The following is a 288,358-nucleotide window of genomic DNA, read 5'->3' on the forward strand; positions in this document are numbered from 1 at the left end:
CAACTTTTAGAGCAAAACTGAGACAAAGACTGTAGAAACCTCAACTGAAAAGCATCCCTTCGCGGTGATCAGGAAATTCCTGATGCTTTTAGGCTTCAGGTTTGCAGGAAAATCAGGCAGGTTTTCGGCTGGTTTTGTCTGTTTGTTGCCACCGAAATGCCTCAGCAGCGGTGAGCAGTGCCGGCCCTACGTCCAGAGCCGCTGCCGCCATCCAACATGGCGCCCCCAAGCCTCGGCGCTCGCTTCCCGCCGCCGCCGGACCCCCGCCCCTCCCCGGGATCCTCCCCCGCGCCCAGGTGCCGCCCCCGGCGGAGGCGGTGCCACTCTCTCGGCCGTCCGGGACGAGACGACGGCTCTCGGCGGCGAACGTTATGGCGGCAGAGGAGGACGTGTTCCAGAGAGCTCGGGGAAGGACTCTGACCGCTTTCCGCCAAGGTACGCGGAACTCCAGCGGGGGGCTGCACGTGCCGGCGGGCTCTATTCTCTGCCCCGCAGCCAGGCGGGCTGGGCCGCGGCGGGGAGCGGAGAGCAGTGAGGCGGCAGCGGCAGCGGCAGGTTGCCCACAGTCGGGGAGGGGGACGTCCGGGATGCGGCGGGGCCCGGAGGTGCGCGGCGGGCAGCTCCGCGAGCTGTGAGCGGCGGTCTCCGTGCTGCGCTGCTGAGCGCTGGAGGCGGAGGCGGCTGTGCTGCCGCGGGGAAAAGGCCGACTACGTCTGACGCCAGATCTAGAATGAATGGTGGTTTTTCTATTTGTGCTGCTGAACTTGAGCTGCGCAAATTGTAAAACTGTTGGCACCAGCACCGTGCTCTCATCTCACGCGTTGTATTGTGCTTTTACGTTTGCGCCTTTGTGTGCCTGTTCTTTGCTTGCTTAACAGAGGTGGGTTCTGGTTTCTTCGGGGTGCTCCAGCCTCCTTCAGGGTGGAGGACCGCTGCTGGTTCCTCGCCTGGCACTGAGACAGCACCGTAACCCACTTGGGCTGGCAGCAGATGTGGTTCCACGCTCACCTCCTCCTAGGCCAATTAAATATTGAGGCTGCTGCGAGGCCAGAGATGGCTCTCACCTGCTGCTGCTGTTCATTTGGATGGTCCAACAAATACACGTGGATATTCACAACGTGCTTCTCATCTACTCGTAGAATTCTGTAAGGATGGGCATTCTGACCTTCTCCTGTGCTTCTCAGGCACGTAACAAGCTCCGTCTTCAGCGGTTCTTTAGTACTTTCACACGTAGAAGGTGTTCTGTTTCCATGCAGTTTTTTATAAAATATACGTGGTGTGTCTTTATGAGGTGGGCAGGGCTATTCAATCTCAGCAATTTTGTGGTATTTTCTTCGCTATTGTTTGGAAATATTTACTTGTTGCTAAACAAAAAGACGATAATTCTGAGCGTGTGAAGTATACATATTCAGTCATTCTGGCAGCCTGTTAATAATTGCGGGTGCTCTGGTTGGTTTGGAACAGGATGTGTGGCGATTACTGAGGGGACAGATGACAGACAAGCCATTTAGTTACATCCACTGTAATAAAAGGAGTGTTCAAAGGCAGAGTAAAAATCTCTAACAAAAAACCGTAACAAGTATTTCTTGAAAACTGCCTTAAACATGGATGAAAAAATGTGATTTAGGTATCAGTCATCCAAGTGCCCTTTCTTTTGAAGTTTGTTGTTTGATATTCTTCAAATTGTGTTAAGACTTCTGTCAATTACTGTTGGCTTGTTTAGGATGTGTTAGCTATCATAGTCCACCTGCCATCTCTGAGTACAGTGTTTCTGTGTTAATGTTTTACTAGCTCTTTCTTTAGAGACTAAAGTTCAACACAACCTTTTAATGATAAAGAGTTTTAAAAAAAACATAATCAAGGGTTAACAAAACTGAGGCAAAGTTTCTTCTTATTTAGAATGAAAATCAATTGAATCTGATCTCTTTTGTTGAGTTTGTGTGCTCTTTTTTAAAGTAATTAAACTAGTGATAGTGCCATCAGCTGTTGCCGGGTCTTTTTTTTTTTTTCTTAAGTGGAGGAAATAGGATTTGTATTTCTTGCATGGTATCCAGTATGTATGAGAAAAGAGTTGTAGGGCAACTGCAGGATGCAGGAGGGAGCATTTCCTAATGCCCTCAGAATCTTTCAGTGTCAAAATTCATGGTAGGGTGTACAGGAAATGAATGTCATGACCAGATCAGAGTTGATGAGAAAGGTGAAATCACCACAATAAATAATGTCAGATATGATTCCAGTCAAACATGTTCTGTCTGTAAGGGAGGATTGTGGTCTTGGGTTCTTCTGCAATGAACATGGCTGTAGAACTTTGTTTCCTGTCTTTATCTTTGGGTGCATCTTGCATGTTTTTTAGTCTAAATGACATTCTGGCAATCTACCCTCTCATCACGCCTCTGAAAAGGGCTTTAATATGCTTTCCAGTTGTTCTTGACTCTTACTGGTTAGTCAAGCTGGATTCTTTTTGTCTTCTCAAGTTCTCAGAAGACGCGCATATGGTCTGAACCTCTGGAACAGTGTCTTTGAACAGTTTCCACACTGCCTTTAAGGAGTTCTGCTCTTTTTAAAAGCTTCGTAATTATATATAATTCCCATTCCTTTGAAAATAAATACCACTGCAGTTGGTTTCTTTTTTATTGCTTTCATGTGAAGGATGGATCTCTGCACATTATAACTACCACCCTGGAGTTCTTCAGTGCAGTATTTTTGAGTGAGGTTTTCCTCTGGTCTGAACAAATCAAGAGCAGCTTCCCAGCTGGCATATTCTAATTCCTAATACTGTCTCCAACTCTCATATGAATGAGGCATATCTTGAGTGGGCTTTAAGCAACCTTCTGTGACCACACCCTTGTCATCATGCAAGTCATCCCCCTTCACACCAATAGTCTTGGGATGAAGAAATTAGTGTATTTTCTGCAGTAAGTTTGTAATAATATAAATATATATATAAATATATTAAATTTGGGGGTGGGCATGACTAGGATTTAGCATTTAATAGCCCTCAGTACACATAAATTGTTTGTGTTTGACGGGCGTTTCTTACCTTGATGTTTTAGAAGTTTATATTTTAAAAACAGTAGCATTGCTTAAATTATTTGAGAATAATTCCCCTTGGTCAGTCAGCAGAATTCTACTGTCATACCTTGTGGTAGTCTCTCAGGTACTCCAGGAAAACCCAGCTAAAAGGAATGAACACTTAATTAGATTGAAATCTTTTGTTTGGACATCCAAGTAGTAATAGTGGTGTTTTTTGAAACTATTGATAATGTTTTAATAGTAAACAAGAAACTATTAAGGGTTTCGGGCAAGTACCTTACTGGTTTTTAAGCCATGCCACAAGTGAGAGGAATGAAAACAAATTGTCCTAAAGGTAAACTGCGAAACAGTTGCAATGAAGATTTTTTTGCCATTCCTTCTGCTTGTAATGTACAAATACTGCCTTAATAAATAAATTTATTTATTAATTAAATTTTATTTTTAATTAATTTTAATTAAAAAAAATTAATTTAAAAAAAAATTAAAATTATTAATTACTAATTAAAATTTACATTTTGCTTCCTGCTTATATCTTTTTTTAAAACACCGAAGATGTTCTTTCAATCCAATCTAATCTAGAAAAAAAGTCATGGGCGTATTTTTATAGACAGACAACTAAGAGCAAGAAAGCATGTACTGAACCTGTCATTTCATATGTAAAAACAGAAGAGGGACTTGGGCCATCTATATCTTCCAAAATAAAATGTTTCAGAAGTTGCTAAAAGCAAAACAAAAGTATTTAATCTTTGGTTAGCAATCTGACTTCTAAACATGACGAAAACCCACATTTCAGTTGCTTCAGTGATCTTTCAGAGAAGTGACATTAAGTCCCCTGGCAAATCCAACATCAAAATGAGGACGTTTTTTGTATTTGTTACTGCCCTTGTTATACTGAACAAGCACAAGCTGTGTGCCTACATCCATTCTCCTCTGATATCATAGTGTCCACTTACAGATGCAGGGAGGAATAACTTCTCCTAAATGCTTCATTTCTGTGAAATGTTGTAGAGTCTAGAGGAAAAACAAACCAGCCTTAAAGGTACATCTCACTGCTGTTGAAAATCCCGCCTGGGAAGCACTGGATATGCCACCGGTACTGTGGGGCTGTCACGAGTCTGCTTGTGATGATGTGTCTCTAGCATGTACCTTTGTGATCCTTGGAGAAAGGGGGAAGAAAAGGGAAGACATTACAAAGAGCAAAAGGGGAAGAAATAAAGGCACGTGGAGATGTTAGCTGTTCTCTTCTAGAAATGGCGAGGTTTGACTCAGGTCCCATCTAGGCTGTTGGAATCTTTGTGTTTGTGAGCACAATGCACCACTGAGCTTTTCTCCTGCATGTTGCTGCCAACTGCTTTGGCCCATTTGCAGGGTTAATCGTTAGATAAAATTAGAAGCTGGCATCATTTTTCAGCCTATGCAACTAAAAATATGTTGCACTGATCCTCTGTACTTTGGCGTGCATAGGAGTGGAGTAAGAGTGGGAAGCTATTGAAACTGAGGCATAAGAACAGTTTCAGAAGGTGGACTTTTTCCACGGCAATTGACTGTACTGATGAATGTGCTAACTGTCACTATTGCTGTTGTATTAATACAATTTCCTTTATGATGTTTTTCTTTTGTTCATAGTACTTCATAGTAAATGAATCATGTTCTTGATAAACAAACACTTAAGTGATAAGTAAAGTGGATGTTCATATATTCTTTTGTTTGCATGAATTGTACTGGGAATTTCTTTGTGGGGAATTTGGTATGTACTAAGCTAAATCGATAAACACCACATGATAAATAAGCTGTTTCAAATTCGTTTGAATACTGGTAGGATTATTTTTTTTAATTGGGTTTCTAGTTGGAGTAATCAAGCAATAAGGAAATGGTACAGAAAATGTATTCAATGTCACTGTAATTTTTTTAACTATTTGATAAATTCTCAAAAAAAAAAAAAACCCCACAAAAAGAGCTTTTGAGTATATTATTTGACAAAGATCAGTTAATTAAACTAATTCTTTAAGTAAACGTTATTTATATCATCCTGATTCCTGTATCTGTCCTGTTCCCCCCCACTTCATTTTCTTAAGTTTATTCCTTTTTATCTTTCTTTCCCACATGGGACTGTAGCATCGCTTTCAGTTTTTCTCTTTTCACCTCTTATCTCTTTCCTTTTCTCCCCACTCTTCTCCACCTCCACCCCTGCATCTTCTGTTTCTCCTTTTTTCTTCCACTTCTTGATTCTGTCTGTGTACTGAACTTCTCTTTACAAATTCATCTTTTCTATGTGTGTGTCTCTCTCTTCCTCACATGACCATCACTCACCCACTCAAACAGGAGCATCTGTGCTCACTCTTGGAAACATTCAGATGCTTACAACCTACAGAGTTACTGTATTGGCATAGATATAAGGCAGGGGAGGAAAAACTCCACAAAGCTTATATTAGAATAGCCTCTGCTCTGGCCTTGCGACTTGTTTTGTTCCCACTCTGCAGGCTCCCAGAAAGCACACTGCCTGCTTGCTGCTTTTCTCTACTCAAACACTATGGGTGCACCTCCTCATCACCTGGCTCCAGGTCTGATCCCACTGCCCGGGCTGCTGCAGCTGCACCAGCTGCTGTGCCACCCCAGGGGCTCAGGAGGGGAGAGAAACCATATGCCTAAAAGTGAAACTTCATCCTTCAAAACAAATATTACTTCTATTTTCAAAGTGGTTCCTGTAAAAATAAATAGACAAATGCCTTTATATTTATTTAGCTTACTGTTGTAAAAGCTATTGGCTTCAGATTCATCAATGCAAAGTAAGTAGATCTTGCTTCCAAGTTACTGTCTCAAAGGGACAGGTGTTAAGAGTTTGGTCGCTTTGTTCAGAATCTCAGCTTTTTTTTCCCTAAGCATCTATTTGATGAGTTTGAGGTTGTAGCACTTCTCCTCAACAAGGTCTTGTGTCAGACTTTCTCTTTCCAGCCTTGTTTTGTATAGGCTGTAAAAGATTTCTCATGCCAGCTTTTTTAAGTCATGTCTTTATAACTTTCCACTTATAAAACCTGTAAGATAATTTCTCTGCGCAGACAGTGCCTTTGATGCAGCACACAAGCTGATTTTTATGACAGTCATATTTATCATTTTTTTCATGCAAAACACACAATAAAAACCTAAACTGCTTTGTGCCATTGAAGCAGTTCCATAAGGCTTCTACTGAAAACTCATGGGTAGATCATTTTGCTTCTCCAAGTAAGTTATGTAATTGGAAAAGTTCATTTCAGAATTAAAATCTGAAAGTTCTATCTATAAAACAAGATTATGATGCATAACAAGGAATGCCAGTATGAATTAGCAAACAATTTTATCAGATAAGTAATTTTGATCCTTAAATGTTACATTAACTAAAATGTAGAAGCTTGCATTTAGCAAAATCATCTGATGCCATAGCAACAGGCAGCAGCATGCTACAAGGAGTTGCCCACATTCCTTCTCCTCCACCCCTACCCATCCATATCCACCATGCAGCTGAATTCTAACCCCTGCTGTCTTACCTTCCTTGACAAAATCATATTACTCATCTTACAATGTAAGAAGGTCCAGTTCTAGACCACTTAAAAGAAAACCGTAAGTAAATCCATGTGATAGGCATGCTGCTTGCTTATGTACTGTTAGTGGAGGATAAACCCAGGATCGACTCAAGCTGTTTTGGATAAGACTGACATTATATTAAAACGTATTCCTATAGTATAATTTGAGACTGTTTGCTGTATTGTTTTGGGTTTTTTTTTTTTTCCAGGTTCAGCTACATCAATGTAGTCAATGACATTCTGATGATTGAAATACTGAAGAAAAAAAAAAATACCAATAAAACTAAGTGTTTTAAACAGTGTATGAATTAGACATGCTCAGAAGAGTAAAAAGTGGGAAGGAGATCCAGTTGTCCAGTCTGAAATATTTGGGTTGCAAATGAATATGTTTAGAGCTACAAAAACCACAGTGTACTGGTTTGCACTTTCATTTAGAGTTGATAGGTAAGTTTAGGGAACAGGGTGACATTTTATGTTTATAGCTGGTAGTAGTCAGTCTTATGTATCACACTTGTATTACTTGCTATTGTAGTATCAAAGAAAGAAGTATGCAAGAAAACTGTAGCAGAACAAATCCCACTGTATCCTTCATCTGCACTGACTCTACAAATGGCATTCCTTTTCCTAGTAGTTCCCGGGAGCTATCCGACAGTTCAAGTTACAACTTCTCTCCATTCCTGCTGCTAATTCAGTGTTGCTGGGGTTGCATTTGCTGACTTTGGTTCTATTCAGTGGCTTCATCTCTTAACTCTAGAGAATGTGTTACAGAAGCATTTAACTCAATAATGTTTAACTACCTACTGAAATGGTGAAGTGTAAAACATGTTGTGTATGTTTTAACTTGTTAACTAAAGGAGCAATTATTGGAGTCTTGAAAGAATCCAGTGAAATGTAATGTCATATGCTTCTGCTGTGTTGTAATCTTGCGTTTCCCAATAGTATTTACTGAGTTCTTTACATAGTTTTCCTCTAACAATCCTCTGCAATTACCAGTGTATAAATTAGATTAATATACTTTCATTTACTACAGCTACCCATTAGAAGAAAAATTTATACTTCTGCCTTTATATTTGTCCAATACAAATGAATAAAGAATTCTATACTTCTTTAATATGGCCTTAACTTATGTAGGTAAAGAAAAGCCAATATTTACTTATTTATAGTTTTTAATTCTTTCAATGTTTTTAGGTGATGAGTACCAATGGAAGGGACCTTTCTACTTCATCCAAGGAGCAGATCCTCAATTTGGACTAATAAAAGCTTGGGCAGTTGGCAATACAGGAAGTGGAGATGATGAATGGGGAGAAGAAATCAAATTAACAGAGCAAGCAGTACAGGCCATTAACAAACTAAACCCTAAACCCAAGTTCTTTGTGTTGTGTGGAGATCTTATCCATGGAATGCCAGGTAAGGCAATTAAAACTGTGGAGTGGATCATAAATCTATTTTCCTTACTTCACAGTATGCTTTCATAGCATTTGGTATCCTACTATTTTGGTGTTTGGAAAAAACAGAATTTTTTTTTTAGATTATTTTTGAGATGTAGTCTCATTTGTTCATCTTATTTTATGTGTTTCTAATTTCAGGGGGGCGTTTCTGTTAGCTGTTTGTTTGTTTGCTAGGGTCAGGGTTTGGGGCTAGCCCTGAGGAAATGCACTTTGAAATAAACATTTTGAGAGGACATATTAAAATTCTTTATTCTAAACAAATTGCTTTGATAAGCTAAACAGTGATTCTAGCCATTGGGAAAAACAATGCTAAGTAAAAAGAAAGGTAGCTATAGCTACCAAAGTGAGCAAAGCTCTTTCTAAAGCTTAATAAGTCCCACTGCTTCAATATTTAAATCCTTAAAATGCTAAAAGTCAGCAAATTGAAGCTGTAGCATTCTGTCATGTTGCTGTAGGAAGCAGAGATCAGTGTCTTTGAGTGTATAGCCACAGGAAAAACAATAGAGGATATAGAAAGGTGGGTTCCAAAATTTCATAGCTGTAACTTTAAAATAGACTCATACTTTCTGAATGGAAGTAATCTTGCAAATTGACAAGTGGTCTCAAAAGCAGATCTGTGCAAAGCATCTTTGATTTATTAGCCCTGGTAACAAGCCGAGCTGCAGACAGTCTTAGCTATGCACTTGACAGTGCAATGATGCAACAAGAGAGCTTGCAGAAATGGGAGTCCTTCATACTTCACTCTTCCTGAGATGGTGCTTCCTGGCATTTAACTACACAGCAAGATCTGAGTGTACTGGACATCTTTCTCACAACTGAACCAACAGTACTTATCCTACTTCACTGCTGTAGTTTTGCGCAGATGATTTGTTGTGTCTTATGCTAGTAACCATATAAACTCAACATTGCAGTCAGCCCTTTGTCTTTCTGCCCAAACTGATGAGAGCCTGAGATACAAGCGAATCATTGCGTTTCATAGAGACATCTCGGGATTAGCATTCTGTCACTATTTGCCCAAAGGGCAGAGAGATATAATGTGATACTTCAAGGCTGACAGAAAAAATATTTAAGAGAGGTAAATCTGAATCTGTGTGTTTAAAATAATTTGAAACAATAGTTTAAACTGTGTGTGTGTGTATTTTCAAGTGAAATAATGGGCTTTTCAGACAATTTTCTCCTACTTTTTTTTCTCAGTCTCTGGAATAGGAACTCTTTCAGATCACAAAAAAGGTTAAATAAAAAATCTGAGAAAATATATTTCAAAGTGAGACAGCCCTCACTACATTTTAACAACTTCTTGTTCTGACAGTTTCTTTGGGGTGACTTGTTAATAGCTATTCATTTATAAGACGTTGCAAGACACTGGCAACTGGAAACTGGAAGCCAAGCTGTTGGCAAATAAGAACTTATTTGCTGTGTTTTGTTGTTTTTTTTTTTTAATCAGATGGAAATCTCCTGATGTTAAAAATGAAATCTTTCCAAGTTCTTCACAGTGATGGTTTCTGAAATACTTGGAAATACTGCAGTTGTTTTCTCTAGTTTTCTGCCACATTACATGCTAAACTCTAGGAATCAAGGTGACTTCCTACTCAGGGAGGAATGATTTCCTAAATTTATTCACTTGTGGGCATGTTTGAAAATGTAGTATGCATCAGTGATAGCCCAGATTAAAAAAAAGAAGAGAGCCAAAAGATCTCTCGTATTCCATTACCAAATAGCACAAGTCTCTTTCTGGTACTAATACTCTGCTTGAGATGTCATATTTCTCAAACACATTACCTCTCAAATACAATTTCATTGCTCTAGCCAGCAATGTTTGGACCTTGATACTGCATGTTTGTACTTGTACGGTACTTCAGTTATTCCATGCTGTTCCGTAGAGGAGTCTCTCTAAAAATAATTCCCGTCTTAGTTCAATAAAAGGAAGTAGGAATAGTTAAAAATTACATAAGGCTTTTGTTTAATTTTAGCAACTGTGAATTTTGCTTACATGTATCTTATTCAGTATCTCAGACTACCTTTTAGATCACTTGTGTTTATCAGCTATATTAAAACTACATTAAAGTCAGGGCTGATGGCAGTGTATCAGTGTATCATTGTTACTATTGCAGCATACTTTATTAAAGAAAGCTACAGTCAGCTGAGATTCAGTTATATGTTATGATCTGTTGGCTGATGTCTATCAGGTTCTTTGGATTTTATTGCTTTGTAACCACTGCCTGTAAATAAAATAAACACAAAACCCCAAACATTCTTTTTCTAATATGTTTTATCATGGAGAATTGAGTATGTTTATAACAACTGTTTTAAAGCATGCGCTGTAGCTTTCCATCTGAAGGAAGTTTGAGGCCTGTGCAAAGGAACTCCAAGAAATCTCAGAATGCCAGCAGCTAGAAGTGATGAACAGAATCCTGATCAGCTGGGAAGCAATCAAGCACAACACTTGGAATCCATTACAGATGTCATTAGAGCAATGAAGTAATCAGTGCCAGTATCTTGGTATTTAGCTGGTGATTAAAAGTAGTTTGTATTCTGAATATTATTTTCAGAAGTTTTTCTTGACTACATAATCTTGATTACATAATCAAGAATAGGATATCTATTCCTGGTAATGCTAATGTTCTGGTATGTAATCAAGAATTTTAAGCAATACCTTAAACTGCAACTTTGTTACTAAAAATTATTTCTCTGAACACAATACTTAAGTTATACCTAGCCAGCATGCTAATGAAAGTCTTTCTTCTAAAGCCATTCGTGTACATTAAGTTAACATACCATAACTTAGTATGGTAAAATAGTAATCTGCAAAATATAATTGACTGAGTGAAGTGTTTATTTCACTGCATTTTTCTGTAACTCTGGAAAATTATTTCATTTTTTGTCTCATCAAGTTGGAACCTTCTGTTTTGGCTTATGAAACCTTCCTGTACTTTCTGTTAACCAATGGGTTTTGAGCGAAACAGTTCAGCCAGCTGTCCATCCGCCTATACGGAATAACCCCTCTAAGATAATAGAGAAGTGCTTTGCAGTAACGTTAGCCAGCCACTTTTGGATGCATCCTGTCAGGCCCTGCAGACTTTTCTGAGCTGAAATTTTTTGAGATACATAACTGATTCCTCTTTCTCATTGTTTCTTTAAGTCAAGGACCAAAGGCTTGGGAAAACAGCAAAGAGAGGCAAAAAGAGCATTGAATACCTCTCATTAATCACCGCCTTACTCAGTAGTGTTTCCACATGTTTTTTATAATTTCATTGCTAAAGTAGTTGCAGAAACTCGTGTTGCCTACCGCGTCCCTTGCTAGTTTCAACTCTCATTGAACTTCGTTTTTCCCAACGGGAACCCTGCATGCCCAGGCAGTTTATCAGCGTTCTTCCTTTCAAGTCTGTCTTTGCTTCAGTCTTTTTTTTAATGTTCTTTTTACATCAACACTCAGATGTGAGTTCCCCATTTAGCCATGTCACTCTCTTGATAGTCTAGACTTTTTTTTTCTTCCCCTCAGGATGGGCCATCCTTGTTAGGAGGAGGTTGTCTCTGAAAACCTGTCAGCTCTCTCAAACTTGCCTTTCAGAGCTACCTCCCACATGATCCCATCTACCAATTCACTGAACAAGCCCGAGTCTGCTCTCCTGAAGCTCCAGATTTGCTAACGGCCTTCCTTTCTTCCCTCAGGATCACAAATTCCACTCTGATGGCTGCTGCAACCAAGGCTGCCAGGGATTAACGTGCTCCCTAGCACTTCTGTGATTGTGAGTGGCTGGGACCTGGTTGGCCCGTCTTGTATGTGTGTTAAGAGGTTGTCCCAGGCTCGCTCTTGGACAGCAGATATCAGTTTCAGTTTAACATGCAGAACTGTACTGTTTTTATATGTCTGAATTCCTTTGGAGGAACTTGTTTAAACTGCATTTTTGTAACGATTTCTCAGGGAGTTGATAGATGCCAGTTCTATCCTGCAAAGTCCTTCAGGGGATGAAATTTTAGACCAGGTGTTTAATTATTTTTCATTAAATTGCTCTAATTATATGGGTGAAAGAACAAGTAAAACAGCAAGTCTCCTGCAAAGTTCACTTAGCTCTGATGAACAAAATGTATCCATTCAGAGACTAAGTGAAATGAGACTTGACTAATAATTTGTGTAATCAAAAAAAACTGGTAGAATGTGATTAAGCTAGATCTGTTAGCAATATGATGATGGATTGGGAGCAACCGATGTTTGTGATTACACCTTTCAATTCATTTGTATGAATACGTTAATTAGAAGAAATAAAAATCACTATAATTGAATATTATGGCTCTTGAACTACAGTGTGAATTCTTGTACTAATTTCTTTAAGTGAAGGCATAATATAATAATACAGAGACCTACGTAGGTCTCTATTTGCTAAATAATCCAACACCAGCCTTTTCAATCAAGTAAGCCCAGGTAGTGAGATTCTTTTTTTCTCTCTATCTTTGTTTTATATTAGTAAATGCTTTAATTAAAGGATTTCAACTGTTCTTTATAACAAATTTCTCAAACAAATGTGTTTCTGGTAAAGCAAACTTTGCTCTTGGTAATGTGAGTGAAAACAGCATCTGGCAGCCAAAAGCCACGTGTGTTGTACTTTCTTCAGAGTACATCTATTTCAGAATTCATTCATTTTGCTGAGACGTTGGAAGGAGGAAGAGAATGCCCACATCCCTTCCATCTGCTATGACAAAGGTCTTTCCTCTCAGTAATCCATCTATTCCATTTTTTATATACCTCTGTTAAAAACTAATCAATCTAGACGTCTTTGTAAATGACGGCAGAAGACAAAACCATTGTATTGAAAATAAGCTGAATTCCAATATAAGAATTTTGTCGTCTCTGTTCTTCTTACATGCCAGAATAAATTGTGATAGCACTTCTTCCTTTTTCATTAATGCGCCTATACTTCCATTTCTCTCATTAGCTTCAGCAGCAATCATCCATCTTTCTAGCATTATCACATCAGGACACTTATTCCTGAGGCCTATTGTTGCTGGGGTTTTTGCATAGATTTTTATTCACTTTAAAGATAATAAAATATTTAAGTGATGTTGCCCATTTCAGCTGCTTTTTGTCTTTTTTTCTGTTTTTTTAATTATATGTCTTAGCTCTTTCTATTTACCTGTGTTGTATCCCCCCAGCTGTGCAAGGCAGAGCATGGGGGGAGGAAGGGAGTTTTTTTATTTGCTCAGATTAGAGCTGCCTTGTGCTGTTCTGGACCACAATGGTGGCCCTGAAATTGGCACACCTTCATTTAATCCTTATAAACCTGTCCCAAAGTTTGGGGAATCCTTGCAGTTTTCCAGAGATACTCAATATTATTACAAGTGGTTGCAATAATGTTGTAAAGAAGTCTGTGAGGAAGGATGGTATTTTAGTGGAACACACATAATCACAATATGAATTTTTTATCTAGACCAAATATAAGGTCTCCTGAATTTCTTGTATTTCTACTATTTTAAATGTTTCCTTAACATCAGACAGATTTGTCATGTTCTTTTAATAACTGGCTGCTTGGTAGTATAAACACTGTCCTTGTTCTCACTTGTCAACATACTTTACACGTGTTCTTCCATGCACATGTCTGCAGATTGGCATTTCAAATCCTTGATTAAATAAATACTAAAAATTCAATATGATGCAGTAGAATAGGAAGGTATGGCTGCCACTCTGTGGTCAGAGGAGTGGTGTACTTTATGCTGGCACAGGAGGGCTACAGTCCTGGCCTGCTAGTCTTACTATCAGCTTGTTAGATGGAAACTTGCTGGGTGGACTGGAGTTTTTGGCTTCTCTTTCTCTACCTGCTGCTTCCTGGGTCCCCAGTGCTTCTAGGACCTTCTTGCCAGCCAGCAAGCTCCTGCACACAGTGTGGGGAGTCTGCATGCATCTCCAGCACATGTTTATTCCCCACAAATCCTGCACATTTTTCTTCTCTGTCACTCCAAAACTCAGTAAAGCCATACTGCATAGCAACTCAATTTGACTAATTATAGTTTTGGGCAATGCTATGTGCTTTATGCAAAAAGCAAGTAAAACTGCCAGCTACATGTGTCCTCAAAATTATGTGCTTCAGCCTGCAATCCTGTCTTCCATACAAACAGTATTTTTATATAATAATAGAAGCAAAGATACACACTAAGTTTTCCAAGGGCAGGTGCCAAATATTGGGATTCTGGGTTCAAATTTAGACAGCAATTAAGGGACATGATTTTCAAATCAGCATTTCTCCATTTGGTTTCTGCTTGACAATTTGATGATCAGGACACGAGATGAGCTGGGCATACTGGCTTTCGTACAGTCAGTACCTCTTACAAGCTCTGACATGTAGGCTGGAGAGTTATTTACATGCAAAATAGCTTCAGAGCTGAGGAGCTTCAGAGGTGATAGCTCTGTTGTAAAGACAGCTGTATGGCTTCATTTCTGGTTATGATCACCGTAAATATTTAAGGCATTCCCTCTCCTGAGAGAATTATTAACTTCAGCCTCTTTCCAGGGCCTAGATGTGTACAACTGCTGCAGTTCAGAATATTCCTGCCTTTTGCTTCTCTTAAACACTGAGTCACTGAATATAGCTTCTTCCAAAGCTCATATTTGTATATATAATAATTTTTAAAGCATAGGCTGCAGCAAATAATTACAAACCTCTGACTTAGAAGGTAGCTCTAGGAAAGCTCTATCTTTCAAAGTGAAAGCATGTACCATAGTAAACGGCTCTTATCAAAGCATTTATTTCACAGTAGTAAGGGCACCTCCCTATTCTGAATATTTTAACTTCTCTTCCTTCAAAAGCAGTATTGGGCTTGACAGGGAAAGATGAGTGAATATTTGGCTTCAGTAAGAGCTGAAGCTTATGCCTCCCTAGCAGCTCCACTTGTCTTTTGATTTAAATCTACTGAAACTGATATTGAAGTTGTCATGGAGATATTAACTTTCATAGCATATATTTTTAAAAGTGTGCAGTTGTTTGCATCTGAAAATCTTTTCACCTCTTTACCAAACATTCTGAAGACATCTAGTGTACAAACTTGTCAATTTTCAGTTGATACATGCTTGATTCAGCCTGACTTCTCTTCTAGGAAAAAAGCATCAAAGCACTGCACTTGTCCTTTGTTATATCAGATATGAACCATCTTCATATAGCAGAGCTGTTGGAAATTTGGAGCCCTTCTGGTAGCTTTTGTGCACAAGAAGTGATATGAATGCAAGGTTGAAATCTCTATGCAAATACACAAGCTGTCATTTATATATTTGTGAACTGAATAAAATACAGAGAAATGTCAGGTCCATAGAAGATCTTAATGCTACTGTAGAAGAAATGCTGAGTCATGGCTTGAAGCAGTGATGGAGCACCTGGTGGGAAGGCAGGGCCAAACTAGGGGAGCTCAGGTGCATGCAATGCAATGCAATGCATTGAGTGACAGAAGGACTGGAGCCAGGATGCACCTCTTCCCAAACCTAATTTAAGGGCTGGCAGTGGAGGTAAAGGGATCCCTCTGGAGGTCTCTGTATACTTGAGGCATTCTAAAGGTAAGCAGTTTTTCTTCCTTTTTTTTTTTTTTTTTTTTTTTTTTTTAATCTCCGCAGCTCCTACATTTGAGTTTGTCCTCATTTGCTGCAACCAAAGACTTTGCCACCCATTATTATCACTGTCCATCACGTTGTAGTGTTACAGCTTCTTAGGAGTCACTGCTTTTGGTGAGACCTACTTATTACCATGGAAACTACTATGGATACAAAGAGCACAGTAATGCTATTTGATAGAGCTACAAAGCACTATACTTCAACATAGTTACCACTAGTAGCTGTGCATTTTCACTGCTGATGAACAAGAGCCTGCGTGCTGCGTTAGTAAAAATCTTCATTACCTGGAATGTGGCTTGTCTTCTCTACTGTTAAAACGCACCACCCACTACCTCACTGCACTGCCATCCACTGTTTGCTCTACATAAATGTTCACAAGCATCAATGAATGCCCATAGGGGCCCTTTTTTCCACATGGAGGAATTCAGCTCCACCCTTCGCTCCCCCCACACTTCCATGTCAGGCGCCATTCTGTCCCAGTGCCCCTCTGCTGCCATCTGTCACACAGCAACAACCTGTCACGGAATGTTGGTGGGCAGGTTCAGCCTCTGCTGCCATCCCACCAACAGCTGCCGCTGACATCACAAAATAGGAGGCATTACTTTTGGAGCAGCACTCATAGCTAGAATGAATTAGGAAGACATCCAAAAAAGGAAAAAGTGGCTGGTAATGCTTATTGTCTTTCTCAAAAAATGATTTTGCAGCAGTAAATCTAGCTGTGAACTGCTTCTATTACTGCTTCTGAACTACTTGTTCAGAACCTGTTTTTTTTAAAACAAATGATCAGTAAGTTTTCTGTCCTTGAGGAAAGTATGTGTATAAGGAGATAACTTTAAAAGGTTTAATTTTAACTAATACAGTAATTCTTAAAAATAAAAAAATCTCTCATGGTGAGGGCAAGAACGTGAATGCTGATGTTTGATTTGTCCATGTAACAAGCTTACAAGCAAACAGATATTCTTTTTTTAAAAAAGGTAATCAACAGATATAAGGCTTAAAACATGGTTCCAATTTTGAGAAATGACTGCAAGCATGTCACCTATTTGCCCCCCAATTTTTTTTTAACTGGCTCTTTGGTTTAGTAACAAAAGCAATTTTTTCTGTTTGCTTTTTTTTTGTTTTTTTAAAGCTCTCATCAGCCTGGCACAGCTGGGGAGGAGGCAGCTGTGTTCAGCTCTGGCACATGCAGCACTTCAGCTAAATCCCAATTTCTGAATCTTTGTCAGTGGAGGTTTATAACAGAGCACAAAGTGATACAAAGAGGAACTGCAAGGCCCAAGAGTACGCAGACCTGTCATTTGTTTATAGCGATCACGCGGTTGTTTCCATCAAGAATTATCTGTCTTTTGATATCACAGCAGTTCTGATTTCAATATAAGTTACCTAAGGAAAGAGTCCAATGCTTTTGTTAATTCCATTTTCATTGGTGGTGTTTTGACATTTTGTGTTTTCCTTTTATAAGATATAGTTAGTATTTCTGTTTGATATTTTGAGTAGTATTTTAACCTGCAATTTATATCTTATCTGTACTTTGATAATCCATCTCTTGGGTTAGATGTTAACCAGATTGCAGTTGTCATATTAGTTCTTTTTAAGGTTCTGCTTGGATTAAAGCTCAGAGTTAAAGAACTCTCTTTTTAACTTGTTTTTTTTCTATGTGAAAATCTGCATTTTCCTTCAAAAAGAATGCATTTGCAACTCCTCTGAGGTTTGGGACACTTGTATGATAATGATGAAAAAGTGAGAGTGAGTAATTTAGAAATCCAGGATATGATTTGCTTTATTTTTCGCATTTTCTTCGTATGTAATTTAGAGAGTAATTTTCCCTTCTCAATAGATAAAATAGAGGAAAATCAAGGCCCTTCTGATGGCTGATATACATAGGCAAAAGAAATCTAAATCTGTAGGTTATGATGCCCTCCACTTGCTCTTGTCTCCATAGGTTTCTTGCCCTACCTTACATCCCTTCTCCCCATTGGAGCCATCTCTGGCTCACCAATTTCAGAGGTAGATTGAATTGATGCACCACTTCTTTGGGGGAAGATTCTCAGCCATACTGGTTGGGAACTCGATCAGTTCTCAAAGGAATTCAGGAAGTACAAGAATGGCATGAGGCCAGAAGGTGAGGGTTCCTTGACAGAAGCTGGAATCTTCCCACTACATAATCAAGGGATAGGTAAATTGGCTGTAGTCAGCTTGGTAACTTTACCCTTACAGTGCCTGCCTTGACTGTCAGCTGAGCAAGGCCTTGCAGAGGCAGAGTTCTTAGGTCAGGGCAGGCAGTCAGTGGGGATGTGCATGTGCACTCAGTCATAATAAGGAATCCTTTTTGCCATGTTAGGTTAAACTTGCTACTAGACATTTGGTTATGTTCACCCACGTTGTTTTTCCTGTAGCAAACCATGACATAGTAATGTCTATGCCAAGATTTGCGGAAGTGGTAGGCAAATAGTATTGAGAAAAAGACCAAAAAGGAGGTTTAGAGGCAGCAACAGCATAAGCACCACTTGCTGGGCACTTCCACCCTATGCTGTAGACACTTTTGCCATGCAGATGACTGAAAAGGACTTCTCAGTAAATGACTGGAGAGAAAGTTCTCTGGAATGCAGCATCCTTGTATCAGGCTGGCAGTCATCTTCTCCATGAATTTATGGTACTAGCTTTGATTGTTAAAAAAAAAGTCCATTTACCTCACTGGAATTTCCATCTTTTGGAAGACAATACAGAATTGGAATTCTGGACTGATGCAGCAGCGGTTCCAACCAGACGTGTTTGTCTGGCAAGGGCTGACAGCCACTTGATGCCAGGAAACACTTTGGGTTCCCTTCCTTGTGCTGACACAAGGCACAACTGGGGGTGCCACCTACTAATGCCAGTATAACTTCTCCTCCCCTAATTCAGATTAGTAGATAAATGGGTGCTATTATTAATTGACTGAATAATTTGAACTACTTCAGGGAGAAAACTGATGAGAGTGTAGGTGAAGGGTTGTCTCAGATACAGTTGCAGACATCATACATTGCAGTGCCATGGTTTGGGGCAAACTGTTTCAAATTCTTTTTATAGCTAGGGCATCTAAAAAAAAAATCTAAATCCAACACTTTGCTGTAGAGGCCCTCTCTGGAATACCAAAGTAAACTGCAGTGTGGATTAAGAGCAAGAGGATTATTTCTTCAGCAGAATAATCTGTGAATTGTGCTTACGCTGACTAAAGCCAGCTTCTGCAAATGCTTTAAAATTGCACTCTTTCTTGAAATCTGCTCTTTCAGTGAGCGAAGGCAGGTTGCCTTTACTCCTTTAATAATGCAAGATGGAGTACTCGAAGTGTTAAGGTAGCGATATAACCTACAGGAGGAAGATGTGATGTCAACATCTCTGCAGCGGCACACCTCTGTGCTCCTGCTCACATAGCTTCCAAAAACGATAGCCCAGAAAGCTGTGGAAAATTGTAGGCAACTGTACCAGCTCTCACTTTTTTCTTTTTCCTAAGAGCCAAACTGGCCTTTATGCGCTATTAATTTATTAAATTGTTTATCTTAGAGCAAGACTGTATTTACAGAACCTAACGTGAAAACAGCATAGTGTAGCTTGGGATTTAAAAATGTCACTGTACACAATGTCAGGATAAATGGAACAGAAATGAATCTAAATTCCATCTACCCTGATGCTTCCCAAATTACTTTTTTAATCTGCTTCCAGCCAACCCTCTTAAGAAATATACCTGGCAAATAAAAATGTTCTTCATAATCATTGGAGACATTAAATATTAGTTAACCTTGTCCCAAAGACAATAGAGACACTGCTTTTCTTCTTCCTACCTTAATCACTGTAGGTATCTTATTTTGAAGTTGTTTTCACCTTCCACCAAGGAAAGGTCAAACTGGAATATAACTGTCTTAAAATAATCTTTACATAGTAGGATTTCGTAGACTCTTTGGACAAAGACCTTGTTTCCCATTTTGAGCAATCTTTTTTCTGCAATAGAACACTGAATGTGTCTCCCTGTTGCTATAGAAATAGTATTGCATTAAATGAGGGAACCAGTGCCCTACTGTCAACAAATCTAGTCTCTGGAGCTTGAATTTCACCACTGGGAAGATGTATACACAATTCTACAAATTATTTCTGCAGCTTATGCATAAATGTCTCTATACTCTGAAACTGTTATCTAAATTTCCCAAAGTGATAGCAAGTGGATTAGCATGGTGTAATCTGTTTACTCATCTCCTAATTAAGACTTCCCCTTCATCTTTTCCCCATCTCCCTCCCACACAGAATATATTTTTGTATTTATAGACTGAAATTTCCAGTTCTTTACATAGGAAGGTGAGGAGAAGCAGGGCAAGCAGCTTTCTCACCAGGCTCCCTGACCCACAGACAGCAAGAAATACTGGATTTAATCTTTTTTTTTTTAAACCCAGCTCCTCCAAGTAACTCAAGATGTTACTTGCCCTGTTATTTTGTTTTCCAGTACTAATAAGGATTTTTTGAAAGGATGGCCCAAACTCACCATCCACCTTGTACATTAAAAATCCCACATACCCACCTGTTTTCCTCTAGTTCCAAGACATGCCATATACCCAGTATTTCTAAGTTACACTGAGATTTTGCTCCGAAACCTTTCTATTCTTTCATAAGTTAAAGATGAGCACTGTGGATTCCCTTCCCTTGAACCAACACAACACATATTAAATCTCACACTTGTCTTTACATTTAGATGTATGGATGTGATATTTTTCAGTAATTTTTTAAGTGTCAAATTCTACTAATTCTAGTAATAGCAATAAGGTACAAGGTGTATCTTTTGGAAATAGAAAAGGAATTGAAGTCTTTACTAAAAACAGCTACCAAGGGTAAGTATTTCTCAACATTAATCATAAGAATTTTGAAGAAATATGGATAAAAATGCATTTTGTCTGGTACATTTTTTGACAGGAGTCCCTGCATTGCATTTCAGTATATAATACATATATGGAGTTACAAAACTAGAACATGGACTTGTACGCAAATGTGTAATTCTGATGTCAGAGTTCCTGTAAAATTCCTCTAATTTCTTCGTTAACAAATTCAGTTATTTTTTGTGAAACATGCTTATTAGAAAACGGTTTTGTCATAAAGAAGTCACCACAAGACAGTAATTCCATTTTTGCTGTTAAAGTAGTTCTTGTAATGAAAAAATGAATAAATTTGTTTGTGCAACGATAAAATATAAACCACATCTTAACCTGTTTCTTTCCTTGTGTAAAGCTGACTCACACCATACAATGTGGCTGCATTTTTCTCCAGATTGTCAGACTATAGATGACAAGAACTGGCCCGCCAAAGCTTTTCATGCAAAACATTGAATATGAGGTCATCTACTGCTGTGTGATCTGTTGGTTCCTCTCCAGAGCGTTACTTAATGAAAATTTCAGAGAATGGCTGAGTAATTGATAAAGGAGGGGGGAAAAAAACAGGAAGGAAGGGACTGTGCGAAAATATAAAGTGAAGATATATTCCCTATTCTGTATCATTACAAACCTAATACTGAATATTTTCTTACTGTATATGGTATTTCCATTAACAAAAACAAACACTGAAGGTAGGAGAAGATAGCATGAACAGTAAAACGTGGTTTTGTGGTGTTTTCTTTTCTGTAGGAACCCAGTGGAGAAAGGACCAAGAGCAAGATTTAAAGAGCGTTCTGAAAAACACTGACCAGGACATCCCGTTGGTATTTGTCAGTGGAAATCATGATATTGGCAATACTCCAACAAGAGAAACAATAGATAATTATTGCAAGAGTTGGGGAGATGACTACTTCAGCTTTTGGGTAGGAGGTGTTTTCTTTCTTGTGCTGAATTCTCAATTGTACTTCGATTCTTCCAAATGCCCAGAGTTAAAGCAAGCTCAGGACGCATGGCTAAATGGGCAGCTGGCTGCTGCCAGAAAACATAAATGCAAGCATGTAATAGTGTTTCAGCACATCCCTCTGTTTTTGAGAGACCCTGATGAAGACCATGATTATTTCAACTTGGAAAAATCAGTTCGACATGAGATAATGGAAAAGTTCCATAAAGCAGGTAATTTCTTGAATTCTCCTTTCTCTGAATTTTTGCTTCCAATTGTTAGTGGCTACAGTGCCAGGAAAACAACAACAACAACAAAACTTGCATAGTACTGTTTTCAAGAAGTTTGGGGTACTGTTTATAAGACTTGTTCCTCTTAGGTCAAAATTATCAACCAAACCCTAACATCTGTCATAAGAACCCAAAGTAGTTTAAAACTTTGGAAAGAAAAATAAGTGAGAAACTTTTAAAAGATGTAGCACAGATTTCACTTTGCAAGTACTGGCGAATACTAGACAACCTGATTTTTTTTTTTTTTTTTTCTGCTTAAGGAATGGAAGATCAGGTATTGCCATATGACAAAAGTACACTTCCCCCCCCCCCCCCCATGAAACAGAAACAGAATTCGGAATTACCTTGCAGGCTGTTTTCTCTCCCAGCGAGCCAATTTTATAGCATCATCCAGATTTATTCAGTGCTAGTCTTGCTCTGCTAAGATCCACCCTCTTTTTTATCTGTTCCTAATAGAGGTCACTTCTGGGAATAAAAGGCAGGTAGAGCATGCTTTGAATGAGAATACTGTAGCAAATCCCTTAGCTTTGAGTGATGAAACTTGAATGCCATGGAGACAGGTACACTGTGCAGCCACCTCTCCACATTGTTCCCACTGTTTCCTGCTAATTGCTTTCATGTTTCTGAAGTGTGCTAGTCCCTCAAGATTTCCTGCCAGCCTGTCATCACTGCATCAGTGTCATTTTCTCTGTATCTATGAAAGAACAAGTTATTTGGATTACCAAACAATGGAAATTGCATATGATATTGTTCCTAATTTACCATGTAATTGTTAAGCCAGAACTCATCCAGAGCCAGTCTGATTTTCCAAGCTATGAATTTCCTCCTGTTTCCAATCAGTCAGGCCAAAATTCATAAATATCTGAGGGCTCTTCAGGAGACTGACATCTCGAGATTCCAGACTTAGAAGATTGCTCTTTTCCCACAAGGAGACATGCTGAGCATACCTTATATTTTGTATTAAGATATTATAAAGAAATCATTTTTGGTCACGAGTATTTTGGTTAGGAATTTTGGTTTTATTACACAAAAAGGGAGACTGTGTCTTCTTTATTTCAAGAAGTCTTTCACTTCCTGCTCTCGCACTCTCCACCTCTCCCTTTGCTGCTTGTCATGATGCTGTCTTGCAGTGTTTCCAACCACTTTGGCAGACCAGCATGTAGTTATGAAACATTTCAATATAGTTCATATATTGTGTATATTTTAGGGCTTGCTGGCTTTGGGAACACACTGTTAGTAGGGTGTGCGTTGTATTTCCATTGTTAATAACACAGGATCAGACCTGGTGCTATCCCAGTTATCAAGACTTTGTGTTGATACTTTTAAGTTTATGGTATCAAACATGGAGCCACCACGCACAGAAAGAAAGACAGAGGGACAGATGGAGAAGAAAGGACAATCTAAGGATTTCAGTCTTTCCATAAACTAAGCCAAATGGGTCTTTTGGGAAATAACAAATACTTGAAGTATGGTGGTGTTACACGAAGGCTTCAGAGGTATGCAACTTCAGGAAACAACTGTTTTAAATTCTGAGCCCAAATCATATGTAAGTGGTTAGAATAGAATAACTACACACTGCAGAATGTTTTTGGTTCAAGTATCCCCTCAATGCAAGCAGAGATAAAAGACTAGCTGTACAGGCTACATCTGGTACAAAGTACTGAATTACATTCTCACATCAGAAGTGTCCTTAACAGTTGAGGTACTTAAAGAGAAATTCATGTCCTTGTGATAATTATTTACAAATTGAAAATCTGACACTTGTAAATATGTATTACTACTACACAAAGTTAACCTATATTTCTAATCAGCATGTCTAAATAATTTTACTAATCGCTTTTTCAAATCATTATAACAAGTAATGTCCCTGGAAAAAAACGATGTCAGAGATAGTGAAAATCTACTCTGTTGAGAGCACAGTTTATCATTTGAGAATACATTTGTGAAAATGTATTTCTGTAACTACTAAATGTTTAGCCTCAGTTGTCAAAGGTTGTGTGAACAATTTTTTGAATGAGGGTGAGGTCTGCTCTTCTATGTGAAATGCATATTCAGTTCTTAAGAATTTTATAGTGATGTTATAAAGAAGTGTGCTTTGTAGGGGAAAAAAAAGGAATCCAGGTACTAGTCTAGCTGAAAATCTGATCTGTGTGCCAGACGTACTCCTTCTCATATATCTCATCCAAGTGTAGTTTAATTAGCCCATTGCAGCCATTTTCTATGACCAGAAAGGTATGTGTGTTTTTGCTGAGCTACGGACGATTTTTTAAAGAGTTGTTGCCTGTGAGTCATTGCTGAGACACTGAAAATCCTTAGTACATAATCCTTAGTAGTCACACAACATAGTAAAAACCCTAATTATGCAAAACATGAGGGCTGACCTGAAAGTTATGCCTCCTGTTTTATTACATCAGCCCTGATGTCAGCGGCAGCTGTTGGTGGGATGGCAGCAGAGGCTGAACCTGCCCACCAACATTCCGTGACAGGTTGTTGCTGTGTGACAGATGGCAGCAGAGGGGCACTGGGACAGAATGGCGCCTGACATGAAGTGTGGGGGGAGCGAAGGGTGGAGCTGAATTCCTCCATGGAGAAAAAAGGGCCGCCAATGACTTCCATCAATAGTTGCTCGGTCTCCATAAATGTTCACAGTGGCTGTGAGCCCAGGGGGGTGTAGGTGAGTGTTTCAACAGTGGCAGTCACTTTCACTGGTGCAGATTTTTACAAGCGCTGCCTGCAGGCTCTTGTTCATCCGTAGTGAAAACGCACCCCTAATGGTGGTATTATGTTGAAGAATAGTGTTTTGTAGCTGAGAATTGCTGTATCAAATAGTGTTACTGAACTCATGTATGCTGTAGTTTCCATGGAAATACATAGGAGGCATCACTTTCAGAGCAGCCCACAAACAAGTTTAAGATCTTGGCTGAATAAAACCGAGGTTGATAGCTCCTTTATCACCAACAAAACTGATAAAAGAATTCATCGTTCAGAGCAAGATGATGAATACAGGTTGGCTATCAACGGCAAGAGTCTTGTTTCAGAATTACAAGATAATGCATATAAAATAATGGAAGGAAGATCCTCATAGCATCCAGCTTTTTTAATTGAAAAGTTATAAATTCAGCTAAATGTCGTCAAAGTAATTTTTCAGATGTGATGGAAAACACTTGAATTCATACGTGCAGGAAAAAGTAACTTTACTATATGTCTTTTTTCATTACATGTGGTGATTCTAAATGCTTTAACTTCTAACATCTTTCTCATTAAAAGAGCATAATAGCTTCATGCTCCTCTTAGATTTTTTTTTTTTTTTTTACATAAGAGTGATATTGCAGGGAGAAGCAGCTTTCTGAACATCATCAGCTGAGATATATTTGAGTACCAAATTAAAGCAAGGAGTGTTACCAGACAACTTGTACTGTGTTTCGCTATTTGTTGTGTAATTAGAATAGACAAGGGGTAATATTTTCTTCTTCTTGCCACTGAGACCTTGATTTTGGTAAAGCCTATACACCAAGTGAGTAATCTTAGCACTCGCTCATGTCACTTTGTCAGTATTTAAGATAACGTAGATTTACGTATTTCAGCTTCAGTGTCTAGAATTACTATTATAATGAAATTATATATATATGTATGTGTTCATGCTACAGGCAAAGTGACCAAATTTGATGTATTTTATTTATCTGCATAAGAACATTGTTTTTTAAACCGTGCCCTAGGTATGACAACATAACACATAGATAGATGCAGACTTGTTCTTTTTTTTTTTTTTTTTTTTTTTTTTCAGAAATTCAGCAAGGAAATACTGCAAAACATTTATTTAGCATAATTCGTAATGAGAATAAATAACATTTGTTCTTAGATAAATGAATGGTTGAAGTTTGTTTTCTCCTCTGGGCTGTAGTTTTGATTGGTAAAAACTTCTTCTCAATCTTTAAGAGCACACAGCAAGCCAGGGTAGTCCGGGGTTTCTATCAGATATCTTAGAAAGTTTGGCTTTCAAATTGAGAAAGTAACAGAATCAATAAATAAATTCCACTGACAGGCCACATAAGGCATTCATGAAGATTAATCCAAAGCATGGAGTGACCTTCTCCAGATTCCACCCACAGTGGCTTATTCAGCCATCCAAGGTCTGCAGTCACCCTCTGGCTGTGCTCGCTGCCTCTTCTATGGTTACACAGAAGACACGAGTGCGGATAAGGGCCTTTTCTAGATAACTGCATTCAGTGTTGTCCTACATAAAACTTTTGTCATAGATAAATTTTGCAGACTAGAACCCCAAGGAAATGTTACGAAGCTGTGTTAGGGGAGGGCAAGCTGGATATCAGGAAAAGCTTTTCATTAGAGGGTGATCAGGCAATGGAACAGCCTCCCCAGGGCAATAGTCGTGGCTCTAAGTTGCTGGAGTTTGAGGTGCATTGGGGTGGTCCTGTGTGGAGCCAAGGGCTGGAATAGATGACCCTGGTAGTTTCTTTCAAACCCAGGATATTCTGTGGTTAATGTTTATCTCCCACTTTCATCAGTTGCATCAAGCTCTGGATTTTTTTAAATGGATAAAGCAAGTTTAAGGATGTTTTCCTGCAAGTTTCTAGGGTCACAATCACTAACAATGTCATGTTTTTTACTAAGATTCTTGTGGTGCTGCGAACCGTAATTCTACATTTCAATTCTGTATTATTCAGAGAACACCTCTGATGAAGAAGGTAGAATAATACAGAGCTTCTAAAAGGCTACATAAAATAATTTCATAATGTTGCTATTTGAGGCTGGAGGGGTTACAAAACAAAGGCTGCTTATGCCCTGACACACCTACCAGATGGAATATTTCCTTCTCATAAAGGTCTGTTAGTGGGATCGGGATCTTTGTAGAGCAGAGTCTGAGAACTACCCGAGCACTGAACAGTCCTGTTAACAGAGCTGTGACTGGTGCTTCACATCTTGTTTGTTGCTGTATTACCTCCCTGACAGATAGGGTGATGTGAGGGCTGTGAGGCGATGAGATAAAAATCAGTTTAATGTTACAAGAGAGACTTTGCTTACAAAGACTACCAAATATTACCATTTGTTTTGTAGCACTGGAGGCTTGAAAAAATGATATACACCACTTGCCCAGGGGAGAGAAAAGAGGTGCAGCAAAAAGTGCCTGTGGTTAATGTGTGCTCTTGTAGGGAAGCTGAAAGGACATCATTTTGGAGTGCAGAATTGTTCTGAGAACAGATACTACTGTTGAACCAACCACATTGTTCAGCAGTCTAAAAAGGGAAAGGAATAAAGAAAAGTCCGTTTGTGCCTGATGCTCTGGGGAAGTGCTCAAGATCAGTTTATTCTTGTGAATTAAATGGTTGTATATGCCAGAAACACTACCTGTTAAAAATACATATCTACACGTAGAAGCATGTGGATATATGCGCGCACTCCAAGTCTCTTACCGAAGTTTGGGGTATAGTAGTTCTTTGCTTGGATTTGTTTTACTGCTTGTAAAAACTCTGGAAGGGTACCAAAGAGTGCTGATAAGTTTCAGGTGTTTCAGAGAGTTTGGTTTCATTTCCTTACAGAACTGCTTCTCCATGTTTTTGTTTCCATTTTGACTCTACTGCTGCTCCTATCTGGCTCCTGCAATTTGGGGAAAAATTCATAAATGTTCAGCTTTGCCTAATATGTATTCTTTCTTCAGCCCATGATTGGTTTGACCAGGGAAGCTAGTGATTTTTTTTAAATAGGCATAATTCTCCTTTAAACTGATTTTTGCCACTTAACTTAAATAGCTAATGTAAAAGCAGAGTAATTAGATGAGAATGATGGTCCTTGTTGCCTGCTCTCATGCTTTTCCTTCTCAGGTCCTTAGGCAGAGTACAAGGCATAGAAACACTTAAAATTTCTTCCAAGTACTCATCCAATCTTCAACAATTTTTCTGTCACTTACTAAATCATGTTATCAACACAGTGCTATTTAGTGATTTTATTTGTTCAGTTGCTTTTTGATAACTCTCAGCTTTCACAGCAATCTGTGGGAAGGAGATAGATACCCTTTTGCAGCTGGTGCTATGTGAAGAAATACCTCCTTTTGTTCGCTTTGAACTTCACCTGCAGTCTGTACTGAAGCCTTGAATCTGTAAATGAAATGCAGTGAACATTGGTTTGTGTCTGGAGTTATTTTAAAAATTGTTCATTAGCCAGCTCTTAAAGGGTAATAATTTGGGCCATCTGTCCAGTCAGAGATACTTTTTTTCTCCCAGAAATCTCTATACAGTGCACTGGAGGAGAAGAAAGGTCTGTGCTGAACTCATTACGTATTTATTATGTCATTCATATTCCACTAATTTAGCCTTCTCTTACAGTCTCATTTACTTTTGCTGAGAAAAGCATTTATTTAATTGAAGGCTCTGTCTAAATAAAGTATGCTACTGATTGCCTATGCTGATTACTCTAGGCTTTCTCCTCCTAATTTGGAAAATGTGCTTGCTTTTCTTTGGTTTATTTTTATATGGGTAATTTTCTTCCTGTATTTTTACACTGTCCGTAGTGCTGGTTTGAGCAGTTTTGTTTCCAACTGAGGCTGAGCCAGTTACAATGAGACACAGAAACCTACTTCAAAATAGTTTTTGTATGTGAGGAAAAAGAGTTGGAAAACAACTTCTGAACTCAGGGGGTTTTTGGAACAAGCCATGCGAGTGTGTTACAGAAATTAGGTTCAGACACCCCGGGATTTTAACTATTTCAGGTCTGAACTCTAGCCCAATATCCAGGTTGTATAAGGAAAAAAATGTTTTCTTGGTGCATGTAACTTCATGAAAAGTATTTCAAGGTAAATGTGAGCATTGTTTTCAGTCTTGTTTTAGCCCATTTGTACCTCTGCTAACAACACATCTAGATTTCCTTTGAAATTGGCACTCAACCTGTACACCTTGAATTGTCAAACTAACAAGCATCCAGTTTTTCAAGAAGCTGGGAAAAGAGATGCACTTTGCAGAATCTTATTGTTGTATTGGAGGTCTTTTTTTCCCACTGTTACACAAACTTTCATATACTGAGCAGTGCTGTCACTTCAGATCTCGTTTATATTGCCATGCGCATTGTTCCACTTTGTTTATTCCTTGAAGATGCTGACCTCTGCCCCTCTAAGAGCTCAGACTACCAGAAGCTTGACTTGGTACCTGAAATCTTGCGAGTAAAGAGCAAATCATTGTTACTGAAAATACTACTTTGTGGGAGGACACTTGATGCTTGTGACAAAACAAAATAAGCTTTCTGTGAGATCTTCTGAAGATGACACTTGATTTTATTCATGTGTCTTTTAAACCAGGGTGTTTAGCATGCATCCTGCACATACCGTCACTTCTGCTGGGTTGTAGTGTCCTGTTATCCCAAACTGCCTTGCTCAAAGGCCTACATGGCAATCCCCTCACTCAGACACAAAGCTGCTGGTTCAAAACAGGTTTGTCCTGTACTACAGTATTGCTCTCTCCTCTCACTCCTGCCTTAACAGGGAAGGGAAGGGCTATCCAGTGTATGCCTGATCAAATGCAGTAATGATTTTAACTATTGCTTGAACTGAAAGGTTGGTCAAAGGAGCTACTGCAAAAGACAAGCTTGTCTGTTATGCTGTTAGGAGAAGAGCCACAGCCCTGTTCCCTTTCTGCAAAAAAATTGAATTATGCCCAGTCTTCCACCTCCTAGCATTTATCTACGCCACAGCATACAGGAGCATGCAGTACCGAGGAAGGGAGGGAAGTCTGGAACTGTCGTGCTGCAGTTAGACAATAAGCTGTAACCAGGACATACTCTTTCTCCTAGGAATTATGCATGACATAGCTAAATGCCTTTGTTCTCTTGGCAGTGCAATTATGTCAAAATCACACTGACCTCTTCTCCCTAGTGTTGCAGAAATGCTTTCAAAAGGGTTTATCAGAGTGATAAAGTACAATTGTGAAAGGAGATGCACTTATAAAATCCTTTAAATTAACCTGAGCTTCTCCTGCTAACAAACTGCCTTCTGCACAATATCCAGCATGTAGTTTTCTTCAATGCAATGAACCATTTTCCTCATCTGATTCTTGCTGGAAGTAAAGGCAATGGCACAGCTAGTTCTCTTTCAGATTTTATTGAATATTTTAGTATCAGTAGGTGGGGAACATTTCAGGAAGAACTCCATTGCTTTCAGACTAATATTCTGCTCTGGGCTACATGGGGACAGAGGTGCTGTACAGTGGTCAGAATCAAATCCAGAATTTCAGATTTTTCTTTTTTTTTTAACAAAGAGATTAATATTTTTGCAGATAGATGGTTCTTATTGTTTTGTGTGCAGGCCTGAACCTCATATATATATATATATATATATATATATTTTTTTTTTCCAGACGTTTGCATGATCCAAGTATGGTTTCAGAGCAGACAAAGCATGACGTGGTGTGTTGCACTGAAGCTTTCCATCCAGAGTATGACCCGACTTTCAGTCCTGTTCTGATCAAAAATGACTTTGTCAGCTCAGACCTTTTTGCCCTGGTAGTCTGTTCCCACTTGTCATGCAGTCCAACATCGGGCTGTGACGATCGCAGATGTATTACATAGGATTTTTTTGTTTTCTTTTTAACACTCTCTGCACAGTTATCTACTTTATTCTGATCTTAATGTTTTTCTTTTAATGAATAATCTATTAGGTGAGAATAGTGTCTTGCTGAAATGGATAATGCTCTTTTGACTAATAGATACTGTAAAGTCTCCATTCACCTTTAAATTCAAATCAGCTTGTATTTCCTAAAAATGAAATAATGAATGCTTGGGAAGCATTCTGGATATTTATTTACACAGTAGGTTTTTTTTACTATTTTCTACTGCTTTTATATTAAAACTTTTCCCAACTGCTATTTCAGAAGTCAGGAATGAAAAACAAATCGGTGCACTCCCTCCTTCTTGTTTTTGTGGTTTTTTTTTGTTTTTTGTAGTTTGTTTTTTTTATTGGGAAGGGACTGCACCTTCATAGATCTTCTGGATTGCATTTAGCTGACCTGAGCTTACCTTAAAGCAGGTTCTCACAAGGTTTGAAAAACAGGAGTTTTGTGTGTGAATGTGTGCTGGGGTCGAAGGTAGATTGCTAACAACTTGTCAGTAGTACTTAAGAAAAACATCTAAAAGGAATAAATTAAATTTGAATGCTCAGATCTTAAGATTCTTTTTATGTTTAAGATCAAAAGCAAGAGCAAAGTAAATTGCCTGCTTGTCATCTCAATATTATTGCATTTATTTGTTCAGATTTCTTTCCTAAGCTTACTAATAAAAGCGAGGGGAATACAGTTGAGTGAACAAAGAAATACTATTGAAGTAAAAAAAAAAAAAAAAAAAGAAAAAAAAAAGTCAGATTTCTATTAATACACAGCAGTGACCTGTTTGTTTCTTTGTTCAAGATGTAACAGATTCTAACACAGCCGTAACAAGAATGAATTGTAACACTGGAAATAAAGAATACCTGAAAACTGAAGTCTGGGAGCAGTTTTCACTGTGTGATACCTAAGATGAATACTAATACTAGCAGAGGCTGGTCCAGAGCACCTCAAATCCACAAGGGCATTTCAGATTTGAATACCCATCCAGTGGAATTAGCATCTGAATGATAAATCTGCTAAAATAGAGAATTTGAATGAACAGTGTCCATAAACAGCAGCTTGCTTAAGGCAGTCTGCCTCACATAGCCAACAGGAGGTAAAATAATATTTAAATCACATGCTGTGTTGGTGAGGAATCACATTTGCAGTATTTATCAATTGCTCCAATTTCAGTTCTTTACCAAAATACTTCATTGGGTGCAGGCAGGTAGCAGATGCTAATCATAACCGGGAGAAGCTGCAGTATTTGGTGGAGAAGAAAAAAAGCTGTGTGACTCATGGGCCAAACTGCCTGGCTTTGGTTTTGCTTGCTGCTGATTTTGGCTAAATGGCCTAAGATAGGTGCCTGAAAAATCTCCTGAATTCTCACACAATGGGAGATTTTGTTTTTTCTTGTAGTATAACTGAAGTTGTTTCCTTGCTTTTTATTTGTAATCCTTCTAACTACACTAAAACTGTAGGTTGGAGTTTTGTTTACTTATGATGACACAAGTCTTCACTTCTGGTCTTCTTTTAGTGCTAAAGGTTAAATTCCATGGGCGGTAGAAAGCTGTTACTTTACACACACTGATGCTTCCATTACTTATTTCCCTTACAAAGCACTTTTTCTCTCTTACTAAAAGTGTCACATGCAATTTGCATCTCGCTATGATTTTGAATGTTATTTTTTTTCCTAACTTTTTCAAAGACTGAAGTTGTTTGGAAAAGTGGAAAATATTAAAATGAACTTATTACCATAGTAGCACTGTTACTGAGTAGAAACTAGTAAAGATATTTTACAAATCTAGCTGGTGTAGTATGCAAGCAAGCCAAGCATTTGGCTCCTTATGTTCCATCTTTGGAGACTAAGCCACAGCTTTTTACCTTTAACAGGTAAAGACCAAGATCCTGTCAAATCTGTGATATTACATGCCTGAGAATAGAGTCTAGAATGTTACTAAAGATACTGATTATTTGTTGGACACTTGAAGGACAGGAAAATGCTATATCCATAGATACTTTACAGCCATCTCTAAGCTGGCTCACTCTTAAAATTATTGCAACAAAGGAAGATAGGTCTCAGTCTAACAAGTAAGATGTCATATATAAAGTTCCCACAGAGTTCAGTTTTGCTTTCTGTACTGGACACGATACTCAACCCCACCATAACAGCTCTTGGTTGGGCCCACACTGCCTGATGCTTCAGGCAGGAATGTGGGGGCCTAGAGGGGAAGCAAGTGTAGCCCCAAGGCTTGGATACATGCACGTAATGAGAAGGAAACACCCTGTTGTTCTGCCTGGATTACTTAAGGATGTTGTATTAGATAGTCGCTGCAACAAGCTGCAACATGGAGCTTGTGAGAAACAACTCTTGCTCTCAGTGAACTGACCATAGCGTCAGTTTATATTGTAATTCCCTATATTGTAATTCTAAAAACAATATAAAAGCATGCAATCTCTGCAAAGAACCCATTATGTCACACTGCTACTTTCTGAGATATTCTTATTGGATTTCTCTCAAGGAGGAAAAAAAAAAAATTTGACTGTTTTGCTAGGTTCCTGCAGCCAAGAGCAAGGTCTCCATGTTATAATGCTGCCTTACAAGTGTAACTGTTACACAGCTAGGTGGGTGTTACAGAACAAAAGGAATCAGTACTGATAAACAGGATTACAGATTAGTTTCATTTGGCAATGACCTTCACACACCACTGTTCAATGTAAAGTTTGCTTCACTCTCATTTCCATCTTGAGTCATTTGCTATCTGAGGAAGGTTTGGCTTTTGAAATATGAAAGCCTACATAGCTTTTACCAAGCACATAGCAGAATAATTTATATTTTGCTTTCCAAGCTGCTTAATTTTTAACTATAGATTGATCCTAGTTTATGTATTTTACATCAGTCTTCAAATCACTGTCTATCTCCCCTGAAAGCAAAGGACAGATGTAGCCCACTGTCTTAAGACAAGTTCACCTACTTTCCTATCATTTAATGATGGTGAACTGAATCTAAGCCTACTGCGGGCAAAAAGGTGAAAGGCATTCTGGCTGAGGAAATGAGGATTTCCTTGTAAAGCTATAACCGTGGTCCTAGTCACAGCTCTCTGCCTTTACATTGTCTATAATCTCTTCCAGCATTTACTTTGTCTGAAAGCAAAAATCAGTTGTTCCTAGCATTTTTTTTGTCACTAACAGTTATAACAACTCATGAACGACTCATTCTCTGCACTGGCACTTGATCAGGACAAAATGCATGTTGCCTTTTGTGTTAAGCATGGAATGGGACATTAGGTTTCTTTATTTAAAACCTAAATATCCTTGAAAATAGATTAAAAATATCTATGCTTTTTGTTTTGACTTTTTTTTTTTTTTTAAAAAAAGGGCCACTTACACTTTGGGTAAATAGCTTTATGATCTCCTTAGTGAATTTTCTGCATATTACTTAACAAATACAGCTACAGTTCATAGCTTTCAGCTTATGTTTCCTTGACATAATTCTTCAGGTAGTTATTTATTACTTTTTTTTCTAAATTAAATCAATTTCCTCTGGTGTATTCCTTCTTTCTAGCCAAAAGGGTTAGCAAGATGACAAATGCCTTGCAGTAAGCATAAAGACGTGGGAATCTAATAACCCTAAACAAATCTAGTGGAGTGTTAACATCATTCTTTTTACTCATTTATTATGGCTACAGTTTATTGCTGTTAACTCATTATTTGTTTAAAATGCAAGTTTGGCTAAATGGTTTCCTTTTCATTTCATGCTTTATGAACCACTAAGTACTGCAGGTAATCATGACACCTGTACTTACTATCAAATTTTTCCTACAACCCCAATAGTGGTGTAATACAACTTCAGCAGTGCCTTTCAGTACAAACACATATTATATATAAACTGCAAATGCTAACTATATGTATGCTTTTTATTTTTTTAAACAGGCGTTAAAGCTGTGTTTTCAGGACATTACCACAGGAATGCTGGAGGGTGCTACAGAGGACTGGAAATGGTGGTCTCATCAGCAATAGGATGTCAGCTGGGAGAAGATAAACATGGACTTCGAGTGGTCCTTGTCACAGATGAAAAGATTGTTCATAGATATTACAGTTTAGATGAGTTGAGCAGCCAAGGCTTGGAGAAAGAGATGATGGATATGCTTGCTAAGGAAAATTAGGCTATGTCAAATTCCTTTTAACTCAAGTGGTTTATGTGATTTTTTGCCATGTTTGTTAGATGAACACAAAGAGTTTCAGAAAGTTTCCACAACTTGAAATCAAATTTTTGCTTGTGCACCATGCCCATGAACAGCTCTCCATTTGTTATCATCCTAAATAACATGTTCTTCATGTATATTTTTGTAAAATGAGACCCACAAGGAATATGGGAAAATAACACATCACTGAAAACATTTTTCTGTTCTGAGATTTTATACTCTCCTCATGGATAAGGCATTCTAAATAAATAGGAAGTATATGCAAGAGTGAGAGTAGTAATTCTAGATAATGCTTCAACTGAAGACTATTTTCATTTGATATGTAAGACATTAGAAAAAGAAAAATCAATAAATTCAATCACCTCAGTTACACTCTGGACAATACAAACTTTTTTTTTTTTTTTTTTTACTTTAGAGAAACAAATCTCAAAAAGTCAGTGGAAGCAATAGACTCCATTTAAATACAGTACAGGAGGTGAAATACTGTGTTGAAGATTCAATTTCATTACGTTTTAGTTACAACATTTTATTTGAGAGAGGGTTCATGAGATTTTAAAAATATCTGCAGTATTTTGAACTGTTTTCTTTTACCAGTATAACAGCTGTAGCTGCAAGTGGACAGTACCAAACATGAGCTACAATCTCATGATAACAGCCTAAGCGTAGGTAATGTTTGAATCAAAAAGAAAGAAAATGATTTTGCTTTTGATCTCCAGCTGCTTTTGATTAGTTTAATGTTTTCACAGGTTCATTTTCAAGGGAACATGCGGAAAATGGGAGAGAAAATCTAAAGTTAGCTAAACACCCAGAAAGAAGTTTCACTGGAAGTTAAGCAGTTAATTTATTAGTTTAATAGTTAAAAGTTATTTCAAAAAATCTGTGTACTTTTATATCTTTGAAACCACCAAGTTCTGTTAACATTTAGTCTTAGATTACATTTAGTAATCACAGGTTATTAAAGGTTTCAAAAACAAGATGATACTAGATTATTACTTGCAGAGGGAAAAACAGACTTGCTATTCAGTCTGGCATTTACGTTTTAAGGCTGAAGAAGTTCAGCAGAGGGACCTGAGACAGTCCAAGCACGGAGCACGCTCCCTGCTCTGGCACAGTACTGTAAAGCTGGATGGAGGACATGCTTTTTTCATATGGCCGTTTATTAAATGTAATTTTAACTGAATATCTGAAGCTTGGGAAATAGGTCCTACAAACATAACTTCAGGAGGAAGTCTTTCCAAAACTACAAAAACATTAATAGTAGTGGTATTATAGAACTCTAATTTTATTTTCATGGTTATTTTCATGGTTACAATGTACTAATATACAGTGGAAATGTTTGCATAAGCATCATTTTAATTCATATTTGTACATTATTTTTCCTCTTCTTAAGTATCATTTCATTGCAAGAAATTCCATAGCATTCTGTCATAAAAATTTTGCTCAAGTACAAATCTGAAGTTCAATTAAAAGAGATTTTATATCCCAAGTACTCCTTTTATTTGGAATGTGCTTTTTTACCTGCATAAATGAAAAATGTTTTTTAGATTAATTTTCTTAGTATAATCAGCTACTTCAGAATTAATATGGATGCCTTAACTAACTACAAATGGCAGACGTCTTCACGGTGAGAGCGCATCATATTTATGTAAAGTAACTCATATTCACAGAATTATCACAGAATTGTAGAGGTTGGAAGGGACCTCCAGAGATCATCGAGTCCAACCCCCCTGCCAAAGCAGGTTCCCTACAGCAGGTCGCACAGGTCGGCATCCAGGCAGGTCTTGAACATCTCCAGAGAAGGAGACTCCACCACCTCCCTGGGCAGCCTGTTCCAGTGCTCCGTCACCTCACTGTACAGAAGTTCTTGCGCACATTCACGTGGAACTTCCTATGCTGCAGCTTATGTCTGTTTCCCCTTGTCCTGTCTCCACGTACCACTGAAAAGAGACTGGCCTCACCACTATGGCCTCCACACCTCAGGTATTTATAAACCTGGATTAGATCCCCTCTAGTCGTCTTTTCTCAAGGCTAAATAGACCCAGTTCACTTAGCCTTTCTTCATAGGGGATACTGTGTTAAATTATGAAACAATCCTGGTTTGCCAGTTTAAACTGAAGAAAATGCTTCTTCTGAATCTTTCTTGAAAGAAAGTAAATGCTTGATGTCTCATAAAAAGAAAAATGATATTTTATGGTGGGAATGGGCAGTGATAGAAGTGAAGCCTCTTCTACCATCTCAATTTAAGACTGAATGTTCCATGCTCACCTCGCTTCTTTGCTTCAGTGAATGCTCTCTTATCTCTTCACTGTAACTTGTTTCCTGGTATGTTTTTAGTAGCAATTTTAATTCTGCTGTGAGCAGATAGAGATGTATCTATCATAAGCAAATGCACAGCACATTGAAAACGAAGCATTTCACCATTTAAGAATGCACAGTTCCTCTGTCTATGTATGTCACTGTACAAACCTTTGAAGGCTAACATGTCATTGTTTCAGTTAATGTTAATGCTGCGAATAAGCTGCTTTCTGTAACGCCCTCATTAATCCTACTTTGCAACTGCCATTTGAACAGTGATATCATTGAAAGCAGTAGGAAACATTTACATATACTTTACTTATCAGAAAGCTTGCCTGCCAAACAAACTCTAGCATCATCTGTTATGATACACATTCTTGACCTGTGGAAATACCAGTTTGCATTAAAAAATTGTGAAAAGGTAATTTCCCATTCAATAACATTTTACAGTTTGTAAGAACTTCCTTCTCTTCCAGTTCTAACCTGATATATGATGTCTGCCATCATTGGTAGATAGCAGAATGCACAGCCAGGAACCAAGGAGGTGAGTGGTTTAGCCTGCCAGTGGTCTAGATTGCCATGAACCATTGGCTCCCACTTAGCTGGAAGTTGGCAGCTGTCCCACCCTGCTTCTAAGGGACACTAGCTACTCCAAAGGCTATTCGGTCAGTTCTCTGCTGGCAAGTGGCTGCTCTTCAGCATTTATCAAATATGAATATTCACAGCAATGCAACATGACTAATTTTCACTGTTAACAACTATATAAAGGCTGGTTAATATTAATATAGCCTGAAGGTAGGCTCCCCACTGCCATAATATGCACACTGTACAAACCAGGGCAGACTTCCTCCTCCCAGCTCCACAGATCCCATCGGGCCCTTTTAAGGATGCACAAATTGCAGTAACAAAACAGGGTGATCTAAGGCATGTCTATTTTGACTCACAAGATAGCAGTTATGACTTCTTACAAAAATTTAATTGTCAGAGCAATATAATTCATCTGGAGTAAAGCAGCCCATGAGTTTAAAGACTGCTGTTCTCCCTACTATTACTTGTTTGTTGTTGTTTTTAAGGAATATGATGACTGTAATGCGTAATTCCAATTTATTTCATTTTACTGCAGTGAAAGCAAAGTGGTTTATTACCAAAAATAAGTTTCCAGCAACAGGGATTGCTGTACTTATTCAGCACATTTCAGGATATTTTGTTCAGACTGCAGATTTTTACATTCTCCTTAAAAAATTTTACAACATCATAAAAAACGGTGGAGGGAACAGAGCTTAAAATGGAAGTATGAAATGAAAGCTTCTTCATGAAAAGTATGTTCTTTAAGAGTGCACTGTTTCAACACAGTAATAATTAGTTTGAATTACTGTAATGCTATAATGTGATGGAAAGTACAGCAATAGTAGCAGGGTGGCACAATCCTGGGCTGCAGAAAATGAGAACAAGCCTAAAGGCTGCAGCCACAGATGCAGAAAGAAAGGAAGAAAAACTTCTGACCTTCGAAGGACCTCAGGTACAGAGGGATCTCCAATGAGATCCCCTCACCTCCTCCACTGCCAGCCCTTAAATGAGGGCTGGGAGGAGGTGGGTCCTGGCTCCACCCTTCCATCACTCAGTGCATTGCATTGCATGCACCTGAGCTCCCTGGGCTGCCCTGCCTTCCCACCAGGTGCTCCATCACTGCTCCATGCCACGACTCAGCATTTCTGATGTAGTTACTTTTTTAAGAAAGCGAGTAAAAAAGAGAACAAGAGAAAAAGAGGGAGAATGCTATTTGTTTCTGTGACCCAGTTTGAAAGCTGAAATAGTCCAATTGAGAAAACAGCGTTCCTTTTCACTGCATAGCAATTTAACACAGATGTTAAATGCATTGACAAAATTGAATTCATTTACAAACATAAATGTCACTGATCTATCAAATTAATATTTTTTTCCTATTCTTATCATTTGGTACACTGTTGCAATAGGTTAACTGAGTTTGTTTTTTTTTTTTCCTAATGTGAATTTCTGAGCCTAATTATTAAAGAATTTTGTTTGCTGTGGACAAATGCAGGAGGTGGTTTCCAATGTGTCTCATTCAAAATTAATTCTAAATTTTACAGCTTAAACTTTTTATATAAATCAATTTGCATTAGAAAAACACTTCAAGAAAATCAATGATTTGAAAAGATAGAGAGTTGTATACATATCAAAGGGAAGAATCTAAATATATCCAAAAAATGATGGAACTATGACAAAACTTCACTTACAATAATGTTTAACCCAAAGGACTTTCACAGAACTACTTGTTTCACTCCTGTTCTTACCTGTACATTAGGTGGTATAAAAGTTTCCAGCTCACACTGTTAAATTATTTCTTAGCTCTCTAATATCAGTGCCAACATCTAATTGCTCCCCTTATCCTCCTAAGAAATAATGCAATCCTAATTTATTATGCATCTCATTAAAGATGCATTGTACCACTAACCAGCTAAAGGTATTTTACTTGAAGCTTCTGGAATTTATTTTTAAGTCTTCAACATTTTAATTGCTTTGCTTTGCCCTTGGGTTCCTAGAAATTAAATATAAACACACAACTTTCTATGCAACTAGAATATAACCCATGAAATTTCTGTACTCTTAAACAACATTATAGCAACACAAATTTATGTGCTTACATTTATTGCTACTGTTTCTGGTGTTTTCCTTCTTCCCCTTTCCCCACTTCCCCCCTCCCCCCCTTTTTTTATTAAACATCTAAGAAAATAATTCTTTCCTTAGTTGTCCTCAAAAAGTACTTACACCTGGTATGGTTTGAGATATTTAACTACTCCCTGGCTTTTGAATATGCCTCCATTTCTCTCTGTCCTATTATTATATGTCCTATTATTATACTCCGGGGAAGAAATCTGGTTGCACTAGCCGTAAGTCCACAGGTTCGCCCTGTTAAAACAGTCTGGGTAATGAAGATCTCAGGACCTCAGGGAAACAGGCACCTGCTATAATCATAAAGTAATAAAGGCTGGAAAAAACCTCTAAGATCAGCCAATCCAACCATCAACACATCACCACCATGCCCACTAAACCACTTACCTCAGTGCCAGATCTTCCCTTTTCTTGAACACCTCCACAGACAATGACTCCACCAGCCTGTTCCAATAACACACCACTGAGAATAATTCTTCCTTCTATCCAACAGGAACTTTCCCTCCTCTCATCCTAGTGCTGGTTATATGGGAGAAGAGGCTGACCCCCACCTTGCTACAACCTCCTTTCAAGGAGCTGCAGGGATTGATAAGGTCTCCCCCTGAGCCTCCTCAACTCCACACTGAACAACCCCAGTTCTTTCTGCCGCTCCTCATAAGACTTGTGTTCCGGACCGACCTTTCATAGCTCTGTTGCCTTTCGTTGGACACACTCCAGGGCCTCAACAATTTTCTTGTCATGAAGGGCGCAGAACTGAATACAGCACAGAACAGGTGTTGTGTACATCAGAGCTGAGTACAGGAAGATGATCACCTCCCCGCTCCTCTTGGCTGCACTGTTTCTGATACAGGCCAGGATGCCCTTGGTCCGCATGGCCATCTGAGCATACTGCTGGCTCACGTTCAGCCAGCTGTTGATTAGAGCTCTCAGAATCCTTCTCCAGCATGCAGTTTTCCAGCCACTCAGTTTCAAGCCTGAACTACTGCACTTGGTTTTCAGGAACTTCATACCACTGGCCTCAGCCCACCAAGCCAGCTTATCCAGACCCCTCTGTAAAGCCTTCCTACCCCTATGCAGATCAACACTTCTTCCAGTTTGGTGTTATCTGCAAATCTACTGATGGTGCCATCTATCCCATCATCCAGGTCATCAGTGAAGATACTGGTAACATAATATTAAGTAGATGTGGTCTGAGTTAATTGCAAAGAAGAATAAGAAATTATTTAAGGTCCTTTCCATCCATATATTCATTAGGATAAAATTTTGCTGTTATTTTGTTTTGCAAGCATAGGAACGATACTGTTATACAATTTGATTATGCAATCCCTGTGATGATATTCAAAGGCATGCTATTCCTAAACAAACTTGCTGCTATTCAAAGATTCAGTTGTAAGGAGAGCTGGCAATGCAAACTCCAGGATGTGTGATCCAGGCATTATTTCAGTGTTTCCTACAATGTTAGAAGGTGAAAGCCACTTCACTTTAAGCCACCAACTGAGGTTCAGGTCTTAGAAATCTCACTTTTACACTAAGATCTGCTGAATAGCAATCCTAGTTTAATTAAATATGGTGTAGATTCAGTCCTCTTGGGGACTTAAACATAGTGAAGATATTGTTTCATAACTAGGACATTGCCTGACAGAGCCTTAGCAGAAAAAAATGGAAAGAAGTTTCTGTATTAGAACAGCAAAGCATGTACTTGTCAAAATTACTGTATGCATTTAGGGAAAATAGTTGCAATTAAACTAATTATAATTTAAGAGTACTTAAATGACTAACAATAAAGACTGCATCTTTATTTTTCTGCATTCAGCAGGCATCCTTCTCTGGCCTTGTACGTGAACCACCTGATACTCTACAAGGCCACAGGAAAGAGTTTATCTAAACAAAGTCATCTGTTTTCTTTAAAAATGCATGACTGTTTGCCAGGTGGGAAAGCTGCAGTTTGAAGTCTCTCCTTTAGCAAAAATTGACAAGGTAAAAGAGGAATATACACCTGAAATACACGTCTTTTAAACGTAATAAAAGAACTAGCAAGTGCATACTGCATCCATCAGTACCTCTTAATTCTCTGCTAGGGAAATCAGCTGAGTTTCTTCAGTGTTAATGCTCATCCTTGACTCATTTCTTTAAGGCTATCAGAAAAATGTATTGTGTTCAGTGTTCCAATTGAAGGAACTTAAAAGAGCCTCCCATTTTGCATAGGAACTCATACAGGAAGGCACACTGAAGCACTACAGAGGGAACATCTTGAGTTTCCAGTAGGTTCTCAGTTTGTGGATTCAGACATAAATGGCATCAACTTAGATTCAATACCAATATTTTAAATTAGTGTCTCTGTCCAGAAACAGGGTGGGGAATTGTCCCGCCAGATCCCCGTATTTGGAGGCTTAATAATAGAGAAAGAAGAAAGGATAGATTGACAGACTTTTTTTTCCCTCACAGACTAAACCTTCCCTGAAAACAGGTACCATGACAGTAACATATGACTGAGCATCCAAGTACACTGCACCTTTCTATCACCTCAGCCCTGAGAAGCTACTATTTCAGTGATGAGTACTTAATAAGACATGACTAATGCAATTTAATGCACTTAGAAGTCTTGATAAAAATAACCATTTATCAAAGAAAGCTTTTTAGTAAAAAAAAATCTTTGAGTATTCTTACAGCCTTTGCAAAGTAAAATCAAGTTTCACTGAAATTAAGACTTTAAAAGCCTTCAGAAACATTATTCAAAAACATTTTGATGTGCTGAAATGTTAGCCACTTTTTAAGTGACATCAAAGGAGGAAATTAAAATTTTAGTAATACTTCAAAATATCCTATTTTGATTACTTGACCTGATATCAAACTGTATGGAAGAGTTGTATTCAGAAATGTGAGTCTGTCATCATCTCTGCTCCTTAAGCACAGCATAAAAGAAGCAAAAGGGCTGGGAAAATTTAATATCTAAAATTTAGTATCAAGCAAAATATGTGGAAGTGGTTTAATTTCCGTACCTCAGTTGTAAATTAGACCATTATTACTCTGAACTAAGGTTTATCAAATGTCATTGAACACATTTCACAATATGTGTCAAACAAACTGTAATGTGCTACATATGGAGTAACACTGATTCACTTTAGAATGAGGACAATACAACCTTCAAACAGAGTTTGGATTTTGAGATATCAACTAATTCATTCAAGCATTTTCACCTAGAACTCATCAGAAAAACAACTGCTCCCTTCACACTACAGTTAATGTCCAGTCTCTGGACACCACCACATCTACTGGACACCACCATTAGCCAAAATCCAGGATACATGTTTGGCTAGTTAGCTTTTATTAAGAGCAGTAGCCATTCAAAGAACAGAATATTCCAGTTCTAAGCGAAACCTAGCAATTCCAGGACTTTAAAATTGCTTCCTTGGCCTTTGCAAACTTCTGAACTTTTCATCTATTTAGTGATGGGAGGAATAAGCAAAGGCTGCCTCAGAATCAAGAGCAACAGTTGAACAGCAAGACTATCTTAAGCAAGTTACAGAATAGCGACAAAAGGATAACTTTTAATTATGTTTTGTATTTGTACATAGTAATTTACACACATGCATACATATATAATCTGAACAAAGAAAACTTTTCCAGAAACTGGAAAACATCAACTGAAATGCAAATTTAACCACCATTCCCTTAGCTAATCATGATATTGCTCTTAATTGTGTCTGCATACTGCTTTTTGTCATTGAATTTTTTCTTAAGGTTCCTGCACTTATTTTAAAGGAAATATAGCAAGAGAAAACTAGTGAGCAGTTTCAATCCTTCAAAATCCTTCAAAATTATTCGTAACCCAAAAAGTTCACAGAAAACACAACCTATACAAGCTTATGTACAAAGGGAAACATTTTAAACTTGTGTTTGACTGCAAAAGGTCTTTGATTGTTGAACAATTCTGACAGTCTCTGCTTAGCTGGAAATGATCCTATAACATGTCATATTCAGTAAATTCATTATTAAAACTTGCCTTCACCTTCATGTATAAATCACACTGTATATTAACAAAGAACCAGGAAAGTGCACTTCAGGTTGAGAGCTGCACCCATCGCACACTTTTGACTTCGTTCTAAACAGCATGTTTTTCACTTTATAGTGGAAGAAACTGCTTAAGAAAAAACCTAGAGGAAAACAACAAAATACTGCTTTGAGACATCAAACACACCACAGATGTGCGTTTTTCCCTCTGCCCAACCTACAGCTTGGTCAGTTTGGTTCACGGGTTTACAACATTTGTTCTGAAAGAAAAAGAGGTCCCTACCCCTCAAGAGTACTCCACAGCTTTAGTCAATGGGTAAATCATGATGATCATCTGTTAGAATTGACAGCTTAGTGTGAACTGCATCTCTGGTCTTCTGAACTGCCTGACAACACACAGTACTCTTTATCTTCCTATAAGCTGTGGAGATTTGTAAAAGTGAGCAAATGGAGGAAGAAAGCATGAGATAAATTCCTTCTTGTACTTCTGTTTTTAAAACCTATTCTAGGACACAGGGAGCCTCTAAATGGTTCCATCCAGCACAATGTACCAGAGACGTCTCTATCAGCTGTCTTTGCATGATCTTTACAGAAAGGCCCAGCTGGAAGTCTCCATACTGGTACTGCTTTAACTTTTCAGTGAGCTTACACGTTGTAAAAATCATTCTGAAGCTCTTTTCAACGTTTGTCTCAAGAAAAGCAGATCTGATAATTCAGTTCCAGCAGATAACAGTTTTCAGTAAACACTTCCTCCTTCCACTCTCAGTAATATAATACAACTAAAGAATTTCATGTGATTGAGTGAGTTGCAGAAGAAAAGCATTTGTTCAAAATACTGAATCCACAGTCAAAATGAGGCATAGATTTTAAAAGCTACAGGAAACATTAACAACTCTGTTGCTGAGTACACCCTGATCAGATGGAAGAATTGCACAATTTGCTCCTATTTAAGAAGACCTATTTTTCACCACAAATGTGGATATAAGAATCTGTAGCTTTAAGCATTTATTTTTGCGCCAATAACCAATGTGCTTTTGATCTCTCCACAATTCCATCCATATGAAGGAAGGCTGAAGAGAGAAAATAAGATTTATATATATTTCTAGGAAAGACAGTGGAGCAATTTCACCAGTCAAATTGCCAAAAATTTGGTGCCTTTCACACTATTACTCAGGCACACGAACATAGCACCCTCACTTTTAGTACTCTGCATTGACTACCTAGTGGATGATTTTGGGCACCAATGGAAAAAGAGGGTTTCTTAAGAAAAAACAACAGATTTGCCAAATATTCCACAACCATTTTTAAAGCTCCTGTGAAAAACATTTGTTGTTTTTTTCATTCTGTTCCAGTAAATAACTGACCAGGTTTCCAAAGTCAGTTGAGTGCCTGCTATCCCTACCGGTTGCTGTGATGCTCTCACACTGAAGTGCTTCCGTGAAAACAAAACTCTCTGGGGAAAAGGCTATGTGAACAACGACATGTATACAATGTACACAGTCTGAAAAGCTAAGTTACTGAGCTGCACATCCTAACACAGCTGCCAGACTCTGCCACACTTAAAAGGGTGCTGCAAGCTCAGTGCCTACTGTAAATACCAGGAGAATATCAGAGTACTAATGCTTTTTGAGATGGTCAATAACTACAATAGCCATGCAAAGCAAAGGAGTAGGAATTAAAGTAACTAACTGAAAGTTACTTTGTCTGTGATTACAGCTTACTAAATCCCACAGCACAGCATCTTCAATTCTTTAAAAGTCAGTTATTTTTACATTGCAAGGAGAGGGAAGAAAATGGATCTGCGTCAGAAAGATGGCACATTCAACAGCAAATGCTGGCACAAAGATTTAAATGTATCAAAAAATACTTGCACATTTCTGCTTTCAAATACCCATCTTCAGGCATTTTAGTTTTTCATTTGAACAGAGGATGAACACCGGCAGTATCACTAAGCTGACTGACAATTATAGGGCAGGGACTCAGGAAAAAGTAATTTTGGCAACCATCCAGGAGGACAAACCTAATCACTGGCCTTCAAATAGCTTTCCCGTTGTACATAGAAGAACCCTAAGTATGTAGTGTTATCTGAGCTAAATGTGGAAAAAAGAAGTTGTCTAAGGATGCAGTTAATCTGGAACTTCAATTCTAATCTATTTGAACGCTAATTATGATTACAATTAAATTAAACATTTCTGGGAAATTTGGCTACTTTGGATTCTAGAAAAATGATGCTACCATATCATTTCAAGGTCCCGCTTAGATATTATCTCACTGATTTGATCTACTACAATTTTAGAATAACAACAACTTTTCTTGGCTGCTTGTACAATAAAATCAAACTGGATTACTTTCTTTGCTGTAACAATTATACGAAACAAAGATTAATAAAGTCAAATTAATTTGTTTCAAACATGTTGTAATAAATGGTACATTCTACATACACACGCTAGATCACCAGACTAATTATGCTTCCATAATCTTCCACACTGCATAATCTCTTTCCTGACAACTTTTAGATCAATAATTTTTAAAAAAATAAAAATTAAATACATGTATTATTTTTACAGTGAGTTCAAGATTTCATAATACAATATGCAAAACTTTCTATCCAACGTATCAAATTCTGGTATCCTGTGATCACACTAATCACATTAGAGGGCTAAGTATACATAATACTTCTATTTATTTATGTGCCGGAGGAAAAAAAAGTATCCTTAGCTTACTGACATGACTTCATGCTCACACACCAACTAGACCACTGTCACATGGTGCCTAGTTATGCTGCTCTTCATATTACGTAAAACACTAATATGCATACACTTCTCAAGTCAAGTTAAAGGTTTGCCAGTTATTTTTGGTTTGCAAAATTTCATTAGGAAAAATAAAAATCTTAACAATTTCAGGCTCTAAGATGCAGATTCCTGTCCAAGATAAACAACAACAGATCCTGATTCCTGAAATGGCTGAATTAACAAGCAAATGAAAGTCAGCACAACCTAACACAATTATAATCAATTATCAATGTATCAAAGAATGTGGCTGCTGCGTGTAGTGTTTGGACCTCTGTGAACACAGTTCTGATATTTCCTTACTAACATATCAGAAGTATTCCAGAGGCATCAGAATATTGCCTAGCACTAAATGCTAATGCGCTTCTGCGTGGTGTTTCATACATCCCGACACACTTTATTCATACATCAAACATCAAAACATAGAAAATTCTATTTTGAAAGGGACATCTGGAGGTCATCTGTCCAAATCCTGCTCAAATATGTTCTTAGGATGAAATATGCACGTAACATCCTGACACCCAGCATAAAATATTCACGAAAAATAAAACCTTATTTTGGCACCCACTGATCATATTTCCACTGACTGTTCCACTTTGTCAGAGAAAATGCAATGACTCACCAAACTGGTAGCCACGTTATTTTGCAGCCTTTTGCTTACTGGTCTTTTAGCCTTGTTGGCAAACGGGAACAAAACGGGAACAAAATATTAGAAAAAATATCAGCAGTTCCAACATCTACAATGACCTGAAATTTTACTCTGATAATTTCGTTCCACTTGACAACAAAGTTTTGAGTCCTATACAGCAAACGGAGACAAGGATATTTAGTAAGAATCTACCTCCCAGCACAGAAAGGTCATGTAGCTCTTAGAGTGGGTCCAGAGGAGGACACTAAGATGATCAGAGGGCTGGAGCACCTCTCCTAAGAGAAAAGGTTGAGGGAACTGGGCTTGTTTAGCTTGGAGAAGAGAAGGCTCCAGGGAAACCTCATTGTGGCCTTCCAGTGCTTGAAGGGACACATAGACAGGAGGAGGAATGGCTCTTTGTGAGGGTGGACAGTGATAGGACAAGGGGGAGACAACAGAGACAGGGGAGGTCTAGGTTGGATATTAGGAAGAAGTTTTTCACCCAGAGGGCAGTGAGGCACTGGAACAGGTTGTCCAAGGAGGCTGTGGATGCCCCACCCCTGCAGGCATTCGAGGCCAGGCTGGATGTGGCTCTGGGCAGCCTGGGCTGCTGGTTGGCGACCTGCACACAGCAGGGGGTTGGAACTGGATGAGCACTGTGGTCCTTTTCAACCCAGGCCATTCTATGATTCTATGATTGTTACCAAATTATTTTTATTTATATCATTAAAACTTGTCTTTTGTTCAAAGAGAACACCAGTCTGCTCTACTGATTAAAGCTTCTGTATATCCAGGGTTCTCCATTTTCGGAAGGCGTGAATCCAAGCATTAAAAAGAGAGATATAACTGCCTCAACATTTTCTCATCCTAGGAGATGTTTGCAGACAAAGAAATTTTTTGGCTGCCAGATCTTTTCGCATTTTAAGATGAGGTTTTTGCACAGAGCCACTTATTGCTCACTACACTCGCAGTCACTGCCACTAGAATCAGACTCCGTGAAGGGCATCCCTTAAGTACTCCATGAGAAATTCTGGCTGACTTTCTTTTTGAACATGCTTTTCTTAGACAAAACATACATACGCAACAAAGAGAAATGAAGGAGCCCTGGAGCTTTTTTGGACGGTTTAGGGTGGTTTTGATTCAGTTGGGTTTTTTGTTTGTTGGTTGGTTTCTTTCTTTTTTTTTTTCCTTTCTATTTTTTTAACGTTCATTTGTTTAGTTTTGTTGTTATTTTTTGTACTTGTTAGATTTTTGGAGGTTTTTTGATTGGCTGTTTTGGGGGGAGAGAGGAATTGTTCATTTGTTCCTTATTTGTTTGGCTTTCAAAGGAGAAGTAATCAGCCACAGCATAATGGCGCTCTTCTCTTTAGGGTGTTTGCCCACGTGCAAGATTATGTTAGAATTACCCAGTAATTACCCATTTTAAGGCTGAGGTTCCAAGACCTTGTTACTTGACACTCTTCCCAGGTAATTTTCATTCCCAGAGGCACAAAACAAACATTTTTTGGAAAATACTTGCATTCTGGTTGATACAAGTTTGCTGTAGAAAAGTGCAATCTCTGCCAACTGTGGCTTCCCTTCTTTGTCAATAACACTCAGCATGGTGCAGGTGGGAACAGCAGAGCCTGCAGTGCTGTGTGTCCCCTGTTCTCAAACAAAGAGGTTGCAGCCGTGAGACCTGCTACTGAGTATTGTATCATCTTTTCTCTTGTTTCAACGGGATCACTTACTACAGAGTCAAAGCTTTCAGTTACTCTAGCCTTTGTACAGCCATAATTACCATAAATTCCATGAAGAAACAACAGTAGCCTAAGGACTTACAGAAGGAAAAACAAACAAACAAACAAACACAAAACAAAAACCTACCAATATGGACAGCCCAAAAGCTGTTCTGCTGGGGTAGAGAAAGGGGGGTTGTTCCTTCACATGTTTCATTGTAATAATTCAGTATGAATCCCAGCTTCTATCTTTTGAAGTTTCTGATCACAGTATTAGTCCAAAATAACCTGCAAAGGTCATCTGAATGCAACATGTAAGCTCGTAACCCCCCCAAAATACATTTTTAAAAAAGAACGTTCTTTAAAACACTTGAATGGATTATGATTCTGGGGACCTGACTCATTCTTTTTTTTTTTTTTTAAATACAGCATTCTCCAGACATTTGCTTGCAAACATTCAGGCACAGTATGTCAAATTTAGTAGGAGCAGAAAAGATACTCTCATGCCCAATAATTTTCTTACTCAATAAACATTTCTCACCTGCTTGATTTTCTGTCAAGGTGTATCACACATGTACTCTCTTTACATACTATTAACTGTATTTTTGGATTTCCTCCCACTTCTTATTTCTGAAACCCAGAATGATGGATAAAACATTCCATAGCTGTTTTACTCAAGCCTTAACTCCAGAGACACTTACAAGATAATCTTATACTGTCAACTGGTTTCCCTTTGAAGATTTTTATCAACTGAATATTAATCAAAATCTCTTCCTGCCTAATCAAACAGTATCCTGAGATTTCTACTGAAAGAGGAACACATTCCTAGCCAATTATGCAACGCTATACATCCTTTTGAAATGTTTCTTTTTGTACATCATACTCAGGTTATTTCTGATGTAGTGCTTTTGTAATATTTGTACTGAAAAACTGTGCACTCAGAAATCGAGGAACTTGAGCTATATAACCAAATCTAACATAGGAGTAGTACCTCAACAATAATTAGTTGTTGTGCAAACAAAGTTATAAAATACAGAATCTATAGCACTGACAGCAGCACCAACTTGATGTACAAGTCATAATACACATAAAATTTTAAAATAACTTATTCTTGCCAAGCCAGAACACAATACATCATTGCATAGTATTTCCATTTCATAGTATTACATATTTACCATCCCATTAAAGACAAAATATGTGGCTCAACAGAATTTGTGAGACTGTTACATTTAAATCTGAATTTCATGTTCTGTCTTTTCCATTTTACCCTGTTTCACAAACAATGATCCCTAAGTCAGTACTGTCTACATAATTCCAATGAGTTCACTTTTACTACCAGGAATTCAAACAGCAAATGAATATACAAAGCTGAAGAGCTTATATAAACCTTAAGAGTAATCTCAGCATCTTATCACTTATCTTCTTGCTGCTATTTTCATTAAACTCTTGTAAGAATTAATAAGCTACTTATATATAAGGCAATATATTCTTTAATGCTTTCCCAGCTATATTCTTGCCTCAGGATACAAAAAATAGATGTAGTCCATATACACATTAGTACTTACATTTGCTAATACAGCCTCCTAGTGTCAGTGCAAGTCAGACCTGCACAGCACTCCAGGGATTTCTCTCTGCAACTGCAAAGGCTTGTCTCAGTCTACTAAGATCTGTGTTTATTTTCTGGCACTTATCAGTCATACTGAATGCCGCATGTTTCACATATTAAAAGTTTGTTTTTGTTTTTAGTTGTTTTTTAATTCTGCATAGGATAAACGCTGTATTTCTCTAAGTTAAAAAAATCCAGGAAACAACAGGGAAAAGACCTGCACGTTATTTCGAAATCACATAGTTCACAATTCCTTTAATTTTGAATTTTTTTCCAGTTATAAGTGAGAACTCATTTTGGAGAATTCATGTGGCAGCATGCCGCGGAGCTAAAACAGTAATGCGATCGCTACCCGAGCGGGAAGCATGACAAGACTCAATATGAGTGATCCAGCTTCAGTTCATTAACGATTACACAGAGTTTTTCTAGTTGGCTTTAGCTATCGTGTTGCCTTGCTACTGGTGGACAACAGTCGTTTCTAGGCAGAGAAGAATCTAACTACGTGCTATGTTTTTGTCAACTCCCTTAAACCAAGCTCCTCCTTGGGCTACTCCCTGCTGGTCACAATAACATTGTGACCTTCTGTTAGCCTCTAGTATTTTTCCATGGGTATACAATCTGTACTGCCATACAGGCTGTGCTCGTACATCTCCTCATGGCCTCCTTGCTCCCGGAGCCATTCTCCAACAGTAATATTCTGTACTAACTAAAAATTTGTCTGTTTGGAGAGTGCAACACAAACACACTAAGCTCTTGTAAATGACAGCACTGCTTTCAAGAGCCTCAGGCTAGGATGATGGTCCTGAAGATGATTGTGAAGGCAACACCATGCACACATGTTTTGGAGATACAAGAGATATTAAGAACCAAAAACAATCAATTAATGCAAGAGGTGATAACTGGTTTCTTCTTGTAAGAAAACAACAGCATTATAAGTTAAACAAGCTCTGAGACAGATGGCTATTGGCCATTTTATGAAAATTACAATAAGAGGATAATAAGAAAAGATTGGTATTTCTATCAAAACATGAGCTTTGAAAAGCCTTTGCTTTCCTCACACGATATGGATGATGTGGCAAATCACTGTATAACACTGTGGACTGAGATGTTGGCCTTTGAAAATTTCTCTGCTGTGAGTGGCTAACCAAAGCCATGGACTTCGAAGGCTTCTCCCAGCAACACAAATAGAAAGACTGGGAATATTTGAAATTTGTAGCTAATACATCCTTGCAGATTCTGTTCCATTTGCTGCACGTAAATTTCAACTTAGGTTGGGAAAATCCCGTATTTATTACCTTTTCTTCCTCTGTCCTGGACATCACATGATTTCTTTAAGTCAATGCCAGCGCCCTGGGCAACGTAAGGTCAATGCTATTGCAAAATTACTACAAGCCAAGGGGTTCGGTCAGTTTAAAGGCTCTTATCACTTTCTTAATACCAGAAGCTCCAGGGAACAACTCTCAGCATTAGGTTTAATACTTTAAAGGACACCAGATCCTGATGACCATATGATATTGATGTTAAATCTGGTTTTAACTCCATTAGTATGCTTTTATTGGGCTTTATTTAACTTCATACTTTCTTGACAGATGAACTGCTATATATAAATATATATTTTCATATATATATAAAACTTTACTTTGAGTTGATACCGACTTATTTTATGCTCCTAGATAATTTTTCATTGACAATGAAAATAATTGACAACATCTGGAATCACACATCACAAGTTTGAAAGGCCATTTTCACCAATAGTAGATCGTAAGAGGGAGAGTCTATACACATTTTAAGGATTATTCATTAAATGTTTCTTTCATCGTTATCTCACTTTGGATAACATTTTCTTATACAAAGTACACTGAGTACAAAAAGATGCAAAACCTGTAATTTCTCTCATGACAGCAGCCATCAAATCTGGAGAGAAGCCTTTGAGGATGCTTCCCTGGAAGAAGCTGTTTGAAAATGCAGCATATGAAAAGCATCTAACCAGCAATTGCCACCGCAGTAAGATTCCATATAAGGCAGCAGCCAGAAAAAAATCTCTTGTCAGTTATAACATTAAGTTTGTTCACAGTCCTGTTCTTAATTGACATAATATAATAAATATGCAAATTTAGTAGTTGTTAATGACAGGAGTTATTTCCCACTTTTGCTTTAAAATCCAACAGAGTTACTGGCATGTGTATCTCTTGTTTAGCTTGCACATAAGACCCATTACAAATATTCTGATTTTCCTGAACTTCTTCATCTGCCTATGAATTTGTTTCCTATGAATGAGTGCCAGATCAGTGTCACAGGATTCTTAACATAAGCACAGCAACAGCAGCAAAAATCAGGATCTGCTTCTCTTCAGGGCTCCCTGAGGAACTATACCTGATGACTCAGACATCTAACTACTTGTTTGTAGTGTTTGTACGCATGAAGCTGTGGGAAATGATAAAAGCTGGTATACCTGGGGGGTAAAGGAAGAAGAAAATAGAAAGATGACTGATCAAAGCAAATATTTCTGCCAGCTTGATTATAAAAAGGAACAGAAACAAACAAACAAAAGTTCTAGGTCACTTGTAACAACACTTACCAAGAGTAACTGACTGGAAATTCATTGCATGGTAAAGCAGTCTGCCTAAAGAATAGGCACTAGACTGTACTGCCTTTCACACACATGCTCCTCAGTCAAATCTCATTCACCCTGTTTGCAACCATCAGAATATGTCATATTAGCAGATTCAGGCAATCCTTTCCAATTCAAAGGAGAAAAGATTCAATATAAATAATGCAGGTAATGGAAAGATTGGAGTGGAAGGAGTTTCTCCCTATCTTCTGAGCTCACACAGTTGTTAGAGGCATATTTTGCTACCCATTAAAATTTTTTTCCAGAAAAACGCATTTTAGTGATGAAGGGAACAGTGAACCCATTTCCCTGCTAAGCATACAGAGACATCATGCAGATGGCAAAGGAAAACAGGGGCATAGTAGTGCAGTGAAAGATTCTTCCATTCAAGTGATGGCAAATAACTGTGTTCATTTTGATACATGGGCTTATATCTGACATATATTTTATTCCCAACAAAGAAACAGGTATTCAACAAAACGACAGTGGTGGGGAAAATTGCTTACAGGGCTTTGCAAAAAATGATGTGGTTAAATAGTTGTATAATTTCCTCTTATCACATAGCACTTTTCTCGCATAGGATTGGGAAGGTAGAGACGTGTTTTATTTGCAACCTCTTCTACTTTCATGACATGGATACTGTAAATAATGCAAGCTTTGCATGAGAGGCTGTCAGCAAAGCAAAATTTCTTAAAGGAATGACATCTTCCATAATACATTACAAAATGATGTAAGCCTTGAATAAAAATACACTATCACAATTTAGGAATAACAATACCCTGTATTATTTGAGACCTTAATGGCAATGAGATTTAGCAGTTAGAGTAAAGAATTAGGAAACAATATTTACGAATTCTTTTCCTTACTACTGACTTTCTCCTTATCCACAGTATATGTGGGCTCATTTTAAAAGACAGTAAACTTAATGCACTCTCACATGTAATTCCAGGAAAGACATTCATCTCCAGTCGATATTCTCTATTCTATCAGAAGTACAGTTAGTTCAGTTGTATTCACCTGGATGATAGGGTGTTATACCGACAAACGAAAACATAGCTGAAAGGCAGTCTGCTAGCACGTACATGTAATAGCCTTAAGAATTAAGAAGGGCTATTATCTAAAGTTGTATTAAAAATGATGATTGAATTGAATTCTGTTCCACACCAGAAATCGAATACCTTGTGAGGCCTGGAAACATCAGACACAGCTACAAACTTTGGTTTTCTTTCTTTTTTTAGGAGGAAGTTTTTCACCCAGAGGGTGGCGAGGCACTGGAACAGGTTGCCCAAGGAGGTTGTGGATGCCCCATCCTTGCAGGCATTCAAGGCCAGGCTGGATGTGGCTCTGGGCAGCCTGGGCTGCTGGTTGGTGACCCAGCACACAGCAGGGGGTTGAAACTGGATGAGCGCTGTGGTCCTTTTCAACCCAAGCCATTCTATGATTCTATGATCTATTTGTCAGGTGAGTGCTGCTGAAATACAGAACCAAGGGAGAACTCAGAGGCAAAAAAGCATCCAGTCTTCATGTGCTGAATAGAAAGCAAAAGAGCAAAGGTTCCTACCATAGTTTTGAAGAGTCAAGAGCTTTACATGGTTTTCAAGCTTGCTAATGGTCCCTATCAGTAACAGCAACATGTATTTAGAAATTAGTAGCAACTGTCTTAAAAACCAACATTAATTCAATTATTTTGTTACAGACTTTTGTAAAACGAAACAAAGCCCTTGCAAATGGGCTGACGACATTAACAGTGAGAGCAGCCTGCTTTCCATGACTTACGCACAAAGGATAGCTTTGCTGCTCTAAGATGTTTACAACTGGAGATCTTATCCAAAACTTCCTACCTTGCTAGTGCTTGTGTTGAAAGCAACAGTATTTCAAATATCTGATCATTATATCCTAAGTGCAGGTCTGAGATAAAGCAGCACTATCATATCTTAGGCTTTTTGTGACTTTTTCTTTACTTGCCTCAGTGACATGTACTGAATGAGTACTTGCAAAAGACATTTCAGTTTTGGCACCTGCTCCTCTATTAAATTACTACTTCCTCCCTCAGTCTGTAAAGGAAGTTTAAAAGAAGCAAGGCAAGCACAATGGAAGCAACATAAAGCGTTGAGCACTAAAGAGTCCAGTGGCATTTCCCACTGAGCAGACTGGCATTAAACATCTGCTGACATTTCCCACAGCCAAACACTACCAGCTGCAGCTGTCTGCCCTGGCCAGTGGCAGCACATTGGGACAGGAGACACCACGTGCCAACAAGCACCAGTTCACTGCCTCCCAACACATCTGTCCATGCACAGCTTTATATCCCATCTGGATGCACCCCACAGTAATGTAAGTGCGGGGTCTCAAAAGTTGTGGGGTTTTTTTTCCTTGTTCTTAGTTCAATATTGCTATTAACATCCTTCAGAGCAGAAGTCACTAGAAGGAGATAAGTGCCCACCCTATATCAGACAGTTCGAGAAACTCCACCAGCACCCCTGGGTGAGTGAGAGCCACGCACAGCCAACACCTGCATTGGAAACACCTGTGACGGGAAATCAAGCACCCATGGGGCGGAACCAGGCCATTCTGAGAGAAACGTGGGTACCGTCACGACATCTGCGAGTGAGGAGCCTCAGAAGCAGCTCTGATTACCTTTGCTGGAGCTGCTCACACACCGGCCCACCATCTCCGCCGCCGCCGCCGCCGCCGCCTCCCGCTCCGCCTAACGCCCCTCCAGTGCAGCACTTCCCGCCCGCGCGCCATTTGTTCTTACAGCGGCCGCACGGGGGCAGTCAGGTGCAGAAAATGGTGCTGTTTGCTGCGGAGTGAAGCTGGTAAACCGTGAAGGGAGGAAAAAAAAATCACTGCAGTTTCAATTTAGAGAAGTTTCTTAGAAAAAAAAAAGAAAAGGAGCTCACGGGAGGAAAGTATGAAAAGGTTTTAGAGCGATGAAGACAAAGCTCTGCACAAAATCTGATCCTCAGCCAGCGTGGCAGCTGTGAGCAGACGTGACCTTCCTGAGGAGAATTTCTCTGCTGTGAAGGAGGCAGCTGCTTTGTGAGGGAGGAAACCTTATCAACAAAGCCTAAAACTTTGATTTTGTCCGGAAAAGACAGTGGGCGAATGGCAGTAAGCCTCCCTGAGACATCTGATGGAGGCTGGGATGCCCGCAGAGCTTGGGCTGGAAGGAGCTCACCCACCCGAGAGCGCTCCCAGCTTCACGCAGCCGAATGCCACCTGCGTCTGGGCAGCACAGCCCAGGGCTTGTCAGCACAGCTGCTAGTGGGAGCTCTGAAAATTGTGGCCTTGTGTTTTCGATCTAGATGTAGAATTGGTGGTACGTTTCTATGACTGTTGCTTTGTTCAGATCTCAGTTTTGCTGAATGCCTATCTCAATGTGACAGACATTCTAGGAAGAGATGAAACTCAGGAGGATGACAGTAAACATGTGAGGGAGGCTGACAGGGCTGATTGTGCCTTATCATAATGGCCTTTCCTCCTGCACAGCCAAGATAGCATGTGTCCCTGCTGCTCAGGGACCGCTCACTGCAGCTGTAACGTTACACAGGTCTTCATTGCCTATAGAGTCCAAATATAAATATTCCTTTAGGTACTGATATCCGTGATCTGAAATACCTAATTGCCAAAGATGATAGGAAAGATGCCAGTAATGATTTCAGTTTATCAAATTTCTGTAATGCTGTCCAGCATACAGTATACAGCTTGGAGAGGAAAAGAAAAAAAACACACAACGCTTTCTGCTACGTTGATTGGGTAACTTGTTAAGTTCATCCTTCAGTTTTGACTCTTGGATGCTGCAGTTAGATAATTTGCAAATTCAATTTTTGTTCACAAGCTTTCAATTTGCCTTTGACAAGCAAAACTATTCATTGATTAAAACAAAACCCAAGGACATCTGAGCTAAAAAGGTAATAATGTGTTCCCTGATATTCCTAATTGTTCTGCAGAAAACTATGATGTGCATGATTTATTTTTTTTTAAGAAAAAATTACATGTTTTGATTATGTTTTGTCAGTACCGCATCCCATCCACCTGTTACAACAAGTGAACATTACTACCTGCTCCCAATATTTTCTTACGTGTTCTGTGCAATAGGTTTGATACTTACAATAAATATATCAATGTGAGACTCTCATCAGTACTTATTTACTGGTGGATGTGAAAGATGGGGTTATAAAATCAGCCACTCATTACAATGCAAAATTTGTGCGCAAGGTGTGATGGCTAGCTCAGTTTATCTAGAGCGCTGCAGTTTTTGCTGCTTGTTGAAACACATCTGTTAGTAATGATGTAGTATTTCAAAAAGTCTGTTGTGTGAGAATTCTCAGTAGAGATTCAAATTCTCAGAATTTTCCCTTTGCAGAGTTGTACTGCCTGTGTGAACCTTGACTGCTTGTTAACGGCAGTATTCACAGATTGTTGTTGTTGTTACCTAGGCAACCAGTCCAGGTTCCCTCAGAGCTCTTGCTTTTTTTGTTCTATGATTAAGATTTAGGTGCTGCCTTTGGCTGATCTTACTTGTGGGAGTAGGGAGTAGTACAGTTTTCACAGGTGTGATATTGATTAACATTTTATTTTCTCAAACAATAGTAATTTCAGCATTTCACAAAGGATGGCAGGATTACATGAATATTAATTTTGCTAAATTATAGTATATTATAGTATAACAGACTGATTGAATTCTACTAGTTTTGCTTTTCTCTATTTTTACGCAGACCAGCTGTAATTCAAATGTGCTTCTCTTGTCCTGAATACTACTATGGATCTTTTTCACTTACTTGATGTTGTGTTCTTGGTTTGTGACTGATGTTTACCTCAAATATAAATGGCAAATATGTTGCTATTTACTGTGACTTCCACAAAGACCATAATAGCTATCACCTCTCTTCTCTTGCCTTGGTCTTTGTGTAGATGAGTAAATTGCACCGAGGCCAAATTTTACTCAATGGGTATGACAGAAGGAGGGTTAGAACCACATCAGCGTGGTTCTAGGTGAACATTGTGAGCTCCTCTTATCTTCTTGAAGCAGATGCACATAAATAATCCCAAATTGAAATGATTCTAAAACTCAGATGAGGAACATGCATGGAAAAAAGATGAAAACGAAAAAACATTAACTTAAAGTTCAGCTTGAGCTTAAGTGATTTCCTCTGTGGGAGGGGGGAACCCACAACCTTAAGAACCTTGTAGTCTTAATGAGGTACAAAATCAGGAGCTCAAGTGGAACTAAGATCTGACCAGACAAATATGGAATCTCCATATCCTTGCATACAAAAATTACATGATGTTGTCTCTCCAAGCACTTACTGTATTAAAATATTTTAGAAAGGCAGAAATTTGCTTTACAAAAAATAAATAAATAAATAAAAAATTATAGAACAAATCTTCATTGGCATGAAGATAGAGTTCCTAATACGGCACAGAATCTTACATAGAGGAAAATGCATATCTGATTCACATTTCACAATATTTCAAAAGTTTTTTTTAGAAAAGGCATACTTTTTCTAGTATTTTTTAGCATTTTTTCAACATGTCTGTGAAGTGTTTGAGTGTTACAGAATTTATGTTTACGTTGAATGCATGTTATAATTTCTGAAAACGTCCCAGGATTAAGTAGACCACTTTGCTTAATATGAAAAGTACAAAATACCTTTTTGTGTGTATGAAAATACAAGAATCTCAGGCAGAAACCATTACATGTGGATTTCACCAATACAATAAGAAATAAACCACTGAGCTCATTTTTAGAAATCGCAGTCGATAACTACTACTGTGTTAAATATGTTTGTAAGGAGAATGCAAAAATGCACAAAACATGAGTAGAAATTCCTGATTCTTCTTTTTTTTTAATTATTTATTATTTTTATAAATATAGTTCTTCTTGGGAAAGAACATTTATTTCATACACTGAAGGAAAGCCCATTTTGCTTCAGGAAATTTATGAAAGTTTTCAAGTACAGCTCAAAATCTGAATAATATCTGAATTCACTACTTGGGTAAGATCTTTTTTTGAATCATTTAGTCTATCTTAAATCTTAAAAAAATCACTTCAAGAATAATGGGAGACAATGAAACATAGTTCTACTGGTTGACAGTAACTCTGGATCATGAGCTCTTTTGTAAACGTTGAACTATGTACTCAACAGGCCTTCCATTTGTATGCTGCTTTAATAAATACACATATTTTTTACAATAGCACTTGCAGTTGCCTTGTTTTCTCAGGTGGCTCTTTTGGGGGGAATATTGTACACAATCAGTCAGCTTTATATGTTTCAGAATTGCTTCTATAACCTTTCTTTCATGCTAAAAATCCTCAGTAGTATGCTGCACCACTTTACAAATGGGAATCTCATACTAGTCTTTTATATACCTATGTAAATTGCTTTAATTTATTCCAGTGGCCACTGTGCTCAAACAGTATGACTGCTGAATGAACAACTTTTCTTACTGAATTACTTTTTTATGCTGTTCTTGTCTACTGCCATGCAATGCAGCAAATGACCACCTTAAAGAAGTGAGTTGTGCTTAAACTTGAAACATGATCTGATTCCTAAGAATCCTTGGAAATTCCTTGGAAATCCTTTTCACCTTTTCAGGACTGCCTACTGAAGGAAGAAATGTTTGCACAGGTTTCATTTGAAGCCTGAATGTGTCTATGTAAGGCAGAAGCCCATTACCAAAAAATAAAAATTAAAAAAAAAGAAATAAAATAAGTTTGGAAAAGGTTTGCTTCTATAAGAATGAAGATAAATCTGAACAATCATTAGTAATACCTAAAAATGCTAGTAAAATAGAAGGAAAAAGGCCTACAGGACCTACAGGACTTCTATACTTCAGGGAATAGACTCATAATGATGTCTGCTTTTATTTCTATTCTTCAACTTATTTTCCCTTAAGAGGCTTCTGATCAACAAATGAGAAAATCATATGAGAAACAGCTATGTCTTCCCCACTTGCTGTTCCAATTGAATATTCCTGAGAAGTTCAAGCTTACTCTTAAGTATCTCCGTTTTCAGGAGGTCAAAGCCAGGGTCTTTTCTCTCTCTATCCATGAAAATTTGCTTTTTCCTTTAGAATAAGAAGGTAAATTGGGATATAAGTTCCTAATGAATAAAGAGGAAGGTGTGAACGACCTAAGTTATTCATGGTATTTTCCATAAAATTCGTTCCTGTAGGAGAGCATTAGGTCTCTTATGTGAAAGTCAGAGCCAATAAGGAGCAGAGACGATGAATAATCATTCTTCTCTGTAACAGGCTATTGGACACTATGCAGCTTTCAGACTTCACCCCCTAAAATTTGACTCTCATTCTATTTCAGTAAGTCAAGACTCGTGGAAATTAAGAGTCTAGGCACAACAGAGATACGATATAACATGTCATTTATTTTATATTGGGAATGTTAGAAAACTTACCTGTGTACAAGGTAACCGCTCTCTTTAGTGTGCAGCTAAGCTTTTGACTGCATATGTGACATTAGGTTAAAATAGGCTGTTTTTCTCCAGGTAATAACCTGACTTGAGAACAACTGTTATTGATTGCAGTATGATAGTAATACATAAGTAAAGGTATGTGCCTGTTGCTCTATTCACTTGTCCTTCATAAGAGCAATTTATTAACTGTTTAAGGAATGTTTTCAAACAGATTAGGTTATAAACAGCATTTCTGTTATGGCAGTCATGTATCAAACAAAGTACCAATTACATTTCAGTTCAAAATCCTGTATCTGAGTTTCAGTATCAGATCTCTGTAGGGAGAAGCATTAAATTGAAAAGTTGAGGGATTTTTGGATGGAACAGGGAAAGGACATTGGATAGAATCTAGAGACAAAGTGTAATATACTGCATGATAAGAGATACAATTGCTCTTGCTACTGTTATTAGCATTATAGATGTTAGTAAGATATGGTATTAGCATATGCATGAGCTTTGTAGCACATAGTAATTGGTAAGTGCTCCGTGTTGCATTATCCTCGAACCTAACTGATGAGATCACATAAATACTAAAGCTGGCCTCTGTCACTGTGTGCTCTGAAGGAAAGTTAGCAGATGTGGTAATCTTTTGTTTTCAGCTGAAAATTTTGTATTTTTCCTCTCAGTCATCTCATACATAAGTATGTTAAGGTTCCAAAGGGCAATCCCGAACTTCTTACAGCCCAAGAACTCCAGGTTAAAGAACTGGATTCCCTGAATATTTAAAGTAATTGGAAAAAGCGGATCAAAAGTTAAAAACCAATTTCTCTCGACCTTGTAATTCAAGAATCCATTCTGTTTTCTTCTTTACTTTTCTATTCTATTCTTTTAAGCATGTTCTTACATTGGCCTTATCAAAGTGTTCTCTGATTAAATTTCTGAATTGTGTCCTTTTCTGGTCCTGTTCTCTCAAAATAAATTATCTGTGTTCTTGCATGTCATTTGGGAATTTTGTTTTATGATATAAAGAGGTATTTGTATTTTGAATTCTACACTTAAACTGCAGAGATCTGCTGTTCCACAGTTCTTGATCTGGTCTCCAAGAACTGTCAGTCTGTCTCCCTAAAATGACAAGAATGTGCCTACCACCATGATCTTTTGTCTGAAGTTTGTATCCCAAGTGCTGATCTCATGCCCAACTATCACAATTGACTTAAGCTTTACAGGGAACTTGTTCTCATCTCCCTGTGGTGGTCTCACTTTGATAGACAGCTAAGTTATGCCATGATGCTCACTTAATTCCCCACCTAAATAAGAACAAGTGGAGAAAATACGGTGAATAAAGGCTTTTATCTCATACTTTAAGATAAAGAGAAATACAATTAAAAGTAAAATAAGTAAAAGCATGCAGAAGTGATGGGAGAAAGCAAATATTCTCTACTTCGCATCAGCAAGTGTTGTTCAGCTTCAGAAGCAGGCCTTAATACATGCAGCAGTTGTTCAAGAAGGCACTTCATAAATTATATAATACTTGCAGAGATGTCTTTCTTTTGAAACCATTTTAAAGTCAGCTCACAGCTGAATGCAAACTGAAGATTTCACAGAGAATTAACCTAAGACTACAGATGAGAAGAATACTTTCACAGATGGGTGTGAGACAACTGCCTCCTTCTTACTGATCGCATAGATGTTTCAGTTATTAATGCCTCTAACACCACTTCATTATACACAGACCAAAAGTGGGTCAGGGACATACTGAAGGACTTTAAATTGAAATCAATGTTTGAGACAAATAAACAGAGTACTTGATTTGGCAAAGTCAATATATAAATAAACGAAAACTGTATCTGTGCAGCAGAATTCCATGCTTTAGCAAGAACAGACCACGAGCAGAGGGTGAGTTTCTAATTAAGAGAGAATTGCTATGGTAACCAAAGGTGGTCACACATAACTGAGCGTGAAACCACATAAGGCTTCTTGACAGAGATGTCTGCATATATTATCTAGCACATTTTCTGTTTCTTAAATAGAATTACGTTGTCAGATCAGTCAATATTTTCCAGATTTTGTGTGCTCCCTATTTAGCAACCAAAAAAGCATCTCTGCAGGGCTCCAGTGACAATTGCAGCTCTTCAGCACCCTTCTTACTGCCAAGGCAGCAGAAGTCTAGATGCAGCTCCCTCATGAGCTAACAAGCAACAGGAGAGAATGATATTTACAGTGTGTTTGTCTGAGACTGAAGGAGTCTCTGTTGGTCAAATGATGTCATAAATGGCTATGGGTAAAGACAGGCTTGAAGTGAAAATTCTCAGCAAGGTTACCCTTGATCATGGTTCAAGTGAGATACCTGATTGTGTTTCTTAACTGAACAGAAAGGTACAGAGAAGCAACATTCAAGGGCTGCTTCAAAAGCAAAGCTCCATAATTTATTATATTGGTCCATGACATCAGAAGCAGCTACTGGTAGGCTAAATCCTCCCACCAACATTTCATTGCCTTTTGTTGCTGTGGGACAGAGAGCAGTAGAGGGACAGTCTGACAGAATGGCGCCTGGCATGGAAGTGAATATGAAGCAAAGGTGTCTTTGTGGTTTTCTCAGGGCAGAATGGATTCAGAAACAGGATGGATAAATAGATCAATTTCTGATGTCTTCCACTAATGCAACTGAGAGAAGCTCTGAGGCTTGATTGTGTCAAAAACATATTCAGGGTCTTAAATTACCCTTTTTCAAGGTACTTCCTACTAGAAGTGGTAATCAAGGTGAATTGTATTGGAGTTTGTCTTCCAAGCCAGGTACTATGTTGACATAAACTTTGCACTAAAATATGAGTTAACGTATTTTTTGCTTTCCTGTTTTCTACAAACTGTGCACATTATATGTTCTGTACCTTTAAATGACATACTGGCTAATCATTAGTCTCTCTGCATAGCTGAAGTGACTGCTCACCTACACTGACAGTGGCACCTGTACATACATCAGAGCATTAAGGTGTCAGGAAAAATGTCTGACTGAAAATAAGTGAAAACTCTTTGTACTGCCAATCCAGTCATATTTTGCTGTTTCTGCTTGTCCATATTTTCCCTTAATTACTTATCAGCAGGGGTTTTGCATGAAGTGATGTGGTCAAAGAAGTTTTCAATTACTACGGAAAAGCAGAGTATCATATTCTGCTTCTGTCATGCAGAGAGGAAAACTTTGCCCATGCTGATTAAGTACAGCAGCTGGCAACAGCTGTTATTTGTTAATTACTGACATATCCAGAGGGCCCTATGGCTTGACAGAATGCCTAAAAGATGCATTGTTTACTTTGTTGCATATCATGGAACATAGGGTGGCAGTTTGATGTAGTATTGTAGTATTGTTGGTTTGTTTTTGGTTTTTTTTTTTTTTTTTTAATATATTCCTACTCTAAATTCCTGACTCCTTTTTCTTTTGCTCCTTGATGCATCAGTAAGTGTGCTTTCTTTTGTTTTCCCTTTTTTTCTGAAATGCAATTATTGTGTTTTCTGATATAGTAAAATTACAGAGAGGTACTGATGCATCATTTGCCAATTCATACTTTTCTTTTTAACTCTTAAAAAATATCAGCCAGATGGCTTCTTTAACTACTAATCATGTCCAATATATTGTTTGGAACTAAAGCATAACTGCATCTTATCAACTGCTTGAAGCTACATGTACCACTGGATGCACAAAACTGCATTTTGTCAAAAGCCTACTGGAGAATTTGAGCTGCTTCAAGATAAATCCAAGTGAATAGCTAAAAATGTATGCTGCACAGTATGAACGTGTATCTAATGCTCACATCTGAAAAACACTCCTTCAAATAGTTCAGCAGTTTAAAGAGGATGGTACAAAGAACATACAGATGTTTTTGTGTCACAGTTATCTCTACACCTATCTGTGTCCGTGACAGTGGAACAGCAGGCTCACTGGTCCAAAAAGGGGAAGAGGGAAAGGAAAAAAATAAAACAGCAGCAACAAACAGATGGAGGAACATTAATCTACCAATTATAACAGCAGAAACACAAATTGATTAGGCTTGGAGCTAATAAGTGAAATAAAAATGAGATACTTTCTGAAAACTTCTGAAAGTTCTTACTCTGATCCATCAAGGAGCAAAAAGAGAAACGGAAACAGAAGAGCAAAGTTTTCTGGGAGCTGTAGTACATTTCTTCTGAGACTCCCAGTGCACTAAATGATGTGATGATGTGGAATATCGATATAAAAAATGACAAGACCACAACAGTCAAGAAACAGACTTGCTTGAGTACATCAGTGGTGACAAGATTCATATTTCTGATGAAAATATGAGGTGTTACTAACTCTTAACTTACATAACACATGAAATTGGGAACCTTAATATTCATAAATTAGTTTCCTACTAAAATTGAAATGTTAAAACTGTCACTGAACTTCACACACACACCATAGACTTAATTCCTGGATGAACTAGCTCTTGGAAAAATACAAAGGCAGATTTTATACGCGTGTACATATACACACACATATAAACACAGATTAGTATTACCATGGCTAACTCTTTTCTTTCTGAGTTATCCCAACCATTAAAATTTTCTTACAAAAAGCTCTATGACATGAAATTGAAATCTTACCGTAACAATAATTCCCAATAAAAGGCCTTGGATGTGATAGCTCTGGTACATGCAAGTTGGAATTATTATGAAGAAGCCAATCTTATGCAGAGTTGATGACCTGGAACTCAGACATTGAGAAAAACATTTACTGTGTACTGAATGTGTGCAAAACAGCACTGGGAATAAAATGAACTATGAATTTTTTTTTTTTTTAAATAATGTAATAGTGACAGTCAGCTGAAGCGCTATTTATCTGGCTCTTACTAAGATACCCTACCAGAGATTTTAAAAAGATTTGGATGTCAAAACATCACTTTGGTGTTTTGTCTTTTTTTTTTTTTTTTAGCGTAACTAATTAGATTTCCATGTAGCAATTGTGTCTTGAACTTTTTTAATTGAATTAATCAGCAAACTGTCCTGCGAGTACAAGAATTAACTAAGACTATGTTGTTTGTTTTTTTTTTTAAATTACAGCTTTGTTTGTTAGGTGGAAATTGATTGAATATACACCACAACTTTAAAACTATCCTCTACAGGAATAGGAAGCAGCCAAATCCAGCAGCTTGTCTTCAAGTGACATGGAAGCATCTGACATTGTGAATTGCCAAATGCATCATTTCTCAATAAAATAAAGAGCACGGGAATAGAATCAGAATAATGTGAGTTAGAAGAGACAGTTAAAGGTCATCTAGTCCAACTCCCCTGCAATTAACAGGGACATTTACAGGCAACCCCTGCTCTGCCAATAAATGCTCCTTCTAATAAGGTGACATAAGGCTTCAACAAATTCAACAAAAAGTCTGATGTCTGAGTATATAATTCTAGAAACTCTGAGGAAAAAATGAACAGATCACAGAAGCGTTTACAGAACAGCTGAAAAGGCCAAATAAGATGTAAGCATGCTGTGCTTCAAATGTGAAAGACATTTTTTATTTTCATCTTGATAAAGTAGTATATTTCAACCAAATTACAACAAAATTACCACAGAATATTAAAAAATGCAAGAAAATACTTAGAAAACTATATATATATAGACATTTTCTTAAAAATCTCTAATGTAAACATTAGCATAACAAGTTAAAATAGTATTACAGTTTATTAATACTTAGGTGAGTGCTGTACACATATATGCTTTAGAATTAATACAATCCTTTTTACAGCTTAACAGGAACACTGAGATTTCTCCTCCAATTCAGAAGGGAAGTCAAGCTTCTTCACTTTCCTGCGGTTTGGTCCCATATACAAGATATTTATCTCAGTTTTCAGGAAAAATGAAAATGCAGCCTTTCAGAATTTATACGTTCAATCAAATTTGCATTCCTGTAATTTTTAGTGTCCTAAATTGTTGACACTGCTGAAGAGAACAATTGCTACAGTAACTTCTGTAATGACAACAGACACCAGCTTCAAAATCTTAAGTAAACTGATTCCTCCTACACGGCAGTGCAATATATTTGTTTAGATGGAGCAAAGATATATATACATATTTTAAAGTCCTGATATTTGCAGCAATTTGTAAATTTGGAAAATTCATTCCTCTCTAAACAATTCAGTGGTGTTTTTTAGTATAATTTCATGCAATTATTAAGCAAAAGCTTGCCATTATCATTAATTAGAAGTATCTTCTTACTTTTGAAAAGAGATTTTATAAACAACTGATGTTATCTATAATTGGACAATAAAAGTACAGTTAGTACAGAGTAAGATATCTGCAAGAAATAAATAAATGTACAACATTGGAGCAAGTTTTTCATCTTCCATTCAATATGTGAAATAGAAAACAAGTTAGCTGATATTTGTATAATTTGTGTATGTAATTTCATACATTAAAATGATTCTTTCAATACGTAATACTAAGAAACTAGTAAAAGGGCTAAATATTCCATCAAATTAATACTCAAGGTAGTAATACAACACGTTGACTGAAATACCCTAACATACAGAAAAGGAGAAAAAAAACCTTTATTTCTTGAGTTTCTATTCTTATTAAGCAACTGCTCCACAGATTTCTCTTGGGAATTATAAGCAGATGACTGTATTTCTATCCACAGGTATAGATTATCTGCCCTCAGAATTACTAGATACTGGATGAAAAACGTTTTGACATCACAGATGTTGTGGAATGTGATGGTTGTACCTTTGAAATGGCATGAAACTTACAGCAGAACTGTGATTTTTGTCCACTTTGAAACAAAGAGAATGACATCCATATCTGAAAGTATTAATAACTGATTCTGTTAACAAAACACCATCTTCTTAAATCATTAATATGTCCTGATGAACAGTATCATTAGTTCACTTGGAGCTCACTGAGTCTTACTTATTATTAGCTTGCTGCTCTGAGTCACTCAACTCCATTTGCTAGCAGGTTCTAATGAATTAATTTAACAGCTACCATGCTGATGTAGACACACCAATATACACACTGTTTTGTAAAATAAAACAAAACATTTTCTAACAAAAATACACCTTAGCACAATTAGGTCACAATTTTGAGCCAATGGTCTTTAATACCGTTATGTCCTTTAAGTACTTGTATTGATTCAGTCACGATGGCTTATAACTTCAAGCAGATTCTGTAAGACAATACAATTTGATTTCAACTACCACATCAACAATATATTTCAACAAAAAGTAACTGGCTTTGAGATTATTAATTTTTTAACAATATGTGACTTAATGAATGTATCAATGTAATACTTTATAACTACGCCAATATGTTGCCTCATTTAAACCTTGGAATTTATTTTTATTATTGAAAAACTTGATTTAATGGAAAAAGCAAGGTCAGTATACTGCATTCTCTCTATAGAGTGACAGAATCTCTAAATAAATGAAATTCTGAAAAAACATGGTCAATATTTGGATTAATACTGATAGATGATTGCATTTGCTAAAGATCCAAGTCTTGTCTACCCTGGTTTTCTTAGAAAACTGTTCCTTTTGTGTGCGACAGGAAAGCAGCATTAAAAAGTAATGCCATTTTATGTTGAATAGACTCTAAAGGTTGCAGATGAGCAGCCCTACTAACTTAATATATCTAAAGATAAAATGAGAACGAAATGAAAGTGATACTTCAAATTTCTAAATGCCACACTGTAGGCTAAAGCTTGAAGGAACAACTGCTGGGATCAGACTGGCCTGGGTCCTGCATTGTGTGTTCACAGAGACGTTCAGAGCAGGCAGAAAGACCTGGCTGAACCCATCAACTCGCTGTGCAGCAGCCACAGACTAGATCTAAGGACTTAAGAGCACTCAGCTATTATAAAAATATATGAGACTTGTAAAAAACAATAACTATATGCTACAGAAATGACAATTACACGCATGGAATTAGGTGACACAAGAGAAACTGGTACAATCACCTAGCTGATAGAATCTTTGCTGCAGTTGCAGCTATTTTACATGAACAATATATTGGAATCCTTAATGCCAGCAAGTCATCCTTTGTTAACTGTCATTCCTGATTTTGATGAATAAACAAAAAAATGGGATTTGTGACAGAGAGTTGTAATTTTATAAAAGACAGCATCTTAGAATGTTCTGAGGTGCTAAAAATTTGAGCATTCATGTTCCCTGGCATCTTTTCACAGTCATGCAAGTATTGCCTTCCTGAAGTATCCAAGTGAGGTGGGAAATCTGACTTGTGAAGAAAGGCTTAATTCAATTATCTTGAGATCAGATAAGCCACAGGTGAGTATTTAAATGGATTCGTAATGCACCCACTACACTACCTTATATCACAAACACTATTTGCAGGCTGTAATCTTAGCAGCAGATAATTCAGGTGAAGTTAATAAAGAACAAACTGTACACAGCAAACAAGTTCAGAATTTTTGTGTAATCTACATACATTAAAAATTCATAGAACTAGAACAGAAATGAACTAGTTTTAAGAGTCAAATGTAGATCCAAGAAAAAAATTCCTCCTTAGCAAATAGAAAAAAAAATTAAATTTGGATTGTGCAAAATGAGTTTTCTTACCATTTGCAACTTTCGGAACAATAAGTCCTTTAATTTGTGAATTATTTCCTGAAAACAAAAACAGCTTCAAACAACAAACAGGTACATTACAAAGGATTTAAAAACATGCTTTCTTTCAGATTTGCTTGCAATTCATTGTTAATGTGGATGTGTGTCATATTTGTACTAACCAAGTCTCTGTTTTCACAAAAGTGAATTCAGATTTGTTTCAGAGTGGGACCACCATTACAGCTGCTTTTCCTTCCAATGAAGGCAAAGCTTACCCTGCCAGCATTGCATCATACTGAAGAGTTTGGGAGAGGTTTTGGCTGACTTGCTATTGGCTTTTCTTCCTTCGTCAGTAAATATTTCCGTTAGACAAGACACCAACAGTAACTCATCTTTTAATTAAAAAAAAAAAAAAAAAAGGGCTATTTTCCAAGCTGCACTTTCAGATTTTGTATTTTGATCCAGCGCACAGACACTACTTGCTGTTCTTAAAGCACTGATGTAAAGAGTCTGTTATTAATCATCAACATGACTTTTTTTTCCTGCAGGATAACACTAGATTTCAGTATCTACTGATGTGAGAATAAAATTAATAGATACTAAAATGACAAAATACACAAATTTAAATTAACATTATTAAAAAACAAAACTTCAGAGAATAAGGATGTTCTTACACAAAGGAAAACCAGAATACAACTGACAGAAAATCTGGATGTACACTGCTTAAACCTAACGAAGAAAATAGTTAACACACAATTGACTGCCTACAGTAGAGCAACTAATGGATACTGAACTGGATTCCAGTTAATCCTTGTTTGAACTTCCATCACTTGTAATAATTCTTGTTTTTTTTTTTTTTTTTTTTTTTTTTTTTTTTAGTTACTCTTACAGTATTACCATAGCAGAATACTGTTCAGTGTCAGATGATTGGTAACAGGCATAACAGGCACTTTCATTACAGGTAATTCTTAATTATCACCACGTGAAGTGTTCTACAAATGAAGAGTATTAATTCCAAACTCACAGTTGATATGAGGGCCTGCCCTGTAGCAACAGTGACAAGCTAATAACAAAGTATAACCCAAGACTTGAAAACACCATTTTGTACCATGCTGACTTTGTGGTGGTTTGCAGGAATTAATAATATTGCACCCAGCCTTAAATCAAGACTGAAATTTCACTAAAAAAAATTATGATATCTGATTTTAAAGAATTACTTGCCACAAATGAAATCTATTGAAAATATCAAGCTAAAAACATAGAAAAGCTGTTTTTTCCACCTGTACCATTTTTCCCTTGTCATCTACTTTGTCAAGTTTTTAAAAAACCCAATAATAATTTACAAAAAAAAAAACAAAAACAAAAACACAACAGTCTTCCCAGTCTTTCTATTTACAAGAGATTATAAATTAGTGAGGTCATTTAAAGTACATTTTACTGACATGGTAAGTAGTGATAAACATAGCTGTTCTTTCAAGGAAAATTGTCGTGATATAATACTCGTGTCTGAACCAGAAAAATGAACATGTGCAAAGGAAGACACAACAACACAAACAAGGAATTTGCTTGAACAGAATAAAGGAGAATATGTGCATTGAAGCTTCACAAAACAAAGGAAATGCTTACAAGTGTGGTGAGCCCTGGTGAAGAGCCCTCATTCTGAGAAAGTGATTACCGACTTCTAAAGAACTTCATCAAGATACGACCCTTAGTAATGAATGTCTTTTTCAGGATTTAAGTTGATGCAGCTGTAGTCTCTTCAGGAGCTTAAATTATAAATACAAGCTAGGAAGGAATCACAGAGCAACTTAAAGTACATAGTGCCAATATTCAGAATTAGAAAAAGGGTCAAAGATCACCGCTTTGAGGTTCCAGACTTCGTGACTCTCTTTGATGGCTGCGAGACAGTTTTGGGAAGCGTGTAGTCACTCTCAAGCAACTGCTTTTGCTTACTGCTTCTCCAGAAGGTGGAACATCACTAGGAAGAAAATAAAGGCAGTTTTTTAATAAATTATACGCAAATTATTCTGTCATCATTTTGAACATGAAAAAAGCAGATGTTATGACTGCCTGGCACATCACTGAGAAGTACAGCACACATCTTCAGCTACACAGAACTAAATTCTTTCTACAGGTATCTCAACTTCAATTTACAAATGGGCTCTTTCAGTAATGAGAACTAGTAGAACTTCCAATTCTTTATGGAAGGTTGCAAATTACAAGATAAAGCATTGAGCTGCAGTTCGGAAACGGTGGAATAAGCATTTTGAAGTGATAGAAGTACAAGCACAATAGACACAAGCTTGGATGATACTCTACTTAACAATCCTCTAATTGTGGATGGATGTATCATTATGTGATGAAGAACATTAGCAATACATCCCTCTTGGGAATTCCTGCATCTCTTCTGACCCACAACAGACTACAGCCTTACATGAATGAGCCTTTTTGAAAAGACTCTGAGAAGTACATTAAGCTCAAGAACAAACAGCAACATAAAATTCAAGCTTACCTAGGTGATATTCAGAGGCTATACGCTCCTCGGAAAACTACAGTATAAAGGGATAGCATTGTACTTTTGCCATTCTCTTAGAAGACTTCAGATGGTTTTTAATTACGCTGCTTAAATACAGACTAATACATAAATTTTGCATTTTGTAGCTCATCTAGGCCGTAAAATTACACAGCATACAAAGTCAAGTTTATTTTTATAATTTTTTAAAATTAAAAGTTACTTATTTTCAGATTGAGTTAATAAGTCCAAAAGGGAGGAACTAATCTTCTGCAGTTCTTGCCATTTTAAATAAATACAGATCTTTTAAAAAAAGATTACCCTGTGTTCCCTTTTCCTGCAGTGACTGTCCTCACAGTTCAGACAACCCTGAAAAAGCCATAGGCACACGCAGACTCCACTTAAGCACTCTGTACACCCTCGTGGGAGAGATCATAGCAAGGCAAAAGACATTAACAAGGCCAAGGGTCAAGTGGAAAATTCACTTGCAAGAAGCAGAATACTTCCTTGAGATAAGAGTAGCTGTATTAGTGGTAGCAATTAGCTTTGGAACTACAATGCACACATTCAATGTTATTTACTTCAGTAATAACAATGTAATTCAGTACGGAAAAAAAATTGTCCAATTTAGATGATAACATTAACAGGAAAAAAAGAAGGGTTTGTAATAGTAGTGTATTTCACTTCTCTAACTTTCCTTGCAGAATAGCCTATAGTAATAGTTAAAATAGCAAGGTAGGTGATTTTTCTGAATTAAAATTCACTATGTTCATGAAACAGAGTCTTCCTAGGCAACCAGGAAGTCATTGACATAAAAAAAAAAAAAATGCATGAAGTAACTGTGGCATATATCCTCCTTTAATAACAAGGCTGACAATCTAGATCTTTAATTCTATATTTTCTTTTCAACAAAATCAAATCTCTAAAAATTTAGCATATGTTACTAATTTTTGGTTGCCAAGGATAATAGGACTTCCAACCCCATGGTCCTGTGATACAGTATTTTGAAACTCAACACTACTTTCTAATTTGCTACAGAGAACTCTGATCATGTGAATTCAATTTCAGCTGTGCTCATTAACATTCTTTTAGTACACAAATATTATTATTCAGTGCTTTTATATTGTTTATAAAACTACTGTCATGCATTGTTTATTCTCTAGTGTTTGTAGTACAGCACGGAGTAGTTTCAGAGGGTTGGGTTTTTTTTAACATATGCACTTTGTAACATGTAGATGTATCCTTGATATTTAAGAGCTGCTATAACTAAATAATTTTTGCCTGGTTGGGCTTTTCTCAAACTAAATTAGGTTAATTTACCAACAGGACGCTGCCAATAGTGCGTTAGCTTTGTCAGGTCAACAGAAGCTACTTCATGGCTGTACGGCAGTTTGTATTGCAGAAGAAAGCACAGTGTTACGTGCAATTTCTTTAAATTGGTGATGTACTTTTCTGAATGAACATTTTAATACTCAAGCTCCTCCTGCTGGCATGTCCACAGAATTACATGGAAAATGACTTTTCCCCTCTGGAGAAAAAAATACCATTAAAACAAAAAGTGAAAAAGTGAAAAATAAGGTCCTCTAAAAGGATGAGATACTCATTTATACCAGTCTGTCTTGACAGGAATACTTGAGATAATAACATTCTTAGGATGAACACTGATGTGTGTAAAATAAAAAACAAAATTGCAAGTAATTCTTGCAACTTAAATGACAGTACTTCCAAAGTAAATTCATCAAATAGGAAATTACAGCTGATTTATTTCAAATGTATAAGCAATTCTTTTTTTTTTTTTAATCACCACAGTGGAAATTCTAAGACAAATCATTATGTCATGTAGATTTAAATAAAGCAGTTTATAACCAATGAATTCGACCTCAATGCATCCAACACAGAAAGACAAGCGGAAGCTTAAAATGAATTTCAGCTGTTATTGGCCTGAAACGTTCTCATGGAAACAGAGGCTGGATGGTGAAAAAAGGTTTGGAGTATTAAAAAAAGTCATACGTTAGTAAATATACATCCTAAGCCCCTTCTCTTCCACACTACTCCAAAAACCAATGCAAGAACTTGCCATTTAATTATTGCTCATTTCAGCTCTAGCTTTTTACTTTGAAATTAAGATGCTGAATTTCAAATAACACCAGCAAGTTTAACTACTAAATTTGAGAAAAGAATGAACCACCACCCCCCCAGAACCCATGGCAATAAACTAGGAAGTAAGGGCTACTCTTCCATTTCCGTCCAATGTCAACGGATTTAACAATCTCTTTCTGGCCACAGGTCAAATAACCAAGTCTCTGGCACTACATGAGACACTTTTTCAAACCAAGGGACTGATATTCTGTGAGCTCTTGGGAAGAAGTATGAGCACATTAAAATGCTCCTGCCAGTACTTCTGGCAAATACAAATGAAGATGAAATACTTGTTTTGAATTTATTTTTGCCAATCTGCATTTGGAATTGAGGAGGAAGGAATAAACGTACCTGTATGCAATTCTTTTTGTTCTGTTACCTTCTTAACCACTAAAGTCTTAACAGGGTTTAATTTTGTAGGCTGAGATTGGCAGTCGTGCCAGAACCTGTTCGCCATGCATGAACCTGTTCAGCCATAGGATACGCAAGTACTGAAGGCTCAAGTTCTCTGCATTCTCACCTTGTCTCAGTCTGAAGAAAAAAACGCAACCAGCTGAGAATCAATTCCTTCTTCCCACCAGGTCATTGTTTAGAATTTCAGCATTCCTGATTGATCTGCCTCGCATTTGCTTGCACACCAATCCTGTTGCATTGATTTTGTCTAGGTGTCAAGTTCTGCCTGAGGTGCATCTATAGAAAATAGCTTAAAATTACTGCCTTTTTAATCAGCTTCTAGTTTCTTCAGACCCTTTCATTAATGTCTTAACTCTACGTGCATCAAAATGTAAACCCAGCTTTCTGTGTTTTTCTTTACATACATAGCACATGGAACAGCAGTATTCTCTTAGATGGCATCACATAAATACATAAAGAAATGTATTTTCCGTCTCATTTTCAACTCTTGAATAATGGTGGAGAGAGAAGTTTCTTATAAAAATAATATGCATGGAATTGGAATTACTTTTGTACCAGTCTGAGATCAGAATAGAGTCTAGTAGTAATAAACGCATCCTGGGAGCACAGTAAAGCTCAGGATCAAGCTGCTTATTCACATGGAAATACATCTCTGGAAACAGCAACAATTGTAGTAGTACCTGATGCACCTCATGAAGAATGGCATTAGCAGGCAGAAAAATCACGTAACTTTCTGTTGACAGTTTCTCGTGGGATTCATGTTTCTGTGCCCATACTATATTAAAGACATTTTTATTAATCAAACAAGAAATAATGCTGATGTGCCAGTACAACATATCTCAGCACCTTCTGCCAATTACAATCAGCTGTAACATCTGTTCAGTGACTAAGATTGTGATTTAAGATAATTTTATATACTTTAGTAACACCTACTAATCTGGTTAATACTTTTTTCCAGTTGCTGAAGCATAAAACAAATTGGAGGCATGTTCTTGTCATTATTCCTGACTTCGCAGAAATTTAGCTATGAATGAGAAACATGATCTACACTTATTAATATAAAAGACTGCGTTTGGAAGTTTAAATAGTCAGCTATTATCAGAAGAGATATAAAAACATGGATAAAATTGTTCCCCTACAACTTGATATTGAAATTTCCGAAGATACCACCACAACAAAGATGTCAGGTTAAATACTGAACAACAGCTCCCTTAAAGTTTAGGTCTGGATTGACCAAGAAATTAAAAACATCAGTTCTAGTACTAGAAAGGAGCAAGATGATGGAGAATTTTTATCTTGGAGCAGTTTCATTTTGCAAGCAGCAGGAGAAAAGACTTCTTGTAAGACGCCTATACAGCACATGCCTATGGTTCCCCTTGGCAACGTTACTGTACATGGCCAAAGACCAACAGGCTATGCTGATACAACGAAAAGACTGTTTATGCTCTAGATAGGTGATATAACAACTTGACTGCAGTAACAAAATCTCTACATGTAGCATTTCTTCCTTTTAGACATACAGCTGCCCTGTGCCTTGAGAAACGTGGGCACAGGAAATTGCTGGAGTCATGGAATCACCAAGGTTAGCAAAGACCGACAAGATCATCCAGTCCAACATCCACCAATCACCAATAGTTCACTAATCCACATCCTTCCAACAGTGTCTGAACATTCCTTGAACACCTCCAGGCTTAGTGACTCCACCACCTCCCTGGGCAGTCCATTCCAGTACCTGACCACTCCTTCAGAAAAGTAGTATTTCTTAATACCCAGCCTGAATCTCCCCTGGTGCAACTTGAGGCCATTCCCTCTTATCCTGCCACTATTTACACAATAGAAAAGGCCTACCCCAAGCTCACTACAGCCTCCCTTCAGGTAGCTATAGAGAGTGATAAGGTCACCCGAGCCCTCTCCAGAAGGAATAATCCCAGCTCACTCAAATAAGGTCAGTGCTCCAGATCCTTTACCAGCTTTGCTGGCCTTCTCTAGACACGCTCCAGGACTTTGATATCTTACTTGCAGTGAGCAGCCCAAAAAACTGAATGCAGTACTTGAGGTGTGGCCTCCCCAGTCCTTAGGATTGAGATGTATTTGACTCAGCTGTAGAAGTGAAAACATGATAAAATATTCACTCTGCCTGACAATGTAAACCAGTCCCATTTAATTTTCATGGGGTCATGCCTAGCTGTTCTCAACAGCTAGTGCTTTGGGATTTGTCTTCTTCATCTTTAGAAGTCTTCTACTGAAAGACTTTAAAAGAAGTAAGGCATTCAGAGTGGTTCAGTATATTTATGACTTACCCAGAAACTGTATTAAGACTAATAAATTAAGTCTCTTATAAAGAATTTATGAGTTCTTACAGCTTCAAATCAAGTTCTAGAAAAGAGATTTGAGACATGGATTAATAAGAAAGATTCTTCTGCTCATTATGCAGTTGCAAAATTAACAATTTTATGCAAGCTGTTTATGAGGCACAGATTTCTAACATTTTCTACAGGGAACAGCAATTTCTGCAGACCCACACATTAGGGGTTCTTTTTCCCAATATATCAAGAACTTTACTGAACACTTAAGTATGACTGCATTATACTTAAATCTGAAAGCAAATTTTCACAGTGCCCCAGAATAATCAATTGCTGAGGCACTGTGTTATTAATCATATGAAGATCTGAAGAAAAATTACTCTGGTATGCTCCTGGAGACAGTGATTTCTGCATAGACATCAATAGTTCAGGTCATTTTACATTTTTTGAAGTGATCTGTATCTAATTTTGATCTAATTCATACCTACAGAAAAAGGTATTTGGATGCTTCTGAAGCACTCCCAAGAATATTCTTAAAAAATTAGCAACAAGTACTTTCATTATTGATATGTCAATGGGGACAAGTGATATGACATGCAAGTATAGACAAGCATATACACAAATGGACAATAATTACACCAATTTGTTCTAGAATTCTTCTACTAACCATTCATGGATTCTGCTATTATCGCAGCAGTGCAAAATATAATAAGGTACATCATAAAAATAGCATCTGAAATACAACCGAATTCAGTGGGCCCTGTTTAGAGCTGAAAGATTAACAAAGCCAAGAAAAAAGGCTACCACGTGATGTTTTGAATTTCCACTGGTGGCCTGTGGCTAATTCATGCTGTTCTTGCATAAAGGACAACTGAAATATTTTTCAACATGACTTCAAAATGAGGAAAAGAAATATCCCACCTCCTTCTGAAAAGTTAAGCATAAACAAACTGGTTATGGTCTGGATTAAAGCCAAATACATATGCAAGTATAAGGACATCTCCCTCATGAAGATTATTTGCCTTGTCTATTTGAATGGATGCATCCATTTTTCCATTACAGACAGTGTTGCACAGAAATGAGAATGAAGAAGCAATGGAAGACTGCAATGCAAGACGTATAAACAGGTTTTTCTAAGCCACATTTTCTCAAGTATTCATTAGCCCTTCCTGCGCAAAGAGAAAGGAATAAAGCTTATACTTCCATCTCTCAGCAAATTCTCTTCAAAATATTTTCATCTTTGAAACAGTAACTAAACGTAATCTTGGTTTTATACCCCTTACAGAATACTTTGTTTTCTTGAAACTGAGTGCAGAATATTTGCTACACCAGACGTCTGCATACCAACATCCTATGTGGAGTTGAATCTTTATCCCCCCCGGGTTTATTTTCAAACAAAAGATGAAATACCTTCTGCATAACAGACAGTAAAAATTCTGTGTCTACCCTAAGCCTCGTACTTTGCTGTTATTTCACCTACACCTTCACAGCCATTTCCAATTAAAAAAAAAAAAAAAACAAATTGCCATTACTTACATGAAATGGCTTGTTTGCTGTGTGCACAAAAGACATGCATTCTTTCCTACTGTCGTCTTTTTTACTAACATACATTCCCTCCATTCATTCCAACCTGCTTCAAGCTCTCTCACCTCTGTTATTCTAGCTCTACTCATTCATTCTCTATTCCCCACATTCTCCAGTTTTATTTTCTTTATCAATTCACATCAACAGCCACAACACCCTACTGCCCAATACTTTCCCAACTATTTTGTTTGCTGATAATTATGCTTGCTGCTTCTCTCAAACTCTTGTGCTCAGTTGATACTATCTAGCAGATTCAAACCTAAACCTCTGTTGTCCGTAAGTCAATCCTTCCTACAGCTCCCCATCTAAATCAATTCACTCCAGCTTTAAAAACCTACACATCAACTCATCTCTTTCAAATAAATTCATTTATCTAATTCATATTTCAGTTTGCTTCAATTTCACATTTTCTTTATTGTAATATAGGCTTCGGTTCCCTGTTGACTCAAGTTTTCAACCACATTGATCTCATTCAGAAAACCTGCTGAGTCTTTCATATTTTTTATTCAATCGCCCAAAATAAATTTTGTGAAAGCTACTAGTTTAAGGCAATTTCAGTACTCTTCTGCAGGCTGTAAACTCCACTTCAAAGTTCCTGCTAGAAAAGTCACTGCAGTTAACAGAACTGCTCCTCTGTCTATATGCACTGTTTTCAAATTAAACAGGAACCTAAATGCTGAGCTGTGCACTCTAACATGCTATGAAAATGACACCTGCTTGTACATAGAAATCTGCATTTGGTTTCTATATGTCATTAATTATATTAACCAGTGTTAATAGAAGCATAATGATACACAATGCCTACAAGAAACATACATTAATTCTATGATATATAGAATAACTTACATATAAGTATCTAACAGCATGAAAAGCAATCACGTGACAGGAAGAAGTGTATTTTATTTGCTCTTAATTTCACTTTGGAATATCATGCCACTTTACCAACACAGATAACAAAAAAAAAAAGTAAGTAAATTTGCAGACCTTAAGTCTGAACCAACTAAGAGGATGCAGAACAGTTACTTACCATGTGGAAAAGCACAGCAGATTTGCAACAAATGCTACCTGATAAAGACCTGACTGACCTTTTCAGTGACTATTCAAGTTTTGAGTTTCCAATATGTTAGAGCCAGGATCAAAGTTCTATTTCACACAATCTGTGAAATCCTGGAAAATTCAGATTGTTAAATTTCAATCTATTTATGGAAGGTGTTGCCATGGATTTTTTATTTTTTATTTTTTTAAAGATATGAGATTTTTACTTCAACGATCATCAGCGCTTGGCATCACAGTTCTGCTGAAAGATAAATGCTGCATAATGTGTCTACATGGTTTTATGAGTAGATCAATCAATTAACATGGCAATAAATTAGCTTCATTACCATATTTCAGGTATTAGGAGATGCTTTACCAATTAAAATTCACATACTTAAGCAAATGCTAGTCCCATTTTCTTCAAGTAAATTATATACCTCTTTATCAAAGTACATGCTTACTGTTACAGAACATAAAAGATTTGCTGAAGCAATACTGAACTCAGTGCCAAGCTGGTAATGCAGGCTGTCACTTCAAAGGATGCAATCAAGTGAAAATTTGCTCATTGGCAATAGCTTAGGACCTATAAGATGAACAGTCATTTATGCTGTTAGAAGCCACATGTAGGTGCAACAGCTTTTACAGATACCCCATCATCAACTCATTTTTTGAAAAATTAATTTGTTCAGAATTGCATTTAAGATTTCCTTACATCCCACTGACATTGTTTGCAGTGCTTCAGGGTTAGATCACAGTTTGATGACCTTTATATGTGAAGACATTAGCGTCTGTGTATTCAAAAATCTTATTTAAAATACTATTCCACTATTCCACAAATGTTTCTGTGAAGAGATTTAAGTTTATCCTTCAACAGTGCCTGTGTCTGTTGTATAATAAACTATATCCTGTGGAGAGAAGCTATTGAATGAAATATTAACTGATAGGCAGCATATTTCGAAAGTAATTTTGAAAATGTGAATACAGACATTTGCATTGACAAAGCAATAAGGCCAACTAAGTGGCACTATTCTTATTTGAATTATTGTTTCTATTATTTAAGAAAAAGCTCTAGAGAAATAATACACAGACGTTTGTTAAAAGAATCCTCTTGTCATGTCAGGATACGAAGGAATATTCGAGAACCTGCTATAATTCACTGCTTCAATGAGAATTATGAAATTGACAAAAACAATTCCAAAAAGAAAAGGTAGTGCCCTTGAATGCAACCTGTGGTATGGCAGGAATAGCCATTGTATTTCCTAATCTAATAGTCTCTGGTTTGAATTATTGCTCACTTATGTCTTACTTTAATACTCATTTTGTCAACATCTTTATGATCCCCTGAAATGCTAAGCTAACAATAGCTAATAGCTAAGCTAACAAATGCTAAGCTAACAATAATGCTAAGCTAACAATGAACTACTCTGTGTACATCTGAAAACAAAAAACATAATTTATTACAAACCTCGAAATTGAACATGTTGAGGAGGAAAACCTAGCCTTGACCAACATGTTACTCTGCTTTACTGCTTGTGTGGAATGAACAAAAGATAATATAGGAGCTTAAATAGTACCTGTTACACTTCTATTCAGACATTATCAATTTCTTTTCCTGCTGCACATGTAAAACAGCTGATTATTAAATGAAGTTGACGAGGAATTATTTCACTACATCTCAGAACTGTATAGAATAATCTTAAAATGAAATATAATGGGACAGGAAGAAAAATAATTTGAGTTAAAAATTCAATTGCAAATGTATTCTGAATTTGCCAGCATGAAAAACAATTTTAAGATGACTGAACAAAAAGCTGTATATGGGCCCATTGACTAAAAGCACTCAAAATCATTTCCATCTTTATAGCCCTCAGTTTGATTCTATAAAGTGAGTTCATAAGAAGGTGAGATATTTGACTCTACAGACATCATTGTGCCATTTCTGACAACCTCAAGGTGCCTCCTAAAATTGATCCTGATTCTTCAGATCCAGAAAAAACTTAAAATACAAAAGCTACAAAATAAAACTTAGCATTCCTCCATTTACCTATGCATCTTTTAATAAATACAGCTTTCTTGAAATTAACCTTAAACTTGAAAATCTAAAACTCTTCTGCATAAGACCATGCAAGCACTCCATTTAAGTATGCTCCCTTTCACTGAAACGTTTTCAAACCTAAATGGATCTTGATTTTGAGAACCAGCCTAACCACAGAGGCACAGAGCCTGTGTCATGGTTGTATGATTTTTTGTTATCAGCATTCCACATCATAACATCATGTAGAGCACACCATGAGTTAAAGAGATAATGCTCCAGTTCTGTGGATTTTGATTTTTTCCAGGCACCTTTCACTGCTCCATTTCCGTTTTCTGTTCAGAGGGAAAGATAAAGATAAAACTGCTCACAATTCACAAGGCAGCCCCTTCTGCTGCTCGTCTCTGCAGCGCATGCTCCCTAGCTGTCTTGCCCTTAGCTTTAAGAGTAGGGACTTTGCTTTTGGATACTCTCTCCCTCATTTTATCTGGATTTATTAGCTTCAATTTAAATTATACGGGATCATATTGTGTTATTGCACATTCTGATATCGTGTTTAGTAAATTAATTTTCTCCGTTAGCTTGTTGCCACTGTTTTGTTTTCAAGCCCATCTCCCTGCCTTTTCTCCCCCTTTTCACCCTTCCTCCTCCCCCAGGGTGAGGGTCCGTGGGTCTCCATGCCCCATTAGTCATGGAACAGAGCCAAACTGGACCTGAAACCATTCACAGCCTGTACAGACTTGTGAAGAGCAAACTTACTACAATGCCTTACTATGAATAGATTTAGCACACAGCATACAGAAAATCTATTAGCAAAACTTAATGTCACTTGCAAAAGCAAATTTGCATGAATATCAGTTTTTAAAAGTGCTCTACATAGTTCTTTACAGTATTTGTAAATCATATGTTTATAGCAAAACAAAGGTTTAATGAATGATATCCCAATGTGACTGATTATCAAAGGGTTTGCTTTCAGGTTATTAGCAGACAAGACTGTGTTAAATTATTTCTGGACACATTTGAAGTTAACACCAGTGAAGTCAGAACATACACTATCAAAGTTCACCTAGAAAGAATGCAAGAGCTCGACTTTTTAATTTGGTAAGAACACACTAACAGTGATCCACCCTCATTCCTCAAAACTGAACACAAAAACACAAAACCCACAAAAGCAAATCAAAACACAAATTTTAAAGCCCAAAGAGAAAAAAACTGAAAACATGCACTTTGTGAAAAATCTGCATCAATGCATATTCGTCATGTTGAAAGATTTACAGTGATTTTGTTCAAAACTGCAAATAAAGAAAAGTTAGCATATACATCATATATTCCTTTAAGTATAACAGAAGCATTTATAATTTGAGCAGATGCTGTGTATCAGAAAAAATAAGTAACACTGTTTTGAAGATTTGGGAGATGTTGGAAGTATATTTTAAATTGTGCTGAAAAAGGCTAAGTATTTTCTTGAATACTTGACAGATACTTACACAAAAAAGGGCATCAGCTGAATTAGAGTCTCTTTTTTGGGATTGGCTGCAAATTCTGGCACAACTTGAATAACTTTGTTCATTACATTCCTTAGGTAATTTTGCAGCTGTTTGCGACGCTCTTCTACAAATTTTGCATCCTAAAAATAGAAATAACAATGTAAGCAGTGCAAGTAATTTTTTTTAATTTTCAATTCTATTGTATCAATAATAATTGTTCTAATAAGCATCCAATTTAATCTTTTGATGAACCATGCACATTCTGTTTAAAGAAATACGTTGGTGATTTCTAAAAACATGCAAACAAGGAAAGAACACCTCGACCCTGCACTTGAATAAAGACAGTCACATCCAACCTAGCAAAAACCCGTGTCACAAAAACAACCACTGATACTGACTTCTCTCCTTGGCAGAATGTCTCTTCTGTGAGCCAAAATTCTTTTTCCAATAGTAAATCTGCAAAAATCATCAGGTGCTGCAGGCATTGTGATCACCTGGTTTCAATGTCACAGTAAGGTCTTTGGAAACAAAGTCAAAATCACAATTAGCTGCAGTTCTCAAAAGAAGGGTATTTTGTAGGATGTCTGTTCAGCCTGCATTATTTGTGTAAGAAATATGATTGAAACCATTCTGTGTTTCTTGCAAAAATAAAAAGACAACTGAATAATACAGCACTGTAAATACAGTTGACATGCCACCAGAGAATTTCAGTATATTAAAAAGATCAAGTCACACAGGGGATACAGATTTGAAGATTACTCCTTCCTTGGAAAAACAGACTAATTCATCATCGAATCAGGGATGCTCCTTTGAATTCAGGACAATCACTACAGAGTTTCTAGAACCCTTACTAACATTTTGTTCTTGTATCTCATTAGAAGTTGGCAGTCATGGCAATACTTTTATGAGATAGAGAGAATGAGAAAAGATTCTGAATGGCATTTCCCAAAGTAGACCTTCAAATTCAGAGTTACAAAATCCACCATGTTAACTGAAGCATATTTGCAAATATTGGCAACAAAGACATTCTAAAAAAGCATAAGCTTATTTTCACCTTCAACACTTTCTCTTGACTTTTGTTTGCAGATGAATATTTAACAGCCTGTAATTGTAATTGCTGCAGACGTTCATTTTACAGGCATTAAAATGCTACACAGTGCTTCTTTAAGTTCATAAAATTCTAAAGTATATACAAATATACTTTTTTCTTCTATTTTCTAGACACGAACTTCTATTGATGACCAACCTGATTTGACATTCCAAAGTTCTATTAACACACAGAAGAATCGAGATCAGTAGAGAAATAAGAAAAATGAAAGCAAACAAACACTATCACAACCACGTTATACAGTTCACTGTTTCTTTTCCATCTGTTCCATTACTTTTTTCAGCAAGTTTACTACATTCATGCACATCCCCCACAGGTCATGCAGCAAATATTTCTGGTATTAAATGACTTACTGAATAATGAAAAACTAAAGCAGCCTGAAAACTCTTGGAAAATGATATTTCATGTAGAAAAGTTCTGAGTTGTTAACACCTCTGCAACCCACTCTACAGTCACAGCCCTGCACCCTCAACCTAGTACAATCACTGCTTGGTCAGAACAGAGCAACAGCTTGCTCACGCCCAGCAGTACTAATCAAGTCTGGACAAGAGTGCAGAACAGAAGTCTACACAAGCTGTTGGGAAACGTTAAAGCAAAAATTTTTACATGTGCTGACACATAGTAGAAATAAATAGAATGTGAGGAATAAATAAATCGAGTCAATTTTCACCAAGATACTCATTTCTCCTGTTCTACTAGTTCTCTAGCTAGCTCAAGGAGCAACTTTGCCTTGTTATCTTTTCACTCAAAGGATTTCAATCTCCACACACATCAGTCAAGACACTGATTTGCTACTGCCAGCTGCATGAGGCAGAAGACAGCAAAGCATGTCACAGGGTGTCCCGCATCAATCTCAAAAAAAAGCTTTTGTGAAACAACTTTGGTACTGAAAGCCACAGGAACACCAAATGATACTTGGCCTCAGAGAACATTTTATATACGGAGTAATCCTTTCCCCTGCTCTGTGTAGTACAGAGACGTGAGGAGCATCACTTTGCAAGCCTGCACCCAGTACTGAGGCAGCCTCAGGTTTGATCCCTTCCAGTGAACCAGCCTCATCCCCCACTGCACTTTCTTGATTCTGTTTTTATCACTTCCCTCAATATTGTTTTACCAAAGCCCACAAATTTTTATTTATTTGTAATACAATCATTAGCAGTTTTTCAATTAGGACCTTTTGGTCACAAGTCCTCAACAACATTATCTGTGGGGAAATCATTTTAATTACATTAAAATTTGTTCTTATGCAGAATCTGCTTTCTTTAATCCCACCTGTTTGCTGCACAAGTACATTCCCTCTCGCAGGCAGGACCATTACCTCAGTTATAAACACAGGAGCAAAATGCCAAATGCAGGTACTTTCCATTGCTCATCTTAATGTAAAACATGTCACTAACTACAGATAATATCTGCACAAAGTCTTCTAGTTAATCTGCCAGAAGATGCTCTGAAAATGCATTTTTGCTATTTACAGTTGATCTAACCAGAGCTCATAACACAGGTTTTTTTTCTGCCATTTCTTCATGTGAAATACGGAAACAAAAAAAAAAAAAAAAAAAACCAAAAAAAAAAAAAAAACAGGAGCTATACTCAACCTTGAAACACAGTTAAAAAAGCTTTTAGCCTGATCTAAATTTAATCTCCAAAATAAGCACTAAGCAATCTCGACCACAACTTTCTTTACCAGGCCCACTTTCCTCATCAGAAACAATGTAATCTAGGATCAGAACGATGTAGATGCACATCCGTACTTTGTCATCACAGGCTTCACAACAGCAGATTGGCTACTCAGAAATTACTTTGTCATTGTTACTGCCTCTTAGAACAGTGACCAAGAGTTCTTGTCACAAGCCCATAAATAAAGCAGTTGGTAAATAAAACACATTGGACCCAATTATCTACCATTGACAATTTAGTATTTCATATACCCACTAACAAAGGATATTTTTACAAGCAATAATTAAAGGAAATTAAAATTAATTTAATTTAGTTAACTCCAGCTTGCAGTTCAAATCATTTCACACAACTGCTGGTCTTTCAATAGACTGCTATTATGTAGCAGATGGCAAAACACTGATATTCTACAGTTAGTGGGAAGCTCACTTAAGGTGATTCAAACATTTTCCATCAACTGTTGAAAATGGTATGATTGCCGTGGTTACCTGCCATGATTTAGGGACAGACAAAACACATTCTGGTTTGCTGCTGCTGCTGCAGACAATACAAAACCTCCTGTTTCTGATGCTCTAAATACCAGTTATTATTTAACTAACCTATTGTTAGTGCAAGGGTTAAAAAAACAAAACAAAAAAAACAAACAACACAGCTCAGGGTTCAACTCAACTCAATTAAAAGTAAATACAGCTTAGGACCTTAACAAGAGCTATATCAGCCTCTGCATTATCACATCTAGAATTCTTTCCTAAATAAACCAAACAACAGTGCTATTATAGAAACCCCATGCAGAAATAAGATTATTTTGGTGAACCTTAGTATTTCACACCAGTTTGGTTAATCAGCCTTTAAGAAGTTACATCATTTTTTCTTCACAAGTTGTACACCTCTAAATGAAGCTGAAAATCAGAGCTAGAATAGGAACTAAATCAATTGCTGATCTACTCCCATCATTTCATTACTATTATGCCAAAATAAGTCATCTTCAAATTATGAAGTTACATTTCCATCCTAGTTGTAAAACCAATTTCTGTACAGCAGAAAAAGACTAGCATTGCAAGACAAAACATGAGCACAGAATGCATGGAATTACCAGAAGTGACTATCCCACTGAGTGACTTTCTGTACATTTCTTGCTCAATGAAACAAACAGGAATTCAAGGGGATAAGATACGAAGAATAAATCAAGGAAAATCTTTTCTTCCACTGGAGTTTCTACGTGATGGTAATCATTACTCCGGATTTCTCTTACCAAAACAGCTGACTCATTTTCAACTCTCCCCTTCTACTCTACTTCATTTTACTGATCCCAGAAAGAAAGCAATCCTTTTAGATAAGTAATTTGACAGCAGCACTTTCATTAGCATTTCTAATTGCTTGATTTCTGGGACATCTCCTACCACATTGCACAGAGCTGCCCAGTAAAGCCCAGCTTCACTGCACATGACTACTTGGTCACCAGAACAGTTGCAAGCTCTATCTATACCTCACAAAAATGTCAGTTCCCTACCCCCCCCCCCCCCCCCCCCCCCCCCACGGTAATTTTTGGAAGAACTCTTATTGTGAGTAAGAGAGTAGTTTATATATCACTGCATGACCTAACTGGCCATACTAAGATTTTACTCACGCTTTCTTAGAACATATAACATGGCTGATTAGATCTTCTCCAAGCACAAGCACGTTAATAGATATATGGAAATGTACTTGAACCGTGGGAATTCCACTAGCCCCATAAAAACAGCTAGAATTCCTTTTCAGGGTAAGCCTGGAACCTTAATCATAAGCTACTTAGCATTTTCAAGCAAGCCTGCATCCAGCCAAAAGGATAAGCCTTCTCAAAACCCACACTGAGAAAAAGTGTTTAATGTGAAAAAAATATATATCAACAAAAAAGAGAAAGCTTAAAAACAAAGCCAGAACTAATCTGTTTTCAGTGCTGTGCTTAATTCCACTGCTGGAAACATTCAATTGGTAATGTTAGGCTAACAAAATCCAGGCTCATCTAAATATTTTATTATTTAAAAGCATAAATGTTCACTACACATCTATTTGTAAACTGGTTAGGAATCAAATGTTCATTAAGAAAAACATACAAAACTGCAGCCTACAGCATTACCCCTAGGGCTTATATCTTTGCTCACCTGTTGAGCAGGGAAATTTTATTTCTATTTTCTCCTTAGTCTTAATATGTGTCAGTCTACTCTTTATTCAGGAGCTTCTAGAACCTATCAAAAAATTTCATGAAATTGAGACCCATTTTCACTAGCCTATGTTGCAGCAATAACAAAAATGTTAAAATTCATCTCCTACTCCAAAGAGTAGATTCCTTTAATAGAAGATAGAAGATACCCTCTAATAGGACCTACTATTGATTCTCATTGCCTGTTTGTTTGTTTTTTAATAATGCCTGCATGTAAAGATATTTTATAAGGAACAGCAAGTAACACCAAATTTTTCTTTCAGAAGAGATATCCTGCATTTTGCGTGATCTGAAATATTCAGTTTTCTAAAGAAAAATTAAGCTACACCAAGTACTTCTATTATCAGCAGTCCCTAAAATGCAATATACCAAAGTAAGATCAGAATATACTTTATAATAATACAATAAAGTATTTGCTACAATATTTCTGTAATTTTAAAAAAAGAAAGATTTCTTCTCTTAGGTAGTGATACAACCAAAAAACTGAAGAAAAAAAAACAAAACTCTTTTTTCAAGTGCTGTATACATAAAAGCTCAATTGCATCTATTTCAGTTAACAGGTCAGAGGATCTGCATGGATCCAGGAATCCACATTAGACACTGACAGTGAAATTGGCTGGATGGACCAGAGACCACTGATCTGACAGTATAGCCATTTATCACTTCCTATAAACTAGGAATGATAATTGCTTCTGCCCTACACACACTATTAAATATGTCATTGGATTTCAACTTACTTAAGACTCAAAACCTGAAGTACTCTGTAGCCTGCCTTGATGCACACATGGCAGTGAGAGAAAATTTCTAGTCACAGAAAGCTTAAGAATACTCACACCAAAGATGAAGTTCTTTTTATTTCTGTCAGTATGGTACTTCAATTAAGTTACTTATTTGTGGACTGGATTGTATTAACTTAATCTCCATAATTAAGCGCCTTTGTGAACTGAGATTCCCACTTACAAAGTAACATGACAAATGCAAACAGCAACATTTCTTTTATGGTTATAGAATGCCACATTAACATTGTTAAAGAATTAACATATATGGATAAATATGTAAAATTAATTTGAATTCTTTCCTGGTTTGAACACAATAGAAATGGACCCCTTTCGTTTCTTCATTATCAAACTAAAATAATCAAAATAATCAAGCATGCCTGTCAAACTTATATTACTCATTTTTCAAAAACCCACAAGCAAGAAAGTATATGAAAATAATACAGCGTAGTAGTTGAGCTCACTAAGAAGGCTGAAAATTAAGATCACTTTAAAAATCAAGAACAATGTAGACTTCAGGCACAGATATTACATCACCCAATAGCAAATTAAGTAAGCATTAATGAAAGCAATCCTCAACTTCAAATTAATTCACTTTTAATTAAGGATTTATATTTCCAAAGCTTTCTCCCTTTAATAAATGTGCTCCAATTCTGAAACACCAAAGAGTCATAATTTTCTACTAATTCTATTCAAAGACATCGGACATCAAAGCTTACTCCTAAGAAGTATTATTTGGTCTACGGGCCCAAAGGCATTAGCTAGAAATTTCACTTTTTCTCTTTTTTCCTCTCCTAAGTAACAGCTCACTATAACAGCGTGACTTTGACTAATTAGTTTGATGCAGGATAGTTTCTGTGGCCTACTAAATCCGATAAAGTACAAAAACACAAACATCCAATACTTCTGACCTCAATTCAAGTAAAATGTACTTAAATTTTAGTATGCCCTGAAGTGCTTTGCTGAATCAGAATGCAAAAACATCCAAGCCTAAAGCGGCTTCCTTCCCTATGACTTCCCTGTAAGACATTTTTTTTTGAGTCTTTCTTTTTCAAGCTACCTGTATTTCTTCTCTCACTGTCTAAATACCAGTTAAAAAAACTGCTATCATGGGAATAAACAGTTGCAAGTGTACACCCAACATATTTTACAAATACATGTATTACAAAACAAACTATTAAAAATCGTCTTAATCAAAATTACTTACAATATAGAAAAGCTATGTACAGAAACATGAGTAACTTCACTGTGACATTTCTTACATGTGCAGAGACAGAACCATTTGTTGTTGCTGCACAAAGCGCGAATAAACGGAAGGAAGAATATTTATTCTTGCAAGGACTACTTATAAAGATTTTGCCAATCAGTTGGCAGCAGCGCTGAACAATTATTAGTAGAATACACACAGTATGGAGACCAGAATAAATAAAAATACAAGCTTTACATGCATTATTGTTAATTACTTCCTATGAATTTACTCACTTCAGTAACTACCTCTTTTGATTTGATGCAAAGCAACGCTAATTCTAACTTGCAACATGCAAATTAAATTGAGACAGTTAAGATAATTTTAACAAGCTGAAAGGAAAACATGCATACTTTGTAACTGAATAAAAGGTTACTTGACCAACGCAGTATTCTTCCACCTTCACTGTTCACTCTAGATGAATTGGTAACATCATAACAACAGTGTTCTGTGCATTAAACTTGTGCTTCCTTAGGTGTTAAGGCTACTTCCTAACCTTACATATCTATTTTGTTGAAAGATCATGGAAAGGAATTGTAAGATAAATTATTCTATCTTAAGATAAACCAGTAAAAGGCACAAATACATTAAACACTTAAACAATTAATAAGAATATTAGATTCTTTATTGTTTTACAATTGTTAATTATTTTCAGGTTTCCTTTCTACGTGGTGACAACCATTAACAGGTACTTCATTTTCTCATTCCTTTAAGTTCCCTTTTAGCCAAAAACACTTTCTGTCAATTTTCTGTCAAAAACTGCAATTTTGCATTTGAACCTGATCTTCTTGATTTCTATTGCAATAAGCAAAAAAATAAGAATTAAAACCTGTGATTCTCCAGTCTTTTCTACATTACTATCCCCTGCCAAGTTTTCTCGTCAGTGCTCTCATATTTTGCAACTTCAAGGAATGACTCTGGGTCACTCTGCAGCACAGCGTCTGCTAGTGGTCCTGGAGGTTCCCTAAATCTGAGACATATACCTACACACCAGACTTAGTGCAGGTATCAAGGGAGCTGTTGATTAACAGCAAAAGCCTCTTTCAGTGCCACTGATTTAAGGTACATCACCTTCACCAGCCTCACAGTACCAAGCCAAGTGTATTGAAGATATGCAATGAATAATATCATTCCACTACAAACTGGATGGTTGCAAAAGCTCATAACATCACTGACTGGAACTTAAGAAATAGCCGTGTTTGTGTATTTACACATGGAGGACTATTTATCAGTATGTTCTTTTGGCACCTAATAATACTGAGGACTCGTAAGGGACACAAAAGTCATAGACTGACCTAAACTGCAGAGGGATGCTCTTGTTAGTAGAATTTGGCTATAAAACTACTCTTTGGGTACTGATTTCAGATCATATCGATTAATTTAGATAAAGGAAGACAGTTAAAATTCCATTTAAAATTGTACAGCAAGCATGAGAGGAAAAAAAAAAACAACAAAACTTCAACTGAAATTTAGCAGAGTATCAAAAAAGCAACAAGGCAACAATGCCCATGACACATTTTTTTAAAAGTAGGGCAGAAAAAGAGCTAGTAGCGAGTGCTTCTCTTCTAATGTTTATCCTCAATTATTTTAATGTGTAAGATCCCACACACACTTTTCATCCTATACTGGAAGTTCTACATAATTCGAAGACTGACAAACATTCTCAAGTGAATAAGTTCACTTTACACTGAAACTTAATACATTCCAGTTACTTCATCTTGCTTTTGCATGGAAAGCAGGACCATCTCAAGGCCACTGCACGATCTCAGAATGTAGTATGTCCCAAATAGTGCTATTTTTGCTGGATCTATTGGACAACTTTCACAGATGCACAGTCCATCTTAGTGCACAAACCTCTGTATTATTCCTAAATGCAGTATCTACTACAACATGGTACAGAAACGTCTACTGCTAGGACAAAAATTTGCCTATCACAGAATCACCCGGGTTGGAAGGGACCTCAAGGATCATGTACTTCCAACTCCCCTGCCTAGCAGGGCCACCAAACATACACATTTAGATCAGGTTGCCCAGGACCCCGTCCAACCTGGCCTTGAACACGTCCAAGGACGGGGCATCCACAACCTCCCTGGGCAGCCCGTTCCAGGCCTAACCACTCTCCTTGTAAAGAACTTCCCCCTAACATCCAACCTAAATCTTCCCTCCCTCAACTTGGATCCATTTCCTCTAGTCCTGCTATTGCCAGCCCTTTTGAAGAGTTTACTCCCCTCCTGGGTGTAGGTTCCCCTCAGGTATTGATAGGCTGCAATGAGGTCGCCCCGCAGCCTTCTCTTCTCCAGGCTGAACAAGCCCAACTCCCTCAGCCTGTCCTCACAGGGGAGGTGCTCCAGCCCCCTGATCATCTTAGTCGCCCTCCTCTGGACCCTTTCCAAAATCTCTATGTCTTTCTTGTACTGAGGGCTCCACACCTGGACACAGTACTCCAGATGGGGCCTCACAAGAGCCGAGTAGAGAGGGACAATCACCTCCCTGTCCCTGCTGACCACCCCTCTCCTGATGGAGCCCAGGATCCCATTTGCCTTCCGAGCTGCCAGAGCGCACTGCTGGCTCATGTTAAGTCTCTCGTCCATCAGGGCCCCCAGGTCCTTCTCTGCCGAGCTGCTCTCAAGGACCACTCCTCCCAGCCTGTATGGGTGCCTGGGGTTCTTCCGGCCCAAATGCAAAACCTTGCACTTTGCCGTGTTGAACCTCATCAGGTTCACCCAAGCCCAGCTTTCCAGCCTGTTGAGGTCCCTCTGAATGGCATCCCTTCCTTCCACCGTATCAACCGCACCACTCAGCTTGGTGTCGTCAGCAAACTTGCTGAGGGTGCACTCAATTCCCTCATCGATGTCATTAATAAAGATGTTAAAGAGCACCGGTCCCAAGACAGACCCTTGGGGGACACCACTTGTTACCGGCCTCCACCTGGACATAGAGCCATTGACCACCACCCTGTCTGCGGCCTTTCAACCAATTGCTTATCCATCGTGTCGTCCACCCATCAAATCCACTTCCCTCCAATTTGGAGATGAGGATGTGGTGGGGGACCATGTCAAAGGCCTTGCTCAGGTCCAGGTAAATGACATCAGTCGCCTTCCCTTCATCCACCAATGCCATCACTCCATCATAGAAGGCCACAAGATTAGTTAGGCATGACCTTCCTCTGGTGAAGCCGTGCTGGCTGTCTCGGATCACATGCTCATTCTTTATGTGATTGAGCATGTTGTCCAGCAGGATCTGTTCCATGATCTTCCCAGGCGCGGAGGTGAGACTCACTGGCCTGTAGTTCCCCAGGTCCTCCCTATACCATTGTATATAACACCGTAGAAATAAGCTTCCTTGATAAACTGAGGGGAACTGATGTAAATGCATCCCTTTGTGATTTCCATGCTCTTCACAGCAAGTAGCCAGAAAAGTAATCACTAATCAATACCAATTGCACAATTGGTTAATATCTCACCATAGCACTCTTTCAGGAGAGCAATGGATGGCACCTAGCAAACAGTAACTTTTTCTAAGAACTGATATGATGAAAATGATTGTGGGTTTTTACATGACTATGGGAGAACTTTAGTCCAAAGCTAATGCATTGAAAGCAATACAAAAACTTTAATGACTTGCTCAACTGTTACTTCTGTAGTTATCAATTGTGTAACTAAAATAATAATTTAATTAGTATATGAAGTAATTAGGATGAAAGAGTATAAAGAGAGCTTAAAAGAAGTCTTTCCTTATTTACTGAGGTGGCCAATGTGCAACCGCTTTAAAAAAAAAAAAGAATCAGCATCCAGTGGTTTAGTATAGAAGTTTTAAAGTTATAAGCATGATTTAATCCCCTTATATTTTACTTGTGATAGTTAGATTTAGTTTTCAGATTATTTATTCACTGTAAAGATTAACAACTTAAATCAGCTTTCAGGATGTATATTGAAGATTTTTGCCTTATATTAAAACTATTAAACATCCTAGAGTTTTGGTAATCAAGAATTGAATAATGTACTTTGGAAAAACCTTCTCTCATTTAAGGTCTTCAAAGGATGAACATTTTTACTGTATCATCAGTGTAGCCACAACAGATAAATAGCCCAAGCTTTTAATTGACATTAAGCCTTCGGAATATTTGCATCTACTTTTTCTTAATCAGAAATTCTTAATTCTTTTCAGTTTAAGGACAGAATGCTGTCAAATTAGCATTAAAACATATAATCATGCTCTGATATCCTGGCTTCTTGTCTAATACATATCAAGAAGTTATAGAATTATAAAAATTCTCTTTCCTCCCTTCCTTTCTCCCTTTAAAAAAAAAAAAAAAAAAAAAAAAAAAAATGCAGTTCTAATGCTTATGCTGTCCATAAAAATAATGTAAAGTTTTAAAAATTGTTCAGAAATTCTCTGACTCATAGTCAATGTGCACTTAAGGAAAATGATAATCATCTTTTTTACATGTGTGAAGGAAAGGTTACTTTCTGAACTCTTACTGATACTATGAATTAATTTAATTACCTTATTTCCAATAGCTTTTTTTGGTGGAAAGTTAAAAGTCCTCACTTGGTGGTATTTATTCTGTAATTTATGATGCAAGCTTCTGAACTCTGCATATCTTCGATAAACATTCCATTCATCGTCCTTTATTCTTATATAAACCTGCAAAACATAGACATGAAAGAAAATATTTTTTTTCCCTAATTCTTAGGCTATTTTCCAACTATTTTAACTTGCAATCCATTTCCTCCTCTTCTTAAGATTTCTGTCTTTGATGAAACACTATGCCGGCTCACATATACATGAAGATCAACAGGCACACCAGGCCAGAAGAGCAGATCCCAAGCTGCACTTCCACAGCATCACTTCTTACCCATAAAGACTCGTAGTTTCAGATACTGCTCTCCTCCCCCACTTTTAGGCTTCATTTCCATGAAAGTTTTTCTCCCTGCTTGAGGAGGAGCATTCAAGTACTGCGACACCCCTCCCCTCCCCCCCCAGAAAGACCATTTGAAGTACATAACATAAAAAGAAACATGAGGAAACATATGAATCAGTCAGTATTAAACAGGAAGTCTGTTGAGCTGCAAAGGATTTTAAACATTAGAGGAATGTTTATTGATGATAATCTTTGGTGAGCTTATAAGCTTATGAGCAATAACAGCCTTACCTGATTAGGGCATGTTTATCTTTAATCTTATTATGTGCAACTTAAAAATGTTTATTACTCTGCAAATAAGGAAGATTTGCAAGTAGCCACGTAAATATTGGAATCTTGTTAAGAATCACAAAATCAGTTTCATTATCTTAAGTTTCAGCCACTGGCAATAATGGAATTCAGCATGTTTTGTTTCTATTTGCTGTACACTTCACATGGAATTGAAGTACGTATGTACCAAATACCAATATCCCACAGTTGAGAAATACAACAAAATAATATTATTGCAATAGCCATCTTGCATCGTCACTAAACGAAACTGCAACTAATGACCACCACCTAGAGGCAAAATATAAATGCAAACTTATATTTTTTAATTCTGGTCTGGGCTCTGTCTTAGTCCCTGGGAATACAAGAAATTATTTTCTAACGGTAGGCTGACTGACCAACATCTGGCTATCAAAAAATATTCACCAGAAGAATGGTATAAAGTGATGGAAAGTGCAACAACGACAGCAGAGCAGCAAAATCCCAAGCTGCAGCAAGCAAGGAGTCTCACAAAGACAACAGCAGCAGGCACAGAAATAAGAGAAGGAAGCTGCTTACGTTTAGAAGACCTCAGGCAGGGATCTCCAGAGAGATTCTCCTCACCTCCACTGCCTACACTTAAACGATCCCACCTGGGAAGGGGTGGATCCTGGCTCCACCCTTCCATCACTCAGTGCATTCCATTGCATGCACCTGAGCTCCCATGGGCTGGACCTGCCTTCCCACCAGGTGCTCCATCACTGGCTCAAGCTATGACTTGCATTTCCACAACAAATGTTCATCAAACTGTACAGATCATGAATATAAGTCACCAGAAAACACCTTTCTAACCAAAAAAGGAATAAATAATCCCCATGAATTACTGAAACATAATAAGCATAGGAATGGTTCATTGAATTCACATCCCTCTGCTCAGGTGCAAAACTAATTACAATACTGATTTGCACTAATACATGGCAAGGCAATATTCAAGATACAAGCCCAAAGAAAAACAAAGCACAGCAAGTATAGAGAGGCTGTGCTTCTGAATAAGTTAGAATGAGTGTGTACTGGAAGGAAAGGTTTACTAATCATATTTATTTCCATTTTAGGTCTGCATTAGACTTTATCATAGTATCACAACAGCAACTCGTGTTTGGTTAATCCTACATTATGATCTCCAAGTTTCTTCAGCTGGCCAGCTTCTGCAAGGCATACTGATCACAGCACTTACACCATTCAGAAAATTCTCTGGTGAATTCTGAAATTTATTTCTCAGATTTTTGTATTTTGTGTTCATTTTCAGATAAACACTGTGCGTGTAGGTGCGTGTAGGTGTATCCAGAAATGTTTTCCATCTTCCAAAACAGAGCTACTTAAGAGATCTGATAAAAAAAAAAAAAGTGACATCTGTGTTTTGCTTGATTTTTCTTCAATTTAATTAGCCCAATAATTTTTTAGATCCATGTGAATTTAAAGTATTTGCAAACTCTGAGGTAAGAAGTCTCAAATTCCTCTCCAATTATGTTGGAAGAAAAAACCACTGTTGGAATTTTTTTTTTTTTTTTTTTTTTTTTTTTTTTTAAGTTCAACCTACTAATTTCAATAGATGCTCTAATTTATATATTGAAACAGATAAAAATCTCTCCACGCCTTTCATGATATGAAAGATTGCTACTGTACTCTAATTACTAGTTTAAGGAATTCTACCTTATTTCAGTTCCTATTCCCACCTCAAATATCTGCTCTTCTGTATACGTAAAGCCTTCTCTACTTTTCAGTTTATAAATTCTCCTGTGATCATTAAGTGCCAATAACTGAGTCCCACATTTAAATTCGTCCCTCCTGTGAAAGCTTCCTTTATTCCAGAAACATCAAATTCTGATCCAAACCGTTTCTTCTTCAAATTTTATTTCATTCATGTGCCAAAATATTGGATCTTCACCACTCTGATATCCTTTACACACTCCTTTACCCTGTGTCACCAATTACCAAATGGACTGATATCTTCCCCAAGATTTCTTAGATACTGATCCAAAAATGTGAAGTCTATCCTTCTCCACTTACAGGTAAATTTCCTTGTGTTACTCTAAAGAATGACAAAATTGAATTCCATAACACATAGCTACCTCTTGTCAGCAGGACTCTCCATCTTCAGATGACTATTCACAGTGCAAGAGGAAAGAATTCCATAAATGCCTGTTTGATTTTAAAAGCTCTATGCCACAAATGCCAAGGTTTCTTTATCGTTATTTATTGCTGTTATCTGGATGTTGACCTACTACTGTGAAATGGTGATATTTCAGAAAACAAATGAAAAAAATTTAAGGGAACATCATAAATGCAATTAAGTGCACAACCAATTTGATCGCTCTTTTTCACTAAAACGATACACTACCTAACAGTTTCAACATCCACAGCTTACTGATACAAGTAGATGGCTTTTGTTAATTTCAAAGAAAATTCTAGACAGTGCTAAGATGTGAGTGCTTGTTATTCTGCTTCTCACAACGGTACCCTTCAACTCAGTCTGAGCACAAGATGTAGCTGTTTCTAGATCAGGTCTTTAAATTCTTAAGATTTGTAACCACTAAATGCTACCAGTTAATTTCTGGTACAGGAATGTGATGCAACTCTGCAAATACAGAGATCTGCTTTAAATTTCCACATCTAATGAGATTCATTACAAAATATTGCTTGCCATAGGAGTGTATAGCTTTATTTCCGAGACCTAATCGGTATCTAAAGGGGAGCTACAGGAAAGAAGGGGACAAACTGTTTAGAAGGGTCTGTGGTGACAGAACAATGGGAAATGGGTTCAAACTTAAAGATGGTGATTTAGGTTAAATATAAGGAAAAAGTCTTTTACAGTGAGGGTGGTGAGGCACTGGAACAGGCTGCCCAGTGTTGTGGTTGATGCCCCATCCCCAGAGACTTTCAAGGCGAGGCTGGATCAGGCCCTAGGCAACCTGATCTAGCTTTGGTGTCCCTGATCAATGCAGGGAAGTTGGACTAGATGACCTTTAAAGGTCCCTCCAGACTCTAAGGATTCTATGATTCTACCATACTAAAGAGTTTTACAGATAAAATCTAATTTTAAAGCAGGCTAAGCATTGTTCCCAATAGCTTTAAGTACAGTTATAAACAGCGTATCTGAGATTTACACTTACTCAAAACAAGTTTCCAACTTCACCTGTTCCAACTGGCACATTTCAGCTTCCTTTATTTATTCGACAACTTCTTCTCACAATTAGCAGTCAGTTTTTATGCCCAAGGTTCCTCAAGAAAAATTTGAACTCCAAAATATATTGGAAACAATCCCAGTAATATCAACATGCTACAATACTGCTACCAAGAATGATGTATTGCAAACAGATTTCTCACACAGCTGATACAAAGAATTGTAATTGTGTTTTTTACTTTCTGCCATTGGAGAAACAAATGATAAAGCAGCAAAAATAAACTGTATTATAAATACATGGACTCTCACAAATGAGCTCGGCCATTTATCTTGTTTGTTACTCCCAGTCCTCAGCTGTTCATTCCATACTGATAGCTTGGTGAATACATTCTTCCACTATTTCAACATTGAATTAAATTCCCTGTATGAGTAGCACATGTTTTGGCAGATAAATTCATAGTGATGTTTTTGAAGGTATTCTGACTTTATATAAATTAATGCTTTCCTGATATCTATAAAATACAGAATACATATTCAGCCTGCACATGATTTTATATCTGAACCTAGATGTAGCCACCACTTCAACTCTAAGTATTCACCATAGAATCATAGAATGGCTTGGGTTGAAAAGGACCACAAAGATAATCTAGTTCCAATCCCCCCTGCTGTGTGCAGGTCATCAACCAGCAGCCCAGGCTGCCCAGAGCCACATCCAGCCTGGCCTTGAATGCCTCCAGGGATGGGGCATCCACAACCTCCTTGGGCAACCTGTTCCAGTGCCTCACCACCCTCTGGATAGAAAAACTTCCTCCTAATATCTAACCCAAACCTTCCCTGTCTCAATTCAAAACCATTCCCCCTTGTTCTATCACTGTCCACTCTCACAAACGGCCATTCCTCCTCCTTTTTATACACTCCCTTCAAATACTAGAAGGCCACAATGAGGTCTCTCAGGAGCCTTCTCTTCTCCAAGCTAAACAAGCCCAGTTCCCTCAACCTTTCCTCATAGGAGAGGTGCTCCAGCCCATAGTGAGATACACATTTGTGTACATACGCATGTCTACACTTCAATATATAATGGATGCACACAGGCACATAAAAATAGAATGTAGGCCTATTTTTTGGTAAACTCGTTTTTCTCCCCTCCCTTTAGTGTCAGAAAACAGTTATTTGCCTAACACACAATGATCTTGGTCATACAGAGAAGAAAAATTGCTACGAATACCATTGATATATCCTTCATAAGGAAAGATCTTAACAGATACTGAGAGCAAACTTTAAGAAAAATGACAGATGTTTCAGGTTATTTCTATAATTAGTTCTTGCTCATTTTTCTTCTTAAAACATCTAAAGACAAAGCAGACTAAGTAGATAACTACTCAAAGGAGTTCTGTGCATTTGTATTACTAAACACAAACAACTAACAAAAGACATTCTATGTCTTTTTACACAGTTGCTTCTACCTTTTCATGTTACATATCTCTGGCATCTTTGCACTGTCAACAGACAAAAAGAATATTCAGAAAAATGATCTGTACATTTTTCACACAATTTTTTCATATCCAATATCATAAGAATATACTGCAGAAATAAGAAAATTCTCAAAATTGTCTTTTTGACATTGTAAAATGTCAAGTATTTTAGAATCTTGCTATGATATTGGCTTTATTTTTTCCTCGTTTGAGGCCCACTCTAACAGTCAGAATTCTTTGTTCTTCATTAATGATGCTCATTAATGATGAGCAACTGATGAAATCTATTCAAAGCCACTCCATAGCAGCAGAATGTATTTTCTAAACTCCATGAGGCTTTGGATAAAGCTCTGAAACTCTTCCATCCTGGGAAATATTTTTTCCAATAAAACAAAGAAACTTCATGCCAAATATCTGCAATACACATGAATTTCACATGTTCTCAAGCTTTCAAGATTTCTTCTTACAATCAAGCACAATCAAATTGTAAAAAAAAAAAATCTAACTACAGGGGCTGCTCCAAAAGTAATGTCTCCTATTTTATTACATTGTCTCACAATATCAGAAGCAGATGTTGATGGCATGGCAGTAGAGGTTGAATCTTTCTGCCAATATCCCATTATATTTTATTGCCATACAAGAGATGGCAGCAGAAGGGCAGTCTGACAAAATGTCATCTGACACGGTAATGCATATGAAGCAAAGGCATGGAACTGAATTCCTTCACGATGGAAAAATAGCTTGCACTGATATTCATTGATGATTTCAAAACATTTATGGAGACCAAACAGTGGATGTTAGCACAGTGAGGCAGTGGGTGGCACCTTCCAGCAGGGGTGACAGCAACAGATTTTTATGAGATCAGCACATAGGCTCTTGCTTATCACCAGCCAAAATGCATAGCTAATGTTGGTGACTATGTTGAAAAATAGCATCCCGTAGTTGAGAACTTTCCCCATGTACTGATGGTGTACTGATGGACAGTCAGCTGAATGAGCCAGCAGTGTGCCCAGGTGGCCAAGAAGGCTAATGGCATCCTGGCTTGGATCAGGAATGGAATGGTGAGCAGGACTAGGGAAGTAATCCTACCCCTTTACTTGGCACTGGTGAGGCCTCATCTCAAGTATTATGTTCAGTTTTGGGCACAGAAAAGACATGGAGGTACTTGAGCAGGTTCAAAGAAGGGCAACAAGGCTTGTGAAGGCCTTGGAGAACAGGGCCGATGCAGAAAAACTGAAGAACTGGGGCTGTTTGGTCCGGGGAAAAGGAAGCTGAGGGGAGACCTTGCTGCTCTCTTCCAATACCTGAAAGGTAACTACAGCAAGAGCGGGGCCGGTCTCTTCTCACTGGTGACAGGACGAGGGGAAATGGCCTCAAGTAGCGCTAGGGTAAGTTTAAAGTTGGATATTAGGAAACACTTCTTTACAGAAAGGTTGTTAAGCAGTGGAATAGGTTCCCTAAGGAGGTGATTTGAGTCACTGTCCCTGGAAGTGCTTAAAATCCATTTGGAGATGCTCAGGGACGTGATTTAGCAGAGGGCTGTTAGTTAGAGTAATATGGTTAGATCACAGTTGGACTTGATGATCTGTAAAGTCTTTTCCAACCTGAGTGATTCTATGATTTTATCAAATAGTGCTTACTGTGCTCTTTGGATCTGTAGTAGTTTTCACTGAAATAAAGAGGAGGCATTACTTTTGGAATGACCTACTACATTTCATAAGAAGTTACCAGTAAGAATAAACAAAATTCTTCAAACGTCTAAGCAAAATAGTAACGAATGTGTCCTATGTTTCAGTGAAGCAGAATATCATTAAAGATATTTATTTACTTATTTGAATTGTGTGAAATATAAACTAAGATTTTATAAAAGACAAGTCATTTGGACTATCTCTAATAAAATTGCACTGAGATCCATTTCAGTCAGAAACTTTACTATAGCATCTATGTTAAGAAGAATTACTTACTTGATAAACATGGAATGCATTAGCAGCTTTTCCACGCAGAAAGACTGAGGGAATCCAAACATTAATAAGAGCTCGATTTGATCTGAGTAGATAAGAGAAGTACTTAAAACAGGGAAAATAGAATAACATGTTTAGGCATTAAAATTGCAAAGTTCCTGTTGTAGTTTAAGCCATCAGGTGGCTCAGCACCACAGTCATTCGTTAACCCCCCCTTCCCAGTGAGACAGGGAAGAGAACAGAGAAAAAAAAAAAAAGAGTAGAACTCATGGGTTCTATAAAACTATTTACTACAACAGAAAAAAGGAAAAGGACAATAGTTACGACTATATCTATCTATATATATGAATAATAAGAAGTGATGCACAAGTAATTGCTCACCATCCCCCAACCAATGCCCAACTAGCCCCCAAAGCAGTAGAAGAGAGAGAGATGAATTTCTCCCCCTCTTCAGAACTCCTTCTACATAATATTATATAGTATAGAATAATCCTTTGGACAGTTCAAGTCAACTGTACTAATTCCATTACTTCCCAGCTCCTTGGACCTTTTGCTTTGTGTAACACTGCTTAGCAGAAACTATAAACAGTGTTGAGTTATCAATGCTGTTTTTCTCCTAGAACCAAAACCAGCATCACACCAGATATCACCACACAGAAAAAAATACCATCCCAGATTAAAGAAAGGCAGCTCCACAAAATTAACATAACTGAGAAAGAAAAACGGAAGCAAATTTATTACTTAAAAAAAAAAAAAAAAAAAAAAAAATGTAGTCAATAACATTTGATTATTAATTTCAACAAGATCAAAATCTTGGTCCATACAGCATACTCAACAGCAAAGATAAGAGTTCATTAAAAAACAGAAGAGCATTGGATAGTTACAGAGAAGCCACTCCCCTCACAATTAATTTCCAGGTTTCTACACTATAAAGACACCAGCTACACCATTCACAAAAAGCTAGATTCATTCATCAAAATCACACCACTTTGATAGGTGATGACCTACTGTTTTTTTTTGTTTGTTTGTTTGTTTTTTTTGTAGTGCTATTTGTATGCAATGAGATAAGAAGATAAGAAGGATCACCACACTATAAATCTACCATCTATCAAAATCAGAACAATAGAAAACAGTAACTTGGTGTTATTTTAGAATACTAAGTTCTAGGACACTGGATAAACATTTCAAGAAGATCTTCATGAATCTAAACTTCCTGTTTAACTTCATTAAACACTGTACCAGGGCACGGACTGTACAACTCTCCACACTTTTTTTTTTTTTAAACAATGAAGCACCACATCAGAGAATTCAGTTTTTTGAAATAACATAGTAAAGGAAATAAATCTATTTATTTGCATATTTTTCTTTCCCATAAATGCACAAAAGATGCATATCAGAAACTTACATTTCAAAGTCTGACAGACTCTGATCTTCAGATGTTTGACTCAAATCTCCAGGGACCTATATTTACATAACAGAAATCACATGCTGATTATTATGCTTTCTACATATAATATTATAAGAAAACTAAAATTCAACACTCAAGTTGCAAATCCCAATAAAAACTATTACTAAGAAACAATCATGCCACAGTAGCTTAAACATATCACACTTGCAAGGTCTTTATGTTATAACTGCTTTGAGAATGAGCAAATCTGGCTTTGTAAAAGGAAGGCATTTTTAATTTTTTTTTTTTTTTTTTTTGAGAATCTTAGAGACAAATATAATAGATTGAGAGCAAGTTGAATTCAGCTGTTAGGAGGCCATTATAGCCACTGTCTTCAGAAACATACATTAGAAAAAAATACTAAATTAGCGATGCTATCCATTGTTTCATTGATCGAAATTTCATATGGGATCTCTCTCCGTTCAAATCCTATCTCCACGTGCTCTATGACAGCCCATAACGCCCGCAGACTGCACCGCCACAGCACTCGGGAATAAAACCATGGCTGCACACAGACAAAACACCCTCGGCAAACACCGGACAGCCCAAGGCGAGGTGACCAGAGGCCACAGACAGGGCCGCAGGGCATCCCTGGCTGCAGGCAGGCAGAGCCATGTTTCGCCCTCCCCGCCGTGCCCTGGGGCATTACTGGGGCCTTACCGGGCGTTGTTACCGGGGCCTTATCTGGCCGGCCCCCAACACCTCCCTTAGTGGCAGGTGAATGAATTTCACTTCATTTTAAATTGTAGTTTGTAATAAACTTTGATATGATAAGTCCTCAGCAAATGGCAAGTTTCAACCTCTGTTGCCATCTCATTAACATCTGCCTCTGCTGTTGTGGGCCAACATAATAAAATGGGCATTACTTATGGATCAGACCTCGAATAAGGGATTTAGCTCGTGATACAAAGGGAGGGATAAAATTAAGAGGAGGAAAAAAAGGCAAGTATAATGACTAAAGAAACAGAACAGAAATACCATATTTTCATAGAATTTTTAAAAAATGACTGAGTGTAACACCTACAATTTCATTGCCTCTAGGTGCTTTACAAAACTTTAGAACAGCAATTGCTGATCTCTGTAGATTTATGGATATAGGTGACCTCATATTTTGAAACCTATCAATTATTTCATGTTGTTCAACCTTTAAAACAAAGCTCAGTTAAAAAAATTAAAACCCTTATATTTGAATACTTCAAGCAATTTTATTGTCTGAACATATCTGCCTTACATTCAATACTGCTGAAGAGAACGAAAGTATCAAAAATACCAAATAAGGTACTCTTGGTTGATGTTTCACCAGCTGCTATTTCTGATAAGCCGATACAGATTTTACTTCAACATGAGTAACAGTTTTGAGCTAAGTCAAGAATGATATTCCTCTATTTCATAAACAAACTCTTACCGGCCCTCTCAAATCAATTAGCTCCTGTCTCATCTGGGACACAAGAGCTTCTTTAGCCATTAGAGCACGGTGCAGCCTCTCATTAAACTCGATCAATTCCCCATGCATTTCGGCCACCTGAAAAACATAATCCAGAGATAAATGTGTCCTAACCTGAAAAAAATTACTCCTATCAGCATTACTAGACTACAAAGTTGAATGAAAGCTTCAGTTCTGAGATGATCTATCAATACCTAATATATCTGGCAACGGATTTGTCTTGAATGGACAATGGTGCTTGTAAGCCTTACAGAAAGGAAACACGAGCCAAAAAGAATTCGTAGAATTATTTTCAAGACAGAAAAAAAGACTCCATTTAGAAAATCCTACTATTAGAAGTTTTCAAGTAAGTAAATTATTTCTACATTCTCTATAAAAAGGTAATGTTGATGTGGACCAGAATCATAGAATGCAAGGTAAGCACTCCTAAGGCATAGCAAGAAAAGCTACACTTAGGAGAAGTCAAAAAACAGCAACAGGTTGGCCCTGGTAGTGGGCATAGTGGACTACGGTAAGAATACAGTTAAGCGTTATAATTTTCAGGTTACAGCAACTCTTGCAACATCTCAAAGAGCCATCAAAACTAGGAGAATACAGAGGATTATGGGATAATATTAATAGGAGCAGAGTGAAATAGGATAAACCTCAATCCTCTACTTCAGCAATAGCACAGTGACTTGGATTTTTGCCAAATGTCTTTAGAGTTCATACTTTTCTTTCTGGAGATAGATCACTCCACTTCAGGCTTTCCAGGCTGAGATCACAGAATAACAGAATTGCAGGGGTTAGAAGACACATATTGGGATCATTAAGTTCCCTGCTAAATCAGGTTTCCCTACAGCAGGTTGCTCAGGAAGGCATCCAAGCTGGTTTTGGATGTGTAGATTAAGCAATAAAATAATTCCAGTAACTCTGGGTAAATTATTTTCAAACTAGCTTAACCACTCAATGCAATTCAAAGTGTCTGGTGTTGCATTTAAGAATATTTAATACAAAGTAATATAATATTTAAAAGAATGTAAGAATATTTAAGAATATAATAAACTCCTCTCTGATTTATGTTAATATTCACAAAAGGTTCAGCTGATGTGCTAGAGGAAAAGGATGTTATTCAGAGGGCCCTTGCCAACCTCATCCAGTTCAACAAGGCTAAGTGCAAGGTCCTGCACCTGGGTCAGGGCAACCCCAAGCACGAATACCAGTAGGGCAGAGAATGGCTTGAGAGCAGCCCCAAGAAGGATTTGGAGATGTTGATTGATGAAAGATTCAAGATGAGCCAACAATGTGCACTTGCAGCCCAGAAAATCAAACGTATCCTGGGTTGCATCAAGTGCTACCAGCAGGGTGAGGGAGGTGATTCTGCCCTTCTGTTCTCATGAGACACAGCCTAGAGTACTGCACCCATTTCTGGGGCCCCAACACACAAAGGACATGAAGCTGTTGGAGCAGGTCCAGAGGTGGGCCACAGAGATGATCAGAGTGCTGGAGCACCTCCTCCACAAGGACAAGCTGAAAGAGCTGGGGCTCTTCAGCCTGGAGAAGAGAAGGCTCTGAGGAGACCTTATAGTAGCCTTCCAGTATCTGAAGGGGGCCTACAGGAAAGCTGGGGAAGGACTTTTTATAAGGGCAAGTAGCAGCAGGATGAGGATAAACAGCTTTAAACCTGAGAGTGATAGATTTAGACTAAATTTTAGAAAGAAATTCTGAGTGTGGTGTGACATTGGAACAGGTTGTCCAGTGATGTTGTGGATGCTCTTGCCCTGGAAGCATCGAAAGCCAGGCTGGATGGGACTTTGAGCAACACGGTATAGAGGGAAGGGTCCATGCCTATAGCAGGGGGTTGGAACTAGATCTTAAAAGGTCCTTTCCAACCCAAACCATTCTATGATTTATTTCTATAGAAATGTTCAATATTTAATAGGAGGTTTGGTTATTAAATTCCATTACTTCCACCTGGGAAGTCATTTATATTCAAACCTAAGATGAATCCATAATCTTTCTCTCTTTTTTGTTCATACTTCTTTTTTTTAAGCAATTAATGAATTATATGTTACTTTACAAAAGAGAATCTTGTATTAGGAACTTTTTCCAACATGATGACATCAACTGAACTGGTAGCTTCCATCAAGAATTTCCATACTACAGTACTCCATAAGCTACATTATAAAGCTTTATGAAAATTAAACACAATCAGAAAAGATCCAATCAGAAAGCTGTACAAACGCTTAATAAAATATATATATATATTTCATTATGTTCTTGGGAATCTTTAAAGTTCAATTCATAATACAATGAAGCTTATGAACAACGTACTGTAGCTTATACAATGCCCAAAACCTACTGTCTGACCACTTCATCGCCATCAATTATAACCTTAAGGAACTTGCTTATTAAAAATCTTCATAAAAGCAGTATTTCTTAATGCAGTAAAATAAATCAGTTCAAAATTGATGCATGAAATCACTGCTAGGCTGAAAAATAACATAATTAAACAAATATAGCTTTTTTTATTGTAAGCAATGTCACATTCTTATACCAATCAATTTTAATAATATGAATGTATATCTGTAAGTGTTTCAATCACATGAATTGCTTTAAATTAGCTTTGAAGTTGAATTAATAAACCTGCATGTTAACCACAGAAGTATGAAAAATAAGTTTTTAATTTTTAGAACAAAAATAAAATTTTATTTTAGACTAATGGGGGAAAAAAGCTAAAGATAGCATTTGAAGCTGTAAATGTTTTCTATGTTATCATTACTATCCCTCAGAAGTTATGCAGCATACTTTACCTCAATCAATTTTCTTTCATAAGAGCTGGCTAGTTCCTCATTGTTTTCTACTTGCTTTTGCTCTGGAATATTAAGTTCACCATCAGTGCTCCAAATGTTTGGCAAAACTAAAAACAAAGAGATACCTCAAATTAAAAACATTAAATTACATAAGACAAACTGTTTCAAAGTAGCAGTTCTAAAAGAAACAGTTCTTAGAAGTATCAAAACTGGATGTAATATTAAACAGTATTACAAATACTACAGTGAAATGCTGCAGGGAACTTTCTAGTATGTACTGTTAGACAAGTTCTCTAATCTTCATAGGAAAAAAATAAAAGCTAGAAGAATCTGGCTATTTTGTGACTACAGCTACATAGGTAGCAACTCCAGCTCCTACCAGTACCCTTTGAAAACTAAGCTTATGTTTTGTTTTTCTTTTTTGTAATTACTGTTCCAAAACATCATTTCATATTACTTGCACAGAACTATTCTGCACAACATCATAGTAATTACAGATAACAGGGCTGAGAAATGACATTTCAAGCCTTCACGTGACATTTCGTCCCTTTGCATACAGCAGAATCAGCTGTATTTATTTTATTCTTTACAGTTAGTTGTCTAATTTATTCTTAGAAACCTTCAATAAAGGAGATTTCATGCTTCTGTGCACAATTTATTTGAATGCAAGTACTCTTCTCAGAAAAGGTTTTCTTGTAGTTAATCAAACTTGCTCCACTTGCCACTTAAGCCCATTACTTCCCATCCACAGCAAATGAAAACTGGTTTATTCTATTCCAGTTCCTAGCTACCACTTACATATTTGAAGATCACTTGAAGGTCTAAGTAAATCTCCTCCAAATTACACAAACTCCAACTCAAACTTATCTTCACAGATCATGAATTTCCAGAAAGAAACAAGTCTGCGCATGTAAACTAAGTAAGTCCCAATAGAAGAGATCTAATAAATGCTTTTATTATTTTCCAAAATCTAGACTACACGTACAATGACAATAAAGTATGTAGAAGACACCATAATTCATCTCAGTACTGTCCAGTCAGGAAAATGACTTTATCTTCAAATAAGAATATGTATATATTCAGAAGTCAGTTTGCATTTGAAGTGAGTTTCGAAAGCTACTTTAAGATCTAATTCTTGTAAATCTTGCTTGAAGTTCTTTGAATAGAAACTTCTAAGATCAGCATTCCATATCAGCATAAAATTTGATTATAGATCTTTCCTAAGCAACAATTCTGCATAAGACTTCCACAATTTGATGAAAGCTGTCTCTGCACAGTCAGTATTCCCTTTACGTTTTTACATCTCTCACTTGCAAAAAAAACCACAGGAGACTACAGCAATGACATACCATATTTTATCATAGCTACTTTTACACTTACTCTACTCAAAGTAAACAAAAACCAAAGGCAGCAAGAAAACAAATATGATAGGCAAAGACAGAAAAAAAAAAAAAAAAAAAAAAAAAAAAAAAAACCAGCAAGGCATAAGAAGCTAAGATCAATTTTACCGAAGAAAAGCATGCATTACTTCATAACAGAGCCTCTAATTTATCATGGTTTCTCCAAACCAACATTTACTAACTGCAATCTTGTGGCTATTGAAAACGATGACTGTCACAAAGGCTAGTAAGTGACTATTAATCATATACTATGCTATCCTTATTTGTCCACTACCAGCACAGAGAGAACCCATTGGATAGTTTCATTACAGAATACCTCCTCCACAGATAAATTTGTTAAATACAGAATCACAAAATGGCCAGAGTTGGAAGGGACCTCAAGGATCATGAATCTCCAACCTCCCCCACAGGCAGGGCCACCAACCTCCACATTCAATACTAGACCAGGCTGCCCAGGGCCCCATCCAACCTGGCCTTGAACACCTCCAGGGATGGGGTATCCACAACCTCTCTGGGCAGTTGTTCCAGCTCCTCACCACTCTCCTTGTGAAGAATTTCCTACTGACATCCAACCTAAATCTTCCCTCCCTCAACTTAAAACCATTTCCCTTTGTCCTGCAGTTATCAACCCTTTCAAAGAGTTGATTCCCCTCTTGTTTGTAAGCTCCCTTTAGGTACTGGAAGGCTGCAATGAGGTCACCCTACAGCCTTCTTTTCTCCAGGCTGAACAAGCCAAGCTCCCTCAGCCTATCTTCATAGAGGTGTTCCAATGCCCTGATCATCTTCGTGGCTCTCCTCTGGACCCTCTCCAACAACTCTGTCTTTTTTGTACTGGGAGCTCCACACCTGGACACAGTACTCCAATTAATGTGCTTGTTCTCTCAAATTCACTTACTTAGTATCTGGACTGCTTTGCATATAGTCATGTTTCACTTCTATGCTTTGATATTAAAATAAATAAATAAATAAAAGAAACAGAAAGCTGCAAGTCTCTAACCTGAAATTTTCCAAGTAGCTCAAAGTTTAAGGCAGTATTTTCTTTTACTGTTTACTTCAATTTTCATTTCTATTTAATAGCCAGATGTTATTAACAATAAATCAAAACCTTCTAATGATCAGAATTGCAATGTTTATTTCTTGAGTCTTTCAGAAAGTGTTTCTACCAATAAATGTATTTATTGGTTCATAAAGGTTACTAGGTAATGTCTTCATTAATTTTTAATTAAAGACAGAGACAAAATGGTGACCTTTTATATGTAAAGCATGCAAAACTATACAAGAACCTAGCAGTCCTCTATAAGTATCTGATTTTACAAGCTATAAATTGGCTTTACTTTCAGGTTACCCTTTAATCCAGATTGAAACTGATGTCACTCATTTGTTCAAGCACTGCTCATTAATAAATACTTCACCGATTTAGATTTTTAACAGTAAATTTAGTTGACAAGAGACACACAAACATATTCTAGTTCCAGCATCTAGTATTGTCTATAAACGTGACAGTGCAATGGTGCAGTCCTTGCCTGCCCTCCCATCACCCCCAAACCAGCCTGGTTCTTATGCCCAAGGCCTCATGCAGAAAATGAGGCGCAAAAGACCTTGCCCTTGGCAGCAATAGCAATCAGGGTTTCACTACTAGCACTTAGACACCTGATAACAGACACCCGGGTTCCACAGAACCAGTTCTGAGTTGTAGGATTAAGTCAATCATCTTACCCCATAAATAGCAAGCAGTCTGAGAATCCCCTGGAGAGTTCTTGCAAGCAGCTGGCTGTGCACCCATAATCTCCTCTAGAGTAGGGACATCTCTCAAGGTGCACAGAGGTGCACCAGTGACATGGTGGCACCTTGCCAACAGATCCTCAGTAAGTGATATATTGTTCTTAAGCTATACTAGTTTCACTAAGATTTTATTTTAAATTCATCATGCACCCTCTACCCTCCATGTAGCAAATAGTCAAGAATATCTAGCCATTTCAAATCTTGTTAAGTTCGCTGTTATCATTCTAAATAGATATAAGATTTGAACAATCAACACATATCTTTCTGCCTTTCCTCTTACAAAGAAAGTGTGCAGTGCTTTTTCTCCTTCCTCTGTGACAAAAAGGAAGAATATACTTATTTCTACACACTGATAGTATTTGGTCAGTACAGTAACACATGTCATTTCACTGTTTGAACTAACTGAAAGTTTATAACACTTGCTCACACTGAAACACAACATACAAATAGAACATCCAGAATTTCTAAGAAACAATTATTATTAGAAGTATATTTTTTTCATTTTACTTCCTTATTTTAAAGTTCTTCTGACACTAATGCAGCATAAGTACACTTAGTAGAAGGTCTTACATAAAATACAACTCCGACAACATGAGCAGCTTTTGATAGATGAAGAAAGAAAGACACCAGATGGCATGGCATAACTCAAGATTAATTTTGTTCCTTCATTAGACTGTGCTTTCCAAACCATGCTATTCCTTGTTTTCTTGCAAATACAATATTATTTGCAAGCTGCTGTCTGCATCTTCCAAATTAGATTAGTAGACAATTTACTTGCTGCCCTTCTTTGAATCACAGAATCACCCGGGTTGGAAGGGACCTCAAGGATCATGTACTTCCAACTCCCCTGCCTAGCAGGGCCACCAAACATACACATTTAGATCAGGTTGCCCAGGACCCCGTCCAACCTGGCCTTGAACACGTCCAAGGACGGGGCATCCACAACCTCCCTGGGCAGCCCGTTCCAGGCCTAACCACTCTCCTTGTAAAGAACTTCCCCCTAACATCCAACCTAAATCTTCCCTCCCTCAACTTGGATCCATTTCCTCTAGTCCTGCTATTGCCAGCCCTTTTGAAGAGTTTACTCCCCTCCTGGGTGTAGGTTCCCCTCAGGTATTGATAGGCTGCAATGAGGTCGCCCCGCAGCCTTCTCTTCTCCAGGCTGAACAAGCCCAACTCCCTCAGCCTGTCCTCACAGGGGAGGTGCTCCAGCCCCCTGATCATCTTAGTCGCCCTCCTCTGGACCCTTTCCAAAATCTCTATGTCTTTCTTGTACTGAGGGCTCCACACCTGGACACAGTACTCCAGATGGGGCCTCACAAGAGCCGAGTAGAGAGGGACAATCACCTCCCTGTCCCTGCTGACCACCCCCTCTCCTGATGGAGCCCAGGATCCCATTTGCCTTTCGAGCTGCCAGAGCGCACTGCTGGCTCATGTTAAGAAATTTGAAATTTCTTCAAAACTTTGAAATTAAAGTTAATTTTTAATTTGAAATTTCTTTAGTGCCCAAATTTTCCATAATTGTCATATCAATTCACTAAATGATAAAAAGTGATCTCTTCATACTTCTTCCATTTTTAGCAAACTTCAGAAACAAACTACTAGCAGTAAGGAACTCCCATTGTTCCTGTCATCATTTCACAGAATCACAGAATTGTAGGGGTTGGAAGGGACCTCTAGAGATCATTGAGTCCAACCCCCTGCCAAAGCAGTTCCCTGCACCAGGTAAAAAAAAAAAAAAAAAAAAAAAAAAAAAAGCACAAATCCAATTAAAGCATTTCAGGGTTTCCCTCCCGATACCCACATTTTACGAAACCTTTTCAAGGTTAGTCAATTAGCTTCAAGGGTCTGTTTGGATAAGTGAGAACAACACAGAACTCCTTAAATAAACAGAGCGTAGAATTATAATATCTTAGCAGGTTTAAAAAGTGGTAGACGTTTAGATGGCTGAGAAATCAAGATTACAATTTATTTGATGTTTATAATGTAAAAATATTTAATTAAATATCAATATTCAATCTGTTCTGCCTACAGTAATTTTCACTCACTTTGAAAGCTATTCGAAAGCATACCAGGTATGCTATTCTGAACTAGACACAGTTCTAAAGTTTGGGCATTGTATTTATAAACATTTTTTTTTTTAAAAAGAAAACATTCAGCAAGTCATCTCAAGGGAAGCTATCATGCTGACTTCTGTTTAGTTCTAGGAATCTATTCTCTACAATTAGAAAGATTAACATGGTGGGAGGGCAACACATGAGTGAAACAGCAAAGGGACCAACGCAGATAGGAGAATATTTCAAAGGAAAAGTTAAGGTGCTCACCCATTTCCAAAGACATCCATCTCTAAAGGTTTGCAGAAAGGACTCCACAACAGATCTCCAACCAGAGATCCTTCCACAGTGGCAGTCAGCCCTTAACTGGCATCTAAGAGAGGTGAAGCCAGGCTGCACCCCTTCCAGTCGCAAAGCTGAATTGCCTTCACCTGTTCTCCTAGGCCCGACTGGGTCTTTTCCCAGGTAATCAATCAGTGGTTCAGGCTATGACTCAATAGTTTCCATACACTATTAAAAGCTTTCATCAATAGCATCTGATCTAATTTATTGTATAACCACGTAGACTCTTCTTTATTTTTAGTAAAATAATAATAATAATAATAATAATCACTGTAGAAGCTCAACCTATTTTGAGCCTTTCAAAATAGTTTCACAGAAATTCTAAACATAGTATTCTAAACTATATGTAAGATGACTTGAGTTCTGATATCATTTGGAAGAAGATAAATCATCACTGAAATTAGTTATTATGATAACATAATGTAGTATTGAAATTAGATGTATGAAACAGTTTAATTATCCCTGATGAGCACAATTTCCTAACACTCCAGAAAAGATTATGGCTGAGTATGTTTTAAGTTTAAACAAACAGAACTCCACTTCCCTGTAAGGCTAAAGTAAAGAAACTTAATCTATGATATATGGATTAATATATAAGAAACAGAAAAGAGTTACAACTTAAAATGACAAAAGCAGAGAAATCAGAAGTTTCTTCATCCTATTGTTACCAATTGTCACAGTGTAAGAACAAAGCAACAAAACAGATCTTGCAAATGTACTGTTATCCTTTAAACATTAGCTAATTGAAAACAAGACAAGTGTTATAGGCACTTCAAATTATACTATAATTAGAATTTAAAAATTTGAATTAAGTTACACATTGATGTATGTATTGGAAAGTATAAATAGCACTTTCTAGTAATGCAAACATTCTTAATTATCAAAGGAAATAGCTGACGAATTAATGCAAGAGATATTGCAAGGTAAGCATGTTGGATAAAACAGTTACTATACATCGTTCTTGAAGGAGAGTATAACAAATCTGCTTTCACAAATAAAAATCCTACTATCTAGCTATTTTTAGACGGCAGTTTTTTAATCCATCTCACTTTAAGACAGCGCAAATTGTTTCCTTTTTTTTATTAGTTGGCAGCATTTTTTTTTTACATAAATATTCACAGCCTAATCAACAAGCCCTGTTAATCAACTTCTTCATTAAGGAACAAGGGTCCACTGAAGAGTGATTAAAGCAGAAGAAAACAACTAAAAGATGCCTTCTGTTGTCCAGCAATAATCTGAGTACAGCATAAGGCCTAAGAGTTCAAGAAATCCACTGAACCCTAAAAAAATAAAATAAAATAGGACAGAAAGATTGCCAAAAGAGAAAGGACTTATGCATTGTTCCAAGCTGAAGTGAGATATTCTCAAACTATATATAAGATCAAAGCAGTGTGTGCAGTTTCAAGATGGCTGACTGTCTCTGAGAAACAGTAATTATAAGATACATACTTTACATAAGTACTTCCTCCATTAAGCTTCAGAGTTACCATTTTACTGAGTTTCTAGATGCAATTCTGGTGCTGTAAAAATGTTTCCATATATTCAAATAAAATCTTGTTTTCTGCTGCCACAATTAAACGTTTGAACATTTATCACATCGGATGGCAAACAACAAAAACTTCTGGAAGTCTTCAAACTGTGACTGCCAAAAGACAAATATTTTGAAGAGGAAGCTGCAGATTAGACAGTAAGTTTTACCTGACCCAGAAGATGCTTTCCAGCTTGGATCCAATTTGCCAACTGTGTGTAAGTTTTTTTCAATATATCCAATTTTTAAAGATACAAAGATGATTCAGTAGTCCTGTGATCATGATCACTGAATAAAACATAACACACTAAATTTCTAACTAGTCTAATGATTTTTGTTCATATTTGTGTTTTGTTCAGACTATTGTTTATTCAGATGATTGACTTTATACAGGATCTCTGGTCACAAAAGCAAAAAATAACTTGTTTCTTACACTAGTTTCTTAACACTTTTCTATCTCCACACTATTAAATGCACACTGTTTGCTACTTCTCACAAAGCAGAAGAACTTGTGTTGACTATATTGTACTTCAGCAATTAATATTTGTGTTTTTTTCTCGAAATATGTTAGTACTCATGCATTATTTACATGTGCAAGTACTCTTCTGAGTTAGAAGCCCCAATACTACTAAAAAGTTCACATAAATCACCAATGGCAGAAAAAAAATACTCAGTTACACAAAAAACGAATGTATGAAATTTAGAATGTAAGACAAATTATAATAAACAATGCACAAGTGATGTAGCTCAAATTTATTTTGGTCACTATTGATAAGTATTACAGGCAATTACTGTGGGTGGATTAAATATCCTTCAAGCATAAAGCATACATATATTCAGTCTTAGAAATGCTGGTAGTGTTCCACCTCCCTTCTTCAAGAAAAGCTGACCAACCTACTCAGTTTCTATTCTTATCATTCACTAATTTGCACAGTTTAAACAAGGCAGAGTATAGTTAGCCAAGGAATTTTAATCTTTTTTTTTTCCTAGACTCGTCATGCAAATTGTCAGCATTTAATGAAGGATAATTTCTGCTATTATAAGAAGCTTAAGAGATGTTCTTTGTGAATAATTATTAACATAAACCACTACATTACAGCATTACAGCAGCGTCAGAAGTAAAAATTCATTCTTACAAACAACAATCCTTTTAAAGATTAATGGAATTTTTCAAGTACAACTGTGGTTACAAGCCCTTAGGAACACGATTTATGTAGTATTCATTCATATAGTCATCTGTATGACCATCACACTGACAGGAAAAAAAAAAAAAACCTGCCAGTTTCTAAAGAGCCACATACTTCCTCTCTCAAAACATCTGTAGACGGCAGTCCTACCAGAAGATTACTCAAAATTACTACTGCAAGTCACTTTATCAGGGACTCTTCTGTTCCCAGTGATCACAAAAGAAGAAAGTAACACTTTCAATTACTTTGTCAATTACTTGACTCGTTACCTTTCATATAAAATACTTGCTTATTAGAGTCAATGCACCTTACAAAAAAAAAGTGAAGTATTTGGTCTATACAATCATAGAATTGTTTGGGTTGAAAGGGATCTTCAAGACTATCTAGGTCCTCCCCCTTCCCACCCTGCTGTAGACAGGGACACCTCCCTCTAGACCACATTGCTCAAAGTCCCATCCAACACGACCTGGAATGCTTCCAGGGAGGGACATTCACAACCTCACTGGACAACCTGTCCTTACCCCCTTCAAGTTTAAAGCCATTTACCCTCGTCCTGCCACTATTTGCCCTTATAAAAAGTCCCTCCACAGCTTTCCTGTAGGCCCCCTTACCTGCTGCTTATCAATCTGGACTCACACAGTACTGGGCAGCCCATTATGCACTGAGGTTCATTTCAAGATCAATCAGAAAAAAAATGCAAATGCATATAAAGAAGACCTGTGGCTATTCACTGCCTATTCTTCCATTGCAGTTCTTTATACAAGTCCAGGAGCAACTTCCACCATTTGGTTATTAATTATGTCTCCCATAAATTCTGTCTCAATGGCAGAATTGTGGGCATAGATTTTTTTTTTTTTTTAATCCTTACCTTCCACTGCTTGACCTTCTCTTCTGAGCATCTGGACAGCTCCTACATACTTCTTAAGTTGCACTTTTAGAACTTCATTTTCTCTGTTGATAAAAAGAACAGCATAAGAAAAGTGTTTTCTCAAAACAGAAAACCATTTCAGAGGAAACAAATATACCAGCTGTGATAATGAGCTTCACTTAGCTTGTCAACAGGATTAAAAAAAAATTTACACATTAAATAATATGTCAACAGATAGAGTACCAGGCAAATTTGTTTTCTAGTATACCTGTAACTACGAAATTCTAGATAGATAACACACAGACTACAGAAAACTGAGAACAGTTTACACACAAAAGGTGTACTTTTATTTATGGGAATTTAGTTAAGAAAGAGAGCTCTATTTGCACATGCAAATATGTTTGCTGGACCTTGTTATACATGTTGGCCCAATATATATGCTTAAGTTGCTGTTGTGTGCAGTATAATTAAGATTTGCAATCCAAAATTAAATTAAATATCACATTGCTTTCCAGATTATGCCATTGTTAGCAATTTCCAAAAACAAAAGAATAATCAACTTAACTGCCTTGATGCTTATATATTATTAGCCATAATTAGGCAGCTGTCGGAAGTTCCATGAATGCATGCGGAAGAACTTCTTCAAGGTAAGGGCAATGGAACACTGGAACAGGTTGCCCAGAGAGGTTGAAAAACATTAATATTTATGCATAGCAGTGCTCTCAAGCCAATATAACAAACCCCAAAGACAATTAGCATATATTAGATTGCAGTAAGCAATCAACATAAACACAGGACAACAGAAATTCTTTTTTTCCCCAATTCTGAAAAGGTAAATAATTGATTTATAATAGCACTATATATTGTATGTATGTATGTATGTATACACACACACACACACGTATAATTTTTAAGAAATTACACTATAATGTTGAAAAACGTCATAGAAAGTCATGCTTTTTGCCATAAATAATCAAAAACAATTATGACATTTTCACGCCTGATTTCAAAATTAAGCATCAAGGAAAACAGTAAATTATGGAAGATGACAAAAAGATTAATCTGCCTACCTGTATGACATCAATTTGCTAATAGGACAAAAATAAGAGAAAAAGATACTGGTTTTGTTTTAATAATGAGGACTGTTGGTTGCTGGTTTATTTTGTTAATGCTGGAAAACAATGGATTGTACTAAATTGTATATGTCTTTGGAGGTTGGTTTTTTTTTTTCTGTATTATTACTTTTTTTCAGTATTTCTTAAATTACACCCAGTGTACAAATTACTTGGAATATAAAAATTCTAAGGAGTACTTACATACTTCTTGCCTTGCAATTAAACAGCACAGATACTTCATCCTCTGTTGTCTTCTGAGATCCCTTAGCAGCACTGGCTAGACTCGTTACTGAACCACTCAACCCAGCCACTATTTTTGCAGCTCTTATTTCTTACTATTAGTCTCATTCCTATTTTAGGATTACTTTCAAATTGTTGCTATTACTTTTATGACTGTTCTAATGTTTCTCACCGTGCCAAGGCTTGGACTTTCGTGGCATGTCGCTCTTCCTGCTCTGCTATCTTCCTTCTCCAATTGTCCATTTCCTGCCTCAGTGCTGCAGAATGCTCCATCTCACCATCAAGCAGATTTCTAAGGGACCTGGAATGGCAGCAGCATCTGTTAGGAAACTGTACAGTTACTAATTAGAGGATACTGTACTAACCACAGAGTAGATTGTTTGAATGATACCACTAATGTCATGTCACCCTAAAATTTCCTTATTCAGTGTAAAAAATTCATCCAGATTGATTACATAAAGATACGAAAAGCTGCAAGGAAAAAGTATCCAATCAAAACAAGTTATACATGCTTATTATTAAATTTGTATTAATCCCATAAACATGCACAATTTATTACCATATCTACTGTACTACCACACACACAAAAATTCACTACAATAGAAAATGACTTATAACCTGGTTTCTGTGCTCCAGTGAAAGCTCCTACTTCCCAGAAATAATCTAAAATAAGTTTGTTTCTTAGCCACAGAAGGAGACAGGCAGGACACTGTCATGCACCTCTGTGTGAAAACCTTGATGAGCTAAGAAGGATCAACATTATGTGAAACCCAAAGCATATTGGTACTTCATACAAAACACCTAAAGTTGAATGGAGCAGAAGTTTGCAATTATGGTATAGAGTAATAAAGGACATCTCCGATATATTTTTATTTTCATTTATTTAACCACGTTTCAATATATTAAGTAAATTAGGTTTGTGAGTATGTTGAATGAACAACATACTATTTTTACATTTACACAGTTATTTTGCCCCAACAGAACATACAGACATTCATGCATGAAAGTCATTTCCAATGCAACATTGTTAGTGGTCCTATATCATTTCTGCACTGGAAGGGGAAAAAAACCAACAACTTTGAATATTTGCATAAATATAAACTTTAACTCATTCAAAAAGTCTTATAAGATCATAAGACTCTTTTGCCTATAAATTTTGATTTCAAAAACCTACAACTGGCAAAACCTCCCAAAGATACCTATATGTGATTTGAATTCAAAGGAAAAAAAACTGTGAACAGTTGAATATTGATTCACAGTTGAATGTTGAAGTACTAAGCTTAACTTTCAAATAAAATTTACATCATAAAGATGACAGATTACATACAGCTTTATATAACAGACATCCTACATTAAAGAAACTGAATGACAACAAGTTTTTTTGAAATTATATAGCACTTCTTGACTGGAAAATTACCTATTCTGTTCTTCCAGTTCATCTTTTCTATTCACCATGGCCAGAATAGCTTGACGAAGTTCATCTAAAAATGAAAATGGGGAAAAGGGGAAGGGGAATGGGAATGAATTTTTGCACATTTAAGATCTAACAGTCATTTATGTGGAGGTGCTATTTCAGCAGCACACTTAGGATGATGTCAAAATCACTTGCTACTCAACAAAGCACCTAACAATTCTCTTGATCTCATCAACCATTTGAAAACTGTATTATTTAACATAGTTCCAGAAGTATCAAGCAAATCAATCTCTATTTAGTTTTAATATAAACACAAGTTTGTCTGTAGTAGAGGCTGTTTTAATCACAGCCAAATGAGGCATCTTAAGATATAATGCAGCACCTTTTCACTGTATTAATGAAATACATTATTACTTGCTAATCTTTTGAAATTGCTTACTTTCTTTGCTACAAAACCTGACACAGTCATCTAAGTACTACAAGACCATAGTAGAGATGACATCACCGCTTTCTCATGGCATTTCTTCTCAAGTTCAGTCTACTGTTTTAAAGATGATAGAATTTCTGATTCTATTTCCTATTAGAGAAACCTTACTTCCTATAAATAACTTCAAAAATAATTTAATTTCAATATCAAGACAAAAAAAATTAAGACAATTTCTTTGAACTTGTAAGAAATATCTTCAGCTGCACTACCATTTCAAGGGAGATCTTCTGTTTCAGTGTGGGGATAACTTAAGAATCAACTTTCTGTACACAAGTCAGTATTTCACTTGCATTCTTCTGAGTTATGTTTAATGTTGTTACCAGAGTACCTTTTCTGAACTGTAAAGAAAAGTGTCAGCTCAAAGCCATGCACTTGGAATCCTGCTGTTATCATAAAGGTTTTGCAATCTAACTGTACAGCTGTACTACTACTAATTCCTATAAATCTACAGAAAGAAATATTATGGCTTAATCATCTAACCTAAATGAGATTTTGACTTTCAGATCTTGTACAAGATTTGAATGGTTTCTAGCAAACACCTGAATACATACACAGTTTCTCATAACTGTGTTTTGTTGCATTGTTGTTTTTCTGTCCTGCATATCAAAAGGAGTGATAAAAAGGCCAGTTCTATTCAAGTATATCTGAAAGGAAACTGGAAAAGAAGAAGAAAAAAAAGCAACTTATTTCAAGCTTTGTTTTCAAAATTAAGAAGTACAAAAACCCATAGTCGCTGGAGACCTCCCAGCTTTGTTCATTGCACTACGGCAGTCAATTTTTCTTTATTGTTGTGTTAGAATTAGTTTCTATGCAACCAAGCTATACGCTTCACCATTTAATAAGGCTTCCACTAATTGAAATACAGGAAAAGAACCTCAGTGTCTGGGTTTGTAATAGCACGGAGTTGTTCCTGTATGGTAGATCCACATCCAGTAGCAACAAACTTGAAAAAAGTATTGTGTTCAACATATTTGGAAACAGCTCTTACAAAAGTATTAACTTGTAAGAACAAGCAGTTGAATTTTTATTATAATGATAATTATTTACAAATAATTCCACTGGCTTCGTAGATTGACATCCTTCTCCTGTTTGTTCCCTCAAAACCTTGTCTAGAATAAAAATTAAATTTTCCATCTATGTTTCTTCTGATACTATGGCTTTTTAGAAATTGCTATTTTATTTATTTTATTTATTGCTAGATTTAGAAATTGCTAAATATCAAGAATTGAAAATCTCAGTCTACTGTGCATTTGATGGTTGTCTCAATTACACGTATGTACTGTCTAAGCAACTGAAGAGACCAAGTGTGGCCTCTGCTGGTATCTACGAAGCAATAAAAGCAATGAAGTGCAATAAAAGCAGGAAGTTTCCCATTAAAACTCTATTACTGGGAAAAAAAAAAAGAAAAAAAAAAAAAAAAGCCAGCTAAAACAAATTAGAAAAGAAGGATTAGACTGTAAAAGTAACAAACATAAGTATACATTGACCAAAGCATCACAGTAACTATCAACAGTGATTCCACCTATATATACACATCTTCCACTACGTGACTTCAAAGCCCCAAACTAGATTCCCACTTCAAAAAGCACATTGCAAGAAAGGATTTTTTGGCTTTCTAAATCTCAATAAAGCAGATCTATACTAAAGCATGAAACAAAATCCAATAAAAATGCATGGCCCACCTCCTTTAGCTTATCAACATTAGACTGGAATGCGGCATTAAAACATCGTAGTGTTGATTTATTTTGATTAAATCAATTTCACACATGAATGTTGCCTGTGTCACTTCTGTATTCCTAAATGTTATCATTTAAAATTTGGACACAGTTTAAAAAAAAAAAAAACAAACATACACATAGCCCAGAGCTTCAGGAACAAAGCTATATCCACCAGTTCAGTCACAAAACTTTCTGTACAGAGAGAAAAAATAAAACTATTCTTGCGCATGTCTTTAGACAGTAGGACAGTTTAAGAACTATTCTTCATTCTGCAAGTTTATGTGAAGGTTTAGAGGTTTAAAAATGGGGTAAATAGACAGCCAATACTTCTCCAAGTCTCTTTCTTACAGCAAAGGCTACTTTATCCCATCGAGCACAATTCTTAACACTATTGAAAATAAGTCCTTAATCATAAATAAAATTTCCATTTATGAAATACATATTTCATGAATACATGTTTGGCACAGATTTTCCATATTAAAACCATATACTGAGTATAAGAGGAGTTCAGGATTTGTTTTTTTGCCCTATTAGGCCTTACAAAAAACATGCCAAACAAGATCATATCAGAAAGAACCATTAGCACTTTTGCAACTTGCAGAAAATTTAAGGATACTGATCAAATCATTACCATTCTTTTAACAATCCATAGCTAGGGTACTTATAGCAGTTCTGTGGAAAGAGAGGCTAATGTATGCATCTGCAATGGACCTTGTATTGCCAAATTAACTATTTTAGAGCAGCCGTTGTGGCCAGCATATAAGAAATGAATCCTCTATAAACAGATGTTACTGAAATGAAAATAGAAATCAAGAATTACAGGACTTGAAATATTAATTCCTTTAATCTAGATCCATCAAGGAAGTACTTACTAATTGTCATGGATTCGGGCATAGTGGCTGAAGGCAACATATTGCTTAAAGTATTCACTTGAGCTGGAGGACTGACTTCCACTCTAGTTAAAGAAGTACAGTGTCATCAATAAATGTAAACAAAATCCAGAATCCAGAATCCAAAACTTAAGAAAAAAGAAACTGGAATTCTCATCAACTATTCAAAACATAATCATGCACATAAAACAACACATATTCAACTACTTTGTGTTCAATTCTTGTTTAAGATATGTTTCATCTGATTTAAGAGCAGAGGCAAAAAACGCTCAATCAACAAGTCACAAAAAGCTTGGCTAAGATACCTGAACAACATAAAACCTATTTTGTCCTTCCAAACATTTCCAAGATTAGCCTAACAGTTTGTTTTCCAGTGCTGAATGCTATCTGTTAGACAACCATAGTAAGCTGGCAGCTATCTATAGGCTGCAAGTGGCTTTTTCGTGGGTCTTTCTTTTCCTAACAAGACATATTTGTCCTGTCACATACCTGTAGGAAAGATCAGATCTTCTTGGAAACAGTTCTACTGCATCAAGAACATCTTCGTGCCCCCCTCCATTCTCCAATTTATCTAAAGCAGAATGCATATATAAGCTTTCTTGAGTTAACAGTATTTTAAAAATAAAAACAAAACCAAAAAGAAAATAATCGCATTTTCACCCAGATAAAACTTAACTTTACTAAAGAATTTTAACTGCTTAAAAACCTTCTCCAAATGTGCCTTCTGCACATTCACCCCTCACACAGGTAGGATTGTAACACAATCATCTGCTTGGAAAATTTTTCCTATAGCAAAACTACTTATTATAGTATAGATGTTGATATTTAACATCGATAACAATGCAGTAAAGTTATGAAGAAATTTTTTATTGAACTTATTTTTACAAGTCCCAGGAATTTAATTAACATTTGATATCTGATACTCATTACAAATCTGCTTTGTGACTAGCAGGAATGGAATTTGTAGTTAGCCCCCAGTATCTCAAATCCTGCAAAGGTGCCATTCCATCATATGTTCCCAACAGAGTATCATGGCTTTTCGTCAACTTTTTTCTCTTCATCTTTTTTTTTTTTTTTTTTTTTTTTTTTTTTTCTTTTTTCTTTTTTTTGACATTTGGTACACACACCCTATGAACCAAATATCAGAAATAAGGTATTTCTCAGAAAAGCATGGATAATACACATCTGTCCACAGATCCATAACTTTCAGTATCAAAACATATACATCATTGGGCCTGCCACGATGGTAGGGTCATTTGAAAGGAAACAAACAACACCATCCTCCTCCTAGGAATGTATTAAGAAAAACATAAATAAATAAATAAACAAACAAATACATGTATGTATGTTTTTGCACCTCAGTGTGTAAGGTTTACAAAGATACCGTAAAACAATCCTGAAATCACAAGCTAAAAAAATTAGCGTAGAATATAAAAATCAGGAAGTCCGAAATAATAATAATAATAAAAATGACGGGAAATAAAAGTGGTGTCAGGATGACTATGGAGAAGAAAGTGTTATGGTTTGTTTTTTTTTTTTTTTTTTCCTTTTAAGTTCCTAACTATATATTCCATTTTCCTTCCAGGAAACTGATTTTTTACTCTGGCTCTCTCATTTCTATGTATGTGGAAATACCATATGTCCTGACACACCCCTGAGGCATAACAGCAGACTCTGAAAACTCATTTGAGCAAATAACACTCTGTGTTATATATTTGAAATATATATACATATATTACGGGAAAACTAGAAAAAAATGAAACATTTTCTATTTTTTTTTGAGCCTCCGGCATCTTTTAAGAGGTACAAATACTAGAATACAGCAGAGGGCAGTAGAGCATTATTTTATGAGTCATGTTATTTTTATCTCTTAACATACAGAAGAAAACCATGCTTTTTCACAGCTGTTTATTTAACGGTCTCTTTAAACTCTCAGAACAAACGATGGATATCCAAAAAGCATTCAATATTTTACCATTAAAATAGATTATCTGAATGCCACTGGGAAGTGATAATTGGTTTCTGAAATACTCAAAGGCAATGTTTTATAAACAGCTAGCAAATATCAACTCCATACATTTCTGAGGAAGTTTTTTGACACTAGAACAGATATTGAAAATGTAGTGAGTGCTGTTATCCATACCTCTACCCGTTCTCATTGCTTTCTTCAAGGTATGGACCACACCATTCTTTAAGTGCAATACCCAAAAGTGTAGAGGCCACCAGCGCATAAACTTACAAGTGACCCTTTCATTTAAGCATCTCAGTGTGAAACGTGCTTTCAGTGTAGAAGCACAATACTGCTAATTCATTATGGACTTGTAACCCGTATAACTCCCATAACTTTTTCCAACTATTTCCTAGCCAATCACTCCTCATCCTGTTTATACAGAGATAACAACTTCTATTGAATTACATTCAATAGTTAGTAGTTTCTCTGATCTTCAAGGTCAAATTAAACTACCAAACAACCTTTTAGCTTCTTCCAGCTCACTGGCATCTACCAATTGGATAAGGACACTTCTTATTCAACCATTCAAATAATTAGCAAAACACCACGCATACAAGACTACAGCTTAATGACAATAGATCTCTAGTCTATTTTCACACGGATAAATCCTCTTCAACTAACCAGCTCAGAAATGAGCTATAAGACTACTACAAAGAACTTTGTTACTGTCCAGAAAAAAAAAAATTTGAACATCTTGTTCAGTCTGTACAATGCCATGCTTGTTTACCACTGCTGCACGTTAGAAATTTCATTACAAAGCTTGTTGGTATTACATACAATTAAAATATTTACCAGTTCGGGAGTCAACAGCACTGACAGGAAACAGGACATCTGAGTCATAATTCAGAACTTGCAGAGGAGTCCAGCTGCATATCTGAGAATTGCATGTGACAATTTCATGAGGCCTATACAGAAAAACAAAAGCAAATATTACAAAGTCAAAGATTTCCACAATGCTCATAATTCTTTCAGAGATATGACTGCATGAAAAACCTTTATTTCAATCTCCCTGCCAATTTCTTAGTTCAGATGTACATAAATTCACAGAAGACACACACAAATTTCTTTTAGCAGCCTTCCAGAACTTAAAAGGGGCTTACAGAAAAGATGAGGGATTCTTCATCAGGGAGTAGCAACAGAACAAAGGGTAACAGTTTTTAAACTAAAAGAGGATAGTTTTAGATTAGACATTAGGAAGAAATTCTTTTCCATTATAATGATGAGACACTGCAACAGGTGGTCCAGTGGAAGGTGCTCCTGTCCATGGCAGGAGGCAGAGCTCAATGATTTTCAGGTCACTTAAACTATTCTATAACTCCATGATTCGAAAATCAGATTATTTCGAACTATCAGTTTTATGATTCTGTCTTGGTTAACATTACTCTGATACTAGCAGGCTCTGCTTAAAATATGTGGGTTTTCTGTGAAGCCAAACTAAAGCTGGTATCACACTAAGAATAAGTAAATGTCAAAGAAGTCAGAACTGCAGCTTTGCAAAAATTTTGGAAACTGAGAATGTCATGGAGAATAAATCTGAAATCTCAAGATTCTGATTTTAGGTGAAACATAAATGCAAAATATCCCGAAACTAGTCCAAATAGTTTAAACAGAGAACAACTAACAAAAAAAAGTCTACCAGGATTTTTGTGAGTTAGGCAAATTTGCCAGTGACCATGAAAGTAGAAGAAAAAAAGAGAAATATTTACCACTGGTTTCTTCAATAAAGTTACTTACTTTTCAGAAGGTTCAGTTTCCGCTTCTGTGCCTTTATTTCCTGATGTTTTTCCACATAGTTCATCTTCATCTGCATCTTCATCATCAATACTTTTCACATCTAGTTTCTGGTATTCATACTCTCCATTCATAAAAACAGAATTACTTTTCCACGAGTGGTTACTTTCATTCTCATTAGAATTTTTTCCATGATTGGTTTCAGATGAGGGTAATATAAAAACTGACGATCTATCTAAACTCTCCTCTGAACTTTGTCCCATAATAGGGGTCTTTGTGGCTTCTCCCACATTTAGTTCATCATTTTCTTCATCAAATGATATTATATTTGTCACCCTCTTCTTCTTTTTTCGATCTTTCTTATATTTCAATTCTATTAGCAACATAAAAGTTTACATATTTTAAAAAAGAAAAAAAGGATGTATTACATTAACAGAACTCATGTACTGAATGAGTTTATAAAAGAAGAAAGAATTCATTTAATTAGGCATTTCATTATCTTTCCATACACATCGAAGTAACTCAAATTTCAAAAATTATTTTTGAGGTGCATATATAATAGTATTCAATTGGAAGTGGGAAAAAAAATATGTCAACAAACAACAAAATGAAATTCAAGAGAAAAAGCCTCTCAGGCACCTACTTTTATAATAAGTGTGTATTTCAGAGCATATCTAACAAAAGGAAAAAAAACATGAAATATTCCTGGGAAATAATGATGATAAAGACAATAAAATACACCTTCGTTACTTTTGAAACTGACAATCATAGAGTCCTTAGAGTTTTAAGAGACTTTTAGAGGTCATCTTAGTCCAACTCCCCTGGAATGAACAGGGACATGCACAGCTAGATCAGGCTTGCCTTTAAAGTCTCCAGAGATGGAACATCAGCCACAAAACTAGGCAACCTGTTCCAGTGCCTCACCACCCTCACAGTAAAAGACTTTTTCCTTATACCTAACCTAAATCTATCCTCTTTGAAGTTCAAGCCATTTCCTGTTCCATCACCACAGACCCTGCAAAAGAGTCTACAAACTCTGCTTAAGACTCTAATGTATAATAAATATCACATTTTAATTGATTAATTTTAAATTACAAGGCATTAAAATATCAGGCCCTTGTCAGTGATGGTGCCCTGCAAAGTGGTTACACCACTAACATATTTAAAGTCCAAGAAAAGCAATGACTAATTTTTCATTTGTGGTAATTACCTGTTTCATATAGGAGTTTAGACTATAAATTTAGTTTCTGTTTGAAGACTACAAGCTTAATTTATTTTTTTTTTTTTTAATCTGGTATATAACAACAGTTTAGATGGCTAATGAAATGCCAAAAGTAAACATACTAAAAGTGAAAAATCATTACATCAGACACTTCAAAGCATAATTTTATGAGTAAGAAGTTGAAATTCAGGTCACAATTACAGCACCAACACGACAGTCTAGCTTCCCTCTTGCACTGATAAAAGGAAGCCAAAATAACTATTAGCTTCCCATTATCCACACCTGTAGTTTTGAAAACAAAATTAAAGAAGAATGAACCACGCCTAACATTTCACATTCAACTGTTTTGTACGCACAGCACATGCATTTTTTAGATTTTTTTTTTTCTATGACAGTATATAAGTTTTTGAATGACATCAGTACAGCAAAAATGCTTACCAGCATTTACATTCTTTGAGAGAACAGGAAGCGGATCAGTGTCTTGATCAGGTTTTATGAGAATGGAGACAGCAGAGGATGCAGTTATCTCTCTAAGAAGACTACTAACACCCTGAGTGGATTCTTTCAATAATGAAGTTACATTTTGCGTTGATTCTTTTAACAGATCAGACACTGTGGGTGTGCATTTGCTTTGTCCATTTAAATCTCTATTATCAATGTTGATTGCAAACAGAATGGAGTTTAGACCTTCAGATAAAAGAAGGGAAAAAAGTAAGACCAAAACCCCACTTTACAAAAAAGTTACAGAAATAGAACCTAGGTATATAACAACGCTGACAGGTAAAACATCTTTCCCCCAGATTTTCCTGCCATTCTCTATGCATGAATTCTTTCTTTTCCACATATCGTTCACTCTTTCTAAAATACTACTCAAGTGTTTTCAAGTTCTGAATTTATCTTTACTTACGCAGTTCACAGTACTTTTTGAGTATGTAATGTGCAGCTGAACTGGTTTATTTACAGTCTTTTAAATCTTCACTGCAGCTTTAAAATTTGTTGCATCCCATACTTCATGAATAAAAACCTGTGAATTCTATCTTGCATAGAGAAGCATGTGATAGTGTACCTCAGAAAAACGATGTATACAATAACAATACGCAGCTTCTGAGACTTCACTCGAGAAAATTAAGCTATATGTAGCCAGGTCTTACTCTTTCTTCCAGTACATTTATCTGCATTCTGGGTCTGACTAAAAAAATCCTACCTCTATTATTCTTTTCAGGTCAAGAGCAACCCATTTTTTCTTCAAATCAAGATAGTTTTAGAGGAAGAAAAGAATTATCCTTAGTAGCAAAGGGTCAGAAAATCCATCTGAAACACTTTGGAACCTATAGAAAAGCTAGACCCAGGATTTAGAAAATTCATAACGTAAACTGGCATAAGACCTTTACTGTTTACCCGGAATGTGTATCTGATGCATATTCTCCACAGAAGCTAACAGAGAAAATCCTTACAAGTGAAACAGAAATGACATCTCAAAATGAAACAGTTTTCCCAAAATAGTAGTAAATAAGAGAGGTGTTACCAGCTGCCATTGTAGGAATCATACTAGAACGTTCTTCATCCATCATAAAAGACCAGTCTTCATAGAAGACACTATGATGTGAAAAGAAAAAGAAAATGATATTGAGTTGAACATTTACAATACATTCCACTTTCAAAACTCTGAAAAATAAGTACGACTACATCAACAGATCAAACGTACATCACAGTAACTCCCTGAACATCTGAAATATTTAGACTGTCTAAACAATCACAATAAATAAACATGCATTTCCTTAGCTGAAAACTATGAGATTCACTGAAATTGTATTGTATCTGTGGTTGTAGCTCCACATCTTTTTTACCGGGTAAGAAAAAAACACTTAGGACAAGGAGGTTCATGCTACAATAGTAATCACAATTGTTTGTCAATGTCTATTGCTGCTATTCCACATACACAAGTTTTAAAATAATTACAGTTGACTTTATGGTCACCGGACATTTACAAAGCATGCATACAAATGCATGAACACAACCTAAATATCTTACTAACTTTGACAGGCTGTTTCAACACCCGAAACCACATCAATTACCCTAAATTGTTAGGGTCAACTAGGAATTTGATGCAAGGAAAAGAAACTTCACAGTGAACAAAATGTTAGTTGTTCTAAATCTAGTCCTTTTTAGTAGCAGGATGCTGTGTTTCAACTGTCAGCTTTCAGATTTAAAAGAAAACATAAAAACAGACAACAAAAAAGACCTCAATCTACATTAAACAGAATAGAATATACAATAGAACAGAATCTACATAACATAATAGATTCACTTAAGTTTTCAAAACTGAAAACAGTCCAGAATGTAAACTGATTCTGGAAATTTCACTTAAATTTAAATAACATATCTTAAGTATTAAGTATAAGCATTTTTGGAAACAAGAGTTCACGTACAGTGCTCCGAGTGTTGACAGTCTTGCTACAGCACATACACCGTTACAGGCATCAGAGTACTAAACCAAGTAATCTAAACCACAAATCTCTCTGACAATAAAAATCTGAAAACTGTTGTAAATCTTGCTTTGTCTCTATTTGACTTCATTTAAAATCTATCTTGCAAGAAAGCTACAGAGGGCTGGAACAGACTGAAAGTTACTAAAGAGATCAGTTCTGAAAGTATATTCATTAGTTGATGCAAATGGAAATAGAGCTTTTCTGCTGAAATCACTAAGTAGCTCAAGCTCAACAATTAGAATAATAAATGCCACAGATTAGAAAGAAAACAAAAAAAGGATTGTAATATGTGTAACAGAAAAGGTAAGACTCAGGCAAGAATGAACATTTTTGTATATTTTGCACATCCAAAGTATATTTCGTATTGTGAAAACCTAAAAAATCATTCATGTGGTAATTCTGTAAAAGGAAGTTCATAAAATATTTCCAAGTAACCTACAGAAGTAGCTACCCACTGCTTGACTGGCAGAGCTTGTAAACTACAGGGTAAGCACCTCCAAGCGGGCTACAGGCAACTACTACTCTGAAATAACAAAATCAAGGCTGAAATACTATGTGATTTCATTAGAGAGAGGGAGGCACTCAAAGTCTCTTTCATAATAGTATTAAGGTATCAGAGAGAACAACTGCTCAAAGAGCAGGAAAGAGGGTCAGGAAAGAGGATGGAAATAAACATAGAAGCATATATTCTCACATGCAAAAATGAAGCCAGCTTCAGGTTACACACAGATTTGGGCACAAGCCACTATCTCAGTGACTGAAAATTTCAAAAATGAACAAAATAAACACATGTGAGGTCAAGTAGGAAAACTAGACTAGAAATAACACTATACATTATTACAGTTGTATTTCTTGGGGAGTTTTTCTGTTGGTATTTTGATGACTTTTCAGTCTCAATATTTCATTTCTCACTACATGCACAATTCCTGCATTACAGTGACATCAAATACAGTACCTAAGCCGATTCTTGTCTGCAAGTAGCATATGAACATATCTTTCTAGGGAATGTTCATTCAATGCACAGCGCAACCAAGCCCGACCTCTGCCGATATCTGTAGTAATTGTCTTCAGAGAGTAAAAGCGCTGTAGTTCATGTTTATTCAGAAATTCTTTCACATAGTACCAAAACACTGGCTCTGCAGAAAAACAAAACAAAAGCACCACAGTAAGCTCTTGCTTTATCTGCACTGGTAGCTTGGAAAGTAATGCCTCCTATCTGTCTCAGTGAAAACTACAACAGATTCAAAGAGCAAATAATACTGTTTGGTAAAGCAAATTCTCATAACAGTGTTTTTCAACAGTCACCACCGTTATCTGATTCACACAGATGAGGAAATTGAGATGCTTTTCATTTCATGCTGTGGCAGCTGTACATGGCTGTCTGGAACATTGCTTTCCTTTCATGCCGCCGTTACCACTGCTGAAATGCAACACCCACTGCCCCACTATGCTCACATCCATTGTATGGTGAACAGAAACATTCACACACACCCATGAATGTCAATGTGTGCAATTTTTCCCAATATGTAGAATGGAATTCTACACTCTCCCTTCACACCTCCATGTCAGACACCAGTTTGTCAGACTGCCCCTCTGCTACCATCTGTTGCACAGCAACAAGACATAGTGGGAAGGTTCAGCCTCTGCTGCCATCCCACCAACATCCATCTCTAATGCCTTGAGCCAGTATCATACAACAAGAGGCATTACTTTATGAGCAACCCACATATTTTACTTTCTCCTATCAAAGCGAGTTTCATTACATATCATTTCAAAACAAGGACTGATTCACACAGTAAATTATCTCCAATATTCCCAATTGAATAAATCCCAACAAAATAAATTTACCATGCAATTTTATATATTGTTCCCTGACTGTTTTATAACTTGAAAAAAAGTAAATGATTTACTATCTACATATAACTCTCCAGTTAACTCTCACATTATTTCTACAGAATTTAGGCTACTTAAGCACTTAGAACTTGTCACTTCACTGAAGACACCAAACACATTGAAGGATTTGTGCCTACATTCTAAAATAATCATATTCAAGTTACAAAGTGTATTTAAACTAGTATTTCACTCAAGAAACAGATTCACATCTGGGAATATGCTATGCAAAGAAAGAAATGCGTCTAGAACTCTTTTTTACTGTTCTCTGCGAAATGATAAAATCGAAATGATAAAATTTAAGTAAAAAGGAATGGGTTGATCCATAATTTGCAGACATGCAAAGGATAAAGTCAAGTGTTAAATATAAAAGGCAACACCTGTTCCCACAACAATACTTCCCTTGCACTGCCCCAAACACTGATAAAACTTTTTTTTTTTTTTTTTTTTTTTTTTTTTTTTTTTTACACTCACATAAGTATTTGAAAGCTGAAAATTTATATTGTCAGTAATGTACTAAGAAACTGAATTTAGGGTAGACAGGCCTTTAAGAAAAAAAAATATACATATATAGATACATATAGATATAGATATGAGAAAGCCAAGAATTCTTCAAAAAGTTCAAAACATCAATATGTCAAGGAAGACAAGCACACATTCCTTTTGACAGTTTAATGAAGGTCATTGTTCAACTTTTTCTTTAATACGTTAACAAAAAAGGAAAAATTCTAATGTAGGAGTGAATTGTACACTATCACCTCAAATATCATGCTGACTTCTGATCATAATCTCAATGTAGGCAGCATAAAGACAACATGTATAGGAAGGTAAAAAAATTTCACTGAAAAAAATTCACATGCGAAAGAGAAAATGGACAGATTCTGTCACTCCTTATCACATTTCTAAATCATTTTAATGTAGTTGCAGTACCAGGAAGAGGTCATCCATGATGTTCCCCTTTTTCTCTGCTAAACAAACAGCACACAGTCAGGTTTCGAAGAGGTTTTTACTACACGTTATGATTTCTGGTGAAATGCACTCATTTGGGGGTACAATTTTATTTATTAATCTCTACTGAAAGCCATTAGATTAGTAAAGCTGTCAACAGTGCCATAATTTTTGAAAACTGAACAAACAGGTTAGACTCATTTACTAGAAGTTTTGCTAATAAGATTTGATATCTGTGCAAGAATAACTCAGAATTGTTCCAAATGAGACAATGTGAACAATGAAATACAGGAAAGACGGAACTGCCAATCACAAAAACACTGAATTTGGAAGAGGCCTCTGGACGTCACCTGGCCCAAAACCCTGCTCAAGCAGAGTCACCTACAGCAGGTTGCCCAGGACTACATGGCATGCAAACTATGGGCATACTTGGCTAAACTAGAACTTAATAGACAGATTAACACATAAAACAGTAAGTCCACAGCATATATCAGAATGTTAAAGCATCCTATGTCATATCCCTTTGACTACAGCTTATTTGATCTGCATTAAAAGTCAAATACATATATATCCCAAAAAAGAAAGTAGACCATACAATGTTGGATTTGTATCAAGTGAACAATGATTTAATGATTTTATTTTTTCATATTAACAACAGAATTTTTCTGTCTTGCTAGAAGTCAGAACAATGCAAAAGGAGGAAGTGAAATTATTGCAGGAACAGAAAAAAAATAAGCAGGTTTCCTCTTGTGCCAAGAGCAAAACTTAGTGTTTCTTGGTATCCTATTTATTTACAGATATCAAGGATTCTGACAATCAGTTTTTAATCAAAATCTATTCAGTGGAAATTAAGTAGAGGCATGTATCCAAAGTCTTCCCATGACATCCTTGTTGAAAAAAGATGATGCAAGTGGCATTTTCAAATGAACACATTCTTTTCAAAAGTAAAATTAAATGAAAATTTATGTCCTAACAGCTGATGCTAAATTTCATAGCAAGCAATCGTATACATACTATTTAGATGCAAGATTTATTTTAATTTCCGTAAAAAACAATTTGTATAATTTTACTATAGGCAATGTAGTTTTTCTTCTATCACAGTTGCAATAGCTATAACATTGCACAATGAATCATTAATCAGCACCAATGAGCAACAATGTCCAAAATTTAGAGCACAGAGATCAGTTTGAAGCCAAGCTCATCAACTTCTTAGACAAAGAAAAGAAAATTCACATCATTCAGCAACTGTGCATTTCAATTTCAGTCAATTAATGAATGGTTTCTTATTTGAGCGCATCAAGTTAGAAGATGATTTGAGATTATTTACACAATTGGAAATACTAGTTTCCTGATGGATAACACTCCAAACAATCTCACTTAACTTCATAGATGTATACTGGACTGCAGACCTCCTGAGGACAATTCCAACCTTAATTAGCCTATGAACCTCTGAATCTGTGCAGTAAAAAAATGCTAAGAAAGTACCACTGGCAGAAAGGTTTCAGTAAGTCCAGTATCTTTAATAAGGCAGAGGCAATGGAAAAGTTGAGCTATTTAGAATCTTTTAGCAGTACTGCCCTAATATGTTTTAAAGTGAATTCTCCAGGGAATGCAACCACGTTTTGATATCAGCTACAGCATTCATTCTCACATAAACTTAACCTATGAAGACAAACAAAAAGTATAAAAAGAGAATAAAAAGTTAAATGAAGAGATACACAAGAGAATAAAAGCATACAGAATAAATGAGAAAATCTGTGAAGATTCTATAAACCTCTGAATTGTTTTACTTGTTACCTAGAATCTGCCCATTATTAAGTAAAAGAAATGCAGATTTCTCTAAAAGCATGACTACTTTAGTTCCTCAGAAAGCTAAGCCTGTAGGCTCTAACTTATTAGAAAAAAGGTCAGCACACAAACACCCATCAGTTCACCCTATCATCAACAGGAGATGCTGTCAGAGAAATTTAAGGCAACACTGTAACAACTTATGCATAAAGCATTAAGGTAACACCTATTAAAAGCAATTGCACAGTGCAATGGGAAGTTATATTTGGAGATTAAAGCATATAGTTACATAGAGTATTGAATACAAACAAAAAAAAAAAACCACCATGTGTTACATATTTCAAATTCAAAAATAAACACTTTATCATAAGATGTGGATACTGGTTAAGAAATTATAGAAGATTAGTTGTAAGTCAAATTTCACTACAAAATTAGTGATGAGGAATATCTGTATATACTTTTGATAAAAAAACAAGGTAAGCCTCAAAATGAAGGCACAAAAATAAAGGAAGCTTTTTTTTTTTTAAAGTAATAAAAAACAACTGCCCTGGCTGACTGCCCAATAAAAGCAACAGAAGTTTTGCTTTTAAAATGGCATCAGTACTGAGAAGTCAAATAGTTCTGATGCTAAAGAAAATGGCAGTTAAAGAACAGAGTAAAACAACATTAAGAATGAAACCACTCAAGTATAAACAGCACAACTGCACAATATCCATTACTACCAGATGTCGAAACGAACTTGCCAATGATATTATCCAGGATGGAACTATAGGAAGTGCACATTTTCCAGTTCCTAAACTCCTACAGAAACTTAGTATGAAAGTTAAATACTAGATTAAGAAAGCAATAACCACTTTCACCCCTTAATGAGATTCCAATTACTCTGCAGTCTGCAGCTTGGTTCACCACCCAAAACGTTTATTTGAAATCATTCTGCTTCCTTGCACTTTTTTTTTTTTTTTTTTTAAATAGAATAGTTATGATTAATGAGTTACCTGTTTCAGTTTTACTAGAGAAACCTGCTGCCTGTTTGATTGCTGCTGCTGTTAATGCTAATCCTCGGCTCCTCCTCAGGCCGTGCTGTAACACAGCTTCAAACTGAGCGCACAAGCAAGTGACTCTGCAACAAAATTTTTATGCAAATCACGTGAAAAGAACAGTCAACTACATTTCTCTAGAGCAGGTTTTCTCCAAATCTCTAAGAAGAGTATGTACAGGAGAACCTTTATTTTACGTACAATGAAAGATTCTCAAGAAGAATTTTGGGTAGGTATGACTGATTTTAGCTAAACATAAATAGTGCTGTTGAAAATAGAAACGCTAGCAGACACATAATCAAAAAAAAAAAAAATCTACTTGACTTTCCAATTCTGAAAAAGGAGAACACAAATGAGACTCTGGGAAAGAGTTCGTATTATTGAAAATTGACATGCACTGAGAACAAAAGCAAGAAAACCATGCAGCACTTTTTAAATTTAAGAATTTAGCCACTAGTGGACTGGAGTAAAAAAAAAAAAAAAAAAAAGAAAAAAAAAAGTCAAGTATTCTGCAATGCCCAATATACATGTACATAAATCTCACACATCTAGAGTATTTACTACGTAGAGGGATACAGGTGTGTTAAATAAATACAGAAAAACATGGAGAAGTCCTAGATTTCTAGACAAAGAACTCTAAGAAATTGTAACTTCAAAGATGAAAAAAAGGCTATGAGAACAAAATGCTGAGAACTGTGGATTTTACTGGATTTTGATCTAAATTCTCATACTATCTTCATTTCCAAAATTTTCTCACAAATAATATATTACAGTAATAACACAAACACGTTACAGACACACCTATCTATCAATGCAATTTCCTCTTCCTTTTAATTGTGAAACAGAACACCTGTACTACATCATGGTAGAGGGCAGGTGTTTATTTGGAAGTTGGTTTGGCTTTTTTTAGTAGCTCATTATTTTGCTGTTTTTGTTTTTCTGTTTGTTTCGGGGAGTGGAGTTTGAGTGTATGAAGTATTTTGAGCCCTACATTTTAGGTAATTATGATGCATAATTTAAGTACATTAAGAATTTCTCGGAATACTTTACCTGCTATCAGAATCTGAAGCTATTTCTTTTCTTCCTCCAAACCGTATTTGACACTGCAATAAAGAGACTTTAAGAATGTTTTGTTACAGCAAGACACACAATACACTGAAATATTTTCATTTAAGAAATAAAAGCTCATGACAAAAAGAAAACAGCACAAGATGGATTATTAGAAAATACACTCTGCAACCAAAATTGCTTTTTAGCATCATATTCCACTAACAGACTACCCTAGCAGTTCTTGCTAGACACAACATCATACCTGCATTATCTGAAGAAAAAAAAATAAGTAAGAATTATTATTTTTGAGTTTTAAATGCATACCCATAGAAACAAAAAAATGCTCCCTCTCAGCTCAGTGCTACATTTATAGAACTATTTTCTATAAAACATACGATTATCTCACTTTCAAGGCATTCTTTTACCTTCCACGCTCTTTTAAGTTGAATCAAATCTATTATACTCTACATGCTGAACTTCCTGTTCCCTCAGTCCCATTTTTACCCCTCACTGAAACCCCAGCGTGAAGAAGTTGATACTGTATGATGCTATCCAATTTAGCCCTCACAGAAAACAATTTATCTCAGACATACAAGCACTACAAATATAACTTGTCTATACAACAAATTTAAATAAGATCTGCAGAACACTCGTCTGCTAGCAGACACAAAAATTCAGCAGTACTATACAAAAGACAAGGTTTCTTCTTTGTCCGGTAAAAATAAAAACAAAATAAAGGCAATAACATATCCGGTCAGTATTGAAGACACAGAATATTGTACAATACTGTAGAAACATTGATTGGATTTCTCACCTGCTTAACTGCATCCAGTAACCGTTCTAGAAGAAACTGCCTTTTCACGTCATTGTTTTGTGAACCTGAAAATCCAACAAAGTTCTATTATTTGAAAAAAAATAAAATTTTAAGAGAAGTATATTGTGGTCAACACTGGTGCCCTGAAAAACATTCTTCATATGCCAGTTATTCCATTAAATTTATGGATTAATTTTCTCCAAGTAAAATGATGTAGTATAAGTCTGTATTTTGATGTTTCAGATAACCTTTCACTGATATACAGGAGTACTGTTTGAAAAATAATCTAAATTCTTATTTTAATAAGAGTGGTTTCATGACACAGGGTATACTGCAGCTGCACCAAGTATAATGTAACTGTACAGGCAGTAAAGCCAGCTCCTGGTGTCTTAGCACAGCTACCTGTGGGGCCATACTGCAAGGCTTGAAATAAATTAAAGTTTTTGCCATTGTTGTTGAATTACATGTACAATGCAGTCAAAACTGCAATCCCATAAATTCTCATATGGGGACAACTACCAGTACAGCATATCACTAGAGCACAAGAAAAGAGAAAACAGGAAAGAGAGGAATTACTACTGAACAGTTGTTAAGGGCTTTTTTTTTTTTTTTTAAACACTTAACTGCCAGCGTAGTCTTCTTCCTGATTAATACCTATAAAATTCAGTTTGTTACTATACCAGAAAATCTTTAACTTTTCCACCATTTCAACAACAAGTAGCATTGTACTTTGCTTGTCTAAACATGCTTTATAAGCTCACATGAATATATACAAAATTTGTGGTTTAATTAATCTACATCACCTCCAATATTTCTTCATTCAGAGCTTAGGCTCAAAAAACATCTCTGACCTGCCAGTAGTTAATTCTTTTCTCCTTTTTCTCCCAAAGAACATTTAACTAATGTATGCATAGACTGAAAGCCAATTATTAAAATTCTGCATGAGTGAACTTCTCCAGTTACCACATACTAAGCCACAGAATCACAAGGTTGGAAATGACCTGCAAGATCATCTAGTCCAAGCACCCTCCCATTCCTATCAGTGCCACAAGCTACTAAACCATCTTTCGTAGCTCCTCATCCAGGCGCCTCTTGAACATTACCAGGGACGGCGACTCCACCACCTCCCTGGGCAGCCATTCCAGTGCCTGACCACCCTTTGAGAGAAAAAGTTTCTCCTAATATCCAACCTAAACCTCCTCTGGTACAACTTCTGGCCATTTCCTCGGGTCCTACTATTTACCTGGGAGAAGAGGCCAGACCCTTTTGCACCACAACCTCCCTTCAGGAAGCCCTCCAGTAAAGAGGAATATCAAAGACACTGGACCCCTCCTCTTGCCGTGCAGCATTGCAAGTTGCCAACCCCAGAATTTCCTATTTTCAGAACAATATTAAAAGCAGTTCACTCCCTCCCCAGCAGGAAGAAGCATCTTAAATGTGGGAGATTGGGAGTAGGGATGAAAAAAGCTGTGTCTGTGATGCACATGATGCCAAAATTTAAAAAAGTAATAGGAAAAACATGTAAATCTAGCTCCGAAGCTTCAGAATGCTTACAGAGATTTTTAAGAAATCACACTTAAGATTCTGAATTGCTTCCCACTGTGTAGACATATGACGTCTGAGGTTTGGTTCTGTTAGTCAAATAACCTACACAAACTCAGCTGAAGATGTAAACAACTCTCAACCCTAGCAGATGACACTAGAGACAGACCTGGCACCAAGTGCGTTCTAACTTCCAAACAATTATACCATTACAAAGATAAAGCTTAATTCATATAAACCTTACTACTTTACACTGTGCTACAACAGAGATTAGTTTCACAAACTTGTACTTGATATATCAAGCATCTAATGACAAAAACAGCAACACATGTCTACTTATCTAATGGCTTATAATCAATCTGACAACTGTAAAACAAGGGAAACAATTAAACCTCAAGTTTTACTACAAGATTCCATAAACAGCAATGCCAAACATAAGCAAAATGGAAGATACACTGTACTGCTTCAAACTCATGTCCTCTACAGCTTTATGCTTTCGATGGGAGAGCAGATATAACAAGACATTTTTCTTGGTATTGAGTTTTAAATTGCATTACAACAAATGCATGCAATTAATAATTTCCCAACATAAAAACACTTTTCAAATGAAATAGTAAGTATGTGGGTTAAGTTTGTCTTACAACTGCAATCCATGTTAGTTTTTAAACTGATGCTTCTTCTGACACTTCTTTTATCTATTTGATAACATGGAAATGGTTTGCAACTAGATACCAGAATCTGAACACAGAATACAGAAAACCTACACAAAATGATCAGCATTCTAATTAATGTTCCAAAAGACTCAAACAGCCTTAAGTTTACACAGATTCAGAGCACTGTAATGTCTATTTTGTCCTTACTGAACTTAAATTTGTACTAACAACAATTATGACAGCACATCATTATGACCAATGATTTCCATACTAGCTCAGGTCACCTTTACTATTAACAAGGCTAGTACCCTACATAACATAACATCCATACTGAAGACAGCTGGGGTTTCTGATAAGTGCAAGTCTGCAGAACTCAACTATTGCCATGTTTAACACACCAAGTTCATTCTAGACAAAAATAATTTTTACAGTCTGATTTTTTTTTTTTTAGAAATTGAGAAATCGTGCCTTTTTTTTTTTTCAAGCAAAACATAGATTCTTATTCTTTGTAATAAGCCTAGAAAATGTAGTACGCCAACAATTTTTTGAAGATTTTAGAAATTAATTCTGACTCAAGGTAGATGGAAGGTAAAAACGAGTCTCTACCAACTGTATTAAAGATTCTGTTCTTTTGCAGTCTTAATGATTTTCTAAATAAAGCCTTTAAGCAGACACGCATATATTCAGAAAAAAAAATACCAAGTGTGATCAGTTCTATATTGTTTAAATAACAAGTGCGTTACAAAGTGACCAAAATACCCTCCTATAGATTAAGGAGAGCAAAAATCCAACTCCAGTAAAACACATACAAATGCAAAACATAAGGCAAACAAAAAAAGCATTACTTGGAAAGGTGTTATATTTAGAGTACTACAGGAAAAAAAGATAGAAATAGGAAGTTCATACATAATTCTAGACAAAAAAAAAAAAGTGAAAACATAATATAAAGAGCAAAAACAAAGTCTTCTCTCATCTCCAACTACTCAGTCAGAAAGTTCAAAATATCCTCAGGTCTCCCTCAGGTCAGAGGAAGGTACTGCACCTCCCTCTTAACAGAAATATCTGCACACAACGCAGACGTTCATTACGCAAGTAAGGAAAACAGGCTTTCCAGCAAATTATTTGCAAGTACGGCTGTCTTCATCATTTATAAAATACAGATTAAAAACAAAAATTCAGAGTTCTCTTACACACCTCTTGAAGTCCTGTACATAAAATCTCAGGCTGAAATTGCTCTTGCTTGCTCTAGTACCAGTTCAGAGGCCAAACCAGACCTGATCTGCACGCTACCCTGTAGTACTACACTACAACCCTACTGCCTCATCCTCAACAAGCCTTATTTTCACGTGCTTTGAAACTATCATAAAACTGACACAAAACATGCCTAATTTTTGACAAGTACATAAATCTAGGATCCTCATGTTATTTCCCTTTAAAGTTCAGTTTTTTCAACACTGCCAATGAAACAATAGTAAGTAATTAGCAAGTAGAATTAACAGTATTAAGTAATGCTAAAATCTACAGGAAGTTGCCTTCACATCCACTAGAAATACACTACAGCTAAAAATACATGTTATATATAGAGGTAGCCATCAGGAAAGGAGGTCAAACATCAAGGAGCAGCTCTTTTAAGTTTAAGGGCTAAAATTGGGTAGAGAGATAAGTATAGACCATGGTGTTATTCCCTCCCTATGTAACAATTCCCTCCATAAATCTTATGCTATGTTACTGTCAGATAAAGGAAACAAAGACATTTCTCTGTCCTTAACTCTTCTACTTATGTTATTCTGGAAAAAAAAAAAAAAAAAGAAAAAAAGAAAAAGAAAACCCACAACCACCACCACAAAAACCTCATAGTATTTCATAACTTTGATGTTTCACAAAGAGCAAAATTAGTATTATTTTTTTAGCTTGACATCTAATCAAAATGGAAAACTCATAGGTCATGAGCTACACAGGTAGATTAGCCAAGCAATTGGATTAGTAGCTTTAATGTCACATCAAGCATTATTACTTTTAAGCAATACTTTTTTGTTCTTTAATTCTGAATCCATTATTAAATGTATATATATATTAATAAAATAAGGCTTTTAGTAACAACATCACAAGGCTTTACACCACAAGAGATACCACCTTGCCTTTGAGTCAAAGAACATAATCCAAATGGAGCTCCCAAAGATGCATCTCTTAGAAAGACTTTGCTCTGATTTATACAAGGACTGACTTGCAGAAGGCTACTTGAAGCCTGAACTGAAGGGCTGAGGCTTTCCATGAGAAAACAGGCTCCTAACGACTTCAGAATTAGGTTTTAGTCGATACAGTGTCAAGCTCTGAAACATTTGAGGAATTCTTTTTTCCCCACAGTTTGAAAGGTTTAACAGTTACTTGCATTTTTCACAACACCAATTAACAGTTCTCCACAAAACTTTTTTTTTTTTCTTTATATCTCTACAGATGTTTTCATTTTCAGTTTCATTTTAAGTAATGGCTACTGACCCTAAAAAGTACAGCATTTAGTTATCCCAGTTAGCTCTTCCATTTTTTTCCTAGCACATTTGGCAAGAAATCTCCCCATACCTTAAATCAGGATGGAAGAAAAATCTACAACAGATAAGACAACACTCAAGTTTGGAAAAGATATCTATTATCAAAGTTGTATAAATAAATATATTACTGAATTTATTATTGTTTAAACAGAGCCATGAAAAGTATCTTTGGTGCACCTTCCTTCTTTAGTAAAAAGAAACTAACTAACAATAAAACACTTATAAATGTGCTTCAAGATATACGAGGTGCCAGTTATCCTGTCATATTTACAGCAAAATATCTGTTGACTACCAGGATCCTTCCGTCCAACAACTCATGCTGGCCCAGTCAAGTGGCTTAAATTCCTCCAACTCTTAGGGACTCAAAAGTCAGGTAAGGAACACTGGGGCTGGAAGTGAATACCACCACACACAAGGCTTCCTTGTCACATCTGAGTTTGGCAAACAGACATAATAGAATCAATAAGGTTGGAAGAGATCACCAAGATCACCTAGTCCAGTCATCAACCATCACCACCACAACCACTACACCATGTCACTCAGTGCCACATCTTCCCTTTTCTTGAACACCTCCAGAGATGGTGACTCCACTACCCTCCTGCACAGCCTGTTCCAGTGCATTACTACTCCTTCTGAGAAGAAACTTTACTTAATATGCAATCTGAACCTCCCCATAGTAATTTAGTTAAATCCATTGCCTCCTGTCACCTTGTTGCTAAATGGAAGAAGAGGCTGATCCCCACCTTGCTAAAACCTCCTTTCAGGGAGGTGCAGAGAGCCATATCTCCCAAGTCTCCTCCAGACTGAACAATCCCAGTTACCTCAGCTGCTCCCCATAAGACTTGCATTCCAGGCCCTCCACAGCTCCACTGCCCTTCTCTGGACACACTCCAGGGCCTTGATGTTCTCCTTCTGTAGTGAGGGGCCCAGAACTGAACGCCATACTCAAGGTGCAGATACACTTTAAATACTTTAAGGTACCAGTTTTTCTACCTATCACGTTTCTCATCTGTCTCATCAATTGCACATGAATAAGTTTTTCGTTTGTTTAATTTATTCTTGGCCATTTATTTTCTCTGAATATTTATTTTCTGTGGCCTTGCACAGCCAAGGCAACGGAAAGCTATGAGATCAGCATCACTTGTGCCCTGAGCTCGCCGAGGGCGGGTCACAACGCGGCGCAACACAACCTCCACGGAGCCGCACCTCGCTCTGCGTGGCCCGGCAGATACTCGTGCCCGCTAGCAGCCCCCAGCCCTACCGCACAGAGGCGGGGAAGAGAGAGACGCCTCGGCCCTCGGTGCAGGTCCACGCCTCGCTGGGCGGGGGTCCCCGCGGCCACCTCAGCCCACAAAGCGCGCCGTGGACCCGGCAGCCATCAGGGACCCCGGGCAGCGGAGCGGGCCCCGCCGGAGCCCCGTACTTACTGTTCATGGCGGCCGCCAGGCTCGCACCGTCCCTCCTCCAGACGCGCTCCCTCAGCCTGCGCAGCCCCAATCCGGACCGAGCACCGCACGCGCACCGCCCCGGAAAGCCGCCCTGTCGCCCCGGAAAGTAAATACGGCTCCGCGCCGGTAGCCTCCTCCCCCGCAGGGCCTCCTCAGCCCTCGCGGCCGCTGCGTTCCCGCCCTCCGCTGAGGTGGCGGCAGCCCTTGAGGACACGAAGTCGCAGCGCGCGCGGCAGCAAAAAGCGGGAGAGCTGAGGTCGAGCGTTACGGCGTGCTGTGATCCCAGAGAGGATCGTGTTTCAGAAACTGTGCAGCAATTGTGCAACCCCCACTATCAACGTATTGAAGTCATTTTCTTAAATTTTGTGATTCACTTCTCGGCACTGTCTCACTACTTACACAGTGCTGTGCGTTCACCACGTTGCAGCACGTCATAGTCTTTTTGTCAAGGGCTCCTAGGTACAATAATAATAAAAACTGTAGTAGTGCTGTAGGCCTATTTCAGAGTTGTTGGCTCTGTGTGCCCAGACCTATTCAGCTACAAATTTTGTATAGAACACGTTCTAAAAAATGGCTGGCAATTCAATGAAATTTATCCACCATCAGGAAACACACGGTGATCTCATGTATGATATTTCACAGAACCACAGCCTGCTTTAGCATGACCCAGAGATACTATCTGAACTGGGAGTAAAGACACACACCATTCTTAATTCAAGCATCACAGGTTTATTTGAAACTATGCTTTACAAGACTGGGGATACTATGTAGACTTCATGTCTGCCTCAAGTAATTTTCAGCATAAGATCTGATTTTTATCATGAAACATATGATTTCAAATTTATTTAAATATCTCACATAAGCAGATGGAATCTCAAGACGCTGGAAGAGCCATTCTACACAGAGACTTCCAGAAATTAAAAATTCCAATAAATGGTGTTTCTAAATAATATAGAAATACTTGACCTAAAACACACTGGACTTAGAAATAATGTAACAGTGACTGTTCAAGGCTGAGTATAACCGAAAGATGCACTAGCCTTCCCCACTGACTGCAAGTATTAATAGCTTTACTGGGACAATTGATGTATTATTATGCAGTAAAAATGTACCACTGTCATAGGCACCTAGCACCCAGAATATATCTGCAGTAATCAAAAGATTTTGCAGTAACTAGAACAACAACTCCTTCTTCTGTAGCTGCTAATAGAAATCGAGTTTCACAGCCAGACTGTTTTACCAAGCCAGTCACTACAAGTGCATTCTTCCACTAAATACGTTAATGCTTCACTTTGAAGTGAGTGTGTAATTCTATCTGTATGCACACTGCTTTCAGTATTAGCCGTGAGAATATCATGCCACTCCTTAGAGGAGTCTGTAATTATAAAAATGTTAATCTAGTACATATGTCACACTGTATCTGACATACAGTTTTTAAGGATCCAAGTTTCATTATGTTTCAACTATACTCCTAGCCTTAATGAAAGTTTTAAGATGAGATGCAGGGAAAGTTGTAAGATGTAATTATATACAATAATATTTTGTTACAGTAAGACCTAGAGTTACATGTTTCCTTGGCAGAATGTAGGCATACCAAGCACTGAACGTCCAGCTAGAGCATTTCCTGCCATGAACTCAAATTTGACTGCTGGTTTATTTTGACATCTGGAGAAGCCTAATACTTCCAGAAATCCCCATCAGTGCCAATTTCACATCATTACATGTGCTCAAATTGTAATACTTAGGTGGCAGGAATTAGTTGCCTGAAAAAAATTAAGGGGAATTTTGTCTTTCCCTTTGGACAAATACATAAATAAATTAAATAAAAGCACTTATTTTAAGCTTCAACATTAAAATAACAAAATGAAATCTCTGGATAGAATACTCAATTAAGTATTATTATGTCAATAATTATGTGTATGATGACTAAAATTCATCCCTCAGACCATTAGCCTAAGGTCTATGTAACCAAAAATTACTTCAACAAGGCTTTGTTTAGACTGCTTTGGGGTTCTTCTGCTAATGCTTCTGGAAGCTTTTTTGCCTGACTGTACTTCAGAAATTCTGTTGGCACAATTACATAGTACTTAACAAGAGAAAGAGAGTTTTCTGCAAAGGCTGTTGCATTCGCTTCACAAACAACATTAGCTAAGACTCACAGAGGAATTATTCTGGCTGTAGAGTTGCTCTTAGACTGGTCACTTTGTGCTGACACAGATCTTCTGGGTAGTATATGTAATTTTTTCCCCCACCCACTAAGGCAGCTAGCTGACTTAGTTTTCAGTCTTTGTCTCAGTCCTCTCTAGTTCTCTAAAGATAATTGCTGAAAAAGCCCAAAGATAAAAGTCCTTTGTAAGTGGCCTCAGTACAACAGTCCTGAAGATCTGTGAGATGAATTTACCTATAAAAAAAGCACATCAGTTTTTCTTCAAAAAAATTACTGAACTTCAAGGAACAGCAGTATTGCAGACAATTATCTTCTGAAAAAGCATTGAAATTATCTGAAACAGTTATTTTCAGAAATCCACATCTTGTTAATTGCATGCTTTAACTCTATGGCTGGAAGCAGATAAGCTATTCTAGAAATTGGGTACATACAGTTAATAAAAAAAATAATAAAGAGGTTATTAAACAATTTATTGTGTTCATTAACTTTTACATTCAGCAAAGAACAACGCTATCTTTATCCACAATATTTTTTAACTTTTTTCCAGCACAGTACAAAATCAAGAACACTGTAGATATTTCTTGTTTGGTACAGCACACTTTAATTAGGCCACTGCCTTGAAGAGTGATGATGGATCTAGTGTCTCTGAAGAAGATTTAAAACCAAAAAACTTAAGGGAGAAATATTCCTTAAAAAACAGTAATTAAAATAGCAATCATTACAGAAAAGACTATATAGGAAATAAAAGCAATGATAATAGAACTTTCCCTCTGGGAAGGAAGATGCTCTTTTCATTTGTCTGATATTCCACACGTGCCAAAATAGTTATGTAACTACTAAGGACAATATGTAAAGCAGTAATTGTGCAAGGAGGGTTGGAACACACTAATACTCGTTAGAACGCTGTCATGTTAAGGGTATGAGTCTGACAGGCAGCCGATTAGTGAAGCCTTCCTGTTGAGTCATGTGGTTCAAGAAAGGACCAGACTGAAGTGAAATTTTGGAGTATTAAGAAGGGGAGTGGGGGAAACATATGAAAATCCCGCATTGTGAACTAATTTTCTATTCCCACTTCCCAGGAGATAGCATGTAAGTTTCTATATGAAACACAAGTGTAATAAAACTCTTGTATATTGCAGGAGATCTAGCCTAGAAATGTTATGGAGCCCAATAGTAGGCATGGTAACTGGACCTCTTCATGTCATATAATCAGTGCAATAAGAAAAGGTATGAATAAGCACATTCTAAGCACCCTGCATTAGCACAGTATATGAATATTTTCAAAACTAAGATCAAGATTTTCATTGCCTCACAAAAACATTCTTTACTAACAAACTGGAAAAACTGTATCAGCTGCAGCTGAACTCTTTGATATTAGGGACTTGCCTTGTGTATCTGTATTAGATAAGCCCCACTTTCAATGCTAGCTATTTCTTAAAACTTATACATCAAGGTAAAAGCCTGAAAATTTCATGGTAATCAAAGTTGTAAATTTTCTCCATTATTTCATTTGCACTAGAACAACACAACTTATCAATAGTGGAGGAAAATCTTCTGAAGGACTGATATTTAAAAGTTACCATTGTTGTTCAGTCATCTCAGCCCCTGAGATTCTCAGATATGTCTCAGGGGAGCCAAAACATGCTGTTTCAATTTGTTGCTTCCAGAGAATCTAAACATATTATGCTAATTAACTTATTATGTTCATAATGTTTATTCTCCACATCCAACAAACTCATCAGCAAAAGCAAATTTATTTTGATGAAACAGAAGTCCTAATCATGATGTTGCTAACAAAGTAACAAAAGCATAAGATGAAAGCATAAGAATGGGTGAACACAGACCTGGACTGTATTTAACAAGATTTATTTCCAGCTGCTTCAGTACTTTAACTGATTGTTCTATTTTTTGTTGTTGTTGTTTTGTTTTTGTTGTTGTTGTTTTTCTTTCTAAAGTAAAAACAAAGGATTTTATACCCTTTGTGAGGCCTCCAGTTTGTGCTCCAACTATTCCAAAAGAACGGCTTTAACTTTAGATTAGAGGCTTTGAAAAGAGGAGTACAGATCAGAAGTACTCTTCACCAAACAACAATGAAATGCCTAAGATTTAATTTGCTGAATTCCATTGAGTTTACCCATTTGTGAGCTTAGAGTAATTCTATGACTGGACTGTGGAAGAGAATTTATGGTGCTACAGTGCCACAATAAGAAAGCCAAAGAAGAATTTTATTTATAGCTCTTCCAGTCTAACAGCTTAAAAGAAAGACTTCGTGTAAGACAAAACAAAGTACAGCCATCGTGTGGGTGTCCAACAGAGGCAGAGTAATAGGTCTGAAACTGCATTTGTTAAAAATAGCAGGGTTACAAAAAATTAATCATTGAAAATACATTTCCAGGTCAAGATATCTCAGTCTGGATTATACATGCTCTTGTGCAAACATAAAAGCTTATTTGTAGCTCATTTAACCCTTTCAAGAACACCAGCAAAACTTAGGACAGACTCAGATCTTGAAAAAGTCATAATGCCAAAACATAACGTGGCTATGTCTTCTCTAATTCCCAGCTACATCTCCAGGGACTACCTAGAAAGAGAATTTGGTAGAGTTTTGAAGTACTGGTTTCTAGCACCTAATCAAACTGAAGATAGTTCAGTATTTTTAATTCCATGACAGGCCTAGTGAATATATGAAAGTTATTTAGAGGAAAAAAAAAATCTTATGCAGTCTTCCCTCAAGGGGAGTGTATCGTTTGAATTCAGATACATCCTTAATCCACATCTTCCACAAAAACTTTGACGCATCTAACTCCACTTGCTTCTTTTAAATAATGCTCAATTTAATTTACAGAATACCTCTGGAGACTGTCTTTTCACATGTGCTTCACGTAAACAGCCATGTTTCTACAATGGCAGTTCCAAAGCCGAGCACTGCATCTTATGTTCTTCCTCTTTTAGTACTAGTAATTTAGCTTGCAAATTTTGTCTTTTCTTCTTCTTAGGTAAATAACTTGTTCCTTTGGCTTTATTTTTAAAGATTCAAGATTACTTCAAAGCAATTCTAAATAGCAGGCTGCACATTTAAGTGCATAACTAATATACATATTTAAATACCTTTTTAGTTTCAGGGCATGGCGTCACAGTGCGTCAGTTGCATTTCAGCTTGCAGCCACACCAGAAAGGGAGGTCTTGTTCCTTTCATACTCCTCCCATTCTCGGCCAAATGCTTTCCTTTCCCATTTTACAACAGTTCAGTAGTTGATCTGATCTTAAGGTAAACTGAATCAATTTAGCCAGCACCCTAAAACCACTCTTCTTCCCCCTTTGACTGCTGTTATGGCCTTACTGTTAGTGGTGAGCAGTTAACTGTTTGAAACTGTTAACCTATGTGAAGTCTTCTAGCAACAAAAATATTTTTATTTTCTCCTTCAGTCTACCTGCAGGGTATGAAGTGTTTGTAAGAACCTTGGATGAGCAGCATTTTGATAATGTAAGCCAATTGAGATGTGATGATGAATACATATATATATAGATGATTCTCACTGAGAAAAGTTTTTTTAGTATTTGTTAAATGAAGAGCTAGCACATTTACTCTAATCATTTTAATGCAGAGAGATTTAAACAAGCAAAGATTTTGTAATACTTTACATGCTTTAAAACCTAAAGAGAATAGCAATCACCATTTACATTCCGATATACATTTTGCCACTAGAATGTTCATGATTCCATTTTGGTTCTGTTTTGCTTATCAGCTGTTCCTAAGTGGAAAAACAAACTAGTAGCTCTGTTAAAAATGTAATGTTTGAGTTTACGTAATTCCTATGAGTGACACAGCCTGCAAAACAGGTTTGTACACTCTGAAGGACGTCTGATGTCTTCTGAAACTCTGTAGACAAATATTCTAGCAAGTACCCAGGGAACTAGTATCAGAGAAGGAAGGAATGAATGTTGGACATCACAAGTAATTCTTTTCCTTTGAAAACAGTGGTAATACATACATCAATGCCTCTGACTAAAATGTATTTGTGACACTCCTTTAAAAAAAAAATGCTAAGGGAAGAGTGAATAACACAACTGGGTACTTTGGGAGCTGTCATTAAGAAAATGTTCTTAACGAACTCCAAAGTGTTCATAAGAACTGCTGCTTACATGTTCTGTGTGCTAGTAATCTTAATTACTCTGAAAAAGTATTACCTGCCTCCAGTTAAGTTTTGCCTGACTTGCAGGATTTATCAAGGCTCAAAGAGAAAACACAAGCTTGCAGTGCAGCACTGTAGTCACTATAAAATTGACTTATTAAATGCTCGCAACAAGGGGAAAAGCAAACAATAAGAATCCACTGTGTCAGCAGAATTCACTTCGCTTAGTTCCCAGCAGAATTCACTTTGCTTGTTTTCCAACAGAATTCACTTGGTTCTCACTATTTTTTATCTCTTATTCAACAGAGGTAACAAATAAGCTCCTCTTTTTTTGCTATACATGTTGTTACCACTAGGGAAAAGGATTTTATTTCTATCTCAGCTTCAGTAAAATTACAAATGTACATCTTGTTCCTTTATCCATCTCTTTCTTTCCAAAAAAACCAAAGGAACTTAGTTCACTTTCGTCTCTTGTGAAATTTGCTAAAACCGAGCAATGCTTTCAAAAGTTAATAAAAGGCTTGCAGGCAGGAAAGAAATAAAATAAAATTGTAGAATGTATTTCTTACTTCTCTAACTTTCCTTTTAACCGCTTCTTCTAATCTCCTGAGAAAATCATACCATTCCTGCTTCTCATCCTGCCCTTCATAGAACTGTGTGTTGTTCTCTAAAAAGAAAGAAAAAAAAACAAACAGAAACTCAATTTCTGCACCTTGAAGTGAATTCTTCTTCTTCTTCTTCTTCTTTTAAAGCAATGAAGTAACTGGGTCTTTAAAAAATCCTTTACCAGACGCTGGTATGGATCTTCCCCAATTTGCTCTCTTTTGAAATGGCAGCTCAGAAACTTGCTTGTAGTTTTATTAAACTCTCACCTATGTTACTATTGTACTATGTACTATTTCGAATCTTTCTAATTACACTCCACAATGAATAACAGAAGCCCCAGCAATGTACGCCTGAAAACTACAAATGAGCTCTGCACCAGGGAGTAATCAGACTACCTTTCACAGGGTCTCCAGTCCTGGTGATGGTACGCTAGTAGTGCTTGAAGACTTCCATTGGGCAGAGGTGTAGTCTCTAATTGTGAATGATGTTATTTATTTATTTTAAAGAGTATTATCTGCAGCATCGATGGGGAATTTTTAGCTTTCCTAAGTGCAGTCCTGCACAGCAGCATCATTCCTGGATATGACATGTCAGCACAGCTGTGAATCAACACCTATGTTACCTGTGGGTTAGAATTTTTCATCTCATGGGCACACATGCTGCTGCTGTACAGCCAGAAATCACCTTGCTCTTCAGTCAGGATAAAGTTACACAAATGCCGCTCAGGAGAATTTGTGCCATTCTGCAACCAAAACTGCAGTGGATTTTGCACTGAATTGAAATTCTCACACTTTAGTTTTAAGCCTCAGTACTTTAAATGTCTGCAGCCTGCCCTTGTTGAACCTTTCCTTCATTTTCAAAGATACTTCCTTCTAGGGTGCCTTTTTTTTGTTGCTGGTTTGGTTTTCTTCTTGCTTTGTATAAAAGCAGTTCTTCTTATCAGACCTTATCAGTCACAAGTCTCATTACCTGGCACTTCCCAGCTAATCCAGCCTAACCGGAGCTTTCTTATGACAGATCACTGAATTAGTCTGCTATAGGAATGTCAGATTCACAACTTCTAGTGCATCCTGTCGCTGAAGTGTGCCTTCACCTGCCGCAGAAGCCAACTTTGTGGGGCCGGAGCTCAGACAGAAACAGAGCGCGGCCAGACCGACAGCTGCTCTGCACGCAGCCCCTGGGAGCGCCCATGACTCGCTGCTCTCCCCTACAACATAGCGCCCTGCGACTGCTGCCCGAGCCACTCCTAACCGCCCGCCACGCGGCGTAAGGGAAGCAGAGCAGCCTGCTACTTCCCAGAGCATCTCCGAACTGCCTTTCCCAGAGTTCCGCGGAGCAGCCACAAGCACCTCCTGAGAGAACGCTAGCGCCAGGGCTGCTGGGGCACATACAGACCTCCCGCCCTGCCGAGGCCTTGGCGCCAACTGCCCCTTTCGTCTCTCCAGAAACTGTAGGCGGAGACTGCACGAGCGAAAGGCGAGCGCAAAGACTGACGGGAAGTGTCGTTTCTGGGTGCACAGAAGACGCAGATGACTACATTTCCCATCTCTTCCGGGGAGGTCGTGCTGGCGCAATGCACGACGGGCATTGCAGTTCCCGCACCACTCCTGGTCCGTACTGTGGGATGAGGCCCCGGGCACCTAAAAACTACTAAAATGGCGGGCGGGGAGGGCGGAAGAAGGGGGTACGGCAACTCCGGGAGGCCATACTAAGCTGCGCGTCGGGGCGGTGGAGTGCACGCGGAATCGGCGGAGCGAGTGCTGAGTCGGTGCTGCCGCCGGCTTCTCTCTTACCCCGGACGCTGGGAGACGCTTCACGGCCGCAGAGGCTTGTGGGGCAGCCACAAAATGGAGGCGAACGGGAGCGGCAGCGGGAGCAGCAGCGACTCGGCCCCTGACTGCTGGGATCAGGCGGACATCGAGACGGGCAGCGGCGCCAGCCCGGGTTCCGCCCCGCCGGCCGCGGAGGCCGAGGCCCAGCAGGAGCTGCTTGGGGCGGCGTTCAGCCGGCAACTGAACGTCAACGCTAAACCCTTCGTGCCCAATGTCCACGCTGCCGAGTTCGTGCCGTCCTTCCTCAGAGGGGCACCGGCGCCCGGCCTGCCGCCGCCGTCGCCCCCGCCCGGCCTGCCGCCGCCCCACGGTGAGTGGGACGGGGTGGGCACCGGGATGGGGCCACGTTGGAAGAGCGCGGGGTGACGGCTGCCGGGCCCGGTGCGGGGGAAGAAGGAAAGGGCTGCGCGGGGCCGGGGGGTGGCGCGGGGCCTCCGGAGCGTGGGGGAGCCGGGCTGCACTGCGCTGGCCTGCGAGGTGGCTCGCAGCCTGGCGGGGGTCAGAAGGCAGCACTAGGCCCGGAGTGCCCGGGGGTGGGGAAGTCTCGCGCGGGAGAGGGGCTTTGCGAGGGGCGTCACGCGGCTCTGTCTGTCCGGAGGGGCGATAGCATTGCTGTAGGTAGGTTGGTGGTGGCCGCTTGCCCGTCCCCAAAGTCTGTGGGGCCTTAGGGAGGCTTTCGCAGGACCCGGTAGTACGGCAGAGGCGACCTTGTGGGAGGCAGAGCCCTGGTGCGGGTGCTGTGCTCTGTGCGCGGGGCCCCCCCTTGCCTCGTCCTGCCTGCCTTCGCTTGCAAAGGGTCACCCGTGGGGAGAATGAGCCACACAGCGGTCGTTTTCCTCGGCCTCTAGAGACAGTGATTGATGATTTTGGTGGTGATATGCATAGTGTTAGTGGGGGAATGGCACTGCTTCTGCCACCAGTGTTTCAGGCATATTTTAAATGTCTTTCTGAAGATCACATCAAGTAGCTAACTTTATTCTAACATGAAGCTGATAAACAGCTCGGAAGGAATGGAGATTTGCCTGTCTGGCCTATGTCAGTGGACGGACTTGTAATTTGCCCAGCTTTTAATTTTGAAGGGCCATGCAGGCAGCATTAATACTAGGTTTACTTTGCATATGGGATATTTAAGGAGAGCCTCTTTTCAATTTCCAGCTCCAAACTGAAGGTTCTTCCAGAAGTCAGACATATTGGTTAGTTTTGTGGCAATATATCAGTGTCACACTTGCAGCTAAGGAGTTTGTGACCTGGTAGAGACACTTTCCTGTGTTCTTTTGTGGTTTTTGTTTTTTTTTTTTTTTTTTTTTTTCTCCCGTAGAATCTTTCTGTATCCTTCCTGATACAGTTTGGAATAAGCTCATATTTCAGATGTTGATTGCAGTAGTTTTATTTCACTAAAGCTGCTACTTGTTAAACTGTGTTTATTATGATTTTGTGTTAATCGTGGCTTGTTATCCATTGTGTGCTGATTTAGTATGTGAGTTAGTCTGGCACTTACTGGGATCTACACTCAGCTGATGTTGATAGCTGAAATCTGTAACTTTCACATATGATCCTTTAAAATTTACATTACGTTAACCCCTTTTCTGTTTTAGAGAAAACATTGATTGTGGGTGGCTTTTTTACTGCTGTTAAGCATTCCTGATCTTTATTGAGAAATGTAGTTTATGTTCTATGTGGGGCAGACAGTATGTCAGTGCATTGAAACATGCTTCAAAGAAGTGCCTTGGACGGACTGTTGGATCTTGTTGAGATTAAATGTGTGTGTTAAGTTTCACTGGTGTGTAAGGCTCACTGTAGAGGTAGAGGAGGAAGTTCGAGGCTGTTCTAAACATGTCATTCAGCTTTAAGTAATATTTAATTCTTCTGTGGTTTTTTTAGCCAACCTTGTACCTAAGTCTTTTTAACTTTGTAATCAGTGCTTTGACTGAAAGCTTTTTGGGGTTTTTTAATGTTAGGAGAACTTTTTTTTTTTTCCCTTCAGCCACTCTGTAAAGCTTTTTTTCCTAAGACTTCCAGTATTTTAATAGGATTTGAACTACTTTTCCTCACCTGTTCATTGTATTTATTTCTTCATGCTTTAATTTTCTCCCCTCTTTTGCTACCTAAAGGGCTTATGGTAAGTTTCTGTCTTTCCAGATACTAAGGGTGACTTTACTGAAAGCTTGTTGTTAATCTGGAGTGATCAGAATAGCCTTTCTTTTTATCTTAGTTGAAGAGTACATTTCCTATATAGTGCTGTGATCTACCTGATTTGAATTCGACTTGCTTCTATATCTTCTTTGAGGTTCATAATTTCATTTTTCTATAATTAGACTTGAGTGTCCTTGAAGTTAAGTAGACAAAAATCTGCTGTTCTTTTCTACTCTCATTAATAAATAAGATAAATTATTTTTTCTTAACTGGAGGATTCTATTTGGTGTGGGGTTTTGTTTTGTTTTGTTTTGTTTTGTTTTGTTTTGTTTTTTTTCCCAGCTATGATGTACTCAGTTAAAGTAATTGACAGTCTTGTCCTGGCAGGGTTTTTGTATAAAGTGACAACAACTACTTTCCTGAGTAGGAGAACTAGGTGGAGCTGGCTCTGGAAAGAAATCGGGACAACATATTCAGCACCACTGTATAATCATAGGTTGCTTTTCAGCAATCAAGTTTGCTTTTGCTTCTGTAGGCAATTAGGTGTTCCATGACATACATTCTCTATTATCCTATGGGGTACGAAAATATTTATTACCTGTACTGAGGACTGTGCAGATACTTCTTTGAATTAAGTAGGACCCATATCTGAACTCTTAAGAAGAATCTAGATAATTGTCAGCTTAAGTGGCCTGAACCTAAGTTTTAGTAACTCTTTTCTCCTTAGAACTTTCTCTTACTGAGATTTTGAGTTGTGTTGAGATGTCGTCTTTCTTTTGTAATTCAAAGGGTGTTGTAGATTAAGATCAATGTGCAGATTATGTGTATATATGTGTATATATGTCTCTATAAGATATATGTGTATATATGTCTTTATACCCAAATTAGCATTGGGTATAGAGAAATTCCACAGAACTGATTTCACTTATCTGGCGGTTGTATGTCATAGTGTTTCTTTTTACACACAGTAACTCATATTTTTAGTAATTTATCTAAAAATCCTGTTGTGTGTTTAGAGCACTGAAATGATGTTCAGAGGAAAACCATTCAGGGGGTGAAATGCTGCTTTCCTAAAAGTTATGAAGCTTCTGATACCTTCATTCCAAATCATGGTTGTTTTTCTTTTTTTTCTGCTTTCTTTTGATAGCAAATTGTGTGCTAGTGCTTACTGCTAATGAAATTTCTGCTTGCAGATAGTTTAAGAATCAGTTTAGAATTACTGTTTGATTATAAGCAAAAAGAGTATATTGTTTAAATTTCTGAATCTAAGAAATGTATCTTTAAAAATATGTTCAAATGTTGTATTTGTGAGGACCTGCTTTTATCAAGTTGTGTCAAAACTCATTTGCTCAAAATCTTTCTGGGAGTTCCATCAGAAGTGTGAGATAGAGGCTTCCAAATTTTCTTTGCGACAGATAGCACAGAGTGCCTTCCAATGAATCGCGTCAAGAACATCTAGAACGAATTATGCTTCTAGGGGGAAGCTTCTTTTAGGAAAGCTTCTGCTGGACTAGCAAGCTCAACTAAATTAAGGCAAGGTATGATAGTTAAAATGACAGTATGGTTGTGCTAATGCCTCTAAACGTTCTTGATCATAGATGCCCCTCGCAGCTTTGCTGTTCTGTGACTTATTCTTAGTAAATTTTATTAATGTTGTAAATCAATACTTTTGCATTTTTGTTTGTTTCTGTATTAAGGCACAAAGGAACAGTTGCAACACTTTTTTTTTCTCTTGAGAAAATTGAAGTGTTAATAATTCATACCTGAAATCCAAACAAAGTTTATCCAAATGCAACATCAGCAAATGCAGCATCAATTTACACTATTATGGTTATGTTTTTGTCATAGTACTTGAATGTATGTGGGGTTTCTGGTAAAATCTATTGCAGCTCCCTTGCATGGGCTTTACATTGTTAATTTTTACACGTCATTTTTCTGCTCTTCGCTGCTGATTTTGCTTGAACCAGATGACCGAACTAGAAGATTTCCCAGAGTCCCTTCCCACCTGAATTGCTCAGTGCAGTATGCAGTGCTTGTGCTAAGGAAAAGGTGACAGTGATAAAACAATAAGGGGAGCAAATAGGTATATAATGTAACAGCTGGCGTAGAGAAGGATAACATTGAGCCTTTTGGTAGCACTAGTGCTACTGCTTCTTCTAACACATGTTATGTTGAACACTTCAAGCAGATTTCTGAATGTACTCAGCAATGACTAATTTAGGCAACTTGCACCTACCTACTGTCTCGAGCAAAGCAGGCACCTGGTTAAAGATTCAATGCCCCTTAGAATGTTTCACACCCTAAATATCCTCAGACTTGTAAATATTGATTTGCAAAGCTTACTCTTGAAATAGTTACGTTCAAGCAGCTGGGCATTCGCAGTCTGTGTATAGGTAGTAGCATCTATCATTTTGGTTTCTCTTGCTCTCATTTTTATTTACTTTGTAGCTAGCTGGAACATTCATGCTTTTCTCTTTTTTTTTTTTTTCTTTCTCTTTAAAACCAGAAACAAAGGGTCTGTAGTATCTCCTGCGTCTGTTCTGAAGCCTGTAATTTCCAGAGTTGGGTGGAATTACTTCCAAATTGGTGATGTCTTGCTTTGCCCCATTCTGTGTTCTGGAAGGAGGTTCCCCACTGAGAAGGTGGTCAGGTGCTGGAACAGGGGCCGCGTTCCTAGCACGAAGCTGCCATAGCTCAGGGAACATTTGGACAGTGCTCTCGGACATAAGGGTTTGATTTTGAGAGGTCCTGTATGGAGGCAGGAGTTGGACTAAAAGTTTTTTTTTCTTTGTCTAAAACTTATAGTTCACTGAGCTAGCATTAAATGGGTTACAAGTTTATGTGGCTTACTCATAACAACTTCTAAGTAGCTACATGATGATAATTTCCACACATATAGGGAACTGGTGACACTAGTGCTCGTAATTATTAAATAGCTCATAATTGTAACCTTAACTGTTCATATGAATGAAATTTAGTGCTATCATGTGAATACTAAGACATGGTATGAGTTACATATGAAAAAAAAAATCTTGAGTTACGTTACCACTTGACTGTTTAGAGCATTGGTGTCCTTTATCAGCTACTCTTGATGGCTGACCTGCATAGCCTCTTTCACAGTGGTCAGCATGGAGAAAGGCTGTATGTCTTGGCACTGCCTTGCAAGATCACCAGCTATAGTGTACGCATGTGGTGCAGTTAGGGTGCCACTCTGGTGTTGGTTGTCAACATCTCAGTTGTCTGCAGGCAGGTGGCCAGCATTGCGTTGTTCCTGTTGGAATAACTCATCAGGCTTGTGGCCTTTGCATGACTCCAGTAAAAGGCAAACTGCTAGAAGCCAGGCTGTGAATTAGATGAACTGTCCTGGAGAGTGTGCATGATCTGCTGACCATGTCTCTGGCACCCTGAGCTAGCTTACTGATTTACCATATTGAAAAGCATCGTGTTATCTTAAGACTTAGCTGTTTTATCAAAGTGCACACAGAAATAATTTGGAATAATTTTTGCATTCTAGTAGAAGTTCAATTTTAATAAGTCTTGTGTTTTTCTCCAGTTTTATGATGCAACACATACAAGCAAGGGATGCATGTAGTTGTCCGAAGCTAAGGTGGAAAGGTGGTTTTGTTGTGAAGGAATAAAACTGACAGTGTTTGATCAGTGATGTGTATGATGAAGAGGTTTGTATGAAAGTGGAATTCATACAATTTCAGTACAAAAGTTTGCTTAGGACAGGTGACTCAGTATTGAAATGTGCTATTTGTATGCATAAATCTTAAGACCTGAGTTTAATTTGGTAAAAATCCGTGGGATATGCAGGATTTTTGTTTTATTTGTTCTATTCCTACAGATTTTGAGATATATTTATGAAAGAGTGGAAATGTTAAGTAGTTGAATTGAGAGCTTGATTTTTATTTATTTTTTTTTTTTTCCTGATTGTCTGAGAAATCAGTATGTCGTTTCAGCACAGACATTTGGCTGTAAAGAAACTCTTATTTTTCACTGTTTTTCTTGAAAATCACTATGAGCTTTCTTAGACTCAGTTGCGAAGAAGCATGTTGGTTTTTTATAAGATAAACTTAAGGTGTGTGTCCTCACTGAGGAAGGAAAAAAGGTGGGTCTTACTAAGCTAGTGTGTAATAAAATCCTAAGAACACAAAGCAACTGGTATTTTTAAATTTTTTTATGAATGAATATTTTAAATGAATATTACTAAGTCATATTAAAACTGCTCATATATTGGTTCATTTTAAAAGCTAGACAAAACTGTCTCTTCCTCAAGCTGGTTCTTACCATATGAAGCAAGTCAGAGAAGAGAAGAAAGTAATTTTGGATGTAAATGAACTTAGAAAATGCCTGAATTACTTATAGTGAACTCTTGGAGATCTGTGTATTTTAAAATATTGAATATGAAACATTTCATTTAGCTCTAAACTTGTGCTTACAGTATCTTTTGGGTTGTTTGTTGTTTGGTTTGTTTGTTTTTTTAGAACTAAGAATCTCTTTCATTCTGATTCTTCTGCTCTGTAGGTTTGATTTGGACATTTAAGTTTTACTTTGGTGTAATATCCTTTTTTTTTTTTTTTTTTTTTAAGTGGGGAACAAACATCATGTAATTCATGAAAGTTTTCGTAGTGGTATGACTATTTTGTAAATACATATTGAACTAACTCAGGTATTCAAATCACAAGTATGGAAGATGATGGGATTCATAAGGTGGGTGTATTTCTTATCTCTAGCCTTCCAGGAATTCCTGGGAAGGGACTTGTTGTTCCAGTTCCAAGGCAACAACAAAACTGCTGTATAGTCTCAGACTTGTTGATAAGACTTCTTTCAAACTTAATTTGTCTCTTTGTGGTTTTTTTTTCTGCATTTGTTTTGTTTTTCCACTCTTCATTCTGTTGTACAAACCATTTAATTGACCCCGTATTGGAAGTACCAGCCTGGATTCTTAATTCTCTCTGCAACAGAGAAGTCTGAGTTCTGCTATATGTGGAAGCAGGTTATAGCTTTGCTTTGAGCCATGATAGCAGATTCTATGAAGGTGTTTGCACTGTGGCTCAGGTAACTGCTTCTGAGGATTTACCAGTTACCGTGGAACGGTATCTGCTTATGTGGAGATATTTGCTATTTGTTTATTCTGTGCTTCTGGTAAATGTTCCAGTTCAGATAAAGATGGAGCTCTCATTACTGCTTAGCATGTAAATTTGCCCATAGGACTGTACTTGAACTGTAGTTATGATCATAGAATCATCTGTGTCGGAAAGGATCTTCAAAGTAAGGACCGTTGTCAGCTGGACCTGCCACGTCCCATCTCTAAATCATGCCTTTAGCACCTCATATCCTTCCAGACCAATTAATTAGTTTTTGTGCTCTGGCAAATAGGAAGCAGAAATTCTCAGTGTTGTTCACTTCCTGGTTTAGATAGAGCTTTAAAAAATATTTTCAAAGGTTGAATGACAACTTTATCGGATCTGCTTGTGCAACTTTACTTACTGTACAACAAAAATGCTTCCAAGTACACCACTTGATGTAGTACGTAACAAATGCATCTGTTGTAGTAGGATACAATATAAATTAAGTAGGCAAAATGAATTCTAGCACAGGTTGTTTTTTTGTTTTGTTTTGTTTCTTGGAGGTCATCAGCTGTATTTAAAGAGACAAATCATCCTGTTATTAAAATAGAGCAATTTTTAACTCATTTTTGGGATCATGCATACTGCTTCAGTGAATATTGTTAAAACTTCTTTATTTCTTTCTCTCTCTCTTTTTTTTTTTTTTTTTTTTTTAAACCTTTTTCTGACTAGACTGTGAATTACATGAAGTCTAATGGTCTACCTATAGATAAATGCAACTTTGGACTACCAGTAGATAACTACAACACTTTTACTTTCTGCACTGATTTAATCAGAACCCTAGTAGTTTGTCTTTTCAAGAGGACTAAAGATAAACTGCACACCTCCTGTAACATGGTGAACAAGAAATGCAGCTGTTCCTGATTTAGAGTTCGAGGAGGGATGGAGTATAAAGGTGCTGCATAAAACTGAAGTGTTGTTAGCCATACATAAATCCAAGAATTTGAAGCATTACTTAACATTACAATTTCATATCATTTAAGATATGTAATGACTTTGAAGCCACTTTTCACACAAACTGCATTTTGAATCTAACTAATGTGATGAGAATCCTACCTGAGTTATGCTCACAGGAGAGAATTGAGAATTGTTAAGCTCCATGAAAAAGTGTTAGATTTTCTTTGTGTTCCATTTGCTGTATAGAATATTTTTATAACAGTAGCAAACTGTATTAACCTTAGTTGTTACTTCACTGACTTCCAGAAAATCCCAAAATTGGAAACTTTGTATATCTGCTTGAGTGTATTGGAGAGGTTGGGGTAAGTTCAAAGGGCTGCTTGGAACTTTCCTCAGTTTCCCTCACCTTTAAAGATATTGTGTTACAATGTCTTTTACTGCCCAGGGGAAATGAGCAAGGTTACTTCAGTCTTCTGAATTTGTTCAAAAACATTTTGCTACAGGGACTGTGTGGGGTTTGTTGTCTGCTCGTGCTGTAAATCAGCATCGACTCCTAGGTAGTAAGCCTATTTCAGCTAGATCCAAATTATTCGCTGTCCCCTCCCTCCCTCATGATCTAAATGTTGCTTAGACTGTTTCAGAACTTAAAGGTCAAGTGTTTTTCCTTGAATTACTGAGAGAGCTATTGTGTCTGCTCTGTAGTGGCAACTGCAGTGCTCGTTTACTGGCTGATAAATTGCTTTGGAGAGCAGATGCAGCCAAAAGGTGCCGGGTAGTTCAGTTTTTGATCAGCCCAGCTGCTTCTTTGCCTCAGTAGTTACAGATGCAGTACTGCTGATGCGAAGATGAAGAGTGCAGTGTGGCAGCGCAGCTGTTTAAGAAGTAGAACTGCATCCCTTCTTTGGGGGGTGATTTGTCTTAAAGTATACTTCAGGGCATTTGGTCATTTCCACATAGAGCAAATAACAAATCTGAAACTTTAAACTCAGATTTTTCTTTTCTCATCTTGTTTGTGAGGTACCAGTGCCTAGAATAACCTGCCTTAACTTGAAATTCTTTAGCAGAAGAAAGAAATTACTGAAGGGTGTTTCTTTTCATCACTTAGTGCCTGTTCTTTTTGAAATTGATAATCACAGAATCACAGAATCACAGAATCACCCGGGTTGGAAGGGACCTCAAGGATCATGTAGTTCCAACCCCCCTGCCTAGCAGGGCCACCAAACATACACATTTAGATCAGGTTGCCCAGGACCCCGTCCAACCTGGCCTTGAACACGTCCAGGGACGGGGCATCCACAACCTCCCTGGGCAGCCCGTTCCAGGGCCTAACCACTCTCCTCGTAAAGAACTTCCCCCTAACATCCAACCTAAATCTTCCCTCCTTCAACTTGGATCCATTTCCCCTAGTCCTGCTATTGTCAGCCCTTATGAAGAGTTTACTCCCCTCCTGGGTGTAGGTTCCCTTCAGGTATTGATAGGCTGCAATGAGGTCGCCCCGCAGCCTTCTCTTCTCCAGGCTGAACAAGCCCAACTCCCTCAGCCTGTCCTCACAGGGGAGGTGCTCTAGCCCCCTGATCATCTTAGTCGCCCTCCTCTGGACCCTTTCCAAAGGGTCCTACTTTACTTGATTCCTTCACAATGATAAGTCCTGCTTTACTTGATTCCTTCACAATGAACTCTCTTAGAGCAGTTTGTATTCCTTTCCTGCCTTGAAGGAGCAGTAGATGTCTTATGTAAGTCTGAGTCCTCTTGTAAAACATCTACTACTTTGTGTATCAAAGTGACCAGAGTTTAATCAGTGGCTATGGCAATGAAGAATAGGTCTTGTCCCTGCTGCTGTGTGGTGTTAGTGCTGTATGGCATCCATACACAAAATGTATTCATTTTTCTAGTTTGCTTAGATTATGAAAATTAACAGATGGACCTGCTTTCGGGAGTGCTACTCCTCAAGAGAATGAACTCTGTTCCCATCCTTTTTAAACTACTTGTAGATCTTCTCTTTGTGAACAAGTACACAAACACTGTCATGTAACAAGTTTTCCACTGTGGAGAAACTTTGGGAGTAAAATCAGGGGCTTGCTCAAATGACATTGGATTGAAACTAATTCTGCACGTGTAAAATTAGCCTTATGTTCATATTTAAATTCTGTGCCACCTGCTTACCATGCTTAAGTGGGACGCTTGATTTTTCCTGGTTCTCAAATGGCAATAATAATTCTTGCAAAGAATCTCAAAATAGTCTACTCTTCTGCTTTTACTTACTGTATCAAAGCTTTAAAAGAATGATTTGACCCTGTGGCACTGGGACTCTGGCATGTAGATCAGAAATGATATGATACAGAAGTGTAGGGAACCTTGCTCTGAATGCTTTCTTCTATGTTGCTGTGCCCTTTCTGCTGCTGCTGCTCATGGGGTGTTGTGCTCTGACCCACATTCACCCTGCCTGCAAGCTTTGTCATCTGGATCTCTTCCAGCTTTTCAGCATTGCTCCAGTTTATAGAAGTCTGCAGCAAATGCACAAACAGTGCTAAAGCAAAGAGGCTTAGAATCAGGTCCTTTTCTGCATGTTTTTGTTCTATTAAAGGGATTCTTTTTTTCACTGTAGGTCCCATTATGAATACAGAGCGAGTAATGCCATAAGATCTCTGCTTTTATAGTGTAACTGAAGGAAAGCTGATGGGTGCAGTTAAATAGAGGGTATGAATTTGTATTTGGCATGTGGCTGAAGTAAAAAAATATTTTTTTTTCTTTCCTTCAAAGAGTTTTGAATTTATACCAGAAGTAAATTGAATAGACTAAGGTTTTGGAGATAATTATAGAATGCCTCCTGATGGTGTGGAATGATGTCCCACAACATCAGGTGGAAGTTAATGTGAGCATATCGCTTTTAGTATGTTTAATAGTTAGCTGTACCTCAGCATATGGTTTAGTGGCATGATCGAGTGCATGAGAGGCTTGGATGAGCTATCCAGAAAACGTTCCTCTGGCTTTGAAATGTACACCTGGTGAGAAGTCCCTCCGGGTAATGTGGCTGTATTAGAGTATTTACAAAGACTGGCAAATTTAGTAGGCAGATGAATATATCATCAGTGACTCAACACAAGACCTGAATAATTTATTCTATCTAGTTTGTTTCAGTCTTATACTCAGTGCTTAGGAGGAATGTTTAGGAGGCAGAACAGTATTGTAGGTACGTTTGTAAGGTGAAGCTGGCAGAACCTTTCCCTACACTGTGACACTGCTAACACATTTTGTTGGGTACGGTCAAGCTGGTTTTCATGTTTCTAAACATCAGTTAGATACTAACAGTTAAACCAGCAAGTGTTTCCAAAAAAGATGGATAGGGTATAATACTGTGAATAGAGAAATTGCTTCCTTTGAAATAAGATCTTATTTTAGTGTATCTTTGAGGGATAAGGAACTATTTTCTGAACTGGTATATTATTTTTACAACTTAGAAGGAGCGCTCTTTGGAAATATTCATGCCTGGAGACTATATTTAATGCTGCTGGGTGGTGGGTGGAAGTAGTCTTTTAAATACACTTTTTGAAAGAACGGTCCTTTGTATAAAAGTGTGGAAATTGGTTACAACAGTGTTCTTTGATAAACTTTTTTTCAATGCAGGTTTACCTGTAGAGACTTCTCCAGAAGAGCAGACGGCCTCCTGTGAAGGTAATTTTTATGTTCTGACAACACAGTACAGCTCCATTAAATACAACTTAATGTGAATATTACAGAGATTCTCACTTTTTAATGTATGTCTGATCTCTTTCTAAAATTCATTCAGTGATTATTTAGTGTTAGAGCAGGCTCTGCAAATTACATAAGGTCCAATTGGTTTTTTGAAGGCCATAAAGGTCGCGTGAAGCAGAACTTTTAAAACTGAATAAGGTTGTGTTAAATAGCATAGGGAAGTGCCCGAGCATCTGAACTACACGTTTATTAGTTTACTCTATTATTCTGTGTTCTTGATATTGTTGTGATAAACGTGTACTTAATGATTCCTTTTTTCCCCTAGGTTCAAATGCTGCTGTTAACATGGAAATTTCAGAATCTGTTGGTAAGATGAAAGTAGTTCCATTTCACTATAATAGGTTTATAAAATAACCACAACTGTTTTGTTGTTGTGTGGTGGTGTTGTTGTTGTTTTTTGCTGAATCATTGCAAACAAAATTGAAGAGTACTTTACTGAGCCTTTGTGCTTTGGTCCTTTCTAATATTCATCAAGTCTTTATGCTTAGATTAGCAAACTGACCACAAGTATGCACTGACAGATGCAGTTGGATTACGTTGGAAAAAGCAGCAACATTTTATTCAGAAGTCATTTTCCATATATGAAATGCAACACACGAAATGGCGATTAATGAAAAATGTTAGTAATATGAATAATCAGAACATGAAAATAGTCTCTTTCTCCTTTTATTTGTATGGCTTTTCAGGAAACTTAAACCATTATCCCTCCCTTTTTCTTTCTAAACATATTTTTCTATGGATTCACACCAGCATGAATATGTGTTGATTTTCAGAAAATTTTTTCCCCCAATAAAATTTTTGCTTTATTAAAACAGAAATCTTTTAATTGCCTGTGAAACAGTTTTCTGATATTAGCATATAAGATTGTCCAAAAACTCCTAGTAATAACTATTTCAGAAATGAGCATCTGCCTTTTCAACATAAACAGATGTTCTCAGACTTGATAATCAGTATCTTTTGATTGCATCTTGGGGATAGGGGCTGTTCTCAGTAGTCATTCCTTTTAGTTTCTTGATCTGGTTTAGTATATTTATTTGGTTAATTTTTAGTGGAAAATGGAGAGACAGAGATGTCCCCAGAAGAGTCATGGGATCATAAAGAAGAAACAAGTGAAGCAGAACAAGGAAGTGGTCCAGTAGTGGATGCAGGACCTTCAGAAGAAGGCACTCAGGAAATGATGGAAGAGGAGGAGGAAATACCAAAACCGAAATCTGTGGTAGCACCACCAGGTGCTCCTAAAAAAGAGCATGTAAATGTAGTATTCATTGGGCATGTCGGTAAGTTGTAAGGATGGGAAGTAATGTATTGTATTGTGTATTATCTGGGAAGATTAGAAAATAATTCTGTTTTTCTGTTGCAGCTATTCATCCTCCCTCGAGGTTAATAGGCACATTCATCCTAATATGGATGTTTTAGAAAAAGTAATTTAAAGCAGGTCTTTCAGGGGAAGACTGGCAAGGATGGACTTGTCTGAGTTCTCTTGGACACAGTGGCGTTTGTGTTGATGATTTCTCAACTACTTGCTCTTCTGAATGCCGAAGTTACAAATCTGTGATAGTGACTCAAAGGACAGAATCAGAAAATGATGCTTCTTTTCTGTTTGTTATAAATGTTCTCAGGAGGTTCTTACTATTAATAATTGTTAATGAATTTAGAAATTATTTTTCAGCAGATAAAAAGTTATATAACTATAAACAACAGATCAACTTAATACAAGCCTGAAACCTGTAGCATAACATCCCATTGGAATAGTTTCAACAAGCTCCAGAAAAATCTTGTGATATCAGAAGTACAAAAGGACTATTGAATCATGGGTCCTATATTTTTACATGTAGAATCTCTTAGCACTTTAAGTGTTGTAACTTAGTCCTCAGGTAAATTCAGAGCAGAGTTGCACAAAAGTGAGGCAGTGGTCAGAGGTACATCTCTATTTTAAGGGCAGCCTCTAGAAATTAGTAGAAGAGTGAAGGGTAGCAAGGAAAGTGGTTTTGCAAGAGCTTCATACGCAAGTTTACCCCATGCTGTTGCTGGTCCCTTTTGTTGAGTTTTCATTAGTTACAAATGATGCTATGTTGATATGTATTAAAGCACTATTTTTTTATTTATTGTGAATGAATTGACAGTTAACTCATGGAAAAAAGGGAAACAGAGATGCTTCAAAAAATCAGTTGGATTAAATCTAGAAATTGTATCTTTGGAAGCAAGTTAGATGACTTTGTTCATAATTGCTTTCTCTTTTCCCCTAGGATTTTATTTTAAATTGTGAATGACTTAACATTTTTATTTTTGTTTTTTTGTTTAAGATGCTGGCAAGTCAACTATTGGAGGACAAATAATGTAAGGAAACTCAAATGAAATTTTTAGATTTGCTGTTCTGTTTTGTGAATTATAATGCATTAAGTAAAATAAGTTATGTTCTTTCTGAAGTTAATCAGCAGACTAATATTTTTTTTTTATGATGAAGCATCACTCTGTTTATTGTCTTTGAAGGTTTTTAATTTCAGCTGATCTAACCTTAAGAGTTTCAATTTATGGAAACAACTGCGAAAGCATGCATTATTAAATGGGGGAAAGACCCTCAATGCATTTTTTTTTTTTTTTTTTTTTTTTTTTCAGAATGAGACTATTTTTCATTATGCTTCTTAAATTATTTGTGCTTGTTAACTTCATCCTTTTCATGAGAATTTAAAAAAAAAAAATTGCTTATTCCCTGTGTTAACATTGGCAGGCTTAACTTGATTTAATTTGATTTTAATCAGATTTAATTGGATTTAAAATGTAAAATTAAAATGGTAATTTTAAAAGTCTATTTTAAAAATAGTGCATAGAAAATGCAGTATTTTATGGTATATAAGTAAATAAGTGCAGCTTGATCTTTATGTTTTGTCAAAAACAAGAAATGGAATGTGGTGCATGAAGAAATAAATGCTATCCTGCTGATGTGAAGTATTCCTAGGATTTTAAAGTAATTTTCTCAGCATAAGAGAGAGGTCTTTGTCTTGGCATTTTCATCTTGTTTTGTTTTAACAAAATTGGAATGTTGGAGCTGTCATGCTGCGTTTAACCTTGTAGTTCGTACAAGAGCAAATTAGCGTTCTGTTGTCTGACTGTCTGTTCTCCATGTACGAGGAAATTTCTGTTCTTAATGCTCCTACCGGTGTGCTGGGCTCCTGAACGGCTTGTTGGGCTTTGTTTTGTTAGATTTTTTGGTAGGAATTTTTCTGTGGTCTTTCATTTTTATAGAACATCACTTTGTTATAGGGGGCTGGGAAGGAAAAGGGTGCATGCCAAGATTGTCATTAATGTTCTATTTACTGGTGCTGATTTTTCCATTGTAAACTAAGCAGATTACCATTATTAGAAGATAAGTTGGAAGTATGTGAGTGAAAAAGCTGAATGTTGTGATGTTTTAAAACTGTACGCTCCTCATCAACCTGTTTTGGTAACTGAAAGATCTCTGCTAAAATAATAGATTACTTTCTATGTGTAGAAAGAACGAGACAAAAAAGTATTTTCCTTTAAATTTTAGAGATGTTTCACTTCATTCTTTTTCTTAGTTTCTCCTGTCTCCAATATGTAAATATCAGATGTAGTTTCTTTTCAAGATTTGTTACTGCAGAGCATTATACATGTAAGCTTACAAAAGATATTTATCTGTCATAAAGCAGTGATGGTGTACTTCCTACAAATAACTGTGTGGCCTCTTCTGGAGAAAAAAATCCACCGCTATTCACATCAGATTGATCCAATTCTTCAAAATAATCTGTAGGAATAGTACAACTAACTATTTGGAACTACATTCCTGTTTATGTAAAATTACTTTTTTTTTTTTCCCTCCCTCTTTAGGTATTTGACAGGAATGGTTGATAAAAGAACACTTGAAAAATATGAAAGAGAAGCTAAAGAAAAAAACAGAGAAACCTGGTATGAAACTGATTGAAGATAATAGCATCCTGTTTTCTTTGCATTGTGATGAAAATGAGAGTTTTTTTCATCTCTGTTCCTATTGGACTTGCTTCTTGCTGAAATGGGTTTGGATTGGGGGGGGAGGAACCTCTTGTTTTCTTCCAGTACTGCTTTATCCAGGGCTATGTTGAACAGTGCAATTCACGTTGAAACAGGTTTTATTGCTTTTTATTTTCCCTTTTTATCTTTTTTTTTTTTTTTTTTTTTTTTTTTTATCTTAGAACCATGCCTAGTTGTCTGGTAAAAGGAATACAAAGCAGGTGATTTTCTCAAACATCTCTTGTGTTTATTCAATTTGTGTCTTTCACCCGTAAACAGCAGAGAGGGACCTAAAAGATTGAGATCAAAATTGTCAGTGTAGAAGATACGAGAAAAGATCAAGTGGATAGTTCTGGCATTAACATTTATTTGTATGAAAAATGAGAGAGCACATGGGGTCTAGTGTTCTTAAGTTTCTATCAGGCAAGACGATGCTGTCATGTATAGATTTTGGGGTCTTGTTTGTAGTGTGTTTTTTCTTCGTTTGTGTATTGTATACACACACGGAGCATGTATGGCAGCCTGTGTTCTCTGTCAAACAGCTCCTGGAAAATTGATTTTACTTCGAACCTTTTCATTTTTAGCTGTCACAGGGAAATGGGGAGTTGGAACAGCAGCAGCCAAAAACTTTCTTAGCAAGAGAACAGCAGTGGAACTGTCTAGGAGTGGGCATTGACCTGAATTAACTGTATTATATGTGAGAGGTAGAGGGGTAGAAAGGGTGACGTGTGTTACTTTTTTATCAAGTAAGCATAATTTCCCCTGTTGGAATTTGGCCATGATAATGAGTATTTAGGAACATTTCTAAATATTGATGGCCAACTTGGACACAGATTTTCTCTTTTTTTTTTTTTTTTTTTTTTTTAGAGAGTAGCAATTGAACACTATTTTTATTCCTTAAAGTACATCCTGATATACAACAGAAAATACTGCGCGTCTGTCGTTATTGGAGATCTTGTTTTGCGTGTTGAGAGTCTTGAAATTTGAACAATTTCACTTTATGATTTAAAAAATAAATAAACTTCAGTGCAGTTCAAATTTCAAAGATACATTTCCTTTCTTAAAAACCAAAGTGCAAAAGAAGCTTTGTTATCCAGTTACCATGCATTGGTTTCCTGTTTGACTTCTGTAAGCTGAGAAAAACTTGACCTGTAACTTGACTGAAATCTTCCAGCCATGGTTTACAACAGCATGATTACAATGCATAAGATCATGTGCACTGTTGCTATCTAGCTCACTATCTAGACTTCAGTGAGTAACAAAAAACCTAGCTTCTCCCTAGGGAAGAGTGTGATTGTGTAACTGTAATTCCCAGTATTTAGTGCATCCTCTGACTCCATTGAGCTGAACATAATGTCTATGAGTTACATGGTCCCTGAAGTTCCATCTCTTGATTACTGCTCAGCTGAGTTAGCAACTATCTCTTTAGAAATCATCAAGACAATAGGAAAGTTAAACTAAGCTGCAGTTAACACTTAAAAATAACTGTTTTTAAGCCAGTTCAATTATTACTACTTATTGAGTATTACTTGGATTCTCTCTCTTCTGTTCATCGATTTTTTTATTTATTTTTTTTTAAAAATCCTGAAATAAAAATCTTTTTTTGACAGTTTATTCTTCACTTCATTTGTCTAAACTTAACTCCAACATGTATTTTAGCCAACTTCTGCTTAATTTTGAAGCAAAAAAATACTTGCAAATCAGAACTGTTAATTATGTTCAAAAAGGGAATGGTTTTGTGTTCGATCCACACAAGTTTGTTTTTCAAACTTGAGGGAAGCTCAGTGCTGTAGTATTTGAGGTTAGATCATACCTGGAGAACTTAGGAATTGAAAACTGTTGTTCAGAATTGCACAGGTTTATGTGTAGGACAGCTAGCACTGGGCAGTAAAACTCAAATAACATTCTAAAAAGTCACTATTGGTGTTGAAAATGCTTTAGTTTGGTAGTGTTTATGTGATTAAGAATTGTTAAGGGAAAAAGAAATTTTATGATAACCAAATGTTCATACTTAAGTAAAAATTAATATAAAAACAATATGTGTTTTTTGTAGGTACCTTTCATGGGCTCTAGACACAAACCAAGAAGAACGTGACAAAGGTAAAACAGTGGAAGTAGGTCGTGCCTACTTTGAAACTGAGAAGAAACACTTCACTATTCTAGATGCTCCTGGGCATAAGAGCTTTGTTCCAAATATGATTGGTGGAGCTTCTCAAGCTGATCTTGCAGTGCTGGTAAGGTCAAATTAGACTGTTCTGTTTTGGATGTATTGTGGAATTATGCTTTTGACTTACTTTATTTACTCATTTGGTTGGCTAAAGTATCCAAAATTTAAAAACCTGAAGTATCTTTTGGAGTAACTGAAGAGCTTTTTAAAATAGTTCACAATTACTGTGTGGTTTTTATATACATTAGTGCAGAAACTGATGGATAATATTCAGGCTATGCCAATGTATTTTCCAAGCTTTTATCAATTTTGACCTTAATCCAAAATAACTTTGGTAGTAATATTATCCATTGTCTGTTGTTCTACTGAGAGAACTGTAGAGCTTATTATTAAAATATGCACTCTTAACTAGGTTATTTCTGCAAGAAAAGGAGAGTTTGAAACTGGATTTGAAAAAGGTGGACAGACGAGAGAACATGCCATGTTAGCAAAAACAGCAGGTGTAAAACATTTAATAGTTCTTATTAATAAAATGGATGATCCAACTGTAAACTGGAGTAATGAAAGGTGAGTTTAACATAACAATGAAAATTTCATCAAAAGATATCAAAATAAGCTATTTTTCAACTTATTTTGTGTCTTTTTTTTTTTTTCTGGAAACCTTGAAACTTTATACTGAACTTGAGAGGAAATTTTGCTTTCTGTAGTTTAATTTGCCAGTTCTTGATTGCTTGGCCATGTGTCTGTTAAACTCCTAGCTGAGGTTTGGTGAGAACAGCATTTCCCTAGAGATGTTTTCGTAGTGACGGGTTACAGTTCTTCCTGCAATAAGAATAGCTGTCAGAGTACTTGTCATGCTGTCAAGAATCATGAAAGTTTTTGAGGAAAGCTATCAGGGATTATGCAACCTTACATCAGTTTGGTGTGCTACTTGAATAAGGCAAGGCCAATTGTTCTCTCTTGGTTGTGCCCCAACCTTCCTAGAATCTTTGACGTTACTGAATTCAGCAGAAACCAAAGGGAACAAGCATAATAGAAACAGCATTGTCTTGTGAAATGATATAGAATATGGGAAGAAACAAAGACATCAGTAGCATGAAAGCCTGCAGAATGATCTCAGTAGCTATCTACTTTGTCTGTCCTGGTATCTTGCCCTGTGCCTCTTGCTTAAAAGTTTATCTGGTCTGTGCTGCTGTTTATCCATCCATTAATTGGTCAGTGGGAGAAAACTAGTTGTGCTCTATGGAGCAGAGGAATAAGGGAAATAGGCACTACTCAGTTGTACTGAAAGATTGGGGAGAAAATGCAGTTAGCCCACTGAGATTTATTAGTTTTGCTGTTTACAAAATAACTGCTGAGAATTTAAATAAGGCTGATTTTGTTGTTATGTCATGTTTGAAAAATTCAAGTTTTGATGTACTGCTCATTTCAAATAGATACGAGGAATGTAAAGAGAAACTGGTTCCATTTTTGAAGAAAGTTGGCTTTAATCCCAAGAAAGATATTCATTTCATGCCCTGCTCAGGACTCACTGGAGCAAATCTTAAGGAACAGTCTGAATTCTGTCCTTGGTATATGTATGTATCTTAAATTCAATGGCTTGCATATTAGTTACATTTCAATAGGAATAAATGCTACAGTGAAAGTTGGAAGTATAGCTTGGCATATTATATTTGTGTTTAAGAATTATTGGCTGAAGTACTTGAGGAAGTATGAGTATGGCAGGAAGAACACAGAGCCCATGTAATTAACTGAACATGAAAGCCATAAAAGGTTGGAGTTAGCAGATTCTGTAAAAGTATTAGTATTTATTAAATTTTGCCTTTGTGGAATTAAATGCCTTACTACCATTTCAGATTATCAGTGATTGCATACATTGCTAGGATGAGTAACTGTTTTGATGTGAAGTTTGCTTGAAACTGTATTATAATTAGTGACAAGCCACAAATAGGAGTACTAGACATCATATTTTCCAGTATTCTTGATAGCAATTAAAACATTAACAAAAATCATATTTGAAACTATCTGATGGGTTTTGACTATTCAAAACATACTAAGTGTATTGAGCAAGATTGTCAAGGGAATAATGTGTAAAATATACCTAAAATGTTACATAACCATGTGCACTTCCTAGGTATAAAGTGTTAGCTTGGGTGATGTGAACACTAATGATGGGATGTTATGATGGATACAGCTATCTATTAGAGGGCACAGTGATCAACAATAACATATGAAAATGTTTCCCTTTGTGAAACTGCATTTATTCACTCTGGGTATTTTTTTTAAATAGATGGGTGCTTGTATAATTAAAATTAATGCCTTCTGCTTTTAGTGGATTACCATTTATTCCATATCTGGATAACTTGCCAAACTTCAACCGTTCAGCTGACGGACCAATCAGGCTGCCAATTGTGGATAAATATAAGGTACAAATTAAAATGATAGTATTGAAAAGATAAGTGGTTTATTTTCAGAAAGCAGTAAATTGACTATTGTTTTTCTAGAGGGTATTGTTTTGTCTTTCCAACTGTGGAGTAATGACAGAGGGGAAGTAAGCCACTGACATTAAGACTCCTAATCTGTAATGTTTTTTGAGAACAGTTTCCAAAACATCAAGTATTGCTGTGCTTTGTAACTTCATAGGGTTAAGTAATTACACTTTTCTAAGTATTATAAAGCAGACTCTTGAGGAAAAAAATGTTTTGAATTTTTAATGTACCAATTTATTTTCATGAAGGATATGGGCACTGTGGTCCTTGGAAAGCTGGAATCAGGCTCAATTTGCAAAGGACAACAGCTTGTGATGATGCCAAACAAGGTATGGTAAGGTTTAGATATTTAGAAAATATTTCTACTCTGAAAACAGCTTGATTCTTAAATGTATTCATTTACTACTTTAAATCAGAACAATTTCTATTCAGTTGAGAGGAATTAAGGACTCAAGTAACAACTGACGTTCCTAGGTGTATATACACATACATGTATGTGTGTCATTCATTTCCTTAGCATTCATAACTCACATTATATCTTTTTTTGTAAACTAAATCACTAGTGCTACAAACAAACAGCTTATTTAAAGTGTTTTGTGTTGTATTTATTAGAGGGCCCACAAAAAAACTAAGGATGGCTCTAGTTAAGAGTAGGTTATGTAGGTAGGCTGCTGTTACTTAATGTAAAATTGTTATTTGAAATCATTGTGTTGACCTGAAGAGAATATAAAAATGAAGAATTTGAAAATACAGTTTGGGAGATAGAGAAGACTAGTGTACTGAAATAATGGTTGTGTTTGCTTCCCTTACCGAACCTTACCTCCCTTCCCTTTCCTTCCCTTCTTACAAAAAAAAGCGAAAAGGAAATTTTGCTCTTAACTATTTGTCATCTTGTTTAACCTGGCACTTTTTCCAGTTCTATACACTGAGGTAGTTTGCTAGAAAATGTCTTGATACTCAAATGTACAACACATCTATAGCTAACTGAAAGCTGGTATTTCTTAATCAAAGTATGTCAGCTTCAGTAAGATTACTTAAGATCACTTAAGCTTTCTTAAGGTCGTTTAATAGACAACAGCTTTTTATAAAACTACTGCTTGTTATTTTGGGGTTGAGTGGAGAAAATAAGAGATTCTAAATGTGTTTAACCAAACTATTACAGAATTTTTATTCAGGAAATATCCAGTGTTTTTAATGACATTCTTCTTTTATTAGTTGCTTTTGCAGTTAATGAGTATTTAACCTAAGCTTCAGGAACTTTTTCTGAAAAAGCTCCTGTGTTTTATATTGGCTAGTAACACACACGCGCGCACACACATATATATATATGTATATGTGTGTGTGTGTATATATATATATATGTATGTATGTATATATATATGTATATACACACACACACACACACACACACACACACAAAATTAGAAGAGACATTACAGCATATAGAAAGATCAAGGAAATAAGTTTTTATTTCTTCTTAGAGCGTTCGTGAATCTGTTTTTTGGAGAAGATGATAAAAATAGATCCTGTAGAATTCTGATACTGAAGGATTTCATGGATCACATTTGTATTCAAGCTATTTCATTTGGAATGTAATGACTGCACAACAATATAGGTTGCATTCTCCTTAGTTAGCAGTTTGCATCTATTGTCCCTCTCAGATCTAAGTAAATTTTTTTAACTAATTTTCTTTTGAGACATAGTGGATATATTTTGAAATCTGCTTTCTTTCTATTAAACATATGATATAGAATTATATGAAATAAAATCTTTTTGAATAAATACACTGCTTTGAATTCTAATGACTCATCACTCAAATGTTTTGTTTTTTTGAAGCTTACAAAACTGAATATAATGGAATTAAATGATAATGAGTTTATTTATTGAAATCCTGTTATACTGAAGTGATTTTGTACCAGACTAAACTATTCATAACAGAAAACTGCATTTTTTTGCCTAAAGCACAACGTGGAAGTTCTTGGAATCCTTTCTGATGATGTAGAAACTGATTCAGTAGCCCCAGGTGAAAATTTAAAGATCAGACTGAAGGGAATTGAAGAGGAAGAGATCCTGCCAGGATTTATTCTCTGTGATTCCAACAACCTGTGTCATTCTGGACGCACGTTTGATGCCCAGGTAGAATAATTAACATTTGATTGCTGTGTAAGTGGGTAAAAAGCATCAAAATATTTTGCCTGTTCCACCAAACCTAATTTTTAGCAGTTTCATTTGAGACCTCTCATTTGTTATTGTATCTCTGAACTAACTGACAATAATATACAAAGCTATTCTGACCTCATCTGTCTGAGTTTAAAAAATGTTGTTTGTTTTGAATGTAACTTAGTTAAGTTTTATACACCTATAACGTGGAGAACAGGATCTTGTCAAAACAATTCTTCAGTTAGAAACAACTTAGTCATCTCCAAGTCTTCATCTAACAAAGATGTTATGCTTGTGTGTTGAATTACATTTTAATAGTTCTTTATTTAGTTGTTCTCTGCTCTCTTATGAGTTGAAGAAAAGGAGAAATGAACTTTTTTTTTTTCTTACAGATAGTGATAATTGAGCACAAATCCATTATCTGCCCAGGTTACAATGCTGTGCTGCACATCCACACCTGTATTGAAGAAGTTGAGATAACAGTAAGTTGTGATATGAATCTAGTCAATGTACTTACCGGGGTGAAGAGTTCTCTAGAGTGACTAATAAAACAAAGTTCCAAACGTGGCTGTAGCTGTTAGCACAGATCTTCAGTGAAGACGGATTATTTTATGCAGTAAGTCTTAAAAGAAATAACCACTGCTTTAGCATTCACAGCTATTAATAATACTAAATATTATTTCCTCTTTTACAGGCCTTAATCTGCTTGGTGGACAAAAAAACAGGAGAAAAAAGTAAGACACGGCCTCGCTTTGTGAAACAAGATCAAGTATGCATTGCTCGTTTAAGGACAGCAGGAACTATCTGCCTTGAGACATTCAAAGATTTCCCTCAGATGGGTCGCTTTACTTTAAGAGATGAGGGTAAGAGTGCTGCAAAAATACAGTTATTACAAATAGATTGTGCATGACAATGAAGCATTGCCAACATCTAGTTGAAATTACTGTGTCTGTGTAACAGCAGAAAGTAAATAAAAATTATTGTTGGTTGAAGTTCTTGCTAGAATTTAGTATGTTTTATGTTAGAGGAATAATTTACAGAAAGGTACGCTGTTGAGATAAAGGGCTGAATTTGAAGAACTATGAGCACTGTTCTCCTAATGCATCCTGGAATGTCTACCCAGGATACAAATACCATAGTATCTCTATTGAGAGACCAAAAAGATACAACTGTTATCTTTAAAAGAAATAAACAGACCTGGCAGAAGGATTCAGCTCTGCATTCTGCTTAACTGGATACAGAGCACACTTTCCGTGATCTGTAATGTATGTTCTAATATGAAAACAACAGGTTTTACTATTTCTATTTACTCTTTTATAGTACTTCTAAAATATATTGGTGTTTTCATCATGCAACACAGAAATTTATTCTCTATATTATTTCTGGACACATTTCACTGGACAGCCTGTGTTTCTGGCGAAAGCTTTTGTGCTCGTAAGAGATTGCGCATATTTTTTTCCACAATGTATGTAACTGTGGTGTTTGTCTCCTTGGTTTAGGTAAGACCATTGCAATTGGAAAAGTTCTGAAACTGGTTCCGGAGAAGGACTAAGCATTTTTCTCAATGACCCCCGCGTAATACTGTGAGGAAAATCGACTCTGCAGAAGCCTACTTCACTCCGCCTTCTTATTTTCTGCCCATTAATTAACTTCTCCCCATATTTTGCAAAGACAAATTTCACAGCAAAGGTCCACATTATGTCAGCTTTCTCATATTGAGAGCTCTGCTATGCCACTGAATTTCCCCCCAAAATTTTTTTTCTCCCAAATTCTGCTTCCTTGGAAAGATTCGGCAATAGCTTTGTAGTCATGTGGACATAATTGCCTATAATTACGAAATTCTAATGGATTTTTAATGTTTAATTTCCCCTGACATATACTTTTTTTTTTTTTTCAAGGCAGATAATTCAGAGTGTGCGAGTGTGTGTGCACATGTTACAAAGATGACTACCATGTTAATAAAAACTATTCAATTTGAAATCTTTTTCAGTATTTGAATTGCTTTTGAATAATGTTTTTTATCCAAACAATTGCATTAGCTTTTTAACTGTCCAGTAACCAGATATTTGGATACTTGGATTTTTCTAAACTTCTCAGCCTCCCCACATGCACAGTTTTAAATGAGGCAATTAGGCACTCAACCAAGTTTGTAATTAGATAATTCCTTTTGCCCCTTTCCTTCGCTCAGTGCATCTTTAAAATTAAAAACATTTGTGCTAATGTGGCACTTTCACTAGTTTTACATTTATTAATATTTTCAGCAAATTTAGGTTGACTTAACATCACTATTAGACACAGTCAATTTTGCAGACTAGAACTACATATTGTCTTTATAAAAATCCAGCATTTTTAAATTCTTATCTGCAGAGAATTCCAACAACCGGTAAATCAGTGAAATTGCAAAAACAAAAATTGGTGGCAGTAGTGCCTACTAATATTTGTAAGAGCTGCATTTTGTGGGAGAACTGGGTCAATTAAAATGTGCCAGTTATGTAAGTTATTCAGTTTGTCCTGTCTTTAATTTACAGGGCTTGGATAATCCTTGCTGTTTGAAAGTTCTGAGGGAGAAAGACTATTTAAATCCCCAAGAGTTTGCACATATTGAAATATAGGAGGGTCAGAATCAATCATAGGCTGTAAACTTTTGCATATCAAAAAGCAATGTAAGGACAGGTGACCTTTTTCTTGGGAAGTGAGAAGTGAAACTGGTTCAGCGTAAATCTTACTCTCAGTACAACTTGAAGGAGCTGCAGAATTAAACCCTATTTAGCTGCACTTTTAAGGTGGACTGTCTACAATTGCGATCCTGATTCTAACAATCAGGATGAAGGCTTTTTTTTTTTTTTTTAATTTTCCAGAGTATTAGTAGGAAGTAGTAAAAGGTATATTCAGAGCTTCTTCAGAAGGCCTTGAACACTTTCAGTTGTATAATTGTGGCAAGGCCACCCCTTCTCCCAAAAGTTCACAATCAAGTGACTGTATCTGAATTTACAGAACTCAGAACTGAAACAGATTTACCCTTTTGGGGTTTTTTGTTTGGGTTTTTTTTTTTGTTTTGTTTTGTTTCTTTGTAACTGTGGAATTCCCATTCATTTCACTTACAGCTACATTGTATGGACAGAAGAAGTTATTGTCCTTCAGTTTCATTTGAGTACACTTGTAGCTACCGTAATGCATGGAATTGAAATAAATTTTATTATGTCTGCAAATCTCTGGGCTTTTTTTTTTTTTTTTTGTAGATCAGAGTTTAAAAGTACGTTTTTTTCCCCCCCCCCCCCATTAAGTTAACAAAAACCATAATTCCTTATTTCTTAAACTAATGAAGAAATTAAAAGCCAAGGAAAATTACTCTTTTTCTTATTCTAGATTAATTTAAGATTTCTACAAGTCTTGTATTTCTTTCTCAAAGCAAGCTCATGAATTTAAAATTTACTACTACTAGTGGAGAATATGTAATTCCTAAATTGCTAGAACTCTTAATTTTTTTGTTGTTGTTGTTCAAATGCATTTCAAGACTATGTGGTGCTCCAGTGGAATTTTTCTCTTTACTGTAAACTTAATGAGGATTTGTAAAACTTCACTACATTGAGGCAGGAGTTAGTATTTATTAGCAAAATGAGAAATTATCTGGTGGGTTGGAATGTTGGTAGATAGCGTCTCTTAGCATTTCCATAACTCATCTCAAGCATTTGATTACCACTCCCATAAATGCAGTTAACTGTCACCTCACCCGGAAAGGGAAATTAAATTGTTTCAAGTTCATTAACAGAATTTACATATTGCAATTAGGTTTACTAAGTTGTGTTAAGTTCATACTTGAGAATAAAGTACTTACACTCTATACCATAATGATATGAAAATGTATAGATGTACAAAAATTGCCTGCATTTTAAATAGAGGATATGAGAGTACATTATATTTGAGTAATTACAGACTCAGATTTTTTTCATTACACCTCCATTCTACATTTTATAGACTCATTTTTTACAATTAGCGAGTTCAGCTAGATCTAGAGGAAAGGGGGAAAGTGCAGCTTTGCTTGAAATAATTGTTAGCTGCTGCTTCCCTAATGTAATTTTTTTTTTTTTAACTACCATTTTGAGCACTTAAATCTGGTATGCTGCTTTGAAGATGGAAAAAGAAAAATCAGGAACTGCACCCACAGTGCTAAAAAAAAAAAAGTAAGCAAGCAAACAAGAAAAACTGGACTGAAGCTACAGGCAACCCTAGGACTACTGCCACTGCAGCTTTGCTATTATCTGTGATACCAGCAGAGTATTCCTGGGTTCTGGGCTGTAACTTATACCAGCAAAACTGTGATGGAGTTTCTGCAGGAAGGAAGGAAGGATTCTAGTTTTTTCCCCCAGTACAATTGCGTTTACACAGCACCTTTCTGTGCGGTGCTCATTAGGATTGCAGCTATTTTCCCTGATTATGGGCCAAAGTTTATAGTATAGATATGGCTTCAATGTACAGCCATGATGTAAATTACAAAAACAAATGACAACAATGTAAATTAAGACCCTGTATGTCATTTAAATGAAAGTCTTGATATATGTAACAATTATTAAATGTTAAAGTGTGCAGCTGTACTAATTAATTTGCAACACAAAAATTACTTGTTTCTGTATCTTGCAAGAAGTAAAGAACACTAAATGGAGTGATGAGCACAGCCATCAGTTGATGAGCATAACCATTACCCATCTACCTGAAATCATTTTGGTTACCTTGGTCATCTTTGCAGACAGTTGGGAACTAATACACAAACACGTGATGGTACTGATTTCCTGAGACACTTGTTCTGGGAGTAAATTGTATCCTTAAACAGTAAGCAATTGATGATGGTATAATAGTGTTGTAAGAAAAATGGCTGCTCTAAAGAAGCTTGTCCGTGGAGATACTTGCTGATTGTGAACTTTATCCCCTTATACAAATGTTTTTCATGGCATAAAGGCCCAGCAAAGATTGCTCAATGAAGAATCTCTGGTTTAGACCAATTATGGTACCAGTCCATACAAACTTTTAATTATGAGAAATGTGTTTTTATAAGTGTTTATTAATGAATATTACTTAAGAAAAAAGATTGTTTCCATTGTCCCAAGTATTTGATTCTGTATTACTCTGGCCTTTTTGTTCTTAATGCAGAGTGTTTAAATGATGATGTTAAAGCAGATGAAATGTACTCCAGAAGACTGTCTTCTTCCTGAACTGAAACTTAAAGGCTCTTACTTATTCTGCTGTTTTTGTATGCCCTACAGAGGATTTGCTAAAGGAAAATATACCAACAAAACTGGAGTTACTACTGAAGATTTTATATTGTGTACCTGTTTATTTCCTTGTGTTTATTTTAACACACTACAACTGTAACAAAATCTTTCTTTTCCTCTGAGGAAATGCTAGAAAGTAGTCTAGTCTTAATATAAAATGGAAACTTATGTTAACAAAAGTGAAATCTGTTGTGCATATATGTAACTTCTAATAACAGGCTTTCATCAAAGTCTCAACTTCCAATGTAAGCTGGATTTTTCTACATCTCACTTCAGTTAACTACAGAGATACAAAAAATTCTTCTGAATAAGAAAAGTAATAGATGATAGACAAACTTGGATGAAAAGAATGTACTTGAGACTGAGTTCTTGTCATTTGTTAAGCCTGTAGAACTGATAATAGGCAAAGGATTTTAACAAAAAAAACTGTACAGCTTGTGTCACGAAGACAGGTGCCTCTGTTCTCCTGAAACAGTAGTTCTTTAATAACTTGGCATGTAAGCACCCATCTAGCTGGCAGTTAATTAAATTATAGCTAGATGCTTACACAGAAGAACTCGATCTAAAGAACACTGTTTGAACTCCAGAAGTAGCAGGGGGATCCTCTTTTGAAGTCTCTTTAAGTGTACTTGTTCTTCTGTTGTTTTTTTTTTTGTTTTTTTTTTTCTTAATTTCTGTATTCTTTGTGCTGCTTTTGTTGCAAGAAGTATACTTTATAAAGTGAGATTTAGGAATTTTACATCTGCCATCTGATAAGTTGGAGGAATACAAGTCTGGTATTGGAACTTTTGGAATGCACAGTAGAAGAACCAATCTTAAACCTCAAAGATCTGTTAGCAGCAGAAATAATTGCTGCTTGTACATCCCCTTTGCCAGGACAAAGTATAAAATTAGGGTGATATAGAAATACTGTCTTATTTAGCAACATTTAAGTAATAATGTGGAATGGCTGGCAAGTATGTAATTTTAAATCATCACATTTACATAAGTGTGACATGACTTAGAGAAAAATACACACATTTGTAAGCAGAAACCTAAACTGACCACTACAGCAGAGCATGTTTGGTGTGCAGGGACAACATATGCAAAAGTAATATTTAATTTCCTTTAGAAATTGAATAACTGTGAATTTGCCAAACTAAAAGCGTGCCGTTCATAGTTTATACCCATTGCATGCAACTCATGTACTAAGCTGAAATTGTTCTTATCCAGGGATTAATTTCTTTTTCCATGACAGCTCTGTGAACTATATTAAACACCTCTCAAGAGAAAATGGTCCTATTAAGTTGGTTAAACTGTATCTTCTGAAATTCAGTCACATCAAACTTCAAAAGTTGTGGGAAAAATGTGTTTGGTTGACACTGAAATGTGAGAATTTTTAATTTGAGTCATTAATAATAGTAACTCAGAATAACAGTCCCTTTATCTTAATAATGCTGTACTGACTTAGTACAGTCAGGCTTCAAACACACTTCTTTCACCTCTTAAACAGCAGTCTAGCTTATTTTCAAAGAGCTGTCTTTTCTGTTTTATTTTAACATCATACAAAAATATGTTGATGTTTTATTAAAACATCAGCTAAAAAAATTGCAAGGCCTGTGCAAAGATAGGAGAAAGAGTAATATAATTATCAGATTATAAAACACCACTGCCAGCATCACAGTACACATAAATCCTAGCAATGCTAAAAAGATTTTAATGTCTGCCTGATTACGTACTCTTCAAGAACTTCATACAACAACTACACTGCAACCATTTAAGGTACTTGTCCAAAAATCACACAATAGAAAGGTGAAACTTCCATTTTCAAGGATTTTTTTTCACTAGTATCAATCAGTACATGACTTATCTACAGCAACTTACGTTAAGTCAAATAGTGTGCAATCTTCTACTTCCCGTACGCCTGTGACATTACAAACCGTGAAGATGCAACTAAGCAATGCTAAAGCTGCTACCAAAGGTTGTCACCAATGCTGGAGAAGCCTCGAAGCCACTGTGAATACTACCAGCAGAGTGAAAACATTATTACGTAAAGGTGATTTTCCTGAGTAGGGTATTTTAATTCCTTTCTCTGTATACCAGCACGCTGAGCATGTAGAAAATTATGCTGATACGTGAAGAAAAAAAGCCACTAGGTGGCACAAGCATTTCACGGCTAAGCTGTTTCCAATTAGTACATTTCTAAACTGGAACAGAGATGCAGTAATTCTACTTTTACGGTTCACAGATAAGAAATGTGGTTTTATGTGTGATAATCAATGGTGGCCTCAGCTGCAGTGACAAAGAAATAGTGGAATTTGAGATGCTGAGGGGTGTGAAGAAGATGAGTAGCAGAGAACAGACCCTGGACTTTAGGAGGGAGATTTTGGCAACCAGGAGGTGGGGTCTCATTAGAGGCAGCTCTGAAAGGCAAAGGTGCTCAGAAAGGCTGGCAGCAGAGCTGTGAAGACAACCCCTCCAAATTGTAATGGAAGCACTCTCTCACACTGGAAAACAAGCAAATCTATCAAGAGATTGGCTTGGCTAAATAGGGACCTTATAGCTGCATTCCAGTGCAAAAGGTCAGTAATACAGGTAAAACCAGATAAAACCAAGGACAGGCTGCAAAGAAGGAACCTAGAAACGTTGCTCAGGCATGTAGGCATTGCCACAGGAGAAAAGCTCACCTAGAATTGAGGGTATCCGGGGCCATCAAGATCAACAGCTTCTAATGCTGTGAATGGAAATTGAGAAAGGTTCCAAGGGCTTGAGAGCAGCAAGCGTTCCACCCACTCTCAAAGATATACCAGGAGGGCAATCTAAGAGCAACAGAGCAGTGGGGTCTGAAGTAAAGATTACGCTCCGTACTCCGTCTGAAGCAGCACACCACTCCTCCTCGGACCAGCAGCAGAAAGAACCTCCCCACACCCGCCCCGCCCCTACACGACAGAAGGCCATTGCCTGCGGAAGGGGCGGGCAGGCCGCATCGTGCCCGGAAAGAAGCAGTGCGCAGGCGCGGCGACCGCACGTGTGCAGGTGGAGCCATGGCGAAGGGGCAGCAGAAGCTGGAGCGTGGGCAGGTGCTGAGGGGTGGCGGACTAGGCTCGGCTCCGCTCCGCTCCGCTCCGCTCCAGCTGTTATTGTTGTTGCAGGTGAGGAAGGCGGTGGAGGCCCTTCTGGCTTTCGCGAGAAGCAAGGCTAAGGGAGACGAGCTGCTCCTCAACGAGAACGAGAGCGTGCACCTCCTGGTGACGGTCTGGAAGATCCCACACGTGGCTCAAGTAATCAAAATGTAAGAAACGTGCCTTTGGCCCGGAGGCTGAGGGAGTTCTCGTGTTCTTTGACTAGGGAAGGAGCGCTGTGCAGGTTGTGGGCTTGGAGAGTCCATAGCGCCGCGGCCCCATTGTGGCACCTCCCGGGCTGGCTCTGAGCGCTGCCCGCCTGCAGCAGTGTAGACCTAGTTCTGTAACGCGCTTTTGCCTCTTTTCCGTCTATGTTCTTATTGTAGACCGCTGCCCCACGGCATTCGAGCAGAAACAGCTGAGGTGTGCTTGTTCACAAAGGACGAACCAGATCTGTCTGCAGAACAGACAGAAAGTCTTTATAGGAAACTTCTAACCCAGAATGGAATCACGGCTGTTAGCCAGGTAAGGGAGATTGATGATGCAGTGCAGTATCACTGTGTTTTTCTTGTACCAGCGAAAAGGGAAACTGCTACTTAATATTCTAAATTCAGTGGTTCCGGGTTAATCTCGCAGAAGATTTTTCTGAGTATTCAAACTGTTCGTTTTTCAAATTACAGAATTTATTCAGAATAACTTAAAATTATATCTGTAGCATTCAGGTGTAATTGTTAGATGAATGTTAAGTTTTGGATTTGGTATAATTGTTAGATAAATGTTAAGTATTGGATTTGAACTTTTTTAGTTACAGTGCAGAATATTCAAGCCCTTTGCAGCTGGATTGAATCACTTATACAACTCACAATAAAACAGGAAAATATTTTCTATTGCTGTATTTATCTAAGTTTAGATGTTGCTGTGTGTTCTAGTTCTGTTTGGTGATACTGTGCAAGGGATCTGTGTTGTCTGATTCTTAAAATTGAAAACCAGTGTCTTTTTTCTATTGATTTAACGTTCTAAAACATGTATAACTGTTAGTTAAGACAAGTTAATTATGTGCAGTTATAAGAAGTACTCACTGCTGTGTTTGCTGTGTTTTCAACTACTTTTGTTATAGGTCATCTCCTACAAAACTCTCAAAAAAGAGTATAAACCTTTTGAAGCAAAGCGTCGCCTCCTGAACAGATTTGATCTCTTTCTATCTGATGACCGAATCAGAAGGCTCTTGCCCTCCCATCTAGGAAAACACTTCTATGAAAAGAAAAAGTTGGTCCTAAAACTCTGTCTACCTGTTTTGAATTATTATTTTTTTAAAGATTTGATTGTTCTACTGAAGGTTTGCTAGTTTGCTTGATGTTTTGTTTTGTTTTTTAACTCTTATTCCCTTAACTTTTTTTCTTTTTAGGGCACCTTTATCTGTAAACTTGAAAGCCAAAAATCTTGCTAAGGAGCTACAAAAGCATATTCAGGGTACTGTACTACCAGTTACCAACAAAGGGTGCTGTTAGTAAGTATGAACAGCTTAATACTGTGCATGAAGAGCTATTATACCTTAACTGTAGGAATTCTGAGTTATTTCACCCACAAACTTCAACAGTGGGTCAAGGGTGATCGTTCTAGGTATGGGTCTTTTTGATCCTTAAGTTGTATAAAGAGAATCATAATTCTATTTACTAAGAAGTCATAAAGTTGGGGTTTTTTTTCTGAATAGGTAAGGAATTTCTAGGCAAGTATCACTGACAAATAGCATGTATGGTCCTAAAAAATAATTACTGTTTAATTAGCTAAAAACGCCTCCCAAAATATTGTACAAGAATTTTTTAATTTATAGTGCGTCTAAAAGATCTAAACCTAAACCTATCTCGGCAGTGTAAGGCAGAATTGCATTTCATAATGTAGAAAACTCAGTATGTGCAACTGTTGTGACTTTTATGACAAAAGAATTCTTTAGTAGTCAGCCATCCTGTGTGAAGACCAAGATAGCTGCAGATAAGTGGGCTTTTTTCATTTTTGGGTATACTTAAGAACAAATAACTTAGTGGTTTTACTTGCCCACCTATAAATATTACTCTTTCCTACTTCCAGTACAACGCGTATAGGCCACACTGGAATGAAAGCTGATGAGATACTAGACAACATCATTGCAGCAGCTGAGGTGATTGCTAAGAAGTTACCAAAGGTACTGCGGATTCATTGCATTGAATTATGAACAACGTAGCTGAAGCCACGACAGTTCTTACATAATAGATGTTGTTTTGTGTTTGCAGAATTGGAAAAACGTGAAAGTTCTTCATCTCAAGACACTTAAATCAGTATCACTTCCAATTTTTACTGCACGAATATCCAACTTAGATGAGCTTGATAAAGAGCCGAATGTCGATAAAAAGCAAGGAGAGGTAACAATTTAAAAAAATGTAAAACTTTCCATAAAACTGTACTGGAGCCACTAGTTGTTTGGCTTCTTTTTATGCAGTATAAATCTAACTTGTTGGGTTTACAAATCTGATCAGTGGATTGAAGGCAAGTACGGCTACAAATGGGTCAGGCACTCCTGACTATGAGCACTTCCAATACACAGTAGCAAGAAATCATTGAAACTCCCCCAGGAGGTTACAAACCAAGCTGGAAATAAGCTGGTTTCTAGTCAACTCAACTGAGATTACTTCTCAGAACTTTTGCTTGAATTCATATTTGTTTATTCATATTCACTTACTGAAACTGCATTCATTAACATATACATGGATTTAGACCGTGTCGATTGTGGCATGTGAATAATTCCCACTCTTAGATATTTGTATCTTATTTTGCAGAGGATTGGTGGGGAGAACTTCATCTACATTTAAAAAGTAAAAATAGCTATCCCTTTATTTTGTGTTCTGTCTGTTACATCTGTTTCTAAAACAAACTGGTAGCACATACATACATCTTGAAAACTTTAATCTTTACAGTTATATCATTTATTTATGAGTTTCCCCTATGCTGAAAGTAACACATCTTTTTTTCATATTTTACTTATGGTTGACCAGCCCAGTTCAATTGAAAAACATTTCAATTTGTTGCTAGACTTCGTTACTTTTAGACATATGAAAACAATTGTTTTATGTTTAGAAATGTTGTGGGGATTTCTCTGAGTTGTACTTCAAATTAATTCTAGAAGGAAAAGAAAAAGAAACCAAAGAAGACAGCTAAAAAGATGAATTCAAGACAAAGTACAGTGACAACTAAAAATAAGGGCGCTGCTGCTACCCAAGAGCTTGCGATAAAGGAAAAAGTAGTCCAAGAACCAGAGGAACATGCTGATGATGAAGAAATTCCACAACTGGTGCCTATGCAAATAAATGGCCTAGCTCAGCTAAAGGTAATTGTGAGTTTATTATTAAACACTCCAATTAAAACTAAATATTTTAAACCATGTAAATAATTTTTCACCATACTTTTTTTAACATACTTCAAATGAACTATATTTTCTTAAAAAAATAACATGAAAGTGAGAACTCAGTTAATGGGAGGGATGCTTTGTTTGGTTTTATTTCCTCCTGTAAAGAAAGCCAGTGTTTGTCTCTTTCTGTCTCTTCCTGAATAGCAGCCATTTTGCTTATCTAACAGGTCTGAAGTCAGAAGGAATATTAAAAATGATAGGAGCCTGATCCTTTAAAAAACTAAATCAATAATTTATTTGATTAATTCAAAATTTCTTGTAAAAAAATAATAATAATTTATTGTGTCACCTACCTGTAGTGAAGAACTTGAAAAACAAATAACACCTACTCTAGAATAGTTATGTGCAACATTAATGATCACATAATATACACTGAGAGCAGCTTGCAGTGAAACTGTACGTATTTACTGCTGTCATTATTGGAGGTAATGAGGACTGCATCGCTAACATACTTGCAAAACAGCCAAACTTGCATTACTTGTGCCTAAGAAATAGCCAGTGGAAAGACAGTGGATGAATAAAACTGTAAGGCTTCTAAATTCAACTCAGTTAAATTATATTTGTGATTGGAGCATAGCCTTAATAGGTATCTGTTCAGAGATGTCTGAACGGATGTCTGTGCTACTGTGATTATGTACAGCCCAACATAAAAATAAAAAAATAAATCAGTTTCCTTCAAGCTGCTGTCATGCAGCTGGCCTACATCAGTTCATGTGATGCAATTGCCAGAGCCCTGGGATGCTTACAGCTGAAGCTGAGTTGGATGAATTGTTGTGAAAGCAGCTCTCTTTCATGAAGGTCGCTTGGGAATATCTCTAGGGAATACTATGCCTGATCCACACACAAAGCACAGTCAGTCGGTGATATGGCTGGATTTTGAATAAGAGCTGTGCCTATCAAATCTAAGCCCTGACATGTAGCAAGCTTACTGTGATTTCAGCTCTGCCAGCAGAGTACTGACTTAGTTAGCCAAGAGGGTGAACATCCTTGTATCTGTTCCATCTATTTGCTTTGTAACTATTTTTATATTTCATGGTTTTTTTTTTATAAACACAGATCTAATTCTGTGTTTTGCCTTCTACTTCTGGCAAGGTATGTGAGTAAATGGCTGCGGGGTGACCTCATTGCAGCCTTTCAGTACCTAAAGGGAGCCTACAAAGAGGAGGGGAATCAACTCTTTGAAAGCATCGATAACTGCAGGACAAGGGGAAATGGTTTTGAGGGAGGGAAGATTTCGGTTGCATGTCAGGGAGAGTGGTGAGGTGCTGGAACAGCTGCCCAGAGAGGTTGTGGATGCGCTGTCCCTGGAGGTGTTCAAGGCCGTGTTGGATGGGGCCCTGGGCAGCCTGGTCTAGTATTAAATGTGGAGGTTGGTTGCCCTGCATGTGGCAAGGAGGTTGGAGATTCATGATCCTTGAAGTCCCTTCCAACCCTGGCCATTCTGTGATTCTGTAAATCATTTGGGCTAAGGAGTTGTGTAATTGATAGAAAGCATTTGTTGCTTATAATGGCTCTTTTAAATCTCTTCAATAACAGTAAAAATGTTTGTTATTTGAAAACGTTATGTTGCTTGGTTGTTTGCTTTTTTTTTTTTCTTTTCTGTATGTCTTAATTACAGAAAGAGGAACCAAGTCCAGAAAGAAGTGTCAATCTGGTCAATAAAACAAAAGCAACCCTTGGTAAGAGAAAGAAACAATTTCTTGCTCCAGAAACTTTGAAACAGAAAGTTACAGAAGAGCGGGCAGACTTGCAGATGTCACCAAAACAAAAAAAAGCCATGCAGATCAGCACGGAAAAGGAAGAAATAAAACAGATGGATAAGACTCCTAAAAAGCCTGAAGCAAAGTCTTTTGCTACACACAAAGCTGGCAAACTAGTACAGTCAGCCAAGAAATCTTCCAAAACACCCAAGCAAGCAGCCAAGAAAGTGTGCAGACCACAGTTGTCGTGAATGTTGCCTATCTACTGTAACATTTTATGTAGTTGTTCAATGCTGTCTTTTCATGAATATAAAGTAACATGCCGCCTTAAGAAAAGCTGACCATAGGAGCTTTTTCTCACTGGCTTAATGATTAATTTGTAGTTCCTTCTAATGGAAGAATAAACACATTATTTTAATTAGCTGTATTTGTTACCTTACATCTTTTCCATCTTTAAAAAAAAAAATGCAGCTGTATCTTTCAATTTAAATCTTTTGGTTTCTAAAGCTTGTTGCGTTTGAGCAACATTATTTTGGAAGGATGTCGAGCTGTATGCTTAAGTTCAGCTGCAGAACAGCTCAAAGTTATATTTTTGTTCTTACTGCACAGCCACAGTTTATGAGCTTTTTCCTCCCACCTGACTTCCACATTCTCTGTATGTTTTAGAGTTCATGCACAGGGATTTCCTTCTTCACTGAACTCCACGTTCATGTAGCAGATGTCAGTGCTTGTGATTTTCGTTAATATGGTCTTACCTGTTTAAACTACAAACATGAATTTCTTAAAATACTATATCTTCTTTAAACCTTCCGGCTTGTCTCTCTTTACTATTTCCTACCAGTTTACAATCTTTCTTAGAATTCCTATATTCTGTTAAAGTGTTCTGTTCTACTTGGGTTTCTTCTATGCTGTTCTTCGCATTTAAGAAGACAAACCTGTTTCTTTTCCCTAAACTTCATACAACAAGGATGTACTTGACTTGAAAGATGATCTTTGTTGTCACCACTGTATTTCCTTGCATTGCTTATATTCACTTTTCAAAGCTTAAAATCACTGAGGTAATTTCTAATATATTTGTGCATCAAGGGGAACAGAACTCTGGTCAATTTTAAGTTTCTAGACAGCACAGTAATGAAGTAATGGTAAACTGATTTGTTTCAATTTTTTCCATTTAAAATATGTTTTGGGCGTTATCTGTATATCTATAAAATATATTGCAAGGGCATTTGCATTTATTGTTTCTATAACTATATATATGGTAGACTTCAGTTCTTAGTCTTTTCATTTCACCTTGTGGCTACTTGCTAGCTGTTAAATGGAGTATTAACTTTGCTTCGAGGATGTTAGACTGAAATTGAACCCCTGTTTAGGGAAATGCATTCTGTATCAGACCACTATCTGTTGGTTGGGACAAAAAATAGTGTTCTTATATATGTAATTGTAGTTCCTTCTTTAATCAACTGTTCTGTTAAGAAACTGTTAAGAAAACTTTTTTTTTTTTTTTCCAGGGAAAATGGCAAAAATAACAAATACTTATTCATTGAAAGTTCTAGACTTCAATAATTAATTACATTGTTAAAAATATATTCAATTTGAAGAGCAGAGAGAGTATACTCAGTTTGTTCTTTGTAGTACAAATTTTTGTATACGTTTTTCACTTTCTAAAAGGAATTAAAGCTGGTGTAGTGGTAGCAGTGTATTGTTGCTTGTTAACAGGTACATGCTTTCACCTAAGACAGAGACTTAGGTACACTTTTTAGAACTCATTCGCTATAAATGTATATATTTCTGTAGTACTGTTGTATGGGAACTACTGAGTCACGGCCTGAACCTCTGATTGATCACCTGAGGCGAGCCATGAGTCAGCCAGAGGAGCACAGGTGAAGGCAATTCACCTGTGCTGCTGGAAGGGGTGGAGCCAGGCTACCAGTGGGGAAGGATCTCATCTGGAGATCCCTCCTGGTGTTTTGTGGTGAGCCCAGCATAAGGGTAAGCCTTCCATTTATTCTCTCTTGTTATCATATTCCACTTCACCTAACTCTCTTGTTTATTTTGTGATTGTAACATCTTGATATCCATTGATTATACAACTGTAGTAACTATTACATCTTTTGTCTCATTTACTTTGGATTGTACTTCAATATGGTGTATTTTGTTTGATGTTGCAAGAAATACCAACTGAGGCCTAGTAAACAGTAACTAGTTTAATCTTTTTTTCCTTTTGATTTCAGCTTGTCTTTCTACGGGTACCTTTTATTGAATACTGTTGGTAACACAGGCAATGATAAGTGAACAAACTGCTATGATTGAAACAGAGAGTCTGGTCTTACTACAGTAAACCGATTGCAGTCTTCATCACTGTTATCCTCAGTGGCATCATTGCAACAAAGATGTAGAAGCTGCTCATGCTCTTAAGTGTGTGTCTTTCCCCTGGTCTGGTATTTGTGCTTACTAGTGGCTGCACACTATTAAGCAAGTGTTAGAAAAGCCTCCTGGGAGCATGTGCAGGAAAGCCTACACTTGCATGCAGTTATTGTGCTGTAGAGTTAGAAGGTGGAAAGATGTGTACCAGATCCTTCACTCTCACTAGGTCACCTACACCTCACTAGGTGACCTACAACACAACGTTGCACCTTTTACAAACCAGTTTCATCTCTGTACTTGCATTCACTACTTGTTGCCTGCTTGTTACTCTGAAGCTATGTTCTGACTGCTCCTTCTAAGCCAATCTCCTCAAATGTGCACTCTATGTGACTTTGTCACATTTTATAACTGTTGTGAATATCCTATATATAACTATATAATTGTTAAAATTATATTTTTATATATATAGTGTTATATATATATATATATATGAATATATATAAATTATATATAAAAATATATATATATATAACTGTTGTGAAATTTCCTTTCATAACCCTATAGGCTGCTAAATCACTCACACAGGGCTGTCTGGAATGGTACAGCTACCTCCCAACAGCCTCCTTTGGAGCATGTCCATTCTGGGTAGAGGTGCCGGCACGTTTGGCTAACCAAGGCAAAACCCTTCACATCGGGTCGCATCTTGGTGCTGCCCATGCTCACCTGCACCAGGAAACGACAGCAATCAGGAAAGGTTCAACTCCAAGATGCTTACAGCTGCTACCGACCATCTTCTCCAATGCCTGCACCAGCTATTCTGCCATTAAGCGAAGCGATGCTCGGGAGACCTCGCAACGGAGGTCCTTGGCAGGTGAGGGGCAGCGGCCTGAAGGGGCGGAAGCCCGATCTAGGCAAAGGGCCTCCGCGAACGTGGGGCCAGCACTGTGCTGAGCGGTCAGTACCGGGGAGAAACGCCCGGCGCCTCAGCGGCGGCGGGGCGCGACGCAGGCGGTTCAGGGAGGGGCGTGGCTCCGCGAGCACAGGTGAGGCCGGAGGGGGCGCGGCCTCGGCTTCCCCTTCAGGTGCGAGCGGCTCGAGGCGGCGGCGCCGTCGCTCTTCCACCATGGCAGCCCCCGGAGGTCTGGGCCGCTGCGTGGCCGCCTTCTGGCTGGCGCTGGCCTTCGACGCGGTGGGTTTGGCGGTGCTGCTGGCCGGGGTGTTCGCCGACGTGTTCTTCGCCGACTTACTGATCTACGCGGGCGGTATCGGCATCTTCCTCAGCCTCATCTGGTGGGTGTTCTGGTACGCGGGCAACCTAGAGGTGTCGCCAGAGGAGCTGCGCGACGACGTGGGGCTGGCACCGCCCAAGGGCCGTGGGGATAGCGTACTGCGGGGTTTGGTGCACGGCTTCAGCCTCCGCTTCTCTTCAGTTCTCGGCACCGCGTCTCGTTCCCGCCGCGCCGCCGACGTGGAGCTGCAGCGCCCCCGCGGCCCGCCGCGCCGCCCCGCCGACGGCAACAGGTGAGTGGGGGGGGGGCGGTGCGGGAGGCCGGGCCGGGGCGTGTCCTGCTGGGGGCGGGCACGGCCGGAGAGAGCCGTGCAATAAAGCTGGCTTGGGTGAAAATCGGTCATTTGTGTCCGGGGACGCAGGAAATCTTTTCGCCTCATGCTAAACTTATGGAAAGTAACAATAATGAAAACTTGTTATGTCAATCTCCATTGGTCCGTTAGGAAAAAAAAAAAAAAGGAAAAGTTGATTCTAACAATAAGGGAAATTGAAAAAGTGTCCTGAAATTGCTTACGCACAGAATCAAAGAATTGTAGGGGTTGGAAGGGACCTCTAGAGATCGTTGAGTCCAACTCCCCTGCAAAGCAGGCTCCCTATAGCAGGCTAAGATGTCTCAAAATCAAACAGACCAGCACAAAGGACATCCGTGAGTCTATAGGTCCCTCTGAGATGCATCACAGAGTCTTGAGGGAATTGGCTGATGTAGTTGCCAAGCCATTCTCAGTGATATTTGAGAAGCTGTAACAATCAGGTGAAGACCCTGATGACTGGAAAAAAGGTAGTGTCACACCTGTTTTTAAAAAGGGTAAAAAGAATAACCCTGGGAACTACCGACCTGTCAGTCTCACCTCTGTGCTAGGAAAGATCATGGAGCAGATCCTATGCTGTGGTGATAGAACGGGGGGAAATGGCTTGAAGCTTAAAGATGGTAGATTTATGTTGGCTGTAAGGAAAAAGACTTTTTTCTTACAGGAAAGTGGGATGGTGAGGCACTGGAACAGGTTGTCCAGTGTTGTGGTTGATGCCCCAGACTTTCAAGGTGAGGGTGGATCAGTGGGTGGGCATCTTGATCAAACCGCGCATTGCAGCTTGAGCCTTGTTCATTGCAGGGGAGTTGGATGAGATGACCCTTAAAGGTCCCTTTCCAACTCTAAGGATTCTATGAAATAAATCTGCATTCATGCGTGAGCATGAAGAATTTGGCATGTTGACCTTGGAAGATCTGTCATATGGCAGGGTACCAAGGCTGCAGTCTTGAACTGATCCTGACTGCTGCTGAACTGCTGACAACAACTTGAAATGTGAGGTAACAAATAACCATAAAGCACTAGCACCCACTAGAACTCCTGTGAGGAAGGAAGCTCATGTTCTACCAATACAAAATACTCCTTTTGTTGCGAACAGAAAAAAACAGTGAAATGCCAGCTGGTATGCATCTTGGAGGCAGAGTTGCAACAGATAGTTCAAAACTCATAAAGAATTCATAGCTGAGCTACTTGTCACTGTGAACCTCAATCATCTGAAGAATATGGCTACTATTGAGTCTGCAGAAGCAATGTTAGAATCCAGCTTCAAGCATCATTTGAAGAATCACTGAAGCCTTGAAAATATTCCTGGTCTGTTTGTACGCATATCACATTTACTTAAGAATGAAAGTATGGAGGGGAAAGAAGTCAAATTGCTATACTTACTATACTGGCCATTACAAAAGCTTCCTGATTAATTAACTTGGAATTACATGTATAAAGAAGTCTGGACGTTAAGGGGGAGTGCAGTGAATTGCTGTTGCTTGAATAAGGAAGCTTGTTCTTTATAGAAACTCATTTAAGCATTTTTTGTCACTTGGTTCTTGTGATTATTAGTTTTGCTGTGTTGTTTTGTTTTTTTCTTGTTCAAGGTAAGCGAAATACCATATGCTGTTTTGATTTTGTTTCTAAAAGATATGTAGTAGAAATGGGTGAGAAATCTCAAGGTATGAAGTGAGTTATATTGAATAATGAGTAGGGTTCTTGAGTCTGAAAGGAGAAGCAGAGAATAAAATATTCAAGTCCATCTGCACAGTCATAAATGGTACCAAAATGTGCATAGGAACAATTATTTATTACCCCTCCAATGACAAAGAATGTATCAAAGAGTTGTTGACATAGTGTAAAGTAACGGATAAAAATTTACAAACTCAAAAAGCTACAAGGAAAACAGAAGTGACATGAAGATGTTATGTTCCATCTGGACAAAACCTGGGGCAGCAAGTGGAATTTGAGATAATATCTTGAGGAGATAATGTTTGCATTCTATGATCTTATGCTTTTAACATCCGTACTTGGTCACTGTTGGAGATGAGCTGTTGATATTTTTTGTTTGTTTTTGTTTTTTTCTTATTTTGTATTTTTTCATGTGTGGGATCCAACTGGCTGTTAAACATGCAGAAAAGTACTTTTAAGACTGATTTCAAGGTATGATTTAGAGTTTTATATGGCTGTTTTAAGACTACTTTGGAGTAACCATTTCTTAATGTATTATTTTCAGGATCTGCTGAAGACAAGCCTGTTGAAGTTATTGCCTCTAAAAGAGGTGAAACTGCTATGGAAGGAGAAATCTGTATTCCATGCAGTAAAATTCTTTCATATGGAATAATTTCTGCAATCACAGTGGACTTTATACGAAGTGGATGCATAGACCTATATCTCTGCCAAATGCACCTATTTCAGTGTTGGACTGGATCACATCTGGTTGTTATTTGTTTTTTTGTTTGTTTGTTTCATCATTTCAAAACTTAAAATTGACTTTCCAAGAAGCGAGAACTAAAAAGGAAACCAACCCAATCCACAGAAAAAATAACTGCAGCATGTTATACATAATTACCTTTCATAATGACCCAGGAATGTTTGGATAAAAAGCTCTTGCACAGTGAAAAGCTTTTGCACTGTTTTTCTAAGGTCTGGAAGTTAAACTCACTGTGAATTTTATACGATGTCAGTGCAATACTTTTATTTGTAAGGGTGCTTTTAAAATACCTGTGTAAAACTACTGGTGCAGTTATGAATGCAGAAGTTGTTAATAGTGTAAATACAAGATTTACAGTGACTCCTATGAAGTTTCATCATTATTTGGGAATAGCTTGGAATTTGAGGTTTTATAAGTACACAAGTAAAAATAGTGATGTTGGCATTCCAATTCTTTCTTCATAGTTACATGTAATGTAATATGATAAGAGGAGGCTTTTGAATTCAGTTATGATACAATAACTTTTTCTAATGCTGAAGCATTAAAAAAACTGTAGACTAAAAAGCACTCTGATGCTTTACAAAATTCTACCAAATTTATATGTAGATGCAATTGAAATTAGAAGAAGCCTGTATAAAAGATTAATATTAAAGTTAATGATACCTAAAACTCATGTATGTGATAAATTTCTGTGTTCCTCTGTTTCTGCACTAACACAAAGAGTTTGAGAACACCATTGGCACTTATGGTAGGCCTTGCACTTTTAATGCATGATTTTTTTATGCTGTACCTTATTGAATACAAGAGGTGGATTTAACGAGAGAGTTTACTCAGAATACTGTGGCTGCATTTCCTCGTGAGCCCATTAAATATCTTTAAATGCTCTCTTGAAAATTACTGGACTAACTTCTACATGCATTCTATTTCTTTAAATATTTTCCAAATGCTCTCAGTCTTTTGTAAGACTGACACATAGACACTAGATGTGGGAATCTATAATTTCTTTACTAAATGCAGATGTTAGGAGTTAGAGCTGTATCCTCCTTTTAGAGAACTGCACTGTGACACCACTATTTTTATTACAGTGGTCTGATTAAAAAACAAACAAAACCCACCTCCCTAAAACCTACATATTATGATTTCAATGTCTTTTCCAAGGCAATTTTTCATTTCTCTGTGCTGAAAAGTTATTTTTCCTGACTTACCTGTAGCTTCAATTGTTAAACTAAGTTTTGAGATGTAAAATGTCTAGTGAGTAGAGTAGCAGTTATAAATTAACCCAAAATTTGTGCAGCCATTTGTGTACTAGCTCTGATGACAGTTTTCTCTAATGTAGTGTTGCAGTTATAAATATCAAAGTAAACTGAGTAGGGCTTTAAATTTACTGCACGTTACGATTGATCTTCTATCCAGTATCAGATACTTAGTGATTGTGATGGATGGTTGTTAGAATGTCATTTGGCTGCAGAGGGTGTTGCTCTAATTATATGAGATTCAAATGTTTACAATTATTAATAGTATGTACAATTTAATTTTAAATATAGGAGCTGGCACATAAAAAAAATAAAAATTATGTGTTCTTCATAGAGGAGTACCATGATGTTACTAATGATGTATATCTAAACAAAGAGGTAAAAAGTACTTGCTGTGGAGCAGTGCCATTATAAGCTATGATTTGAGTTTGTTGGTTTTTTTTATTATTATTTTTTAATATAAAATAGTTACTCTCTCATGCAGCCTATTGTTTGCATTCTGCATAACAAAGATTAATACTAAATAGAAGCTGGCAACTTGATTGTTAGCAGTTAAACATTAACAGATGTTTAGTGTTATCTTAATTTCCTGGTGTCCTTGTCAGTTGTAGCTCAATGCAGCACAAAGTCCATGCAAGGAACATTTACACTGTTGATTGCAAAGAACTTGCACACACATAGGAGTGTGTGTAATTGCATGCTTTACACAGCTTTATGTCTAGATTCCCTCAGACCTAAAGGCCAGTCTCTGGCTGTTCAAATACAGCCAACGTTTCCTGTAACCAAGTTTCAGCTTCTTGTTGCCTATACACCAGTCTTTTGTAGCTGGCTAAGCCTTAATGCTAGCTTAAAAGAATACTTCCTGATGTGAGTACTAAAGGATCGTGTAACTCTCTAATGTATGAGCACACAGCAGGGTTAAATGCTTGCTGTTAGGTTCTTTAGATATGCGCTATATGCATGGCTTATTTTCCTTCAATAGGAACATCTTATCCATGGAGAAACTAAATGAAAGTTACTAACGAATTTTCTAACAATCTCTGATGGGACTGATGGGTTTTCTAGGGAGGAAAATTGTTGAGGATGAGCTACTTGTTACAGAGGTGGCCAACCCAGAGGATCAGCGGATGCTACAGCTGGAGAAGGGCTGAGATTAGTCATTTTGTTGCTGTAGCTCGTCTGTGTGAGCTACGGAACAGTGAAGTGTTTGGCTGAATTGATGAAGGTTGAGAGCACTCTGAACATTACGAACTATAAAGGAATATATGTGTTTTCATTTGTACTTTTCCAGGGTGTTCTGTGAAAGTTAATCAACGTTTTCATCTTTTTTAGTTCCTTTTGAATTATGGTTATATCCTTCAACTGAATATGTTTGAGAGCATTGAGGAATGGGACTCCATCTATGCATGCAGTGCCTAGTGGTGGGAGAGGAGAAGCTGTTCCTGCACTGAGACAGGAATGTCGATGGGGTGTTTTGTTGAGCGTGTTTGGAGAACGATGGCAAAGATGAAAAGTTTCTGGAAGATGCAACCATCTTTTGGTCCTATCAGGTGCCTGATAGCTTCCCAGGATCAAATTCTGTTTTGTTCAGATGGCATTCAGGTCTTCTTCAGCGTGACTCCATTGTTAGGATCGTCAGGGTTCCACTGCATTTTGTTTGCTTGTTTCCCCCTCTCAGTAAAATGACTGCTCCAGCGTGACACTGCGCTCAAATCTGGACCTTTGCTTTCCGAGGAAGCCCTACGTTGTAGCAGCAACCGCGCCTCCCTCGGTCCTCCCGCGCTACCTCCGCCGGAGTCGTTCCCGCCCTTCCAGCCTCGCCTCTCTATGGCGCGAGGGGAGGAGCGGTCCCCGCTTCCGGTGGGGCGCGGGCGCCCTTCTGCCGGTTGCGCCGTGTGGTAGCGTGGCGCGGAGGGCCGCCTGGGCCGCTAGCGGAGCACGTCGCCGTCCGCGAGACGAGGTGAAGTGCAGTGCGAGGGCTGGAGGGGCTGAGCCGGTTTCGCTTTTCTTCACGCGTGGAGCCGTGACCATGCTGGCGGGGGACGAGTTCATCAGTTCCCCGCCCAAGAAGACAGTGCGGTTCGGGGGTACGCTGACGGACATCCTGCTGAAGTACGAACGGGTGAGTGCGCGGCACGGGGCTAGGGCCCTCCGCGCGGGCGGCGTGTCCCGGTGAAAGCTCGTGCTGACCTGGCTCTGCCGCCTCGGAGGCTGCGGGCTGGTGCCGGGTGGTTCTGCTGTGCCAGTGGAAACTCTTCGCGAGCTCGGGCTTGTGTGGAGCAGCTGGGACGCAAATGTCTGCGGGGGGGCTGTTCCGCCTCTCGGGGGCGCATTCTGCTGCCGCTGCCTCTCGTGCTTTGCCACTCGGTTTCTTTGCGTTGTGATTAAATGCTCTTAGATTATTGAGATATGTTAATGAAGCATGGTGGTTTTTTTTTTTTTTATTTATGTATGTTTTTTGTATGTTTTTTTTTTCTAGAAGAATAATGAGCATAATTTATTTTTCTTTCCCGTGCCAGGGTGAAACCACTGACTTCGAGCTGTTAAAGCATCAGCTGTCAGATCCTGACATAAAGGTAAGTTGCCGGCATGGAGCCGATGGTTTAACACTCAGCTGTCTGAGTGTCACCACACAAGCCATTCTGGTGCTTAAAAGCAAATCCTTTGTTTTAAGCATTGGTTAACATATAACTGCTTTTTGCTTCATAGAAACTGTCAGAAGTAATGAAAAGCAGCTATTGTGTGTTTATGAGCAGACACATATCTCGTATGCAGAAACCTAATAAATGCTGTCTCATGCTTACTGACTTTGCTTTAGAGTGAGAAACTGTGCTTTTTGGTGAGATTTTTCTTCCAGATGTCACCTTTCTAGGTCTGTCTCTACGGATTCCGTAACATAGATAAAACCATAACTGCTGACTGTCAATGCCTTTATGTTGTGAGTTACTGCCTCCCTCAGCTCTCACTAAGAACTTAGTTAATTAAGCATTAAGATTCATATGTATCTAGCAGTTAGAGGAGTAGTTTCAGGGCTGTTTCTTACAGCTGTGGGTATCGATGGTGTTTTTGTATTTTTTTTTCCTTTTTTTATCTTTTAATTAAGTCACACAGTTGTCAGAAGAATGCTGCAGGAAGGATAATGTTATTGGATTTCCTTTTCTTTCTAAATAGAGTATTCTGTAAAATACATCTTTTTTAGCAGAACTTCTGGGGAGTATGACCAAAATCAGTATAAAAATTTCTCTGTGGAATTGGTTCTTACTTCAATACTTGACTATTCCTCTGCTTAAACTAAGAGCAAATACAAAAGGAAAGTAGGGTTCTAGGTGCCACAGATACGTTCTTTGTTAATGAGGTTTGCATACCTTACTCAGTTTGTCACTTAAACTTCCCTGCTGTTTGGCGAGTGTGTATTGTTGTGTTAAAGAATTTTCATCGGTGAAGGTGCGAGTTCAAGAAATTCCTTCTATGATTGTGTGAAAATAATTTCAATTTAGTGTCTTAATCTTTGACTTGTGATTCTATGGGCTTTGGTATTCAAAAAAATCTTATCGTTTTTGGTCCTGTTGTTTACTAAAATAGGCTTGTTATTTTTTTCCCTACTTATATTAAGGATGCACAGATCATTAACTGGCTGCATGAATTTCGATCTTCTGTCACATATCTGACCAAGGACTTTGAGCAACTGGTCAGCATTTTGCTGGTAAATACTCATTTATTATATAGGCAGGTTAAGAGTGTAGTACTCAAAACATCTGTTTGACACCTTGGTCTTTATTTACTTTCAGAAACTACCATGGTTGAGAAGAAGCCGAGAGGTAGTGGAAGAATATCTGGGTTTTCTTGGCAATCTGGTGTCAGCACAAACTGTCCATCTTAGGCCATGCCTGAGCATGATTGTATCCCAGTTCGTTCCTCGTAAGTTACTTTCCTCTTAATATTCTTACTTGTTTATCAAAATAATTATTTTGCATATAAATTCTGTATAATACATTACAATCTAATTGTTTTCTGTTGATTAATTTAACTTGAATGACTGAATTGCAATACCGACCATTTTATGTACCTAGACTTCAGAAGATCTAGTCTAAAGGGTTATTAAAACTCTTAACGGAGCCTGTTTATTGAAGAAGTTTAGGAAGGGAAAGAACTGTGTAATGTTACTACTGAAAAACAGAAGCTCTAATGATGATCATATCAGATGATCAAGAACCTCCTGGTTCTCTGATTAAAGCAATGTTTTTGACTGTTCTTAGAGAAACTCTTGTGGATAATTTTGGTGTTTTAGTCACACTGAAGACTGCTGTCCAGTGCACTTTGATTTAGTATTGGAGTTGTTACCTCATAAATTCCTCATGAGTATTCCAGTAACGATCTCATTTTTGGTAGCTCGAATAACCATCAGAGAAGATGATGTGGACATTTCAGATTCTGATGATGATGAAGAAAGTGAGTATAGAAGAAAATATGGCTTATGTATGCTTTTGTAATACTTCTACTAAAGAAATATATAATGCATGTTTCTTTATTTTTGCAAAATTACTTTACAGGAGTCAGTACAAAACTTTAGGAAGCAGTACATCCTTAAATTACCTAGTAAGGAATTTTTTTTATATTTGAATCAATGGTGTTGTGACTCAATCCTTGTTACTTGCAAAATACTGCTATTTGCTGCTGCACTATTTTTAAGATTCAGGCTGAGCATTTGGGAGTACATTCTTAGTCCTAGATTGTTTCAAAGCCAAGGGATGGTGAGGAGTGGTCTGCTTTCATTTTATTTACACAATGAAACTGGCTTGTTTAGGAAATTCTTAAGGCCTTTTGTTGTTGTCTGCTTGTAGTAAACTCAAATACAATTGATATAAATAATGAAAATGATTTGTGTATTGATTAGACAAATTGAATTCTTAAAAGATATTTAGCTATCTGTGTCTTTGTATCTTGAATGCTGTAATAAATTTCTCTTCAGCTTGGGTTGACGCAACTACTCTTCTGGTGTTCACTTGTGACACTGTTAGGATTTAAAGGAAAAAAAAAATCATAGAATCATAGAACAGTTTGGGTTGGAAGGGACCTTGAAGATCATCTAGTTCCAAACCCTCTGCTGTAGGAAGGGGCCCCTCCCTCTAGACCAGCTTGCTCAAAGCCTGTCCAGCCTGGCCTTGAATGCTTCCAGGAAGAGGGCATTCACAACCTCACTGGGCAACCTATTCCAGTGTCACACCACCCTCACTGTCAAGAATTTCTTCCTAATAGCTAGTCTAAATCTGCTCTCTTCCAGTTTAAAACCATCTCCCAAAATAAAGGCAGCTCACCACATTATTGCTAGAAAAGCCTAATTATTATTTGTGTTTTTGTTTTAACTCTTGCAAATAAGGCATAATTTTTTATTTTATCTAGTTTTCCACTTGTTTTTAACATGTTTTCTAATTTTTTTGGGGGGGGGAGGGGGGAGTGTATAAATTTGGGTTTCCAAGTTAGGCATTCGGTGTAAGTAGTATGGCAACAGTACCTGGCTTTGGTGATGGTGGCAAATTAAGACTTTGTTGGGATAACTTAAATTGTATTTGGAGTTAATTTTCATGGTAACTTTAGTAGTTGGGCAGTTCAACTTAAAATCAAAAACAATGCCAAAAAAAAAAAAAAGGAAAAAAAAGCCAACAACAAAATCTCAGTGAATACAGTCTCCTTGGGGATCTTTAAAATGTTTAATTGACATGAACTGTTTTAATTGATTCCTGAGTTAGCTTTCTGCAACCAAATGGATAATAGCACCTTCTTCTTTCTCTAGACCTTTCTGAAAATTTTGATACATGTCACAGAGCATTGCAGACTGTTGCAAAATATGTTCCTTCGTGAGTATTTAATTCTTTGGTTTCATCTGCTTTTTTTTTTTTTTTTTTCTTATACAGATATTAAGCTTGGTTATAAAGATAGTAAACAGGTCTTTTTTTTCCCCCTCCATATTGGAAATACAGTGCTTAATTTAATTGTGTGACATTTCGTAACATTCTGTAACTGATAGAATGTTATATCCAATCGTGAAATGTTAATAGACATCAGCAGCTGAGAGTCCTGTTAATAATAATAGCAAACACAAGGAAAGTCCTGCTTATAGCAGCACGCTTGAAGTAGCTTTTAACAAAGCCACAGTAAAAGTTTATTACCTGTGCAATAATAGAAAAAATTATATATAATTATTTATCTTAAAATAAGATTACTGTGAAATAATAAACTGATTCCAGTCTGTTTTTATAGTGCTGGAGCTTGCTCTCATGATAACAACCTATATATATATTTTTTTTCTCCACCCCACGCAGAACACTGCAGTTTCTTATGCCAATACTTGTGGAAAAATTTCCTTTCATTAATAAATCAGAAAGAACTCTGGTAAGAACTGTGAATATTACATTTATTTGTTCACTCACTTTTTAGTATAGGAAAACATTCTATGGTGTAACAATCAATTTGGTGGTATTTTATGCAGATTTTTGAATGTGGTGTTTAAAAATCTTGGGTTTTTACAAGAATTTGTCCATGTTTTTTTTTTTTACAAGAATGTCCATGTGTGTCTGTTTGTTGAAAGGTTGTCCAAACATGCCTGAGTTCCCTGTGCATAAGCATTATGCAGCTCTTTAATGAGATAATTGCATATCTTTTTCCACATGATTGTTTCCTTAATCAGTGCACAAGATGAACTTCTTTGACGATAAGTCTCCGAGTTGTATAGTAAGGAGAATGTAGGATACCTGTCTCAGTGTAAAAATTGGAAAGTATTCTTTGGAAGAACAAGGAATTTGATAAGCAGACAGAAAGATGGATGATATAGATGAAATCCAGTAGGGGTAGGGTACTACATTGTTCTATTACATCTCTGTTATGATGTTCCTGTGTGGTGGAAAGCAAGCTGGAAATAGTCATTCTGTTGGAGATACTTGGAAAAAAATTAGTTTTGACCTGTATCTGTCTCTTTAAATGACAAGTTAGGAAATGTATTTTGTAAAAATCCTTGAGAGAATGAAACTTTCACTTAACATTCTTATAGATATCTCTTAATTTTGTGTTACAGGAATGTTATGTTCATAACCTACTACGAGTTACAGTGTACCTTCCAACATTAAGGCTTCAGATTCTGGAACTCATTGTTGAAAAGCTATTAAAGTTGGATGTAAGTTTGTTCTGTATCATCTTTCAAGGAGGAATGGTGTTAAAATACTCTTCAGCATTAAGCTTAACGAAAATACGTTCCAGTAGTACTCACAAACTCAGGATCATCAGTATAGGGCTATTGTGGTTTAACATGGCAGACAGCTAAGCAGCACACAGCAGTTTGCTCACAGCCCTTGACTTTCTTATGGAATAGAGGAGAGAATCGTGGGCTGGGAGGGGTTGGGGAGTAAAAATCTTTACTACTTTGAGTAATCTGGTCTAGAGGAAGGTGTCCCTGCCTATAGTAGGGGGCTTGGAACTAGTTGATCTTAAAGAACCATTCCAATCCAGACCATTGTATGATTCTAAACAGGAATGTTTCATATTGCTGTCATGGTCTTATAAAAATTAATTTCTTATTTGTAGGTTAGTACACCCCAGCAAGATATTGAAGATGCTGAAGAAGCTGCTAATAACTCTGATAGTGAGGAAAAATCTACAGAGAAGGGACTTTTTGACATGGTTGGTTATTTTTTTTTTAGTAGAATTTTCACCTTTGAGGCAAAAATTTTCTTAGTTACACCTTATGCTTCTGAAACTGAAGCGTAATAATACATTGCTGCTTTGTTGATGCTGCTCTGTAAACAGGAAAAATTAAACAGTTTCAAGCCTAAGTAGCTGACAAATGATTAATGTCTTTTCCATGTGCTGAATTTAATGATATAAATATCCAGAATATGTACAGTACATCAGTTTTCCTACAAAAAAAATACAAGCAGTTGTATGTAAAGCTTATTAATTGTAATTGACTTAGTTTACAAAAATTGCTTAGACTGAACTGTATAGTTACTGCTTTTAAGAACAACAACAAAAACTTCACCGTGAACGTACAGATTTAGTTTCATTTTTCTCTATATAATTGTAATTAAGTTACCATTTATGACATCTTCCAGGAGGAAGATGAGGAAAGAAAAGAAAACAAAGTTGTCTCTCCCAGTAGTGAGAGAATGGCCCATCCACTTGCAGAGCGACTGGATATTTTGATGACCATTCTGTTTGCCTATATTAAAGACATTTGCCATGTGGATGGTAAGAATACAGGAACAATAAATTTGTTTTGCTAGCAAATAAGAAAAACATAAGAGGAATTCTCTTGAATTGCAGCAGGAGAAAGCAAGCCTTTATCCTTTAGTGGTAGAGTTCTGCTATTAGCACATTCCTGGCTTTGGCCAGTGTTTATTGGCTGAAGGTGCACAGGTTCGTTTATGACATTAACAGCCTGATCTTCAGTTGGAGACATTTTGAATGTATAAATATGGCACTGTACCCAAAATGTAGTGTGTCAGGGTATAAGAGTAAATAGTTTTCTTTTCTCATCGTGGTACTAAACTTCTCTGTGGGTCAGAAATACTTTCTAATTAACCAAAGTATTTTATCATTTTTTCTGCTGTACTGTTTTGAGAATTAGAACTGTGGATTCTTTGAACAGCATAAACACAAGGAGTAGGTTAGAAGAACCAGTTGAAATTGGTAAAGGACTTGTACTAAAGGAAAAACCTGATTTATTTATTTATTTATTTATTTATTAGAAACACAAATCTTACACTGGCACTTACTAAGGGGGGCTGAATGTTAGACTTATTTAGAATAGAATATTTAGAAAATTGCTTTATCATATTAGTGAGGCAGTTTTGTTTCTTAGTGTTTTCTTTTGCCTGTTCTGAAGTAGCACATTATTTCAAATTTTGCAGTCTATCAGTATTGCACATGCTTACATTCATGGATTTACTTCTTTTTACATTAGTTTATATGAAGAATAACTGAAATTCTGGAAGGTCTTAATACAAACATTTTATTTTAGTTGCCAGGTAAACTTACAAGTTAGCTTGTCAGTGGCTTTTTTGGTTTTTGTTTTTTTTTTTTAAACATATTTCTTCCTGATTCAGAAAGATAGAAATACCATTTTCACAACATGAGGGCAGGAAAAAACCTGATATGACTCATTTTTGTTTTCTTTTTGTTGCTGTGTAGGCAAGCTTGATATCAACAAGACAAAGGATTTGTATCGGGATCTCGTTTCTGTTTTTGATAAGCTCATTTTACCAACCCATGCTTCTTGTCATGTACAGTATTTCATATTTCACATCTGTAGCTTAAAATTGGTGAGTAGAAACTGTTCTTAAAATGATGTGTCTTTATACTTTGGCTTTTCTACAAAAGTTAGTTGCTTTTTTCCCTATAGTTCTACTATTACTGTACGTTTTTCTGAAGATTATACATCAGGACTTACTAGTATCCTTTTTCTCCTCCCCTTCTGTTATTCCTTTATTCAAATCCTGCTATATTTTCAGCCTTCCCCATGCTGTTCATAAATGTCAAGCAGCTCAAAACCAGCCCATTGTGAAGGAATGCAGTAATAGAGGTCTTTTGCAGAAGTCAGTTGGACTTTTAAACCTAAGGCATAGTGCTCTTGCAAATTTGATTGGCATCCAAAAACTGAGTGCATTGTTAGCTCTTCAATTTGGAATTTGTATTTACTGTTCAGCACCCTCCATTTTCCCATCTCTTAGGCAAAATGCTGTTCTTTCTCTAACATTCTAAAACAAAAACATCCGTACTTTTGGCATAAGATTAGCTGGAGATCCATTTAGCATTGTCCTTGAACTCTGACAGTGAATAGCAGATGCATTGCAAAGAATACTTGAGTATAGCGAGCATTGTCAGAATAGCATTTCAGCCTCTAACAATAGTTCAGTAACTTCCTGAACAGAAGTGACATTCCATCGCAAAGCATTGTGCGATGGGCAAATTCAAGGGGAAGATATCATATTGCTTTTTAAATTTTTTTAGTGATACAGATTTTGATATTGTGATCTTCCTGTGCCAACAAGTCCCAGAATGTAACTGTTTACAATGAAGAACCACTTTCTGTATTTCTCAAAGTTCAACTTCCTGCTGTTTTCATTGGATAACCCCTATTCCTTCTGTTACAAAGGCAGTTAACAGTTGCTTCCTGTTACCCTTGTTAATGTTTTTAAAGACTTCTATGGTTTGACTGTGGAAATTGTTGGAACTGAATATTAGAAATATATTATTGTCATTGCTATAACAACTCATGTTTTCTGTATATCTTCATTTCAGGGATTGGCTGAGGCATTTTTAGACCATCTCTGGAAAAAACTGCAAGATCCAAATAATCCTTCGGTGATCAGGCAAACTGCTGGGAGTTACATTGGCAGCTTCTTAGCAAGAGCTAAATTTATTCCAGTTGTGTATGTTGTTTTGATATAAGAGCATGGATAGGTTATGTTGACTTTGGGCTGAGTTACAGATACTCAGTATATTAGATATTCAGAAATATATTTTTAATGATCTGTGTTAAGTATTTTATACGGATTCTGAGACAGGAAACTCACGTGTTCAGCTGTTTTTGTGCATGTTGAAAATATTTCAGCAAAAGGATGAAAATCTTTGTATTTATGTATTCTGTATTTTTATGCTGTTAAAGGTGTGAGCTCAGTGACTTTAATGGTAAATTTAATTTGATATTGGAATTACTTGTTGGACATTGCTTATAGCTCAGCATTTATATTGTTTGTTGCACATGTCCGTGCAGTGTGCATTCTTGGATTCATCTCCTGGCATTTTGTGCTTTCACTGGGCTTTTCAGTACTGATATGTTGATTTGTTTCTTGCTGATATAAAGAAGAAAGCTCATAACAGAATCTATTTTTTCTAGTGATAATTTTCTTAATTACAGTTTTGTGACTGAGATCTTTGAATACTTGTTCAACATCTTTTCTATGCCATTTTAGAATCTATTTTTACACATTATTTTTCTTCATTATAGCACAGTAAAAGCATGCCTGGATCTGCTGGTTAATTGGATGCATAAATACATTGATAATCAGGATACAGGGGCTAATGCTTACTGTGATGTAGCTCTCCATGGGCCATTTTATTCCGCATGTCAGGCAGCATTCTATACGCTTATTTTCCGTCATAAGCAACTTTTGGATGGAAACTTAAGGAAAGGTGAGTATAACAGGTTTGAAAGGTGTTGGGATTCATTTGCAAGATTTACTGTGGATTTGTTTTTGTCATGGTTCTATGTTTTTCTGTTTTTTTTTTTTTATTATTATTATTTTATTTTTGGGTTTCAGTATTCCACATCAAAACATCATGTAGTGTACAGGGCATTAAAGTGTCACTGCCCCAATTCAAGTACCTATCCCTGTACATTACAGCAGTCACGGGATCTGGCCCTTCCGGGTGGGGGGGGCGCTCTCTTGCTGCCTTGCAGTGGGTGCTGGAGGGTGCTTTCCTAGCCGTTCCAAGCTTTTCAGGTTTGAATCGGTCCCGGGAACTCTCTCTCTCATCTTGTCTGATTTATTAATCTCAATTTCAATTAAATTGTATATATTGTGTTATCTTGTATTCCGATATTATAGTAAAATAAGTTTTCCTCCATAGATTGTTGCCGCTGCTCTTTTCCTCCCTTCCTTCCTTCCCATTTTTTGTGGGACTGGGGTGGGGGGGGGAGGGCAGAGGCCTGTCGCCCCTGTCACGGACATAGATTGATCTGATCAACTCCGTGACAGTTTTTGATGGTAAATTCAGTCAAGTATTTGACAGATTTACATTGTACTCTAAATGGTAAGATAAGAAAGATAGCTTACACACCTGGGCTATCAACCTAAATAACCTTTTTTTTCTTCAGCAATGAAAGCAGTGCAGATAACTCTTTAACTTAGATTTCTGGCCCCAGTTGCTTGCTGAGCATGTTTGAATTCCAGCTGTGTTGAACTAGTGTGGTCTTCAGTTGATAACAGTCCATGAAGTCTCTGTCCTTCTCAGTTCCCATGTAAATGTAGTGTCTTTGGAAGGGTCTCTCAGCTGTGGCAATCTGCCGTAAATTGGAATAGCTTTTCTATTCAACAAGCTGTAGGCTAGATCACTACTCTAATAGAGAGATGTAGAATTTGCTTATCTGATCTTGTGCATGGTGATAAGACTGGAAATTCTTAAAAATTCAGCTAAGCTTATATGATGTATAACCTCTATATAATAGCTTTATTTGATAATTGTTCTTATTTTGAAGGTCTGTCATATCTGCAGAGTTTAAATTTTGAGCGCATTGTCATGTGTCAGCTAAACCCTCTGAAGATATGTATACCTTCTGTTGTAAACTTGTTTGCTGCCATTACAAGGTACCTTTTTTGTTTACTTTGTTTTCATCTAGATACCAGTTTATGGATGTGTGTGTATAATAACAGCAGTTATTTAGAACTTAAGATATGTAACACGAAGTATTCATTGTTATCCAAGAGAACACAGAATTTTGCCCATGTTCTACGTGGGATAAGTTCGTTTCTGGTTCAGTTTCAATTGAATCCTACAATACTGTAAAACTGTTTCACTGTTCAAGTATTGGTGCCAGTATGGTTCTAATTGGAGTAAAACTTGCAGGAGTGCAGAGAAAGAGAATAGATTCTAACGTACATCCCCTGTGGCTGTCTTGGAAACACCTAATACCAGTTCCAAAATGAAAGGTAGAAATGATGTTATTTAAAAATGACTTTTGTATGTGAATGTCTTCTGAAACATTTGCAATCTCTGTGCTAGAAATGCTTATCTTTCCCTTATTATCTTTTAAAGGAAGTACCAGCTGGTGTTCTGCTACACAATTATTGAGAGAAACAATCGGCAGTTTATACCAGTTGTTCGGAGTGGCACTGGGGGTGACTTTGTGCAGATGTGCACTAACCCACTTGACAGTTTCTTCCCCTTTGATCCCTATATGCTCAAAAGGTATAGTTGATAAATGGACAGTTCATATTTGTCTTGTAGCAAATAATAAGCTAAAATCTGGAAGAAACAAAACTGATTTTCTTACCTGAGCTTTAGTACTTCTTATGTTGTGTATCTTAATCTGTGATTATCTTTTAAAAGTTTGGAAAGGAATTTGAGGCAAGTGTAGTTGTTGAAAATGTCTAACTAGGGATTAGAAGACCTAATTGTATCAGAACTCCTTAAGCAAACAATTTTAATTTATGTTTATCAGCAAAGCTGATAAAGAGTAATCTTTCATGGAATTAATTGGAGATTATATAGGGACAGAGTTGTTTGTGAAATCCTGAAGATGGCTATCAGAATTCCAACCATTTATATTGGATTGTTAAAATCAAATCCATTTTACTGAATAAAATAACTCGCACTGTCTTTTAATTCCACTTTCAGATCAAAGAAGACCATTGATCCATTTTATCAGTTTTGGGAAGAACTGAGTGCTGAAGATTTAGAGAATCTGAAGAAGCCAATTAAAAGGGTAATCTGTTAAAAAATGCAATTCAGTAGCCACTCTGTCAGCTGCTTTCATTTGCTTAATTGGTTAGCTAGTGACTATAAGCATAGAAAACATGATAGACAGTGACTGGAATCAGATAGAAAACTTAAAAAATTGATCCAACCTTACTTTTCCTCTCTATGGAAGAGTGTGTATGGACACAACTGTTAGGAGCATCCACGTGGTGTATGTGCAGTCTTGTTACAGGGATCAATCTGCTTTGTAGATAGTTGCTTCATAATGAGTGTACATATAATTCTCTTGTCGTCCTAACTAATCATGACAGTTGTAGTACATCCCACGTTCTTCCACTGCTTCTACATAGTCTGTTTACCTTCTTGCAGAATGTCTATCCTTTTTCAACTTTTTGGTCAACTGTGTATTTCACAGAAGTGTAGAATGGCTTGAGTTGAAAGGGACCTCAAGGATCATGAAGCTCTAACCGCCTGCCATATGCGAGGCCATCAACCTCCATATCTAATACTAGACCAGGCTGTTTAGGGCCCCATCCAATCTGGCCTTGAACACTTCCAGGGACAGGGCATTCACAACCTCTCTGGACAGTCTGTTCCTGCACTTCACCACTCTCTTGGTAAAGAACTTGGCCCTGATAACCAACCTCAGTCTTCCCTCCTTCAACTTAAAGCCATTTCCCCTTTTCCTGCCTTATCGACCCTTTCAAAGAGTGGACTCCCCTCCTGTTAGTAGGCTCCCTTTAGGTACTGAAAGGCTGCAATGAGGTCACCCTGCAGCCTTCTCCAGGTTGAACAAGCCCAGCTTCCTCAGCCTGTCTTCATAGGATAGGTGCTCCAACCCTCTGATGATCTTCGTGGCCCTCCTCTAGTACCCTGTCTTTCTTGTAGTGGGGGCCCCAGACCTGGATGCAGTACTCCAGCTGGGGCCTCATGAGGGCAGAGTAGAGAGGGACAGTCACCTCCCTGTCCCTGCTGGCCACTCCTGAGAGCCCAGGATACCATTTGCTTTCCAAGCTGCAAGAGCACACAACTGGCTCACGTTAAGTTTTTCATTTCTTCCCTTTCTATGATAACATGGAAAAATATGGTGTTGTAGATTTGTAGGTGCCTTTTGTTAACTGGTAAGTTTATTGATTTTTACTCCAGTGTTTTGATAGGAGATTTGATGAATTTCAGAATTTATTTTGGAAATACCCTTTTTGGTTTTAGCAGTTTTTACTTCTGTCAAATAGAGACCTGGAATGTATTTTTGCTCTCACTGATCCTTTTCAATTCATGCAGGGTACTCCTGAAGATGAAGATGATGACTTTTTGAAAGGAGAAACCCCTCAAAATGAGGGTGTGGTTGAAATTACTCCAAATTCTTATGAGTCAAATACCCGGAGCCCAGTGAGCAGCACTGGCTCTCCTTCAGACTGTCATGCGCAATATCCACACTGACCTGGAGAACTAGAAGTGGAAGAGAAAATTGCGTGCTATTTTTTGCTCGCAAAGAGACTTTAGCTCGACTTTCTGAAATGGCAAATGCTTCATCATCAGTTTTCCATGGATATATTAAGATAAATTCAAATGCTGCTAGAAAAGTCTAGAGAATAAATAGGGTAATATTTTACAAATTTTATATTGAAATGTTTTTTATGACTTCTGGGTTTGTTTTTTTTTTTAATAGTTTTTCTTGACCTTTAAAGACTTTTGTTTATTAACATTTCTCTATGAAGTTTTACATATTGGGTGAAATTCTGATCTTCCTAATTTTTGATTTGTGTGACCAGAAATCCATTATCAGTATTTATAGATTCACAGGGTTGGAAGGGACCTCAAGGATCATGAATCTCCAACCCCCCTGCCATGTGCAGGGCCACCAACCTCCACATTCAATACTAGACCAGGCTGCCCAGGGCCCCATCCAATCTGGCCTTCAACACCTCCAGGGACAGGGCATTCACAACCTCTCTGGGCAGCTGTTCCAGTACCTCTCTACTCTCTCTGAAAAGAATTTCCCTCTGACATCCAACCTAAATCTTCCCTTCCTCAAAACCATTTCCCCTTGTCCTGCAGTTATCGACGCTTTCAAAGAGTTGATTCCCCTCCTTTTTTGTAGGCTCCCTTTAGGTATTGAAAGGCTGCAATGAGGTCACCCTCAGCCTTCTCTTCTCCAGGCTGAACAAGCCCAGCTCCCTCAGCCTGTCTTCATAGGTAGATGCTCCAATCCCATGATTGTCTTTATGGCCCTCCTCTGGACCCTCTACAAGAGTTCCCTGTCTTTTTTGTACTGGGGGCTCCACACTTGGATGCAGTATTCCAGATGGGGCCTCAAAAGAGCAGAGTAGACGGGGACAATCACCTCTCTATCTCTGCTGGCTACCCCTCTTTTGATGGAGCCCAGGATACCATTTGCCTTCTGAGCTGCAAAGGCACACTGCTGGTTCATGTTAAGTTTTTCATCTATCAAGATCCCCAGGTCCCTCTCCACAGGGCTGCTCTCAAGGACCGCTCCTTCCAGTCTGTATGGATGCCTGGGATTCCTCTGGCCCAAGTGCAAAACTCTGCACTTTGCTGTGTTGAACCTCGTCATGTTTACCTGGGCCCACCTTTCCAGCCTCTTGAGGTCCCTCTGAATGGCATCCCTTCCTTCTGCCGTGTCAACCGCATCACTCAGCTTGGTGTTGTCAGCAGATTTGCCGAGGGTGCACTCGATTCTGTCATCGATGTCATTGATAAAGATGTTGAAGAGCACTGGTCCCAAGACAGACCCCTGGGGGATGCCGCTCGTTACCAGCCTCCACCTGGACTTAGAGCCATTGATTACCACCCTTTGTCTGCGGCCTTTCAACCAGTTTCTTATCCATCGAGTGGTCCAATTTGGAGATAAGGATGTGGTGAGGGACCGTGTCAAAGGCCGTGCTCAAGTCCAGGTAAATTACATTGGTCACTTTTCCCTTGTCCGTTGATGCTGTCACTCCATCATAGAAGTCTACCAGATTGGTCAAGCATGACCGGTGAACTGTTCCCTGATGACCTTTTTTAGTTGGTTTCAAGTAATGCTGTGATCTCATGATAGGGAAGCCCCTCTGACAGTGGTTCTGCTGCACACATCTCTGAGCTTGTCCTATCTGGAGAACAGTGCTTAATAAAGGCCCTTGGTAGTGGTGAGTGTATTCAGATGGTAAGCATTATTGCTGCTTAAATGTGTGGATGACACACAGCTTTTCCAGCTATGAAAGTTCTGATACGTGAAGTGGTGATTGTTGGAAGTGTTGAAAATGAGTAGCTGAAAGCATGATTTGTAGATAGTTTTATTTGAGGTGCTTGTGAAGCACTCTGAAAAGGTATTTATTTTCAGGATTTGAACTTCTGTGTGAATGCTGAAAATATAAACAAACAAACCCCACATCCCTTGTGAAAAGGAATTGATGTCTGCTATTATTGTATTGTTTGTGTGTCAGTAAAGAGTTTCTCCGTAGATTTTTCATTTTTTCACTATTATTATTTTCTTTCTTGATTCTAAACAGTGCAAAAAATGTTATTAGAAAAGTAGAGTGTGTGGTCTGTTTTCCTCACTCTGTTGAGAGTCCCCTTTGCTCTGGCTGTCCTCTCCCACTTGGAATTGTTTTGGGTGAAGGCTTCATAGAGCTGGGGGACGGTTTATTTGTAAATTGGAGAGCTGCTGGTAGACATTTCCAACAGTTTCTTACAGTTCCTGAATAATTATGCAAGGGAAGGAGAAGGGGGTTACAGAGCGTTAAGAGCCGTAGAAGCACCATGAGCGGCCCGCTGCTGTCGGGAACGAGCGCAGACCGCCGCTTGCTGCCGCCGCCCCGCCCTCAGCGGCTTCTGCCGCGTTTTCCCAGCGCTCCGCGCGGCGGCGCCCGACTTGGCCCAGCGCGGCCCCGGGGAGGAAGCGCGGAGCGGCCGCCTCCCGCCCTGGGCGTTCTCCGCGATGCCACTGCTAATTAACGGGGAGCGGATTGATCTGACTCGGCTCACGGGAAGCGCGATCCGCACCCACCCGCACCTGGAGGTGAGCAGGTGGCCGAGCCCTCGCCGCGGGGTCTGCCCGCTCTTGCCTCGAGGCCGCCACGCTGAGGGCCGCCTTAGGGCGGGCCGGCCCGACAGCGACGTGAGCGCTGCGGCGGCTCTGGGCGGGCCTGCGGAGGTAGCAGGTCTGGGGCGGCTCTGCGCGGCCCCGGCCCGTGAAAGAAGCGCGAGGTGGCTGAAGGGAAGCGTGTCCGCATCATGGAGGCGGTAGCTGCCCTGCGGTGAGAGCTTGGCGTGGGGCGGCGGGGGCGGTCGGTGCCCTCGGGTCGAGGAACCGCGGGGTGAACCGGCGGCTAGGGATGGACGTCGGGATCGCGGTATCGGAGAGGTGTTATCTTCGTTCTAATACTGTAAACGTTTTAATCAGAACGGCAGCTCGTGGGTTAGGAACTGCCTAACAGAGCTGGTTGGAGAGCTCTTTTTCATAAGAAAGTGCCGTTTTGTGGAAACTGAGTTCTTGTAGGGGGGGGGGAATTTAAAAAATAAAAATAAAAATTAGTGCAGATTTGATAAAAACTGAGTGAAATAGTTTTGGTTTTTTTTCAGCTCTAGTGTAGAAATGTGCACAGTAGCTAGCCAGCAGTGCAGTCAGAGCCCAGGAAGTCAGTTTTCCATCGGTTAAGCATGATGATTAATTGCTACAATTTGCTAGTAATTAATAAGTATATTGGATTGTGGCCATGAAAAGCTGAAAGTTTCACGTTTTGGAGAAGAAGGAAATTTTCTGGCAGGTAGTGATAGGATGAGAGGGAATGGCTTCAAGTTGCACCAAGAAGGTTCACTTTGGATGTCAGGTCAGAATTCCCTGAGAGGGTGGTTAGTTAGGGGAACGGGCTGCTCGTGGAGACTGGGGAGTCACCGTCCCAGATGGTGTTCAAGAAATATGTAGATGTGGTGCTTAGGGACATGGTTTAGTGGCCAGTGGTAGTGGTAGGTGGACTGTTGGACTGGATGATCTTAGAGGCCTTTTCCAACCTTAACGAGTGTATGATTTTGTGCTGTGTAAAATTGCAAGATCTGCTCTGGCATTGTCTGATGTCAGCTTGGCCCTGTCCTGTTGTTCCTCCATTTACCTTCTATAAAGCAGGGAAAGAGTATTTTCTGTGTGGGGAATGATGGGATTTAACAGCTAGCCAATGTGTGGCAGGAAGATGAAAAACTAGAAATTCAGAATCCTCCAAAATATGCCATGTTTGCCGCTAACCTGGGTACCTTTGCTTTTTGGAGGTGATGTTTCTATCAAGTGGCTGAGAATTCAGCCTCTGTAGTCTTTATTATCATTTATCTTTAGGAAAAGGCAAAACTTCTAAGAAGTCAGCCTACTCAAATTGTGGAACCCAAAGGGCTTCTGTATGTCCAGCAGAGAGAGTTTGCAGTGACCACCCCTAATGATGGTATGTACGAGTGTAAGCACTTCTGCTAAAGCAGTTATTACGACAGCAAAGTTCATACACAATCTCTCTCCTTTAAAATAGGTTCTGTGTCTATTCTTGGGTCGGATGATGCAACTACCTGCCACTTAATTGTGCTCCGACACACAGGTATCTTAATGGGTGTTCTGCACACAGCCTGTACCTCTGAAGTAGTACAGCTCAGATCATCACTGGTTTATGCTGCATTAATGAAATAAACTGCAATTTCATTTATATAAACTGACATCTCAAAAAGTTACAAGGTGCTTTAACTGTGATAAATTCAGAGAGTTTGTGTGTTCAGTACCAGTTCCATGTTCACTTTGCTAAATGAGCAAATCGTAAACTTGATCTGCTTTAGTTGCCACTTTTGCAGCGTCTCACAGGCTGGGTGTGAATGCCAGAGAGTTCAGCCAGCTGGATCAGCAGGGTTTGGCAATAACAACAACAACATGTAGAATTTATGGGAAAGGCTTCCTGTATTTCTGATAGCAAGGGTGTTTCTTGGTCCTTACCGGGAAGGTGTTTGCACCAGTCATTGTCCAGCTGATTTTTATAATGGGGCGTACATAGAGGTTATTGTCTCATGCAGTCAGCCCATCAGCCCATCTCTTATGCTAGAGGCTACTGAACTAATAGAAATGAGTAGGTGGGGCGTAGTTCTTGCACTACTGTAATAGTGCAGACTGTTGTTGACCTGAATTATGGTAGTGAACAATGTCCACCAGTGTCACTGTCTTCTCACATCTTCCTCAGGCAGCGGAGCCACATGCTTGACACACTGTGATGGATCAGACACAGAAGCGGAGGTGTCGCTCATCATGAGTTCAGTAAAATCTTTCTCTAACACCACAGGTTATGGAAGGTCAGCTTTGCTTTGTTAATTGTTACATACTGTTTTTCACAAGAGTAGCTGCAGTTTGTAAGTTGTGGAACTGTTATCTGATTTTATGGGGTTCAGACAAGGTAACCGTGCAAGAAATATTTCTATAAGGGGCTGTATGGAAAATGATAACTATTTTATTGATTTATTGATGATGTTGTTGTGGGTATTTTCTATCAGTGATCTAAAGCATGGTTCTATTCTGAATAGTGGCTTTGTAAAAATGCCATTGAGTGGTTTGGTGTTTACTGTTTCTCAGTAACTTTTATTTCAGATGTACTAAACTTTCCAAATAACTGTTTTTAGTTGTTCTGTTTTTCCATGAGAAACGTTGGTCTTGTGAATTCCTTTTGGATCTGAGAATCTGTCTGGGATTTTTCAAGGACCCATACTGGGGAAAAAACAACAACAACAACAACAACAAATTCTGAGATAGATTTTGGCTAGCAAGGCTTTTCTTTAGTGTGGAGATTTTTTGCCTGTGTAGTTTGATAAGAACAAAAACTCCATGGACTTGGAAAATGTGGTCTCTAGAACTCATGATCTACCTTGCCCAGTTTTGAAAGATGAATGTTGGCCTTGCTAGGTGATTGATGATGCTTCCTCTCACTTTTTTATTGTTTCTGAGACCTTGCACCCAAAACCCAAAAATTGTCACTAGTTGTCTTTGTTGTTGTTTTTTGTTTGGTCAAAAAAGCTCACAAACAACGCCTGTTTTTATATAGACACTTCTTGGAGAAGAATGCTGCTGTATGGCCTAGAGTAGTTCTGGAGACCATGGGAGTAAACTCCTTCACATTTAGCTCACTGTTTTTTGGGAACTGAGAGGTAGTTACTGAGTTATGTCCAAAACTGAGGCACTGACCATCACAGATACCTTGGGTTTCGATAGAATTGCATGTGTGTAATGCTTGCTGAGGCGTTTTTTTTTTTTTTTAATATTGTGCTGTTTCTTGAATGATTCCTAAGTGTTCAAAATAAAATTACCAACCACAGTTTGCTACACATACAACCATTAACAAGTGAGACTCCTCTAATGATTGCATTGTAGTTTGGACTGGAGATTATTTTGTAAAGGTATTCACTTTGGGATGTCATCTTAACTGCTGTTTCCTGTTATTCCATCTCTGTTAGGCTGGAAGTGCACCTAGTTGGAGGTTTCAATGATGATAGGCATTTATCACAAAAACTTACTAATCAGCTTCTTAGTAAGTTCACATTTTTTCCACTCTCATGTAGAAAAAAATAGTTCTGACTGGATTTGGGTAAAATCTGCTTGTAATCTGAGCACCATCATTTAATAGGAACAAGTGGGGATTAATTTTGGAGGGTGTTTTCTCTACTTGCAAACTTGCTGAAGAGGAGGGGTTGGACTTCTGAGGCTTGCCTGTGGCCAGGTGTGGAGCAGGGAATTTCATTTGTTCCTGACATGCATTGCAGGGGGTAGAATGGGAGTGCTGTTCAGCTGGACCTAATTCCTAGCTCTGCTGCTGACAAGCTGATGTGTGATCTTGCCCAGGTGTTGTCACCTGTCCAAATCAGTACATGGGGATGTCTTGATCAGTTACTATTCCTTTTTCACTTTAATGTGATGAGGTAAATCTTAATTTGTTTGCAATTGCCTTATGAAAGATGTTATTTCTGTTCATGAAATCTGTACAGAGAAGTGGTTATGGTACTTTACAAAGAAATTGGGAAACATGAAGTACCAACTTAGACGTTTCAAGTGCCCTGGCTTATGCTAAGCACTTCCCAAATGTAGAGAGGCATTGAGCTCACTGGAGTTTGGAAGAGACGGGCATGTATTGAGGGAGGCGGCTATGGGACGAGGAATTTGGTCTGGCAGATGTCCTGTGGGATGTGCCCCTCTTGCCCTCTCACATGTTATGATGCGATTCCTGTTACGTATGGTACATATTGCATGAGAGCTCAGCACAAAATGTTTTGGTTAACGTATTTTTTCAGCTTCATGGTTTTCATGTATCCAGTTACAATTTAAAACATTATATTTCTATTAGAACTATGGGAAAAAAGGTGAACTTTTCAGGGGAAAAAAAAAAAGTGTGGGATGGGGAAAAGGAGAATTGAAGTACATACAATGAAAGGCTGGGTTTGCTCAATATATATATAACAATTTAGGAAAGTACTTAAATATGTGCAATTAACTAAAGCAGAGTTGATGTGATGCCAGAGCTACTTTAAACAATGTCAGTAAAAGGAGCAAGTGGCACAACTTCTTAACATGCTTTTGACATCTTAAATGGCTACTCTCTGTAAATTACTGGTATGTTTAGGAGCTGTGGCTTTTTCTAAAAGTTGGTTTGATGCAAACCTGAAAAACACTCTTTGTTCTGTTGTGTTATCTATGAACAGTGTATTAAGTCCCTCTGCCCATCTATTCTGCAGTGTGCAGCACTGATAATCCCCCTGTCTATATTCAGCACCTGCTTTGCCACCAGTCAGTCTTATATATTGCTGCTATTGTTTTTGCTGTAGGAGCGTTTGATCTCCAACCAGATGATGTTCATTTAGTGACTTTCTGTGTATCAGGTAAGAAAATGTCTTCTTGTGTTTTTTTTGTTTTATTTTTGAAGAAATTTTAGCTACTGAAATCGAAGTACAGATATTTCCATCCATAGCCTTTTTAAATCTGTCCTGTAATAATGGTATGCATCCTCCCACTTGACTTGTATGTTTAAATTTTATTATTTACAGTGTGTTAATGTCAGACAGCCTGCTCAGCAAAGATTCCCTCAGTTAAGATTGGGGAGGACCTGTGAATGTTACCAGGCCATTTCCTGCCTCTGTATAGCTTTGAGTATTTAGAGAGGCAACTGAGAAAGGAACTTAATGACCTTTGATGTTGTTAGACTGTTTATAGACTCCTCCAGTTAATTTGTAACATGTGATGTTACATAAATAATTATTTCCTTTTCTTTGTATTGTACTCAAGTCATATATAACCTTTGTATTTAAATGTTACTGGTGACTTGCATTTTTGAAAATCGACATCACAGCAGTTTTACTTTTTTTTCCTGGGACTTTTAAGCTGATTTTGGCTTGCACAGAAAATGGAATGACTAGAGCTGGACCTAGTGATATGAGAGTTCTCCTGTAGGCCCCAACATGTTAATGTTGACCTTATCACCTTTTCCATATTCATTTTAGGCTTTGTCCTGTGTTGATTTTGTTCATTTGTTTTTCCTTCAGTCTTTTTAAGCACTGTTAGCTCAGTTCTTCTCTGGTAATGCACAACTGAGTGAATCCTGTACAGAAAAAAGTCTGGTGCCCTACACATTTGACCTTTCTTTCTTACAGAACTAAATGACAGAGAAGAGAAGGATATTCATTTGCCAATCATTTATGGAATAGGTGAGTTAAAATAGAATTGTTTGGGTTTTTTTTGGTAACCGGATATCTTTTTAGATTCTAGTAGTAAATGCACTGCCTTTAATGTTTACATAATGCCTGTTGTAGAGTGCTGTTGGAGGTGTGGCAGAAAATAGATGTTCTAAGATAATGGGGCCTGGGGCAAAGAGAATAGTAATTGGCAGCTTCTAAAATTCCTGCTACAGTAGCAGTGTTGTGGAGGTAGTTGTTTTAAGCAATGTTTGGTAAGAATTAAAATTGTGTCTTAAGTTTAAACTCTATTTCTCACCAGCTGTGAATGTAAAAACAGCAGAGATTTTCCCCGCAACTTTTCCAGAAAAAGGGCCAGATGAGGATTTGCGTTCAGCCCATGTTTTAACAGGAGCAAGAGTGAGTATAAATAAAAGTGGGCAATGAAATTCCAAATCAGGTATCATTGCTAGAAAGTAAGACCACTTAGGGGCAATGAGTTATCGTAATATAGGGGAAAAAAGCCAAACAGGTTGGTAGCTGTAGTGGAAATGCTGAGTCATGGCTTGAAGCAGTGATGGAGCACCTGGTAGGAAGGCAGGGCAGCCCAGGGAGCTCAGGTGCATGCAATGCAATGCAATGCACTGAGTGATGGAAGGGTGGAACCAGGATCCAACCCCCTTTCCAGCCCTCATGTAAGGCTGGCAGTGGAGGCAGAGGGATCTATCTGGAGATTCCTGTTGTACCTGAGGCATTCTAAAGGTAAGCAGTTTTCTTCCCTTGTTTCTTCACCTGCTGCTGCAGCATTTGTGCTTGTTCTCATATGCTGAAGCCTAGGATTTTGCTGCTCCACTATTATTGCTGTACTTTCCATCACATTATAGCATTACAGCAGTACAAATGCTTTCCAGCTTAAAGCATTTCTTTGTCTCTTTCATTTAAGTGCTGTCTAACTTCTAAGGCTCCCTGTAAACAGTTCTGTGTTACTGCAGCTGACAAACATTTATGATGCAAAGACTGAACAACTACACATTGGACCTTATTTCTGGAGGCCTTTCCCACATGTGGATTTCTGGTTAGAACAAGATGATCAACAGATTCTACAGGTACTCTTTAGCTGAGAACAGAAGGGGTAGGGCCTGTCAAAGCTCTCCTCTGCCTATAGTAGGGGAGGGGGAAAAAATAATTGTATTACAAGGGAGAGTAATTGAGAGCTTTTGTATTCTGAATTTCAAGCAGCTCTTGCTGTCATCTTGTTTTTCAGAATCTTTCCACATCGCCTTTGGCTGAGCCACCCCACTTTGTTTCCCACATTCGTTCTACGTTAACATTTTTAAAAGCACATCCATTTCCATCTCATTCCCTGTTTCCTGATAGAAAACCTCGCATATACAAAAAAAATGAAGAAGGGTTGTGGGAACTGGTTTGTTCTGACAAGGTCTAACTTGGAACCCAACTTCAGCTACTTTAGGGAAGCATAGCAGTACCAGAAGAACAGCAAGTTGTTGTAAAAGCATGGTGCTGGTCATGGATAGTAGGATTCCTATGCTTTTCAAATAAAATATTTCAACAGAAGTAACGTTTCTTCTGCATTACTTAAGTAGGAACCTCAATTACTTTGAAGTAATTGTTTTTTGTTTCAATGCGTATCTGTGCTGATCAGACTGCTATAATACAGACAGATGGCAGTGTTGCAACCCCGAGGCTAGAAGTCACCATATGAACATGGAGTTGAGAAACTCTTTTTCTCTGTAAAGTGAAAGAAAGTTGCTTATGCTTAAAGTCTACTGCAGCTACTACAGGAACTTCATTCAAAAATATATCTTAAGACTAATAATTTGAAGATTCTTTATTGAAACAATCAAAGAAGAGCTGAAGAATGAAGCTCATTCCACCAAAACTACTGGTTTAACAATTCAAAATATAAAAACATTAGAAAATAATCATTGTGGTGATAACTTTATTCCCCACAAATTACTCTTGTTAACTTATTCATTGCACCAAAGAAATCGCTGAGGAAGACTAGTCAACTTAACTGTTTTTGCACTTCAGAAAAATTGCACTCTAATTTACATAAGTTACTGCAAGAGCAAAACCTACCCACAGGATTTAGATGCTGAAAGTCAAATGAGGTGACATTACTATTTAAACAAAAAAAAAAAAAAAAAACCTTCATTTTTCAGATCAAAGTTAATCCTACCCCCATTATAGCCATTAAATTGACACCCTTTGCAAAAAAAAAACAAAGCAAACTATAGTACTTCTGCGTCTAGCTCTGTAGGGATTGAAAGATTTTCTCCAAAAACCTTGTTGCAGAGCAAGCTTTCCAAAAGATGTTGCTTCCACAAGGGGCTCTGGAAGCTTCCAGAAAAGCAACTGCACTAAATCATGTGAGGGCAGGGGGGGAGATCTGTACACTGTAGCTTTTGATGTATCCAAAGCTTAACTTGTGCCTTACATAGTCCTGTACACTATGAACTTGCACTGTAGAGTAAATAAACTATATATTTTCATTGAATCTGTACAACTCCTGCCCTAGGAAAGTTAAAGTTATTCAAATGCAAGTGTCGAAATCAGCACAAATATAGTGGGTTTTTTTTTTTTTTTTTAAGCTTTGCTCTAACTACCTTTAAAAATACATAACAAGGAAAGTCCAGTTAATGATACTACATGTGTTACCAGTGCCATGCAAAGGAAAAAAATGTATTGGTGATTCTTTTTAGTGGTAGAAGCAAGAGGCCATTTAGGCATGCAGAGGCACTATTTCTTTCTGAACCGCTTAAAACTCAGTAACTTACTTTAGTCCTCTTATACTCAGGGCCTCACCTGAGCAGAAAAAAAATAGGTGATGACAAAGTACAATTCAGTGACTGCTATATATACACACAGGCACCCATCCCTAACACTGACTGCACCACCGCTGCTTGGCAATGTTCTTCATAAAAGTGCTGAAAGAAAAAAAAAGCAAAAGTAGAACTGGCATGACTAGGCTGTTTTACTGAAGAGGTTAAACTGAATATTTAATATAAAAATGTTTTAAAAAAAAAGCAGTTTCTTAAAAATATACACATAAGATCAATTTACAATTGTTGGGTGCAGCTGTATTCTTAATCTTATACATGGCTGCTGAGTCACTATCTACTGTCAAGCCTGAAATCTTATTGGAACTGTAACTGCCTATTTTCTTGACAAGCAGTCAGGCAGTTAATAAATCTCACTGCAACTTTGTTGACACCAACATGTACAGGATTAAAGCAACTGTATTAAGTGTACACAAAGACAAGTCTTTCCTGCTTGGGGAAAATTTCTATGTGTGCAAAATCCCAGTTAGTAAGTTACAGTACTTATATTACCGTATTAGTGTGTGGCACTGTTCACATTTTAAATGCATCATTAAAATATCCTGCCCTTTGTGGCATGTGATTTATGCAGACAGTCTTAAATCCAGAGTTTGGTTTTTATCTTTGATTTCCTTGTTCTACATTTGTGCAGTCATTTGGTGATTTGCTGCTTTGAATGTCCTCGGTATCTTTATTTGTTGCCTGTAGCACTTCCTTGGACAGCTCTGTTTTTAATGTCTCCAGTGGTCTTTGCTCTTGGCCAGGTGATAGAGTTGGGGGTCTCTGAGCCAGCTTTTCCAGATCATCACAGTGGCCAACTGAACTGGTCTCATTAAATGCATCAGAATTTCTGAGACCCCTTTTAAAAATTTTCTGACCTGTAAAGTGTTTGAAGAGTACAGTACCAGTGATGCCATCAAATATGAAGTGTAGTACACAGAAGGCAAGTTTCAAAGAAAGAGTCTGAATTTTACAACTACAAAGAAATAGATTTTATTCAGGTGCTAATCTGTACCCTAACCATATAAATACTTCCTTCCACTTACACATACATACGCAAGGCCACAAGCGCCAGTTATTTTATCCTGTGTACACAGAAACTGTTAAAATTCAGCTGAGAAACCCATTCCAAAGTCACTGTAAGGTGTAGAGTTTCACTGAAAATCACAGGCTAGAAGCCAGCCAGAAGTTAAAGAGGGGTGTAGAACTATGGCTTCCCTGAGAGTCAAATCTACATTAATTACTAATATATCTAAACGGAAAATGCCATGCATTTAATAGTTATTCACTCTAGAATGGCTTTGTCAACACAGTATTAGGTAGTAACAGACAGGTGCTCAAATACACAATAACATATTACTTACACTTTAACTTCAAATGCAACTACTAAACCTATTATTTTTTTATTTATTTTTTTTAAACTCACCCTCAGTACTCATAGAATGACTTGGGTTGAAAGGGATCTTAAAGATCACCTGGTTCCAACCTCCTAAGATAGGCAGGGCTGCCACCAACTATTCCAGAGAAGGACCCAAGACTTCACACACACACTTTGGGGGGGATAAAAAAATCTTACATTCCTAGAAGAATGTCTTAGAAAATTTACTGTGGTAGTATTCTGTGCTATGATTAAACTGCATTATTTAGGGAGGACTTAAGATCTAATTCCAGGTATTTTAACAGAAAGGAAAATCATGCAGGTCCTCTAGTATCACTCAAGTCAGATGTGTGCTGAGGCCAGGGTGTTTCAGCAAGTTTTAGAATAAAATCACAAAGTAGAAACTTACCAGAATGTCTTTGCTTTGTGAGGCTGGAAGTTGGAGTTGGTGGTGGAGTAGTACCCGTACCTTGGGCTTTTGATACATATGTAGATTCTGTGGATTCTAGTGAACCTGCAAGTCAAAAGGAAGTAGCAAGCTGCAAGTTGAATATAGACAAGTTCTCTTTTCGTCAGTTTTTATATATATATATAGTTGGTTTTTTTTAAATAATATATATATATAATTTAATATATTATTATATATTAAACTTGCTTTTATATATATGTGTGTGTGTGTGTGTGTGTAAGAATCTTGTTTTTAGTGCAGGTTTCTGAAACTGCCTGTCTGCAGTTAATCTGAAATTGCCACTCGACTGTAGCTGGTTTCTGAGTAACTGGGGACAGAGTTGCTGAGTCTTAAAAAAATGAATAAAATTCCCCTCACACTCACTTTGCAACAATGGTAGACACCCAGTACTCAGTTTTCCCTTTTCTTCGAGGCTTGACACATCCCCAGCTGCAAGCCATCAATCACTGCACTTTGAAAACATATCTAGTTACAAATGGTATAAGCATTCCCAAGGAAGCCTTACTGTTCTCTTCACTAAGGACCTTGAAGACAATGTATTGAGAATAAGATTCCAAGTGCAGCAGAAAGTCTTCCCCACTAGCTCATCTATTTATACATGTAGCATTTGTTGCAAGAATAGGCACTTCCATAGCATGTCTGGCCAGCAATTGTTCCTCTTTTTTTTTTTTTTTTTGCCAGTATCTAATAGAGCTTTTTTTAGCATGATACAATATACAAGAACAAGACGTAAACTATATAAGGAATGAGATTTTCTTATCAAAGTGTTACAGAAATAGTGAAGAACATGTTGTTCCTTTACATCCCAAGGGTGCATTATATCACTCAATTAGCACAAGAAAGTGTTGCTATTTCAGTATAAAATTGGAAACATTTAGAACACAGCATAACATGGCTGCAGATGCACGGAGTCCTACCTGCTGTTAGATTAAACGTTCTTCCTTTTGGTGAGGCTTGGAATGGAGAAAACCAGTTCAGCACAGAACCTACTACGGGTATTTGTCGTAGCAGCCCCTGTGAAGTCCACAATTAAAGACCAGTGAGCCAGGTAACCACATCATGACAAGCTGTTACATAACTTCATAACCTTACCTCTTCAAGAAGTCGTTCTTCATTTGCTTTCTGAAGCTGAAGTTGTGCTTCCTGTATCCCTTTTCTAACAACTTCAGTCATGTTCTCCAACAACTAATGAAAACAGAAATTACATCATCCTTATGTATATTATGTGTATTTGAAATTATATTTTTAATTCAGGCTTTGAGGATGTAAACTGAACAATCAGATTTTTTTTTCTAAATTAAATCTGCATTTCATGAGAACTCTTTCATTACTACTGTAAATTAAAAGCCATACAGACCGACCATAGGATTTTTAAAACTATATATATACACCCAGAAGGCAGAAGTCACATTTGATACTGCAAAGGCCTAACAGCTTACTGGGGAAACAAAAGATGAAAAAACAAAGATACAGTTTTGTTATGTGCAAGACAAATGCCAATTTGCCTAATATAATATGAGCTTTAACATCAGAGTCCTTGGTGACAGGCAATTCCTCCAAAATGCCAACAGTTTGTGACTGCATGCTAATAAAAACAAAATGAAAGACTGAAAAGATGATTTGGTCATCACAGCAAGCTAAATAACCCAGTGTAACAGGGGGATATATTGTTTGCAGAAGGGGGTTGAACAACAGTTTTGAAAACAAACAAACAAAACCAAATAACATGCGCGCACACACACACACACACACACACACACAAAAAAAAAAAAACAACCAACCACCAAAAACCAAACACCACAAACTGCCCTGAGGGTAGTACAGAAAAACAAAAGATGCTGAAATGCTCTTTGATTTATTAACACATACTCTTGAATTTTCTTCAATTTCTCTGCCTGTTGCTGCAATAGTTTCAACTAACTCCGACACATCCAGATCCTCAGTTACCATGCCAATATAAATGCAGTTCTTCTGTCCTCCAAATTCTGGGCCTGTGAGCATTGGGAGAATCAAGTGTTGGTAATATATTGAGAAGTGTTACCACAATACATTCTATGCCCATACTTACAAATCTAGAAAGCCTTATATATGTATAGAACACACGCCCACTTCAGTAATTAAGTGCAATATCTGCAACAGGTTACACTGCGTTTCACTAGATACAAAATTCCTTGACAGCCTTAAGTTCACAGAGAGGTGCACCTGCAGTTTTCATTCTTTCTGGCAAGAAACCGTTTTTAGGTCTAGTTGCTCATAGGTTAGTTTTCACATATTTTGGTGAAAACAATGCAACTTGCTCAAGCTCTGCTGAACATTTATCAACTGAAATAGGGAGCGAGGGGAACAGTTAGAGATGTTGGTTATAAATTAACTACATATACAGCAGGGGAACAGTTAGAGATGTTGGTTATAAATTAACTACATATACAGCAGTGTAATTTTGCATTTTAATGAACTATGTACGTGTGACCTGCTGAAAGATCATAATGCAGCCAGGAAGACATCTTGCATTGAAGCTGATAGTGATTTTTTTTTTTTTTTTTAAAGTGCAGTTACCCAGAGAAAAAGTGAGATCCGACTCCAGCTCATTTAATTTTTTCAGAAGTTCTGTGTTAATTTTTTCCAATTCTTTTTCTTGATTGTCATCATTCTTCCCATCACTGTGATAGTTGTATCTTCAAATCAAGCCAAGAGATAGTAATTTCACTTTAGAGTACATAAACAAACCCCACTGATCTAGCTTGTTTCTACAAAATTCTGTATTTTACAAACCAGAAGCTGAAAGCAACTTTACAGATTATGAGATTAAGGGTTGGGAGCAAGGGGAAGGCTGTCCAATGCAAACTTAATCGAATACAACAGATTTCTAGGTAACATATTGATTACTTCCAGTGTTTTGATTTTACAGAATCCTTCCCAGCAGACTGTATCAGATGACTGGAATAGACACTCAAAGGGCTCTATTCACTATGGAAGTGAAGGATATGAATGTATATTATGCTTAGTATAACTAAGCAGCATTGCACATTACATTCTTGCTTAACAGACCAATATGCTGCCTCCCATATTAAAAATACTTCTATAATTTGCTTAAAAAGCAATTCACCTTTTCTTAAAATAAACAATATAAAAAACTTGTTTAATTGAAAACAAAACATGCAAACACTTCAGTGGGGGCAAAGCCAGATAATCGCAAGTGACACACATCCAGATCACTACCAGAGATATACTTTATTCCTTCCTTTCCAATAGTGCGCTGCCTATCCACTCATAAGGAAGAAAATACTGAAAGATATACCTTACAATACCTAATCCTGGCCAGCTGAGATCTTCAATATACAACAGGCCTACTGTTCTTCTCACTTCTTGCTCAAACTCCTCTCTCAGTTGCAGTGTACTTGTCAATACTGGTATCTTCATTTTTAAGCAGTCTACTAACTGATCAACATCTTGTATTTCAGTTCCTAAAACTAAAGAGCCTGTGGTATTAGCATGCAGTGAAAATGAATGGACACGCACAGATGTCTGAATTAAACAAATAATCTGTAAATAAGCCACTGTAAGTCAATCATAATTTTCAGATAGTACTGAGATACCTTGATCTGTATGTACCGAAGTCTTTTCTTCATTTATCTATGCACTGTTAAATAGAAACAATCTGAGCTAAGGATTTCACAACAATGAGATAGTAAGAAAAATTACTGATGTTACAAACTAAAAAGGACAATACATTTTTTCATTACATCAGTAGCCTCCATCAGAAAAAAATCCTTTTAACATAGCTAAACAGATAACAAATTAGTTCCTGTAGTTTCCTTTTAAAACTGTAAAAATCTCAGCATCATCAAGCAATTTTATTCTACAGATCTAGTTTCCCTGTGTACATTATGGATCCTCTCACATCAATGTCATGCTTTCTGATAGCCTAAACCATCCTACAAAAGCTAGAAGCAGCTACTGTTCATCATCTGATCCTGATGCTCTTTTACGTTACTCTATGCAGCTGCTAAGTCTAAACAAACTATGTATTTGGTGCTACCTTAAGCAAATTCTCAGCAGTTTCCAAAACACAGATTTGTTTCTCTGACATCAGTAATTACAAAAATAATCTAGAGGTTTAGAAAATATTTACTCTACTTAGTTGTATTTTGAACACAAGCACCACTTCAGTGCAGAATCACCTGTGTAGAAACATCAAGCATCTTTTTCCTTACAATAAGCAGCTGTGAGAAGGAAAGGCTGGGATGACTTATCCTTTGTATTTCTTGTATGACTCTCAGAAACAAAGTGTGTATCTCCCTTGCTTTTCCTAACAAGTTTACAAATGTAATTCATAAAAATCTGTCTTTGCAGACGTAGTGAGGACACGTACAGTATTTGAGCCATGTCTAATGCACCCACTACAGAGGCACACCTGAAATGATAAAGCCAGTATACTTTATTGAAAATATAAATAATCCTCATAATCGGACAATACTGTAAAGTTTCTTGAATGTATCTGATTTTATACCAGGAGACTGACGTACAATTTTATAGCAAACTCCAGTGTTTACAACTGGCTGAGTAATGTGAATGTTACCTGCAGAAGTCATTAATGGGCTGAAACGCACACATGTGCCTTCATCTTCCAATTCTACCACATCAATCCCACTGGCAGGAACGAGCTGTGCCAACTGCTCTCCTAGCTGAAGAGGTGAGATACAGTTAAAGGAATGTACAGATATGACCTCACAGTCACCGACTTTGCACAGGAGAACTACTTGCTAACCAGTTTTCCGTATTTGTTAAAATCACCGCTGGTAAAAAAAAAAAAAAAAAAAAAAAAAAAAAAAAAACACAAAACAAAAAATTCACCTTGCCAGTAAAAACAGATAAATTGGACATATACTTAAAATCATGAAAACTCAGCATAAGCTGTAAGTCTGAAACTTCTGCAAAATCGTTGAGTATGCCATGATCATTATGTAATTGTTCTAGAATAGTCATGTGCTCAGCTCTGTGAGCACAGGTTTCCCCCCAAAAATTCTAAAAGCTAGGAAAAAAAGCCTGTTTGCTCACAACTAAACAAGCACTGTCAATGGAGTACTTTGCCAACTAAAAAGAATTCTGAAGTTTTCACATCTTCGCCCAAGCAAAACAAAACACTACCAAATGTTTAAGATGTAGTAATAACATTAGTAAGAATTACATGTTAAAGAAAAAAAAAAAAAAGCAGCATGAAAACAACTGCTTCAGAGCAAATCTTTCTTCGTAATTCAAAATGTCCAGCTGATTCTGCTAAGAACATCAGATCAGGAATAATTACTAAGCTTATCTACCAAAAGCTTTATTATTACTGATGAACCCCTAGAAGAATTAAAATCTCTTACCCACTGATTGAAAGTGTCATAAATGTGTCCTTCATTACTTATTACACGGTGCTGAATAGCTGAGGTCTGTGCAGCATGTGGTGTTTGATCTGAATCCAAAAATACAAGAATTACAGAAGGGGATTTGTATTTTCTTAACTAAACAAAAAGACAACCTGAAATTTAGACAAAAGGTGATTACATTTCCTAGGTAACATAACACATCTAAACTCTGTACTGAACATGAAGCAGACTAATGAGGAATTATTAAACAAAAAAATATTAGAAATCAGTTGTCATAGCACGCAGTAAGGTTTAGTTTTAACATTTTAAAATTCATTTTTAACAATTTATTTTTGTTTTAAACTATACAAACATAATAGTAAGAATTTAAAAGCCCATATTACACACAAAATATGGAGAAGGCAGCCAAACATTTTACATCCTTATATTTCAGGTGGGTGACTTCTGCCTATGTAAAGCTATTCAAACAAAATGCATCAATGTAAAAATAAGTCATTTTACTGGTCCAAAATGAATGTTTCTTTTGCAAGTAATGCCACTAAGTAGATGAAAAGTGAAAACCTTCCCCCATGTGAATCACAAAAAAATCCACAGTATTAAAATCAACGCTCACAGCAAAACTGTAAAGTTTCCTAGTAGTCAGTTGCCTCACCCAACCAGGTATCTTGTCACCCTCCACAAACAGCACAACATCCTCTGCTGTAGCCAAGAGGACATAAAAATTCTCTTTTGGGAGAGCACATCCAAGGATGTTCTCTGCCCTGAGCTACGTTTAGCGTGGCTTCTGTACCCATGACAGTACTTAAGAGATCTGTTCCCTAATGGTATTCTGCTATTTTTAAAACTATGCAACAGAAAACAGCAGTAAAAGAGAGAAATGCAGTTCTTGCAACTAGCCACTAAACATTTAAAGGAAAAAGGGAAGCCTCAACAAAAACCAGTAGAACATCTTCCTTCATCAGTACCTTCAAACACAGCTTGCAGTTTATGGGAGATGATTAATAATCTGCTCTCATGATCAAAATCATGTACAAATTTCAGTCAAGATAGTAGAAATTACCCACTGTGAAAATACTGAACCTATAAAAAAAAAAAAAAAGCTGTGTGGTTTTATCACTAGATAAAGGTATACCTTTTTACGGATAAGTTAGACAAGAGAAGTGCACTACATATAATCTACCAAGTAATAACTTACCTAATAATTTATCTATTAAAAAAACCCCAAAGAAATAAAAATACAGATCACCACCAAACAAAATAATCCAGCAGCAAGTCATGTACCTCTATTTAAATGCTTCTGGAAGAACTTGAAAACCACCACTGGTGAACTCAGTTCATCTTCAACCTTAACAAAAATTTAAAAAAATATTTGAAATTATATTTAGTATTTTAACATTTACCAGTGAAGAATTTTTTAGACTGCTGAGCAAAGCAAATAATTTTGTTCTAACTGCAGTAACATTGTTCATACTATCTCAGAAATAGAAGTTAACTCTTCAGGAATGCGAGTAAGCATTTCAGCACAGACAGTGGAGAATAAATCATGACTTAAAACATGCACAACTAAACTTTGATCATCATAAAGCAGGAGAACCACGCACATTCACTAAGAAATGTATTTTAGTAAAGAATGTTGATTTAGCTTTAGGTATGCTCAGATATTAATATTTAAAGAAAATTTTCTTCAAAATCACGCCAGAATCATTGTGAGACATCAAGAAAGTTCCACCAGGAATAACAAGAAGATAACTGATTCTCATTTTTGGGTAGGAGAGATGCACTAGGCAACCTCTGTAAGCAACTAAAAGCATAATCCTACAAATGCAAGGTTTATTCAGGCAGAAGGGGCAAGTGCCACAGTAACTTCAACTCTCAAAGCCACTAACACTCCTAGAAAAAACACCTTTGCAATAAAAGGATTATTGTCACTTGGAATGATCCTAAAAAAAAAGTGCGTGTTAAATAGAACATTCAGAAAAACTGAATTTGGAATTAGTACATTAGATGTAATTTCCAAAACAAATTCTGTTGCAAGACTGTCAGCTAGGATAACTTTTACATGTAATTTCCCAGGTTTTACAGCATTATCTCATGGGCAAGATGCAGTCAGAATCTGTGAGCTTTAAAAAAAATGATTTATTAAACCTATTATCAGTTTCATAAATGTATTACCAAGAAGATAAAAAAGGTGGTTTAAACAGAAATCAAGTTGAAGTCTGGAGACAATTTCTGGATGTCAGCTCCACTGAGTGCAAGCGTTTACAACGAAGGAACAAGTACAGTCTTGAGGTCACACACAAATGAGCTACATAATTTCACTGAATACTTGAATTTAATCAAAAAAGATTCCAAACATTTTCAAAGTAATTACTACTTATAAATAGTATTTTTAGATAGTAAAATAAATAGTATAATCGTATACATATTTTTATATATATATATATAGTATATATAAAAAGTATATATATAGTATATATAAAAAGTATATATATAGTATATATAAATAGTACTTTTAGATGATGTCTTTTGAGTCAAAAGTTGTTCGTATTTTTTAATAGGTCAAGACTAAACTATTCAACCAAAGTATTAAATGCAGACTGTACCGAAGTTTTAATGAAATCCAGGTTTTTCAAGTTTTCCAGCAACCTTTGACTCTACAATAGAACAGCAGAAGGGAAACAAAATAAGGGCAAAACACGTAAATTATTCTGACAAACTAAGTAGTCACCAACATAATTTCTATTTGCAAACAAAAGCCAATGAAGTGTGGGAGATCCATTCAGTTCTTCTTTATAAATTTAAGTTGTAACAGGAAAACGTTTTCTATCTCCAGTAAAACAACTAACACAAAATGCTTTTCATTATCTTAATGTGTTCGTTGACAAAATCCTAGGGATACTACAACTCAGTTGACTAACTAAAGCACAGTATGTAGGTGTGAGAAAACTGTTTTGCTACAATAGCATCTGTTTATAATAGCTTTCTAAATTATTTTCATTACCAAAAAAGACATTCTTACAGTGTGGTTTTAGACTATCAACAGGCTAGTACAAAAGCTAAGATCACTCTTAGATGCCACAAAAAAAAAAAAAACCACAAAAAAAAACACAAAAAAACCCCAACACAATTTAATGACTAATTATATTTTGTCACTCTGGTCTTTCATGCCAGTAGTTTCTCACTAACCTTTACAGCAACTTTCCACTTTCCACATCCTTTTAGTCCCTCTCTCAATCTTTAAAAACTTTAAAGCTACAAATGTTTTGTATATAAACGAGGCATTTCCTGATACATGTTGTACTGAACTATATATATTTTTTAAAAAATATATATATTTTTTTTTACTTTAGTAATGATCTTACTTTGAAAACAGTGCAGTTGCTATTGTATTTGAAGAAATGAGTTGAGATTCTTTTTTGTTCAGCTTTGTAAATTTACTGTTACTTGAATTCATGGCATGACCTGGGTTGAAAAGGACCTCCAAGATCATTTATTTCAACCCTCTAGCTGTGTGCAGGGTCGCCAACTAGCAATCAGGCTGCCCAGAGCCACATGCTTCCAGGGATGGGACATTCCAGCGTATCACCACCCTGTGTGTGAAAAACTTCCTCCTAGTATCCAACCTAAGCCTCTCATCTTAGTTTAAAACCATTCCCCCTTGTCCTATCACTATCAGCCCATGTAAACAGTTGTTTCCCGTTCTGTTTATACATTCCCTTCAAGTACTGAAAAGAATTGGTATCATGCCAAATAGAGAAAGAAAATTAAGTCTTTCTCTGAGCAGTTTTCAGGCAAAATGTTTAATATAGAAGAGTGAAAGATGGTTACAGTTTTACAATTTAGGAATAACAAAGATTAAGAATTTTACACATGAAAACTAATGAAATATACAAAGTAACAGCACATCCTTCCCTTGAACATTGCTATTCTGCTTTCATTACTTATTCATATGTTAGGTTTAGGGTTCTAGCTGATTCCACTACAATACAGTGATAAAAAATATGTATTAACATCTTATTATTGAAATACTTCTGAGTGTAACAGTGTTCTGTGATAGCTGTCTGGACATTACTTGTACTGCTTATTGAACTTTGTTTCTGCTTGGAGGCTGATTGTTAAATCAGACCATAAGGATAATCAGGAACATTCTTCAGGCCATACACAGAGAAGCCAAGTGGCCATAATCAATGTATTAACAAGCTGCTGCTTACTAGCTGTGAAGCATGCTTTATCCTCTCCACAATCCCATCATGGCCTAAGTACTGCAGAGAGAGCCACAGTGGCAGGGCACGAAGTTTTTCTACAGGCTGACTTGATGTCAGCCCAGCTGCTAAGGACTAAAAAGGAAAAAAAAAAAAATAAACTGTGATTAACATTTTTCAGTTACTCAATTTTTGCCAGATTACTGGCGATTGCAACTAAAGTCTCAACATCTTGAGAATGGTGACTGAAAAGCTGAACGTACCAAAGAAGGATCCTCATGTCTGTAAAGTGTCACTGCAGGTACAGCCGGCAGACCCAGCCAGGAACCCAGAGTAAGAGTCATGCTGTCACATTTTGTGGCCGCCTAAATTTTATTACAATAGGCAGAATATAAACTATATGCATTTTGATTAGATCATGACTTAAAGTCTACAGTGTTATAAGGTTTCTAGATGTGGTACAACATACCAGTACAGAAGAGGAGACATAACCCAAAGCCAAAGTTGCCAAATTCACACTAGAAAAATAAAGCAGTATTAGCACATATTAAGTGTGTATTAAGGCAGTTTTAATATTCAGTTCAAATACGCCACGTTAATGTGAAAATGGAGGTCATTTTTATTCATACACATGAATTAAAATTTTAATGAATTGTGCAGTAGGTGTTGCTATTTGGAATTCCAAGGTTTTAAACCCAAAAACAAAAATCAAAAATTTCATCCTAAAAATGTGGCCAACCTTCAGGGAAATCATCCCCCCCAAAATTATATCTGTAATTCAGCAGCAATTTGGAATCAGAGTCATACAAATATGATGCTATATAATGAAATACTGAGAGAAACTGAATCTCTACTCCATGCTCAAAAAATATAAGAACACTGGAGTGCTCAATAACATTGCCTGAATTCTTCCAACTTCTTTTCCTTTTGGTTTAAACTTTCTCCCAGTTATGCTGCATAATGCACTTGTGGCACCCTTCTTGACATTCATGGAAGTAATGACACTTCTACCTCCTTTCTCATTCTCAATAACCACTGTATAATGTCTCCCATTAATTGTCTCATAAAGTTCTCTTCTGTTTGCATTTCAAGCTCTTCAAAGCAAGGGCAGGTAAGATTACCTTCTAAGTAAAAGTAGCCCATAACCTATGCTGAAGTAATCACTCCAATTAATTATTCTTGTATACGTAAAACAATCTCATACAATGGCAAAATTACAACCATGTTAAATTCTTAATGTGGCAAAAATAAAGGTAGCCTTTTGGTCTTTCACTAGCTGGTTAGCCATAAAGCTATGTGTTGTTCATCAATTGGACTTTTACATGAATATAGTTTTATAAATATACATCTCAAGTTTCATACCCTTCTACATGGAGCCACATTTTATACTGCTCACAAAGTTCCTTCAGCCGCCCAAGTTTATCTGTGTGCCCAGCACCTGGCGTCCCTTTGTTGGAAAGGAAAAAATGCAACAACAAAGGATAAGCATGCAAATTAGGACTCTACATAAAAAGACCTCTTGTACTGTTGCCAGAAAAGTCACAAACAAGAATAGGAAGGAAGATATTTAAGAACAGTCAACCATACAATATTCATATCATTGTGATATGAACAACTGATATTCTGGATAAAATTGAAGATGCTAGCTGTGTTTGCCAGTTCACGTTAGAAATACTGTGAAAACTAAATTACCAAGGCACCCCTACAAAAAGTTTTTTTTCTTAATTTAATATTTTCAAGGTATTACTTCAACTGGAAGAATGGGAGCCAAGATTAATGTCTTACATATGTGTATTTATGTTTAAGTACAAAGCAAGTAAGCCATTTCCTTCTGGGCAGTTTTGTTTAATTAACAAGAGAAAAATGCAGATTTTAAAAGTAAAGTTGATGGCACATCTATCAAAAATTATTACTTGCTAACATGAAATTGACTCTCAACAAGATTTGCACACATTAAGATGAGTTTTAGTTATATTAGTACATCACCTGATATAGACAGAATTATAGCAGTATCATCCAATTTTGAATTAGGTAAATAAAACTCCCTCTGGACAGATTGTCATTAAGATACTTCCTGATATTTCTTGATATGCAGCCACTAAACTATTTAAGACAATGTACTTTTATTTTGGATTTTATATATGAAATAGTATGCCTTTTTTGTTATTGTCTGTCCACAACACTTACCAGCATTAGCCACAAGCAACAAAGGCACTTTTCCACACTCAACATCATCTTTAATCAATCTGTCCAACAAAGCAACATCCTATTACCGATAAGAAAAAGATATATAAGTATATGTATCAGACAACAGAGATTTGTTTTCACTGAACTAGAAAGTGTGTTATGAGTGAAAAGGGACAACATATTAAAGTTATGAAAGGCGTTCTCAATGTCTTTGTTGTGACTTGCAGTTTCTTCTCAAAAGGTTAAAAAAACGAAGGTCAAAAAAGCCTTTGTGAAAAATACGACATAAGTACATAGTGGACTTTGTAAGCATACCTTCTACTATGCGTGTTCTAGAAATCTTGGATTAAAATGTGCATTACTACATATCAAAAAAATACTCAGCATATTACAAGGCCAACACACAAGCTGCTGGCATTTTAGAAAATTTGGTTTATGGTAGAGTTACAGGCTGGAAAATGGAGTGAACATCAATAAAGTTGTCAGGAAAAAGCTTATTAATGAAAAAAGTTCTTAGGGAAGACAAACTCACCATTTGATGCTGAGATCCAAACATAGTGTTACAAGGCACATGGCACATGCAAGAGAGGGGTAACCCTAGCTGCAATAAAAATGATGGAAATTGAGCAACTCAGACATGCTTCAGGAGAATTATTTCAAATGCTTGCAGAAGTATACATATTAAGTGACAAAAAATAATAAACTTTATAATACAAATCTGGGTATTACACCCTGGAGAAGGATCTTACTAAAATTTATGATTCAATTGTTAGTAGAGGAAAGAAAGCATATGGAGAATTGAAAACAAACAGCCCCATACAGTCAACATCTGTTTGGTTCTTGAAATGCATGTAGCATTTCTAATTAGATACCTGTGCCCTGTAGAAGAGCTTAAACTCAAGCCTCTCTTTCTTGGACAGCCTTGCATGTCTGCTTTCTGGAGGGACCAAACTCCACTGGAACTTCACAGACACCTCACTTCAAAGCAAAGAACAAGCTGCCTACTTTGAGCACACTGCTTAATTCACATTATTAAGTTTGAAGTTATTCCTTTGCTAAGGAGGTAAATTTCAGATAACTTTTCATGATTAATGTGGCAGAAGAATGAAAGTCTCTTATACATTTTAATCTGTAACCTGGAAGATGACAGTTGAAATCTAGTCGATCACACTCATATCACTTTGTACAGAAGATCTAGCAAACTAAGATAACTACAGTTACAGACAAATTTGTACTTATACTTTCACTTTACAGAAACAGAATTAATGTCTAATTACTCAATTGTAATCAAAGTTCCAATTGTGTACCCTACAACTGTAGCAGAAATGCTAACTCACAGATTGAAGTGGTGACTGAGCACCTGGTAGGAAGACAGGGCCAATCCAGGGGAGCTCAGGTGCATGTAAGACCAGACTTCATTTAAGGCTTGTCACTGGAAGCAAGGGTATCTTGCTGGAGATCCCTGCATACCTGAGGCCTTCTGAAGGTAAGCAGCTTCTTTCCTTTACTTCTCTGCCCACAGCCTTTGAGCTCAAATTTGCATTTGAGCAAATCCCCACTTGCTGCTTGGCTAGGACCTTGCTCCTCTGCTGTCGTTTTCTTCCCATTGTGTTACAACCCCATACACCACTTATCACAGTCTAAGCTTAAACAGCATCACTTAAGTTCAGTGATCACCCGATAAGGATGCATTACCATACCAACAAGAGATGAGGCACTAGTGTTATTAGCAATCTCTGGTCTGTTTTCAGAAGCAAAAGGTTCGCAAAATACCAGGTCTTAGCAGCATTTTTTGCATCAATTTCAATCAATAACTACACCAACATTTTGCTTGAAAAGATAACAACCTTTACCGCTTAATTCTCAAGTTATTTTTGTCTACTTCCTTCTTTGGTACCAACTTTATTTCTCTGCAGTCAACATCTTTCATAACTGAAGTTGACCTTTGCCTATGTTTTATAAGTTTGAAAAGCAGAATTACTAAAGCAATGCTAACACAATGTATATTCTCACATTACAAGCTTGCAGATATTCTACTAACATCAAAGTATAGCCTTATCTGAAACTCCTTTCTTCTCTCCTTCACATTGCTACTGTTTTTACCATGGGAGAAAATTAAATAAATTCATAAAATCACTGAAGTTATGCTTTTCCTAGAATCAAAATTGAACTCTGACACCAGACTTCACAGTTCAAAATGTCTCTCTTCATACCCTCTTTTAACAGGCACATAAATCACTGTTAAGTGTCCTGGTTTTACCGGTATTCCTTATCATGACATCACATGGCAGGCCATCTGATGCTTAAGCACAATGTTGATTGTATTTCCTGCATGCTTGCTTTCTAGCAGCCTCAGCTATTTCACAAGTGTCAGCTCTGGGAGATGTGATCTCCCGATTTCAGATTAGGGGGAAGTTCTCTCATCTTTTCTGGAAGGCTAGCTATGGAGGGCCTGCTGATAAGGACTCAGCCTCTCTCTCCCCGTCAGTTAATTTTTTGGTTCAACTGATTTATTATTCCGAATCATTCTGTATTATCTCACATTCCTTTTAATAAATCAGTTTCTCCTATCTCAATCAGATTTCTTCCTCTTCTTTGCTCTTCTTTCTCCCAAGGGGAGAGAGAGGTGTTGCATCATTAACTCTTCAAACTGGGACAGTAAGTCTCATTAATATACAATAATTTAATAAAGGTACAAAAACCTATTATGTTCATTGAAAGACAACGCAGAGATGAGACAGTAATCTCATATGAAATAACAATCTGACAACAGCTATCAAACGCGTGGAAGAAACAGGAGAACTGCAGAAACTGCTCAGCTTGTCTGGGGAAACATGCATTCACACAACAGAGTAGCACTGGGAAAAAATCTCGAAGAAGCTCCAGTGTACATCCCAGGCAGACACACAGATTTAGAGGAAACTTTCACTGGTCCCAACAAATTTACAAGACTGCTGACAATAAAAAGCACCAGTTTCTTGCAGGAAGTCTGCATATATTTGTTAAAATCTAGATTTCAAATAGGCAATGTGAAGATAGCTAAGGTTTTTTGGAGTCCCACCTGATTTACTTTACCTGATTGCAGAGAGCTTGGCCCAAGCCTGTTCTAGCTGCAGAACTAATGTATATAACAGGCTGCTTAGTACATAGCACATTAAATCCTTCTACTGTATAGTCTTCATAGCATGTGTGAATAACAAGTCGGCAGATTTTTAGGAGACCTTCGCGATCATCTTCATGATAATAAGCTGACCCATTTTCATACCTGTAAGAAAAGTTGAGTTGACCAAAAAAAAAAAAACCCAAAAAAAAAAACCAACAAAACACCCACAAACCAATAGCCATTTCAGTACTAAAGTAATACTGATCAGTGAAAGAGTTCACAAAAGACAAAAGGTACAAGTACCATCTGAGCAGGATAAAGCACAGTAGAAGGAAATTGAAATTTTGTTGAGACAGGCTGAGATTACTAAGAAACAAGCAAGATAATGAGAAAATAAGACACAGACAATTGAGGACGATCCCTCAACTGTCATCAATCACAGCAAACAGCAACAGTGGAAACAGTAGATATGTAAATTTAATGAACAACTTACACATGAGATCCTTCCTTTAGCATTTGTTGGTGGGACAAGTAAATACGTAGTATTGTAAAATGAGTGTAAAATATTGTAAAAAGAGTGGCATTTGTTCACAAATGCTTTTTTTTTTTTTTTAAACCATTTTATCTTACACGCACAACACACTACAGTAACACACTTGTCAGCAGTACTGGCATGACTTTTTGAAAGCTACAGTATCATGAGTGATAAAATGGGATTCTTATTTATTTATTTTTGCTTCAGGAAGAAAAAAAGCATTTCTAATCAGCGAGTCCCTTCCTACTCTAACAACCCCACACAGATGATTTCCATATTCTTCTCTTGTGGAACATTATATTTACACCATATGATGAAACAAGCATTTATCAAAGATCACATTGTATTCTAAGTTTTAGTAGTATTACCTGCCACACCAAGAAAACCGAACTAGATCCAGGAACAGTAAAGGAGAAGTTTATTGAATACATGTTTCAAAGGCATAAAGTACCTCAGACCTCACAAACATATGCTTTAAGAAACAAGAATTCAACTAAATGGTCAACCACTTATGTCTGCAACTGTACTTTGGTCCTTAACTGCCATACAGCCATCTTAACAGGATTTTTATGGCAACTATATATACAAACTAGTTCCTGCCATTCAGCATCTGAAAAAAGGAGATGCACTGTCCTTGAGAGCAGCCCTGTGGAGAAGGACCTGAGGGTCTTGACAGATGAAAAGCTTAACACGAGCCAGCAGTGTGCTCTTGCAGCTCAGAAGGCAAATGGTATCCTGGGCTCCATCAAAAGAGCGTGGCCAGTAGGCCCAAGGAGGTGATTGTCCCTCTCTACTCTGCCCTCACGAGGACCCATTGGAGTACTGCGTCCAGGTCTGGAGCCCCCAGACAGGGAGCTGTTGGAGAGGGTCCAGAGGAGGGCCACGAAGATGATCAGGGGACTGGAGCACCTACCCTATGAAGACAGGCTGAGGGAGCTGGGCTTGTTCAGCCTGGAGAAAAGAAGACCTCATTGCAGCCTGCAGTACCTAAAGGGAGCCTACAAACAGGAAGGGAGTCAACTCTTTGAAAGGGTCGATAACTGCAGGACAAGGGGAAATGGTTTTGAGGAAGGGAAGATTTAGGTTGGATGTCAGAGGGAAATTCTTTTCAGAGAGAGTAGAGAGGTACTGGAACAGCTGCCCAGAGAGGTTGTGGATGCCCTGTCCCTGGAGGTATTGAAGGCCAGACTGGATGGGGCCCTGGGCAGCCTGGTCTAGTATTGAATGTGGAGGTTGGTGGCCCTGCACATGGCAAGAGGGTTGGAGATTCATGATCCTTGAGGTCTCTTCAACCCTGGCCATTCTGTGATTCTGTGTTTTAAGACCTTTCAAAGATTAGTTACAAGGTCAGGACAGAGACTTCTTTTGCTGAAAAAGCAAAGAATTTGCATTAAAGAATTACTACTGCCTAGTCATGAGTAAGTTTTTCAAAGAAACTCACCTGAAAAGCCTGCAGAGCCAGAGAGTAGTATCAGAAAGGATCCTTGTTGTGAGCTTCCTCAGTCTTTCCTTGTCCAATACTGATATATAGGCAGCCAAACTATGTCCCAGTAGAGCCATGTGACCCTGCTCACCAACATTTTGAAGTCTGCAAGCCACAACAGACATTGCCAACTAAATAATAGTTATGATATTATAGAAACTATATGTTTGTATTTTTTGCTGTAGTGGTAGAATTTGTTAACATGAAATACTTATCAGAGAGAAATACATTATATACCAGACACCCTCCCACTGCTGTGCATTAACACAGTGAAATGCTAGTACAGACAACACTTGTGCTTCACTTACCTTAACTGCTTATAACAACTCATCTTTTTTTTTTTTAAACAACTCATCTTCTTGTTTTACCCATTCAAATAAAATCCTTATGCTAATTGAAGGTTTATTGTAATCAGCTGGACCTAAGCACCTTATCTGCACTGTGGCTTGAATGTTCATTAAACAAATACCTTTCTCTCCTTACGCTGAGAAAACTCAGAAAATTTATTATGAAGATTGTTAGAGGCAAGTTTTCAATAGTTCTGTTTTTTGTGTTTTTTCTTCTCCAAACTGTTTTGAAATTGTTAACTTCAAATAATATTCAAATAATATTCTATATACAGCATAATTTCAATTATCCAGGAAAATGGAAACCTTAAAAACAATTACTATCTCTCCCTGTAGAGCTTGCTGGTATTCAAAGGTATGTAAGACTTTCAGACTTGATACAACTTTCAGAAGGGAAAAAGCTGAGTGAGCTGTCAAATCAGAAATCATTCCCTTTTACAATCCAGTTTAACAATAACCCTAACTCATTTAAGGCTTCGTAATTTTAAGAAAGCCAAGAACAGCACATTATACTACTTCACTATAGAATGTAATTAAGTAGCCGTTAAAAAGTCACGTTTGCATGCCATTGTTACACATTTAAGCATTTTAAAGTGTAAGTTTATAATAATCACATAGCATAATATCAGGTATTTTTCTCATACAAATATTCATATTGACTATACCGATAGGCCTGTGAAGACTCCTCTTCCTCTTCACCATGCATTAGGTTCTGAACTAACTGAAGTATGCTCACCATATCCTGGCCACTGGTATACCAGTGAGGGAAAACAAAAAACACCAGACATTAAAAACAACAAAGCTAGCACCATTGTCTTGCAAGGAGGCCATTTAAGACACACAGATATTTCGAACTACTTTTCATTTTTAGAAAAAACTCAGTAGCTCCAATCCAAAAGAAATTTGGTTTATGTACATAAAAAGTTCAATAAATTTTGCAGTGTTTTCTAAAGTACATGTTTTCTAGAGTGAAGAATACAAAAAATATAAGTCTTAGTTTTCAGATGCAATTATCTTTTCTGCCATATGCACAAAAGTTCCATATGATTTTTTCAATGGATGTGCCAAATTGAATTTTTTTTTGTTTTTAAATTTTTCTATCTTACTAGTCTCAGTTATTAATTTACCAGCTGTATGTTCTAGTGAATCTTTATTCTATGCACAGGTATATCTGCATTTAACCTTAATCACAGCTATATGCACCAATGTTCTTCAGTCAGGTGACTTCAGTTACCTAGTTACCTTTCTACCTTCATGACTATAGAAACTGTCACAAAAGTTGTTGCAGTACCTGAACTGGTAAACCTTCAGAGGTGTCACATATATTATACCCATGATAACAGTTATAGAGCGTTATCAAAAAAATACTTGTTGCCTACCTGCCTTGCAGAGGTCCAGGAATATCCTTCCGTGCATACTTCTTTACATTTTCCTCCTCTTTTCTAAAAGACATAAGAACAAACTATGTATTTACTTTGTGTTTTGTAACTGACCTTGACTTACAAAAATACATATTCATATGTTTGCAACCTATTTCACTGAAAACAGTTTAATAAATCAGGTGAGACCAAAAAAGAAACAGAATCAAAGATTCGCAGGGAGCAGAAGGAACCTCTGTGGATCATCAATCCAACCAAACCCCTACTAAAGCAAGTTACCCACAGGGTGGGTACAGGTGGGTCTTGAATATCTCCAGAGAAAGAGACTCCGCACTATTCCAGCACACTAAGTTTAGCCAAGACTAAGTTAAAGACCTACTACATTTTGCTTCTTGAGTTCTTTAACAGAAAACGTTGAACTCTCATATATGAGCACATTAGAAGTTACTCGCACAGTAACAGGAAAGTATCTAATTTACATGAAAAACAGACTCTGGATTTGCCCTAAATATTACAGAGCAAGCACAATATATGTACAGATTTTTAAAAATTCTATTATTTGAGAAAAAGCAATTTTTGTAGGTGTAAGCTTCAGAATACAGTATGTCCTTAAAATACTAGAAAAATGAATTCCATCTTGCTTAATAACAATATCATCTATAATTAGAACTTGCACACAAATACTATTGTTTTGTGGTTGTTATTCTCTGTATATACCTTTGACTATCTTCTAGCATCTTCATGGCTTCATTCAGATTCTTTCCCATTTCTGCTAGAGTAGGGTCAACCATCTGCTAGGGAAAAGACCAGCACATTGTTTACCTTCTATTCCCAAAACACCCTCGTTACAAACTCAAAAACAAAATGTAATGTATATTTGCTTAAAAATGATATGTTGTATCAACATAGAAAATTCAGAACATAGAAAATTCAACAATTAAAAACATAGAAAATTAAAGCATACTACTAACCTAAAATAACTAACCCAAAACAGAAATTGATTGTAATGTGGATCTTATTATCCACAGATCCAAATTTTGTCTCCGATACAAATTGCAGCTTGTTAAGTCCCTTAATGGACAGCCTTATAGTTTGTTTAGATAACAGGAAGGGTCAGTGTCTTCGTATTGAACAGATAAGGGACATTCTGCCAGACCTTACACTGAATAGATATGGGAGGTTCCAGGACTCTTTGTGTGGAATACGTATGTAGCTCTGGGAAGACCTCTGAATGTATATAAACTAACTTTTTGTGCAAGGTACGCGTGATAGGAATAGAGTATCCTCCATGCATCCAGGGCTGTTATTAAAGAATGCATACTGTCTAACAATTCAGCTTGAGTCTTTCCTGATAAACTTTACAGATACACTTTACAGTAACACCACAAGGAGTCAGAACTTTTTCAAAAATCCTCTGGAATCTCTACTTATCTCTTTGGGATTATGATGAAGAATGAAAGAGCAAGCACTGGGGGGGGGGGGAAATAAATAAATAAAAGGTGTTCAAGTAAGCCCTTGCTATAATGTTTTAACAACAAAAACCAAATACATGCCATTTTAGCCCTACTGAATGATTTCTTTCCTTAACCATTCTTCATTATGAACAAAACCTCAGTTATTCCCTTAAATACAAAATCTCACATGCCACACTATTAAAAAACAAATGTGCTAAGGAATACCATAAAAACCTTCTACAGAGAAGGGAAAACAGAATTGTATCTTAAATACAAGTCTTTCAGTGGCAGATCTAATTTAGAAATTCTCCTTTAACTTCACCTGAGAATTCACATCTCCACACCAAAGAAGAAAATAAAATTCCCATATTCTCAGTTGATTCAATTCTTTGAAGCCACGCTACACCCTAACAGTCAGCTCTCATAGTGCACAGATTCTCATAAAAACAACAAATGAAACCAAAAACTCTCTAGCCCTTCTGCCATATTAGTAACAAGAAAAAGCAATGAAAAACAAAAAACAGACCAAGATCAGTAAATAAACTCAACGCTATTATCTTTAAAAGACAGTTACCTTCTAGAAAAGCTGTATAGGAAAGCCAACACTGGAAAATATCACCAAGGCAGATTTTAGATCACAGAGCATTCAGATGTAAATTCAGAGGAAACCTTGAATAGGCTGTCAGTTTGCTATTTGTTATTGCTGTAGATGTTATTATTTAGATTACCAGTTCAACTAAGAAATACTTAAACACTTCAGTAGTAAGTATTTGAGAGTTTTGTTTTGTTTTTTTTATGAAAAACAAGAAAGTATCATTTAAGACCACACTAGCAAACTTAGAAGTAAAAAGGCAGTTTTTCCAGCATTCCCTGTCATTTCCTCATTTGGGTTTCCCTGTTGAACTTTCACAACAATAGCTTGCAAAGTAGATGGGAAACCAGCTGTATAATCAATAGATATTAAGATGTTACAATCACAAAATAAACAAGAGAGTTAGGCGAAGTAGATTATGATAACAAAAGAGAATAAATGGAAGGCTTACCCTTATGCTGGGCTCACCACAAAACACCAGAAGGAGGGATCTCCAGAAGAGACCCTTCCCCTCTGGCAGCCAGCTTTTCAATAGGTCTAGGAGGGGTGCAGCCTGGCTCCACCCCTTCCGGCAGCACAGCTGCATTGCCTTCACCTGTGCTCCTCTGCCTGACTCATGGCTCACCTCAGGTGATCAATCAGAGTTTCAGGCCATGACTCAGTAGTTCCCAAACACCAGCTAAATCAAATGCTCTTGTGAACCTATTTTTTTTCCTACTTCTACTAACTTTAAATCAATTATTAATGTTATCAGAGAGAGGCCATTTAACTAGACTACACATTAAAACTGAACGGCTGTTATCTAAAGAAATTCCAAGCTACAGAAAAGGCTTTTCAGCAGCTGCAACCCTCTAGCTGCACAAAACAGGACAAAAATAAAGAAATCATGAATCCCATGCTGAAAGCAGGTAACAGATTCTTGTTAAAGCACTTGTCAGAGACAGAAGAACTGGATGTGGTTCTGGGCAGCCTGGTCTGGTGGTTGGTGACCCTACACACAGCAGGGAGGTTGAAACTAGAGCCTTACAAAAGAGCCTTTGCACTGCTATTGTTTGTTACTAACACCAAAATTCAGCTGGAACTACAGCAGATGTTAAGAACTGCATACATTTGCCTTGTGACTTGCTCAGTCATGCACTAATTATCCATGCATTAAACCCCTGTAGTAATAAGCTAATAGAATAAAGACGTTAAAAAGTTTAAAAAGTAATGAGAAGCTATGCTAGGCTCCATAAAATACTATGAAATCAACAGTCCTCGAATTCAGATCGGGGCTTGATTGGAAAATAAATTCCTTCTGTATTTTTCCAATTGCTAAGTGGATACACAGCAATTCATATTCCTTGGAATTAGAGGACACAAAAGAACCCTTTAACCATTCTGTAATGAACGTTATATATGCTTCCTCCTCCATTCTCATCAGTAAGGGCATGGACATGTATAGCAGCAGACTATCTGCTTATTTTAAACAGTATGAAAAACAGGTGTGGCAAAGTTGCAACAGCAAACCATTCTGTTAAAGAATTCTGGATACGCTTTAATAGCATGCCATAGTAAAGTTGCACGCTAGTTCAGTTTAGTCTGTAAATAAGGTGATGTGCATATAAGCTCCAAGCAGCAAGAAACAGTATTTTTTGTATTTTTATAAGGAGACTAACAGACAAGCTCTTGAACATCACCATTTGAAGGACACATTCATGCACACATTTGGGGCAGGCAGTGGGAGTGTACAACAGCTGCATTATATATAAAGACTTTTCCTAATGACTCTCCAACGCAGTAAGAATTACAAAGGCAATTTCAAAACCAACAGCCATAAGATTTGAAGCACAGCAGAAGACGAACATATATACATGCAAGGAAAACAAAAAAGTGCATATTTCTAACTACAGTAGCAGAAACTTTAAAACCATTTTTTATGGTCACCCTGCTGCACAAATCATTCATTTCTTCACAATGAACTGTAATCCTAATAACAAGACTGCAAAAAGCAACTCCGAAAAGTTGAAAACTGAGAAAACTTGGAAAAATTTTGTACATAATGCTCTGAATCTAAGGACCTGTCTACACAACATGAAATTCTACACCTGACTTGCATGTAATTGCTGCCAGGCTGTCAAACTAATTAAAAGCTTTCCACCTGAGGCAGCTCAAAGGTCTTTTTGTCTTCTTAAATGAGAGTTTTAACACAGCATAACTGCATATATTTTCAGCTCTCCTAAGCATTCTATAACACTTATTGCACACCTAACTTTCATTTAAATGTATTTTCAGATGTCTAAGTGACTTCTAATACACTGTGGGTCAACTTCCTATGCTAGCAAACTCAGATTTCTTTACCATGCTTCAATTTATGCAAGACTATTTATTTTTTTTGTCCCTGACAAAAACTATACATTTCAAAGGCTTTTCCTTGCTTGTTTGTTTATGATGAAGTATGTCTTTTTTCTAGCTTCTTGATTACAATTGTTAAAATCATGCCTACACAATAATCTGCTGCTTCTGTTACTCAATGCCTTTTTTCTCCATATGAGTACAACCCCTCTTGGAAGAAATAAAAACTCCACTGGACAACAAAGTAAATACAATTCTAAAGCAGGATGCACTAAAGTCCTATCTCAGGTCACTTCCTTTCACCAACATGCTTCAACTAGATTTTTTTTTTTTTTTTTTTAAAACCTCCTGCAAGGTTTTCTCCTTCATGCGTATCATCCCAACAAAACTGTTTTCATCTCTGTGGTTCCTTCTGCCAAGTACTAAGATAACCCTCCACCCAGCACAGCAAAATTTTCACAGCCTTAAATTTTTCTTCATCCAATTAACTGTGTTAAATGCATTTTTGCTTTTTTTTCTGGTCAAGTCTGAGATGATTTATGTGATTGCTTAGGCTACAATTCATGCAGAACTGAATGACAGGGGAGTGGTGTGACTGCTTTCAATTTGTATCCTTAGGCACCCAGAAGTAGTGGACTAGGTGACCCAGCAGAATGCAACAGTGCTCTCAGCTCCGATACTTTGTAGATTCCCAGTACCACTGGTAGTTCCAATCTCTACCATTAGTGAGCACATCCAGACATCACTGTCAAAATCCACTGCCACCACTGTTTGAGAAAACACTGTAAACGTCTACTGGCTTATGGAGAAGAAGCAAAAGATACAGAAAAAGCAGGAAGGAAAGATATGAGAAAAGATAGTATTCAATCAGATAGAGAGCATTCTGTAATGAAGTGAAAAGGAACAATACAGAAGGACAGCAGCGATTGATAAACACAAACATCTGACGAAGCGACAAATTTGCTGAAAGTGTGTCTTCATACATTAATATGAAAACCTTTTTAGTATGTTTTTCCTTTGCTGACAAGGCATTAGAAGTGCAAGCAGGGAAGTAACTACAAAAAACTAGGACACTACTTGCAGAAGCACCTCAGAAACTGAAACTGTTTACATAAGTCTTACATTTTGCGCTCAGTCCCTTTCCTGGAATCAACAGGATCTGACTAATCACAGTAAGGTGATCCTTCAGCCATTTGCATTACAACTTGCAACAGTACTTCAAGCCCTAAGGAGGCATCCACGGGCACTTCTACCTCCCATTCTTCCAAAATCCTGACACTGACCAGCCTATTCTGATTGTTGCTATTTACTGCCTTTGAGATGTACTAATCTAATTCACTAAGGTTAATTTTGGCAGAGGTCTGATTTGTGCTTACGCTTTTGTATCCTACAGCTCCAAATTTATTATTTTTAAGTACTTCGAGCAGTAAAGTATTTCAGATATGACATTAGTATTTCATGGTTACTTGGCAACAGGGGAAGTATGGAGATAAGCACTCCAGTTTGCAATAAAACTGATCATTAATTACAAACTAAAAAATGAGAATACCAGTGTTTCACAACTTTTATTTTGAACTTTTGCTGGCTTTTCTGTACACAGAAAAGGAACATCAGAAAGGGATGCTTTTAAACAGACTACATAAATGTGTGCAAAGAGACTCTCAGATGTAGCACAGTATTCATCAGAAACGTGCCTCCTTTTCCCCTTACATTATTACATTTGCCCATGAAAAAGTTTTACTTCTGAAAAATAAATACTGTTCTCAACTATAAATTAGTCTCAAAGAACAATGAGTATTCTTTACCCATAAGAGTACTGTATTAATTCCACAGGTAAAGAAATACCTTGAAAAAGTTGCAGTTTCATGACTTGAATGAAAATGGCACCATACTAACACAAGGCTTCTGCTTACAGACATCTGTTCTTTTGAACTTTATCACTTCCTTAATGTGCAGCACAATTGCACACGCATCTGCTGCCTCGGGTTTTCCATAAAGTTACCAGGATGCCATGGTAATTAATGCAGTAACAGGAGTCAGAAATCACATGCTGAGCGACAAACCCTAACTGTTTTTTTCATGTTTAAGAAAAGCAGCACTGTGGAGTGGAATGTGATGGAAAGTGCAACAAGAGAGCAGCGCAATGAAGTCCCAGGCCACATCGAACGAGGATCCACTCAGACAAAACAGCAGGGGCTACAAAATTAAGAGCAAGAAACTGCTTACCTGTGGAAGGCCTACAAGGTCTGCAGGTATGTAAGGATCTCCTGTGAGATCCCCTCATCTCCACTGCCAGCCCTTAAATGAAAGCTGGGAAGGGGTGCATCCTGGCCCAACCCTTACAGTCACCCAGTGGAACTGAGTGCATTGCATTGCATGCACCTGAGCTGCCCCGACTGGCCTTGCCTTCCCACCAGCAGCTCCATCATTGCTTCAGGCCATGACTTAGCATTTCCACTACATGGAGACAGCACGAAGTTGTAAAGAATTTTTATACAAAAATTTTAATACAAGGCATAAAGTACTTATCAGTGATATTCCAGTAAGCTGTATGTTTAAGTTTATAAAAAGAAAAGAATCTGTGGTTCAAGTACAAGGCATCCAGGTGCATTTTGATACTCCTTAAACAGGCACAAGGTAAGTGGTTACAAATTCTCTGAGTATAAACATATTCCAACTTGGATGAATTTCAAATTGATTTAGGAAGAATTCTTCTTACATATCACACACAAGACCAAATAAAATGCAGATTTTAGTGATTACTGCAACAACTATCACAAGAGGGTACTAACCACTAAGTGGCTAAAAGACAATAATTGTACTATGATATTTACTATACAGAGGACCGCAGTTTTTATCATCCAAGGACAAAAAAGCCATGATAAAAAAAAAAAAAGGTAAAACAAATGGCAACAAGTTTACACACTTATTTGTGTATACTGACTATCAAGCACGTTAGTTCTCAGAGTCGTCACTGTTTACAAACTACAGCTTACCATAAACAATACAAATAACCAAAACATGGGCTTCATTACGAAATGTAAGCATTTAATGACAGTGACCTAGTCCAACAAAACTTTTAAGAAGTTTTTCAGTAAAGCATCAACATTTCTTTAAAGTCAATTGGACTTAAGTGCAACAAAGAGCATACCCTAAACTGCTATGCTCAGTTAGATGTTACTTCATTAAGCTTTCCTGAATAAGCAGCAGTCAGTGAGATTTTTGCTAGGGCCAGTAAAGATCTGAAGTACTTAAAGCCTGCCAAAACCAAGTCTCAAGTATTGCATTTTCCATCTGCATTTAAAATAGCGAAATGGTTTGCTACCAACTCATTAACTACATCAGGAAGAGACTTTCCAAATTCCCTTTTTACTCATTGTACAACAGCTCATCCTATTCACACATCTAGCTGGTTCCAAAGATTACATAGGACTAAGCATGCTGAATACAGTAAATGACCTAAAGGGGAAGGGATACAATAATATCTCAACTGCATAAGAAATAAATTGTTTCAAATAAATACCATCTCAAAGACAGCAACAATGTGCTGACAAGCAGTCACAACACGAGCAACCCGTTCGCTTTGAGGAAGCGCAGCAGGTGCAGTAAGAGCCAGCACAAGTGACAGGTCCTGGGTAACTGCTAGATTCTCACCGATTCACAGTAACTACAGCATAATAAGTTTAGTCAGTGACTTACGCTATAACAGAATATTTGTTTTGTACACTGGACACGGGAGAGGAAACCTGGGGCTGCAAACACCTCCAGAATAAAATGAAAATTAAAAAAAAAAGAAGAGAGAGAGAGAGAGAGAGCAAGCGCGAGCAAAGAGGTCAAATATTCTCCTGCTGAAGCTTAACGTTCCCAGAAAATACCGTTCATCTTATTTTAAGGGACGAAAAGCGTTCCCAAAGAGGTTCACTGGGCACGGCCGGGCAGCAGCAGCAGGGCTCCGCCGGTGCTTCCAGTTCTTCAGGCTCGCTCGACACAAAGCAGGCGTCGAGCGCAAAATCAAGGTCCTGCCAACCGCCGGCCCCGGCTCTCTCCGCTCGGCCCCCACCCCATCGAGCGACGCGACCGCCGCTGCCCGCTCGCCCCTCTGGGCCGCTCGCCTCGCAGGCCCACCGCGCCTCAGCGCCCGGCCGCTCGCAGGTGTCCCGGCCCCGCCTCGGCAACCGCCCGCACAGACCTCCAGAGTCGCGTCCATAGCCGGTGCAGCCACCGCTGCACGCCACCTCCCCACCGGAAACTTCCGCCTCAGCACGGGCCGGCTCCACGCTGGCAGCGCTGACGAGGCCACGGCGGGAGGGACGACGAACGCACTCACCTAGGGAACGGCGCCGGCACGCCCCGCAAGCCGGCCGCCCGTGCGCGGCACAGACCACCTCTGCGGCAAGGCGGGGAGGAGCTGAGGCAGCGGCGCTGCCATCGCAGTGCAGCGGACTGGGGAGAGCTCAGCAACCGCTGCGGCTTCTCCCCCTCTCCGGCTGGTGGAACTCTCCTGGCGAGGGGCCGGGGCGGTGACAAGTTCGGGCGCAGGCGCAGTGAGCGCGACCCGAAAGCAACTTTTGGTTGAGTTACTGCCTTGTGCGGGGTGGCGTTATCGCCGCTCCGCACATAGTACTGAGCCTGCTGGCTGCCAAGACGGCGCGGGTTTCGGGCGGTACTCCGAGCGCTCCACAGCCGGTCCTCACCGGCAAAGAGCGTTAACGGTCCCGATGCGACCACAGATCCACCGGCAAAGCTCAAGTTCATCTCAATAAATTCTTCGCACAGTGCACCTTTTCCAGTAACCCTTTCATAAGCCGAGGGCTCCGCCGGCCATGACGGCCCCACGGGGCGTGACGGCAGCGCGCCTTGTGCCCGCGCCGCCTTCCCGGGAAGGAAGGTCGCGCGCCGCACACATCGCCCAGGTCACGACCCGCTCAGCGGCGGGCGATGGACGATGGCCGGGGCGCTGCTGCGCGGCGGATTACTCCTCTTCCCCCGTCACAGCAATAATGCCTTCATTTCCTTATCGTTAAATTTGCTCAGTAGTTAGATTTTGGTGCTTGAATATTTTTGATCATTTTTTACTGATATTCACAAGCACTTAGCGCAGGCTTCCTGGATCTGGAGTTATTTTCCTTGTTTTTCATCGTTTTTTTTTCTTTCCTTCCCTTCCTTTTTTAACTTTGTGTTCTTCCCATGTCATCACGAGAGAACGGATCGACAAGCGCTGCACTGCACTGCACTGCACTGCGGGTCCGCGTCAACAGCATCGGTTGTTCTTTCCGCGGTCTCTGCTGCCGCCGAGTGGACAATCTGTGGAACTGCGGTCGTCTCTGGTGCCGCAGGCAGCAAGGCGCATGCGCGTAGCCAGACGGAAGTGACATGCATACGTGCGCGTCGCTCTGCGCAGCTAATCCATCAATCTATCATACTTAGTTCTCCAGGCAACAGTGCGCATGCGCCCGGAATTCTCTACGGAAGGGCAGCTTGTTCCCCCCTCTGATGGAGGCAGATTGTCAGCTGCCCTTCCCTGGTCTTCCTGCAGCTGGACAGATAGCCCAGAAGGGCACGGGTACGCAGACCCTCCCCGGCCAGCTACAGCAGTCGCTCCTGCCAGCTCTCCCTTTCCCCCCGACCATTCCCATTTCGCAGGCTGGAGCCCTGTGTGGCAGCGGAGGAGAGCTGCAGGCAGAAGGAAAACAGGGTGCTGGGATTCCTCCAGCTCGCTGCCAGATGTCTTCTCTGACATTTTGGGAGTGGGCAGGGGACTGTGGGAGCACCCTCAAGGCTCTGGGCAGGAGGGAAGGAAGCAAAGATGCAGCTGCAGGCAGCGGGCTCTGAGCTGGAGCAGTGGGGCCAGGCACGGCTGCACAGCTCACAGTCTGGGCACACGGAGCAAGTTTGTCCAGCTGAGAGCTGCACAGGGCTGTCCTTATCAAGCACTCCCCCATCCCACAGGTCTGCAGCAACTGCACCAGTTGCTCGAGCTCTTCCCACTGCAGGAGCTCAGAACTGACAAGAACCCTGACCCTGATCCAAGGAGGTAATGACAACATATGCACACAAATACACACCTGATACAGAATCTGGCACTTGACAGTCCTCCCAGCGCTTCTTGCTGCTTTTTAGGCTGCTCTACAGCTATTCTGTCTTTTCTGCTGCTGTTCTCAGCTGATGATCCTTAAACCACAATTTTCAGTGACATTGGATCAGACCGCATACTATCACTGATCTTAAAAAAATCAACAAGTACAGTATTATATGTGGATAACAAACTCCTACGTGCTTAAAGACCAATAGCAGCTCCTCATCCTGGAGTGTCACCATCACCCCCAGGTTGGGCTGACACTGCTCATCTGCCCCGCAGTGCTGCTCAAACTCCTGGCACAGCCTGCCACCTCCCTGTATCACATTCACGTGTCACCTCCTCTCGCCTCTGTAGTTCTGACCCCACACGTCAACCCCATGTCCCCCCATGTCCTTGTGTCCCCATATGCCCTCTCATGTCCCCTGAAGTCCCCCCACGTCCCCTGCCCCACTTTACTCCATGCTGATGTCATTGTGGGATTGAGGACAGGGACAGGGATGCCTCTGGGGTGCATGGAGTCCTGGGAGAAGTTGATGGCTGTGTGCAGTGGGATGATGGTGTCAGTGCATGGCTGTGACAGTGGTGTGGGGGTCATTGCCCCCAAAATGGGGCTTGTGCCCCACGCACGTGGGCAAGTTGTGCAGGGAGTGCTTTCTGGAGATGATTTGTCTTTTCTCCAAATCTGCAGTGACTTCAGCAATTTCTCGTCGAGCCGCAGCGGAAATGGGACACTGCAATACATCAATGATCTCTGACTCAAGGAGCACAGGGGCTGCACGAAGGACGTACTGCAGCCTCCCTGTTTCTTTGGGTTTGGGATTGATGTTTGAGCCAAAAGGCCACACACTGCCATACAGGCAGGTGCCGGGTTCACCCACTGAGGACATCAAACCCTCCAATAATTTCACAATGGTCTTTAATTGCTGTGCGAGTAGATGACACACGTTTCTCACAGAGGAGCCGTAAGATGACCCCGGCACTTTGGCAGACAGCACTCGCTCCATTCACACCAGTAATCTCAGCCCTTTTGCTGCATGTGCAACTTCTCAGCACCTCCCTGTATCAGTATTGAAATCTGTGCTCCCCTATGTATTAGAAATTTCACCAATTGCCATTGAGGATAGACAGACTGGAATCAAAATATGTGGATCATTCTAGCTTGTCCATTGATAAACCCCCCCTTGCCAGACAGGCAGACCCAATTGGCTGCCAGTCATTACTTTTTTTTTCTGGGAACTTTGAGATCACAGCCTGAAGCAGTGATGGAGCACCTGGTGAGGGGTGCAGCCCTGCAAGCACAGCTGGAAGCAATGCACCTGTGGGACCAGATGGGGCTAAGCCTGGCTCCACCCCTCCCTCACATCATTTTAAGGGCTGGCAGCCCCAAAGGCTGTGTTTCTTCCTGGAGATTGTTGGGTGAGCTGTGGTTCTTGGAAAGAGGTAAGTGATTTTTTTTTTTTTTTTTTTTTTCTTCTTCTTTATTGTAGGGTTTTGCTCTCCCCCTTTCTGTGGGGATTGTATGCTGGTTTAGAATAACTGTCTCTGCTAGGCTTCTGCGTATGATGTCTTCTAATTGTTCTCTGAGGGGAGCAAAGGGGTTATCTGCCTTTCTGTGGTCTGGTAATGGTGGATCTGATGTTTGTTTCTTTCTTTTGCTTTTATCTGTTTCTGGAATGCTTCAATCAGCCCCAAGGTAATGCTGGTTGGCTGACTGAGCAGTGCAACTCTGGAAATGCCTGGAGCTAATGCACCTTTCCTTAAAGGGATTCTGTGTTCTTCAGGTTTCCTTTGCAAATCTTTTTAAGCTCAATACCTTCTTGTGAAGTCTCTGTTTCCTCTTCCATGATTCTTATTGCATAATCTCCAACTTGAGACTCCAAACTTGGTTTGTCTGCTACCGCATTGTCCCAATGCATTTTATGACACGTACCCTCTATGTCCCCCTCCTCATTCCCTCTGTGTCCTCGTGTACCGCTTGTATCTTTATGTCCTTCCTGCGTCCTCTCCCCATGTCCCATCAGTGTCTCCTGTGCCATGTAATAATTCCACCCATGCTGAGTATTGTTTAAGGGCACATAATTTAAATTATGTTCTGCGTCTCTTTTGGATCTCATTCTGCTTTGCTGCACGCATCTGTCAGATTGACTCTGGGTTTTTCATCACCTCGGACACTGGCTGAAAAAAAGTAGAATAAAAATCATGACAACATCAATTTTCTAGTTATTATTTATTATTATTTATTGACAGATATTCATAAGTACTGTGCGCAGGTTTGGTGGCTTTGTCGAAGTTTTCCTCGTTTTCTTCGTCGTCTCCCTTCAGCCAAATTTATTTTCTGTGTTTTCACACATTCGAATTTCACTTCGCGGTCTCTGCTGCCTTCGTGTGGCTAATCGGCAAAACTGCAACGAAATTTATTCCACGGTCTTGGCTGTCATCGTGTGGCCAATAGGCGGAAATGCAAAGAAGTTTTTTCTGCGATCGCTGCTGCCCCCGCGTAACCAATCGGTGCCCAACAACGAGCATGCAAAAACAGATATGAATTTTGCACCAAAAAGAATACGCATGCGCACCGCGGCGAGGGAACTGACGCATGCGCACCGCGGCGAGGGAACTGACGCATGCGCACCGCGGCGAGGGAACTGACGCATGCGCACCGCGGCGAGGGAACTGACGCATGCGCACCGCGGCGAGGGAACTGACGCATGCGCACCGCGGCGAGGGAACTGACGCATGCGCACCGCGGCGAGGGAACTGACGCATGCGCACCGCGGCGAGGGAACTGACGCATGCGCACCGCGGCGAGGGAACTGACGCATGCGCACCGCGGCGAGGGAACTGACGCATGCGCACCGCGGCGAGGGAACTGACGCATGCGCACCGCGGCGAGGGAACTGACGCATGCGCACCGCGGCGAGGGAACTGACGCATGCGCACCGCGGCGAGGGAACTGACGCATGCGCACCGCGGCGAGGGAACTGACGCATGCGCACCGCGGCGAGGGAACTGACGCATGCGCACCGCGGCGAGGGAACTGACGCATGCGCACCGCGGCGAGGGAACTGACGCATGCGCACCGCGGCGAGGAAACTGACGCATGCGCACCGCGGCGAGGAAACTGACGCATGCGCACCGCGGCGAGGAAACTGACGCATGCGCACCGCGGCGAGGAAACTGACGCATGCGCACCGCGGCGAGGAAACTGACGCATGCGCACCGCGGCGAGGAAACTGACGCATGCGCACCGCGGCGAGGAAACTGACGCATGCGCACCGCGGCGAGGAAACTGACGCATGCGCACCGCGGCGAGGAAACTGACGCATGCGCACCGCGGCGAGGAAACTGACGCATGCGCACCGCGGCGAGGAAACTGACGCATGCGCACCGCGGCGAGGAAACTGACGCATGCGCACCGCGGCGAGGAAACTGACGCATGCGCACCGCGGCGAGGAAACTGACGCATGCGCACCGCGGCGAGGAAACTGACGCATGCGCACCGCGGCGAGGAAACTGACGCATGCGCACCGCGGCGAGGAAACTGACGCATGCGCACCGCGGCGAGGAAACTGACGCATGCGCACCGCGGCGAGGAAACTGACGCATGCGCACCGCGGCGAGGAAACTGACGCATGCGCACCGCGGCGAGGAAACTGACGCATGCGCACCGCGGCGAGGAAACTGACGCATGCGCACCGCGGCGAGGAAACTGACGCATGCGCACCGCGGCGAGGAAACTGACGCATGCGCACCGCGGCGAGGAAACTGACGCATGCGCCGTGCACTTCCAAAAAAAAATTGCATGCGCACTTTGTACCAAGAGTTGCCCATGCGCAGTGCAAAGCGAACCGGTGGTACTTGCGTAGAGATGATTGGAGGCGAAAACATGCGCAGCGCTGCTGCGAGAGTGGCGAATGCGCCTAACGATGAAGAAAGAGACGCATGCGCACTGTTGGCCGGACAGGCGCATGCGTACTGCAATGACGAAAAAGGCGCATGCACACTGCGGAAGCGCAGCTCGCCCATGCGCAGTGCCGTCATGAACGCTGCATGCACATAATGGCTGCGAGGCTGGCGCATGCGCAGTACCGTATCAAGCGGGGCGCACGCGCAGTGCAGAGATGAAATCGTTACATGTGCGCTGCGAAATTGAAAGCTAACGCATGCGCATTGCTGTATTGGGAGGGGGTTAAGGATGCACAGTGGGCTGTGAAAAAGAACGCATGCATCTTGTGCGCATGCGCAGTGCGATGTCTAGAAGACGCATGCGTACTGTCGGCATGGAATCGGCGCGTGCGGGCTGCACGCAGCGCGCGACGCATGCGCAGTGCTGTTCCAAGAAGCCGCATGCGTAGCTCGGTACTGAGCTAGTGCATGCGCCGTGAAGGGCAGAAACCGGCGCGTGTGTGTAGCGCGTTACAGTGCCTGGATTTAGTCATATGTATTGCTTTCCCGAGACATGCTCGTGTCGGTGCTGCTGCACATCGGTAGCGCGATCGAGAAGCTCCGAGCCGCTCTGAGCGGTGTTGCACTGCCGCTGCGAGGGCTTTTAAATGGCCGGGGGATGGTGCAGGGCTGGGGTGGAAGGAGACGTTTGCCAGTTCACCGGGCAGGCGAGCAAGTTGGATGCCACGAGGCGCTGAGGGGCAGCTGTGAGCCGAACCGGTCCGTTCCCGGGTGGGCTCGGGCATAAAATGGCGGAAATAGACGAGGAGCATCCTGGATTAGCGGGGAGAATATCCTGAGCCCGCAGTCCGAGAATCGGTTGCTTGCCTGTACCCGCAGTGGTTTTTCGAAACAGTTGCTGTTTTTAAGGTGACGGGCGCACGTTCGCTGTTGGCTGGAGTACTGATCACCATAGAGAGCGGCAGATTAGCTGCGCAGAGAGGTTAGAACGGCACTTCCGCATTTCTAGGCGCATGCGTTATGCCGCTGGCGGGACTCGGCGGCAGATAGCTGCAGTTCCGCGGATTGGCCACGCGGTGGCAGCAGAGACCGCGGCAAGAACTTTCCTGCAGAATTGATTGCGGGACTCAACGGCAGGCTGCGGTAGTTCCATGCATTGGGGGCTGCCTGTGGGGTGCATGGAGTCCTGGGACGAGTTGATGGCCGTGCGCAGTGGGGTGATGGTGCCCTCGGCGCACGGCTGTGACAGTGGGGTGGGGGTTGGTGCCCCCAAAATGGGGTGGTAGGCGAGTTGTACAGGGAGTGCATGTGAAGCAATTTTGGAGCAACTGAGGGGTGCAGCCTTGCGAGCACAGGTGGAAGCAGTGCAGCCATGGAAGCAGATGTGGGACCTGTGGGTCACTTATGGATCACTTATGGGGCGCTGATGTGTCACTTTTGGGGCACAGGCTGCTGTTGGTTGTTTGTGGGTCCCTACTGCCTCACTTGTGGGGGGAACTTATGGGTCAATTACTGGTCCCTTTGCCAGTTAAGGGTCCCAGGCTGCTGTGGGGCACTTCTGGGCCCATGTGTCTCATTTGTGGGTCCCTGCTGTGCCATTTGTGGGTCACTTGTGGGGCACTGGGGGCACTTGTTGGTGACAGGACACTTGTGGGGCACTTATGGGGTGCTGATGTGACACTTGTGGGGCACTGGGGGGGGAACTTGTGGGTCAGTTATGGGGTGCTGATGGGTCAATTATGGGGGACTTATGGGGCACTTGTGGTTCAGTTGTTTGTCACTTACGGGGCGCTGATGTGTCACTTGTGGGGCCCTTGTGGCTCCCAGATCGCTGTGGGGCTCTCTGGGTCCCTCCCTGTTTCTTTGGGGTTTGGATTGCTGTTGGAGCCAAAAGACCACACACTGCCATACAGGCAGGTGCTGGGTTCACCCACTGAGGACACCAAACCCTCCAGTAATGTCACAGTGGTCTTTAGTTGCTGTGCGAGGAGATGACGCGGCCAGCAGAGCAAGGGAGGTGATCCCCCCCCCCTCTCTGCTCTGCCCTGGTCAGGCCTCACCTGCATCCAGTTCTGGGCTCCCTGTACAGAAATGACAGGGATCTCCTGGAGAGAGTCCAACAGAAGGCCAGGAAGGTGATAAAGGGCCTGGAGCATCTCCCCAGTGTGGAAAGGCTGGGGGACCTGGGTCTGTTCAGCCTTGAGGAAAGAAGACTGAGAGCAGATCTGATTAATGCTTATGTATTTGTTAAGTGTGGGAGTCCAAAGGACATGGCCAACCTCTTCTCAGCGATCTGTGGGGACAGGAGAAGGGGAAATGGCCACAAACTGGAGCACAGGAAGTTCTGCACCAAAATGCAAAGGATCTTCACGGCGAGGATGATGGAGCGCTGGAACAGGCTGCCCGGGGAGGCTGTGGCTTCTCCTTGTCTGGAGATATTCCAGACCCTCCTGGACGCTCACCTGCGCAGCCTGCTGTAGGGAGCCTGTTTTGCAGGAAGCTTGGACTCAATGATCACTGGGGGTCCCCTGCAACCCCAATTCTGTGGTTCTGTGATTTTAATCCTTGCTTCTTGCAGCGATGCAGTGTTTCAGAAGAGAGAAAAGCACAGCGGGCGTAAACTGGATTTCTGTGGTTGGCAAAGCTGTGCTAAGAAGTGGGTGCAAGCTGACACTTGCACCTGGAAATGTGTCTGCAGACTTTGTACCCAGAGGAATAACTTTTCCCTGCAGGTTGGGCTTGTCTAAGGTAGGTCTTTGCTAGGTGAGCTTCGGCTTTAAAACATCAAGTTGTACAAATAAGGAAACTTCAAAAGCAAGATTGCCAATTCTTTTTTACATAGGTGATTTTTTCATGAGGAAAGATTTGAAATGCTGTTTGCTAATGGAAGATGGAGAGAGGAAAATCAAGTCAAAGGCACACTATGCATAGCCAGCACATAGCATCTGCACCGCTCTCCCCCTGCACAAAGAGGAGCAGCTCAGCAAGCTTGGCCTGGGCCATGGAAGGCAGCATACAAACATCTGGACCAACCCCAACTGAGCTGCTTCTGCAGGTTGGTTGTCTTCCGCTGTGTGTCTGCCATCCTGTTGCTCTGGGGTAGATGTGTTCATGTTCAGCTCATGGAGTTGAGGTCTGAGTTTAAGTCTGTGGGCATCGTCCAGGAATTGGGGTAGGGTACGAGGCAAGGAAAATTGGGGTGAGAGAATGAGGTTTAGGACCAGGAACCTCTTCCATCACTATTAGCTCTTGCTGTTCTCTTTTTGGCTTAGGAATCCATGTGGGATTTTTAATGAAGAACAGACTCGTTGTGTAGCTTGTGAGTGAATTCATTCACACCTGTTAATTGGCGTTCTTCTCTATGTGGAGCTGCAATTGCAATGGATGCTTGTGGTCTGATGTGCAGCCCCCTCTGATGTGCTCAGATGAGCCAAGTTTGCAAGGCGTGACTCTCGGTTGGTGAGTTGTGCCCAAGTTCAGAGACTTGACTCTTGTTGGCTTTGAGACACATCTTCCAGTTGCACGCTGTATTCTTCCTGTTGTGCTGAGCTCTTGAGCTCCAGCCCTAAGTGAGGATGCGAGCGCTACCGCAGAAGGGATGGTTGAGATGGGAAGTGCAGTGCAAAGGGCTGGAGTCAGCAGGAGTAGGGATGTGATCGTCCCCTGTACTCAGCTCTGGTGAGTCCTCACCTTGAGCACTGTGTTCAGTTCTGGGTCCCTCACTACGTGAAGGACATTGGAACCCTGAAATGTGTCCAGAGAAGAGCAGTGAAGCTGTGAGGGGTGTAGAGCACAAGTGTTATGGGGGGGCGGCTGAGGCAGCTGGGATTATTTAGTCTGAGGAAGAGGAGGCTCAGGGAAGACCTTATGCCTCTCAACAATTAGCTGAAGAGAGGTCATGTCGAGGTGGGGGTCGTCCTCTTCTCCCATGTAAGTAGTGATAGGACTGGAGAGAATGGCCTCAAGTTGCACGGGGGGAGATTGAGGTTGGATGTTAAGAAACACTTCTCCACAGGAGTGGTCCAACGCTGGAGCGGGCTGCCCAGAGACATGCAGGTGTTCAAGAAACATTAGATGTTGTCCTGAGGGACGTGGCTTAGTGGGAAATACTGGTGGTAGGTGGACGGTTGGACTGGATGATCTTGGAGATCTTTTCCATGCTTGCTAACTTTGTGTTTCCATGAAGGGCATCTGCTGGTGAGAGCTTTGCTGGGTGAGCATCAGGCTGCTGGACAGCAGGCAGCTGTTGTCTGTGCAGACAGCCACATCCACGGAGAGTGGAGTCTTTTTGACCTTAACCTTGTCTTTCATATCTCATGTGCAATAAGGCATGTTGTTATCAAGCAGCATCTCGGGGGCAACCTTGATTTCTTCAGCCACCAGAGCTCTCCCCCATGCTTCTCCCTGTGATGTGAGACCACATTGGAGGCCATGCAGAAGCCTGGGTAGGTGAAGTCAGTTGCTCTTACTTCCCCCCCCCCCCCGATGCTGGAAATAGCGGGGAACGGGACTAGGGGACATCCCAGCAGTGGGTTCCTACCTCAGCAGAACTGAATGGCCGTTCTGGTGCATGTATTTTGAGTGAATGTGACACCATTAGAGAAATGAGGGGCCTGTGGACAAAAAGAATACGCTGAGTTTTGCAGTGTAAGATGTTCTCCGAACTGCTGCTAACAGTGCCCAGCATGCTTCCTTTTTGATGGGAAGAGGTTTAGCAAGGATTTTTTTTAGATGAAAATAGTTAATCCCATATTTCCTTTTCATTGACCTTTCTTTCATCTAGTTCTTGAAAAGTTACCTTTGGATTCTACATTACCATTTATTACTGAAGAGAATACGTGTGCACCCCGCGCTTTTCATCTGTGCAAAGAATCTTGTAAACATCTGTGTGTGTGTTTCTTTTTGGCACTGAGATGAAGCTGTGTTGAACATAGGCTTGGATAACTTTTCAATCAGGTGCAGGGATGTGTAGTGCTCATCTTAGACATCGTGCTGACAAGAACACCAGAGAGGTAGATTTTATAGGGTTGCATGCTTTTTTTTTTTTTTTTTAAATTTTAATTTTTAATTTTTTTTTTCAGTCGTGACCATGGAACCACAGAAGCGTTACCAGACAGAAGGAGCCTTTGTCACCTGGACTTCCTACCAATGACACAGGCAGTGGAAGTCAGCATCCCAAGCATCCATGAAACCCCTGCACAGGACTGGTGAGAGTTACCTGGTGCCGTCCTTTGGCAATCTCAGGTCTCTGTAAGCTCCCAAGCTGTGTCGTAACTCCTCCCGTGGTGCTGACTCAGCTCTCCCAGTCTCTTGTGGGGGAGAGCTGGAGTGGAACTCCTTCCTGTTTCCTGCCTCTGTCCTCCCTGCTTTGCCCATGGCCCAGTGAAAGGCTCCATCCTTGTTAGGTGCCTTGAATTACTGAGTTGCTTAAGGATTGGGTGGACCAGTTAAATTCTTAGCGATGTCTCTAGATACACGTGTGCACAAAAGCACACTCTAATGCAGTCAGTGTAATGATGAATACACGCCTTGTTTCCTTTAGCCCGTATTTTTAGTTCAGGAGAACAGATTTCTGGAATGATGTTCAGCTTAGCACCAGAATCCCCTTGCCGCCCCCCATTGCAGTCACTCACGAGGGCTTGAGATCCACAGGGAGGAAGTATTGCCGATAATTACAATCCATGGTTTTAAAAGTGATTTAATCTATGGTGTATGATATGAATAGTCGTGGTGAATGATGTGGTAAGGCATCCCAGCAATTTTCAACAGGAATACTTCAAGGCCGCTTTTCAAGGTTTCTTTGAGAACTCTCCAAGTCTCCAGGAATTTTAAGCGCCAAGGTTTCCTAGCCTTCCGAATGGCAGTGTTTCTATCTAAGCTGGCAGCCTTTAAACCCAAACGCAAACCGAAGCTTGCTCATCTCAGTGGAGGTACCTTAGCTATATTCTAACGCTGCGTGGAAAATGAGTTTCACGTTCACGAGTCCTTTCTGACTCGCAACGTGTTTGATTGCATAGGAAGAAAAGCTTGATGTCTGTGCCAAGGGAGACGTACACCGCACTTGCGCTGCCTGGACGATCTGGAAACTGAAAATTCTGGGGTGTGCTGAAGCATGCCCTCTCAGTCAGTCTAAGCATACATAGAGTAGACCTGTCTAACAAAACAGGTCATAGACAGTTAAACCCATTCTGTTGGGAAATACTGTCTCCTTTTAAGTACCTTTAGAACGTGAGTGAGCAGAGAGCTATAGGTGATGCAGTGCTATTCGTGCCACCCGCAGGAAGCGGTAGCTGGAACAAAATATGGCCAGAAGAGTGATCAGATTGCGTTTGGTAAGGAACTATTTCATTAGTTCTAGAACTTTGACAAAATGTATATTCAGGATGATGATCAGCATGCCAAGTGCTGGGACCATGCCAAAAGAGAAATGGTCTGAAAACGTCGGTGCAATTTGAAATATATCCCCTTCCACAAAGCCCTCAGATCCAGGGATGGCCTGAGGCCAGTCATATGAGACTCCACAGGAGCAAGCGCTGGGTCCTGCGCTGTGGTCATGACAACCGCATGGCAGCTTCTGCAGGATTGGGCTGAGGTAGAATTCCAACCGCCCGCTGATTCTAGAATGTTGGGGTGTGTGATGGTGGAATCTTCTGGTCCTGTGACATGGTCTTGCCTCCCCACCCTGTCGTCATGGCGGAGCAGCCTGGTGGCCCTTAGTGATGTCACAAGCGGCTGGAATGAGGGGAGGAGCAGTGCATGCTGCGTCCCTTCATTGGAGCGCTTGAGCTCTGCGTGAGTAGCTCGCTTGTTGCCCTTGTGCAGCGACTGAGTGCCTTTGTTTTCACCTCGTCTTGTGCAGCGTCTTGTAGGTAAGCTGAGACAGGGCGTGGGATAGAGGGGTGGGCAGTGAGGTGTTGAGAACTGCTGGCTGGTGGAGCTTGTAGTGTCATATTGCTTACTCTTACTCTTGTCCATCAGACGTAACTTTCACCCAGTACCTGCATTCCCAAGCGATCCACAAAGATGGCATTTGTCCCATGGCTTTTCCCTTGTCATCTTTGCTATATTGTGCAAGCTCACAGACCTGTTCCTTCTCTCTCCTCTACCCGCTCCCTTGGTGCAGCTTTCGCTCGTGGAAGAACAGAGCAAAGTGACAAGAAACAGCTGCGAGTTCAAGGAATTGTCTACCTTGTTCTGATCTCTTGCCAGGTATGTGCCACGCTTTGTCCCCCCCACGGTTTAGCAGCTCGTGTTGCACCATGTTTGGTAACACAGCGTCACCCAGCTTTGATGGGACACTGGTCCCGTGTGGGTTTTTTCCATTTCCCCTCCAGCTCTGCCTTCAGAAGGATGCTGTGTGTGGTGCCGTGACCAGCTGGTCTCAAGGAAACCAATCCCTTAGGCAAAGAGTGCTAGCCCCAGTTTGTGCAGAGCTGCACAGAGTGACCCAGGGACACAAGCACGTGTGCTTCGGCTGCGTGCGTGCGCCCAGCAGCTGTGGGGAGCACAGCAGAGATGTGAGCAGAGGAAATCCATGTGCAAGGCTGTGGCCGGCGCTGGACGTGAGGCTGGTGGGAGCCGGGGGCTGGGGAGTAGATCCACCCACAGCAGTGACTCCTCTCACTGCCCTGCTGCTGCGCTGTCGGAGTGCTCTGAGCACCTGCTGCTTTGTGCCAGTCCCCATCTGCTAGCAGAGGGATAGCCGCTTGGTCAAATGCTGTCCAGTAGGCTGTCTCATTTGATTTGACTGAACAAAGTGGCTGTTTCTAGAGCACCTGCCTATGCCAGTGGGTAACTGAGGGTAGTTCTGAAGAAGTCTCTCAATAGAGTGGTGTGTGAAGAGAGAAAATATGAGGGTGTTTCTTTTCATTCCAGCTTGTCGTGCCTGCTGTGATGGGCGTCGCGTGCAGCGAGATCAGCTGTGGGCCTGACATGGCACGGATGGAGGTAGAGTATGAAGCTCTGATTGGTCTTTGTTCCCTAATGTGAGCCAGCAGAGTGAGCTGCAGATATGCTCTCCTGCTTTTCAAGAGAGAGCGAATCCTTGTGGCTCTATCAGTGTCACTGAAAAGCTGCCTTAAAAGCTTCATGTCCTTGCTGCAGGCATCTAGATGGCCGTGGAAGTCATAGTACCAACAGAATCAGATCCGGCATTGTAAACATGCAGAAGCATTTTCCCTGTCCTGCCTGGATGTTGTCACCCACAGACAAAGTGCTGTTCACATATTCAGCAAGTTAAAGGAAGGTGGCACTTGTAGTGAGCCAAGGATTGGGTCAGTGGCCCAGCTGCTGTGTCCAGTCCACGGCTGAGGTCTCCAGGCAATAGGTGGCAGGAAGTGAGCAGACTCTTACGCTCCTCCTTGGGAAGGCAGTAGTGCAAGCATGGCAAGTTTATAAAACTGCTGGAGCCATCTCGGTTGTGGAGTTTGTCCTCTTAGTCTGGGTAGAGAGAGATGCATCTTTGCACTGCCTGGCGATAGCGCTGCGCACTGGAAAGAGAAACAGCTGTTATTAGACTTGCAGTTTCTTGTTAAGCGCTCGTGATAAGGACCGAGTGCATTTCCTGCACCTTTTTCAGGGTGCTCCTCACCCTGAAATCCTCCTCGTTTGCCCTCAGCTCCTCACCGTGGCCTGTGCTCTCTGTTTCAGGCTGAGAACAACGGGAAGCCCCTGCTGGTCCGTGAGGAGTCATCTCTTAATATCCCAGCTATTGCTGCTGCCCACGTTATTAAGAGATACGTTGCCCAGGCACCGGGTGAACTCTCCTTGGAGGTAAGCAGTTAAAGGCGTTCCTTGTTGTCATGTACAGAAGAGTATAACATGTGAAGCTATCAGGAATATTCTCAGACACCTTCAGAATGTTTGGTGAGGTGAAGCCCAGAAGATGCGGTTCCAGATTAGACTTGCAGTGGGTTGGATGCAGGGAGGAGTTCAGCCATCTCTAAACTATGGCTCTATTTGGCATTGGAATCTTCTGATCAAAGAGCTACTGCCCAGTGTGGTAGCCTGGTCTCTGAGCAATGGCAGACCAGTGTATGCAGTGTGCAGATCTGTTCAGGATCTGTTCCGCTGACTTATGCCTGCGGTTTAATTGGAGCTCTCCCTTTGGCAAAGAGCCTGCTGCTTCTGAGAACCATTTCATACTGAACAGCTGAATTCTGTATGTTGTGTATTGTAGTGACTCTTCTACCTCCACGTTCAGTTGTACAACCGCAAATGCCTGAAGAGCTGCACTGGTGCAATGGCTCTCAAGCTTGACGATATTGGGCAGTGCAGAAGAACGCAGTCATTTGAGCTGCGCTTTCCTCCCAGCCATGCTGAAGCTGGGATTGACGTTGCAATCTCTTGCAGGTGGGAGACATCGTGTGCGTCATCGATATGCCGCCTCAGGAGCTGAGCCCCCGCTGGAGAGGCAAGCACGGCTTTCAGGTAGGCACAAGCTTCAGACGTGAGAGCGCAACTTCGGTCGAGGCAGGAATCTCAGCTTAGAGCTGCCCTGCCTGCACAGCATGGCTCCACATGGAAAATGGTTTCCCTGTGTTGGTGTCAGGGGACTTTGCCTTTTGCTGTGGGCTTGGGCCAGAGCTGAAAGTTGGTCTTTGTAGGAAACTGCCTCCTCAATTAACTTAGAAAGAAGAGCCCTCACAACATGCATCAGGCCACGGCCACTGAACCGCGCCTTTAGAAATGCAGCAGCTAGGACACGTGTTTCAGTGTCTCTGAGCACTTGTGCTTGCACCCATGCAGAAGGTGAAATCAGTGTCTTTCAGGAAGTCGCTGCCTGTCAGCTGAGATGAGGCAGGGTAACAGAGCCTCTGCGTGCTTGCTGCTGCTGCTGCTGGCTGCAGAACGCTGGGTAGCTCAGAGCTGGGGATGGCAGCTGCATCTCAGTCAGCAAGCAGAAAGTTCATAGGCTGTGCTAACTCAGATCTAGCTGCATCAATCTATCATAATATATAGCTTCTGTATGAAGTCTTTCCCTTCGGGCACGCTTGAGATTTAGGGGCGCATAGCATACTTGTCCTTTCCCTGCTCCATATGCAGTTACATGGATAACTGGCTGCCAGTTTTGAATAATTATTAATTTTAAGCAGGCCATTTTTTTTGTTTGATTGTCTTATGGAGCATCCGGCAGGCACGTTATGAGGAAAATGTGATGTTTGAACAGTTCAGGCCTGAGAAACGCTGCCTTCAGTATCGCACCTCTCTTCTTCTTCTTGTTACAGGTTGGATTTTTCCCCGGTGAGTGCGTGGAGCTCATTAACGGAAAAATCCCGGAGAGTCTCATCAATTCAGTGCCAAAGCCAGGTACGATGATACATTTGATGGTGCAGGGAAGCAAAATGGAGTCTTTTTTGGGTGTGTTCCGTGTTTAATACCTCCCTTATCCTTCCCACCTTATGCTCTGTGCTGATGATCCTTCATGCATAGCATGGGGCGTATGGCTGGTGTTTTATAGGCAGCGAGAATGAGGGAAGGCAAAGGCAGTTCTCCTGCAAGTCAGTACGAGGCTGAGAACAGCCAGCGTCCCTGGTGGACAGATAGAGGTCTGGTTGTGCTAGTGACACGCTTGATCAGAACGTGGCTTTTCAAGAGGGTCCTTAATCCCCAGGTTGAGCAAGCTAAGCAAGAGGAGTGCATTCAACTCCATCAGAACGTGCAGGGATTTGGCCCAGTCCTCCTGTGTTTATGACTGGAGTTGGGGAAATGCTAGAATCCTTGTAGAATGGCTTGGCATGGAAGGGAGCTCAAGGATCATCAAGCTCCACGGCCCCTGCCTCAAGCTGGGCTGCCAACCAAGCTCCACATTTAATGTGGGACTGGACCCCGCTGCCCAGGGCCCCATCCAGTCTGGCCTTGGACTCCTCCAGGGTTGGGGAAAATCCATTTTTGTACGCACTTGCTCATCATGTTCTTCCCGTTTTGAGGTGCTCTGTAGAATGTGTTGTGCTCGGCCTCGTCCAACGGAGCCAAGCCTAAAATGAACTGGTTTCTTCCTTTTGTTGTGCAGTGCCAAAGAAGCGCGGCAAGCTCCTCACCTTCCTTCGTTCCGTGGTGAAGGCCCGCCCAAAGCAACCGCAAGAGCGGGAGGTGGAGAAGGAAAGGGTGTTCGGCTGTGACCTGGGAGAGCACCTTCTCCGCTCTGGTCGTGCTGGTAAGGGACAGCCCATGCCTGAGAGCTTCCCTGTTTGGGAACCTAAAGATGAAAGGGAGATGGTATCTAGCAAGGGGCAGGTTGATAGCAGTGGAGAAACGGGGAATGGGAGTTGACAACTGAAAGATAAACTGAGTAGGTGATGGCTGCAAGGCAAATGCTCCCAAGGGACAAGCACATTTGTATTTGCTTAAAGCAAAGCCTGTAAACCAATCCCCTGGTAGCCTGAAAAGAAAGGAAGCCTTTTGGCCAAAGAGAGTGTCCTGCATCAGTTTCCCAGCTCCTTCCGGGCGTGTGATTTTCCACCTCCATTCCCGTGGGAGCTGTGATGGGACTTGCAATGTCTGCGGCTTCCCCGGAATTACTTTCTCCAGGCTGATTCCTAGATCCTGGCATTTCTGGAATACAAAGAACACATCTCTGTCCAGTTTCCTCACGAGCTCCTGCAGAGGTGTCTCTGACAGCTTTCCCCTTCAAGGAAGAACTAAGCAGTAGCCTGGCTGGGCTTAGGGGATGGGATGTGACGGGAGCGCAGCCTGAGCCAGGACTTGAATAAGGAGCTCCAGTAACCGCCGGCACGTGTTCTTTAGTCCCCCAGGTCCTCCAGAGCTGCGCCGAGTTCATCGAGCAGCATGGCGTGGTGCAGGGGATATACCGCCTGTCCGGCGTCGCGTCCAACGTCCAGAGACTGCGGTAAGAGTGCTGCGACTGACAGACACAGCTGCCAGCAGGGGCACGTGCCCTGTTGCGGGCGTTCAGAGGCCTGCGGGCAATGCCTTAGCACAAAGAAAAGGTCTCCTTTGGGAACATCCCATCCAGCACGGCTGACGTGGTGCTGGTGGCCGAGTGTTTGTGTTCTCCTGTACATCAGGAAGCCCTTCCAACTCTTGATTGCATTGGGTGTGGCTTTTGACTTGCTTTCCTCTTTCTCAACCATTTTCGTGTCCTTCTCTGCAGCCAGGAATTTGAGTCTGAGCAGGTTCCTGAGCTAACCGTCCGCGACGTTCACAGCGCGAGCTCCCTCTGCAAAATGTACTTCAGGGAGCTCCCGAACCCCCTGCTGACCGACCAGCTATACGACAAGTTCTCGGTAAGCACAAGGCAACGCCTTTCCTTTACCTCTTCCGTGGGCCTCTTGGGAGATGGCTGCAGCAGTGCCCCAGCTCTGAGGCCCTTCTTCTGTTAGCCCCATGGGGTTTACTCTCATGTCTTTGCCACATCCTGCATTGTGCTGATGCCACTTCTGTTGATCTCCAGAGGTGGTTATTTCCATATTCACAATGCTTGCAAGAATTCCTGTGTTTTTTTTTTTTTTTTATTTCTTCGGGTTTTTTTTTTTGTTGTTGTTTTTTTTTTTTTTTTTGGTTTCTTTTTTCTTTTGCTATTCCCCAACTATTTCTGGAACGGGAAGGGGATTAATAGCCAAGTGTACTTGGAGATGAATGCCCCCTGCGAGGAGCTGAGCTGCCCAACCAGGCTGTAAACAGGCCCGGTGCTTGGACTCCTTGGCCTTGGTGGCACCAGCTGTGTGCCGCTATGTCCCCAGAGGCCTCTTGGAAGGCCTAAAATCTGTCCCTGTGCTGACCAGCAGCACGCTGTCCCCAAGGTTCCTGACCCTGCTGCAGGTATCTCGCCTGATTTGTGTCTCAATCCCTTTCTGCACTTTTCCAGGATGCTGTTGGTGCCACTATGGAGGAGGAGCGGCTGGTCAGAATGCGGGACGCCATCCAGCAGCTGCCCGCTCCTCACTACAGGTCAGTGCTGCCCTCAGCCTGCTGAGCTCAGCCCTGCTGCACTTCAGAGGGCAAAGTGCAATTCCAGGCTTTGTCTCACGTGAGCAACGGGATGCCTGGGTGTCCTGAAGCGGTTGAAGACTACACAGGTTTAATTTACAGGGTTAATTGATGGGGTCAGTTCCTGGGTACGGGGGCACGCTTGGTGCAGCTGATGGCTGTGGCTGTGCTGTGCTGGAGCTGGGTGCTGCAGCGTGGCACTTGGTCAAGTTGGATCTACTTCATCTTTAGCATCAGTAGCAGTAATAACAACTAGTGTGAATTGAGGTTTGCTTTGTGAGTCGCAACACGGGATGCTGGCTGGTGCTGAACATTTGCCGCTCTTGTTTTCCAGGACCCTGGCGTATCTGATGAGACACTTGGCCTGTCTGTCTGCAAACAGCTCTGTCACCAACATGCACGCTAAGAACTTAGCCATTGTGTGGGCTCCAAACCTCTTAAGGTAAACTTCTTTTTCCGTTTCTATAGAACGCTTACATCTGTTCTCCAGTAAGATAAAGCAGTCCTCCCTTCTTCTGCACCACATGTGCTCTTCTCCTGTAAAATCTGTAGTGAGTGGCTGACAGCAGAGCAGGAGCCTGGACTGTTCTCCAACCCCACGTGGGCACAATTTCTAGATGAGCATTGCTGCTCTCTTGTTTAGATGGGACTGGTGTGTCCTTGATCAGCCAGGAGAACTTCTTCAGTGGCATCACTGACTGCCCACTGCGGAAGTCTCCGGAGCCCAGTTTGACAGCTTTGGGCTGCAACAGTTCAGACCCGGGGAAGCGATGTTGGCTCAATGACTTCTAAAACCGGCCTTTTCTACAGATCACAGCAGAGCGAGTCTGCCTGTGCCAGCGGGAGAGCTGCCTGCACGGAACTGCAGACGCAGTCGGCCGTGGTGGAATTCATCATCGGCCACACAGACGTCCTCTTCTGCTCCACATCTGGACCTGACATCGCAGATGGAGCAGGTGAGTGTCTTCCTCCATTAGCTTTATCTTGATCAGACACCTGGATCAAATGTAGGCCTCCTCCAAGTCCTTTGAAATACACTTTTCCTGTCGAGGGGACAGCAGACTTCTGGGCTTAGGTTAGAATCTGGCACCCTGTTGCTGGATGCTGAGAATGTGCAAGCCCAAATGTGACAAGAAGAAAACCGTCACTGTCATTATGATGTTTTGCAAGCAGGTGAAGCTTGGTGGAAGTGTGGCAGCGAAGCTTTCTGAGTTCGCCGTACCCGCTTTCTAGGGTTTTTGTTTGCCTGTTTCAACACAGTGAGCTGCTCTTAATTATGACTGTGTCCTTTGCCATAGACACACCTCTGAGCACATGGTTATTTTGAGCTGCTCTTCTTCCAGTGGCTCGGATAAGCAAGTCTGAGAAAAACACAGCAGCTCCCCCGGACCTGTGATGGCCGTAGTGCTGCCGCTTTCTGATCCTGGCTCTTACCTGTGGTTTTCCCTTACAGGGCACAGTTCTCTCTCAGGACCCAAGTCTGTGCAGGCGTCTTCTCCTGCCACAGAGCTGCTCAGCCTGGAGGAGGCGCAGGCACGGAGGCGAGGCCACAGCAGCTCTCCTGTCGTTGTGACACAGAGCAGGGACATAGAGGTGGAAGAAGGCCCCACAGCTGTACGGGGGAAATTCCACACAATCATCGACTTTCCATCTGAAAGGTAAAGAGGACTTCTTTTTCTGGCACCTATCATCATTCGGGTGGGTTTTTGTGTTGGTTTCTTTTTCTTCCCATTATTTCTAGTGGCAAAGCTTGCTGAGACCAAATTAAACTGACGGTGCCTGAAGTGTTGCAGTGAATCTCCACTCCCTTTGGACTGTGAGATTCAACTAACATTGAGTTATCCTCCGGGCTCACATTAGCATCACAATGGTGCCGTTCCTTCCTTGCTGGGCAGGCAGTCACGAGATGCACAAAGCCACGCTGACGTCTACCCTGGCCTGTGCTGGCTGTACCTGGAAATGTTGGGGTTTTCCAGATTTCAGAGCCTCGTGCCTGAATCCAGTTCTGATTCTCCTCTATGCAGAGCTGTTGGTCAGACCTGCTGGCACTGGATACTAGAAATGGCAGTGAAATGGGCTGATGAGCTATCAGTGTCAGAGTCAGAGATGCTTTTGAAGTTCCTTTATGGCTGTGCAATTTCTCAGCCAGCAGTTATGCCTGCCTACTCAATCAAAGCCATCCTTTGATGCTGTCCTGTACAGGTGTGGAGCCTGTGGACCTCACATGCTCTGCATCTTGCTTGACACAGTGGAGGGGAATTTAGCCAGCAAGACTTCAGGGCTGAGCTATAGGAATGGAACCATCCTCAACTGCTAGAAATGGAGCGATTTTCTAAGCTGTGTTTCAGCAGGAACCAGGCGGTGCTAGGAACAAGCAACTGTTGGCAAGAGCTCAGTGCAGCTCTTCCCTCACCCTGCACCACGCACAGCTCACACCATTCCCTATTTCCTCTCTCCAGACCAAGTCCACCCAGCAGGATGAAGGAATCACCAGCTGGCTGTTGGTGTTCCTGCTTCAGCCTGGGAAAACCATCCTCTGTGGCCAAACGCCAGCCACAGTGCCGTCCCAGGGAGCCCTCAGAGACAGACGTTGTAGTGCTGGCAGGTAAGGGTGCAAATCCAGCTTTCAACACCCTGCTTCTCAGCAACGTAGAATTCTTGCTGTCACTGGGCTTGTATCTCCTTCTAGCATTCCAACCCATACCTGACACCTTCAGTTCTCCCCTGATCAAGAACCACTTTTGTAATTCAGCTTGGGAGAGTTTGACACCAAGCCCTGTTCATTCTTTTATAGGTGATTTGAGCTCTTGTCAACCGAGCAGAGCTGGAGCAAGTAGCGATGCTGGGCTGTGTGCTTCCATGAATGGAGAGCTGTTAGGAAGCACAAATGGCTGCGGTTCAGATGACAGCGTGCCGCATAACAACAGTGGCGCGCACAAGGAGCTCATCCAAGTTCAAGCCCTCATTTCTCCCAGCTCTGCTGAAGATGCTGACCTGAGCCTGCCAGACACCACAGGCACCAGCCTGGACTGTGACCCGGTGCCTGTGCAGTGCAGCCCAGCCCAAGCAGAGCCTGAGTGCCCCGACAGAAGCACCTCCATACAGGAGCAGGTCAGCACCAGCGAGGAGAAGCAGAGCCTCTTGGAGGGGGACTTAGAATCGGGCCTCCAGTCCCAGGCACCGGGCAGCAGCACTGAGAGCTCTGAGCCACTCTCTCCGTGAGCTTTCCACCCAAGAGAGGACGATTGCCATCTTTACCTGGACCTCTCACACCCTCCTGTCTTTTCCTTTAATAATAAAAGCACACTTGTGCTCACTCAACGCCTTGACTGTCTGAGGAGTTTTCGTTCCCGGGATGAATGCAACACACAGCAAAGCACCTCAGCTTGCAACGCTGAGGCTGTGGGGTGCACGAAGCAGAGCTCCAGGTTTGTTCCCGTTTTGTCTGGCTTCGGGATGTCTGCAGCTCCCATTTGGTACAGTAGCAAACCATCTCTAGCATCCTGGATGCTGCTTGTGATAACCCCAAGCTTCCTGGCGGTGGCTTTGTGATGCCTTTCAGGGCTTTTGGATGCACTGTGATGCCTTGGCTGCTCCCTAACACCTCTCTCCTCCGGCGGCGTCCATTCCTGGCTCCCAACCTCCGAGCTGCCTGCACAGATCATCTGCAGCCGTGTCCTCATCACACTGCAGAAGGACGAGCTCATCCTGGCCCGGCCTCTCATTGGTCAGCGGCAGCGCTGTCCCGCCCCTGCCTGCCTCTCATTGGTCAGCGCTGGTGCTGTCCCGCCCCTGCCTGCCTCTCATTGGTCAGCGCTGGTGCTGTTCCGCCCCTGCCTGCCTCTCATTGATTAGGGGCGGCGCTGTCCCGCCCCTGCCTGCCTCTCATTGGTCAGCGCTGGTGCTGTTCCGCCCCTGCCTGCCTCTCATTGATTAGGGGCGGCGCTGTCCCGCCCCTGCCTGCCTCTCATTGGTCAGGGGCAGCGCTGTCCCGCCCCTGCCTGCCTCTCGTTGGTCTGCGGCAGCGCTGTCCCGCCCCTGCCTGCCTCTCATTGGTCTGCGGCGGCGCTGTCCCGCCCCTGCCTGCCTCTCGTTGGTCTGCGGCAGCGCTGTCCCGCCCCTGCCTGCCTCTCGTTGGTCTGCGGCAGCGCTGTCCCGCCCCTGCCTGCCTCTCGTTGGTCCGCGGCAGCGCCGCTCCGACCCCGGGCTCTCGTTGGTCCGCGGCAGCTCCGCCGGCTGCCATTGGCTGAGGCGCCATGCGCGGGAGCAAACGTTGGGAGCTGGCTGTTGGAGGCACGGCTCTCCTCCCAGAGCGCCGCTGCAGCCGCCTGTGCCACTCCGTAGGAGACCGCGGCGGCAGCCGGAGCTGTCCGGGCGGCACCGAGAGGGAAGCCGCGGCAGCTCGGGTGCGAGTGCTGAGGACAGCTGTGCCGGAGGTGTGTTGGAGAGCGGTGCTGAGACGGGGAGAGGTGCTGTGGGGGGCTCTAGGTAGCTGCGGGGATGCGACGGGGCGGGGGGGGGGGGAGTTATAGCGAGATGTGAGGCTGTAGGCGCCTGTGAGGTGATGTAGGGGTTATGGGGAGCTGCTGGGGGGAGAGGCAGATATGGGGCTCTGAGGGTGGTGTATAGGGAGGTAGGGGGCTGTGGTGGGCCATAGGGTCATATGGGACTATTGGGGGCTGCTGGGAGCTGTAGGGAGGAAGGAATATGAAGCTGTAGTGCATTGTGGGGGGACTGTAGGCGTGGATATGTAGATTTCTATAAAAAATGAAGCCCCTGTTCTGGGCTGCATTGCAAAAGGGGTGACCAGCAGGGAGAGAGAGGTGATTGTCCTCATCAACTCAGCTCCTTTGAGGCCTCATCTGCAGCGCTGCATCCAGGCCTGGGGCCCGCAGCACAGGAAGGACGTGGAGCTGTGGGAGCGGGTGCAGAGGAGACACTGAGATGTCAGAGGGCTGGAGCAGCTCTGCTGTGAGGGCAGTGGGCTTGTTCAGCCTGGGAAAGAGTAGGCTCCCGGAGACTTCATTGTAGCCTTCCAGTACTTGAGGGGAATGTATAAGCAGGAAGGGAGCGGCTGTTCATGAGGGTGGATGGTGATAGGACAAGGGGGAATGGTTTTAAAGTGAGACTGGGGAGGTTTAGGTTGATATTAGGAGGAAGTTTTTCGCACAGCGGGTGGTGCCACACAAGAACAGGTTGCCCAGGCGTCAGTGATTTACAGGCTGGTTCGGCCCTGTTCTGTGACTAACGGGGTGGAGGGATCCGTGGATCCGTGTTTCTGGAAAAGGGAAACAGGGAGAATGATTTCAAAATAATTGAAAACAGCCTTTACAGAAAGCAGGTGGCACCTATCGACTGGTACAAGATCCAAGAGAAATTAATGAAATAGTTCTCAAATGACACCCCCTGCTTCCTAAGCCCTGTAATTTAATGAGTCAAATCCCACACGGACACAAATGGTTCAGTGTAACAGACCTCAAAGATGCTTTCTGGACCTGCATTTTAGACTCAGAGAGCCTAGATCTTTTTGCTGTTGTACGAGAGGATCCAAAAATGCGACAAAAATAGCAAGATAGGTGGATTGCTTTACCCCAAGGGTTCATAGAATCGCCTAATTGATTTTATTATATTTTATGTGTTATATTATTATAGATATTATATATTGTGTTATTATGTGTTATTTTATATACATTATGTATTTTATATTTTATTTTTGTTTTAACTAATGAAGTGCTGGAGAAAGTTTTGGGAAAGTTTCAGGTTGAAGAGTTGGTAAAGCTGTTTCAGTATGTAGATGATTTGCTGAGTTGTGGAAAAGAGGAGTCTGAAGTAAAGGAGACTGCAAGTGAAATTGTGAAGTCGTTACTTGTACTGTATGTCTTCAGTGCATTATTTTTTGAAAGGGTACACCCAAGCAGAGATGTAAGGGATCGTGTGCCTTCAGAGCCTAGAAAAATGTGTCCAGTTTCAGCAAAGTAGGTCTTGGGCACTGTGGTGAATGCATATGTCCGTAATGGGTGTAACATACTGTGACTTGGTTGCATTACTGTGACTAATTGAAGTGCCTTAAGGAAAGGCTGTTTTCTTCTGTTTGTTTATTCCCTTTGCTGAGCTATTTGCACTGAATGAGCTGATGTTGTTGTTGCTGTGGGGTGTGATCAGAAGGATGGGAAAGCGCAGTGTTTGTGTTCACACGAGGTTATAGCAGGGCTATGTCAGACTATCGTGGATGTTCTTTAAGTAGTTTGAGGCTCCTGGAACATGGAAAATAATCATGACAGCTGGCTCTGTCTTCTATCGAGCTCTTAAAAATACTGCTTGAGATAACAGCAGGTGAGATGAAATGCTGAGCAGCATGGGGCTTGTGTCTGCCTTCAATAATTCTTTTCCTAGGCAGTTTGTGTTAAATTTTGTTCCATGGACTGTGTCAGAAATCTGGATTGCTCCGTGAGGTGTTAAAACTAGCTTACCTGTTGACTACTGACATAAGACTTACTTGATTTGAGCTATGGAACTTTCAGCTTTTTTTTTAATGGCTGTTTCTAGGTATCAGATAGCAAATAAAACGTAGATCACAGTGGCTGGATTTGTTTTAATCAGGTGCTTCTGACACCATGCAAAACTCTCTTCTGGAGAAAGTTCCAGAAGCTTTCAGTGTTTAATTCTGGCTGTACAATAGCAATTAGTTCAATTTAAAACACATGAAAAGCAAGCTGATAGGGATCTGGTTCCAGGTGGTTTAAATTACAAGAGGGAGATGGTGCAGGTGTAGTAACTAGGAGGTTACCTTCAAAGTGCCTTCCTGGTTCTCCGTGCTGCTTGATGTTTATTTACCAATTTGTGCCGTGCTAAAGTGCAAGCACTGTAGGGTGCAGAGAACACTGTAGAATGCCTGGTGCTGCCACGACCAGTCCTAGATGCTAGAAGGAAAAGTTATGAACTACCGATGGAAAACATGGACAGTTTTGAGGCTTCTTCTTGACAGAAGTTGGTGAGACAGTCCTCTGATAATCAGACAAAAGGTAAACTGGTTTAAAAATGAGTCTTACTTTAAAGAGGGCCTTGTGTAGTCTGGTTGTTTACAGTAATGCAGGACTAGTTGGGTAAATAACTGATTTTTCCAACCTGTAAGGGAATTAGGTTGTTTTTTTTAGGTTAGGGTTCTTACTATTGAATACGGTACAAGTGCTTGCATGACTGGGAGCCCAACTGTCTGCCGCCGTTGTTCTCATGCTGCCTCTCTGATGTGCTGCCTCTTCAAACTGCTAGGGCTGGCAGCAGCGACCAGCACTAATGCTGCAGTTAGAATGGGTGATGCAGAGAAGACTGTGGCAGAAATGATGAAGCCAGAGGCCCAGCTAGCAGAGGTTTATGCATTTGCTGCTGATCTTTATCCCAAGGAGCTGGCCGCCTTGCAGCAACAAAGCCATGATGTAAGTAATGCATTCTGATGTCTGTGAATTGATATGGATCACCAAATCTGCCTTGTCTGTTTCACTAAATGTGCCTGTCTTGAGTGTTTGTAGAACTGCCTTGATGCTTAGTCTGTTCTGATGTGATGCTTCATCTTGAAGTCTTGAGCTACTCGGTACTGTGAGATTCTGTTTTAATCTCTTGGTGCTCTAGCCATAGTTTTGAAGAGCAAGTGTAATTGATCTGTATTCCCCTTTGTATGCAGGGTAACCTCACCCATGCAGAATTATCTGTTGCTGTAGAGATGCTCTCTTCTGTGGCTGTGATGATCAGGGCTTTGGGTTCAGGGGATGTGAGTGCAGTATGGAGACAACTGAGTAATCCTGTCCCAGGGCTGACAAGCACTGAGGATGAGAACTGTCAGAGGTGAGTGTTTGGAAGGTTCGTGTCTGTCTTTGATGTTGCTTACATTCCCGAGAGGTTCGGTTTTCTTTTCTTCCCCTTATACTTCAGGTTCTTTCACTGCTTACTGCAATATTAGTTTATTCTCTCTCGGTTCTTGCATCTTGTCTTTGCATTCCCCGTTTCTTACTAATCTGCTCTGAGTACCGTCTCTCAGGCCTTTATCAAGGTTTCACAACAAAGGTATGTTCTGGCCCTACGAGGTTCTCAATTGCACTAGGCCAGCTCCTGCCCTGTGTCTTTTGTCTGAAACTGTCATGCGGTGTTTTAGTGCTTTTCTGGATTGTTTTGCACTGGAGCTGACCGCCTTGCTCACGGTCTTTTGTCTTTTTCCTATTCCTTCTTTCTTTCGTATATGTCAGTTTTAACCCTTGTGTTACTTCTTCCATTTTGTGTTTAGTTCCCATTGCTGTCTTGTGTGTTCCCTGGCCAGTTTTTCATGACGTGATACTTGCTGGTTTTGATTTTTGTTCTTTGACAGATGTGTGGATGATGTGATGAAGCTGAAAGCTCAGATGCGTGCAGAAGAAAATGAGTTTGTCACGTGGAATGATATCCAGTCACGCGTGGATCGTGTGCACTTAGCTGTGCATGAAGAACATGAAAGTAAGTTTTGCTTGATTAGTGCTAGACTGATCCTAAATCATAAGGTGTGCTAAAACTAGGTGCATGCCAACGAACAATCTTGTTGCTTGATTCATATAGACTGAGATAGTTGCCTTTTGCCACTGCTTCTTGTGTAGCTGAGTTGCCCTGAAAAGGCTGTAATCTAGAGAGGCTTAAATGTTATGTCAGAGCCTGGAATCTTGACTAACTTGCTTCCTGGATCTCCAAATAGACACGGGCTTCCTGTGTGGCTTCAGTTCATCTGATCACGTGACCCGAACAAGTGCACGCCATGTGCATGCGTGCACCAGAGCACTAGTTTTGCAGCCTTGTATTTGTGAGGCATCACAGCAGAAGCCTGGAAGTTCATGTAGTCCAGCTCCTCGTTTCTTGTAACACTCCTATAACCCCTAGAACAATAGAGACAACAGAGAACCCAAACCATCAACCGTAAAACGCAGAGAATTTTATAATGACATCAGTTGACATCTTAGGGCATAGTTTTGGTAGGAAACTTTTTAATTCTTTCACCTGTTAGTGTTTCATAGAATCATAGAATGGCCTGGGTTGAACAGGACCATAGTGATCGTCTAGTTTCAACCCCCCTGCTGTGCGCAGGTTGCCAACCACCGGACCAAGCTGCCCAGAGCCACATCCAGCCTGGCCTCGAGTGCCTCCAGGGATGGGGCATCCACAGCCTCCTTGGGCAACCTGTTCCAGTGCAAATATGTTCAGTTTCTTGTGTGCCCCTGTGCATGGATACTTCTTATCTAGTGTCAGAGGAAGTCCTGAAGCCATAGCGACATGTACCCTTCTGCTGTCCTGAAACTTGGTTTCAAATTCAAGAATGCTTTCTCATGAGGAGCTGTAACATATTGTTGTTTCTCAGGGTAGTCTTTTTCTGCTGCTGTTGGCTAATTAATCAAGGATAATTACTGCTTGTCCTCTGTGCCCTTTCCTAAGTCAAAAGTTGCCGTGTCTGTTTTCCTTCGTTCTTCATGAGATGGAGTAGTGTCAACCGTAGTGTGTGTGTTTTTGTAAGAAAGGTCTTTCTTTTCCTACTTTCCCCCAGCTTTCTCTCATGGGGAGAGCAGCATGCCTAAAGGTGTGCATACTGTGTGTGTACACACTGTAGGAGGAAGCAAGCAGTCTGTGCCGTAGTCTGCCTAGTTGACAGGGAGCTGTCAGATGAAGGACAGAAAAAATGCAGGCATTCTATGGGCTAAGATAATATTGAGAGGGAAATGCAGGTGATGCTGAGACAAAACATAGAATCATAGAATCACCAAGGCTGGAAAAGACGTAAAAGATCATCCAGTCCAACCGCTCACCTATTCCCAATAGCTCCCACTAAACCATGTCCCTCAACACAACATCCAGCCTTTCCTTGAACACCCCCAAAACAAAACATGCTGTTACGGCCTAGACATAACTGTGAAAAGATACTCTGAACACACCTGGATGCTTTCCTGTGCAAACTACATTAGTGAGCCTGCTTATAGTGAGGGGTTTGGTCTACATGATCTCCAGAGGTCCCTTCCAACCTCTGTGATGATTTTTGTGGATCTGTGATTCTCTAAATGAACTGCCCAACAGTTCAACTTAAACAAATTTCATCTAGTTTTTGGTGATGTGGAAACTTAAGGTGAAAGATCTGGCGCGCTAGCAGTCATGGAAGCAAGTAATAGTTAATGTTAGATCTTTTAATAGAAGGCCTACAATTAGGTATTTCTGTGTGTTAGGCTGTGAAATCACTAGTAAAGTAGAATAGAGAACAGTAAGAACAAAAAAATCTAGCACTACCGAATGAGGGAAGAGGAAGAGGAAGAATGGACTGACATTTTGAGTGGGTTTTGTTAAGTGTTCTCTGCAGCTCATTGCTACTACTTGGACACGTCTCAAATTTTGAATTTCAAGTTTTCTGTCAAGAAAGAAATAGAGAAAAAGCATAAATTGGACAATGCTTAGTTGTTGTTTGCTATCTTACTGTATGTTTCTGTCACCATCCTTTGGACACTTTCTCATAGTTTTATGTCCTTTTCATACTGGGGTGACCCAAACTGTACACCGTACTCAGGATGAGGCCACAACAATGCAGAGTAGGGTGGGACAGTCCCCTTCTCTTGACCTGCTAGTAGTCCTGTGCTTGATGCACTCCAGAATACTGTTGGCCCTCCTGGCTACCTGGGAGCACTGTTGACTTGTATTCAACTTACTGTCAACCAAGACCCTCCAATCTCTTTCATCATGGCTGCTCTCCAGCATCTCCCCCCTTAGTCTGTGTGTATAGCCAGGGTTGCCCTTTCCCAGGTGCAGAATCTGTCACTTGCTCGTACTCAATTTCTTGCAGTTGGCGATTGCTCAGCTCTCTAATTTCTCAGGATCTGTATGCAAGGCCTCTTCACCCTCAACAGATTCAGCAGTTCCTCCCAGTTTAGTGTTGTCAGTCAGCTTGCTCGTAACACCTTCTAGTCCTACATCCAAGTCTTTATGAAAGCATTAAAGAAAGCTGGCCCTAAAATAGAGCCCTGGGGAACGCCTGGAGTGACTGACTGCCAGACCGATGTGACCTTGTTTACTGTGGCTTTTTGGGCCTGACCCATCAGCCACTCATTCACCTACTGCACTGTATTGTTGTCTAGTCGTATGTTGGATGTTTTGTCCAGGATTCTGTGAGAAACGGTGCTGAAAACTTTACTGAAATCCAGAAAGCCCTCAACGGGCTTTTCTAGGTGAACTACAGAGGTGACCTTGTCATTAAAGAAAGCATAGTTAGTTAAATGGTCCTTGAAATGGTGCTTTTTTACAGCAGTCGTACCGTCTTCTTAGCAATCCTGGTTCTTGTGGTGTCCCTAGCGTGTACTGTTCCTTAATCTTTGCTCTGTCCAAATGCAGTGCCTGCTATAAAACGTTCCACTTTGTGATTCTCCTACTGCGTGCAGAAGAAAAAGCTGCAGTCTTTGGGTATTTTAACCCAAGTTGTATCCACTCTGAGCTCCTCGCTTTCTTCCAAAAGATCTTTGTTGTAAACTCTCCAACTGCGATTTGAACTGTTGCTTCTTTCAGCAAGCAAGAATTGAATATTCAATATACGTTGCATCACACGATCTCTGGGTGTCCATTCCAACCCAAATTACTTTGTGATTTGCTGTAGGTTTGGCATGTGTGACTCAGGCTTTGTTCACATTTAGCTAAGTGTAAGCTATCTATTTATGTCTGTTTTCAGTTAGTTGAACTGTAGTCCTCGCTGTCCCTGGCAGCACCCACATCTGTTGTAATACAGCTCATAGTACATGCATCCAGTAAATCCTGGTATTTCAGAAGTGAAGGCACTGTATTTTTGAATGGCGTTCTGTGCAAAGCTATAGCTTGGTGTGAAGAGCTTTATTCTGAAGGATTCTTGAAAACTTGTGACTTACTAGCCCTGGCCATTGAGGTTTTGATAATTCCCTTCTAGTGGATTTGAGCTACTTGTTGAAGAACTCAGTTCTGTCCATTCATGTGGTCTCCCCGAGGGATTTTTTTTCTGCTTTTTCCTTTATTTATTACTATGTCCAAAAATGTGTGGCTTCTTTAAGGTGGAGAAGTGGTCTTGCTTTCTTTACTAGTAGAAAATGATTGCTATTGAAATGTTGCTATTCTCAGTGGGTATTTGGTTTAGCACTAATAGCACTTTTCTTCCAAAGCACAGTTTCCTGATGATGGTAAAGGATTGGACAAGGATTGGATCTTGTATTTCTTCTTCTATCCCTTTCTCTCTAGGAGTTTTGGCTGTTGGGCTTATCAGCGAGGCGCTGGATGAAGGAGACACCAGAAAAACTCTGCAAGCCTTACAGGTTCCTGCAGCAAAACTGGAGGGTGTAACCCCAAAGGTAGGTCAGCATTATCAGGGCACACTGCTTGGGGCTAAGAGAGAGAAAGCACCGGTGGGTGTAGTTGAAAGTACCTCTCCAGAAGCCTTTTGCACCTTCCCCAACAGGAATTTCTACATTGCTGAAGCAGTCATGGGACTCCTTGGACATTCAGATAAAACTTGTTAAAGGGATGTAGGTTTCAATCCAAAGCAGTGGTAATGTGGTAATGTGGAGGGTATGTAAGGAAATGTCAATTTTCAGTCCTGCCACAGAACTCTTCATGCTGGAATACAGTGGCTCTTTGTGCAGGGTGATTATTAATCCTTGTCAGAAGTCAATGTTTCCTGTGTCCTGTTTGCACATCAGGAGTTGTTGGAGGGATGGCAATTGCTTCTTAAGATCTCCTTCCATAGTAACCCCCAGGAAGCAACAGTGGGGGTGGAGGAGCTGTGCTTGGCAGCTGCTGGACTATTGTTCATTACGTGTATTTTGGGGTTTGCTAAACACTTGTCTCTTGGAAAATTTCTGCGTGTAACGTTATTTAATGAGTTTCTTCAGCCAAAACATAAGATACGGTGTGATCAGTACTCCACAGCAAATGGTCTGTTAAAAGAGAGACTTGAGAGATGCTTTTACTGTTGTACATTTGTATTTACCCCCAGTACATACAGTGCTTTTTGATTTGCTGGTACAGAAATCTGCAAACCTTTGTGGACGGGACAAGAGCAGCCTGCTGTTGTGTTAGTTACCCATCAGTTTTTGGTTGCTGCTCCTGTATGTGCATTTCCACTTCATAAAGTTTCCCTGAACAAGTCCTTGCAGCCTGGTACTGGGAAAGGACTCTTGTTAGTCTATGTTTGTGTCCACCTCAGCGGAACAAAGCTTTTCAGGAAAAGTCCTAGGAGTGCTGGTAGGCAGACACCCAGGTGGCTGTGAGTCGGCAGTGTGCTCGTGCTGCCTGTAAGGCTTCAGTAGAGAGGTGATCCTTCCACTTGGCATTGGTGAGGCTGCTCCTGTACTGTGTCCAGTTCTGCCCTGCCCCCCCAGACAGGAGACACGAATGTTCTGGAGATAGGCCAGCGTAGGGCCCCTGAGGTGCCTGAGGGACTGGAACACCTCTCCAGAGAGGAAAGCTGAGGGTGAGGAGACTCTTTAGTCTAGAGATGAGAGGGCTTGGAGGGAATCTGTTCAGTGTATGTGAAAGCTGGAAGTGAGGATGCAGTTGAGGACAAGAGGCATTGAGTACAAACTGGGGTTCAAGAGGTTCCGTCTAAACGTCAGGCAGCACTTTACAGTGGAGGTAACTGAGCAGTAGCGGAGGTCGACCAGAGAGGGACTGGAGTCTTTTCTTTGGAGTTGTTCAGAAGCCATCTGGATCTGGTCTGTCCTGGATAATGTGCTCTCGGTGTCCGTGCTGGAGCAAGGGGATTGTCCCAGATGAGCTCAGAGGTCCCTTTCCATCTTAAATTGTGCCGTGATTTTCTTTTTTGGGCTCCTTGGAAAGGCACGTCCTGTTGGCAAATACAGCTTTAGGACTGACCGGTGCAGATTGCTTGGTGTTGGGATGTCTTGATGTTTGTTGGAGTGATACCACTGATGGAACTTGTTGGTGGGAGTTCCTTGTCCTGAGAAGAGTTTTGGCCTGGTAATGCTGTAGTTGCTTCTGCTGGTAACAAATGTCCATTATGGACTTGTGTTGAAATTGATTAGAAAGATACTGAAGTGCTTCCTGTATCCCTTGAGACTGCAATTGCTCAGAGGTGGTGGTTTTGTTTTGCACAACCAGTGACACTCTTCCTCATGCTGCGAATGCTTTCCTCATCAGATTCTCTTCAGGACACTCAGGATGAAACAGCTGTGCTTTGGCTCGATGAAACTCAGGACGGGATTCAGAAGGCTAACAGGGACACTGAAGAGTCACAGAGATGTAAGCATTGTGGCAAATACCGTGGTTCAATGCCATTGTCAACCAAATATTCGTCACCAAATGGAAGAATGAGAGCAAGAAATGTACACATGCAAAGGAAATTAGAATACAGGTGTTTGCTTCAGGTAGGTGTAGAAGTTTTTTCTTTCAACAATGAATGTCACAGCCTTTCAATTTCAATTCTTTACATCTTTTTGGAAGGATATGCTGTTGTTTCAGTTGTGCTTGTGACTGTGTTACATCCTAGGCAGAGATACCTATTGAATCTCTGTCAAAGTGTTTGACATTAGCAGATAACTGTGTCTGTCTGTGGTTGGGTAGTCAAGCGTGGGGATGTTCATGTGCACAGTTCTGGTGCATCTTAGCTTTCATTTGTGTTGTACTGTTGCCTTAATTCTATGAAGTATTTCTCAAAGTACTTTTTTTTTTTTTTTTTTTTTTTTTTTTGCACTAAGTGCAGATAAAAACACAAATCAGTGCAGTTGGCAGGTGGACTGTGCCAAAGAACATTTGGTCAAAAGCAGGATTAAAGTATGCTTCTTTGAGCCAGAATAAGATCTTCAGATACCCTTCTACCTCTCTGTGTGTGAACAGACATTTGCTCAGTGCTGAAAATGACTGTATCTCACGTTTACTGCATCGGTGAGATACCTGTGGTTGGTTTTGTACTGTGTTTGCAACAGAGTTCTGGAGTAGCCCTGGGTTAGCTCTTTCCTCATCTTTTTCTTGTTGATAACCTGTTCTGTGTTCAGGTTGCTATTCTTGCTAGGAACGGTGCAGTCACTGGAAAGGTGCTTTTTGAGTCAGCTGTCTGCTGTACCAGGGCTCTGCAAGAAGAAGCTGCCTTGACTACAGCTGTTGTCAGAGTACAGCTGAGTGAATGGATAAAAGGTTGTAGAGAAATACTGTCGATAAGTCAGCACCGTAGTAGGACTAAGAGCACACAAAAAAGCGCTGTCAGACACTGTGCCATACACAGATGCACACTGTACTGAAAAGATTGTTGTACACCAAGTTGTCTTTTTTTAACCAGTATTTTTATGCATAAATACAGGAAGGTATTTGTGTACACTCGCACAGTGCCTTGCTCTCTTAAGTTTGTTGTGAGTCACTGAGCTCCTGACTGCCCAGGTAACCTGCCTCCTCCTGTTGTTGAAGTTTCCTTAGGAATTCTGGCCGTGAATGAAGCAGTCGATCACGGAGATACCAGCCCTACCCTGAGTGCCTTGCGCTCACCAGATGTGGGGCTGTGCGGAGTCGCTCCAGAGTGTGCAGAGACATAGCAGCGAGAGTTGGCAGAAGTTGAAAGGAGAAAAATGGCAACAGGTGTACCCCAAATAGCTAACTGCTAGTGCAGTAAATTCAAGATGATTGCCTGTAGAATGGAAAGCAGAGGGGGAGAAATGTGAGGAGAAGCCTTGCGTTCTGGGTATCTTGTTAGAATCTCATGTTACAGGGAATTGAGGCTGCCTTGTAAACTGAAGTCTTTGTTAAAGGAAAGAAAAAAAAGGTAGGAAGGAAATGAAAAAGTCAGCAGTGAAATATTCCCCACTTGTAGAATGTATTGTGCTTAGGTAGTTGTTGCAGTTGTTCATTGGAATCTGAGGCATTCCTTCTATTACTTGGAGGAAGGGCCCTCTCCATGCATTTCCTTCTTGTAGTATTTGTATGTGAGGAAGCTAGATACGTGTTTGCTTTCACGTTTTGCACAACCAGTGCAATTTGGTGGTGAAATACCACCATTTCTGCTTTTAGGAGGCAGTGGCAGTGAACGGGTGAAACACTGGGTGAGAGGAGGCTGTCATCATTATCATAACCTGAGGACCAGAGAGGGAGGATGGGATGAGCCGACTGAATTTGTGCAGCATGACACACAGCTGTCACGGGAGGAGATGCAGGTAAAGTACGTGCTCTTTTTCTCTGCAGTTGAAGTTGCCCCTATTTCAGGCCTTACTGCAACTTTAAGAAGTAATGTTTCACCACAGTAGTGATGTTAGCAAGCTTTGTATCTTATTTCCCTGTTCATTGTCTTCTTTGCACGTCAGCACCTCTTTGTCCTATTGTGGAGAATGTGCACACCTTTATCCCCAGAACAAGACGGTGGTGTTGCTGCTCACCGAAAAGCAACTTGTAAGTTTCTCTTGAGCATAGTACAGAAGCCGCTGTGTAACATGTCATTTTTGCATCTCCCTTTTCTCTTCCTGGCTCTTCTTCCTACCGTAACACTAATCTAGAGCACTGTGTCTGGAGTCACGGCAGCATACGACCGAGAGCAGTTGTGGCTGGCCAAAGAGAACCTGATGGTGAGGCTTCAGGCTTGTTGTCGAGGCTGTCTTGTTTGTCAGGAATTCAACTCCAGAATGAGGTTTTTGAAGAAGCAAAGTAGTGAAGGTAGCAAATGCTATGGTTTTTGTGTGTTTTTTTTTTTTTTTTTTTTTTTTTTTTTTTTTGTTAACATTTTTGGTAGCAATATTTGTGGAAAAGACTTTTATCTGACCTGCTTTGGGATTCTTTCCTATAGATTCAGTCACTGACCAGGATGTATCAAGCCAGAAGGCGTTACAGAGATCACCTGCAATATTTCAGAGACCACGTAAGAGATTGTGAAATGAATTCAGTATCTGACACTTTTTTTTACTCTGCCCTTAACAAGTTTAAGTGGCTGGTTTTTTTTTTTTCCTTTCTAGATAAACGACGTTATAAAAATTCAAGCTTTTATCGGAGGAAACAAAGCACAAGAAGACTACAAAACCCTCAGGAAGTGTGGCCAAAAGAATAAAGCTAATATGCTTTGAATCTATTTGCAGAAAAATGCTGTTAGTGAGATCTGCAACACGAAGACAGCTATGAAAATCAGTTGGGATGAAGTGGTGCAAAGAGTAGATAGGTAGGTAGGAAGGTGGCTGAAGGAAAAATTCCCTCTGGCTGAGAGAGTGGAATGCGCTGTCAGCAAGTTTGCTGATGACACAAAACTGGGAAGAGTGGCTGACACAGCAAAAGGCTGTGCTGCCTTCCAGCGAGACCTGGAGAGTTGGGTGGGGAGAAACGGATTGAGAAAGAACAAGGGCAGGTGTAGAGTCTTGCATCTGGGCAAGAGCAACCTGAGTACCAGCATAGGTTGGGGGCTGAGCTGTTGGAGAGCAGCGTAGGAGAAAGGGATCGGGCGATCCTGGTGGGCGGTAGGAGGAGCATGAGCCAGCACTGTACTCTCGTGGCCAAGAGGGCATCCTGGGGTGTATGAGAAAGAGTATGGATAGGAGGTCGAGAGGTTCTCCTTCCCCTCTACTCTGCCCTGATGAGTGGAGCATCTCCCTATGGGGAAAGGCTCAGAAAGCTGGGTCTCTTTAGCTTGGAGGAGACTGAGGGGTGACCTCGTGAATGTTTATAAATGTGTGAATAGTGAGTGTGAGGAGGACGAAGGCAAGCTCTTCTCAGTGACATCCAGTGATAGGACAAGGGGCAATGTGTGCAAGCTGGAGCATAGGAGGTCCCACATAAATAAGAGGAAAAACTTCTTCACGGCAAGGGTAACAGAACACTGGGATGGGCTGCCCAAAGAGGTTGTGGGATCTCCTTTGGAGACATTCAGCAGCTACCTGGACATGTTCCTGTGTGCCGTAATCTAGGTGATCCTGCTCCAGCAGGGGGATTGGACGAGATGATCTTTGGAGGTCCCTTCCAATCCCTGACATTCTGTGATTCTGTGCAAACTTGGTTCACAGTAGTACTTTTGCTGCTGGGAAATAGGAGCGCTGATCTTTGGGGTAAGTTCAGCAAGGTGGACTCCCCTAAGCTGATACTGACTTCATGACAGAAGTCAATGCTATAGGATGATTTATTCCATGCAAGAAATTCCGGATGCTGTCAGGAGTTATTCAAGCCCATTGGTGTTAATTTGATCCTGGACTGGCTGCTGCTTGACATGCTGTCTGCACAGAGATAACACATGCATTAATTTGTTTCCTGTCCTCTGATGTTTTGTCACTTGTTTTTAGTTAATGCTGAAAACCCACCTATGGCTGTGGTTCGGAAATTTGTTCACTTGCTCGATCGGACCCAGATTTTCAGGAGGAGCTGCAGCTAATGAAACTGTGTGAGGAAGTTGTGAGCTTGATCCGATCTAATCAACAGCTTGAAAATGACCTCAATCTCATGGACATCAAGATTGGACTGCTAGTGAAGAACAGAATGACACTGCAGGTAGGAAATGCAGTGCTGGGAGTCTAGCAGAGTGAATTGAGGCCAACGGTAGTTAGCATGAGGACCTTCTGAGCCTGGATCTCACTTACTCAGATTCAGTGGGAAATGTTTCCCCCAGAGTTACAGGTTTTCCTCCCAGTAAGTTCCTAACTGTTCCACTTATTACTATGTATCCCTAGAAAGTTAACTGCAGAAGAAACATCAAGACTTGAAGCGTTGTAAAAACAAAGCACCAGAAAAGAACCCACTCGGGACCAAGGGAAAGCAATAGATGGGATGCTTGAAGGCTCTGAGAACTGTTTGTCTGTTCACTTGTGGTTGCATTAGTCATGGACTTGCACACCTTAATTTCTTCTCACGTTTTGTGTGCTGTATCAGAAGGGGGAGGTGATTTCGGAGCAGGAAATGTGCTCAGGCTGCTTGGTGTTGGTTGGCTGATGGAAGCCCCCTCTGTCACTTTGCTGACGATTGATTGCACACAAGAACAACATTGCTGATACAGCG

At 39.1% G+C, this 288,358-nt stretch overlaps 7 protein-coding genes and 1 pseudogene across 10 annotated transcripts; 6 read left to right on the forward strand and 2 right to left on the reverse strand.

The window, feature by feature from the left end:
* Positions 1 to 371: 371 nt before the first annotated feature.
* CPPED1 (calcineurin like phosphoesterase domain containing 1) lies at positions 372 to 34,490 on the forward strand (the record flags this gene model as incomplete). Of its 2 annotated transcripts, none has more annotated exons than XM_079542731.1 (4): positions 372 to 531; positions 7,779 to 7,997; positions 21,266 to 21,688; positions 34,258 to 34,490. In XM_079542731.1, 4 exons carry the CDS (start codon positions 372 to 374, stop codon positions 34,488 to 34,490), a joined length of 1,035 nt encoding a protein of 344 aa, XP_079398857.1. The 2 variants fall into 2 exon arrangements, with proteins under 2 accessions (XP_079398857.1, XP_079398858.1); XM_079542732.1 differs by having other exon boundaries at positions 372 to 435.
* A 33,859-nt stretch (positions 34,491 to 68,349) lies between these two features.
* On the reverse strand, positions 68,350 to 151,245 carry SNX29 (sorting nexin 29; the record flags this gene model as incomplete). The annotated part of the gene is made up of 25 exons (XM_079542764.1): positions 68,350 to 68,531; positions 68,877 to 68,924; positions 70,724 to 70,842; positions 82,371 to 82,510; positions 93,881 to 94,021; positions 101,162 to 101,243; positions 102,564 to 102,619; positions 104,011 to 104,127; positions 106,842 to 106,948; positions 116,003 to 116,085; positions 117,530 to 117,658; positions 118,775 to 118,838; positions 121,849 to 121,931; positions 122,356 to 122,437; positions 124,670 to 124,782; positions 125,612 to 125,981; positions 127,269 to 127,517; positions 128,356 to 128,426; positions 130,275 to 130,455; positions 134,941 to 135,065; positions 136,033 to 136,085; positions 136,847 to 136,911; positions 143,015 to 143,309; positions 149,905 to 150,002; positions 151,035 to 151,245. The coding sequence occupies 25 exons, from the start codon at positions 151,243 to 151,245 to the stop codon at positions 68,350 to 68,352; spliced, it is 3,264 nt and encodes a 1,087-aa protein (XP_079398890.1).
* Positions 151,246 to 151,773: 528 nt separating this feature from the next.
* Positions 151,774 to 176,185, forward strand: GSPT1 (G1 to S phase transition 1; the record flags this gene model as incomplete). 2 transcript variants are annotated; one of them, XM_079542727.1, is made up of 15 exons in its annotated part: positions 151,774 to 152,119; positions 163,560 to 163,607; positions 163,954 to 163,995; positions 164,738 to 164,965; positions 165,992 to 166,025; positions 167,535 to 167,612; positions 169,747 to 169,927; positions 170,273 to 170,427; positions 171,297 to 171,437; positions 172,193 to 172,286; positions 172,598 to 172,678; positions 174,312 to 174,485; positions 174,902 to 174,991; positions 175,204 to 175,372; positions 176,009 to 176,185. In XM_079542727.1, 15 exons carry the CDS (start codon positions 151,789 to 151,791, stop codon positions 176,059 to 176,061), a joined length of 1,899 nt encoding a protein of 632 aa, XP_079398853.1. In that variant the 3' UTR covers positions 176,062 to 176,185. The 2 variants fall into 2 exon arrangements, with proteins under 2 accessions (XP_079398853.1, XP_079398852.1); XM_079542726.1 differs by having other exon boundaries at positions 151,789 to 152,083.
* A 6,614-nt stretch (positions 176,186 to 182,799) lies between these two features.
* RSL1D1 (ribosomal L1 domain containing 1) lies at positions 182,800 to 188,267 on the forward strand (the record flags this gene model as incomplete). Its single annotated transcript, XM_079542664.1, has 9 exons — positions 182,800 to 182,835; positions 182,908 to 183,047; positions 183,264 to 183,402; positions 183,995 to 184,143; positions 184,283 to 184,384; positions 184,963 to 185,056; positions 185,145 to 185,273; positions 186,032 to 186,235; positions 187,935 to 188,267. The coding sequence occupies 9 exons, from the start codon at positions 182,800 to 182,802 to the stop codon at positions 188,265 to 188,267; spliced, it is 1,326 nt and encodes a 441-aa protein (XP_079398790.1).
* A 3,236-nt stretch (positions 188,268 to 191,503) lies between these two features.
* Positions 191,504 to 191,905, forward strand: LOC306952118 (transmembrane protein 238 pseudogene; annotated as a pseudogene). Its single transcript has one exon. The product of its transcript is annotated as a transmembrane protein 238 pseudogene (transcript).
* Positions 191,906 to 197,674: 5,769 nt separating this feature from the next.
* RRN3 (RRN3 homolog, RNA polymerase I transcription factor) lies at positions 197,675 to 210,555 on the forward strand (the record flags this gene model as incomplete). Its single annotated transcript, XM_079542765.1, has 17 exons — positions 197,675 to 197,767; positions 198,165 to 198,221; positions 199,259 to 199,348; positions 199,434 to 199,563; positions 200,035 to 200,094; positions 201,437 to 201,500; positions 201,966 to 202,035; positions 202,715 to 202,813; positions 203,221 to 203,316; positions 203,748 to 203,883; positions 204,826 to 204,956; positions 205,936 to 206,066; positions 206,645 to 206,829; positions 207,896 to 208,004; positions 208,453 to 208,605; positions 209,035 to 209,122; positions 210,397 to 210,555. 17 exons carry the CDS (start codon positions 197,675 to 197,677, stop codon positions 210,553 to 210,555), a joined length of 1,851 nt encoding a protein of 616 aa, XP_079398891.1.
* A 2,500-nt stretch (positions 210,556 to 213,055) lies between these two features.
* On the forward strand, positions 213,056 to 220,254 carry NTAN1 (N-terminal asparagine amidase; the record flags this gene model as incomplete). Its single annotated transcript, XM_079542918.1, has 10 exons — positions 213,056 to 213,136; positions 214,445 to 214,547; positions 214,629 to 214,694; positions 215,322 to 215,430; positions 216,583 to 216,656; positions 217,945 to 217,998; positions 218,767 to 218,820; positions 219,110 to 219,207; positions 219,780 to 219,893; positions 220,052 to 220,254. The coding sequence occupies 10 exons, from the start codon at positions 213,056 to 213,058 to the stop codon at positions 220,229 to 220,231; spliced, it is 933 nt and encodes a 310-aa protein (XP_079399044.1). The 3' UTR covers positions 220,232 to 220,254.
* A 1,991-nt stretch (positions 220,255 to 222,245) lies between these two features.
* On the reverse strand, positions 222,246 to 242,873 carry PDXDC1 (pyridoxal dependent decarboxylase domain containing 1; the record flags this gene model as incomplete). Its single annotated transcript, XM_079542807.1, has 22 exons — positions 222,246 to 222,505; positions 223,415 to 223,519; positions 224,392 to 224,488; positions 224,567 to 224,659; positions 225,344 to 225,465; positions 226,031 to 226,149; positions 226,773 to 226,944; positions 228,054 to 228,159; positions 228,844 to 228,932; positions 230,128 to 230,191; positions 231,450 to 231,500; positions 233,058 to 233,183; positions 233,312 to 233,413; positions 233,518 to 233,566; positions 234,411 to 234,495; positions 235,236 to 235,314; positions 235,768 to 235,836; positions 238,311 to 238,500; positions 240,315 to 240,461; positions 241,369 to 241,452; positions 242,083 to 242,145; positions 242,800 to 242,873. The coding sequence occupies 22 exons, from the start codon at positions 242,871 to 242,873 to the stop codon at positions 222,246 to 222,248; spliced, it is 2,346 nt and encodes a 781-aa protein (XP_079398933.1).
* Positions 242,874 to 288,358: the final 45,485 nt, after the last annotated feature.

This window comes from Tetrao urogallus (genome assembly GCF_951394365.1).
Source record: "Tetrao urogallus genome assembly, chromosome: 15".
NCBI lineage: Eukaryota > Metazoa > Chordata > Aves > Galliformes > Phasianidae > Tetrao > Tetrao urogallus.